This window comes from Stylophora pistillata, chromosome 8, assembly GCF_964205215.1.
Source record: "Stylophora pistillata chromosome 8, jaStyPist1.2, whole genome shotgun sequence".
NCBI classification, from domain to species: Eukaryota; Metazoa; Cnidaria; class Anthozoa; order Scleractinia; family Pocilloporidae; genus Stylophora; species Stylophora pistillata.
The window spans coordinates 28,797,209-29,077,795 of NC_142526.1; the positions used below are offsets into that span (position 1 = coordinate 28,797,209).

Here is a 280,587-nt window from a genome sequence, read left to right on the forward strand (position 1 = left end):
ACTTCACTAACTTGAACGTTGCGCTTAACTTTTCGGAAAAGCTCAAAACACAAAGGTAAGTCGAATGAATGTTGATAATTAGAGAGGGATTTTTGTTTGAAAGGTATCCTCTTTTTCTTAGTTTTTTAGTTTTTTAATTTCTTCCTACCCAGATTTCCTGTCATATTTTTTCCCCAAAGGTTTTTTTTTTCTGGCAGGTTTTTTCTGCCTCCGTATAACCGTAATAGTGTCTTTGTAAGCGGTTGCGCATCTCTGTTAGGGCTATAATATGGATATATCAACAAAGTTGAAATGGTAAATTGGCCACCGTAATGATTACAAAAGCTGACGTTTCGAGCGTTAGCCCTTCGTCGGAGCGAATAGAGGAATTGTGGGTTGTGTGGGCTTTTAAAGGCAGAAAATGGAGCTACGTTATTGGTGGGTGCATGGCAACGAGAAAAACATGAATAAATTAGTGGAATGAAAAGCGTTCATTGATCCCTGTGGGATTTAGACTGCCGGTTTGAAAGATGAGCTTTTGTTCAAGATTTTTACGGCTTTCCGTGCCACCTAAGTGCAAGGAAAGACCGCAGATTGCCATATGTTGCTTAGAATGATTAGGTAAATTAAAATGTCTAGCGACTGGTTTCGATGTGTCCTTGTCATTCCTTTCCACGTCTCGAAGGTGTTCTCGGAATCGGTCACCTAGTCTTCTGCCTGTTTCGCCGATGTATATCTTTTTGCAAGAAGTGCAATTCCTCTATTCGCTCCGACGAAGGGCTAACGCTCGAAACGTCAGCTTTTGTAATCATTACGGTGGCCAATTTACCATTTCAACTTTGTTGATATATCCAAATTATTTCGTTACTCCCACCGACGCAGCCCCAAACAGTTTCTTTCGAAACTATCAGCCTTTATTCATCTGTTAGGGCTAACATATTTGTGAGGTAGATCTATTTTTGAATGTGTAAGAAATTGATTATATATCGGGATTGTGTACGGTATATCAGTTGAGAATGTATGCATGTATGTATGCTGCGGGCAACATTGGCCTCGGGTTGGTTCTCGGCAGGCTTCCATATATAAACTTATTTGGTTTACACTACCGTGTTATTTGTTGTGTAGTGGAGACAGAAGCTCAAGTTTCATGTTGTTTTTAATTATTACACTAAAAATTTATCTTTTTGGCTGTATTGCGAAAGAATTGATAAACAGAGGGTGACTCATTTTCATTAACTATTTCCATCGCGGTTTTGAGGTTTACTGCTGCATTGGAATTTTATGCTAGATGACTTAAAAACCAAACGGAGCACTATTGTGCGTGATTGATTAACAACTGTTAGTTACTAGAGGCTGTTACCTCATGCGGCTGCAGTTTGCTTGTTGCTACAGGGCCGTAGCTAGCATGAGGCAAGACGAGGCAATTGCCTCAGTCGTCTTAATTTTGGCCTTTTTTAATTTTTTTCTTAAAGATTGACTTTTCTGAAGAAATATGCCACGGAAAATCCTTAAAAGAACATTTCTAAACCTCTAGATTTCAAAGTTTTCTGGGGGGCATGCCCCCCAGGCCCTCCAGCGGCTCGCGCCTTCGGCGCTCGAAACTTGCCTCGTCTAGTCCTGAAATCTGGCTACAGCCCTGTGCTAGTCTCGCTAGTAATCAACTCTGTTTTTCACCTGCTATATAGCGAATAATCCATTAATCGTGCAATACGACCTTCGAACAATCGAGAGCCAGATGATACGATCAATGAAATGTTAGACAACTGAAATCGATTATTTGAATGGCACTAATAACTTCCGAATCGCTTCCTAATGTAATATTTCAAGCGGGTGAGACCAAGATTAGGATACATTCCACAATGAACCAGAAAGATCTCTGGGCCGAAGGTGGTCACGTTCAAAGAAACTCTCTTGGACTCAGTTCACCGCTTAAAAGACAGGGTTTACACTCTATTTTGATCTAATTTGTGATTGGCTAAATTGTTAGCCACCCTTAGATCAACAGTGGTCAGATTAAGGCACGCTTAGAATTTTAAGATCAAACAGATTTTTTTATCTGCACGAGTGATTTTCTCCCTAAAGTAATCTCATCAACGGGAGATTGACCAGTCAGCAGGTCGCCCAAACAAAAACGAAAACTATTATCTTCCCTTTAGCAAAATAAATTAGTAAAAAAAATGCACATTCCTCCGTAAAATTCACGATGGAAACCGAACGCAGTGGAATGCTCCCATTTCTGGGTATCCAGTTGAATTCTGGGTATCTTACTTATCCAGTTGCTGAATGGATCGCCACAAACAGAGACAGAGGTGTATATGCAAAAGCCACCAATTCAGTTCTACTCTTGCACTATCAGAGTCATGTTGACAATCGCTACAAAAAGGGTTTACTAACTATGCTTGATGGAGACAGAGGTGTATGCAAAAGCCACCAATTCAGTTCTACTCTTGCACTATCAGAGTCATGTCGACAATCGCTACAAAAAGGGTTTACTAACTATGCTTGATGGAGCTCATCGTTTATCTTCATCTTGGACACATTTTTCAGACGAATGTGACCGTTTGAAATCAGTATTCTCGCGGTTGAAGTATCCCAAACATCTTGTTAATTCTATCATCAAAAGCTTCGTTGACTCCAAAATTTTCGACCAACAGCAGCCCTTATTATCATCTAAAGAGACAGACAACACAATTCGAGTGGTTTTACCATAAAAAGACCAAATCTCAGCAGATATTGTCAGGAAACAACTTAAGGATCTAAGCCAAGCCATCAGTCTGTTCGTAAAGGGCTCTATTGAATTGTAATAGTTTTCCTTTGATAGCTACACTGAGGAGGTCCTCAAGATCCGTTTTGGTGAAGTTCAAGTCGTACGTTAAAAACCAATTGTTTGTAAAAGCTCTGTTCGCGAGAAGCTGCAATGTTTCATCTAAGGGTACGTTAGTAAACAGGGAAGATACGTCTTTGTGTGAGTGCTCATGACCTCCTGATAGTGTTTGTTTCTAAGAGGCCTACTCTGGGACCTTAAGTCGCCTTAAGTCGCCTCAATTAAGTTGCTTTAAGTTTCCTTAAGTCACTATTGGCTACACAATGTTATAAGGGTTCCACCCTAATCCGGCAATTGACCCCACTCACCCCTCTCTAATCATAAGGATCAGAGGAGGAGACATGGTGGCTGAATGGTTAGCGCACTGGACTCGACATTAGTCCAGTTTTGGTGTCTAGTGCTGGAGCATTGCATTTTGTTCTCGGGCAAGATACTGTAAGCTCAAAGTGCCTCACCTTTTCCAGGTGTAAATATGGGTACTGGTTGGCAGGGGGAAGGTAACCCTGCAATGGACTATGAATTTAATTATTGTTATTGTGAGGTGGGCAATGGCTTCCATATACATAGAAACTCCATATGAAAATAGTCATGCACCTGTCCAGCCCCTATGCTGGCATGAGTAATTCCTACCTATAGACATACTGATGTAGGAATATGACATTTTGTTCTCGGGCAAGATACTGTAAGCTCAAAGTGCCTCACTTTTTCCAAGTGTAAATATGGGTACTGGTTGGCAGGGGGGAGGTAACCCTACAATGGACTATGAGTTTAATCATTGTTATTGTGAGGTGGGCAATGGCTTCCATGTACATAGAAACTCCATGTGAAAATAGTCCTGCACCTGTCTAGCCCCTATGCTGGCATAGGTAATTCCTACATATAGACAATACTGATGTAGGAATATGACAATGTACTCTTCCATTTTCTTACTAAAACTGCTATCTGTTAAAAAAAAAATTTTGTCTTGTATTTCATGATAAAAAAGTTGATAAAAGGGTTGACACTGTGTATTATCATCAGGATATAATAATTATTGAATCACATAAAACCTACAGTGCCAGATCATCAAGATAAAACGATAGAAAGGTATTCTGAAGAAAGGCTCAATTCTTGCCACTCACTTATACCTTGAGCAGTATAAATAACATTATCAAAGGTCAACTTAACTTAACTGAAGCTAATTTTATGCACTTAACTCACCCAGAGTAAAAGAATGACAAAAGTGGGCCATTTCTCCAGCATAAATCCATTAATCTGTACTAGCTACTTCCAACATGGTATTCGACCACTGAAAACATTTGAACTTTGTAGCTCGAAGAACCTACCAAAGGTGTAAATATTAATCTATCTTGAGACTTTGATGGTCTTTTTGTACATTTCATCTTCGTCAGTTTAATAATAAACATACATGAACCACTTCTAGACCAAGAAAAGCCTTTTACTGCGAACATGGCCGCCAGGAATATCTGACCATGGGACTTAAGTTTTGTCCCGTGACCAAAGTGCACGTGAGAACAACACGCACGCGAGCCTGCTGAAAAGTGTACAGAGAAGTAATTAATTTATCTGTACAAAAAGAAAATCAACAAAAAGCTTTAATAAAATTCACTCTGAAAGTTTAACTTGGCGAACGCTTCAATGAAATGGGCGCACTTGGCGAGAGAAACCACATAGTGTTGTCCCGCTGCTAACTTCGAAGCATGGAAACGAGTTAGCGGCGCAAAAGTTGCTAGGAGAATTAACATGGCGGAGAATTTAGAGCCAGTTATCAGCTTGGAGAATTTCGTCGTGACTCGTTAGTTTCTGGACAGTTGTGAGGTAAAAATGAATGCTTTTAAACCTGTAATACTGCCACCAGGCTAAAAATAAAACTTGAATACTTGGAAGGTCCTGCTGATCCGATCAACAGTGGAGAAAGACCTTAGCGTATGGTTCTAAGTATGGTATTTGAGTGTTTTGTCTAACTGAGGCAGGAGAACCACAAATTGGCTGGGTTCCTAAAAAGCACCGAGCAATTTTGGATGCTGTTGGAAAGGCATGCGAGTTGCCAAACTTTCATGCCAAAATTGACAGTGCAAGTGGCAAATATATGGGAGACAATTTTACCAAGATAACAATTTTTTATAATTTGTGAGGATTTGTGAAATAATTAAATAATCAAGTTATTTTTAATTAATTATGTGGAAAATTTATGGATAGTTTTGTGTAAATCATGTCTCTTTTCTTAAATTAAAAATGTGTGTCTTCATGTGTATATTTTTGATGGGTTTGCTTTATGTCGGGCAGATAACCTATGATGTTTTCCTAGCTATTTATTCACTAGCTTTTGATTGTTTAATTTAACAATAACTGTTGTGGTAATTCTGTCTAATTATTTTAGCTAAATTGGTTTGAAATCTGGATATTTTAGACTATGGTGACTTATGAGCATTCAAAAGTAACCAAATTGACTATGGTGTTTATTACGAGGGATTCTGTAAATATTTTTAAGGTTTATGGAGAGACTGCTGCTAACTTTTATTTTATCACTTCAGTCCAATAAAATCACTTTAACGTATATGTGAACGATCCTTCGCAGTAAAGCACTATTTGAGCAATAGTGAAAATCAGACCTGAAAAAAATTTCAGGCCTGTACGGGATTCGAACCACTGACCTCTGCGATACTAGTGCAGCGCTCTACCAATTGAGCTAACAAGCCAACTGGGAGCAGGCCATCAAATTAATTCGACATAAACCCGTAGATGATAAATCAAACAACAACAAACATATGAAACATATGTATGAACTGCGGTTATGAGACGCGATAAGATGTTTTCAAAATATCGCAATAAGCTAACTCATGATTTCTTATTTGGTTAAGCGAGTCTGCTGGGGTGGGGTATGTTGCCTGAGCACTTTATATCGCCACCCTTTGGTTCAGAAGGGAAGTGTTATATATTTATAGTAAAGTAAGTAAAAGCGTTTACAATTGAAACTAACAAAAAACTTTCATTGAACATTAGGTAACCTTCACCTTGGTAAAAAATAAATGTCTATGAATTTACTTTGAAATGCTCTTAATTTTTTTTCTAATTTTAATTTGGTAATTTTCTTATTTTCTTTACTCTAAGAACAACAGCCTCGAGCAGGTATTTATCGTCTGGAATATGGAAAAATCCGTTTACATTCGTGGCGAGAGTGAGGCAAAGTAGAAATCTTTGTGGTTATGTTTTTAGCATAACAAGCTGTCATGGTAACAGTATAACTTTTCTATAAATCAATCCTAGCATTGCTATTGGCGAAGATCCGTAAGTTTTGTCCTGAGTTCTAGCCCCAGTATTTCCTTCAAAATATAATTTGCTGCAATGTTAGGAACTTACGATTCAGATCAAAAGTCTTATCACTTCCCGGTTTGTTTTCCGATCATTAACCTCTGTCGGCGTAGAGATTTAAAAAACTTATCAGATGCAATCATTCTGTTCCATTTATTTGTGATAAGTTCTAACTTCTTATGACATAATTCCGTTTTGTTTGTGAGGCCACTACGATGTTGTTACAGAAGCATGGCTTTATTGTCTTCAGGGATTTTTAAGATCATGACCTTGAAGTTTAGAGAGGGTCACGTTAAACGTTTTGACATTTCTGTCAAGTAAAAGATTGTGTATTTTATGAACGTGAGCTCGGACAAGCTAGCGCTGGATGGGAGGCATGCGGCTTTTGTTTCTGATGCGCTTCATGGTTCCTCTGACGCGCAGTTCTCACCTGAAAAATATTGATAATAACTGATTCGCCTTTACAACATAACCAAAGTAAAGCGCGCACTCTGATTGGTCAATTTAGCGTCCCCCATTTGCCCATGGGTGTACGCTGCTGACCTGAGTAAATGCAAAGACTATTTTTACGCGCGCGCTTGTTTTTTCTGGTCCCGTAAGATTTGTTAAATAAAAGGGAACTCTTTTGCTACAATGTACCAATGTTATGTTATAAAACAAATGATAAACACCACAGCGTACACTATTGAGTTATGGATGTACTTGGGAGGTTTGCTAAGCACTCAAGAAGCTAGATTCGCTCTCGGCTATCGCCTCGAGCGACTCTTACGCTTCTTTCGTGCTTAGCAACCTCCCGCGTGCATCTATAACTCAATAGTGTACGCTGTGGTGTTTACCATTTGTCAAATAGACGACAGTTTTTCTATCAAATTTTCAGATATTTATTTTGGGCGGGGAGAGGACGGAATTATGAGGGTGTAAAAGTAAAGAAAAAGTAATCTACAAGCTGTAGCTGGTGGTATAGGGTTGGTGAAACAGTCTAAAGCACAAAATGTCAGTAGTAAACCACATAAAGATTTACTGAAAATTAAATTAGAAACTGGAACTAGATGAACTGCCTTACACAATGCGTATTTGCATGTTATCCGATGAAAGTACTGAAAATCAACTCGCCATGTTGAAGTAAGAACGAAAGGTTCGGATCAAAAGCTTGTAATACCTAAAAACATTTAAAATGAAATATCTACACTTGTCATGGTTAACTTCATGAAATATCAGCATTGAAATATTTTGCGAACGCTACCTTGACCTCCCTGGTCTATGATAAATCACTAAACTGTAATTGCCATGTTTTCTGAATTTCCTGAAAGACTATCTCCCCTCTTGACTAATAATTTTGACAAAATTTTATTGAAATTGTATAAAACGACGCATCATAAAGTGGCCTTCATTGAGTACTCCAGTAGACACTACTCCTTTTCGGATCGAAGATGAACGAAATTTGGGGTTTGCAGTGTAGTATCTTCCAAAGTTGTCTTCGTCAGGTACAGCCGGGTCCACCTTTAGAAGAGTGTAAGAAGCTGTCCATATGCAGAGGAGAAGACTCTTTCTTATACCATGTTTGAGTGGTGCAATTTTTCGGTACACTCATTTCTCCGGATGACATGTTCGTATGGACGACAGGTTTCTACCACCGAGGATACGTCTCTGATGATGTCAAAGTCTTCGATTGAGGCTCGTAGATAATTCTTATATACGGTGCCATCTGCGTTGCATCGACAAGTAGCTCTCCAGTGAGTCGAGTGATTTCTGAGCCAAAGTAGGTGAGGTAGGTAGGTAAGAAATTGAATCAAAAGCTTAGCCTAAATCATTCTAACTCGTATTCCCAGCCTGTTCGGTTGGAATGACGAGGTTAATCGATCGGACCTGAAGTTTTCACGCAGTGGAGACAACATACAAGTTAAAATTTGATCGAGGAATCCGTCTTATTTTTCTTTTTTTCACCTTTCAACCCACTATTATTTAGCATAAATCCTGCTGGCGTCACGGCGTGTCAGAATAAAAAGAAATAAGCTTGGCAAGCATCATTCTGACTTGTATTTCAGCCAGTTTCGATGAACTGATCTTGAACATAGTCGAACCTGATGTAGAGGCTATCAGAAATTACAGAGGGTATCGAAACTGATTTTGATCGATAATTTTCTCTTTTCGACTTAAATCTGTTCACTCAAAAGATCCCTTGTGAAATATCGTTAAAGGACATAAAGAAAGGCAATGAAATTTTTTACTCAGCGAAACTAGTTAGTTAAATAGAATCTTCAATTCGCTGTATTGCTTATGTGGTAAAACAAGCCTGCTAGGAAGGAGTTTATTGCCTAGGGCTCAATATTTTTTCAGAGAGGAAGTGCTATTTACACATCGTTAACGAAGTAAAAGCGTCGAAAAACACTAATTGTAACAGTCACGAAATGTTGATTAAATATACACTGACCATGGCCTTTATTAAAAGTAAATATGAATGAGAGGGACTTTGAATCCCCTTCAAAAATTCATTTTTTCAAAGTTTGGGAATTCTTTTTTTCTTTAAGCTCAAAGTACAACAGCCTCAAGCAGTTAGTAGTCGTCTGAAATTTAGAAAATTATCGGTTAACAATCGTGGCGGGAGTGCAGAAGAGAAAAAATGTTTGTGGCTATTTTTTTAGCATAACAAGTTACCACGGTAACTGTATAACTTTCTAATTGCTAGTGGTGAAGATACCTAAGTTTTTTTTTCCAATAAATTCTGATAACCTCAGAAATTCTGTCCAAATATAATTTGCTGTGAATTAAAAAAATGCGATTCGGAACGAGACAGAATTGATATATAGATATATATCAATTCCATTCATATGCACTTGCTCCTTTAATTTGCCATCTTATTTGATATTCTGAAGATATTCTTATCGTTTTTCACATTGAAGAGGTGTTATTGGATTATGTGGATATCACCTGATGCTGAAAATATCTCAAGAGATTTTGGTCCGATGGTTTCTCTCAGAGCAAGTCACCTTCCTGGAGGCATATCAAAACGGTTGATAGGTATTTAACTTACATCTACATTCAACTGTTTCGTTATTTTGGCGGGGAAATAAATTAAATCCCTCTGACAGATAGCTCGAGTGACTATAATAGCCGAGGTTATTTGCTATGCGTGACTCGTTAGATTGTAAGAAACAATTTTAACACCCAAATTTAGATGCTGTCGGGTTCAGAAATTAAGTTGGGCTTGATTTGATTCGCCCATACAGCAGAATTGCACAGTGTCAAAATTCGGAGAGAAATAATGGAATATGTAAAGGTTCGGGCAATAAAGATTAACTAAGACATCCTCAACTGGTGCACAGTCAACATTTAATTTGTGGTCAATGGGTGAATATCTCTTCCTCTCCAAGAAAAAAACCTTGTGTGTGTGTGTGTGAGAGATATAGATGGAGAGAAAGGCGGAGAAAAAGAATTTCCTTGATTTGATACCTCGAGCAGGTTGATCAAGAGAAGCTACCCAAGGTATCCAGTGGAAATGAATGATTGAACTCGTTTTGCTATATAGATGCCCTGATACGTTCCTCTCTTAGTGAGTTGACAGTTAAAAGTTTCAATACAAATAAAAGCCCAAAAATAGTTTCCATACCGTTTATAATCGCACAGCCGATAGATCAAATTCGCCTATTTTCAGTCGACACCTGTCGCACGTACCAAATTGTAAAGTCTGTTCTGAACACAATCTAGAAGGTTTGTAACCATGTTTTTTATTCATTTTATTACTAATCTTCAGATATTTTGGACATTTACGGAAGCAATTAGCAACTGTGACACAGGATTTTGTCAAACATATCCCTTTGATACTTATGGCGATGCATTGCAAGACAAAGAGCTCGTTGGTCATGTTTTCCACAGTTCAGTGATTTCAAACCCAGTTCAGTGCTACATGTTGTGTAAAGATGACTGTCGATGTTTGTCGTTCAACTACAAGGAGAATAACGACGTCAAATACTGCGAATTGAACGAAGCCAGCCATTTCACCCACGACAGCTTCCATAAAAGTTCTGTAGGATCCCGCTACTACAACCTGCGAAGGTTTCTCCACGGAAAGGTGAGTTAAAATACACGCATTGTTGTAGCATTTCTAAAAATATTCCTAATATGTAGAGTAAAGGAAGTTTCCCTGTGAATAGACTCGATTTTATCAAAACAGACCTTTTCGCGAATTCGCGAATTAACAAACTGAGATTGCTTGCAGTATTGTGAATTTGTAATGTGACGATCAATTCGGAGCTTCAATTGGAAGTGTCAAGTCTTTCCAGCGAAACACAAGTGTTAGATCTTCAATCATTATATAGACGTGAGCGTTTTACCGAGAACTAAAACACTCGTAGAATAAATACGGCTGCCATGTTCGGGAACCGGGTGGTCATGATTTTTCATCATATAGAACACGAGTGGCGTGCTATTGAGAAACAAAAAGTTGTTGAATGAACTTGGTTTGTCTGTTTTTTGGAATATTTAATGACCGAAAGGTTTTTTGTGGTAAGCGAAGAAGATGTAAATGTATTTTCCGAATAACAAGAAAACGAGAAAACCACAAAGACTTTCAAGGAATTTCTCGAAAGTTGCCTCGAAACAAAGGTAAACTTTTGCTGTGTTCGAGCTGAACAGCCTTCAAAGGTTCGTAGTAACGCTGGAAATGAAAGTATCTCATAATTCAAGTTAAAGTCAGTCATCGAATTTTCATCAAGCTTATAAAGCCACTTCACATGCAGTTTGGCCTGAATGATGGGGTTACATGTAAACCTTTTTATAATTTGAACACGGATTATTTTGTTTCTATTGATACCTAGTATTTTTTTCAAGCATTTCAATCTCTGCCATGTATGTCTATTATCCATACATTCAAAAGAAAAAACTTCATGTTAGGTCAAATATAAGAATTTTATGTTCCCGTGGCACACCTGAGATAATAACTGATAGGTATGATGCAGGATCCTCGCAGTAGAGAACGTTATTTAAGCAATAGCGAAAATGAGACCTGAAAAAAATCAGGCCTGTACGGGATTCGAACCACTGACCTCTGCGATACTAGTGCAGCGCTCTACCAATTGAGCTAATGAGCCAACTGAGAGCAGGTCGTTAAGTTGATTCGTAATAAACCCGTGATGATAAATCAGATATGATGAATATTTGAAGTTCATATATTTTTGAACTGCGGTTATAGATACGTATGATACAGGATCCTCGCAGTAGAGAGCGCTATTTATGCAATAGCAAAAATCAGACCCGAAAAAAATCAGGCCTGTACGGGATTCGAACCACTGACCTCTGCGATAATAGTGCAGCGCTCTACCAATTGAGCTAACAAGCCAACTGGGAGCAGGCCGTTAAGTTGATTCGTAATAAACCCGTGATGATAAATCAGATATGATGAATATATAGCTCAATTGGTAGAGCGCTGCACTAGTATCGCAAAGGTCAGAGGTTCGAATCCCGTACAGGCCTGATTTTTTTCAGGTCTGATGTTCGCTATTGCATAAATAGCGCTCTCTACTGCGAGGATCCTGCATCATACGTATCTATAACCGCAGTTCAAAAATATATGAACTTCATATATTCATCATATAATAAATGATAATAACTTTTTATTTCTATAGCGCTCATATCCTGAGCTCATGGCACTTTATAACACTATACGGGGGGCTTTACCAGAATGCTGAGCAGTTTACAATCAATTAAAGGTGAATCTAACAGATGCCCCCTCCCCCCAATTCCAAGTAAACAGGCCAGACCACCTCACAATAATCTCGTGAATGGGTTCTTTAACGTCCCCTGCCTAACCAAATTAACTAATTATAGATGAAGAAGACGAAGACCGAGACAGAGATATTGTAATTCCGCTTGTCACTGGAACAAAAGATTTAGACCTTCTCGCCGCCGTGTAATATTCTTCATGTATGTCCAACCAAGCATCTTTTGAGTAAGGTTATCTTGTGATTTTGGTGTGGAGTGTGTATGTGGTGCGATTCTACTTATTTGGTTTCCATAGAGACAAACGTCTTGCGTTGATGACGTCGCATGTACCAACGGCTGCTGTAGGACCAATCCGTGTGTCAATGGAGGAACTTGCACTGAGATCTGTGAGCCCACAAGCATTCGGTACAACTGTTCCTGTCCAGTAGCTTTTTCTGGAAAACACTGTGAGACTCAGCTGAGAAGTTGTCAGGACCACATAGCAGCCGGGTCCAACTCCTCTGGAGTGTACACAGTTCGTGTTGACAACAAACAAACCTTCCAAGTGTTCTGCGATTTTAATTCAGAGCCTGAGTTCGCTTGGAATCTGATTGAATCATTCAGTTTGTCCAACAAAAGCCGTTTCCAGGTAACCTCGCTAAAACTCACTAACTGTCAAACAAAGATCTCTTCCAGGTTATTTGACATCTCTTTATACAGCGTAGATGTCTATTCTTTGTTTCACGAACTCAGCTGAAATGACTTGAATTCTCAGCGTCAAATTCAGAACGCCTTAATGGTTTTCAAGTCTTTAAACGGGCTGGTTCCCGAATATTTTAGTCTAAATAAAGCGAAATGAATCGAAGTATTCTCTGATGGACTCGCGAAACAAACTTGTTGTCCCCATTCCGAGGACCAACTACATGAAAAAATAGTTTTAGTTACAGCGGCGCAACCCTTTGGAACAGCTTGCCCTGTACCATTAGAGTCTGGTTCATTAAATCAATTTAAAAGTCTCCTCTATTATAATTTTTAAACACGGCATTCATGGAAATCCGATTTTTTTTAAGTGGCAAATTATTGTAAGTTTTAACTTATATGAAATATAATGTTAGGATTAGGATTTTCAGGTTTTAGGACGTTAGTCATTGTATTAGAATTTATTGTGCCTGATGATATTTTTAACCGTGTATAAATAGAATAAATAAATGAATACAAAAATTTATATTTTTATTTTTTTGATGGTCATTCAGATTATAATTAGCGATCATATTCAGTTTTTGATGACTCACAGAAGGTTTGTCGTTAAGCAGCATTCATTCCCCTTTCTGGAGAATTGGCGAAACTGTCAAAACTACAAAGCAACTGGTCTAACTCGTTTGGACTCTACACAGTTATTGATGACACCAGTCGAAATTTCCAAGTGTTATTTGATTTTGATACAGAGCCCGAGATTGCCAGGAACCTGATTATATCATTTAGTTGTTCTCAAAAAGGCCTTTTCTAGGTAATTTTCCTAAAAATCCTCGCCAGAAGGTCGGCCTATCCTATCTATTAATTCTTTACAAAGAAAGGTAAATGGTGTGGAGAAATTTTCTTCGTAGTCTGTGCTGCGATGGAACATATCATTGTTGTTGTTGCTTTATTAGAAGATCTCATACGGCATATCCGTTTGGCTGCTATAATAACAAATTATGACCTTCACTTTCTTCTCTCTGTCTTCAGAAGGACATCGTGCTTTACGATGACTACCAAGCCATCAGCGGTGATGCCCCAAACTGGCAGGCCTACCTCATCAAACGACCCTACCTCCTTTGGCTCAGAAATAGCTCGACTCACTGGAGAGCTACTTGTCGATACAACACAGATGGCACCGTATATACAGATTACCTGAGAGCCTCGCTTGAAGACTTTGACATCATCATAGACCAACCCACGATGACAGATGTCTGTCGACCGTACGAATATGTCAACATCCGGGGAAACGAGTGTGTGAATTGTACCGCACGGACATGGTATAAGAAAGGAGATTATCCTCTTCATATCGATAGTGGTAAACAGAATGACTGTGATTTCGATGAACACAGTAAAGACGCAGTGTCCAGTGAAGACAACTTTGGTTATTACTCCAAGATAAATTCTAAATTCCGCTGTACTTCAAGTGACAGTGACACTACCCAGTTATGGATCGGGGGCAAGTGATTTCCTCATCTAAGAACTTACCTGTAGGCTTAAAAATCATCTGGACATGGCTACCTTTTAAATGTGATCAGTTTTGTAGCTTGCCGCACACCTGATCAGCGGTCGAGTAGTTTTGCAAGTCAGTTCCAAAAAACTTGATTGAAATCCTCGCTTAGTATCTGCGTTACAGAATGCGTGTGAATATAACAGTCTACCGTTTAATGGTGATGATGAAAATTACACAGTTTCTGTATATCTCCTTAAATTATCATTACACTACATCATTAGTTGAACGAGCGGTTTGTAAGTTTGAAAAGGTTTTAGGAAAATTTGAGCTTGTACATATGCAACTTTGTTTTAATTCAAATAATAGCGAGTGTGAAAGGTTCATCGGAACAAGCTTTCGGATTTGTATTTTCAACCAGTTTCGATGAAATGACGTCGACCATAATCGAACCTGATGTACAGGCTTTCAGAAATTACAGAGAACCTCGAAACTGATTTTAATCGATGACTTTCGCTTTTCTTCTTTTACCTGGTAAAACGAATCTGTTAAGTTGGAGTGTATTGCCGGGGTATTCTATATTTATTCAAATTTAAAGGGGAAGTGCTATTTACACTTTGTTGACCAAGTAAAAGCATCGAAAAAGTATTGGTTATAACAGTCACGAAATGTTGACTGTACATGCAATTAACATGACTTTTATTTAAAAAAAATGTTAACGAGAGGAGGGTGGTCTCAAAGTTTACGGCTAACGGTTAAAATCTTGGCTATTATACAGTCATCCGGTTAACCACATCGAGACCCGGCTCTGAGAGCGATTAGGAAATCTTCCTCAAAATTTACGGTTTTCAAAACTTTAGCTTTCTCCATTTTTCTTTAGGCTCTTAACTCAACAGCTGCAAACAGATATTTGTCATCTGGAACTAGAAAATGATGTGTGATTCAGAGCCGAAACCTCTTCACTTTCATGTTTGGTTTTCTCTCATGACAAACTCCTTTCGGCACAGAGTAAATCAATTTGAGTAATTTGCGTGTGTTCCTTTTATTTGCCATCTTATTTGATATGTCGTCCTGATATTTTGAATAAGTTAGAAATCATCTTAAATCTCCTCGTTCGCGTATTTTGTTGAGTATGTTAAGTTAACGTTTTTCTTCGTTAGCGACGCCTTTTTGGCACGTTTCTCATGTCAACTAAACAACTTCAGTTCGACTCAAAAAAAATCCCCAAATCATTTTTCTTTGTACGGGGGACTAACATATTGCGCAATTGCGATAGGAATCATTTGAAGAGACCAATAAGCGCACTTGAAATTGACTATAAAAATGAAATAATATAAAAGAAGAAAAGGTCGCAACAATCAGTGTCTTTCTTAGTTAACTATTATCTACGTTTTTAGTTTCAACCTACTGCTGCGTGCTAGCTGTGAGACTAAAATTCTGAGTTGATTAGAATTAGAAAGGGTACAAGAACGGGCATTACGTGCTGTATATAAGGATACAAACGCTACGTATGAGGAACTCCTAGAGAAGGGAAGACTCTCTAGTCTTGAGAACAGACGGTTATAATATATACTAATTTAAATGTATAAGATTAAAAATTCACTAGCTCCAGAGCATGTATGTAATATGTTTTTTCAGCAAGATAAGCATTATAACTTACAAAGTGATTTTCCTGTTCCAAGATATAATACTGTTAAGTATGGCAAGCATAGTGTCAGATATTTAGGCCCACACATATGGGGCAAGATAAGCCAGGAACTACGCAGTAAGACCATGCAGTCTTCAGGCATTCAGGGGAGGGGTGCGTGCTCTCAATGTGCTTGGCTTGCTGGATGGCACGTGTGGCTGCTGTGCATGCTCATCTTAAAGAGGTAGGTTTGTATAGTGGCTTTCGCTGTGTGGCTGCCTGGTGTATTGGGAGTGTGCTCCCCTACCCTCTATTAAATTCGTCTAATTTAAATTTTCTAGACTTTGAACTTTCTAAATTCTGTATATACATTCTATTGCCGCTCATATGATTGTCTGTAACAATTTTATATATTGATGCTTTTTATATGTGTTAATGATATTTTGAGAATATATCCTTAATATTTTTACACATACTCTATTTAATCTTATATTATACTCATGTTATTCATTTATTGCGTCCAAAATTAGCTTTTAGCTAAATACTTTGACAATTCAATAAAGTTTATGTATGTATGTATGGTAAAGAGAACGCTTTCGCTGATACAGATTGTATGTGGATACTCATCTGATGCTGAAAATAACGACAATGCCTGTTGGTCTTATCTGATAGCTTGGTTTTTCAGGCCGCTCCGACGCAAGTTATGAAGCATGGAGTTCATTTTTTACTTTAGAGATTTGAGTCCCATGAATTCGCTCAGCGCGAGTTCACCTCCATTGAGGCATATTAAAACGGTCCGTGGCTAATCAACTTACCTCCACAATCAATTGTTTGGATATTATGGCTGGAAAATAAATTAAATCTCTCTGACAGAGAGCCCGAGTGACTATGATATCCCGGTGTTATTTGACACAGTGCATGACTCGTTAGACTGCGAGGAACAATTTTAACGCGCAAATTTGATTACTGTCAGGTTTCAGAAATTAAGTTGGGCTCGATTTTTTCTTGCAGATCTACAAGCTCGGACAATAAATATCAAATAATGAATATCAAAGCGATCTTTGCAATAATGAACAATGATTAAGGTTAACTAAGACAGCTTGAGCGGGAGAAAGTTGGCGCCAAAACTCATTGAATAATTGACAACCGCGAAAGCCTGTGCCATGTTAGTGATGTATCGTACAAGGAGAATACTTAGTTCTCAAGCACGCGTAACAGATATTCTTCATGAAGGACTTCAGATGAGAACGTACACGATGGTACGCACGGACCACGCTGGTATGTCGAGCAACTGGCGCTTGCGCCTACGTAGCTTTCTGCTTTCTGTGCGCGCCAAAATCTAATCTTCGCTTTGTAGTAAAGTCGTTCACAATACGGCCAAAGTTGGAGAGAACGTTAAGTTAGTGGACGACCTCCAGCAAGTGCTAAGAGAAAGCGTAGCTGTGTTTCCGGTTAGCTAATTAAAATCTGAACACGAGAACATCGTGGGAAGGAGAGATGTCTTCAAACAGTTACCAAAGGGGTTTGGAAAGAGTTTAATCTTTCAACTGCTGCCTAGAGTGTTGAAATTCTTGAGCTAGGAAGGCCACGGATTCTCTTCTAGTCCCTTGGTCATTGTCATTTCACCTCTTCTGTCGATTGTTGAAGACCAAGTTAAATACCTTTGATCATTGGGAATCGATCCGATGCTGTTTTCAGTGGGAAAAACAAAACCAAAGACCAAGAAATATTGGATGGAAAGGGCGGGTTTGCTTTATTGCAAATGTCAGCTTAGTAGTATAGGGTCATCTATCCACGTCTAATACGCAAAAGTTTCCACGCATAGCTTTTATTTTTTTTCAAGCGAAGATGAGATTAGATTTTGGCACGCACAGAAAGTTGCGCAAGTACCAGTTGCTCGACATACCTGCGTGGTCCGTGCGACGAAATAACTTCACGGGATTGGCAAAGTTTCAGTCACGGCAAATTATGCAAAAAATCTAGAAAGATTTAAGCTTAAATCTCGTTTAACGTTTAAAGCGACATATCAATGACTGCAACCATCGTGTTGTATAGAAACCTCGAAAACTTTTAAAACACGTTCTCTAGTGATACCTGCGAAAGTATTCAGTATAATTTCCGGTAAGATTTTCGCGGACAATCTGATTGATTTCTCTTACATTGTGTGCTGAGACTGAAACTTTTCACCTCCAGCAAATCTCCGTCGCACGGTCCAAATAAACATAGTGAGCAACTGAGCTACTAGTATATATCCGTGTTAAAACACACGAAAGCACTCTAAAGCACACTGCAATCTGATTGAGCAGAAAAACACAAAGATTTTCCGGTACTAATCAGATGGCAGAACGACTGCGACCGTTTGGAACTAGTCTTGTAAGACAATGTCCCCAGGGGCTCTTCATGCCCTAACTTGAAATCGACTCAGCCCCTCGGTCTTCGAGGATGCAATTTTGATTGATTGGATTAATTTGTTTTGGCGAGTATTACGGCTATATGAATGCTTATTGAAAGTAAAATAGTTCTTAAAAAACTGAGGACATTGCCAATTTATACATTTGTTCACTAGATTTAAAGTGTGCTTGGATTGCCTATAAGCTAAAGTTGTCGAATTCAGTTTTTCGATCGCATCCTCGCTACTTGAAGCTCTGCATACAATCCTTCCTGCTCGTCTCTGTAAGGACTCTAAAGCATTCTTATTTACTTGTCCGCAGCATCCCCACACTGTCTCACAATATTCAATAATTGGTCTTATCATGGAAGTATAAATTATCTTTGCACTATGCTATTGTTACCTGTGTCTCTAGAGATTGGTTGCAAACCAGCTATACAAGTTTACGTGGCTCCTTTGTTTCTGCTGGCTTCGTGTTGTAAAAAATTATGCGTGCGTTTTCGTCGTTCTTTTAGAAAACAAGAGTATGAAACAAATATTTATTTGGAATGTAACCAAACACAGAAAATTGGAAAGGAAAAAGAAAGACCAAAGAACTGGTACTTCTGGTAAAAGGGGCGCATAAAATTTGTACATGGTAATGTTTGTAATGATTTTTATCTGGGTCAGAGTAAACAAACTAAAAAAAACTGCTTAGATTGTAAAGGCTGAGAAAGAAGTCCGAAAGAATTAAACACTTTTAACTTCTTTACCAAAGCAAAGTCTGTATTTCAGTTGGACAAGTTGAGCTATCAAATGCAAGTAGGTTCAGTTACAGAGAGCTGTTGTCGATATAAATCTCTATTAAATTGTATTTCATATCATGGGACAACAACTTTCTTCAAAGCCGATCCGTTCACTTCACAAGTTGACCCAGCAAAACATGATGTCTATCAAAACCACGTTTCTCTTGATGGCAATGATGATTTCAGTTATGAACATACAAGATAAGTAATATAAATACTGTGTAACAGATTTAAATGATGCCTCAGGGTAGAGAAGACTCAGAAGAATTTGAACTTAGTAATGAAGTAGAAGAAGGAGACAACAATGGTTTTCAGAGAAAATTAGAATTGAAATGTTTCTAATCAGAGGTGAATGCAGGATGAACTTTGCTTAGTGATTTGCACTCAGGATCAGGAAGTGCAATCTCCTCTTTGGGTCACTGTCCTGTTTTCTTTGGTAAGACAAATTCTGATTTCTCTAATAGTGCATTTCTTTAGCCCGGAATTTATCAATTAGTACAAACAAATTGTTAGCGAAAGTTATCGAAATTCTAAGAGTCTAGTCGTCGAGCCATTCTGTTTAAAACAGAAAAAAAAAACAAATGTGTTAAATTTGTAGCAAATCAGCCTCCTCCCTCTCCCCCGTCACTGGACAAGAACCGAAATAGGCGCATGACCCCGAACTCCGGAAGCTACACTTTACTTGACTTCCGCATACCTTTTTGGGCGAAATCTTGTGAGTGCATAGGTTCTCACGGGGCGGGGGGGGGGGAGGGGAGGGATTACAAAATGGTGTTTAAAACAGAAGGGAATCTCGCATGTTGTCTCTCTTTAGCAAGCACAGTAAATTTTGGGAATGCTTGAGCGCAATACGAGAAGAGGCAAGAAGGAATTTTCCTTGCTAAAAGACGCTGCCAATCTAACGGTTGTTACGAGTGTTACTTACAGCGCGTTAGCGAAGAGTTGGACTACGTTTGCAAGAAGAAACAAAAAAACGCGGACTACGCTTGGCGAACCTACGAATGCTGTGCAGACACGCCGGAAGCGCAGGAGTGTGACGTAAGTCGATTAACTAAGGAGTGAGGGGTGACACTGGTAGATGTAAGTCAGAAGAGAGGATGTGGCAATCGCAAAAAAGGGACGACTAACAACAACAAAAAAAATATTCTTTCCAAATGTTTGGAAAATGCAAATATGTTTGTTTATCATGCTCCAGTGCATCTCGCGGAGATGGATCCCTTTCTTAGCATGCATTTATCTTGTTGGCTTGGTCATGAATAAAGGCACACTCCTTACACTCAGTTAGTTCAGATATCCTTGGCTGTCATTGCGTTCAATTTCGTTCATAACGACCTTTTCTTCTCTCCGTTGATCGCTTAATGTTAATCTTTTTTTCTTTCTTTCTTATGAACAGCAATAATATGGCCATGCACTATCATCTTCTATTCGGAGCTACTGGAGGGGAACAAGTTTAGAAGATTTTCATTGCATTCTACAAGCACGATATATTTACCGATTCGCTCGACGAAGCGCACAAATCAAACACTGATGAGATTTAAGTGTTCGTGCGGTTTAAGATAAAGACTGAGGAGTCTGTAATGAAAGAAAACAAAGTTTCTCGTTGCGTCTTTTATTTCTGTTTGTACTTTTAATCTCTAAATCAAATTTACTTTGTAGCTGGGGTAATAGTTTGCGTTTCCTTATTTCCCTGAAGACATTCCAATCTGATGTTCAGTCATGTATTCGTCACTCTCCCCTCACTTCGGTTTTCGTGTGTTTCAGTACTTCACAAATAATTCATCATGAATGGATATCCTGTGGTGGGATAAGTTTTTTTTTTTTTATACAGGTATTTGCACAAGGTACAGGTACAGGTATTTGCACAAAACCACCAAGGGAGGAGGATCATGAAAATTATAACTGCCAATAAGAGGGGAGGGGAGGGGAGGGAATGACCCCCCCTCCCCTCTTATTGGCAGTTATAATTTTCATGATTCCCCTCCCTTGGTGGTTTTGTGCAAATACCTGTATCGAAAAAAACAAACATGCAGTAAGTTGATTCCTCTGACCCTATCAAAAAACGGTAGTCGGTTTAGCCAGGCTTTTAAAGGGGGGGGGAATACGGGAGGGGAGAGAGGGGGAATGCCATAACTTCAATCACGTCCAGCAAACTCAGCCAAGTATTGCGTCTGCTGCATCTCTGACTGTCGATGTTTGTCAATAAAACCACAGCAACACTGCAAGTTGAACGAAATCAGTAATTCGGTCAACAACACTTCCCTCAGGCATTCTCCAGCATTATATTACTTAATTTGACCCCCATTCTTGATTTAGCGTTAGTCTTTTAATTTATTGCTCGTCTAGCCAATTATAAACCGCTTCGAAATTTTGTAATCCTACCTAAAACCAAAGGCTATTGTATGTAAAATCGCCATCACACTGCAAATGCAAGTAACAGTAGTCTCAATAGATAGAAAAAAAGGAAAGCGTTATTTCTTATGGTGGTCAAACAAATTCCTAAACTTCGTAACGGGCCTTGCTCACCATAGAGTTTCTGTGGCTCAGTGGAAGCGCAGCGAAGGTCTGAGGTTCTATTCTTCATGGGAACTCAGAATATTTTTCTTCGTCCCACGTCCCACGTCCCACAAAAAAAAGAACCTTCTTTCTCAACTTCCTGAACTGAACGTAATCACTGAAAAATTCATTTGACGATAGAAGAAGGGCGTTAAATGAAATTTGCAGTTAGTAATCTGACAAGAATTCGTGTGCTTATTTCTTATTTTCTCCTCAGTTGTAGCCTTTATCAAATTGTACCCTTTTTGCTCTATCTTAAACAACTTCATCCGTTTGTCTGTTAGGTGAGCGGTTAGTAAAAGTGCAGGAATAAAATTTGAACCTGTTTTTGATTTCTCTTCTATGCAAAATCGTACACTATGCTGACTTTTTGTGAGTTTTTGTCTCAATATAAGACAAAACTAATTATAATAAAGACAACTAACATTAAAACTATTTACAAAGCTTCAGACAACCCACGAAACCTTAGATAGCCTTAAGCGATTTGGAACAACCCACACGAAGTTGTGGTTTCAGTGGAGGTAATCTTCATTTGATCAATTAGAGCATGTTCTTTGTGCGACATGACGATCAAATGTAGAACATATTAATTGATCAATTGTTTTTAGCACTTTTCCGAGCACTGAATATTCGTATTTTGATAACGTTTTTGATAAATTAATTTGATATGCTTCGTAAACTTGGACTTAATCAAGCACTTTGCGCATGGAGGTTCTCTTGAAAAACATCGTTTATTTGAGTTTGGTGTGTAAAATACAACAATGCTGAGTGTAAAGTTTCTTGCTGTGTTCTTTTTACTAATTTCACTCACAAATTAACTGCGAATGCCTCGCAGGTAATTGCGAAAAGATCTCTTTTAATGTGCGTAAAGGTGCTGATCAAGACAAAGAGCTTGTTGGCCATGTTTTCCATAATTCTGTCACTTCAAATCCAGCTCAGTGCTACATGTGGTGTATAAACGACTGTCGATGTTTGTCGATAAATTACAAAGTCAAGAACAACACCAGATATTGCGAGCTGAACGAGGGCAGTCATGATTATTTTAACGACAAGAAATCTCTAAAGAACAGTTCAGGTTCTACAAACTGCGAAGGGAATATCTTTCTAAGTTAGTGTTATGAATTTATAAGGTAGTTTTACGACGCACAATTGCCAGACTTTTCTTGAGATAAGAGATATTAATTCTTCATATATCTAATATCAAGAAGGTTTTAAAGAGCAAATATCGGATTATAACATACTTCTTCACACCCGTCAAGGTTTTTTCTTCGTCGTGGATGTTAATTTCTCACCAAAAAATTTTTGATATAATGTACATTGGTTTTATAAACTCGAGAAAACAGCTGCAAAATGATATGCAAAAGCGAACACTTAAACTCAAAAAAACAGTTTTTGTCCATTTCTGCATATAAGGTTCCTTTTTTTCTACGGTTCTTAAATTTATATAAAAGAAAAAAAAGGAGATGAAGTTTTGGGTAAATAAGACATCAAAATGGGATCAAATCAATTAAAAACTTAAAGAAAATGTCCAAGACAAATAAAAAATCAATGGAGAAGTTATCCCCTCAGGGTGATCCGCAATTAGAGAAATTGCATTAAAGTTTAACATTTTACTTGCCGCTCACCTGCGAGGAGCTTTTCTTTACTTGAATCAAATTAAAATCATGATAATGTCATAGTGAGAACAAAATTATTTTATTTTGTTTTATTAACTTTGTATATAAGGCTTTTACCCATATTGTTCCATGTGCTGGTGACGCCACGTGTGCCAATGGCTGCGGCAGGAACAATCCGTGTCTCAATAGAGGAACCTGCATTGAGATCTGTGAGCCCAAAAGCGCCCGGTACAACTGTTCCTGCCCTGTATGGTTTGTTGGTAAACACTGCGAGACTCGACTAGGAAGTTGTCAGGATTGCAAAGCAGCTGGTTCTTATTCGTCTGGATTGTACACAGTCATTGATGGCAGCAATCAAGCATTTCAAGTGTTCTGTGATTTTAATTCAGAGCCTGGTTTCGCATAGAACCTGATTGAATCGTTCGAGTTGTTCAGAAAAAGGGATTTTAACGTAATTTTTTCCTTAGATTTTACCGCCAGTAAGGCAACTTCTCTCTCTTTTTTTTTTCAAGGAGGATGTGTAAATTAAGTGACCATAACAAGGAAAAGTATTCATTTTTATATTGCTTTCTTGATTTTCTTTCTCTTGCTTCGTTAGGTACTGCACCTCTCATTTTAGAAACTATAGAAATCATAAACGACTTAACCAGTAATGTCGAAAGAAACAATAATAGTGTTTGACGATGAATTTCCAGATCAAACTGCGTTCAGCGGCGATGCCCCAGGCACACCTCATCAAACTACCTTGCATAAGCTTTGTTTCTAGCTGCATTAATCTTAAACTGACAGAAACAATAATGACCTTGACCAGCTGAAGTTGACTCTCTGTTTCTAGAAATACATCGTGTTTTACGACGACTATCAAGCTATCAACGGCGATGCCCCTAATTGGCAGGCCTACCTTATCAAACGACCTTACCTCCTTTGGCTTACAGATCACTCGGCCCACTGGAGAGCTACTTGTCGATACAACACAGATGGCACCGTGTATACAGATTACCTGAGAGCCTCGCTTGAAGACTTTGACATCATCAGAGAGGTACCCGAGGTGAGACATACCTGTCGTTCGTACGAATATGTCAACATCCGGGGTAACAAGTGTGTAAATTGCACAGCGAGAACCTGGTATATAAAAGGGCATTTCTCCCTGGTTATCGACAGCTCTAGCCAGGGAAGCTGTGATTTAAATGGAAACTAGCCAGACGCAGCCAGAAATAACGAGGACAACTTTGGTTTATATAACCATGTCAATTCCAAAAACCGTTGTACCTCAAGCCCAAATGCAACGACTCAGTTCTGGATTGGAGGCACTTTATGACTTTTTTAAATCCTCGACCCAGTGCTTGTCAAAAAGCAGGAAGTTTACTTGACTCAGGTAGACATCATCCACCTCAAAAACTTATCTACGTGATCAATATTCCTGAAATTTCAATTCATGTTCTTATTCCTTTATAAAAACGGGTATACTATGAGGATAAATTTCAATCATTAGGCTCTATTATTTATGTTCTGCACGGGCAAGTGTATCTTTCTTAATTCGTTAGAAATCGAGACTAAATTGCACGTACAGTTTGAAGGGAAAATTTACCACTTTTCTCCTTGTACCTAGCCTGTAAATGTGTATTAGGTTTAATCAAAATCGTTCGAACAACGAAAACGACCGCTGCGGTCTTTAGCTCCGAACTGAATTCCTTTCGCGTTTAGATCAGCCAAAATGATCTTGCAAGCGAAGGGAAATTCCTGCTTTAAGAGTGACGGAGATGCTTGTCGGAGATTTCAACCCCAGAAGGTATTTTAACCCAGTCATTACACTTATAAAGTAAAAGCTCTTTGAATAAATGTCTTTTAGGATACCTTGGCGGTTAAAGATGTAAGGGTATTCTCCCCAACACTGGAAATGTGACCTAACAGTTATTTGTGAGGAGGATGAGTAACCTTGTAAGTTTTGGTAATAAAATTCCACAGCCAGAAGAGTTTAAGCTCTGTTTCATCGCAAAAAATTATGTGCTCTAATACGCAACAGCATTGTAACAGCACTCCACTGAAGGCCACATTCGCCTTTCATGGCCCAATCAATTCTGAAATAATCATGCTTAGTTGAGGGTATCAATAAGGCCCTTATAGATTGTGCTAGCGTAGACTTTGGCATAACGTGGAAAAACGAGCGTATCTTTTTTTAATGAAAGTATCACTGCTAGCGTAATCAGAATGTTTTTAGTCACCAGAGCTGTGACTTGCTTGGTCTCTGAGATTGATTATTTTCATATTCGGTCCATGGTTCGGTCTATTTTCAATTTTGCAATGTCTTTAGGGAAGAAGGTTACCACAATAATGAGTAGTTCGTCGTCTTGAGGACTAGACACATCGAAAGTTTAGATTGCATCTTCCCCTTGCAGTTCCCGCCTTCATAGGAAACAAAATGGCGTTGAGGTAAACCTGACGCTAAAATCGCACATTTTAACACTAATTATATGATTTTGAGCACGATTTGGAAAAAAACGGGCAAAACTAGTGGCACGATATGCTACTTTACAAGCACAATCGATAAGGGCCTAGTGGAGGTCTCTCAAGACCTTTGCTGCGGGCATCCAAGCATCCCTAAGAAAGAGCTCTCCGCAGAGTGGCCCAGGCTGTTGGGGCATTCCGGATCCATCAGTTCGGGTGATGAGGCCTGCCTAATGGCCATCTTATTGGTTGTAAGGGGTCATCGATGCTAAAAGTCTTTGTCCTGTCCAAAACCTCATTGGTTCATAGGTTCATTTATTTTTCACACTATTTACATAAAATTAACATAGATAGAAAAGTAAAGTTGCAACAAATGATTACAGAATAAATTAAATAAAGTACAGACTACAAAAATGTGTGTGGTGGCCAAAGTTGCAAAGGCTTTCTAGTTGGCCACCACCTACTTTTAGATAAACAAAGAAATAGTACTGAGCTGGGATTAATGTGCAAGAAAGAATTACCGGTATAAATTTTAAGGTATGTTAGAGATATATTGAACCAGGCAAGAATCTATATAGGAAAAGCTTAAGAGAAGAACAGACACACATACAGACAAACAAACAACAACAACAACAATAACAGACACATATACAGACAAACAAACAACAACAATAAAATAACAGACACACATCTAGACAAACAAACAACAACAATAACAGACACACATACAGACAGACAAACAACAACAATAACAGACACACATACGGACAAACAAACAACAACAACAATAACAGACAAACAAACAACAACAATAAGACACACATACAGACAAACAAACAACAGCAACAACAATAACAGACACATACAGACAAACAAACAACAACAACAACAATAACAGACGCACATACAGACAAACAAACAACAACAACAACAATAACAGACACACATACAGACAAACAAACAACAACATAATAATAATAATAATAATAATAATAACTTTATTTATCCTGGTAAGAAACCGGTCAGTCGATCAAGATATAGATTGACTGGTATTAATCGGTGACCAGTTAAAAAGAATTACAAGCAATAAGAATTACAATTACAAATCTAAAATGTATAAATTATATATCAAAAATTACATTTAACTTGTACAAATATGATTTACGCTGTCCATGTTTACGAGGTAAGTGAAAGTTCTGCCATTAAATTGTGCGAGTGTTGTGAGCTCGCGAATCTCTCTTGGCAGTTTGTTCCAGGCATGCACTCGCAGCCGAAAACTTAAACGAGGTCTGTCCACATTTGGTCTTAACTTGTGGTTGATCTAATAATGTTGGATCTCTAAAGGCTAGACAGTGTCTCTGTGATCGTTTCACTAAGTACCCTGTCAACTGCTTAGGGCAGTTGATGTTGTTAATTATCTTGTAAACATACTGTAGCTTGATGAAAAGGCGTCTACTGTGAAGTGATAATAGTTGTAATTTGGCGCGCATCTCCTGAGTACATGTCTTACGATCAGCATGCAATATTAGTCGCATTGCTTGGTTTTGCAGGCGCTCTAAACGTTGGGCATTCTCTTTGCTACATTCGCCCCATACAACACAACCATAGTCTAACAAAGGTAATACAGTCTGCTTGTAGATTCTGAGCAAAATATCGCGACTAAGAAAGGATGAAATTCTGTTAAGCAGTTTTAGTTTAGGGTAAACCCTAGATTGTATATAGGCTACATATTTGCTCCATGTCAGACAATGATCGAGGTAAATTCCTAAGTACTTAAAGTAATCTGACTGTTTCATTGGTTTTCCATTGAGGATAATCTGTAACGCTCGGGTGTTTTTAACAGCATGCTTTGATCCAATCAACATAGCCTTGCATTTCTTGTGATTACTGATTAAACCGTTCTGATTCCACCATGTTGCAATACTTCCTAGATCTTTGTTGACACGTTTTTCTGCGGCACTTACATCTTTTGCGCTGGCGTGGATTTCTGTGTCGTCGGCGTATAGTACTACTTCGCTATCTGTGCAAGTGTCGGTGATACCGTTGATATGGATGTTGAATAAAGTAGGTCCTAGAACCGAACCTTGCGGAACTCCGTGCGTGATTAAACGACGTTCGGACTCTACAGTTCCGTATGATACGAATTGGTTTCTTCCCTGTAGGTAACTTTTGAACCATTCAAGTTCGTTTCCAGTGACACCGTGTTTTGACAGTTTACTGATCAAGATGTTATGTTCAATTAGGTCGAAAGCTTTTCTTAGGTCTAAGAAAGTACAGACAACTTTTTCACCCCTGTCAATGGCGAATTTCCATGAATCAACGGCTACGATGAGCGCAACTGTGGTAGACGAGTACCTGGCATATGCAAATTGATGGTCAGTGATGAGGCCGGCGTCTTCTGTAAAACCTTGAAGATCAGTGTTGGCAAACGATTCAAGCACTTTTGAGATACAGGGAAGAATGGAAATTGGTCTGTAATTGTCACGTTCGGTCTGGAGCCCCCCTTTAAACAAGGGAGTTACTCTTGCCGTTTTCCAAATGGACGGGAAGCGGCCGCATCTGAAAGATGTGTTGAATAACTTAGCTACAACATTGCTGATGTATGGTGCAGCAGTCCTGATGACTTTGGCTGGAATGGTGTCTGCACCTGTGGCCTTTGATATGTCCATGGTTCGTAGAGCCTTGAAAACGTCGTTTTCACTCACGGCGCGAAAATTGAAGCTGTGACTGGGAAACGCTAAAGGGCTCGTCTGTTCGGCAGGGTAGCCGAGGGATTGCTGACTGGCTAACAGTGAGGAAGCAATTGTTGCAAAATACTCGTTTAGTGAGTTAGCGATGTCATGTTTGTCGATTAGCTCTTTACAATCGACTACTAACTTGTCGATCTCAGTGCGGTTTTTCCTGGAGGGCAAAACTTGACGTACTGTGTCCCAAAAGGCCTTAGGCTTGCTGCGGTTTTCCTCGAGCTTATTTTTGAAATAATTCTACCGGGCTTTTCTGTTTACAGCGGTGACTCTGTTTCGAAGGGATTTATACTCATTCCAATCCGAAGACAGTCGTGACTTTCTTGCTCTCTTGTGTACTTGATCGCGCGTTCTCATGAGTTTAAGAACACTACTGTCAAGCCAGGGGTGCGTCTGTCTACGAATACGCTTCTTCTTTCGCGGAAAATGTTGGTCAATCAACAACAACAATAACAGACACACATACAGACAAACAAACAACAACAACAACTATGGACAAAAGGAGAGACAGAGACAAAGGAGAGGAAAAGAACAGCGCATCATCAGCAACACTAGCAGCAGCAGCAACAACAAAGACCTACAAAGAAGCGGAAAATTACAATTATTAACTGTTATTACTAGTTATTTACATATGGATTGTTACATACCATATATTTCATCACTAAACAGATATCATATATTATTTGATTGATGAGAGATCAGGTGGGCCATATAAAGTTTCTTAAACCTGTTAAATGTTTTTATTTTTTTCAATGCCAAGGAGACAGGAGCAGAGTACTTAAAAGTAAATTTGCCTATGTTTGTTCTGACTTGTGGTCGGTGGAAATTAAGTTTGGCGGATTGTCTGGTGTTATAAGAGTGGACAGCTGTTATAGGTATTAAAAAGATTATGGAAAATTGCAGGAATAGCTATTGGATTATTATATAATTTAAATGCAAGTAAGCAGATTTTGAATCTCACAACATTTTCGAATTTTAACATTTCAAGCCTTTGGTAATAAGGGGAAGAGGGTTCTCGTTTGTTTGCAAAAAAGATACTTCAGATGCATTTATTTTGTTTAGTACTAATCTTCTTTAAATAAGTCTGATAAGTGTTGCCCCAAAACATTGCACCATAATTAAGATAAGGGTAAATAACCGCATAATATAGTTGTCTTAGCATCTTTACCTCCGGTTTAGAGATCCTGTCCTGCCAGCGCGGTAAACGGGTGTCGAACAACTCCAGTTGCTTTTAAAAATACCGCTTATAACGAGTTACGTTCTCACTGCCAAATGGTTGGTGCGAGAAAACTACGCGAAGTCTTCAAAAGAAGTCCTCGCGCGACTTCTGAAAGTACCTCCACCCAATGAAAATCGAGTACACACAAAAGAAAAAAAAAAAAGAGAGAACTAGCAGGGGACCCCATGGGTCGTTTTTTTTTTTTTTTTTCTCGCTGGAGCATGATGGGACAGCCGCACACTTAGTTCCGCCATCTTGGTTTCCCTCTACCCTACAATGGAGTCAACTTAATTATTGGGCAATTCCTCTGTAGTTTCTGAATTACCGACCGAAGAAAAATGGGGGACATGGAAATTGTAAGGCAGTTCAATAGTGAAGTAAGTATGATGCCATGTAAGAAAGTTTAAAGTAAAAATCGCTTTGGCTACACGGCCTCGAGAGTTCTTCCCCTCCTCGATAAACTTGCAAGGTTCGATCTTTAATTTCAGCTGTCGACAATCTATGAAACCAAGCCACCTATCTCTAAAGCAAAGGTTGCATCTGTTACCAGGCTTGCTGTTAAGGCCATCAAGGTATGAGTTGTGTTCATATTTATTATTAACAACCGAAAAATGGCGCTATGAAATTCCAACGATTTACCTTAATAACTGTAATAAACTATCGTATCATTGCAGTATTATAAACACGTGGTACAGAGCATTGAGAAGTTTGCACAAAAGGTTTGTCCAGATTCCTTGTCCTTTTTCCAAATGGCGTTATTGTGGTGGAATTGTTTTTGTTCCTGACAAATTCGGAATGAAGTAAACCTTTTTTTCAAATTTCCTTCGTTGTTTCAGTGTCGGCAGGAGTATAAAGTTCCTGCTCTGTATGTGATGGATTCTGTGATACGGCAATCGCGACATCAGGTGAGTCTTTGCGTTGATTATTCATGTGCTGCCAACAAATTATCCCCTAGAATGTGCTGGGGCTTTTTTGTTGTTAGTTTTTATAGTGTCTGATGTTTCCATACGCTGTAACTCATTTACATATACTGGTTAGAAAGCTGATATACGTGTTAATATGATCGTCACCATGAAAGTCTACATAAGCAGCTGAATCATGAGAGAAATTTCAAGAATATAGAAGTACCAAGGAGGATGAAAGTTGTCTAGAATGTAGAGTTTTGTATTTGTGGATGAGCTGCACTAATTCATGAAAAATGTCTGCATGATTGAACTAAAATGGAGATTGCATTGTTTATTCTACATCTCCTGGGAAGCTGCAAGGAAAAAAATTGAACAGTCAATAAATTTAAATAAATCATACCCAAACTTGATTCTATGGTTGGGTACAATTTAGTCAAGCAATCAAACCACAAATAATTATAGCAGCTATTCAGAGCTGAACTTTTAATTTGTTCTTAGAGGGAAGGTGGCTTTATAATGCGACACATTATGGTTGTGGGCTTGATATTAAACCTTTTACTCTCAAGATCTCATTAGTAATTCTCTTTACTGTCTACGATACAATTCATATCATGTTAGTTGAGAGAATTTGGTATTGGATCAACAAATAATCCCCTATTTGATATTTTTCTTCACTCTCATCACTTGTATTTTGAATATTGTATTGATATTGTAAGGAGAAATTCTGTCTTTGTCACCCATGGGAGTTAAAGGGATAAGCCACTCTCTATTTTTAAGATTTTTTTTTATATGTACTTCATTGATTGTTCTCCTATTACGTGTAGTTTGGTGCCGAGAAAGATGTGTATGGACCACGCTTTGCAAAAAACATCAAACCAACCTTTCAGCACATTTTCAGATGTACTCCAGAGGAACAGGTTAAAAAAAAATAATGATATTAATAATTTAGCTGTGGAAACTCCATGAGGTGGTTCATCCTGTTCAAGAATTGGATGAATTGGAATTTAGAATGTTCATTTTTGCAAAGGGAGGAAAACCAGAAGACCTGGAGGAAAACCCAGAGAGCATTGACAAAAAAAACACCAATAAACTCAACTGACACATGATACTAGGGCTAGGAATTGAACTTAGACCATAGTGGTGGGAGGTAAGCACTCTCAACACTGTGCCACTCTGCTCCCTTCTCACCCCTCTCAGGTTAGGAAAAGATATCATAAGGACTGATATACCTGAGAACTGATACTTTTTCTTGAACTGTGGTGCTCCCTTTACATAACAGTTTCTTGATCAGTGCAAAGGGTTTTAATCTGCCTTTATTCCAGTCCCAAACTCTTACTTCATGATTGTGTTCTAATGTTTAGGGAAAGGTAATCAAGGTTTTGAACTTGTGGCAAAAGAATGGAATATACTCACCTGAAGTAATTCAACCTCTTCTGAACTTGCCATCTACATTAACCGAAGGCGAGTAACTATTATTGATACTTAAGCTGTGGAGCACTTGGGCGATGATTTGCTAGATGCTTGCATACATTAACTGATTGGTTTCTTGACAAGAAACTTTAGCATAGTGAAAACATACCTAAATAACAGCTGTTTATAGATTTGTCAAGCAATGCTTTCTCCTACAATAATGGTGCTACACAAAGGAGGCAAAAGTGGGACTAGGGGCACTTACTCATTCACAGGCAGCCTGAATACTAATTTGTGAACTAGCAAACTTCTTGTAAGCCAAGGATGGGCAGACACTGATACCAAATAATCAATTTCAGAGATGTTGTTCCTTTCTAAAATGTACACAAGAGAATCATAAGAAGAACTATACAGGGTTTATTGGAGGTTCCTTAAACTTGGAAAGGTGTGAAATTCTAAAATATGGTACCAAATTAATTTGGTTGCTATTTTCCCTGTGTGTTCTTTACCTCATTATTTGTCATTTTAATGTTTTAAGTGACAGCTTGGTCTTTTCTGAGATTTAGAAGGTTATTTTGAATCTTTGGAATCCTGGAAAAATCAATCTAAGTCATGGAAAAGTCTTGGAAAGTTGTTTTTCATTAAAGTGCACCTATACCCCAAAATTTTTTTTCGCTTAACGAAATAAGCTTAATTTTTGGAGTATTTCTCTGCAAAAATTTCTTAATTTGCTCAAATCTTTAATTTTCTGTGCCCAGTCAAAATACGGAAAATCAGCCGCCATCTTGCCCCACGACCGAGTTTAAAGAGGAATGGCACTAGCGGGTAATGTGACGTCAAATCGAGAACACGAAAGTCTGCATTTCACACATTTTCACTTGTTTGGGAAGGTTGTCGTCGATATTGTCCGAAATATGCCGACTAGGTGTGTTGTATGAGGAATGTACGAAGCGCGATACCCTCTTGCAAATTTCGCGCGTTGCTACATCCTTCTACAACACACTTAGTCGGCATATTTTCGGACAACATCGACTACAACCTTCCCAAACATGTGAAAATGTGTGAAATGCAGACTTTCGTGTTCTCGATTTGACGTCACATTACCCGCTAGAGCCATTCCTCTTTAAACTCGGTCGTGGGGCAAGATGGCTGCCGATTTTCCGTATTTTGACTGGGCACAGAAAATTAAAGATTTGAGCAAATTAAGAAATTTTTGCAGAGAAATACTCCAAAAAATAAGCTTATTTCGTTAAGCGAAAAAAAATTTTTGGGTATAGGTGCACTTTAAGGGTACAGACCTTGCTTATAAGACATACCGTATTTAGTCATCTATAAGCCGAGTGATTTTTTCACAAAACTTTACCAAAATCTCAAAATTTTGAGCTAGAGAAGGGTTCTCGGCTTATAGCCGAGTGTTTTTCCAAACATAATTTCTTTGAAACAGCAAATTCAAAGGAAACATAGATATATTCGTCTATAAGCCGAGATATTGCATGCAGAAGTAAATAACAAAACAAGTTGAGGATGGTCATTGACTTTATTTATGTGGTTGCTTCCAAAGGAGCGGTTTGTTGTTTTCGGCACATAATAAATACGGCTTATTGTTCGTCCTCAGTGTTGGCGTGGAATTCATCGTCCATCTCCTCCTCATCCGCTAGTTCTGCCATTTATTCCGAGTTTTCTTCATCTTCCTTGCTGTGTAGAGATCAGAGATTCTGCAGGTTTTGAATGAGTGTGCAGATCTTGCGAAAGTGTTTTAAAAATTTCGAAACTGACCAATCGAATTGCCCATTCCCATGATTGGTAAACAAACTCGTCACATGTTACAGTGTTGAAATTTGCGATCACGTGAAAAGAAAACTTATCTTGGCTTCTCTGCTCTGAAAACCAGTCAAGTAATCTCTCATCCAGCTGGGGTTATTTCGAAGTGTAACGGCCCATCGTTGTGTGTTTTGCTGACATCTTGAACTCCCATTAAAGAGGTTCTCTTCATCTTTCCTCTAGCAACTCACTGATGAATTACTCTCTGGTTCTCTCGGAATTGTTTTCGAAGGCAATACTGCATTGAAACTCTTTTCTGTTCTGAAACTTTTGTGTTCATTTCAGTTTGTTCGAGAATGGAATTCTCTGAATATGGTCTCGGCTTATGGCCGAGTATTTTCAATTTATACGATTTAAGAACCTTCCTGATTAAAACAGACTGAAGTTTAGGGTCTCAACTTATAGCCAAGATCAGCTTATAGATGAATAAATATGGTACTTGGAGTATGCTAATGTTGCTTTTGTGCAAGTCAGTTTTGAATGCAGAATTTTGCTTCTTGCTTCTTTGCGGAAAGTCAGTGATAATTCCCATAAATAAGTAAGATAACTTGATTTTGGTGCAGTTTTCCCTTACAGTTGGCTTAACAGTACTCACAACAATATTACGTTTTTGTACAGAGAGTGAAGTGCCACCTGCTACAGAGACAGTCAATGCATCTGCTGTAGAATTGTCAGAGAATCAGGTCAACCTAGTCATGACTAATCCAGTTGCCACCAATCTTGAGGAGCAACAGCAGGAACATATAAAACAGATTCAGCTCCTTCAGCAGAAGCTACAAGAACAGCAGCGCATTAATGAGCAACAACAGCAGCAGCTGAGGCAGCAACAGCTTCTTCCACCAGGAGTGGTCACCGTACCACAGGAAACCCAGTCTCCACACCAAATGGAAAGTGGCGTGTCTGCAACGGTGGAATCTCAAAGGAGAGGCAAACCTCCTCCAGGACTTGGTCAACAGCAACCTAAGTTTCAACTGCAGCCAGAGGTTTATGCTCAGATCCAAGCCCTTACAGGTGAAAATTACCATGGTTAGATGAATTTTCTAAACAATGTCAAAATTGTTTTGTATTGTATTATTTTTGCTCTACTGTGCTCTGTTATTAGTCCAGAAAACTTGTGCCATCCTGTTCAACCAAACAACTACAGACTGAAGTAAATCAAGACTTTGTCATGCAGGTTTTTTTTCTTTTAGGTCGTATTATTGCTAAGAATTGTCACAGGATCTTAGTTATACCTCAGAAGCTAGAAGGTCTCAGACAGTAGTACAGTGGATAATAATTTATCTTATGTATGACATCATCCACTCTTTGAAATCATGTCCTGGGCCCAATTGTTCGAAAGGCGATTAGCACTAACCCAGGGTTAAATCTTAATCCAGGTTTCTATATTTCTCTGATCAAAAGCTGTTTTTGGATAATTTTCCCAATTTATTTTAGGACATTAAATCATCAAATTGTAGACAAATGGAATTAAGCTGAATTTTCTTTTAAAGCTTTCAGATCTGAAATCAAATTTCACACTAACTTTGGGTTATCTTAACCTACTTTTGAACAACCGGGCTCAGGGCTTGACTGATGTTGTGGTCTACTTCTAATACCGTCCTAAAAATGTTGATTGCCTTTTAGATGTTTTGTTTGTCCTTTATGTTGCTGAATTGTGAAGCCTTTTCATTGAAGTACAAATAAGGATTCCTTGAACTAATGTTGGGCAATGCTATTGTTGTAGGTATGAACATACGAATGCCGCAGGCAAACCAGTCTGCCGCACCAGATTCATCGACAAGTTCATCTCAGGTACTTGTTCCCCAGGGGAATGGTGATGATTCTTTACAACCCAATCAAATTACAGGATTTGCTGATGGCTCAGATTTTGGACCTTCAAGTGGCATGCCTGGGTGGCCTCCCCATGAGATCAACCCTGGAACACAACTTGGTCCCCAACCTGGAGATGAGAGAAGACCGGTGAGTTATCTGCATAGTGTAGATCAGCTTTCTTGTCTGTGTTTGTGCCTGTGAAAGATGAATACAGTAAACTAAGTGGTTATGTAAAGATGTTTGGTGATGTAAAGCTATTTAATTGAGGTAGTAGAACCTTGCCAACTTGAAAAAAAGTTAGTTGAATTCCATGCAATCTCTTTCTTGAAGCTCTGAATGTCTTTTTTCAGTCATATACTGTCAGTTACAAAGAGGCAGACTGCAGCATTATTGACTTGTTCTTTACTTCTCTAAAAGTAGCAATCTGAGTGAGCTCTGTTCTAGTTTTGCGAAGAATTCAAGTAGAGTGCAATCTGTTGGTTACACTTTCATTCCTCTTCTTCATTTGTGGTATCACTGAAAGGTACACTGTGGGTGCCCCAGTGAAATATAATGTTAATGAACAGTGGATTCTTGCTTAATCTACTTCACATTCCTTAGACTCTCATAGATGATTTTGATTATGGGGATGATGATGATGATGATGCAAGAATTGCTGAGCAACGACGCCATTTGATGGAGGAAGAGAGACGTTTAAGCCAAGAGTAAGTTAACACTTGCCAAGGTATTAACTCTGTACAAGGAAAATAAAGCCTATAGCATGATAGTAATATTTATTACACGACTTGGGCAGTCAGAGGGCCAATAACTAAAATCAACCAATCAAAATTCTCTATTGCCGGTCAATAATCTCTCAGTATTGGACCGGGTACTGTCCCGAATGGTCCCGAATGATACCGCACTTGTGTCCCTTTGAACTTCAGTCGTATAATAAATCTCTTATTAACCAAGCTTGCTCGGGACTGTACTGGAAGAATATCGACCCTCTGTCTTTTTTGTATGGACCAAGCACAGCGAGGTCTGTGCTGTCAAGACCTCGGGCCAATATTCTCCCAGTATGGCCCTCGCACTTGGTTAATAAGATATATGTTTGACTTCCATTTGGACAGATTTGTAAAGGTTACCAGACAGCATAAGTATAGCACAATTTTCTGTTCTAATTTAGTATGGTATTTGCAATGTATTTTAATGCCAATTGAATATTTGTAATTTTCAGAACTCGCCCTCGCATGGGTGATCTGCAGGGTGATTTTCAGAGCACTTTCAGACCAATAGGGGAACCTCATGACCGACATCCTGATCCTGCAGGTACCAGACTTCTTTTTGTTGAAAATCACATACCTTTTTAATGCTTTCTTACGGGGTTTTCAAGTCTAATATAATTTAAAGTCAGAGACCTTGCTTGTCCTTGCTTCTATCCTCTCCTCTCTGACACCATATCTATCCCTCTCCTCTCTGCTAATTTTCACTCGTATTTGAAGACAAAAATGTAAAATTATTGAGACAAGGAAAGTGTTGTAATCATCCACCATTTCACATCCTAACCTACCAGTTAACTGTGTGCATATGTGTCATCAAAGAATTACTGCAAATTGACGTACAACATGCAAACTTTCCTCTTAGAATGTAAGACTGAGAGTTTCTTTAAGTGTTCTTTCTTTCTAAGTTGTTGAAAAGTTAGCAGTTCTGGGTGTAACTTGCCACAGTCAACATATATTTTCTTGTAGGCCACTAAATAATTTGAGGTAAGGACTAAAATATTGGGCTAAATGCTGCAAATTAACTAGAAAGTTTGCTACATGTAGCTGCTAGGCCCTACACTGTATATGCAACTCTGAGCAAGTATATATGTCTCACCTTGGATATATTATTCTTTAACAGGGCCATTTGGCAGAAGGTCCCCTGATCTGCATTCTAGAGAAAGATCTCCTGGTTATTACCATCGCTCTAGGTCTCCTAGAAGACGGAGTAGGAGTCCCAGGTGGAGAGATCGCTCACCTCGACGACGGTCACGCTCACCTCATGGAAGGGATCGGGAAAGAGACCGAGACAGGGACAGAGATAGGGACAGAGGGAGGAATCGGGACAGAGACAGGGATTGGTACAAAGATCGTGACTCTGACAGGGAAAGAGAAAAGGAGAGAGGCCGTGGCAGTGACAAAGAAGTTGAAAAAAGAAAAGACTGGATTCCAGCACCAAAGAAGGAAACACTTAGTGGTATGAATTTTGAATATATGAAAATCATATATGTGTATTGAGGTTTCATAAAATTTAAAAAAGTATGCCTCGCACTAATAACCCCTACTTATATAGTAGGTGGAAAATAAGGCCTGAAAAAATTCAGGCCTGTACAGGATTTGAACCCATGACCTCTGCGATACCAGTGAATATATGAAAATCATATATGTACTGCAGTTTCATGAAATGTATGAAAGTTGGTAGAGCACTGCACTGGTTTTATAATAAAGCAAGCGCTAAAAAACTGATAGGTGTTCTACTGTTATTTAGTTTGTAGTACAACAATCTGGGTTGGACATTTGGCCAAGATGGTGATGAAGGAAAATCTACTGGAGCTGTTTGAGACCAAGAAGTTTACAGTTTCATCTATTGATGTAAGTTGAAAGTTATTGAAATCCTGTTTGGCTATCAATAGCTTCAAAAAAGTCAAGAATCAGTGTATGGTAGCCTATGGAACTTGATGATATTATAGAGACGGGCGGTCAGTTACAAGCTGGCAAATTTGCAGCTTGATGTTGAATGTCTCTTTCTGATTCCATGCGCCCTCACCTAAAGTTTTGTTATACATGTACTTGCAAAGTTGATTATTTGATATTAATTTACTAATTTACTTTACTCCATTTTCACTGCATCAATTTGCAGTGGGTAAGGACTAGAAAGGAACATACGAACCATTCGTGCTAGTCCACCCTCCCACCCATCCCACCCAAGGAGAGGACATCCATCACACAGTAATCTCGTGTGTGGGAAATTTACTTCTCCTACCCCAACCATGCAGGAGATGGGACCTCCATTTATTCGTCCCTATCCGAGAAGACTAGAATATCTAACCATTTCCTAATGTTATAGAAAGGTAGCAAATTCTTCTCAATTATTTTAAGACCTTGAGTGTTGGTCTGGCCGGGGCTCGAACCCTCGACTTCCCGCACAACAGTCCAGCGCTCTATATGCCTCTTCCAATTCTGTGTGTTGGCCAAAAAATCAGGTTTGATGTATGGTAATTTTACAAACTCACATCATGGCCATCTGCCAAATGCATAATAGTTCCTTTGGCTAGAGTGGTACACTAAAACTGAGAAACTATTTAAACATGGGACACTAATGAGTAAAGAGAAGCCTTCTTCCAAAAATGTACTTGTATCTGCAGTGAGAAATTAAGAACATGTAAATGTAATGACTAAGAAGTAATCATTGAAAATGCCTAGCTCTACTATCAACTACAACTGTTCAATGACAAGAATTATAACAACACTAATTAACAATTGGTTCATGCTTTAGCGTGCACTATCGAGTTATGGAGCACGCGGGAAGTTTGGAGTGCACGAAAGAAGCGTAAGAGTTGCCCGAGGTGATAGCCGAGGGCAACTCTAGCTTCTTGAGTGCTCTCCAAACTTCCCACGTGCTCCATAACTCGATAGTGCACAGCTGAAAGCACGAACCAATTGTTTTAGAACATAGCCCGTGGAATTGTGCATCAAATCCGACGCGAAAAACGGACTACAATATCAGTTGAAGCGATTCGTGATGGCGCTGATGCCGAGTCTCCTTTTCCTTTGTTTTTCTCTTTTTCTGCCTCATTTAAGAACTCTAGCCCAAGGGAAAAGGTCGAAACATTGTCTTCGTTTTCGGACTAGTAGGCCGAGTTTCTGTTTGTATCCATTATTGTCGCGAAATATATTATTTTTCTCTGCGCTAACAATGGCCGCTCGCGCGAAAAAAAAAGTTCTGGCGAAGTCGGATTTGCTGAGGCTATCAGCGTGCACTATCGGGATTTTGAGCACGCTTACGTATAATGAATTTGATTGCGCGACTCAGCTAGCTATGTTCTAATAATTAATAACTCTCCTAATAACCTGATCAAGCCTGAGTGTTCTCAGGTTCTATTTCCATAAGTTGAGTTTCTGTCTGTAATGTTGATCCTAAGGATACAAACACATTACAGTCCTTTTCTTTGGATGACTTTTACTCACATACACTGTATTATGTAAAGTGCTGATTAAATTGTCTTGATCAATGACCTTTCTAATTTGTGCAGATGGTCCCACCCAGAGGCTGTGCTTATGTTGTGATGGCAGAAAGACAAGAAGCTTCTAAGGTGCTGGTTACTTTAAAGAATGAAAGGCTTCATGGTAACTCCCTAAAGGTTTGTATTAGACTCATCATATCTTTACATATTGGAGTGTGGTTCATCCAAGGTGTAAGTGTGGGAAGATCTTCAGAATCTGCATTTTAATTCTATGGACCTAAGGTTTTTTTTTTTTTTTTTTTGGAACAAACTATTAAATAGAGATGTAAGGTAACTTTTTAAAAACATCAAATTTGAGGTCCCACATGATCACTGTCAAAGTTTGCAGTAGCATGAATGACAAAAATTATGTTGTTGCTTCAGATAATATCTGCTGTTGCAAAACATCTTAAGCCAGATTGATTGGAAGGAAGTCTCAGGAGCAACAAGAACGTGGTTGAATTTCCTGCAGGTTATTAGTTGTCAAAACTCTAGGATTATTTAGTACTCTTTTCCCCATCCTGAGAGACCTAATCCAATAATAGTCATCAAAACAATGACAATGTTGATGTGTTGTTGCAGTTGGCTTGGGCACCTGGAAAAGGAGTGAAAGGAAGAGAATACAAAGAACATTTCGATACGGAGCAGGGTGTAGCTTTCATCCCTTGGGGCAAGCTGGGAGCTAATGTGGATCTACAGGCACTGAGTGAAGGAAGTTGGATTGACCCGGAAACTGTACCACCAGGACATCAGAACACCACGAAGGAGGGTACGTGTAGTTTGACCTTTATCTCTGAGTCAGAAATCTGATTTGTCGAGTTGATTCTTTAATTTTGTAGTTAAAAGAAAGAGTAGATATGTCTTGGCTTCTGAAACTCTAATTCAAAAGGCAATAAACTTATAGAGTCCCACAGTGTCTTAAGTACAAAAAAAAGAAAATTTATCACGTTTGATAGTTTGTATGACATCCTTAATGTATATTTTATGGTCTTCTACAGGATCAGAGGCCGGCAGTGCAGATACCAATACCTTTAAAGATGACAAAGATCTTGGAAACATGAGTCAGGAAGAGCTAATGAAGCTGGCAGCCGCTCAGGCAGCTACTAATGAAAAGAGTTCAGAGCAACCTCAAGCCGTGAACGCAATCGGACAGCCCCCGCCTCACGTTCCCCCTCCAGGACCCCACATGTTCCCAGGACATCCTCCTATGATTCCTCCACCAATGATGATGCAGCATCCGTTTCCTGGAGCTCGTCTGCCTCCCAACATGGTACCACCAGGAGCACCGCCTCCACATATTTCTGGAGTACCACCTCCGAATATAGGTGGTCCCCCACTCCATCAGTTTAATCCAACAAGACCACCTACTGTAGGAACTCATAAAGGCCCGCCAGGTCCATCGCCAAACGTAGGCAGACCACAAGAAGGAGGGCAGTTCCAGTCAGAAAAAAGCCGATTCCCTTCTTCGGGGCTTCCACAAGATTCTAGTCAGTTTCCTCCCAAAGATGAGGATGGTCAGTTGGCACCTCATCACCAGGGCAGACTGCATGAAGCTAATCAGTTCCCTCCCCATCATCCTGGTAGACCTCATGAACGAGGACAACATCCCTCACACAATCCCGTTAGACCTCAGGATGGGCCGCCTTTTCCTCACCATCCTGGTAGATTTCCGGACACCCATCTCCCTCCCATGCATCACGGACCACACCCATTCCGACCTCATCACATCAGAATGCCACCTTTTCATCCAGGAGGAGCAAGGTTCCCTCATGATCTACCTTCTCTCGTGCCCACTGGAGGACCAATGCGCCCTCCAGACTTTGGCCCATCTGGTCCAAATCCATGGGGACCAGGGCATGGTCCCATGAGAGGGCCACCACCTCATGGCATTCCACCTCCTGGTTGGCCGGAGAGCAGACCACCAGAGGATGCTCATAATTCTGAGGCACCCGAAGAATGGAATGAGCAGCGCAAAAAAGAAGGTGAAGACCCTAAGGAAGAGATTAACACAGATAACCCAGATAAATCCATGGATATCCCCAATGAAGAGCGAGACCGGAGGCCAAGAAGGGAGCATGAGGATCGAGATCGTGAACGAGCTCGGGACCGAGATCGTGGACGTGATCGTGATGATCGTGACCGTCGAGAACGCGATGATCGTGGGCGAGGTCGAGATTGGGATGACCGTTTTCGTGGTCGTGATCGCGATCGTGTTCGCGATCGTGAACGTGACCGAGACCGTGAAAGAGGGCGTGATCGCGATCGTGATGACCGGCGACGTGAGCGTGATGACCATCGGTCAAACAGAAACGTCAATGGTGAACGGGATGCATCTACGGATGGCCCGAGAAGAAGAAGTCGGTTTGAACCACTCGAACAGAAACCTGACCCAACCGAGTTGCAAACTGGAGAACGGAATACCAACGAGATAAAAGAAGCTTCCGTTGATGTGTCTTCTGTAAATCCTCGAAATTTAGAAATTGAATCTAGAGGAGATGAGGGTGAAATTGTGGAGGGAAATGACAAAGAAGGTTTCGATAATGTGAATGCTCTCATGGACAGTGAAGACGGGAGCTTTCCTAATGATTGCCAAACTATAAACGTTCCTCAGAACAATGGTGAAAACATTCCCAATGATATCGGAAGTGTAAACATCCCCCAGGATAACGGGGCTATAAGCATTCCCACAGATGTCAATACCGAGAGCATTCCCAAAGATGTCGACGCCGTGAACACTCACACGGAGATTGCATCTGACAACGGTTCCAAGGTTATGGAAAATGTAGACACTACTCGAGGATTTTACGAGCAGAATAGCTCGAAAGAAACTGTTAATTTATTGAACCCAGATATCAAAACTGATGATGAAGTCGATCAAGTCAGTTCCAGCTGACTGTCTACAAACAAACCGATAGTTGCGTACTGTGCGGTGATCTGACTCCTTTTGCCCTCGTCGACCGCTTTGAACCTAACTTTTGTGGAGACTTTGCGTTTTATCAACTATCCTAACAGTCTATTTTACCATGTACCCCGGTCAAAACCGCATTTTTTTTTTTTTTTATCACTACCACTCTTTTGATACACCATCCATCCATTCCTTTTTTATTTGAATAGTAAATCATCGGACATGGGAAAAATTAAACTTACCGTGGGAGGTGAATATCTTGGAATTTCAACATTAATTACTGAAAGAACTGGAACGGTGAATTTTTGGCATGGGTCTCTTCTATCTTAATTAATTTCACAATAAAAGCACGGCTGGCCATTCAACCTGAATGAAGTATTTTACAACGGTAGAAATGATAACAAAGGAGCGTCATTGTCTCCTTTTCCAAAAAAAAAATTGACAATAAAAGGAAGAAAGATAGATGACGAGTTTGCACGACTACGACGTCGTTTGCGGAAAGATGTCACTATTTTTCGTGATTGAAGCGACGTAGATAGATCAGGCATGCCTACCTGATTCAGGCCGCATCGCTAACTTCGTTAGGTAGAGTTTATGTAGATTTTTATTTCTTGGAAATTAGCTTTTTAAAATATTCTTACTTGCTGACGCCTTACTGAACCTTGGCTGTACTGTCCCATAAGGCTTTTCGGGAATTGTTCATGTTGTATTGCAACGACTTCTCGCAGGTAACGTACATTCACTATCATTTACAGAGACCAATTGAGGTGTGTATGTACTTTTTATTTTAATTATTTTATGTTGTAGGATGAAGCTCAGCTTGCAGTGTTTAGTGAAGATCAGCAAAGCCCTTAAATGTTCCATTGTGGGTTTAGCTCGTTTTAATAGCTCGGGCGGAAGCAAATTACTTTCGATTCTTTGTGAGCAAAGCAAATTTAAACTGACAGCTGTTGTTGTTTTTTTTCAAGTTGTATCGCAGATAACAGCTACAGTTTCGAGTGTATATCACAGTCGTTGTAATTAAATCATCGGGCACTTTGCCTCATTCATGGTTGACCGTTATGTGTTGTTAGCCGTAGTTGTGCGTAGTGCAGTTGGCAGTTTTAATTTCCGTGTGAGTGGTGTAGCTTGTTAGGCTTCTTTCACCCATGGAAAACGGGCATGAAAAGAACGAGAAACTCTTTGATTTTGTATTTACAGAATAAGAGAATAAATCGTGGAAATCTTGTAGCAAATTTCAATTCTAAACATGCACTTAATTCTGTTTTCTGATTCTTCTGCGGAATGTGCAGCAGTATTTACTGTGATCATCCCAGAGTGATCGGCTTGTATGACCAAGTCTTCAGAGTTATCCAGAGAGGCAACCCATCAACCTTTCTGTGAAGCCAACCTACTGAATGTTGAATGGCTTATGGACCAAGCGTGTGGCCAAGATGGCTGGATATTGGCCCAGTTACCTTTTTTTTTATTTTAAGGACCGAGACGAGATCGAGTTCCATAATAATAACGGAAAGAAAGAACAAGACTAATTTCCAGCCGTCTTGACTGAATAAACTTGGTCAATAATGGATTTACTAAATTGCAAAAAGGTTTTGCTTTTAAATAAGAATCACGAATCCCTTGTTTATTTCGAGAGCTGGTAAAGAAAGCCAATTAACTGTGTTTGTTGCACAATAAACCTACAAGGGTCGTTTATGCTTTCTTTGTTTCGACTGTCTTCTGATGTTCACTGAAAAGCCCCAGACGGGGATGTGTTCAATAAAATGTACGTTCTTTGCAATTTCATTGCTGACATTGTACAAAAATTACAGTCTGTAAGTCTGCCTCAAGCACTTGCATGGGATCAAAGTTGGCAATCCTGAGTGGGAAAGATGGGCCCCTCTTGCCAGCTTGGGTAGCCAATCAGATTATGGGATTCCCTCTTGTCATGAAACTCATTCTTTTAAGATGTTGTGTGACAAAATGAACAACAGCTCTGAGGCGGTCTTATAGGTAAGTTTCTAAAAGAAACTGTGATGCTGCATCAGTGGGGATAACAACTGAAAGTAATTTGGGATAATCATCTGAGTTGATAATGTAAATTGGCCACCGTAAAGTGTTTAAAAGCCTATGTTTCAAACATTAGCCCTTCATCAGAGTGAAGACTTTGACAAGATTGGAAATTTCAAAAACATTTTTCCCTCGATGAGGAAAGACTTAAACACTGGGCCTCAACTGGTTGACTTTCCCTCCCCTCCCCTCCCCCTTTCCGTGGTGAATGTTGAGGGTTTGTTATGAGTTGCTGGGAAGGAACACTCATAATACAGTATAAAGTATGAGCCATTCTCAAGCCCAGGTAATTGGGGAGTGATTGTCAAAAACATGAATTCAGCAGGTAGGTATTTTACAGAGTTAGTAGATTTTCTGAGAGACTTTCCCCTCTATTAGTTTTATACCCACTGTGCTACAAAACATGAACTAAACACAAGATTATTTTACTTCTATCTTCCCTGTGTGTGGAGCTAGGTATACACTGAATATGAATTGTCTAAATAGAATTGTTAGGCTTTGCACCATTTGGGTTGTGTTGAAAAGGTGTTTTTCCTGTTTGACATCTTGCGTTGTGTATTTGACTCTCTTTAATGTTTTGCAAAAGCTCTGAAATTTCTGTAAAATGTACAAACTTATCATAGGTCAGTGTTAAACTAATTCAGTTGAAATTAACCTGTTGTTATGATTAATTTTTGTAGTAAGAAAGTTTTTTTCATTTTTTCTTCTGGTACTTCCAAGAGTTAAAGATGATCATTTCTAAATTTCAGCTTGAGTGAATATGTTGTCATTACTAATTAGTGTTGTTAAGTAGTGTTTATTATCTTGACTTCAGGTACCTGCATGAGTATTGGGTGATTGTCTCCAGAGCTGTCCAGAATGTCCGCTAATAGAGTTGGTATTTCTTTAAAAGTTGTGTATATAGATGACGATAGTCAAGAGAGTCTTTCTTACTCAGGAGAAACAATCTTGCTTCCATGTAAGCTAAGTATTAAACTACATCAATTTGATATCTGAATTTCCTTGTGACTGATACATAGCCAATTATATAACATTGGTTTGTTTTTCAATCATATTAGTGGGAGGGGCAAATAGGGGTACATAACATAACAAAACAAGTAGTGTCCATGTGGATTTTCTAATGGATAGATTACAGGAGATGTCAAAATGTGGTAAGAAAATCAGTGACACCTGTGGTTGCACCTAAATTGGTGCTACTTTTTGTTGTTACCACATAGTGATGTCTTCTGTGATCTATTAATCAATGGACATACCACAACATGGAATCTATTTGTTAAGCAGATCGAATTATGCTTGACACCAGTTTAACTTGAGGATTTCCTTTGGTAACTCTTCAAGAAAACCATCTCTTCCTATGCTTTTCTGACAAGCTTGCTGTTTAATTTTGAAATGTCTAGTATATTAACTTTACTTTCCTTCTGTTTCAGTAATTCTACCCCCAGCCTGGACATTAACTGGGACACCTATTCAATTTCGTGTAAGTTAGAGAATTTTAGAGGCCAGTTTAGTTTAGTTTAAAGCAAATCTCTGCTGACTAATTAAACTCTTCAACAGTACCTTATTTAGATATATTTCTTTATTTATATGTTTTGTGTCCCCAATAAGCTCAATCAACACATGGCTAAAGTACACCGACATGTGAATAAAGCTAATTATTATAATCATTGTGAATTCTGCTTTAAAATTAATGAATAAATGTGGGAGATTATATTTTCATTGCTAAAACTGCACTCAAATCAAACCTACAGCTTTTGGTTATATTTCACACTTTTGTTAACCAGGTCATCAAGCCATTTCACAATTATGATATTTTTAAATTTATCCATCCTTTGAACAACCGGGGCCAGGGAATTATTAGCTGATCCAATACCAAATTCCACAAACTACTGTCAAAAGTATTGTATGGCAGTTGGAGAAATACTCAATTAAATAAGATCTTGGGAGGGAAAGAGTGGATGTTTCAACTTTTGAAACTTATAACATAGTTTATTTATTTCCATTTTAACATAGGCACATAAATTATTTCATCAAGTAAAGTTTTCTTTCATTGACAGAAATGGGGTTGCAAAATTTTGTGCCATAGATCTTTCTTTGCTTAGTTTGACACCAATTCAAATCATGTAGAACTACACCTAATTGCATGAAGGTTGTCATAGAAAAAAGCAAAAAGCAAAAAGCCAAATAGGAATTAATTAGCCATTTGATTTACATTTGCATATTTTAATAATTTATCAATTATTTAAGAAGTCATTCACAATAACAAGACTGTTAAATTATTAAAATATGCAAATATAAATCACATGGTGTAATTAATTCCTATTTGGCTTTTTGCTTTTTGCTTTTTTCTATGACAACCATATTGCAATTAGGTGTACATGTATCTTTAATAATTTAATTTATAATTTATGTTTTGTGGTTTTTAGGCCACAGAAGAGTCATTGGGTGATCAAGTTTGGGGATGTACCAGTGTTCGTAAAGAAAGGCTTCAAAACATTACAGCAATGAATGTTTACTGTAAAAAGAGTACTGATGTGAGTAAGAAAATCTTTTCAGTGATTCATTATTTTCCTTTGAGTTACTTTTAGATGGTGGTAACAGTAACTGTAATTAATTATCTGTTCCTTTAAACATATGATATAATTACCAATTACTCCACGAGCGCGCGTTAGATATGAGATGATAGATAGCTAACGAGGCGCGTAGTGCCTAGTTGGCTATAGTCATCTCATATCCAACAAGCACGAGTAGAATAATTGTTTTATTAAAAAAAAATGCCCCAAAAATATTAGACAAATCTTCTCGACTTTATTTTGTAAGAAGAAACCAGATGTTACAATGTACAGATATTAGATTATGGTATATTGGCTCATATACCATAATGGCTAAGCCAATGAAAAGTCTTGAATTGCATTATCCAATGATCCAGCTTTTAATAATTGGGGATATCTTATGAAGAGCTGAGGACTTAAGTCTCCTTTTAAGTTGTTATTTGGTGGCAATTAAGATCAAACACAAAGAGATGAAAGGACAGCAAGGAAAAGTCTTATTGCCCAGATTGAAATGAGACTCTATTAATTAAGGCTCAGTTGAAATGAAAGGCCTGTCTCAATAGGTGCAACACCCAGAGAGAATTATATCTTTCAAGTGTCATAGCTTTAAAGCTTCTTCACAAAATTAAGAAGCATTTAGAGCAAGTTTCAGTTGTTTCTTGACAGTAATCTGCAATTGCATTGATTTTTGCTTCACAGTTCTCTGTGACTGGTCTGGAAACCTATTGGCAGTCCCTCTTGCCATGTAGTCATATTGAGCTCTTGATTACTTGTATATTACTTCATATTTCATGGCTGTAGTTCTTTTAATATTATTATAACTTTGAGTTCCCATTGCTTTTTCCTTTTTTTTCTGATTCAGTTATTGTTGTCACTTCAAGTGATTTAATGTTTGGTTTAGATTTACAACACTCAATCCAAAGAAGACTCTCACGGTTATGCGTTTTTCAGAGGAGAGATCAGTGGAGAGATTCTCTTCTGAAAAACACGTAACAGAGATCACAAGCCATTAGAATGAATAGACAGTAATTCTTGAAACGATGTTTCATCTTCAGGAGAAATATTTTCCCAATTCATACTGCTTGATGCAGAAAAACTCACTGATCCACTTTTTTAACCTAGGAATTGCGCTTAGAAGACTATAACTACCTGAAGAAGTCAACAGGAACAATTACAACAGGAATGACAGTTACAAGTTCTTCCATGTAATTAAAATATCCACAATTATAGTAAAACACAGATCCATGACTTTGCAAACCATAGACTGACCTTTTCTTTTACACACTACATATTTTCAAGAGTATGTAGTCGTGAAAATTGGGTTTATTAGGCTGAGTTGTTTTCTTGGAGTAATACTTCACTCTTGGTGAAAAGTACCCCTCCCTCCCTCCCTCCCCAACCTGAATTTTCGTTTTAAAGGGGGAAGGGGAGACGTATGTCCGTAATGCTTGTGCTACCACTATTTTGAAGAATAGGGATACTTCATACTAGGTAGGCAAAGGCCATTTCATGGTATGGGAAACAGGAGAAACGTTTTTAGTTAACTTTAACCACTGGTATAAAGAGCGTTTTTGTTATTCTTTCAAAGTTGGGGTAGGCCCACTTTATCATCATTTGGTGCCAAAAAAACGGAACAGAAATCCTCCGCCCGTAATCCTGTCAGTCGAGCAAACCAAGAGTCTAGATCATCCAGTGGTGTGGTTTTTACAAGCCCAAGTAAGAAACCTCACTCCGTAGCCTCTATGCCTGGCCTGCGTTGAGCGCAGGTTAATTATTTTTCTTTTACTCTACGTTTTACTCTTTACTGTAAATGTAACAATTGAAAAGAATATAATGATAGAGAGAAAACTCTTGGCAGAAACATATAAAGTCATTCTGGCTCTGATGGTGGGATCATTTCTGGGGAGGCTCGCAAAGAGGAAGAAGAACAATGAAAGTTTAAAAACAAGTTGATAAGCCAATGTTCCTTATCTCGCCACCAATTGAAAGCTTTAACCGACAACAACCGTTGAAATAACAGGCAAGATCCGACTTTGAATACTGCAGTTCCACTGGACGTGGTTAATAAGACCATTTCACCTTTCAGTAATTTGACGTAACGAAAAAATAAAAAAAGAGAAAAAAAATTCCACTCTTAATTCCTTTACTCTTTTAATTGATATGTATATCCTGCAAAATGAGAGAGAAAACCGAGGACGCAGTGAGTGGGGAAACATGGAGAGGGTATAGAAGCAGGGATTCTTGCAATAGGGATATCACGGTGAAATTAAGTGCAGTTGCAAATACTCAAATATTTTCAATTTTCTTTTCAGTGTCCACAGATCCTAGCACAGTTAGCACTCAAGTACAACAACCGTTACACAGGTTTTCTTTTTCTCCGATAATAAATTTTACGGCACAAACTTCTGCAGATCCTCGCGAAGTGTTTCTTCCTCCAGCTGACGAGGCAGGGCCGGCGCCAACCCTTACTGTTTTAGTAGGGAAAGAATTAATGGACTCCCTCCTTGAGAGCATTGTCAAATGCATGCAAATCCAGAATTCTCTCTACAGACTTGTGTTGCTCAAACTGGAGCGGTGGGCTGTTGAACCTAAAGATGGAAATGATGCTCTCCCAGGGCCCAAGGCTAGTAATAGGAAAAGCACGGGAAAGAATCAGGATTGTGATCCAGGGACTCTCCTGCGTGAGCTCACAGCCCCTTTAGAGGCCTTAATGCGCTCTGCAGAAATTCAAAGAGGACTTTTTCAAAGAATGATCGCTGTGAACTCGATGATAGCCGACGAATCCGCTGAGCCGCCTAACGATGACGTATCTTCAAGGGAGGGTCAAGGTGGCGTAGTACCGAAACATTGCCTGAAAATTAAAAACAAAATGCACTTTATATGTGCACGATCCTTCGCAGTAAAGCACTATTTAAGCAATAGTGAAAATCAGACCTGAAAAAAATTCAGGCCTGTACGGGATTCGAACCACTGACCTCTGCGATACTAGTGCGGCGCTCTACCAAATTAATTTGATGGCCTGCTCCCAGTTGGCTTGTTAGCTCAATTGGTAGAGCGCTGCACTAGTATCGCAGAGGTCAGTGGTTCGAATCCCGTACAGGCCTGAATTTTTTTCAAGTCTGATTTTCACTATTGCTTAAATAGTGCTTTACTGCGAAGGATTGTGCGCATATACGTTTCATAACCGCAGTTCATTTATATGTATTTCATATGTTTGTTGTTTAAAATGCACTTTATTAACAATTTGCTTTCGTGTCCCTGTTCTTTTACAGAATCCAATCAGTTAAATATGCTGACGGTTCTTTCCAAGCTTGAGGAGATCGCTTTTAGAACAAAAATGCCTTGTTACTACGCAAGAAACCCTTTCACGAGCCAGGAAGTTAAAGCAATAACTAGCGACGATGTCGTGCATCATGTATGTCAGGATAAACGTCCCTTCTCAAAAGCCGTTAGCATTAGGGCGAGTGGTCAGCGGGAACTTCCTCATGGTTATGGATCCCTGAAAACCGTGACAGGGAAACTTTTATACACAGGAGACTGGTGTAGAGGTAATCCTCTTAGGCATCCGTAAAGATGTTTTAACTCCCTTTTTAGCGGTGTGAAAATTAGCGCAAGGGAAATAACAAAATATTGACTTGGAAAGATAACTAAATGAAATTAAACGAAGACAAGCGCTGAGTAAATACAAAGGGTGAATAAAACTGTGTAGGGATTGAGATTATGTTTAAAGATTGCTCATTATGTGAGATTACTAAGGAGAATAGAGCCTCTACTAATCGTTCCTTCCTTGTACCCTCCATTCTCCTCCCTCCTCCTCCTTCCATTTAAGACACCTCCAAAACATCGTTATGATTCTTTTCCGTACCCTTTATATTAAAAACCCTTTCCCTTCTGGCCGGGGTTTTTATAAATGGTGCTAGATTATCAGTGAAGTGATAAGATGATTTCTTGTACTTATTACTTGCACTGTAGGCAAGCGACATGGCAAAGGTGAAGGGTTTATTCTATCAGTAACTAAAGTGGATAGCAGCCCAGTCGCTATCGATCATGGAATCTACAGTGGAGGATGGAAAAATAACATGAGGTGCGTTTAACATAAATTTACCAATGCACTCACCATATTGTAAGTCGAATTCATGGACAAACAATATTATGAAGAAAGAGCAAATTAAATTCGGACAGAAGTAACCTCCCTCAAGGATCACCTCCCAAGACAGTTTCAGGAGTCAATCATAGCCGATCTGATTATTTAATCAGAATATAAATATCGACTCTCTTTGGAACGTCCTGTTTATGAGGGATGCCTTTGTGAATCACGAAGTTATTGACCCTTGCAGACAGGTTCGTGAAGTTGAACTAGCAATTTTTTGGAACGATGAGAAGAAGGCGTTTTCAGTTATCCTTGGTTCGTCCATTTCTCTTCCTAGGGTTTTCCTGACCATTTCATGAGATTGGAAAGCAAAAGAATTGAGTCCAAACTGCTTGATTTATTTTTCAGGCATGGCAAGGGGAAAATGACGTTTGTGTCTGGGGTCGAATACGACGGTCAGTGGCAGTATGACAAAATGACTGGGTATGGGACTTTGAAGTTCCCGGATGGGACCATACAGGAAGGGACATTGAGGGATGGGTCGTTGGACGGCTGTGTTCTATTCACCTGGCCACATGGTGTCACAGAGTACCGCGAATACAGACGAGGTCAAGGTTAGTTTTCAGTTACATCGCTTGATGGAAAGTCTGTCCGTATGTGTATTTGTGCATGAGTTGATATTATTGGCACCTGGTACTCGATACTTGACAATTTGTTAATTGTTTTTGTTTTTTTTAACCTTTTCCAGGTCAGCTGACTTGCTCGAAGATTGACAAAGAAACTGCCGTAAGACTTACACAGATGAGTTACATTAGATCTCAGCTCCTCGCCTTGCGTGAATGTGCGGCTGATTTAAAGGAAGAGAACTCGACTCTCAAAGACGAACTGAACACATTAAGGGCAGGACAGGCTGAGTTGAACACAAAGCATAAAGCAGCTCTTTTGGAACTTCGCAAGTGGTTTGACGTTCAGCGCGAGCTCGACTCCGAAAAACTACAGAAAGAGTTCGAACAGAAAGTGAAGGACGCAGAAGAGAGCAAATCGAAAAGCTCCGAAAGAATACGAGAATTAGAAAAGGAGCTGGAAGAAGCGAAAGGAGGGCAGCTGTGCCAGATTTGTTTTGAAAACCCACGTGACTGTATCATTATGCCTTGCACTCATTTGCTGTATTGTAGGGCATGCGTGGCTGAGCATAAAAGGAAAGGTGATTCTCGTTGCCCTACCTGCCGTGGGCCTATCTCCGGAGAAATGTTGTGTAATGTGAACCACTAATCAGGGAAAATTTTGACGTTTTGAAAATGGACTCAAATGTTAGCCAGTAATTCTCCTAATTAGCCGTCTTCTGACGAACTCTCTATGTTTGTGTGCAAAGTCATTTTTGGTGGGCCTAGTTTTACTTTGGTGACATAAAAGGTTACTTTATTCTTTTCTTGTTTGCTATTGAGCGATTACTGAATTCAGTTGCTTATTGATAAATCCACCGGACAAGTAGGTTGTGTGTTTATATCTCCACATCTTCTCTGTTCACACAAAATGGCTCTGGTTCAAGGTCACGCCAATTGTCACTGTTTTTTAAAAAAAGCACTTTTTGCTATACTTTCTTTCGATTCTATGTTTTTAGAATTAACATATACCGGAAAAGCGGTGTTAAAATGCTTTTTGCGCGCGCTGATTGGCTGAGTCGGAGATTTTTAGTCAAGTACCATTCCGCTACCGAGTTCCTCCGAGAAGCTGAACAGAAAAAAATTGGCTTCAGTTCCCTTTTCGTTACAAATACCTACGATGAAATAATTTCAGTTAACGAGGCGGATATACAAATGATACGGTAGAGGTTACAGTTTTGGTTGATGGCTCTCTCCATTGCAAGCTTGCTCCTCTACCATCTATGTGAGTTCGCCCCCAACGTAACCGAGTTCGCCCCCACCTTTGCCAGTTCGCCCTCAAATCTTTAGATTAGTTTCATTACCACAGAAAGTATTCATTTCTTTTCGAAATCATGATGTTTTGCGACCAACGTGTATTTATTTGCCGTACAAGCTTTGCTTGTAGGCCTAATATTAATTTTTCGGACGATCTCTTAGCCGTGGATATTATCAGCCGAAATACTAGCCGCTCATAGGTTGTCTACGGACATTAAAAAGATACTGTCTCTTCTGTGATGCAACGCCACGTTAATGAATGGGCACATGGCTCGTATGGAAGGGGCCGCAAGTGATCACACATTACCAGCTTTTTAGCCGTTCTGGTAAAGGTTTCTAGAAGAGGACTGCCCTATCCTGCTCCAGGACTACAAGTTCATTTTTTGCTTCCAAACTCTACCAGGGTAGCAAAGGGGGTTTGGGGGGAGGGTCCTAAGAGTTGATTCAAACACGAAGTTTAGAAACGTTCACGCGTCACGTATGCTTCAAACGGCATTTCACTCGTCGCGAATTTAAAAGGGAAAACTTCAAATCTCTCTTCTTGTGTGAGAAGTATCAGGGAAATTTTGAGGATTTCATAGAATGAAAGAAAAACTCACGGGTCACGTATATTTCAGAAGGTAAAGCACGCCTCACGATCACGATTCATTTGTTGAAGCATCACGTATTAATTTTGGCCTTAAACATGCGTCACGTATAAATCCTTTGCCAACTTCCTCTTTTGCAAAAATGCACTCGTTATTCTGTAGGAACACACAGTTTGGCTGAGCCTGTTTATGTTTTAATCTATATTCTAATTCATCGTCCTTCGTCCACTAATTCATGAGACGCTGCGTTACGGAATAGACTCTGCTTTTAAGTTTGGAAACAAAGACTTTGTAACAACTTCGGTCTTAAGATAGGAATATCGTCCATCGTCCAGAATTCATATTTTTTGTTTAGCACATGCCATTCGATTTATGCAGTTTATGGGATCCCCTGCTGAGCAATCAGTAGTCTCCTCCCATTAGCTCTAAGCCCACAAGCCCTTTCGAGCATTTTGGTCAGTGGGTTGACACAAACTTGCGAGGGTTTTTGCGTACACTTTCACAAATGGTGAACTTCCGATAACTCTGCATATTTAGAGATATGTAGTGGAAAATCATAAGCGTGTATGTAAAGCTTTTTTTTTTCAATATTTAGGTTGGTGTTGCTGCCATAGAATGTTGAGTTAAAGTGTTGGCTGGTCGTCGACCCGGAAGTGAGTCGTTCTTACTTTTGGCTAAAAAAATTTGATTTGTAATTAGGTCCTTCTTCGCGTGAGTGTAAGTGTTAGGTCCTCGTCATTTTTCGCTGTGCCGTCTAGGTCGCTGAATTTATCAAGATTGAAGTAGAGAACGTGTTTTAAAATGCCAATTCAAGCCACAATATAATGCCCGAACTCATATAGTCCTTCTGCATAATCCGGCGAGCAATCTAAGTGAGGCAACAGCGCTCTGTCGGAGAAGTGAGCTTGTCTAAAAATATTTTGTAGTAAAGAAGCTTTATCCTTCTATTTGATGAATGATCTAATAAATTAATCTTGCACGAGAAAAATGGAGATCAACAGTTACTACTTTGTCCTCAGTGGCAACGTACGTTCATGAATAGGTTGAAAACGTTTTAGAGTGTCGTTCAACATTTTTGCTGACTTTACTCGCAGCCTTCCAATTCCTAGTATCCGGGTTCAGAAGGGCTAATCTTTCTGCACGTGCAGTTTCTAACTCCTCCAATGTTCACATTCCTTTTGTCCATTGACGAAGCATTTGGCCTGCTGACAGTGAATTAGTACCAAATCGAAGGATAGCTAAGCACAGTCCAGACATAATTCAACTTCAATTAAAATATTCTGTTCATGATGAAATGAATGCTCCACAAGGGTGTTCTTTGACTCATTTTGAGTAAAAATTATACTTTGAGCACTAAAACACACTTGCCAAATTGGGCTGAGTAACCCAGTGCTTGGGCTAATTAACCCTGGCTTGTTAATTAAGGCAGGATGGAGATAACTTTAATACCGTGCAGTATAGTGAAAGCAACGTTTTCATCTCTATCAAGAGATATATACGACATGATACGCATACCTTCACCTTAAAAATAGTCTGCTTTTTTTGGGGCGAAATTGGCTCCCTTTAAAAGCAATTTTCCCAGCACTGACACTGTAAGAGTGATTTTAAATTGTTATCTCTTACATACTATATGTTGAATATTTTTACTTATATTTGTTGATCTTTACCCTGAAGTGCTTCTCATATACTCTAAACAAGAAGTGGAAATCTTCCTTAATGTGTTGAAGAATAGAGATGATCAATGTATGATCCAGAAGTAAATTCTCATGATTGATTAGAGTGCATGGCTTCCCTGAAATTAATGCTTGCATTACTTCAAGGCGGAAATGAATCACATCATTGTTTGGTAATTTTACAATACCCTTAGGTGATAAGGCTCATGGACCTTAAATTGATGACTTGTAGAGTGATACGTGATACAAATATTGCAGGTCCAAATATTCCAGATAATTTCAAAATGTTCTGTTATGCTTTATTATGCTGATATTGATCTGTGAATAGAACATGTTGTAATCATATAAAGTATTTTAGACTCTCATGTATATCTGAATGATTAAAGCCTTCATCAAACTGTTGTAGCTATCACTCTCTAAGCTGTCAATAAAGCTGATGCCAGTGTTGTAGACTTCAAGTGACTACCACATAACCAAGATGTAAGATGTATGTGCACTTGACATTAGGGCATAAATGACTACTAAGCAAGTCAACTACTCTAGTTGTTCATTGATTTATTTCATTTTGTTTTTATTTGTCAGGTTTCATGAAGATCTAGAAGACTAGTGTAATATATACTTACTGTTTTAGTATTTGTTTAGATCATAGTTAACTATGTTTAGATCAGAAATGTATAATAACATTATGCTTTCTTTTCTCCTCAATTTCAGGAACATTTTAGAGATTTTGTCTAGCTACAGATATAACCACAACTGGGCACTGTCTGTAACCAAAAATGGCATTATCCAAGGAAACAGCTTTGCATGTTGTATTTGAAGATGACACCTGTAGTCAGCCAGAAATATTTTTATACTCTGGAGAAACTATGTCTGCTCCATGTAATTATAAAAATCTATTACCTATTTAATAATTATTTATTAGTCAATAGTAAAACAGTTATATTGTGTGGTACAATTGGTAACATGTCACATTACATAGTAACTATGCTGAATTTAATAATTTAATTCATGTCCATCTTAAAGTTCTTAATAATCCTTAATTAAGGATTTAAAGGTACGGTAAAGACAGGGACAAGAAAAATTTTTTCTATCAGTAGAGATTTATTTTTATTCAAGCTCATGAAACAATTGGGATTATATTACAAGTCAAACAAATCTGAAGCAAAAAATCTGGCGAAAAAGAAAATAATTTGATGAATGTTAATAATAATTATAGCATGTTTTATTTCACATTTTAGGTAAGAAACTAAAGAAATGGGAGACAATAGGAACACGGCCAATACAATTTCGTGTAAGTTTCAGTGTAAGTGTCCAGGATAGATATTTTGCAATCACTGTGTCATTACCATAATTCACTCTCATTGGATAAATTGCACTGCTGATTGAGCTTCAGACTGTAATAATTAGCTAGACTCAGCTGGCAATAAATTGAATGGTGTGACTGTGATTGAGGAGATTCAAATTGTGATGCTCAAACATGTTTTGCAGTTACAAGACATCAGAGCTAAATTGGATAGTGATCCATCCTGTACACTTTCCACTTAAAAGTCATATGTATCATTTTTGTAATTATATATCTGATCCACATGATATTTTCTGTAAATGATCTTATTGAGTTTTACAGGTGCAATATTATTGTTAGTATAAATTAACAATTGAAAGTATTTGTACTACTTAGTACAGATATTATAAATTGAAGGATTTAAGACAAAAAAATTGTGGTTTTTATTGTTTAAATTCAATAAAGATTAAAATTGCTTCCAAAAATTGTTTGTTTCCTCTTTGGTGGTCTATGTATAAGCATTGTAAAATATCAAGAGGTAACTGCAAGTTTCCATTCACAAGGATATATTACATGGAAGAAGTGAGAAGTTTATAACATATAAACATGTGAGCAGTTTACATATAGTGTAAAGACCTTTAGTGCAATTTACCCACATTATCTTGTTACTTATGCCATCACAACCACTGGCTTTTAGTAATACTTACAGATGATAAGAGGTTACGAACAAGGTGTTTGTCTGCAGTGACAATTTTTTGAAAAAGAGTGGAATGACCAAAAATAGTAATATGCTTCTGCAGATTAAACCGAAAAAATTTATAGATTGTTTACTGGTATTTGCAATTCTGATTTTCAAAACAAAGTGTTAATTCGTTTTAGTTTATTCAATCTTTTACTTGTCTTTTTTGTCAACTTTTTACTGTCTTACATGGTGTCTTTTTTTCTATTTTTGTAAATTATATTTTTAATTCCTTTTTTTAATTAGCTATTTATTTTTTGCTATAAACATCCCAATGAACTTGAAAATGTTTCTGCATTTAATTTTTGATATTGCTGATTTTTAATTCCCTACTTTATGTACTCTCTTGACTATCAAATGATTGTTCTTGTTTTAGACCACAGTATCACTTTCCAATGATGTAGGGTATAATGAAAGATTTCAAGCCATAGTTATGATGGATGTATATGCAAACAAAAGCATTGAAGTAGGTTGAACAAACTGTTCACATAGAAGTTAACTGAGCTCTGAGTATGGGCCAAGTAACTGCTATTGTTTTATAATCCCTACAGGCATCTGATCTTCAACTTTATTATCTTAATGATTTATATATAGAGAGAGTATAGTATATATAGTATATCTGTAGTATTACTCTATAGTATATCATGCAAAATGTTTTTCCATGGATTGGATCCAGGAACTTATTCATTTTAGCCAGTTGTGAACTGAATTCCTTCAGTTAGAACACACCTACATATCTTAAGCTTCCCCAGGATGGCAGAACTGTGCTTTAATCAGGCAAATCCCAAAGTTATATTAGTGGCCACAGATTTGACGAGTGAAACTAAACCCCAGCATTAGTACTTGAGCACAAAGAAAAACATTTGAAATAGATGGTCGCGTTCTTCTGATTCATTAATGACTTGACCCATCAGTCCTCACTCAGAGTTATCTTTAGTTAGTACTTCAATTTTTAAATGAAGTAAACTCAAGTTTTCTTTTGACTGGAAAGTGTTCAAGAATTAAATTTAAACCGAAGTTTTCTTTCCAAAACTGGAAAAAATATGGAAGTAAGTCGCTTGGACCGGCGTATCCACAAATATTACAGCCACCGGAAGTGCGGTTTACGTGACATTGATAGAGAGAGCCAATTTAGGTTGCCAAAGCTGGATTTTTTTTTCTCTCCCTTTAAACATTGTTGCTGAGGCATGATTTATCAAACATAATGACTTAAGGAAAGCTACCTTGTCCAGAAGTGTAATCGTTCTTTTCCGCCATATTATTTCAATTGCTTAGGAGTTGCGCTTTGAAGACTATGAGTACCGGAATAGAATTCGCGCCCAGAAAGAGCCATTTGCGAAGAGTTCTTCAACCACGTGCCCCTCGTCCACAGCCGGTAGAAATGAAAATTATTTTAGAACCATAGCTGGTGGGAGTTCTCTTTCTACATCATCTGACCTTCGCACCATGTCCTCGGGCTATAGCAAACCTCACAGTTCTCAACCGAGCTACTTTCCCTGCTCGTCACCTTACATTAATACGTCATCAGCATACGAATACAGGCCCACGTCACCAAGCTACAGTCCTACGTCACCAAGCTACAGTCCTACGTCACCAAGCTACAGTCCTACGTTACCAATCTACGGGCGTACGTCACCAAACTACAGTCCTTCGACACCTACCTACAGTCCTTCGTCACCTATCAACGGTTTTTCATCCAGCTATTCTGCAGTTCGTCGCAATTCATTTTGGTCGTTTCTGGAAGGTGAGGGACTAGCTAGTTGTTTAATAATTTTAACTGTTTTGGTTTGGCATCAGCGAACTCCAAACTAGTCTCCTCTCGCAGCCGTTCTTTATCTCGGGATCCCTTTGTCTCCCTCCCCACAAACGGCTGCTCGTGTTGACCAAACATTCCATTCCAGCCGATTGACCAATCAGCGTGCCGCCTTTCGAAATCTGAAAGGCTCATAATATATTCACCTCGCCAGTGCGTGGGAACATGCGGCTGTTTCTCGGCGATTATCGGACTGACGGGCTGAGTAGGTATTAGCACCAGAAGATTGAGGCGTACAAGGCAGGGTTGGCGTAGTGGTGAGAGCGCTCGCCTTCCACCAATGTGTCCCGGGTTCGATTCCCGGACCCGGCGTCATAAGTGGATTGAGTTTGTTGGCTCTCTACTCTGCTCCGAGAGGTTTTTCTCCGGGTACTCCGGTTTTCCCCTCTCCTCAAAAACCATCATTTGAATTTATTTAATTTAGAAGTTTATTTGATTTACACACGACCCCACAAGCTGTTCAGCTTTGAAACACATCGTGTTTAAATAAAGATATTATTATTATTATTATTATTATTATTATTATTATTATTATTATTATTATTATAAGGCAGAGATACTAGCGGTTCAACTGTAGGACTTAAAGGCAAAGAAGTACATTTGCTAGGGCCGGTGAAATCGAGAGCTTTCGCTACAAAAGGTCGCTTTGCGTTCGAGTCGCTGTCAAGTGATGGTTGAAGTCTTTTAATCCGGTGATCTTAAATGGAATCATACCCAGCTTTCAGTTAATTTTTTAGCTCTTGGAGATCCTTTTCTAATTTCTTAATCTTGACCACTTTTCTGTAGCATTTGAGACATATATATAAAGTAGAATTCAAATTAATGTCGAAAGCTTCCAAGTTTACACCCAGTGCCAAACTTATGACGCTCTCTACATCAGCCGATCTTCCGGAGATTCTAACTCTTTCTTTAGTCGAAACTGTTGACGTACACAGGAAACATCCAGATAAATTACTGCAAGGTACTGTCTTCAGGGTCTCAGCCATAAATATTGATAAATGACATATTTAGCTCTACAAACATGAAATTTGGCGAAATTTTGAGAGATGTTCCCTGCTCAACGCTCATTGGTTGAAGGAAACAAAGGGAATGGAATGTTTGGTCAACACGAGCAGCCGTTTGTGGGGAGGGAGACACAGGGATCACGAGACTAAGAACGGCTGCGAGAGGAGACCAACGCCAAACACTCCCGAGATAAATTAGAATACTCTCTTTAAATTTTGTTTTGACAGGTTTTTTGGAAATATTACATTTTGGGTAGGGAAGATGAAGGAGAGAGACAGTCTCTTGTGGGCCGTGTGTCACAGTTATTTTCAGAACACTTGGGATTCAGACACTTAGGAAGGTTTCGTGTTACGAATCTTTTTAAATTTCACGTGATATCCAAGCAACACACGCGACATGTGTAACGTCATTCTTGAGGAGGCAAAGATTTTGAACCTAAAAATCATTTAGTATTAGTCTCGTTTATTGATCTTCTTGACTTTGCGAGGAAATAGTCCTAAACAACTTTCAGTGCAGTTCTTGTGGTTTTTGAGGGGAAGACTTACGCTATCGCTTTCTCGGAACTTTTTTGAAATTTGGCAAAACGCAGTAAGATGCGTTTTTCTTGAAAATTCTTTCAAGAGTTCAATTATGGAGAATGCTGATATTACGTTTTGCCAAGAGACAATGCACCGACCTTTGTGAGGTCCATCCAGGGCTTTGGGGGTAACAAGAGAAAAAGCTTCAGGCCTGAACATCTGATATCGTTTATGTAATGAGTGACTGTCTAATATTAAGGAGACCAAGACGACATTCTTTTGTTAGCTCAGAGAAATGTTTCATTGCCTTGACATTAGTCTCATACAGACGGCCGAGGGAAAGTTTTCCTCTTTCTCAGTTCTCCCTACTTGACAAGGGGAATCAGAGTAAGGCGTTTTCTTTGAGTATTTTCTTTACTCCGAGTAGCAAGGAAAATTATGATCTATAGCCTGGAAAAGTTGATTATAAAGAAAGTGTGCAGGAATAGTCTTAGTTGAGAATTAAGGGACCTACAGGACTTTCTGGGACCAAGGAAACTTTGCGAATCCTGATTTCGGGTAACATGCTTGTTCAACTGCTTTGGGGAACAAGGCAGAAAATTCAGTCATTTTGAAGAATGAATAAACACGGGTCCGTTTTATTGTTACACCATGGTCCTTGTAATATCTAGCTGTTTTCTCATTTGTTTTGGAATTATATCTTTGTTTTTTTTTTCTCAGACCTCGTTAGTGTTTTTTGTTCAGTTTGTTATCGTTTTTCGTCAGTTACATGCTTTCATACCGTTCGTAATTACAGTCTTGTTTTTAAATCCAGTTTAAGAAGAACTATCGAAACATGTTTGTTAAATATGTCGTATATTTTCTTAGTTTCTCTCTAGCGTTAACACTTTTTTCAGTCAGTTTCTCTAGATGTCGGGCTAAGCGCAGTTGTCTGTTCAAGAAGTCTTCAGTTGTCATAAAAGTTATCAGCGGTCGCAGTTTTAATTTGGCGTTATCACTGCCCGTTTTTACCGGGGTCATTCTGTTTGTACTACCTATTTGTTTATCCTACCCAAGTTGTCTTTAGTTTACGTTGCAGGGTCATTTTGTTTGTACTACCTATTTGTTTATCCTACCCAAGTTGTCTTTAGATTACGTTGTTACTTTCAACCAGTTATCTTGTTAGCTCTTATCCGTGAAATAAAGTCAGTGCTGAGAATATTACGTCCCATCAAAATCCTCGATGTAACAAAAGTTAATTAATCCACGGAATCACTTTGAGTTTATGTACCTTTGCGATTAACAGGATTTGATGCCGCAAACTGGGACCCAACCGACATTGAAGTACAAATCAATGAAACTTGCAAGGTAAGTTGTTAGGTTATAAATGGAAATTTGAGTTTTCGCAGGTTCTTCTGTCAAAAAAGAAAAGCAAGGACGTGCACGGTACATTGGAAAGCGGAACTATTTTAGCCTTCCGCTGAAGCATGATGAGCTAATGAAATGGCGGCATGATGAAAGTGAAATATAATTTAGGTCTATCGCTGAAAAAGCCATTCTCGGAAAAAACAAAACCTGAACTCTGACGTCAGGAGAAAATCCTATTCCCATCCAATTAGTGCCTTGCATTTTTTCATCGTTGAGCTACTCGCCACTTTCACATTTATCGCTGTACGTTATGCTTACTCCTAAAAATCTTGGAAAAAATGAGGAGGAAAGTGGTGATTTGGAACGCCACGAATCTAGTTTAAGGTGACAATCACCCTGTATGCTGCTACAATGGATAGTCCACGTCATTGATTAGTGCTGTAAGCCTCGTGCTCAAAGGGAAAGAGTATTCCTCAATCCATGTTTGAGACATACTTGCAAAATGAATTTTAATGAAAAGAAGTATTGTGTTCAAAATAAACTTTTTGCGAACTCAAAATCTAAAAGGAAAAATTGGCTGAACCAGCCAAAGAATCTCACTCACGATGTTTAATGCAATTGAAGTAAAAGAAGGGTTGAGGGGGGCTCATTTATCCCGTGAAAACTAACACCGTCAAGTTATCTGCGCAGTTGTAAAATAAGGAAGGAGTCGGTTAGATACTGGTTAGGTTCACAGACCATGATAGAATTATCGTCACTATAAAAAAAAGTTGAGTATGGCAATAACGAAGTGTTCGTATTTTCTCTGAAAGGGATATTCATTTAGTGAGAATCATACTTCCTCCTTTTTCTATGGCATGTGTAATATTTTCGTGATTCTTTTGATTCGGGTTGATCCTTTTGATTCGGGTTGATCCTTTATTCACAGACAGAAAAGAGGCTGATTAAAAAAAAGGGTGTGGTGCACTCGGTAAGTGGACGCCAGTGTTCAGTGGGGCTATACGATGAAAACCGCACGGTCCTCGTTTCGGTTGACAACATTGATCCAGTGGAGTTACATAGAAAAGACAAAGTAAGTATAGCCAGGTTGCTCTCAACAGTGCACATCGTATATTGTCAGTGCGATTAGAATAAACCTTATTTTTCTTTTGTGGCTAGCATTCTGTTTGTTGTCGTTGTTGGTATTTTGAGGCTGTGTAAAAAAAAAAAAAAAAAATAAAACAAAACAAAAAATTGGCAAACAGAAAGTCTGTCTGAACAATAATTATTTAAGCAACCCGTTACGCACTATTTAAACAATGCCTTAAATCCCAGTACAGTTTCTTCATGATGATGTTTTAATATTAAATTCTACATGTGTAATGCGTTCCTATTTAGTTCAATTGTCAGAATTCATATTTGGTTCCTTGCCGGACACATCTGGATCTGTTTACTTGGTTTTGAAAGCGATATCATTCGGCTTTTCACGCTCCCTTGATGTTCTTTGACTTTTCAGTGTAAAGTCGTATTTGGAGATGAATGTTCAATAAGAGGGACTTTAATCAATATTGACAACCCTGATGGAATTCTTAAATTAGAACGAACCGAGCAACTGAGAGTTTTTCCGCTGAAATTCCTTGCTAAACTTGGTAAGCTAAATAATTTTGAAGTTTATATAACCATCTTTTTTAATTGTTTTATTAAAGCGTTTAAGGTACTAGTCATATTTGAATAGTTGTTAAAACGAGAAGAAAATCTTCGGCAAAAGTGTTGATAATTTTTATGAAATGTTTCCTTTTTTTAATCCGTTTTGTATTAAATTAGGTAGAGCTAGACCCCAATTTGGTTCATTTGAAACTCCAAGTATAAAGAAAAGGAAAGATAAGCCCGTGAAGTCTCTGTTTGATTCGTCAGTGAAAGAGGAAAATGTAACTCCAAGTAAGTAAGACTTGAAAACATAGGAGCTTTTTTTTTTATTGCTTCGTAGCACTTCCTTTTATCACGACTTATCTCAGTAACAAGTAAACTGATTGGTTTTGTATTTATTGTTTAGACTAAGGGATTATAATGTCTTGGGTAGACATATCCCTGTCTTGTAATCTGTTTTGGTAACTTGTCCTTTCTTATCCCCTCCAACAAATGCTTCCTAGGTGAACACTATGATTGACGCAATTTCTTGTATCAAGTGCAGCTCAAATGCTGCTCCATCATTGCGCTGATCCTATCTAAGGGTACGCCCGTCGTTTGGTACCATTCGGATCCGGATCAGGTACTCCGAGTGGCTCATGGACTCATTAGATGTGCCATATTCTGAGTGATCTTGGATCACTCATCGTGACCCGGTCATTCGTATCAGCTCAAAAGAACGCGCCCGCGCTTTATTGGGCAAGGTTATAGTGATTTAGACTATTTAGTTTAAAAATCGCGTTAGTCTTAGCAGGTTTTCCTCGAGATGGCCTGACATTATCAAGCCTAGGTTAGTCCTCACAGCATTATTGAAACTAATGTAGTGTTACACTTGTCTCGCCAGTGATCATAGAGTCCAGCGCAGAATCAGTCGACGCTCAACTACCACAATCATCTGAGCAAGATTTTTTCCGCGAATCAATTGTTGATCTCACCACGAAAGCCAGTGCTCATCCACAAGTTGAAAAAGAAAAGGGCCAAACGCTTACCGTTTCTGAAGGGAAACAACTGTCAGAAGCCCTGCTGAAGAGCATCATGAAGTGCATACAAATCCAGAACTCCCTCTACAGACTTGTTCTTCTCCAAATAACTGGTCGAGCTTCATGCTCCTCAAGCCAACCTAACAGCGATGTCTTAGGAAATGTTCGTACCTCGGAGATACACGAGGCTCCTAACGAGAGCAGTACAGCCGGAGAAAATTTCAAACATGATACAAAGGCTCTCCTCAGTGATCTAAAACGACCCCTGGAGGCCTTGATGCGCTGTTTAAGCATTCAAAAAACTCTTTTTCAAAGATTAACAGCTGTCAGCTTGGCAACTCTTGAGCTGTCAAGTGGCAATCTAGGTAAAGGAATACGGTAAACGATTGATAAACTAGTTGTTTATGTTAACAAGTAAGGTGGACATATACTAACACGGTGGATACTATTCCTTGTCTCACCTTTTTAAAGAAAAACCAAATAATGTCATATTGACCAATACAGTGTATACTGATCCTGTTGTCGTTTGTACTGTGAAATGATATTAAATAGGATTATCAGTGACAACAATCACATGTATGGAACGAATCTTCAATTGAAACAGTGGAAATATTATGATAGCCCTCTTATGTAGAGTAGGGCACGATTTGGCTTAGATCTCAAAATTTCGGCAGTAGGTAAGGTTGGCCTTCAGATGGTACTCAGTTTTTCGGCACTAATTTTTTTTTCAGAGTGTTGCCAGGTTCTTTTAGTGTTTCCTCACCATGTCGTCCTTTTTGCAGAAATGAAAAGCAAGCCACGGGCAGACAATTTGGCAATGCAATCTTTTCTTGAGGAAGTTTCCTTTAAAAACAGCATGCAGTGTGGATATGTGCGAAATCCGTTCACCAATAAACAACCCAAAGCTTCCACAACAGAGGATGTGGTACAACATGTCTATCACGATAAACTACTTTTCAGTGGAGCTGCAGGTACAATTTTGCTGCCTCATACTTGAACTAAGGTTGAGGGAACGTCAATTTGGCACAATGCGCTTGTTTCATTTAGTCTTTTCTACGTCCGTTAGATATATAGACCGATATAGGATACTCAACATACAGTTGAAATCGACCGCTAATTGATTATTTTTCCCCCTCTCCGGATTCAACCAGACATAAGAGATGCTGAGGAATGGCGTTGATGTGCATTTCAAGTCAGATATGACTCCATACATTCCTATTACATTCCTCGTGTAACTGTAGAGGTCAGCTGAACAGGACTAGCACGAGCGCACAGTCAAACGTCACGCTTCACACTGAAGGTTACGACCTCGTGACACACACGTTTTGTATTTTTGTATAAGTTCACCAATGTTCGTCTTCCGCTTCTTTTAAATCACGTTGCATGAATGAGGGGGAAATAACAACCAATCTACACTTAACACCGCTCCTGACTAGTTTTCCATACTTTCATTGTGTTAGCAAGGTAAGAAAACTATATAGACATCTTCAGATTATGCTTGGTACTTACTGGATCATTATTTTCTTGCAGTTACCAACTATAATGCAAGTAGTCAAAGGAAACTTCCACATGGTCATGGTAGCCTTAAAACAGTGATGGGTGAAACTGTGTATACAGGAGACTGGTGTAAAGGTAGCGCTCAGTCTAAAACATTGTCGGGGCACTATTAGAAACTATTCAGTAGCATTTAAAAGGCTACAAAGTGAAAAATTATCTTTCGTATTTACATCATTGTCAAACAGATGCGAGGACAGTTCTGCTTCTGTGAATCATTGTTAACTGTTATTTTTGTGTCATTTTTCATATCTGATAAGTATTGGTAAGTGTTTCATTTAAAGTTCTTTCTTCTGTGGCTGGTCAATTGTATATTGTATAGCAGAAAACATTATTTCGTGAATGTGTTTCATACACCTCACCGCTTGTGACGTGAACCTCACTAGAAGTAGTCTTGGTGCAGTAGTCTTTATTTCTTCACACGACAAAAATTACGAATCTTTTGCTACAAAGTGAAACGTGGTCAAAGTAGTAAAAATGTCAAAAATAGGGTAACGTAAATAGGGTAATGTAACTCCACCCCTACCCAAAGGTAATACAAGGCATACATTCCATGCATGTCAGTTGCCCATGAGCACGACTTCACACTCAGTAAAATGCTTAAACTTAAGAAACATTCAATAACTGCTCGTGTTGTATCATGTGCAAGAAAGTGTAACTCTTTGGTAAGAGAAAACCTCTGTTTTACACACAGGCAAAAGGGATGGGGTGGGCAAAGGTCTCATTCTTTCTTCGCCTTGCGACAATCCAGCAACAGCTAAACATGGACTCTACAATGGTGGGTGGAAAAACAACATGAGGTAAAAACAAAGTACGGGCTGCAGTACGTAGATATCTGCTGAAAAGAGATGTTCATAGACGTGTTTAGTAGACGACTTAAATCAAAGAAACAATCACCGAGATCACCAAGAATAAAAGAAGTCCAGTAACAGCTACTACTGGGAGAACGCCTGTGTCAATGCATCTCTAAGATCATTACGTGGAAAGGAGACAAGGACAAACCGAGATTTAGACAATGAAAGAAATTGGTTTCAAAAGATCGAGCTTGAGACTTTCTTACGTATATGTGCACGATCCTCGCAGTAAAGCACTATTTAAGCAATAGTGAAAAATCAGACCTGAAAAAACTCAGTCTTGTACGGGATTCGAGCCACTGCCCTCTGCGATACTAGGGCAGCGCTCTACCAATTGAGCTAACAAGCCAACTGGGAGCGGGCTATCAAATTAATTCGACATAAACCCGTAAGATGATAAATCAAACGCAACGAATATTTGAAATACATATATCTTGAGGATTTCTGTTTCGGAAAGACTTGTGATAACCACGACTCGATTCGTGTCTTACTGAGCACATACGGCAATACAGAAATGAAAGATTATTCTAATTTATTGAAAACGGCATAATTTGCTTTTAATTTCGCTTTTATACAGGACTACCTTCACAGAGATGCTGTGCTATTTTGTTTAGATCAACCGATCCCTAAGCAGCTCTAGGTGTTGATGAAATTGTTTGAACTTATTCTAGGCATGGTCATGGAAAGATGATGTTTTCCTCCGGTGCTATATACGAAGGTCAGTGGCAGTACGATAAAATGACCGGCTTTGGGACTTTGACGCTTTCGGATGGTACTGTACAAGAGGGGAGCTGGAAAGATGGGTGCTTAGATGGATGCATGCAGTTTACTTGGCCTCATGGAGTCACTGAGTTTCGAGAGTATGATGAGCGTAGAGGTTTGTGTTTTAAACTACTTGTTTGTTTTGTTTAAATCAGAACAGATGTTCTCCTTACGACATTCAGCGTACATTTAAACATCATTAATGGGTTTAACTGACTTGAGCCACACGTTTCGATAACAGATATTTAATTTTGATTAGTGTTTGCGAAAGTGGCGTAGCAATTGAGTTTAATTTGATTTGATTTGATCAGGGCCTTAACTGCCTTCGCTATGACATCAAGAGGTTAAACTGATTCCAACTAAGTTCTTAGTTGGACTGAATATTACCATCAACTTAGATATTGTTCTTAGTTTCAGATTTAAAATAATGACCACATTGTATCCAAGTGTCTATTGTATCCTTGTATAGAAGTAAACCGCCTACCGGTTAGCTCAATGGATAGAGCGCTGGACTGTTGTGCGGGAGGTTGAGGGTTCGAGCCCCGGCCGGACCAACACTCAAGGTCTTAAAATAATTGAGAAGAATTTGCTACCTTTCTATAACATCAAGAAATGGTTAGATATTCTAGTCTTCTCGGATAGGGACGAATAAATGGAGGTCCCGTCTCCTGCAGGGTTGGGGTAGGAGACGTTAATTTCCCACAAACGAGATTACTGTGTGATGGATGTCCTCCCCTGGGGTGGGATGGGTGGGAAGGTGAGATCATAGACTGAAGCGGCTGCCAGAGGCGCCTGATATGCTGACGTCTGTTCTCAACCTTACACTGCACCCGTAATTCAGCCTCTGGGCTGCAAGTGGTCAGATATAAACTATATTCATATTCAAGTAGTGAACTAAAAATTCCTCCACGCTAAACGCTCTTCCATAAAAAAAAAAAAACGGAGTGAGGAAGGCTTTATTAGCTTGGAATATGTGTGTTCTCAGCAAATGCGAATCGAGATTTTAGTGAAACTGACTAAAGGAAAAGAACATAAAACGATCGCACACAAGAGTGACCACAAGCAGTCCGTCTTTCCAGGCGCTGTTCGTTGCGCGAAGCAATAGAGATCAGAGGAAGAAAAAGCTGGAATCGCACCTGACTACGCTTGGAAAGAGGGACTTCTCCTGGTATAGAAGTAAAATTGTTCTTTCTTTTACTTATTTTGTCGTTTGATCCTTAGGTCTCTTGTCTTCCTGTGCAATCGAGAAAGAAACTGCTCAGAAGCTCTCTCAAATGCGTTCCATTCAGTCCAAGATTTCAAACATGAGTGAATGTGTAACTCAGCTAAAAGCCGAGAAACTACGTCTCAGTGAGCAACTGGGCGTGCATAAGATGGTACAAACTGAGCTGAGAAGTCATTACCACACTACAATGTTTGAAATTCGTGAAACTTTTAAAGAGCAGTTAGAGCGTGACTGTACGGAAAAGCGAGAAGAGTTTGAGAAGAATTTAAACAAAGTAGAAGAACCTGAGGCGGAAAGTGACCAAAAAGTTATCGATCTCAAAATGAAACTCGAAAAATCTAGGAGCTCTGTGCTTTGTCAGAAGTGTACGCAACAGCCTCGTGACTGTGTTATTATGCCCTGTGGCCATTTTTTGTACTGTAGAACTTGTGTTAAAGAGTTAATGAAGGGCTCCCATGTCAAATGCCCTTCTTGCAGGCGGGCTGTTACTGCTCAACTTTTCTGTAATCTTAATCATTAAACCACACATTCTCAGTAAATATACGAGAGAACTACCAACTGTCGTTCAAGTTATACTCGGAATTGCTAACACAAATTGAACTCAAAGTATGGCCACTTTGCACCACTTTGTAAACATAATGACAATCTTCTTATAATTTCTTACGAATAAAATTCCAGAAGAAACGTGAAATTCGTTTTGTAAGAATGACATTTCTTAAAGTTTATCATGTAAAATCTGATCCGCGTCCGGGAGAGACTGGGTCCTGAGAAGAACTTTTGCCGTAACGGTAGTGACTGATGTTCGACAACCTGAGTGGAAGTCATCATCAGAGTCAAGTCGACTGTTCTAAGTCGTGAGTTATGAGCCCAGTTTCTGTTATCTGATCAGTTAGTTCAGTCGTAATGCTGTTGGCTAGAAGACTCCGGCGAGTGGTGTAAGTCAGTCGCGTTATTTAGGTTGTTCTTTTAGGTTTATTTGTTGTGTAAATGTTATAAGTAAGTCGTCTGTATGGTGCCGATCGTTGACATTTGTTGAGGAAAAGCTTTTCTAAGTTAGAAAACCAGCTTTTCAGAGTCAGTCGTTCAAAATAGTTGGTGTTGTAGGTAAGACATTGCACAGGGTCCAAGTCAATGGTTGTGTCGACTGTAAGATAATCAGAGCGGTCTGGACGAAAAGGTACAAATCCCAGTCCAAGCCAGAATTTATTAACGTCCCAGGATTCGTTTTCAATTCCTTTCCTTTCTCGGCTGCATAAACGACTAGCCAAATTTCATTTAGAGCGTGAAGCTGTTAGCCACTGTAAAAATAAACTGGTCATAGGCAGCTCCCATTTTATCCCTTATACGCCCTCACAATATATTTCCTTGATGAAGGACTACGATCACTGTGTGCGCACACAACTCGGAAAAGTAAGACATAATGTTTACCATTGCTTATACCACTTAGTAAAGAGGAACGACGCCTCTAGAGAGGCAATCATAGGATTATCATCAGTTCAGTTTTCCTGAACATTTAGTACCACTATTCATCTATTACAGCCGAAAGAGGTTAGACCAGTAGTGATCATTTAATGAGAATTTATAGATAATCAATAAAGAGTTGGCTTGTTTATAGCTGTGTCAATGCCAGATAGGGTAGGATGGCAACTTGAAGCGGGAGAGGAAGAGCGGGGTTATCAAGTTATTTCTCCCGTAGACGGTCATGTTCAGTTTGGGACTTTCCGGTTGATAGGTAGAGCATGAGCAGAATGTAAAGACGTTACAAAAAGAACTTCCGCGCATCTTAAGCTGTCACCTCTTCGAGGCCATGAATAAATATCATGGTTCTGACAATTTGTCGCCAGACAGTGGCTTGATCCCGGAAGTACAGGTCAACAGTGCAGTTTAATATCTTATTAAGCGGTCATCTACAAATTTATAATTTTCGAAAGAAAGAAAAGGTAACAATGAGAATCTCTTGACCAATAATTGTGTTGAAGATGACTTCGTTTGGCCTCCTTTACAGCATCATGCTCTCCTGATGAACGCATTGCGTAAAGAACGCAGTGCGTAACGGATCAAACATCGGCTGGCTGCGAATCAGTATGACCCAGAAGTCATTTCGGTCATATTGATTGAGCTTCCGCATCTCAACTGCAACCCTGTATTATGCAGAACGGATTTGCCCAAGGGGTTTTTTTTCAGCTGATGTAATAGAAGTAATATTTATATCAGGCACGATTTTCACCAGTGATATCGGAAGGGGTCTTCTGGATATCTATGAGCTTTTTACTTTCGGTTTGTTTTGGACCAACAGAACAACAACTCAACAGATACAGCTGGAATTCGTTTGATCACGTTGATGTGAAACTGGCGAGGGCTTATCCTGGTAAGTTGTTTCTCCAGTAATTTTCACGCTTTCACTTTTCTTTATGCTGTTTTGTCGAGGAGACTCTAACCACAATATTTGGTTAAATAAAAGTGTGTACAGACTGATTTGAGTTAAATAATTGTAAATAAACAAGCTGTGGAATGAACTGGAAATTCAGATAGAGTATGGAGAATTTTTGGTGTGTTTTATTGTCGTCAAATCAACGTTTATAGGTCACTAACCCTATCATTTATTTAAACTGAGAGTTCTGTTGAAATAGCGGTGTCGAGAAAATAAGAATTGGCGGCGGGAACCACCTAGTTTGAAACTTTCAAATGATAAGCTGAACGATTCCCGCATTTTGCTGGGTTCCTACTTAATTTGCTCTACTGGAGAACAGATACATAGATGAAGTCACCATTAGCAACATTTTGCTTTTTTGTCATATAAAAATATAGAGATTCCATGTTGTCGTGAGTTTGTACAGTTAGTAATAAATCACAGATGTCAAAATTTGATAAGAACATCGATGAGACACCCAGCTGTGACTCAGTTGTGCTACTTTGTGTTCTTTTGTTGTTATCTGTGATCTATTACTGAATTTATTTGTAAAATTAATCACAGAAGTGACATTAACAATTTTAAAAACTAAAGTCAAACTACAAATCACAGTGAGCTGAGTGGTTCACTGGAAAGTTGTGGTTGATTTGCTGTTTATAATAACACTGAAATTTTTATACCAACTTAATGCAGTCTTTGGAAAATCATGCATGTTTGACATGATCGCAGAAGAAGTAAAATTCCGCGATTAATCAACTGCTATTGAAGAAAAGTCACCAGGTTTTTTTTTTTCAAAAAATATGACAGCTAACCCAAAATTACAACCTTATAATGGTTGGTATCAAATGGTATACTTTCCTCCTAAATGGGTACTGACAAATTGTCAAGCTTAGGGGTAACCTTGCTTCTTTGTTATGGAGGACAAATATGTTCCATGTTGCTGTGGGTCTGGATGGGTAATAAATCACAGAAGATGCTAAAATGTGACAAGAACATCTGTTTTCAGTTACAATTTTTTTTTGCATCAGCACAAAAAAAATTTTATGCCAGCTTCATACAGCTAAGTTTGCAGAAGATGGTTGAGAGAAGAAGAAAAAAATACTCCATCAATCAACTGCCACTAAAGTAAAGACACCATTTGTTTACTTTTGTCAAATGTGACAGCTAGAACCCAAAATTACAAATCATCATTTGTATCACATAGATTATAGAATGCTAAAAAAGCTGTGTTGATGAGTGTTGTGTTACATCATTTTTATGATCTATCACCCTATTGACAATGGCTCTTGAACTAACAAGCAACATGAATTTCTAAAATTATTGTAAGATTGCTTATTGCACAGACCAGGGTACTTATTTTATGACTTTTTCTCTGGTATAGGTCAGTATTGTCATAAACTGAATGACACACCCCTGACATATTTAAAATTTGAGATGTGTAACTTTCAAAGTTAATGGAATCAGTGCTGTCTGATTTTTTTCATTTTGCAGAATTCGTTGGCATGCAAACATAAGTCAACTGTTTTAAAAAACATGACTGCAGAGCTGGCTACTTGTTGTAATGTTGTGTTTGAAGAAGATGATCATCAGGAATACCTTTTGTATTCAGGACAAAGTATAACTCTACCTCCATGTAAGGCCAAATTAATTAATGTGCTCAAAGAATCTTATTTTTGCTTATAGCTTTTTTTTAGCATCCTCCACTTAATTTTTTTCCCTGAGTTTTTTTCCATTTACACTTCTTTAAGTTACAAATTATATTTCACAAACATTCAAGTTAGAATTATGTTAGAAGCATGCTATTAGTTACACAGTCAGCATAAATAGTTCCTCAATTTGAGTATTGGCCTTGGTTAAGAACTATAACCTGTCTTTCTACTCTTTTGGATGGGTGGGAGGGGGCATTTCATTTATAAAGAATAAACATGCTTGTCAGAAATATTGATTTGAACCTCTGAGGGAGATCAATTTGGGTGTGACTTTAGGCCACAAGAGTGGTAAATTTAATCACATAGCTAAAAATCAAGCAATGACTACAGAAATTAAAGTCTAACAAAAATATTGAGGTTTCTGGAAAGACTTGTAAACTGGCTTTTTAGTCTTAACTTCCACCTGTAAACGGCACCCAGCTAATTGAGGATTGATATTTTTAATAATTCTGGTAATGGATTTTTACCTTTCAGTAATTCATCCAAATGCATGGAAACTCCAGGGAACACCTATACAATTTTGTGTAAGTAGCAAACTCAAAAAGTTTTAGGTGCACCCCAAACAATTTGTGAGACATTGGTCTAATGATGTGCTAGCTTTATAATGATTGTGTGCATTAATTGCAATGCACCATTCCTCTGTAATCAGTAATTACATATCTTTCAATTCATGAATGGCATTGATGGATTATTTATCTGGAATCCATATTTGACCTGATGTTCATAATTGTTGTTCGTAGTTTACTGTTTACAACCTTTGTTAAGAAATGAGTCATGCTATTTACCCTAGGCCACTTCACTGTCATCACCTGCTCTTCAAGGATTTGAAGAAAGGTTTCAAACCATAACTGTGATGGAACTGTATTCTGGGAAGAGTGTGGATGTAAGTAATAAACCTTTAAGATGATTTTGCTGTAGAGAGTTATTTTGTTGTTTGCCCCTCCCTCCCTCCCTCCCTCCTTCCTTCCTCCCCCCACCCCCCTGCACGGTTTATATCACAATCCAACAAATGCTTATGGACATCCTTAAACCCCTTTACTTCTGGGATCTCATCAATAATTCTCCTTACTGTCTGACATACAATTCTTAGGATGTTAGTTTGGAGAATTTGGTATTCACTCAAATGATCCCCTTAATTGATAGTTTCTTTTATTCTCATCACTTGTTTGCTTGATGTTGTATTGACATTGTGAGGAGAGAAACTCTGTCTTGGTCACTCATATGGGAGTTAACGGGTTGAACTTTAACAAGGTTCTCACAAAGCATGTACTACTCTGATGACCTAATGGTCCTATCATCATTTTAATTTCTTTACATATGCAAAATGTGACAATCTTAATCTACTCACTGTTAGCTATCTTCAAAGTCAGCTACTTGCAAATGACCAAGAATTTCATGATTAAATCTTCTTTTGGGTAAGAAAAATTTGACATTAAGGCTGGTGGGCTAGGTGCAGCTAAAGAAATTATAATTATTAGTTTAAAATTCCAACTGGCTAGAGTCGAGCTAGGCTTAGGAATCCATCTAATAAGACTGCTGACACTCCAACCACTCAGGAATGATGCCTCCATAGTGCAAGTTTTCAATTAACTATAAAAATAAGCGTTTAACCTATGCGAAGGGCCTGTATTTGGTCTTTTTTTTTAAGGTGCATATTTAATGAGCTCAAATATTTTTTTTATTAATGTACCTATCTTTGAAAACCGTTTAGGAGCTGCGTTTAGAGGACTATAAGTTGGTGAGGAAACGAAAAACTAAAAGGGTAACTAAGCCGTTCAAAAGCTCAGCTAGTCAGTATTCAAGAGGCGTTACATCACATTGTTGGTCCAATTCAAGGGTTGAAACGAACGATCCAAGCCCGAGTAAGAGAGAGAGTTATTCATTTTATACTTTAACTTTCACTAACATGGGGAACATGTTCAGTTTATTTACACAATTTATTGTAAAGTAATCAAGATAGAATAATATGAATTTCCTGTTTTGCATGCACCTTAAAACGACTTGCTGTATGTAAATGACAGCAAAGCTCAAAGGAATTATAAAAAGTTTAGATTCTCAACAATCCTTCACGGACAATTTTTTTTGAGTTCTGTCCTAAGGATATTTTGCATTTGTTACCAGTGATCACAGATTCTAGCACAAACGATGCTCAAGAGCAACCGTCACAGAGCTCTTATTATTCCACCGCACAACCAGTGGCTGTTCCCAGTGACGTGTCCCACCAATCAGCAGAAGAATCAGAGCAAGTGCCAATCGTGACTGTTTCAATTGGAAAATACCTCATGCCCTCTCTGCTTGGGAGCATTATCAAGTGCATGCAAATCCAAAACTGTCTCCACAAGCTAGTGTTACTCGAACTGGGACGGAAAACTGCCAGATCTGAAGGCCACAGTGACACAGGTTCATATAGACCGGAGACTAGCCACACAGAAAGCTTAGAGGAGAATCATGAGGGCGACTCGAGGGATCTATTGTGTGAGCTAAAGGATCCGCTGGTGGGGCTGATGGGCAGTGCAGAAATTCAAAGAAGTTTTTTTCAAAGATTGATCACGTTGAACTCAATGAGTACTGATGTATCAGCTGGTCCATCAAATAATACTTCATCTCCAGGTGGTTTCATTTTACTAATACTGATATCTGTGTTTGCTCATAGAGTTTTGTAATGTACACTATTGTTATCAGCTGTTTTCTACTTAAGGTCGACTTTGAAGGATTACTTCCTATTTGCATTGATATTGAAATGACGAAAACAAAAATAATAATTATGAGTGAAAATAGGTATGCAATTGAGAATGTGAATAGTGTTGTCTACAACAATAGCATTGATTGTTTGATAGTGATTTCCTCGTTGCCATGTTTTTATCGCTACAAGAAAAGCAAAAAAGCTCTGATTGGTATGGATAAAAAAGCTCCCTTGAAAACGATTAGAAATTCGAAAAAATGTAAGCTGTTCCTGAATGTTTGCATGTTTGTACTGTTTTTATTAACTCTCTTCTTGCAACATGACAAGCGTTAATTACCGATAATAGTACTTGATTAACCTATAAATATATCTTATTAACCAAGCGCGAGGGCCGTACTGGGAGAATATCGGCCCGAGGTCTTGACAGTACGGACCGAGGGCCGATATTCTTCCAGTACGGTCCCGAGCAAGCTTGGTTAATAAGAGATTTATTATACGACTGAAGTTCAAAGGGACACAAGTGTGGTATCATTCGGGACCATTCGGGACAGTGCCCGGTCCAATACTGGAGAATATTGGACCGGCAATAGAGCATTTAGATTGGTTGATTTTAGTTATTGGCCCTCTGACTGCCCGAGTCGTGTAATAATAAATGTTATTATTACTGCTCAAGCGGGTGGTGTGTTGGTGCTCCTGATTAGGGACGGGTGTAATCCGCTTAGACACGCTTCCTGCATGCTGCGGAGTGTGACTCTCGAAAGTGAGAAAGTTTTGAATAGTCGGCAGCACATTGAAACATTTAATTTTGTTACGTGCACGAATGACCAAGAGATGTCCGCTAACAAAGCATACATAAGAATAGACTCCCGAGTACGATATAAGGCACGCAACAAAAATGTAACAACAAGCAGTTACCCATTGCAACTATTATTTAATTAGTTTTACACTGTCTAATTTACTTAGGTTAAAGATTAAGTTAAGCAGTTCCTAAAGCAGGCTTACAATCCTTCATGCCGTATAAGTATTCATCGTCTTGATCAACTTCGAATATTCCAACTTCCACCGACTGAAGACCTCTACGCTTGGCTTTCTTGATTCACTGCATTCTTTCCGTGTACACAAACTCTCCCGGAGGACTTCATAGTGAACTCTAAGTTCTTTATCTTCTTCCTTTCTGGGCTATCGTCTTTTTCTTCTCTTTCTTCTTTCCGGATATCGCAAGGTCAAAAAGTCATAGCCTCGTCACATCATAGCTTCCACAAGTTCAGTCAGCCGGCCACGAGGGTAAGCCCTCGGGAAAATCTTTCTTGTACTTCTCACAAGCCAGCTTTTATACATTTACTTAAGGTATCTAGAATGTTCTATTACTATTTAAAGCGTATTACAAGTTGTCCTTTTTTTTGGAAACTGCTGAGTCGCATGAAAGAAGTTCCTAGAATATTACAGACTTAAGATAATTCTAGAAAAATGTGGGATTGCGTGACAGATTTAGTGCAAATAATTCGATGCGATGTGCTGAGAAAACTCTGTTTAAATAAACCTAGTGTCCAGGAAGAGTTATCATTTTGAGTGGAAATAATTACTCGGTGTCGCATATTCCCCAAAATCACAACCGCGTATTCCCTCTCGTGAAGAGATTCGCCTGTGATCGGACGGTTATTATGTGCCAGAAATGGCAACCTTGGAGACTGAACGCCCTAAAATGTTTCTTTTTGTTAACTATACCACGAAACACCTTCGAGATTCGTAGTCATTTATTAGATGTTTTAATTTGCTGTTTTCTTCCTGCTCAGAATCGTCTCAGGTTAAAATGCCGACCATTCGTGCCAATCTCGAAGAGATCGCACTTAAAACCAGAATGCTTTGTTACTATGCAAGAAACCCTTTCACCAGCTACCAAGTCAAAGCAATGACCAGCAAGGATGTGTTGCAATGTTTATGTCAGGTTGACGGTCCTTTAAGCTCCCAGGTAGTCAATGGCAGGGCGAGAGGTCAGCGGAAACTTCCTCATGGACATGGAAGCCTGAAAGCGGTGACAGGGAGACTTTTATACAGAGGAGACTGGTGCAGAGGTGAATATCTTGGACAGCAGAACTTACATTATCCAGCTGCCTTGAGTTAGCAGTTTCTACGTAGCTTGTATGGGCAATTGAAATTGTACTGTAAGATTCTGTAGTCATAAGATGCCTCGACGTTCCAACTGAAAAAGACTATGGAGGGGAATAATAGAAAAAACTGTTATTAGATCGTGTGCGGTGAGGCATTATATCGTACTGCATGGTTATGTAGCCGGAGGTACTATATCGTACCCGGCATGTTGTCTTATCGTAATGGCGATGCCATTATGTCGTACCACATGCTGCTATATCTTGCCCGATAATGCTACATCGTATCCGGTGTGTTGTTGTATCGTAGCAGAGATGCCGCCTCATCGTACCTGATAATGCTATATCGTAGTCGATAATGCTATATCGTACCCGGTGTATTGTTACGTCGTAGCAGTGATGCCGTTTCATCGTACCATATGCTGCTATGTCGTACCCGATAATGCTATATCGTAACCGGTGATGCTTTATCGTACGTCTAACTGGTCAGTGGCTTACGGTGAAATTGGCGCGAAACTGACATCACGTGTTCTAGAATGCGATAGTTCTCGATTTTTACTTCTCTTGAAACGCGGTATTGGACAAGTAGAGATTTTAGCTTAGGTGTGTGTTTCTTTCCTCTAATCTATTGATATGTCAGATCAAGATCTCATAGCAAGAACCACATCCATTTTAAGAAACGCATTAACAGAGCTAGAGGGATATTCGTGGAGACCAGTTCAAACGGAGACTGGTGTTGGCCTTCCATATCATTACCTTTTTCACAATTTAAAAAGAATAAGTCTTTCACAGAAAAAGTACGATAAGCCACTCCACGAGCCTAAAATAACAACCGCTGACCTTTTTATCCCAGTGGTCACGTGACGTCACTTCAAGTGTTAAGCCGCTGACCAGTTAGACGTACGATATAGCATTATCGGGTACGACATAGCAGCATATGGTACGATGAAACGGCATCGCTGCTACGACGTAACAATACACCGGGTACGATGAGACGGCATCTCTGCTACGATACAACAACACACCGGATACGATGTAGCATTATCGAGGACGATATAGCAACATGTGGTACTACATAATGGCATCGCCATTACGATAAGACAACATACCGGGTACGATATAGTACCTCCGGCTGCTTAACCATGCAGTACGATATAATGCCTCACCGCACACGATCTAATAACAATTTTGTCCAGTATTACCCTCCATAAAGGACCTTTGATTCCTTTATTCAGGGCCTCCCAGACTCCTTAAATTGGAGCTACCCTACCAAATGAAGTTGACTCAGACATTTTGGAGAAGGGTTTTTGTTTCGTGTTTCACGACTTGAGGATCATTCTGTGAGCGAAAACGAAATTGTTCACTCATTCCTGCTGTTGATGACATCACAGATTTTCAGAGGTCAAAGCGTTATTACTGTTAATTGAAACAAAGTTACAGTAAGAACAGGAGGAAGGTGTAAGGACTGTAAAGCAACTTTTTTTTTTATCATCGAAACTTACTGTCATTGATACTTGCGTTGCAGGTATGAGACACGGTAAAGGGGAAGGCTTTATTCTGGCAGTACCACCAGAAAGTGACAGCCCTGCAATTAATGAAGATGGCTTTTACACTGGTGGATGGAAGAATAACATGAGGTGTGGTGGGAAGAAGAGTTACATTATTAAGTTGTTAAAGCGGCAGAGCTCTAATGTAAACTGTCTTGAGCAAGCATAGGGCAGAATGGGTGGACATCATGAATTATTCATAACCAAATTTGAAGGTGACCTCGCTTCAGAGGAGCCGTAGTTAGAGAAGAATGAGCCAATATCGGCCCAGAGTTGGAAGAGCAAGAATATGGAGTCCAAGCCTACTAAAGGCGGACCTAGTGGTTGGGAGTCTGTATGTAACCTCTTATTTGTATTTCTAGTCAATAAATCATAACGAACCAACTTGGCATACTTCCAAATATTAATGAAAAGCGCGTGTAGACCCACTCCCCTCTCTGGAAATCCCGCCTTAGCCCCATGGTCTGTGCAGGGAGGTGTCTGCCAAGAGAGAAGTGACTGTTTGGTGAAAACTGTATGAACAGCTACGCAGGGCAACACAATGCAAATTTTTACCTTTAGCCTTAAAAAGAGAGAGATTTTTGCCTTATGTCTACTCCTCTGTTTGCTAGGCATGGTCATGGAAAGATGACGTTTATATCCGGTGCTATCTATGAAGGTCTGTGGCAGTACGATAAAATGTCAGGATATGGAACCTTGAAGTTACCGAATGGGACCATCCAGGAAGGGATCTGGAAGGATGGATCACTGGACGGCATAGCTCTCTTCACTTGGCCTCATGGTGTCACAGAGTATCGCGAATACAAACATGGCCAAGGTTGGTACTTAAATCGTTGAATAAGAAGAGTTTCATTAAAACTCTGAAGTGAGATACACTTTCACATGTGTGGCGACATGCGCTAAGTAAGCAATTTGTAGAACAGAAGTGTCGTGCACTTGAAAGTTGTCATAAGGAGCCCATGTTAGCGTCCACTGATTAATACGCCAAAAATAATCTTTAAGTTTTAAAAATTTTACGCTGGTCGATGACGGTTAAGAAAGTTAAAGGCTTAATCCATGGTTTTGTGTGTGTGTGTGTGCGTGTTTGTTGGTTTTTTTTTTTTCTCAAGTATTTGTAGGTCAGCTGTCCAGGGGTCAAATTGACAAAGAAACTGCATCAAAGTTTTCGCAGATGAGTTACATAAGATCACAGCTCTCATCTTTGGTGGAAAGTGTGACAAAGTTAAAAGACGCTAAATTGGACCTCAAAAGCCAACTGGACATACTGAGAACTGCTCAGGCAGTGTTGGAGAGAAACTACAAACTTGAACCCACTCTTTCTGAAGTACGCCAAAGTTTTGAAATTCAACGCGGGAAGGTTTCTGACGAAGTGAGGATAGAGTTCGAGCAGAAGTTTAAAGATGCAGAAGAGAGCCACATGAAAAACAATGAAAGAATAAGCCAGTTAGAGAGAGAGTTAGAACAATCTAGAGGATCGGAACTGTGCCAAATCTGTTTTGAACGACAACGTAACTGTGTCATTATGCCTTGCACACATTTGCTTTACTGTAGGATATGTGTGACTGAGCATAAGAGGAAAGGGGATTCCCGCTGCCCCACTTGCCGCGGGCCTATCTGCGGAGAATTGGAAGTAACAAGAATATGAAACTACGGTGCTAATGTTCCGAAAGGGTGCAAAGTTGGTGGCTATCGAGGACATCATGGTGTCCTAACATGCAGTCTGCGTTTCTCTGGTGAGCCTTAAAACTCATCGTCCTTGGAAGAAAATAGAAATGAAGGGAAAACGTAAAGTAGTCTTAATTGCGCGAAACGGGTCAAGAATGACATCGCTACTCATGCCTTACATGACTTTATTACCCCCTTAAGTTGTTTCTTGATGTCAGAACAGCCCTTTATCTTCATTGACAAAACCATTTTTTTTTCAGCTCAATTTCCAGCGAACAATAGAAACAAGACTTTTACTCGGTCCGACCATGTTGAGTATATTTCATGCAAGGTTAAAAAAAACCTTGGTCTTTTACGTGGGATTAAGTATTATTTACCTTATAATGCCCGGTTACTTTTTTTATAATAGCTCAGTGGTGCTACCTATTTTTTATTATGCTGATTTAGTCAGGGGTGACAAGGACAATGTCACACTAATGAAGGAATTGCAAATTCTGCAAAACAAAGCAGCTAAGTTGATATTAGATAGATCACTTCACTCCTCATCCACTGATGCATTAACAGTCTTGAGATGGCCAAATCTTGAAGAACGTAGGAAATGTCATCGATGTATGTATGCATACAAGTGTATTAATGGCGAAATTAATCATTCTTTGGACATTGTAAGAAAGAGTGATATGCACTCCTACAATACGCGCAATAACGATACTATAAAGCTCCCCAAAATACAATCATGACAATTGGGGAAAACATCGTTCGCGGTATCACTGTTTCAAAGACTTTAATGAGTTAGAGATAACTGTAAGAAACTCAGTAAGTTTGCCAATTTTTAAGAAGTGTCTCTTTTCTGCTTTTTATAATTAAGTATTTTTTTTTTTAATTAATCTTTGCAGTGTATATGTTATAATCATTTTTATATTTCGATTTTAGCTCAAATTTTTATGTTTTAATTGTATTTTTATATAATACACATCTGGTATTTAGGACCTCTGTGTAAACCACTATTGTGATGGAGCTTCCTAATAAAAGATTGTTATCTCTTAAGAGTGTTTAGTAATAGAATTGAACAACTTACAGTGTAAATGATGATTAATGTGTTTAATATTAATGAAATTTAACTCTCTGGATTATGACCCTGTCCAAACCGCGGGAATACTAAGTGTTGCTATTCTTTGTCTAAACTTAAGATCAGCTACAGAAAATGATACACATTCCAAGAAAGACTCACAATCTTTTAGAGAGAGTTGTTTTTCGTTTTCTTACGAGCGTGGGACAAGAAAATTGAGTCCCCTACGAAGAATCGAACTCTAGGCCTTTGGGTTGACAACTCTAAAGTAGCAAATTAAGAACGCTTTCAATATTGCTGATCATAGCAGTACACAGAGAGCGTGTCTTACTACTCTTAGGAGAAAATAGTTCGCTTTGATAGCGAACAGACAGATGAACAAAACTGCGGTGCACGCTGGTATATCAACCTATCATTGAATTGCCGTTATGATGACTACAACCTTTTAACAGCTGATGCCAGTAACTTCTCCGTCAACCTCGCCCGAAAGCACAGCTTTGGAAGTCTTGAAGGACAAAATTATTCATCAAGTTTCGGTCGCCAGTCATCAGAATGCAATGAAAGGGCAATGAAGGTGAGTAAGGCTGACAAGCTGATTCTCGGCGAAGTCTGATAGGTCCTGAGGGTACGGGGGAAGGGGATGTAAATCTTCCGTACCCAGCTTGTATTACATTATATGTAAATCCCATTTCCCCTTCGTTCCGATTCAATCCAAGTCTTTTTCCAAATTTTCCCTTTCTTCTAGTCACAGTTTTCATCGCGCATTGAAAATTTTAATGCGCGTGGTTTCGATTTGGATATCTTGATGGCGTCGCTTTTGAAAACATACCAACCATCTTCTTAACCGCTTTTCGGGATAGAGTCGTACTGACCCAAAGGAGTCTTAACAGTTGATAAGGACGAAGGTAAATATCGAAAAAACAAGGAGCTACGATTGCTGCAAGGTTTCCATCTGATTGGTTGTAAGGGTGATAGTGTGGTTATACTGTGGAGAAAAGCAAAGAAAGCCCATTCTCGGATTCGACTTTACGATGAGGCAAGGTGAAAAGAAAGTGTAATACTCCAGGAAATGTTATGAACTTTTGTTTTCTACCAAAATTCTTGATATTATAAAAATCTGATTGTAAGTTGTAAAAATTTCATATCATGCAATTCACAGTATCCAAGGGAATCTACCTTAAATTGGTCACATTCAACAGACAGTGAGATGAGTGTTCACATATCATATAACCTGATGTACTTTTTATCTGGTATTTTTCACTTTATAGCTGCCATGAAGCAGAGGGACCTATTCGCACTTTAAGTCACATTCTGAAAACCTAGGTCATTACATCAAAACAACAGCCCTAAAAAGCTTAACTAACTCCAACACCTTTGAGAGACATTCACACCAAAATCTAAAAAAAATCTTAGTTTTTCCACTAAAATGAAGAAATGAAAAGAGTTTAAATTTAAAAGAGCAGAAAAGTTTCATTGATAATCAAGTCTGAAGTAAATGAAGAGAGCCATATTCTTTTTCTCCACTGAGTAGATGGTCCCTACACATCATTTCACAATAAATCAATGTGCCTTCACCAATTACAATAAACTTATCTTAATTTGTTGCGACCCAGTTGCACCTCACGACCAATACTCTTGATGATAATATCATATCATGCCTAATAACTACAATGTATACCATGTACTTGACATGGAAGCAAATAATTAAAAGCTGAAAAACTTGGTATATTGTATTATTATTTACACCATGTTTTTAAAAGTAATTAAATATTGATACACTAGACTCCCTGAAAAAAATACTTTAAGAAATGAATGACTATGTTTAGCTTGAGGGGATGACTTCAACGCTGTGTTGCTTTTGTGGCCCACCTTCCAGCCTGCAAAAGAAAAACAATTAATGCCTTGGCGTTCTTATATTCTCCACACTGTTCTTTATACACTTCCGCCTGAGCTAACAAGGAGACATTTGTTTAGAACTCAAGAGCTTATTTAGTTGACCATTATTTTCTTTATTTTTGACCGAAACTTTCATTCATTTGTAAAGCTGTGAGGAGAAATTAGACCCTTGTCAGCCTCAGGAAAATAGCAAGAGGTGGCATGACTCATTCACTTCCAAGCGTACCTAGCATCTAAGATATGTCTATGCAGCCCTGTGCCAGCAATCCCATAGAAAACATAACTTTAAGAGAAAGTGGATGGAATGTAGACTTCGTTGTAAAATAAAGCATACAAGAAAATGCTTATTGACTGAGTATGGTCAAGCCAAACAGGAAAATACTTGGCTCTTGGTCATGACACTTGGTCTCCATATCATGACCTCAAGCTAGATATTTTCCCATCCTGCCCTTCCACTCAGTCAATAAGTACAAAATAATTCACATATTGAAGAAAATAATGTAAACTCAGTACACAGCATGGTGCAGTTGGATGGACAATTTTTGTGTTCTATTTATGCAGGAAATTTCAGCCTCATATCTGTAGCTGGAGTAGAATTGGTATAGGTAATCAAATGATTTCGAGTGCAATTTGGAATAAATAAACACGAGTAAATGTTTTCAAAGACTCACAAAATTGCATGAGGCCATAGGGCGAGTGCAATTTGTGGTCTTTGAAAAAATTTGCAAGTGCTTACTTATTCCAAATTGCACGAGAAAAACATGTGATTATCTATCAATAATATACATGAAAAAATATGAGGTAGCTTCTCATAACTATGCAGAAGAAGAGCGCGTGCATCACGTGCAAAAATAATTTATTCAAACCCTGCAAGTGACATTGACCTTCACACTGACCTTTACATTGACATTGACCAATCATTCTGACCAATCAGAATGTCTGGTTTGTTTCTTTCTTTGCACTGAATTAACTCTCTTCTGCACTGAATTAACTGGAAACTGCATTCATCTTAACCAATCAGAACTGAGAAATTTTTTCATGTATATTATTAGTAGAGAAAAAATCTCATCCTAATTACCGAAAAACAAAAACTGAGATCTCCATAGCTAAGCTAAACTTTACTTCTCAAATGAACACTTCAAGATTGGTAGGGCAAGATCTAAGTTAGTTACATTGATAGTGCTAATGGGAAGAAGCTATAAGAGAAACATGTTGTACCTATATTTGGTAAATCTTCCAAGCTGAATAAGCTGACAGACTTCATTTGAAAAGTGGCAAGCAAACAGGAGCATATTCCGTGGGTGAACCTTCCATGCAAACCTCATAAATAACATGGAGTAGATGCAGAGTGCTAGGAGAAACATAAGAACCAACTATCATCACTGCAATCTTTTTTAACTGTCAAAAAGTTGTAAAATCATTCACTCTGTGGCTGGCTTCTTTCAATGTAATAAAATACCACTTAGTAGTGAGGTACAGGGGACACAAACTTAGGAAATGCTCTATACCCTTTGTTTCCTCTCGGCCTCACAAACTACCAAGATCAATTATCATTAATTCTAAAGAAGCAGATTGAAGAGTTGTAAGTTCATTTCATGTTACGCCAGCCATCAACAATGACTACCTCCAAGTTAACCGTTTTCTAAATCACAATTTACTAAAAAAGATGATCACTTTTCCAAGGATACTTCAATTACAGAGATAGGACCAGCATCTTAAATCATAAAAAAAACCTTAATAGAAGGAACAGTTACCATACACCATAGTATTAGCTTTACAAACAAGAAATCAAACTAGAATAAACTTATTTTTAAACCCTTTCACTCTCAAGATCTCATTAGAGATTCTCCTTACTGTCTGCCTTACAATTCTTGAGATGTTAGTTCTGAGAATTTGGTATTGGATCAACTAATAATCCCCCTAATTGACATTTTTCTTTATTCTCATCCTGTGTTTGCTTGATATTGCACTGATATTGTAAGGAGAAATTCTTTCTTGATCTCTCATGGGAGTTCAAGAGTTAACAACTTTTTCAACTCTGTCTTACAAAAATCTAATGTAGAATGAAACACTCCCAGAAACCAGTACAACATCAACAAATCTACATCTACATCTACATTTATTGAGTTGATAAAATCTTATTAGATATCACATCAACTGTAAATAAAAGCTAAAATAAAATATATGTATATATATATGTACATATTCATAAATCAAATAAAAGTAAAAAATGTACAGATGACAAGATAAATAAATGATAATTCATACACCGAATGCAAATATGGCACCCAATTTGAGTTGCCATTGTTCTGGACTCACTAGCCTCTCACACATGTAATAATCCTTTTGTGTTTCCACGTAAAGACGAGGCTAGTGAGTCCAGAACAATGGCAATTCAAATTGGACGCCATATTTGCATTCGGTGTATAATTGGAATTTACTTTTACTTATTTCACATACTTTCCTAAGTTGAACTTAAAAGCAGATAATGACTTTCAATTTACTAAGTCAGTGGGCAGTGAGTTCCACTCTATTGATCTAGGACCTAGGATCTGTTATTGATCTGTCCTACCTGTTGTCATTTTTCCACTAATAAATTCTGGGTCTCGCTTCATGTCTGACATGGCAGCCAAAGGCAGGCCCCAGTTGGCAACTAAAATGAAATCAATATGTAAATTTGTTATTTCAAGAATAATTTTCTTAAGATGCTATTGAGATGTTTTGAAACATCTCTCTATACTTGGACGTTGACCAAACTCAAACTTTCCTTTATCATCTCCTAAAAGAATGTTTTAGAAACTGCAGATCTCAGCAGTATGCAGGACACTTGTCACATATCAACTCTGTACACAGCCTGTCTCTGTGAATCAGTTGGTTGAAGATTCCATGACATGACCACAGAGGTGGAATTACTCAAAGGTAATTCTGCCGTCTTTTGTGGCAGAGATATACTTATTTAAACTGATTCAAAGGTTGGGCTTCTACTATAAAGTTTGAGAACCAAGAAGCAACAGAGGCATTAATGGCTGGGGGAATTGGGGTGTCTTCAAAGAGGTGGTAGTCTTATCAGTTAAGGACCTATTCTGTTGTTTACTTGCTTTTGTTATGCATTAAATACATGCATCTTGTTTTCTCCAGTTGTAACTCATATCTACTTTAGATTGTTTTCTCCTGCACACATTTGATAAACAAATATTGCCTCTCCCTGTACTTCACTAAATGTAAGAAGACTGCAGAGGCCTGAATAACTTTTTTGATCTTTCAATTAATAGGCAAAAGTTAAGTTCTCTTCATGTAAATGAACCCAGACAAATAACCAAGCTGAAGGTGTACAGACTGTATATGGGTTGACGGAATATTTTGTGGAATTGACAGCATAGCTAACCACAGATGTAGATGAGTTGACTAAGGCATGTTTGTGCAAGATCACTGACAGAGGCAGGAGATGTTAATTAGGGGCAGGAGACGTTAATTAGGGGCAGGAGACGTTAATTTGGGGCAGGAGACATTAATTTCCCATGCACGAGATTACTGTGTGATGGATGTCCTCCCCTGGGGTGGGATGGGTGGTTAACAGGACCCCTGTTGATACCAGTGTTTACTACACTGAAGGGGCTATCCTGTATAAATATAGATGTCTAAAGATAGATGTCTATTCCAGCATCTGTGAACTATGTGGTTATTGAACTGAGAGCCCATGCACAGAAGGAAGAGGTTAAGGAAATGCTTCCATATAACCTCATACTATAGGGGAATCCTTGTTTACAATATTTGCCTCATTAGCATAAGCAATTCAGTTTCTGATGGAGCTAAAAATAAATCAGTTCTGAATATCGAAAGGTCAAAGTACGATTAACTCGGCCAATGAATACAAGCCTGATGCATTGAATACTTTCTGTGCAACACGGGTTTAAAAACTCTATTTTACATAGAATGTATGAGCTCATTAGTGCTTTTGCCACCCAGAAATTTTGCAGTTTTTGATGGACAATTTCTCCTTGAATATTACACCCAAAGAGCTAAAAATTTCACTATGTACTAAGATTTTCTGGCTCTTTAGCTGCCTGAAGTCAATTTGTATCTAACATGCTTCCTTCTTTATGCAAAGCCGTATGCAAATGAGCAAAAATGTAAACAATGACGTCAGCATGAATCCGCCTATTCTAACACAAGGTCCTAGTCCCAAAGGCAATCTATTGTTTTAGCCATTGTTTTCTTTATCCAAGAATTGTATGCATAATGGCACTGTGCGGAAATCTTGACGAGGCTGCAACATGCATAGGCAAAGATCTGTCAACAAATTATATCGAGTGGTATTCAGATGGTGTTCGGTCCTTTGAAGAGCCAATGGCAGAGAAGAGTCATTATTGCTCACTTGAAATACGATTCTTTCAGAAGTCAAAGTGCGATTCTAATATTGGAATCTAGACATTATTTACATTTGCGCTATTCATCCGGGAACCATACGCAGCCGGCGAGAACACTTTTTTTTATCCGCCTCTTCAAGCTAGGGACTAAAATGATACGTTGCGCATAAATAAATAAAGCGGTGATGTAATTTAATGTATACACCCAGAGACTGGGTGAAAAGAGAAAACGAACGTCGTATAAATTGATCCATCAAAAAAGCCGGCCTTCATTACTTGATTGCTCAAACAGGCGTATGACCTTTGAGAGACGGATACAAAACTCGATTTTACAAGCTTGATCAAATATTCGCACCCGAGTTTAACTTCAATGATGAAACAAAACGGTACTCACCTGGTCCCCAGAAATGCTGTAACATGTGCATGAAAACAAACAGATAAGATCAAATTTATTTAAAAAGCCACTTAAAAAGGTGGGTCACAATTTCGCACAATAGAAACGTCTGACGCAAGTCGGAACTTACCGTGCTGAAAAAGAACGAAGAAAACATTAATTTAGTACGACAAAGAAAACTAAGTGAAAACGCAAAGAACAAGCAATCTTACCTGAGTAAATAATCCCTAAATTCTTTACTTTTTAGATGGTCTAGTCCCTTCCTTGCTAATCTAGCCGCCATTTTTGACGTGATTCAAGCGTGAATGACGGACTCGTGAAAGAAGTTTCCTGATGAATGTTACAAATTCCCAGGGGTTCGGGAAGGGTTCGGGTTCGTTCTCAATCGAACACACGGGCCAGCGGTTGGCAAACATAGCTATAACATCTTCATGTGCTACTCAACGTGAATGTACCTGTCCGTGACATCGTGATCGTCTAGACTGCAGTTACCTCCCTGTGGGAGATACTTCAAGGTGCTGTGTTTATGTTTGACCCAAGAGCCATTTGTGTCTAACACCTCCTCGTATTTTCCTAGCCATGTCAACTCACACTTCCCCTTCTTCTCTCGATCGTCGACGAGATAGCCAGCAGAGTTGGACTGGCTCGGAAATTTTCCGTTCTCAATCGCCGAACGATGTAGTCGCCCAAAACAACTCAACAACAAAACTGAGCGGGAAAGCTTGGGGAAGAATAAAAAAGTTTCTTCTTTGCAAAACTGACTTTCCGTCCAGTATATACTACATCGTCGGAAATGAATTCTGTGAGAGGTTTTCTTACTATGGAATGAAAGCTATCTTAATCTTGTACCTTACAAGAGTTCTTCTTCTTGAGGATGCTACAGCGACTGCAGTCTTTCACAGTTTCTCAATGTTATGCTACTTTACTCCTTTATTTGGGGCAATGTTAGCCGATGGCTGGCTTGGAAAATATCGGTAGGTAGACGAGATCTTAGACAGTTTCAAATTTTATTAACGCCGTATACCATCACTTCTGTCTCCTTGAAGCAAAACAGAGTGATACTCACGTTCTTTATACTACAAACCTTACAAAACTGATACCCGTCCGCACTCCCTCCAGTCCCCTCCCATCCCCCCTTTAGAAGAAACTGGACGAATGATTTTAAAAACGGAATCTTACCGCAAGAGATTGTGTCAACGTTCACTAAACCTTCTTTGATGAAGTTGAATTCATGATTGTGGTGAAGGCAGACAGAACAAAGTTTTGCCAAACTCAATTAATTGATATTATTCTGAGCTATTTTAGAGCCACTCTATTTATACCTATGTTAATTTATGAGGATTAGTTAATGAGGAAGTTTAGATTATATTATTTCTGACATGTCATGATTTATCTGACTTGCTCATTATCAAGTTTACTGTCTTCCACTGATTTATTGAATCTTTCTTTCCACAGAACAATTTTGTACGTGTCTATTATCTACTGCATTGGGAATTTGATAGTGTCGATGACATCTCTTCCTCCACTTGGCGCTGGTGAGATCCCAGGTCCTATGATTGGCTTGTTCCTAATTGCTCTGGGCACAGGCGGTATCAAGCCATGCGTATCAGCATTTGGTGGAGATCAGTTCACATCTGATCAATCAAAACTGATTCAAAGTTTTTTCTCCGTGTTTTATTTTGCAATTAATGCTGGGAGTTTGTTGTCCATGCTAATTACTCCTGTTCTGAGAGGTATGTGCTCTATTATATATTATATGATATTAGCTAACTTTTGTATGCATTTTGATTGGTTCTCAGGTATGATCAGTTGAAGGACAGACACATTAACAACATTGCCTTTTTATCATATAAAGCACATAATCAGACTCTATGTTTCCTTTGTTCTATATAGTAATAGATCACAGGAGACATACAAATGTAGTAAGAACATGCACTTTGCAGGCCACTTTTTGTTCTTACCTTGTTATCTCTGATCTACTGCTGAACTGATGCACATCAAGATGCAATCTTTGTGAACTATATGCCGGTGGATGAAAGAGTAAAAACTTTCTCTGATCAAAGGAATTTTGCATGATGAAGAAGAGTTGATATGAACTGTTAGTTTGATAAGTCAAGTTATCCCTCTCATGCAGAGGGCTGTATTTTGTCAGAGAAGAAGTGCTTTCCCTGGAGGACAGTACAATGATCTGCTCAAAGCTTAAACCAAACCTCTTGTTTGAGAGTCTATTCATCACTGAGCTGCTGTTGAATAAAGAATTTAAATGTGTCTTGACCAGTTGCAGTCCAGATTTGACCTATAGCTTTTGTCATTGCGTTGAACAATGTACTCTAAAGAACATATCTCAAGTTCATAATGCTCCTTTGCCTTTATGACAGAGAGGGTAAAGAAGGCCATTTTGTGTACTTGTATGTGTTACTGAATGATCTTTTAATTAATAGGAGATGTAAAGTGTTATGGTGACGACTGTTACCCTTTGGCCTTTGGTGTCCCTGCAGCCTTAATGGTGATGGCCATAGCATTATTTTGGTTTGGCCGCAACAAGTACAAGAAGGCTCCACAAACTGATAACATTTTGTTGCAGGTGACAAAGGCTGTCAGCCATGCACTCAGGAGAAAAATAACCTCAAAGGTATGATACATTAATCTGAATGGGTTCACTTAATGGCACAGCTTTGAGTGACTCAGTTTTTTTGCCATGACATGATGATTTCCCCATCAACTACTTTTTGTCTGCCCTACTTCCTGAACTTTTGTGATGCTTGACCAATAAAAGACACTTGCCATATTTTCTCAAATAAGTGCCCAGGATTTAAAATTCCAGTTAAAGGAGGGTACTTAATTTAGGGGGGTGCTTGTTAAGACATGTTAATCTCAAACTCAGTGGACAGCAACAACTCTATTTAATGACTAAATTAGGAAACATGTGACATGACGAGTGACGCAAGATAAACTTATCATAACAGCACTTTAACTATTAAACTGTACTGACTCAGCTTTTGTTGAAGTTTAAAAGTTATGAAGAAAGTGGCAATGGAAACAAGTTTTCCTTGTATCCTTACTATTTAAGAAAGTGAGGAGGGAGGGTGGGGACATTTATTTTAGAAGAGTGCTTGTGAGATATATTGGCTTAGGGTGTGAGCACTTATTTTGGGGAGGGGGAGCACTTATTAGGGAATGGATACTAATTCTTGGAATACAGTATTTCATAAATTCTTAAAAACAGGCCCTTATCCTTCTTAATCTACACATATCATTATACTCATTCCAACATTCCTCTTTAGCCACCAACACTTAGATTTAAAAGTTTCACTGTTTTAGTCATTTTGGTGTTCTCTCATTTCTCAAGTTAAATTACTCTTATTAACATATGTTCTGACTGTGGTGCATTACATATCTTCTTAATTGTTATTCCAGACCTTTATTTTAATTTTTCATTATTCTCTCTTCAAGGGAGAGAGAAAATCTCACTGGATGGATTGGGCCAGTGATGCATATGATGCTCAGTTGATAGAGGACATCAAAGCTCTGTTCAAAGTGTTGTTTATGTTTCTTCCACTGCCTGTTTTCTGGACATTGTTTGATCAACAGGGTTCACGATGGGTTTTGCAGGCAGGTCAAATGGATGGCGATGCTGGTAAGAGGGTAGTTTCTTATACCAATTTTTGTATGAAAGTTAGACAGGAGGTAAATAATGTATCATGGTGTGGTAAGGGGGAAGAGATACATGCATTGTGAAAAAAAATATGGTATTTGTTTATCCTGCTGTAAAAGAGAGCTGTTAATAAAAGCCCGAAGCTTACCAAAGCCGGCATCTAGTCTCTCATCTTAAGCCGGCTATTTCCACCTCATTTTACCAAGAGTGCAGATGAAAATGTACAATAATTGAAGTGCCATCAAAGACATTTGCACAGCAGCTGTTCCCATTTTTACAGAGCAATCTTTATGGAATGCCTCAGACAATTCAACCATGTGACTAAACGACATGACCTCCATGATATCCAGACTGCCTTCTATTTTCATTTTAAAATTAATAAGCATCTACTTTTGATTTTGTCAACAGCCTTGTAAAAGTGTCTCAAGACGTTTGTCTAAGATCACAGGCAACTGAGTACTTAGCTCATTTCCACCTCAAACAATGATTTACTACAAAATTTGTTTAATTTTTTGTATGCTGTTACTTTTGTCAATGAGAATTTAATGATTCAGGTGGTAAGGACCTTATTAATCTTAAAACAGGTTTCTTGGGAACAATTAAACCAGACCAGATGCAGGCATTTAATCCTCTTTTCATCATCATCCTCATTCCGCTGTTTGAGACTGTGATATACCCATTACTGCGGAGGCCCAAACCACTCAAGCGAATGTGTGCAGGAATGTTTCTAGCTATAGTGGCATTTGTTTTTGCTGGATTTCTTCAGATGAAGATACAGGTAATACTGATATTGTAATTGTTACCTCAATGATGATAAGTAATGTTGTTGTTGGCAAAGCACACTCAGAGTTTAATCGTCAGCAAATATTTTGGTGGTTAATTTTATATATTTGCAGAGTGAGGAAGTTGTGAAGAATGCACCCTCAGAGGGACAAGCAAATTTACAAGTTATTAACTCATTGGACTGCCCAGTATCACTGTCCATCAGCAACATAAATGTCACAGTATCTTCTTATGGACACTCTAATGAGCTGAACTTGCCAGTAACTAAGAACGTGTCCGCCATAATTCAAACATCTTCAACGTGTTACAATTTGTCGAGAACAGCTGAACTTCGCCTTAGCCTGGAAGATATGGTGTGGTATAACCTGATCATCAGTGAATATGAAAATCAACTTATTACTCACATGGTCAAACAAAATATGACATCTCCACCTCCGGGGAAAGCCAAGTTGTGTACAGTCCTTTTGCCATTATCAGTGCACAATGAAACATTTGATATATTTCTGGACAAGACTAAGATTCAAGAAAATGTAGTTACTTTAGGAACATCAAATTGTGTTTTAAAAGGGTCAGATCAATATAAGTTAACAGTGAAAGGAGAGAAAACAAAGACAATGTATGTGTCCAGTAAAATTTCTCTCAAGAACGGTGGTATTTACACAGCTGTAGTACAGCAAAACAGAGCACGGACAGGAGGTAATGTCACCTTGTACAAGGATCTGGAGGCAAGAAATGTCTCAATGTTGTATCAGATCCCACAATACTTTGTGATCACGAGTGGAGAGATAATGTTCTCTATAACAGGTGAGTTTTGCATCATTTAAGCTCACAGACTCTGGCATTCCCCAAGAATCGTCTTTGGCGTCATGCTGCGCTAATAATGACGGCCTGTTCACAGGCAAGGGCGAGGCCGGAATCAGCTGTGATACGATAGAAATCGAGAGCAACTAATCTAATTGTTTCTAGTATAAATCTATAAGTCTTTCAAAACCATACATCAAGACAGGCTCATCTTTTTATTTAATTGTGTATACAACCGCGCACTGTTTAGCTCCTCACCTTACTATCTAACATGGATTATCTAGCGACTTGTGTAGCCAATCAGATTGCAGTATTTGTGATGAAATGCTAGTTGATTGAATTATGATATGAATTAATGATGATCTATGACTTCTCTTAATTTCAACGCATCATTCTGCGAAAATTTGTCAAGCGAAGTACAGTCAATTGTGTGAGCTTAGAAACTTGTTTGTCCCAGAAAAATGAATTATTTAACTTCTTTTGTTGTTGTTGTTGTTGTTGTTGTTTTTTATAGGTTTAGAGTTTGCGTATTCCCAAGCTCCTTCCTCCATGAAGTCTTGTCTTCAGGCTGCCTGGCTGATGACAGTAGCATTTGGCAATTTGATTGTTGTCATTGAAGCAGAATCCCGTCTCATTACAAACCAGACAACGGAATTTTTCTTTTTCGCTGGCATGCTGTTTGTGGTAATGGCAGTGTTTGCAATAATGGCTAAATTTTACCGATATGTGGAGTCTCCAAGTGAGGACCCTGTGACCTCACCTGTGGAAAGCATTGATGATAAAACTGGTATCATAGATTTGGACGAATTAGCACGGATTTAAGAGATATGATAGCACAGATTTAATTAGAGATCTTTGACTGGTGTATTCACCTGTTTTGTATATAGAACTTAAAATGAAAAATAAGGTAGAGTAGAATTTCCTTTTTCTATGTTTAAGATGATTTAAGAAAAATGATTTAAGAACTATCTGATTTAAGAACAATGCCAGAATAAAAAACTGGCTTAATGTGAGAGTTTTACCCAGCATTACGTAACGTAATGTAACGCAACACAATACATCGCAACAAGATGTGTTACCCTCGTAGGACATCTTCTTGTTATATTTTCACAGGTAATTTTGTTAAACATCAGTGTGGTTTTTAACACTAACCTTAACGACTCTTACGTGGTCATACATTTGCTTGGCAGATGACATTTTTCAAATTTTGATATCTGAATTATTTCCGTTTTCAGTAGTGGTCCGGGTTAGGCAAGCAGTGACTGCGGGCTATTTAGTTTATTTTTTGTGACCGTGCCTTACAGTCCGAAATATTCACCGAATTCCCACTGAATACCTTATGCAAACCTAATAAGCAAGCAACTCCAAAAAGTAGGATGGTTTTTTTAGTTAACGAATTTTTGGAGTTTGTGCATACCATGAAATCGTTAGGTCAGAAATGCTTTGCAAGTCTCGAAAACCTTAGAGATTTTACGGTATCTCAAGCTCTGAAAAATTCGTCTTCCAAAACAAGTAATTTGTGGAATCATTTGACCAAACAAATGTCTGATATTCTAAAGAAGTTTGAAATAACCTCTCCGGGAAATTCTGTGAAAATTTCTGACTTGCGGGCATTTAGTCCATTTAGGACCGAGCCGACCTGCTCGGCGCTTAGACACATTCTAGAAAATTGTTATATTTTTGCATAACCTGTAGGTGCTAGCTATTCGATACGCTATAACAGGGTTTTACATCGTTACAAAGTAGCTATGTATTGTTATATTTTTGTACAAAAGATAACTTGAACGTCATCGAACTTTCTTAATGCTACTGTACATATTAGTAACATAAATCACGCCATATATCAGGCGAAAAATTGATTTAACTTAATTTTAGCTTTCATTTGACTCCTCACTTTAGTAAAAAAAACAATTTCTTCGAGGGAGAAGATTAGTTTTTTTGGACCCTTGAACCTAATGTACTCTGATTCTGTTCGTGAAAAATAAAAGAAAAACAATAGTAGCAAACAATAAAAAAAAAAAATTAAAAAAAAAAAAAAAAAAACTCGGGAGTTTCCGTTTGATTTCGGACTCTGACGTATGATTGGACGGAAGCTTCCGTTACGGGTCGGAAGCACCTGAGTCAGACTTCGGGGTCTAAAAACTGTGCAATCTAGGCATGAAAGTTTGGAGGGAAAACACCATACGGATTTCATGGACTGTTGCTTGTTATGAAACAAGCTTAAACTCTTCCGCATTTTGACTGACGGTCACTGGATTGAACAAGTATTTTTAATAGCTACAAACTAAACCAGTGAAAAGAAGCATTCATATCCTCGAGCAAACCTCGCTCTTTGAACCGAAGTCATCTTGTCGTGAAGGTGCGGATGTAACCAACTCAAATTGGGATGTAATAGAACTTTTAATAGAACTTTAAGTCATCATATTTTATATTTGGAGAGTAGTAGCTTGTGAGAATTGCGCAATTCTGTATTTTACTGCGATGTAATTTTAATAAACCAGTCTATCTATCTATCTATCTATCTATCTATCTATCTATCTATCTATCTATCTATCTATCTATCAATCTATCAATCTATCTATCAATCTATCTATCAATCAATCTATCTATCTATCTCTCTATCTCTCTATCTCTCTATCTATCAATCTATCAATCTATCTATCTATCTATCTATCTATCTATCTATCTATCTATCTATCTATCTATCTATCTATCTATATATCTATGCCGGAAGGTAAATGGCACTCTTTAAGTCACCTCCGAGCTGGCCAATCAGCGCACGAAAATCAGTGGTAAGGCCGAGCGAACTGGAAATAGTCGTAACCAATCTTTATCCGTTTTGATCAAATATGGCGGACGCTTTGGGTGACGAATGGTGGTTGGATGAAAAAGACATCGAAGACACCGGTAAATTCCCTGCTTTGTAACTTATCTTGCCCTATTGAGAAAATCGTGATTATTAATTCCCTTTACTTGTACTTTACTTAGAGATTGAAACAAAACGGGAAAATAAACGGCGAAAAGATGAGGATGGCGAGGATAATTCGAAGAACAACGGCAATAAACAAGTGAGTAAAGATTTTGCCAAACTATCTTTGTAGCCATGTATTTGGCGATCTCTTTAGTCTCTGTAGTCATCCTCTGCTTAAATAAAGGCGAGCATGCCAAAAGTACAGGGTGGGACAGGACTACAGAAAGTTGCTCGGTCTATCTTTCCCACTAACCGGAAGAAAATAGGTCTTATCTCATTGAATTTGATGTAGTCTTCAATCTTTCCCGAAATCTTGTGATATTTCTTGTAGATGAACCTCAGTGACGTTGGTCCAAATGAACCAAAAGCAAAGAAAAGAAGGAAAAAACCTAGGGTACTACTTCTTTGTTACTAAAAGATACTTGTACAAGCACGATCTCTTTGAAGACATGCAGTACACGGTGGTATTCTCTTGGAATGAAGATAGAGACTGGTTAAAGTAGGTGTTCCCTTGGAGGCCACATTTAGAAGCTTCTTCCAGCTGTAGATTATTAACCTACCCTCTTTTTGCAACATATGGTTTAGTGTAGCTTTTAGTGGTGTACTAACAAAACTTCAATTGTGTTAAACTTGGAATAACATTGAAAACCCTCACACTTAGATATAATGCCCTACAGATGCAAATCTGGAGATGCAACATACTTATCAAATATTAATGTACTTTTTGGGAGAATATCCATGCCACTCTGATCACTTGTTTTAATGGTTGTAACATTTGAATTCTGTTACATTTAACAGATTGAAAGTATAACAACAAAACTTCACGGCCCAGATGCACCAAATATATTGTGGTCAAGTTTCTGTGACTGTACCGCAGGATCATTGTCAACACTAGAACTTGAGGATGTGAGCATTGATGGTAAGAAAGGTTTATTTACAGCACTATGGAAAACAAAGTGTAACTTGGAAGCTTGTACCTTTTTTAGACCAATACGCACAATTATCTTGGCACGCTATTAAGCATCAGAACAGCATGAAGCAAAAATATAGACTTCCTTTGTCATACCTGCCCCCCCCCCCCTGCCCCTTACTGACACAAAGCTTACCAATTTAAAGAAATGAGATATCTAGTGAGGATCGCTCTTGATCCCCCCTTTTTTTGTGTGTACCAGAACATAATTAACTGAGAGTGGAGGCTCACTGTCCAGTTATTTCAGAGCAAAGCCTAAACATACTTCTAGAGGGGCCAAGAACTCATCGCCTTGATTTTAAATAAAACAGTGACTTTGGAATTTCTGAAATTAAAAATCTCTTAGATTTGTTTTACTGTTCAATTTTATATTTTTAGATTCCTGTTGTTTGGTGGATGATTCTATTCATAGTGGATGTTTAGATGAACTCCTTTCTTATATGAAAAACAGTGAGTGTCATTACCATTTATGCTATGCTTGTAGAGTGTACTTGTCTATTGAACTAATATTCATTTGTAAACACAATTTGATAACAAAGAATACTCCATGGAACATAATCAGTTACCTGTGCTTGAACAAAAACCGCCTCCCGGTTAGCTCAATGAATAGAGCGCAGGACTGCTGTGTGGGAGGTCGAGGGTTCAAGCCCCGACCGGACCAACACTCAAGGTCTCAAAATAATTGAGAAGAATTTGCTACCTTTCTATAACATCAAGAAATGGTTAGATATTCTAGTATTCTAGGATAGGGACGAGTAAATCTTGCATCTTGTGCTCTATTAGACCCTCTGCTGAGTTGCTCTTCAGTGATGTCTTGAAGAACTGGCTCGACCTCGACATCGGTACACACTATACTCAAAAGGTCGGCCTCGAGGTCTCTTGACTCATTATGCCGTTGGATAACGAAGCCCCCTCGTTTTCAAATCATTGCGTGGTCTACTGTGAAGTTTTCCCCAGGCGTACACACTGATGGAATGTCATAGAACGGCCAATCATAGCGTAATTTAACAGCATCGCGAAACTCTCTCTATAATAATAATAATAATAATAATAATAATAATAAAATATTTATATAGCGCACAATCCACTATTTTTCCATGGCGCTTTACACCAATAAGTTAAAAATCATCTAAAAATTAAAAGAGTTTAAAAGCTTGTTTAAAAGATATGTTTTTAAATGTCATTTAAAAATGTCTATCGAACTACTGGATCTTAGTTCAAGTGGGATCGAGTTTCCTAGTCTCGGTGCTGCCACAGCAATTGAGGAGAATTTGCTACCTTTCTATAATGTCAAGAAATGGATAGGTATTCTAGTCTTCTCGGATAAGGACGAATAAACCGTAGGCTCCGCCTCCTGCAGGGTTAGGGGTAGGAGACGTTAATTTCCCACGCACGAGATTACTGTGTGGTGGATATCCTTCCCTGGGGTGGGATGGGTGGGTTTGTTTCACAGGGCCCCATTGAAACCAGCAATTTGCTGAACTGGGCTACCCTGTCTAAATACTCGTAAATATATAAATATAAAGTGCTTATGGCCCAGTGTACCAAAATAAAAATCCACATGCTCCAAAGAGGAGTTAAAGGTGTAACATTTCAGTCAGTTCTTTGGATGCTTCACCACTGGTCTTCTTTCATTGATTGTATCTGTTGCAGTTATTCCTCAGTGGACAAGAGATGTGGATAAACTAAACAAGAAAGGTGATCGTGGCTCACCCTTGCTTCTCTTTGTTTCATCAGCTGCTACAAGAGTCGTGGAACTTAACAGGTCAGTGAGACGTTTATTTTGTGTAGTCAAAATGAACATGATTTCCAATATAAGAAAAGTAAGTTACTCTTGAATTTAAAGGTGTGTCGCGTAATTTGTGTGCCGAGGGAAAAGAGGGAGGAAAGGGAAGTGGTGGGTTGGGGGATCAGGCCATTATCCCAGGGGTAAACGGAATGAGAGGCATAGAGCTCCCAAGAGATAAACGTAGTTGGTGAATTACCTGAACACATAAAATTCTTGTTTCTTTCCACAGGGCAGCAACAGATTTCAAAGGAAAGTGCAAAACGGTCAAATTATTCGCCAAACACATGAAGGTAGAATAATTAATATATTAAAGGCAAGCTCCCTTGGTTATTAGGTTAAGAAATTAAATCGGTTGGGTCATGAAGCCATTTTCGATTAAAAGTAATGAGATTGAGAAAAATATTTTGGAGGGAAGCATCCGATTTTCTAACGCTTTCAAAAAACCCATCGCGCGATTTGACATTATGGTGATGTGACCGTTTATCGTCGATCTTTATTCGTTCGCACTCAGTGAACGAGGTAAAATGTCACGTTGCCTGAAATCTGGCATCGAAATTGTCTTTTTCGTCCTTGAAACTCGTTAACGCTTTTATATCTTCATCGTTCATTCCAGTTAGAATTCATCTTTACAGATTTCAGAGCAGGAGCAGTTTCTGGAGTCCCAGGTGGTTCACCTTGGCATTGGGACACCAAGTCGAATTTTAAAGCTGATACAGAATGGTGAGCGGCCTCTGTTTATAAAACAGTAGACTCCAAATCGCCTCTTTGCTAAGCTCGCCAGTGTCCAAGCCCTTGATATTAGCGATTTTGCGGGAGCGTTTCTTTGTTTTTTCGGGAAAGTATGAGGCCTAGAGCAACGCAATCCCCTTCAAACCTATCCCTGACTCATCTCCAATCTCCCTGCGGCCGGAAAAACGCGCGTCCTGCAGCGCTGATAATGAGGGCCCGGGTCTGGGCCTGCTCGCTGGCTACATTTGCGAAGCAATAGTGCTAATTCGTCTTAGTATTTGAAAATACTTTGAGTTGTTTACCATAACCCAAATTTGTATCTCTCCAATCAAAAGCCCCAGTAGCTCAGTTGAAAGTAGACTGAACCAATCTGCGAGGTACTGGTTCGAACTCCTTCGAAGCCTCAACTGTTTTCAGACTCCGGTCCTTTTTCTTTAATTTCTTTCATTGCAGTTCACTTACGAGGATCATTTTTTGATTGAAGATTTCTTTTGTTCACTCTTTCAGATTCATTAAAAACTAAAAGATTAAAATATGTAATTCTTGACTGGACATGGAGAGATCAAAAACTGCGGAGAATGGTAGATATCCCAGAGGTACGTACTTGATGTCAGCGGTAATAAACCTCAGGTTACTGAGTCAGAAAACGTGTGGGATAGGTAAACGTTAGTATGTTCGTAAGACAATCGCATACAAACGGCCGACTCCAAAAAGTCTAATTTTTCGATTATGTGTTAAATCAGCCCTGGGATTACTTTACGCGACTTGTTAGTTGCCTTTCTGAAGTTATCTTTTCTAATTTCATTTGTAGGTTAGAGGAGAACTCATTTCTTTGTTGAAAGATTTTATTTTTCCTCTTGCAAAAGCTTCAAAGCTCAAGATTGGATTATTTTAATGCTGAAACATGCTCTTTTGACAGAGTGGTCAATGTACGCAGCTTGCTGGCTTAAAAATGCAGTTCCAAATTGCTTTGATCAAGGATACAACTGTAGCCTCAGGAACGGATGTAATAATATTTTGACGATGCACTAAAAAGAGCCGTTATTTAAACAGGTTTTTGACTATTCAAGAGCTGTTTTCATTATCAATCTTACAAGTCACTTTAAACACTTTACGCGACTACAGCCTCTCTGTGGCGGTCTTTCTTTTTTTCCAATCCCTTCCCTCCCCCCCCCCTTTTATTTTTGTAATTTGTATCTAAGGACGGAAAACTGTCACTGTGACGCCTAGGTTCTCGCACTTTTTGTGAGGACTTTGACTGGGACGATCTAGCTTTTGCTGGATCGTAAGCGTCAGGCGGAATTGGAATAAGATGTAAACATCTTGATTTTTGGGACTCCGATTCTGCTAAGGTTGACCCTGATTTCGATTTAGTAATTGCTCTTATGACCGCGACTCCAATGCTGGGGAAAACCGGCTTCAAGCAATTGGAATCACTGAAGAAATGACGTTACTGTGCCGCTGCCTTGCATTCAAAACCATCGATTACAGCTAACACACTTTATTAGAATCTGTAGATTTATCCCATACTTTCTTCCAACACAGCTTCATCTGTCGCTCCCCACTTATTCTATTCAACTGCGGAATACGTCTTATTCTCAAAACCAGGTCAGTTTACAACACTCCTAGAACATTAGAACTCTCGTAAGATCATCTGAGAAAGGGTGTTTGTTCACATTTGGCCTTAGTGTGACCCAAGCTTCTGTCTCCAAGTCTTTTGCTTTCTGTTTAGACCCAAGTAAGGCCTGTCCCTCCTTTATGTATGCCAACTGTTCCTGTTGTAGCTCTTTCGTTTTCTCAGATATTAAATTCCTCAGAGATTCTTTCAGCGCATTCAACTGACATTCTGCGAGTTTTCCCAGTTCATCACTTGTGAATTTCGTTTCTGTCTCCTGCTGGAACAAGGCCGCAAAGAGTTTGCGCAGAAAAGCGAACGGACTGATCGCGCGATTGGACTTCACATTAAAACGCTTTAACTTCACCTCAATATTTCGCTCTGTTAATAAATACTCCCGAATTCTGTGGTAAAGAGTTTGCCTTTGCGTCTTCCTTAATTTGTTTTCGCAATTCCTGCACGTAGCACTTTGATTTCTTTGTGGAGAGCGAATCTCTACGACGTACCTTGTTTCCGTAGAGTCTTCAAGCTCACTTCCTGTTATGCCATTGTAAGCGACGGTTTGGTTCTTTACATCAACACGCACGGAATCTGTCATGGTTTGCTTTTTTTCCTGTTACTAAAATAGCATCTTTCTTTAAACAAAATATGCGTCATAAATGGAACAAACGCGTGAAGCGCGCACGCGCAGAGCACTGTTCGTACCGTGAATTAGCCTGTGACGAGAGCGTGCTCGTAGATCAACTACGAATTCTTTTATTAGACTCAGAGTTTAAACAATCGTTTGTCCATTACGGAGCAGTTCAGGTGAAAACGGCAAAGTCTGGCAATTTCATTCCGCTGAACGGTTGATCTCATTACTGAGTGGTGAAAATTTGAACGTGGATTTTATCAAACTTAGAAAAATAAATCGAAACAGTTCTCGGCGAAGCGAGGCCTCAGATTGTTTGATACTCCGATTTGAAAGGAAAAAAAATTAACACAAGTACGACAGCTCGTTATTTGACAGTTAGTCTCTTTTTAATGAAACAAAAGTTCGTTGGGTGTCATAACAGCTACGGACGAAAAAATGTACAGTACAAAAATGTGTTGGTGGAGTTATTATACATTAAACCAATGACGAGATAGAACGGATTTTTATCTGACTCTGTCCCACCTCCATAGCGTACCGTCATCACAAACAGATATTAGAATCCTGAAAAGAAAGACATCGGAAGAAGATTTGATTTGCGACGAATTCCAAAAGATACTGATATGTTAAGGACCACTCTGTGGATATTTCATTGCAGACTTACTTGCCGTCCTTACTGAATCCCGTTTGTCTGATGGCTGATACACACTTGTTGTGCACAAGAGTTGTGGATCTATAAAAGAACAATCAGCTTATGTAAATAAGTCACACCCGTGAAGTTTGTAGAGTTTACTATAAAGTAGGTTTCAAAAGATCACGTGGTTGCTTGTCATGCGCGTAAACCCCGTTGCAGTATTTCCGGGCTTTGCAACAGTCCGTGATGTGCTCTAGGGTTTTATACGGTCTTATTCTCAGTATATACCGAATCGAAATATGGCGTCCAATTTGAATTGCCGTTGTTCTGGACTCACTAGCCTCGTCTTCACGTGGAAACACAAAAGGATTATTACATGCGTGAGAGGCTAGTGAGTCCAGAACGATGGCAATGCAAACTGGACGCCATATTTCGATTCGGTGTATAAGGCAGCCATATTGCAGGACAACTACAACAGTTAAAACAAATTTCAATAACAGCCAAGGATGCAGAACTCAAACAGAAAGATTTCAACTTGAATTAAAAGTTACCCTAACAATTTACATTACCTAGCTTTTGTTGGATCGTCAACGCCAATGTCCCAAACAAATGTCTTCCCTGTTTGATTCCCGACTGCCATTAGCTGGAATGCAATGGAAATCGTAATAAAGGTTATGACGTCGTCAACTTTTGTGCTCTCAGATACGGTTGCAAAGCGTCTTAGCTTTAATGTGTGCATTCCTTTTTCAAGACCTTAAAGAAGCGAGTTAACCGCGTATTAATACTTCAATACCTAACGGTAACCAGCATCTCGTATCACCCAACAGTATTACTTCTGAATCAAACAGTCAGGTCCTGAGAATATTGGAGATGATTCCCTAACTAGACAAACTCTTTCTTTCACACAAATTCTCCTCGTCAGTATATAAGGAATACATAGACAACAGTATGGAGAATACGTATTCTGTTGTCGGGTAGAGACGATTAAGGCAAGCGACTGCTTCCGTTTTTTTCTTTCTTGGTCTCCCGTGTAAAGATAAAGCTTTCTTCACCTCATCTGCTAGTTCTTGGTTAACACATTGCACAGTGTTTAGACACATTTCAATGTTAATTTAAAGTTGTTGGGTCCAAAAACTGGAGGCGTCACTATGTGACTTGAAACGACTTTAATGTACCAGGGGAGGTCGCGCACCGTGAGATAGATGTCTTTTCCGAATAAACATCACTGATACTATAGTCAGAGCTCAAATACCACGCTCTCTATCCAGACTCCCATGTGCTAAACGTTGGATTGGCTGCGCCACTAAAACATTCTGAAAACAAATTCTTACCCTCTGTTCGTAATCTAAAGAGAATCTCATGTACCAGATATCACACTGGGAAAACTCAAACCTGTAGAAAAAAATCAGCATTTAAGGATGTGTAATGTTACAACATAAAAGAGAACTGGATTACGGAAAAATTCTTTCTCGTGGAAACAATACATTTTACTCACCGGTGAAGTACCGTTACAACCCGATCAGAATTGAAAGGCTGTAAAAGAGAATGGAACAATAATTAGTAACCTGACGTCGCGATGGTTTTTGGCTCGTTCCACTAGAAACGAAAACTTAACTAGAAGGGATTGATGGGAGATCCTTATAAACCAAACCGCTCAGAATATCAAAGGGAAAATGACAACTCCGAGGTACATCTTCTCTGTCGTGAAATAAATACATTTGATATTTCTTACCCCATTAAAAATGTCTTCAAATCGCTCTTGTGGTTTCCAGCACACGATGCAGTTTTCACAGGACTGGAAATAAAAAAAAATTGAATTAGCAACTGATGTTTGGATTCACAACTGTATACGTTTAGCTACATTTGAAAGGTAAATTCAAAGATCCTGGAATCATAGACAAAACTGTTGTGACAACTGCTGCATTTTTTTTTTCAAATGAATCTACCTTTCCTGCCTCCCCCCCCCCACCCTTACATGTTTTTTCCACCTCGAAACTCAAAATTTGAAGTAAGAGGACGAGCTAAAATTACAGTCAGTTAACAAGGCCTTTTTTACGTCTCCATCTATACTTATTATGAATACATTATACAAGAAAGACCTTGCAAGGCATCTCTGGAATAACTAAAACAAGATTCTGATTAAAATATTAAGATTGGCACCCAATAAGTTCCCCCCACTTTCCCCCCACCTCCCCCCTCCCACTTTCCCTTATGAAAGCTTGACTGTCCCACAGTCATAAAAGCAACTTACCTTAGACAAGATAAGGTCACCAAAGAAGCGAACACTGTCTACATAGTTTCTATGAATGTCCCTGGTGGTGAAGTCAGGATAGTGCAGCTTGACAGTGTGAAAAGCTCTGCAATAAATAAGACAACAGATCACTTGTAGTTAGCACCAAAGTGTATATGATTGGTTGGTTCATAACACAACCAGTATTGGGAAAAAGTTTTAATGACCATGTGAACCCAAAGAAGAAACAAACAGGAAAGGTGGGAGGGGAAAACACAGCTTTGCAGAGCCAGCCCTTTACTAACCAGTACTGTCAAATGCTCTGTACTGAAGTACAGCTGACCAGTGTACTGGCCAATGCTCTGTACTGAAGTACAGCTGACCAGTACTGGCCAATGCTCTGTACTGAAGTACAGCTGACCAGTACTGACAGATGTTCTTTCCTGAGTGATGCTATGGAGCCACCGTCTCTGTGTTTGGTGACAAGAAACAAGAGACAAGAAATCACAGTGACTTTGACTTTGGCCTTGGCCTGAATCCAGCTGCATGATCCCGGAGATACACTTAAGGATATTACGCATTAAATAACAAGCAGTAGTACTGGGTACTCAACTCAAGCCAGATAAGTTTTAGAGTCTGACAACCCCGTAAATGGCCGCCTTTGCAGGTATTGTCTAGTTTATGGCCAAAAATGGGTGTGGAGGAGGGTTAATGATAGGGATTTGTTGAGCAGTGTATTTCACAGTCCTCTTTTAGGTTTTAAAATACTCACTTCTCAGTTTTGTTTTGATCATATAAATGAGACTCTGCAATAGCCTAAAATAGAAAAGGGGGCAAAACAAGGAGAAAGTATTTGCTACTTTTACATAATAAAAGGTAAGTTTGATTAAAAACATAACAGAGCTTATCCAATTTTAATTCATGTATCCCTCAAAGACCTCAGCAATTTGCCAAACTCAATATTGGACATTACAAATAATCACTGTCTCTACAACTTTACATCAGACTCTGTTTGAAGGGTAGATAAATGCTTGCAATTGGATGAATCATTGTCCAGTGGATAGCACAGTGTGTCTTATTAACACTTATCACTGGATATTGAGTTATCCAATGGATACATTTCAGCATTATCTGTCCTGTGAAAAATTGTGCCCAGGCCTTTTGATTGTATCCCTGAATAAACTTTTAGAATTTGCAAGCCACCAAATTCGTCATTTTGATTTTACCTTCTTCACAGCATCAGTTTGAAGTGACCATATCTTCAGTGAGTGATCCATACCACAAGACACCATTTTTTCACCCAGAATATCAAAGTCCTTGAACAAATCAAAACATATGTCACCAAAAACAATATACTGCCTTACACTTTTCTTGTGAAAATTAAGCAAACATTCTTTGTCATGAGCAAAAAGAAGCTTAAAGTTTACCTAACTTAGAAGTTAATTTCAAAATGATTTCACTGTTCAAAGAAAAAGTATTTCTAAAAAAATCTCCACTGGGTTTGTTTTTACTATTATATTGAAAGGTGTTTTCCTTTTATAAACTGAACTTGGTTAAAAAAAATTCAAAGCATCACAACAATTAATGGGTGTCAAAGGAAGCAGTAAGCTGCATTGCCATTTAAATCCAAAGGGTATGGTGGCTCTGTGATAGGCTAAGAGAATGAAAGGAGAGGAATAAAAAAAAGGGGAAAGAAGGGAAAAGAGAAAATTTTTGTGATAATGAACTAAGATACATACTGTACTGAGGACTTCATCTCTATGTCCATCCACTCCACCAAATATTGCAACCAACACATCAGTTTTGATATTCCACAGTCTTAAACTGTGATCTAGCAAACAAAGAAATGGATATACAACCTCATCTTGCTTTGAGACAAATTATCTTCACCTGCCTTGATTACTATACCAAATGCGTGAAACATTAAAAGTGATATGATTTTTAAGCACAAAGCAAATCAAACCAAAAGCAATGTGATTCCAGAAAGCTTGCCACACTTGATTGAAAACCATGTAATGGTGTTACCTTTGCTTGCTGATAGAAGTAAATAAGGCTCAACTGGGTGACACTTGAGTTCATTAATGGCTCCGCCATGGCCAATATAATGCTGTAAGTAACGAACAACACCACAAGAAAGTGAAAAATGTATCAATGAAAGAATGTCACTTTTCTAACCAAACATGAGTGAATACCTGTGTATGAGCCACACCTTTTCCCACAATTTTTTGAGCAAATCGGGAGTGCAGTTTATCAGTGAGATCATCTTGAAAACATAATAGCATTTTTAAAACAAGTTTTGAGTTTAACTTAGTGTTTTCATAAGGAAAATCACTACCTCACCAGTATAAGAACATCAAAAAGTGCAAAATAAATTTGGCCCTTGCACACTCAATCAAATAACTAGAAAAAAAACAACACAAACTCAGAAAAATTAGTAAAGGCTGAAAGTTTTCAAAGAAACTGTGGTGCTGCAATGGTGGGGGTAACAAGGTAATTTGGTTATATCAACTAAGTTGAAATTGTAAATTGGCCACCGTAACGAATAAAAAAGCTGATGTTTCGAGCATTAGCCCTTCATCAGAACGAAACGGTAATGACAAAGGGCTAACGCTTGAAACATCAGCTTTTTTTAATTCCTTATGGTGGCCAATTTACAATTTCAACTTAGTTGATAAAACCAAATTATCAGAAAAATTAGTACTGACCTTGATACAGTTCATGCTTATTGGACTGAAACAGAATAAAAAAAGACTTCAGTAAAATACCTTAATGAATCAAACCATGGTCTACCATATCATTAACCAAGTAATAGGATATCAGACGTTATGGAAGACAGTAAAACGTTCAATTAAAAAAAAGGAACAACTGATTCAGACAACAGAAAGTTTCATAACATTCATTGGTAGCTATGGTAACAACCTGATGAATCTGATGATTCCTCTTGTACCAGCAATAGCAAGTAATGGTTCCCCTGTGTCAGGATGGTATGACCATGCACATGTGTAGAAACTCTCCTCTGGCCATGAGTTGTTAAAGGTTTATAACGATGAATGCAGCTAAAGCACTTTAAACTCACTAGTGTCTCAACAAACAGACTGGGTACCAACTGAGAACAGTATACAATAATCTGCAGGGGTTTCATTAAGAGCCGGGCACCGGCCAAATTGACCGGTTGTAAGGACAGTTTTGCCCAGCTGGTTTAACAATCTGGAGGAAGGTTTATCTTATAAAGAAGTTTAGTTCAAAAAGTTTTGCCCGCCTGTGAAAACCAGTTGCCCTCCTGCTGAAAAAATTAATGAAACCCCTGAATCTGTCAAGTAAGAACGACTAACCTCCTTTGACAGAACTGAAAATAATGCCTGTCTTATTTACTTTATGTAATTATATATGTCTTCATGTTACTACAAGTATTACCTCTATCTATAAAAGGTATTTGAAAACATTTCACTGACTTTACCACAATATGATCAACATTCCTTTTTTTTGGACACCCCTCTCCCACCCAAGCACCATAAATTTGTAAGGCAGAGGGTAAGTAAAAGTCCTCATAAGTTTATATAAAAAAAGATACATCAGCATCCATATAAGCTTGAAGTAGCTTGATCACACCCTTTGCTTCACACTGGTAGATTGTCACCTGAAGACAAATCACATTTTTCAGAATTCGCATTCTCTATTTTATCTCCACTTTACCACCTTGGCAGACCCTTCACATAATATGATTTTCTTAAGGTTCAAAATAAATTTCTACTCATGACAAATACCAAACATCTTTCTTTACCAAGTGACCAGGCTCAACATTTATTGCCAGTCTCACTCTAAACCTTCCTGGACACCTCTGACATTTTTTGTCCCAGTATGTACAACTGTAGACTAGCTCACCCAAAAGTGGTCCAAGGTTCAGTTGGTATCTGACAGCAAATTTGTGAAACCGCCTCCCGGTTAGCTCAATGGATAGAGCGCTGGACGGTTATGCGGGAGGTCAAGGGTTTGAGCCCCAGACGGACCAACACTCAAGGTCTTAAAATAATTGAGAAGAATTTGCTACCTTTCTATAACATCAAATGGTTAGATATTCTAATCTTCTAGGATAAGGACGAATAAATGGAGGTCCCGTCTCCTGCAGGCTTGGGGTAGGAGACATTAATTTCCCACACATGAGATTACTGTGTGATGGATGTCCTCCCCTGGGGTGGGATGGGTGGGAAGGTGGACTAGCACGAATGGTTCCTATGTTCCTTTCTAGTCCTTCCCCACTGCAAATAATGCAGTGAAAATGGAGTAAATTAAATTAAATATCTTTGATAGAATCCTAATGAGAAATGTAGATGTTTCCTTTCCTTCTTATTACGCCAGCAACAGATACACAAAGTTTTTCTTTTTCTTTAGTTTATATTACCCTGTTGCTTCCGACTGTTGCAAACATGTTCAGATCATCAGTTCCTTCTGGCACATTGTGATTAAACTGTATAGCAAATATAGGCTGTTTGTGATCCTCCTGTTACACCCAGATAAGAGAAAAAAAACTTGTCAACAAAATCCCTGTCTACATATTATTAATGATAAAAATGTCACAAGCCTTGCTTTTGCAACAAAACAAATATCCCATTTCAGAATTACCTTTGGCCTCTTTTTCAAAGCAAGACCCGGTGCTCATACTTTCATATGATTATAAGTTTCCATTCACAAGCAAATTATGCTCATGTTCATGAGTATGGTTAAGCATCAGGCCACATTTTAAAAAAAGAGTCCAAAAGTAATTTGGAAATGGCCTATTATGCAGTAGATTATGGAAGCAACAAGTATTTCCTAATACCCCAAATTCATATATTATTCAAATTTGATTGATTCTAACCTCAGCTATGAATAAAGTGGCCACATGGGATAAACTTATGGGTACACAAGAAACTCTGAAATATAACTCGACTTGTCCTGGTCGACATATCTGTGGCCATACCATGTCATATCTTAACTGATATAGCAACAACAATTCACTTAATCTTATTTCATCTGGCTCACTGGTTGGAAACCTACACACCCCGTAAGTATATAGCTTTTTATTACCATGATATAAAAGCAATTTCTCCTAACAAATAACCAGAGCAGTTCTTCAATAAAAGCAGCACATTCTGGCGGAAAACTTTCTTAATTCTCACCAAATGTCTGCATGACATATCTGATTGCGAGGAGATTCTACCCAGTGATCACAAGTGATATGGCGAGCTCACTCGCGAGTGGTAAAGACAAAATAAGAAGCTTAGCAATTAGTACACGCAAGAAACAAAAACAAGCGATCTGTAAATTTCAAGCTTTTCAAGTTGAAAAGCGAGGCACGTGGTTCTCAGCTCTGACAAAAAAATGAAAAAATGCGCGGTAAACATCAAAAACCAGATCTTCAAATGTTATCACACGAACTTTAAATAAAGAGAAAGGATGTAACAAAAAAGAGATTTACCCTGAGAAAATTGGCGCATTTGAAGGCTAAACTTTTCTTCTTCCTGCCTTTTCCACGGAATCCTCTCTTTAAGATTGCGGCTTGTGTTGAATTCGAATTGGAACTGCTGACAGTCGAATCATTGTCGCTGTCATCCTCGTCAAGTTTAGCTTGTTTCCCTCCTCTTTCGAGTTCTACATCTGATCCTGTGCCTTCCGCATCCACAGGATCCTCTGTCTGAAGAGACGATGGTGTTTCTTCGGTCATTGCTCAAATCAAACTCTGATCAGATTTCTGTTTTGTTCCCACTCAGGCGTCAAAACGTGGTCGATACACTATCTGTCACATACACGACTACTCTTTAGCAAAATGTCACGCAGTTGTGACCCAGTCTTCTTCTCCCGCCGCCGGGGAAATACATTTCTGACAAACGTACGCTTGTGAAAAGTAAACACAAGGAACATTTCCATTTTTTTTCTAATTCTTCAACCCGTAACGGAGCTACTGGAGTGCAGCTTCCATTATCAGTATTTTAAAGTCATAGCCAATGACATTTCTCTTAAATTCATCCCGTGGCTGATAAATGTTTGTAAGAAAAGCATCCAGGAAATAATTCAATTTAACATCCACAAGATAAGTATAGACCTGAAAAACTGACCAATCACCGCGCAGCATGATTTCTAGGAAACTTAATTATAGATAAAGGACGGCATTTTCTTAGAAAATGTTAAACTTCGTAGAAGTACAAATTAGAGCACGTTAGAACCTATTCTTAACGCGATAACGGAAAAATCACGGAGGTATTTAAGTTTTTAAAGTTCAAGATGGCGCCCAGTATCTCCAGGTAGATTTTACGTCCAATTTCGTCCATAATGGCGAGTGTTAGTGGGAAAACAAGTTTATCGCATCCCCTACTTAGTTCTCAGATTGAAGAAAAGTTTTCAGCGAATCAACAAACGCAGAAGATTTACGATAAAAAAGATACATGGAGGCAGGAAATGGAACTTATCATCCAAGAGCTGTACCCTAGCTGTTGCCTTGTGATGTGCGGTTCGTCTGCGAACGGATTTGGAAGCATCGAAAGCGACATCGATTTGACTCTGGTGCTGGGCATCGAAGGCACAACTGCTAATGCCAGAGAAACGTATACGCTCAGGAGAATCGAATCACTCTTCAGTCGTAAACCTCGCCGCTTTGAAACAGAGGTATCTGCGTCTCTTAAGGCTACTTTGCAACAGACCTTTGTCAATTTGTTATTTTAATTCACAATTTAATCTGGTATTTCTTTTAGCTTGAGATAATTATCTTGCATAACTGTATCTGCAGTCCCTTCTTTGTTTCTTATTTATCACGTTCTTGGAATAATCCAGAAATTCTCGTAAATGCTGTTGTTCGGATTGAACGAAATTTGGGCGGAGAATTGTAAATCTGAAGGTGTAGTCTGATCGTCCGGGTGAGTGTAGTCCTGAGAAGGACTGTTGTCGGTGGTAGTGACTGACGTTTCGACAACCTGTGCGGAAGTCATCATCAGAGTGAAGTTTCGACAACCTGTGCGGAAGTCATCATAATTATACTCAAGGACTCTGATGATGACTTCCGCACAGGTTGTCGAAACGTCAGTCACTACCACCGACAACAGTCCTTCTCAGGACTACACTCACCCGGACGATCAGACTACACCTTCAGATGTTACCCCCGGGTTCAAACCATTTACTGCAATTGTAAATCTCCTAGAATGTCCAATGAGAAATGCAGTAGATTGAACCGGCTGCCCTATTTGCGTATAGTAAACAATAAGCAAGCTAGCTGACGTTTCCTTTTTTGTTGCAGTTTTCGCCTCAACGATCGTACTGGGGGAGGGGGGAGGGGGGAGGGGGAGGGAGGGGTACAAGTGCGTTGCTGGAAAGAGAAAGTGAAATTCTACATGGCACAGCTACAGAAAGGCCATTAAGGCATTTCTAGTAGAGTATTTGCTATTTATTCCAGGTTGTTCCAAATGCCAAAGTCCCCATAATTATACTCAAGGATAAAGAGAAGTCGTTTGAAACGGACATCACTTTGGAGAGCTGGAGCAGCTTGAAAAACGCCTTCCTTTTAAAATGTTATTCTGAGTGTGACTCACGAGTGAAGCCGCTGACAATTGTGATCAAACTGTGGGCTAAAAAGGCTCAAATTGTTGGAGCCAAATTAAAGAGGCTTCCAGGTAAAGTATCAAGGAAATTGAAGGTGATTAGAGAAAGGCCGCGAGAAAGACAGAAAGCAAAGAGGATATCGTGTTGTATTTTTGACTGAGTCACTATATTCTCACGCTATACCTGTGAATCGTGACGATAACTTGCATTTCCCTTTATCACGAAAACCTTGGAGACTTTTCCTACAGTTTGTTGCTTTTTACTAGGTCATTAGTTAGACCTCATAACCTGATTGAGACAAGTTAATTAGCACTGGGGGCCTAAGTGCCAGGAGACATTCGGACTCTTAAGATCTCTTGTATAAACGAACCAGATCAGCTATATTATATTGAGAAGTTCGAAAGTAGTCATCCTCAACCGTGATGTGTTAACCGTGATGTGTTAACGGTGATGTGTTAACCGTGATGTGTTAACCGTGATGTATTAACCGTGATGTGTTAACCGTGATGTGTTAATAAATTTTGCTGCCGGTCATTTTCTATTATGTCCAGGGTTTGCTATCGTTCTCATGGCTATTCACTTCCTACAAGCCGGCTGTTCTCCGCCCGTCCTGCCTGTACTGCATAAAGACTTCCCAGAACTCATCAAAAACACGTCAAATAACGAAGTGATTCACCAACTAACCGATGAAATTCCACTTCAAATCCAGACGTACAACTCAACAAACAAGCAGAGTCTCGGAGAGTTGTTAATCGCGTTTTTCCGGTATTATTCTGCTTTCCAGTGGTCAGAAACCATTTCTGTTCGTGCTGGGAACACAGAACCCACCAACATGTATTCTAGGTTTTGGCGAGGACCCAAAATCAGAATTGAGGACCCCACAGACGGAGGAAATGTAACCAGAGCTGTGTTTGACGAGTATGAAGCTAGGCGCATTAAACAGTCTTTTAAGACTGCGTCAAACAATCTGAATAGGGACTCGTCTTTGGAAAGTATTCTTTGATTTACATCTCATCAAAAATATTAGTATGTTCTGAGATAAACCAATCGAAATCAATTTAGACTCGATAAATTATTGTTATTCTTATTATAAATATTACTATTGAAATGTTTGTAATATATAATTAAGTACAATCTTGTATTTGGTATGCCTGACCTAAAGTAAATGGAGTAAGTTATTCTGATTGTATAATTTAAGGGAGATACATAAACTCCGGGCACTTTATTGTTTTGTGGCATATAATTGACTTTTGTCTTTTGCTTATCTTAAATATCATAGCTAATAGGTTTGTAAACATTTTAATGTTTTTTTTAATTCATTTATCAAACACAAGACAGCAAACCAAGCAAGTACATTAAAACAATTTTTACTCTATCCGCGATTAGGATGTAACTGAACCACCGATGGAACTGAATAACTTTTAAGATTTCCGGAATGTCACGGATGGCAGTTTAAGTAACCTTAAATTTTTTAAGTAGGGATGTGATATATCATGTGAAGTATAACTATCGTGATCAACACAGTTAAACGTATTGACAACGAAAAGACTCTTTAACCTGGAGCTATTAAAAAATTGAGGGATCTCAGGACATTTGTCGCAAATTCAACTTTCTTTCTTATAAATTCCGTAGTGCTAATAAAAAAGAGTTCGAGACTAATTTTTCAGTTCTCAGTAATAACAGTTTTACCTAAGCAAGATTTAACAAATCGATAGAAGTTATCTTAAATGAAGGATGGAGTTGCATAATTATAAGGTGACAACCACAGCACGGTGTGGAAATAGTTTTGTGGTTTGCCTCTCTAACATAAAACGATTCATTCACTTGATATTGAAAAAAGGCAAACAAAAACTGAGGATGTATGATTTCTTTGCCCTGTTTCACACTCGTCGAGTAAAATGATTTTGAATTGAGTGATATTTGTAATTGTAAGAGAAATAATAATCGTTACCTGCGTTAATTTGATTATTTTGATAATATCAGAACGGGCAAAGAGCAATAACCCGAATTAATATAGCATTTTCGGTGAACAAGTTCGAATAATTATTAACAGCGATGTATTAAACTTCAGAAACACTCTTTGTAAACAAAATATCAGAATTTGCATTTTAATGACCACTCACAATTAACTATGCGTGGCATTTCTGAGAATTTTGCTGTTTACGGAAGTAATTGCGTTTTCTCAGAAAACGTTTGAAATTCCTCGAAGGAAACACAAATTCTCCAGTTAACAGCGCTTGTTATCACGCGAGAGGTCTATTATCTCACTCAGATTTGGGTCAATAATTATGGCAAGTAAAAACACTGATAGCAACTCTCAGTTAAGCTCTCAGGTTCAAGAGAAATTTTCAGCGAACCAACAAACGCCAAAGATTTATGATCAAAAGGATTCATGGCGGCGGGAAATGGAGCTTGTTATCCAAGAGCTTTATCCCACCTGTCGCCTTGTGTTGTGTGGGTCTTCTGCGAACGGATTCGGAAGCATCGATAGCGACATCGATCTGATTTTGACCACTGAAGGAAAGGCAGAGGGCGAATCGTACATGTTAAGGAGAATAGAGTCGCTTTTTACTCGAAAGCCTCGACGCTATGAAACAAGGGTGAGTTTTTGCAATCTACTCACTGACAGTTAGTTTCACTGTCTCGCTGCATGAGCTTTTTTGAAAAACGATGAATTATTCCATTCAGTTCTAAGGACATTTTTATTTGAAATGAAGCGATGTGAAGCGAAGAGTTGTATGTGTTTTATGCTGGACAAAGGTTGTCTCTTGTAGGTGGTCACCGACGCCAGAATTCCAATCATAAAGCTCAAAGACAAGGAGAAGTCTTATGAATCTGACATCTCCGTCAATAACTGGGCTAATGTGCGTAACGCTTTCCTTTTGAAATGTTACTCCGAGTGCGATCCAAGAGTGAAACCTCTGGTTGTCACCATCAGACTGTGGGCTCAGAAGGCTGAGATTACCAACGCAAGATTACACCGACTTCCTGGTATTGCCTCAAAAAGGAAAATTTTCCTTATACTCTTTCATTTACACCGATATGTTATAATGTTAAACAATTCATCAATTTACCTTCAACTCATTGTTATGCTATAAAATTATGCAGTCCATGAAACCACGAATCTAATTTTTAATTCTTCTTGTAATCAATTTTTTCTTTTTCCAATGAGTAGACACTTTCTATTCACTTCCTAAGTGACGAGATGGGTGAAAAGGGAGGGGGAGGCGGGGCTGAAGCTGGAAGCCCACTTGATAGGCAACGCTCTCCTATTGTGGAAGTCAACATGGTGACTTTTAAAAATCCCTGATATCTTGCAATTACTTGATTTAGTTATTCTATATGGCGAAGGTTTGATATCTCACCAGGTCTCTACTTTTTTTTTTTTTTTTCGGTCAACAGGTTTCGCAGTCGTGCTACTTGTCATCAATTATCTACAAGCTGGGTGTTCCCCTCCTGTTCTGCCCGCCCTCCAAAAAGATTTCCCAGAACTCTTTCGATCAACAGAATATGATGTCATATCAAAACTCACCGGCAGCGCTCCTCCGCAAGTAAAATCATACAAATCGAAGAACACCCAAAACCTTGGTGAGTTAATGATCGGTTTTTTCAAGTACTACTCCTCTTTTGATTGGAAGAAAACCATATCTGTTCGAATGGGGAATACTCAGCCAACTTCACGATATGGAAGAGTTTGGAGTGGACCCTACATTAAGCTGGAAGATCCAACAGACGAAGGAAATGTCACAAGGGGCGTGTATAACTCGAGTGAATTCACACGTATTAAGAATGCCTTTGAATCTGCCTCGTCTCAGCTGGAACAAAAAGCATCTCTGCAAGACATTTTCTTAAGTTAGAATGATCGACCTCTGAAGCGAGGAGAAATGAAAGTTAGCTTTAAAACAGAAGCCTAGCTAATTCAAAAGTTATTTGTATGCCAGTAAAAGATTTTGATGCACATAATCACAAATATATCCTTTAGCTGATGATCGTAGCCTTTGTGGTGATAACTAGGGGGTGATAGTGGTATAAAACACAAGTATGCATTACAGACCTATCTAAACTATTGTGGGGTATTTTGTTAGAAAAATGTAGAAGAATAGGTCATTAAACTAAACCGGGAACTGGTCAAATGGAGTACACACATTTTTTTTAACATAAAAGTAGAGTTCATTTTATTGTTCTTGACATTAAAACAAAATGATCATTGAGATTTTCGGTAGAACGACCGAATGAAGCAACAAGTAGATTTAGTTGCTCTTCAGCTGTTCACTTCCTCCTGTACTTGAAGATTACAACTAAATTTTTTTTACTGTAGCTTAGCGGCTGAGGACTATCTGTGATAGTTTACGTGAACCGTGTAGCTCTGTTCAATTCAACTGAAGTTGATTGCAAACTCAAAATGGATACCAGACAATGGTAAAAACTAAGTAACCATCAACGATATCAAACTAATTGCTATGGAATGAAAACAAAGCTATTTTATTCGTTGATGCTAAAATGGCCTTTAAATATTACATTTTCCAAAGTCACTAGGCTTTCGATAACAACGAACCAGTATTTATCTATTAAATAACGTTGAAGAACTGACACTCAATACAGTACAATCAAATCAAGAAAAAAAACTGAACTAACTCATTTGTCTTAGAGACAAAGTCTCGAGGGCAATACTGAGAGAATATTGACCGACAATAGAGCATTTTGATTGGCAATTTTAGTTATTGGCCCTCTCACTGCCCGAGTCGCGTAATAAATATATATATAGCAGTATTGCTGCTCTTCAAAAGATAACAGAAAAAACTGCGGATGAATATATGAATGAAAAGAAAAATCCAGTCTCCCATATTGTACTTATTAAAGACATCTGGAGCTTTCACATCGTAACTCTTGGCAATCCCAGTAACATTCTTTTCATCTAGTTTTAAACATGAAAATGGCTCTGGTAAAGAGATCACTCAGCTTCACAAAGAAAATTTGATTTTTTTGGCGAGTTTTAACTGTGTAAGGCCAAAATTCAAAATTGGAGTAATGTAGGGATCGACCTCGGTTTCATCTCAAATTCCTACAAGATTTCCTCCAACGACGGATTGCGCCTCAACCGCGAGAGAGCGCTGCTGAACGCACTCTTGATGCGTGAGAACTCATAGGAATCATACACGGATCTGGTGACGTTACCTCCATCTGAGGGGTCCTCCAGGCGAATGCACGGTCTCTGCCATATCTTGTCGTACGTCGAAGTCGGTCGGGTATTTCCTGAACGAATCGACATGGTTCTACTCCAGTTAAAGGTGGAGTAATACTGAAAGAAGCCGACCAGAAGCTCGCCCAGACTCTGCTTGTTACCGGAACTGAACGCTCGAATTTGAGCAGGGACATCATCTGAAGTAAGCTTGTCGATGATAATGCTGTTAGAAGCTTGAAAGACCGCAGGGAACATTTGTTGTAAGGCGGGCACAACAGAAGGGGTGCAACCCGCTTGAAGATAATGGATTACCAGGAGAACCACAGCGAAACCTAAAAATTAGGAATAATAAAGATATAAAACGAGATCCTTGTAGCTCAGAGGTAGATCAGCTTATGCTATTTTCCTGTTTTCCTGTTTGGTTTCTGTAAATTTTGATTTTTCACTCTCTCTTATGCGTTTTGCTCTTAGTACAAGCCTACCATGTCAACCTGTCACCAAGAGTCACTCAGAAGTTACCCGCATCGTGTTATCTGCAAAGCTACTTATATCTTGGCCAGTCAAAATGAAGGGATGTTTACATGTGTATTATTGAGCTTGTAAGCGAATCAAACCAACCAACCAACCTTTCGTTACAACGAAAAATTGTTATCAACTAAATTATTATCAACTAAATTGATAATATAAATAGCCACCGTAAAGAGTTCTACAACTGATGTTTCGAGCATTTGCAAAACAATCTCTAAACGGTGGCCCATTTAGCAACGCTGTTCATAAAATCAAATTATTGGTGTTGTATTCCCTGCCAACGCAGAACCACATTTCTTTTTAAGAAACGTGCCCCCTTTATTCAACCTTTGATGAGCGATTTTTTGTAACTATCGGTACACCCCGTACCTGCAAGCCTTTTCAGTTTTGCATCAGTAATTCCTGCCCGTTGAGCCCACAGTTTGATTGCCATCACTAGTGGTTTCACTCTTGGGTCACACTCGGAGTAACATTTTAAAACGAAGGCGTTTTTCACGCTGGTCCAGTTTTCTACACTAATGTCAGTTTCAAATGATCTCTCTCTATCTTTGAGCTTGATGATAGGAACTCGTGCGCTTGGAATCACCTGGGGATTATTCAAAATTCAAAGTGAACTTAAAAACAAATCACTGTTTCATATAAATTGTTTAGTTTTCCAGTTAACAGCCTTAAGATTTCCAAACTCAGGATGGTTTACAAAAATTCAAGCACACAGTGTCAGTCGACGATGAAAGTATATCTAGTAGATAATTTATATATGCTTAAAGTTGATGTGACCTTCCCGACATAACAGACTTCTGGGGCAGAACTGATGCCAATGATTGTCAAGTTATCATTGATCGACACTACCGAATAAATTATCAAGATTTTGCTAAAATGGTTTTAGTAATACTGAAGCCAGTATGGTTATGGAGAAGTTCAAAGCAAAATGTGTAATTTAGGCAAGTTTGAGATGATTTGGATGAGCCTTTGATGATAGTTTCCAGTTTCAATCAGTTTACAATAAAGTGAAGGTACTTTCTAGTTTCGAAAAATTAACATGCAACCCATTTTGGTGCATTGCTTTCCTCCTTAGACATTGCATTTACGCAGTAAACCGTGCCCTCTGTGAAAAGAATAAAATAAAATAAAAAAAGAAAGGACACAATACTAGGTATCAGACATGGTTTGATGCTGCTCTGGTTTAAAGATTTAATGAATGTAACCGAGAGGTTACAACGTTTCAACACTCCTGTCTAGTGCCTTCATCAGGGGTAATCCAGTCGTTGCAAGTAGACTTCCTTTTATGTGCTCACTAATTAGCAGCCCTTTTATCTGACGAGGTGTAAATAGGCCTCAGGAAGTAATCCGCCATCATCAAGATTTGAAGGAGCGATTAGATCACCCCTGATGAAGTCACTAGACAGGAGTGTCGAAACGTTGGGTCTATTAATCGTAACTTCTTGGTTACATTCATTAAATCTTTATTCTCTAAATACGTTGAACTATTGAATGATGTGTGGTATTACCTCTGTTTGAAAACGACGACGGTTACTCGTAAAAAGCGACTCTATTCTCCTCAACATGGAAGGCCCAGTCACTGCTACCCCTTCAAAGCACAAAACCAGGTCTATATCACTATGAATGCTGCCAAACCCGTTTGCGGACGAGCCGGAAAGAACGAGTCGACATGACGGGTAGACAGTCTTCACCAAATCCTCAATTTCCTTTCTCCATCGATTCTTCCGATCAAAAACTTCACTCGTTTGACGATTATCCTGAAACTTTTGCTGAATCTGTGTACCTAGTTGATGATACTGATCATTTCTCGAGCTGGAGTTGAAACTGGCCATGAAGGTTCAAGTGGCTAGTAACGAAAACCCAACGATAACGAACTTAGAGTACGACTTATCTGCCAAACTGCGTGATTCCTTTGGAAGGTGGATTTCAACTCGACTGAATGTGAAACAATCGCTGCACCACACTCTAATAACTACGAGAAACACTCGAGAGAATTCTAAGAAAACTTATATTTTCAAGCTGAAAACAAAAGTTGCATGACAGAATGACTTAACCGTGAAGCGATTAATCTGTAAGCTGATTGGTTATCGCGGTACATCAGACATTGACGTCAGTCACGTTTCTAAGAAACTCGATTACATTCTCGGAATACAGGATTCCAAGAAAGGGGCGACCTTTCAGGAATTCTAATTGGCTGTTCACGATGCCCAAAATCTGGCAAGTTATCAAATTCCTACACGGATAAATTTTAACAATGTATATTATATCATGATCTGCGTTAAAACCCGCTGCAGAACACAAGTTAAGTTATAATTCCTTTATTTATTTGCTATTGGGTGTTGTATGGTCTTTGCATTATTAAAATTTGAGTCATTTCAGCAGAAACGATAACGAATACTTAGTATCCTAACTTCTCTTCATGGTGAACGAAAACAATGTCTCTCCTTCCTTTTCATTCCCAAATAAGGACATGTAGAACAGTCGTAAAGTTTATCATTGCTTAAAAAACTTACTGTAACCCGGACTGTTACCGATGGAACTAGGAATAATCTTCAACGCTAAAAGCTGGTATCTATGTTAACAACTTCGCTGGATGTTTCTTAAATCTGTGAAAACATTCGCTCGAACAGTCTTAAACCCTAGCATGTGGATAGAAGACATTTTGCTCTTTATTCTCGCTCAACCACTTCAACGTCAACTCGTCTATTTCTCGGACCTGCTCATTGCTGACGTCACTTTCCAGGAATTTTATTGTGGAGGAACTGTTGAAAACCAAAATAAGTTTTGTTATTCATTTATGATTGTTTCCCGACCGTCGGCAGACGTCTGTCCCAGATTCTTCGGATGCTGAATTTTATTTTTCACTCGAGGGAACTGAAGCTAGGCAACTTGAGGACTGGTAGCGAGCTAAAACTAACGTTAACGTCCCGACAGCAAAAATTGAAGTTTTCATATGTCGTTAATGATTGCCCATAATAACAGCAATCTGGGACGCGTCGGAAAAATAGCAACGTTCCCGATTTGCCCGATTTGTCTTCGGCAATCGGGGATCTTTACGATTTAAAGCTTTCATTTGTCGGAAAAATCTGGGAGGGTCGTGAAACAGTGAAATCCTTGATAGTTTGTGATTTTCCCGACATATAAAAACTAACCTCAATGTTCTTCGTTACTTGCAATGCGTGTAAAGGATTCACTTGTATCCCATCTCTTCTTCACAACTAATCAGTACAAATACGCACCGGACTCACTCACCAATTACATCCCCTTATCAGCTAAAGTAATCAAACGATCCGCCGGGGAATGGAAAGCTTACCTCAGCTCTTTCCGAAGGGAATCCACGTCCCCGTTGTGCGAGCGAAAAAGGACGCCTCGGAATTGAAGCCAGTTGTGTACTGCTTCTTTCCTTGAACCAAGCTTCAAGAGCAACTGTGTATGCTTATAAACCGTCTCAGGATGTTCTGAATTGAAAGAATGTTGAGAATTGAAAGAATAGGGAAAATTGTAGTGTGGGAAAGTTGGAGCATTTTCAATTGAGTGATGAAAGAAATCCGTGATTGTGTTGTTTTACCTTAACTTCGCTCAGTCAGGAAAACTCGCGTCTTGGTTTCTTGCAATAGCCCAGTTCCGAATTACCTTTAGCCTCTTTCTCAAAGCGAGTACTGGTGCTTATCTTTTCATATGACGTTTTCATTCACATGTAAATTAAACTCATTTTCACCAGACTTGAGCACCAGGCCTTATTTTGAAAAAGAGGCACAGGGTAATTCGGAAATGGCCTATTTCCCGCGCTTACGGCCGCTCTGAGTTGTTATTGGCTCCCTATAATATTTTCCTTGCTTCTGATTGACCGTGGTGATTACTTTGGTCTCGTTTTCATGACACTCAGTCGATAAGCGCTCTTATGGGGTAAGTTAGCTGCAACCACAAAACACGCTCTGACGCGCTCATGTTTGTGACTCAGGGCCGTGTTTTGCCCAAGAACGAAATAAAAGTCAACCATGATGTTAACAGCCATAGAAAACCATTTTAGCTTTTCCAGGCTTCATTAGTTCAGTATTTTTTTTTTGTTTTCATACGACAGAGGGAATACGAGAGGGCAGCTAAAGAAAAATGACTCTCCTTCTCCATTTCTGCTCTATGTCCTTAACTTTTCTTTAAAAATATTGAATGTTTGTAGAAGTTCAATATGGGGTAGATACGGTACTCGTAAAGATTCTGGTCAGAGCTCGAGCCGTTTGTGAAGAAGGTCACTCCACCAGTGCCTCTGCTCACCAACAAATGTTGATGGGTCGAACCACATTTTTCTCCCTACCGTTCGAGCAAAAGCCAAAAGCAGTTTTGTTTATGTCACAATTGATGCTAGTTATATAATCTACCTGGTGAACACTCAAGACTAAGATGCAACTGATGCAAAGCATCGTGGGTCTGACCCAGTCCGTCTAGAATAGAAGCCTTCTGATTGTAGGCTTGGACCTTAAAGGAAAGAAAAAACACACACATTACGAAAAAAAGACAGACAGCCAGTCGGTTGATCGGACGGCTAAAAGATGAAACTGTGGCACTACATGATTATCACAAAATCTAAATTCTTTAATGATCTAGCATATTACCTAGACAGAGTCGTACACGGTAATTTAAGTATCTCATGATAAATGATACAATCAAAACTAACAATGAAATAACTACAACAGGCGGACAATACGCTAACTCAAACAATATAATTAAATTTGCTTTCTGCGAGTTTTTCATGAGTTCATCAAGCACGCAGACGCTACGTGCGTTCCTGAAAGGCACCTTTCACACGCAATTTTTTGGCCGCCTTCCTTTGTCCAGGGCGGTACAATCAGTGTTAACCTAAATTTGCCGACCAAAGAAAGTTACCTTTGACGAATAAAGTTAAACCCACCTTGCATTAAAAAATTGTATACTCACCTTTATTCTAACAGGCCTTCTCGATTTGTCAGCTTCGCTTTGCTCCTCACAAGAAACTTCGTCTCCTTCTAAGCAATAATTGAAAAAAAAATAGGATTAATAGAAAAGGTTTCGCTGAAAACTTAAATAGGACCATATGTCTTCTACAGACTCAACGCCTATCCCTTTGTTGGCCAAGAGAGGTCGTCAGACTGATTAAAAGTCAACAGCGCGTCAAACGCGAGATATATGAGCGACTTCAGCTCAGTTGGCGACTACCGCGTGTTATATTTTTGCCGCAAGCCTTATCACTTGAACTTACCGCAGTCAAGCTTTCTCCTTTTCCTCTGTCGTCCATCGTCATCCTTGTCGCCTACTGAGTGGACATCTTCCAGTGCGATCAGTACCCTAGGATGATTTTGACAAGTTTGTTATCAAGTTAGATGAGAAGCTGTTTTTTTTTTTTTTTTTTTTTTGGCAAAGTTATGTGATTGTTTCCAAGTATAAAGCGCTTGTAAACCCTGGTCTAACCCATCAGAAGACTTTTTGTTTTATCATTATCAAAAAAAACATCAGAAACCAGTCGCAAACTTTCAACGCCTGTTACGAAATGTTCCCCTGACTGGTTCATTGCGCTCTCTGGCGCATTGTAATTGGTCATACCGTACGTGGTTTTGATTTCAAAATGCCAAAAGAATGGACTTGGAAGCGAAACACTTTACAAGGATTTAACTTGAACAGCAGATTTCTCCCTTTGGTTTTTCTTCCTTATCAGTAAAGCTAAATGTCACTAAAACTTGACAGTTTTCTCTTAGTACGCTGCAACGAAGCGACACGAAGCGACACGATATGTTGTGACATCGAACACGCATGACGAAGAATTCACAGTACCTGTTGAGAGACTGCAGGGCTTCTAGTGGTTTTTGAAGATGAACCAATGACTCTGCTTTCAACATAAGCACCTGGATATCTTCAGACACCGTTTCGTTATTAAAGGTGCTCAAAAAATCTTCCCCGTCATCGGATCGCACCCTTTTCCTGGGAGCTTTATCGTTTATACTTGATTCATTGTTGTGACCTTTGAAGGCGAAGACGAAGTAGAGTCAATTTCTAAAGCAACCTGTGATGAACAAGTTATTTTTCACTCAGGGGAACGGGAAGGTGGGGTTGTAGCCTAGCAGTGCGCCTGATAACCCAGGCTACAGACACCGAAATTAATGGGAAACATACCAAGAATGTTTTACACAGTTTGGGCTTAAAGCTAGTAGCTAACATAACTGGCAAGTATGTGTTACCTTAAACTAAACAAAGCATTTATTATACCCACAACTGGTCGGAGAAAAATCAGTTCGCTACTTTCAAAACGCAATGAGGAAGATGAAATCGCCAGGCGAAAACGGTTCTAAAAAAACTGACATGGCTGTTCGTAAGCAAATCTTGCGATATTTGTCTATCCCAGTAAACGGTTGAGGAAACCCCTTTTCGAGGGAAAGCTTATCACAAGCCGAATTCACTTCAAACATACCTTGTTCAGTAGGTTCGCCCTGCTCGATAGAAGTAAGAACTTTATCACAAATTGTCACCGCGTCTTCGTGTCTCTCAGCTTTAGACAGAGCAAGTGCACATTCTATATACAACTCGGTCGGACTGGGGAGAGTTCGGACGCTGAGCTGCCAAGATTGGAGAATCGTTAACAATGATTGTTGGTTGCATTTTAGCGAGAAATGAGTATGTCTTTCATCGAGATGAAAACAAAAATCTAAATCCGAAAAAAAACATTATGAAATCCGGAGATGAGAACTGCAAGGAATCATGAAAATTTCTTTGAACTTGCAGCTGAAGACGGAATAACTAAGCTGGTTCAAAATGCATTTTAAACAAAAATACCGGTTAGAGTAAGAATGGCATGACATACTTACAAAGTTCGTCGTGCGCACTTCTACAATATTGACCAGTAACTCCAGATAGTTCGTCGCTGCTTCCTCGAACCTAGCAAAAGATATGGATGTATTGACTTTGATATATAACGGGAGTAAATGCTGCCTATAGACGAAAAATGATGTATACCAACGATTAATGATGTCTAGTGACGGCTAATAACGTCTAACGAGGGTAAAGGATCGCAGACGACGGTAAATGACGTATACCGATGGCAAATAAAATGCAGCAACCGTAAACGATGTTTAGTAATGACAAATAACGTGTGATTACCGTAAACAAAGCACACAAACCTTCCTAACTCTGAATATCTTTTTGCCAGTACGTAAGTAACCAATTCTTTTGACAAGCCAGCACTTGACTTCGAACTGCCCAAGGAAAATCTTGGAGGAACGGATAGTTCTGAATCTAAAGAGCCAAAATTTCGAAAAAAATTTTTGTCAGGAAAGAACTAAAGAGTATAAGTCGTCGGCTTAGTTAGTTTGCTTTGCTTGATTTTCCGGGCGGGGTTGTTTTGAAAAGGACAGATGCTAATAATTACAATTGACGTTTGAACAACTTGAGCGTAAACAACATCAGAGGTAGCAATAATTTTTGTCAGTTGATGGTCAGGATTTTCTGCTCCTTTAAAAAAGCTGGTTGTACCCAAGAAAACATTGGCTGATTATGCTTTCTTGACATGCTGCAAGACTAAAAGATAAATAGTTTCTGGCAGATGTTGATATATCTCAAATGTAAGTAAAACGTTTCCGCTAGCCTATCGTAGGTAACGTTATCAAGTTCAATCTTTGTGAAGTCCATTCCTTGATAGAGATCTCCCAATGCCGGTTTCAGTGCGATCACTTGAGTTTACATCAAATTCTTAGAGCTAAAAGTAAGTAAACTTTAAGCCCTCACCTAGTTTGCCTTTATTTTTTTCAATGCTCTGATCTCGAGGAGTTACTGCAATATGTTCACAAGTCTGTGGCTCATTCCCTCTGGCCTTGATGATCTAAACAAACAAACAAACAAGCATACAACGAGAATACGCGATGAAATTTTACTTTCCACGATATTCTGAGAAATCTGGCAACACTATTACGGATCTCACCAAAACTGGATCGAACCCAAACCTGTCTCCTCTCGCTACCAATGGGCTAAAACTGGCTCGTCACCCAAAACAGTAGGTGGTTATTGCTCCCAGTTCAGACCCGGTGGTAAAACAGGAAGTGTTCTTGACTCTTATTCTTCTTTTCTTTTTTCCTAGTTTAAACCCCCCGATACCTACACGTGACTAGCATCTAATTTCTCCTTACAATATCCCCCCTGAATCAAACATTAAGGTCAGGAGAATAAAGGAAATGATCACTAACTAAAGAATCTTTGATTGTTAAACAAATTCTCCTTGTTGGCAGCTGAGGAAATGTATAGAGAACGGTATGGAGAATATGCAGAATACTTATGTTAGGATAATAATCGCATTTTTTTTCTCCTTGGCCTTTTTAGCTTTTCAACTTTGATTACAGTAATGTCTACTCTCGCATAAGTAAACATAAGGGGTGATACGGTAATTAGGTTTTATCAACTAAGTTGATAATGTAGATTGCCCACCTAGAGAGTTTAAAAGCTGACGTTTCGAGCGTTAGCCCTTCGTCAAAGCGAAAGACAAAGGGCTAACGCTCAAAACGTCAGCTTTTTAACTCTTTACGGTGGGCAATCTACATTATCAACTTGATAAAACCGAATTACCTTGTTACCTCCACCGACGGAGCACCACAGTTTCTTTAGAAATTTACCCTCTTTATTCACAAGGGGTAATACTATTTCTACATTTTAAACATACCTGTTTTAAAAGTTCCAGAGCTTTTATTTGTGCCTCAACTTTGCCCATCTTTTGATATTGAAGAGAAATGTTAAAAAGAGCCTCCAGCTGCTGGAAATCATCTTCCAGGGCATCCTTGAACTTTGCTACCGCAGTGTGATGTTTCCCCTTGGAAATTTATACAGAATAATAATAAGTAATGATCGACAACATCTTATTAAGAGGACCTCAAAATGTCACATTGGCTGTATGCAGTCATTTCCAAGCTCAGAGGTGACACATGAAAGCTAGAGGCATTTTCACCCTTTTCCTCCCAGGATCTAATTGGTAATTCTCCTTACTGTCCGCCATTAAATGATTACGATGTCAGTTCAGAGAATTTGCTTTCCCAAAGAATAACCCAACCAGGGCTTGAACTAAGAGCACCCAGTTATGGAATCCAGCCCCTACACCACCAGCCCAAAGACTGCATATTTCACACGTTTTTAATCTTTTACTCAAGAAATCTACCTTGATTGCACAGCAGCATCCCAGCATATTCAAAGCCACTGCTCTGTTCTGTCCTTGCGAGAAGGATAAACACTCCTGAAACCATTTCAATGCATCATCCACTTGATTTTGTTCAAAGAGAATGTATCCTGGAATCAGACATAACAAATAAACTCACTAGTTCTTAGGCCCCTCCGATGCACTCTCAAAGGTGTTATGCTCTTATAAACTGGAAGATATTGATACTGGATGTTTGCTATGAGCTATGGGATGTCTAGGAAAGCTATGGGATATTCAGGAAGAAAACCATCAAGGGATCCACTGATGACCACATGTAACCTGTCTACTTTCAACTGTTTATTAAATCGTTGTTAATCTTATACATCCTGCGTTAAGGTCTGTTCGAAATATAACAAAGGTTGAAGCTGTGGATTATTTACAGTTACTCCCTTTGCCAGACTGAAGAGCAGGAACTGAATCAAATGACAGTTAGACAAGGAAAAGAGTATTTCAACTGCCAAATGCACGTTTCTTTCTTTTTTTTGGTTTTTTGTTTTTGCTTTTGTTTTGTTATGTTTTGTTTTGTTTTTTTTTTTTGTAGTTTACTGAATTCATATATGAAGACTCCAAACCTTTGAGATAGAGATCATGAAAACCAACATCATCAGTATTTTTCTTGCCCATTAGTGTTTCCAGCGCCTTTTTGTATTCCTTATTTGCAAAGAGGGCAAATGCCAACAAACTAGTCACCACTGACAACAGTCTCTGTATATCTGTGGAGGAATACAGTTCGACAAAGCACCACCTTAACTTTTGACACAATTTTGTTTAATATGCACTTGTATTATTATGTTATGCACATTTGATCTTACTCACATGTTAATGCGCACAGTACAAGCCCTAAATTATCATAGTCATCACTAGCCAAAATAGTAACTAAAATAAAAACTACAGTAATATGAACATGTTATCTTGCCTGTCAAGTCTTTGGTTGAGTTGGTTGAGTTGGTAGAGGAAGTAATTATACAGTTAGAAATTGATGAGCTATATTCTAAACTGAAGAGGCATACAGGAAATCGATCAGCATGTACCTAATAGTCAAAAAAAAGGATAACAAATAACAATTCAGAAGCTTATGGTAAGTAATGTATTTGGTAAGTGATGTATCACAGCTAATGTGTTATAATAGAGTTTATGTAGTGTAAGTAATATATATCATAAATAAAGATTTGTGTACAGGTATATATAATTATATATAATCAATTGTGTAGGAAAATAAAATTAAAGCTTTGCACTACAGATCTGTTTCGAAAGGGGGGTCTGGTAGTCCTTTCTTGTCAGGTGCATAAAACACCGGTTGACTTAAGTTCCCTCTATAAGTTGATGGTTCAAGCATGCCTTATCAAGTATTTGGTAGAGTGGCAGCATGCACTCGCCAGTTCATTCCTTTTGTTCAGGGTGCCTGCCCCCAATCTGCATCTGATGTGCAAAGACTGCATCTCTTTGTTACGTTCGAATACGGCCTGGTGCAGGCCATTATATATATATAAATTTCAGTTATTTTGGTGGCATTGGTGGAGATTATGCCATGCAAGTGAAAGGCAATTGTAAAGTTGTCACCCCAAGTGTGCAGAAAAAAAGTGGTAAACCTTAATGATAATTTCTATGATTTTAGTTTAACAACCTCAATAATATTATGTAAATAGGCCGCATGTACTTTAAAATCTATAGGTAGACAAAAAACTGTTAAACAAAATATACAAATAGTAACTTGATTATAATGTATCACAATGTTCTTATCTCATTTAACTATTTATAAACTTCCGCTCCCCTTTGGACAGAACGTGGGGAAAAAAAAGTTTAAATTCTCCACTGTGTTAGTAAACTGGCTATTGGCATTATCCTTTTTGATCATTTCATTCTATAAACAATGTGGAGGAATTGCAGATACCTTAAATACAACATATACTGATGGTTGATTTATCTATGTTTATAAAAAATGTACATCTAATATATTAGAGCAACATCATCTTTTATAAACTATTTTCCACAGAAAGATATTCAAAGCTACCTCATCAGTAAAATTCATCTTTGAATTCAAAAGTCTCAACTGACTTTGCATCAGGCAAAGGAGTTTAACAGCTTGGTTCACTACAGGAATAAGACATCAATTAGGTCTTGAATTACCCTCACTGACAGAGAAATGATTGATACTAGTTTGAGAGTCATTTACCATTTGTACTCCCTTAAAACCGTCACCGTGTTTGTTTGGTGTATCATAAAGTTTTCACTGATTTTCCTAATCTTGATTTTAAAAAAAAACACCCTAAGATAAAATTTGTAAGTTATGATTGTAAAGGTTTTCAGACAGACAGATGAACACACCATCAGGCAGAAAGACCTACATGTAAACACACGTAAAGACACTGACTGACAGAGTCTCAAAGTTAAACAGGCAAACACACAGATAACACAGGCATAGCCAGGCACAGATGCTCAGACTGATTATTAATTATAAGTAACCTCACCTTTCTCATCAATTAACCACAGAAATGCTAAAAGGCAGCAACTCAGCACAAGGGGGCCACACCCAATAAATCTATTGATCAATTCTTTAAACAATGCTGGTAGAAGAGTGTCTATAGTACACTCAATGTTTGCTGGACCAAATAGATGTACATTGCTAGAGTCTTCTTCTCCTTGGTGACAAGGTTCTATTCTGAAAGCTGCAAGTGCTGCATGTGTTAAGAAAAAAAAAAAAAAAAAAGATGAACCAATGAAGCCAAAAGTTAAAGGAGAGATTATGAAGGAAGGGCTGAAGGGGGATCAAGGAAAAAATTAGCTTTGAAGTTTTAAGCATGTCAAATTCAAACTTGCTCAACTAGCTGAAAAGAGCCCTGTGAGAAATTCACTTGATCTCATCACAAGGTTTTATCTGCAGGTGTAGTTACTAAAAAAGTTTCTTGAGTCTATATACCATTGTACATAATGGGGTGTGTACATACCTCTACAGATGCTTTGGTGGAGTATAGCTGCAGTTTTGTGAATACCTCCAACGCTTACATTTGCCTGGCCTTGTAACAACAAGTGGCTCAAATTATAAGCGACTGCTTGTTCATAGCAAATAAAGGAAGTATCTGGTGGAATGCCTATGAAAGGTAAAATTTAATTCTGGGATTAGTCTGGGATGAACAGCCAGCATTTCAACCTTTTTCTACTTTTTTTCTCCTTTTTGAAGGAATAGGGAGTCATTGCGGATAGGGGAAAGGAAATTGCATAATTAAATGCAGTAATAATCAGAATCAACAAAACAAGAGGGAATTGTTTTCCACTCACATAATGTTCATCCTGGCTCAGTAACAGAACATTCCAACCAAGTGTTGATAGGGGCACTGAAACTTGTAGTATTTTAAATGTCTTTCCCAAAACAAGACAGGTATAATGATGACATCCCTTGGGCTTGAATCTACCTTCTTGATCTAGAGTCCAGCCTACCTTTACACCGTTACATCATTCAGGCATCAGCAAAGAATGAAGAGTAAATCTGAGTTCAGGCAATGAATATTTGACCCCATCATGCCCAGCATAAGAAAATCATTAGCCTGTAAGGGAAACCTTAAGAACTGAGGGTATCTTTCCATAGAATAAAAAGGGAGGTGCATTGTTGCAAGAATACCCATCAGACCTTGGTAAATTTAAACCCTCATCTCTTAACAAAATGTAAAAATAAAGCTGGTGGAATATCATCACCTTGGACTCTTTCCAACAGAGATGTGAAATTCTCCAAAACATTTTGCACTGATGCTTTACTGTCATCCTCCTTTTTGATTTCATGAGATGAAAAGCAACACTGATCAATTAGGTGTTTCACCTAACACAACTTTTACTAAACAAAGTTTACACCATTACATAGTGTCAGAACCCTTCCTGGTTGCGGGACCACATTCTCTGGTGCTTGTGAAGTATAATTTCGATCGAGCTGTTTCGATGCTTAGGCAAACGTTGGGTTTAACGCGAGCTCGCACATGGGGTGGAGGGCACTCAACTGTTTTACAATCAACTGAATCCCCTTTATTGCTTGAATCAAGGTTCTTATATACATAATGGTAGCTAATTAAAATCATGCGTGATACAAAATACAGAAGGTAATACGAGTTTCCCTTGGAATAAACAACTTAATTACCACATATCCAGAATTTCATAGACATGGGAGGACACTTACATAAATCCTGCGGAACTAGTGTTCTTACGTGTTTTTAGACGGAAAGCATGAACAAGTTTCCATATTCCACGCAACACATAATAGGAATATTTTCACGGGTACTCTAACAACAAAGGGTTACACATAAATCACATTTCCAGCAGTAATTATGTAATCAAAGCTTATTCTAGAATTGTTTGTCATGCTTTGTCATGCGCTATGCTTAACTTTTCAACACTTGTTACAAAATTTAGTCCTCCTGCCAAGTAAACTGAGTGCTTTTTTTAAATGATTAGATCTATAATAGTGAGAAACACTCACTTGTATGCGATTCACAAGTAGGTCATTTTCAATTATCCACTCCTTTACATCAAGGTTCATGAAAGTTGCTGAAATAACATAAGATTTAGTAAAAAAATAAAGATAGCACACAAGTTTAAACCATGATTATTCTATCATTAACTCTTTTGAGCCATAGCAGGTGTTTATCTGGTCCAGTTCTTATTTTAACTCTTTAACTCCCTGAACTGATTAACATGTAACTTCTTCTAATACTCTTCATACATTATCCAGCAAACAGGTGATAAGAATTCTCAAACTTAATTATCAGGTAGAAGTCATTATCATGATCGAGCCCCAAATTCACATAACTAATTTACAAGGAAATCTGGCAGTGAGAGGGGAGAATTAACAATCAGATCTTGCGAGTTCAAGGGTTTAAGCACTCTTTCCAACTTAATCTGCATAATCCTTGGACACGTCAACACCTGGCCCATTTCTTTAGGTCAATTCCACCTTGCGGATGTGACATTTAGAGGCAAAATTTGAGTATTAAATGTCTCCTAAAGCCAGATCCAAACTATTTGAATTGAAATGAGTCATGTCATAAAATTACCCCTGAAGTACCTTTTATTTTGCCAGAAAACATTTTGACTATCTCTTAGAGATCCAGAGAAAATAATTTTTCAAAGTGTGTTGTGGATGTGACTCCTAAAACAACCACTGATTTGAATTGCTTTTGGTTAGTTCAAATTTCCTGTGAATTGAAAACCTTAAAAAAAAAACTGCATACACTAACTGAATGCAATAGTAATTGTGCTTCATAAATCTGAAAAGATATTATAGAAATTACTTGTTACCATGGATTTATTAACAAAAATGTTGTGTTGCGGACGTGACCAAAATTTGTTGCGGACGTGACATTTTGGGGATGTTCAGGAAAGAGTTTTTCATTCACCACTAATCACTTTCAGAGTAATGCCACTGAAGTAAAAATGCTGTTTTTATTGCTTTTATCTGTAAATTGGAAAATAAATGACAAATAACATATATAAGAAATAAAAATGTTGTGTTGCAGATGTGACCAAAATTTGCTGCGGACGTGACATTTTGGGGATGTTCAGGAAAGAGCTTTTCATTCACCACTAATAATGTTCAGAGTAATGCCACTGAAGTAAAAATGCTGTTTTTATTACTTTTATCCGTAAATTGGGAAATAAATAACACATAATATATAAAAAATTTGATGATCTAGGTCATTTTGTGCATCAAAGGGCATTTATATTTTGGAAAATTGTAAAAAAATTGATAACTTTACATATATCATAATATGTCTATAATTATCATTTGTGTCATTAAATATCAACATATCTTCTCATGTTTGAAAATTTTATGAGGTTTTCTGGGTTTTTACAAATGTGTCATGTCCGCAACAGTCACGTCCGCAACCCAATATCTCTTAAACAGTTGACAAATTTGAGCAAGCTGGGGTGTCAAAATTATCATAATACTTAACCATAAGAGCAGCATAAATAAGACCTGAAACAGTTGAGAACCTACACAGAAATTAAATAAATGTTGCTCTGAATCATACCCTGAAGGTCACGTCTGCAACACTTTTTATGTCTTTGTACGTCTGAGGCATTAAATGTTTGAGAATTTTTTTCTTTTGGCATTGAAAGGTCCATCCTAGTGAGTAGTTAAGATCTCAAAATCTGATTCATAGCAATCAATTTCTTTGAGATATAGCAATTTAGATATTGCTATGTAAAATGGCTTATTCGGTTAATAAAAACCCTAAAAAACAATGGCGTCACACACCCTGGGCATGGCCACTACTGCCAATCTAGATTTGAATTCTTACAGAACTATGTATAAGCTTTCATTAAAAATACGTTTGGCTCTCATATTTTGAATTTGAAAATCTGTCAAATTTTCATGTCTCAGATGGAATAGCCCTTTAGCTTTTTGATCATGAAGTCTGTTTGTCTGACCAAGAGTATTCCTAATGACTATTGTTGCAGAAGTAACTGGTGTTACAAGAGCTTTAGCCAATGCCATCATCATAGTCAAGTAAGCAGTTATTTGTCAGTCAACTGGTTGGTGAAAACTGATTCACCTATCAATGATGTTATTTGCTTGAGGACTCAAGTAGCACACTTGTTGTTCATGATTGGTCTGGTTCAGTATGTTGGGATCACCTGATAAGGTTGTCGTAGAGGAAACTAGTTTTAAAGGTGATGTCAGGTAATAATTACTGGGCTTTGACAAACAAAATCCCCTAGAGATTTGTTGAAATGTAGAAAATAGGGCTTGACACCACCAGTAGCCAACTAGCCACAGACTAGTAGAAATTCAGTTTTTTTTATTCTCACAAACCAGTTTGACTTAAGTATAGAAACTAAAATTTGCATGACATCTAAGTTGTCACTACCGACTTGGCTAGTAAGTTGAAAAAAATCTAATAGTGTTGAGCCCTGAGAAAAGCCCACCAATCTCAAACCATATACAGTAAGTGTTTTTTGTTACCTTGTTTTAAAACTTCCAGATATTTTCTAAGATAGTGACGTGATGTTCGGTGACGAAGGCTGTCTGGACCTAGCAACTGTAAATTCTGTCAAAAGATAATTTTATTCTTAATATAAACAATATTATTGGAAGAGGTTGAGCATGATATCATAAATCATGAAAACTGAGGTCTGAGTCAGACACAAGATTAGGTAATTCATAATAATTATGTGAAAACAAAATTCAATATCAATTGTTTTATTATACATTTTCTAAAAGTGTTCAACAATTTATGGTTTCTCTCTGAATTTGTAAAAGTTTGAGAACACTACATGGATGATGGGCTTGGAAACTATGAAGACTTTGAATTAACATGTCAATGCAATATCCACCGCAGTTATTGGGTTATCATATTATATGTATGTATTGTATGTATGTATTTACGAATATTTAAACAGGTAGCCCAGTTCAGCACTCAGCTGGTTTAAATGGGGTCCTGTGTAACACCCACCAATCCCACTCCAGGGAGGACATCCACCACACAGTAATCTTGCGCGTAGGAAATTAACATCTCCTATCCCTAACCCTGCAGGAGGCAGGGCCTACAGTTTATTCGTCCTTATCCGAGAAGACTAGAATATCTATCCACTTCTTGATATTATAGAAAGGTAGCAAATTCTCCTCAGTTATTTCAAGACCATGAGTATTGGTCCGGCCAGGGCTCAAACCCCCAACCTCCCGCACAACACAATCCGGTGCTCTAACCAATTGAGCTAACCGTCATGCAACTTCACATGCTATTGTATACTGCTTGAATGCTCTTGGCCAATCAAATTTTTCATAGTTAGTTTAATGTAGGGTATAATAATTAGAGTTCATGGAGAAAATCAGCATCACATCAGCAATTATATAAATATGCTAATTATATAAATATGCTGAATGTATGTATAACAAAGGAGCTGAAACTCCACAAAAATGAGGAGAGAGAGATGAGTTATAAGTCTTGAAAGAGCAAGGACAGGCAAAGGTGAGGCTGGCTGATGGGAGAAAAAAAAGTCTTCGTGGCCCTAGCTCATTTTCAATATTCACAAAAATAATAGAATAACTGGGTATTTTTCAAAATCTCTGGCAACATTTCCACAACCCCATAATTAATTGTGCCCACAGTTCTTGGATAAAGAAAACTTGGTGAAAACAGAAGGTTGCCTCTGGGACCATGGCTTCGCTTCAAAAATTATGGGGTTGTGCGGAAATCCCTCCTCTTATACGCTATTCTTATTTAATGACATGTAAATGAGTGGCCGGGTATTCTGAAGTTTAGCCTAATGAACTGCAAATTGTAACATTTGCAGCTCAATGAATAAGAGGAGATGGCAAGTAGCCACCGATCGTAACCTGACTATTACAATGTAATTACCAACGAGTACCTTGTGCTCAGCGTCCATAATTTCCGACATCTTCTCCTCTAATCCTCTGAGCTCTTCTTTCAGAGCAAACTCCCCTTTGATCATGATGGCTCGCCGAATATTTAAAATTTTCAAGCTTAGAGCCTTTTCGAGCGGTAATCTCCCGCCATTTGTTGACCTTCACCATGCACTTTGTGTGGCATATACGAAAAATCTTACTACCCTATCCTCACTCCCCTAAGGTAAAAAATACTGCTATTTTCTACGTTGGGAAGCAAATCATCTCATTTATTTGCTTGATTTTGAACTTCAAATATTCAAATATAATTCAAAATTAATATTTGACTGGTTACTGTACGCACCCTGAGCAAATTACATAGAGAGCTGCCTCTGCATTCTAGTAGGGTAGGGTAGTAAAGTTATTGTTCGTCCCGTTCTTCCAAAATGGCGGGCGGTCGTGAGAGAGCCGTGGCAGAAAGAAGCCTTGTTTGTCTATTACAAGCAGTAGAAGGTCATAGGACCATTGTAGAATTACGAAACGAGTCATCGGCAGAAGGACTGATTGAAAATGTTGACGGTTTTATGAATGTCCGAATGTCAGATGTCAAGTTTACGAAAGGAAGCGGTGGTGATATTGTCGACTTTCCGACCATGTTTATTCATGGAAGACAGATTCGATATGTTCAGATACCTGATTACATCGATATGCGAAAAGCCATCGAAGAGCAGTTGTCCAAACTGGGAAGGACGAGGAAACCTCCTCCCAGAAGAATGAAAAAGGCAAGAGGAAAAACGTGATGATTGCTACACGTGTCGGAAGGGACTAGCCGTAGAGAAATTTATCAAGTAAGCTTGATTAGATGAAAGGAGAAATTAGGAAATTAATCTTAGCCCAAAACAAGTTCACGTTACTACATCTGCTGTCCTTTTTTTCATTTATTTTTAGATCTTTTATTTTAAGTCAGCAGCTGCAGATGATCATAATCAGAATATGTTTATAAGATTATTTACATTGTAACTACTTTAGAAGTGGTATTAGTATAATTTCAGAGCTGAGCAAAGAGTTTCCAGCAATCTGATTGGTCGAGCGGTTCCTTCTATGATGCTATATAAACCACTCCACGCGGTTTATATATATATATATATATATATATATATCTTATTAACCAAGCGCAAGGGCCATACTGGGAGAATATAGGCCAGAGGTCTTGACAGTACAGACCGAGCGAAGTGAGGTCCGTACAAAAAAGACCGAGGGCTAATATTCTTCCAGTACGGTCCCGAGCAAGCTTGGTTAATAAGAGATTTATTATACGACTGAAGTTCAAAGGGACACAAGTGCGGTCTCTTTCGGGACCATTCAGAACATTGCCCAGTCCAATACTGAGAGAATATTGACTGGCAATAGAACATTTTGATTGGTTGATTTTAGTTAGCCCTCTGACTGCCTGAGTCGTGTAATAAAAAATGTTAAAATAAAATGTTAATAAATGTTACTAAAATGTTATGGTTTTAGAAATTTCTCTGTTGTTCAGCTCTGAAATTATACTAAAACAATTATTTGCCTCAGATTCGGTGAATATTGTCGAATAATCCCTGAGACTTCGTCTCGGGTCTCAGGGATTATTCGACGATATTCACCTCGCCTTCAGCAAACAATTGTTAAATATAAATGTGATTTGCTGTGTTCATAACTTGGAAAAAATCCTCTAAAAATAGACTTCACTGTACTTCTTTACAAAATGCTTTTACTTCTAAAAAGTCTTATATTTTTCCACGAAAAGATTGTGGAGTTTAAAATTGTTTAAAATATTTTAAATTCACATGAACATTTTTGAGAACCATAGACCCTCTCCCCTTCTGTAAATTTTCTTTTTAACTGTTGTCAAAATGATGCACTGAGCTCTGGATAATATTCGAAACTAGTGCCCAGTGGCAAGACATTGGGTATGCGTGGATGGTATGTGGTATTTTTACTGATGGAGGGCAGCTCAGGCCAGTCAAACTGAAGGGTGGTAGCATGTTTTTCTCTAAACAGTCGTCTCTTCTGTGATCTTAATTCAACGTCGATAGTGTCAGGATTCCTTTCCAGCTTTCTCCACTCTTCATAGTCAATGTCTGAGTCATTGTAGAGTCCTTTCATACGAAGCCTAGGGAAGGATGAGAAGCAGAAACAATTTTAAGGTTTAGAAATAAGGTATTTCAAACAATCTGCATGGTACTGATTTTAAGTCCTTAGAAAATAAAAGACCCCAAACCAAGGCTACCCATACAATGAAAATGAAAAGACCAATTTTTTAAGTCTTTCTTCAGAATTTGCAATGTTCAGTGAATTTTTTATATAAATTTTTGAGTGACACTGTAGTCTTTTTACAAAGCTTTTGCTGTCAGATATTCTTTATTAACCAACAATCCTTTAGTCACTGAATGTAGCATACAGTTCTCTTAATTCATAATTGCACTCCATTAACCCACCAGCTGTGATTTAAAAGTACTAAAAATTAATACAAATGGTTTGAATTTGACATTTTAGTGATACCATAGTTATGGAAACATTTCAATCAAGGAACAAGTTGTGATTTCAATTTTCTTCACACGTTCTATTTGATTGGGCGGATTAAAAAAATGCCAGAACCTGTTGTTTCAATTCTGCACTCTTCATGGTTTCTTTCATGATACTACAAACTTGTCAAAATTATAGCAATTTTTTGAGAGATCATGTCATCTTGAGAAGGAGAGAAGTACTTAAAACTGACCTGCTTCTTTTCCTAACACCACTGTCAATGTCATGTAATTGCATTCTTAGCCAAGTGTTACACTCAGTGCCATGTCGACCCAGAGGCACCAATGGGGCTGGAGGGAGGTGGATTTCCTCGATTTGTTTGTCACTCATTGTATCTCCTGTGATACACCTCACCATTGTACGATCTTCCTCCAATCTTGTAGTTCCTTGAGATAATAATGGATCATCTAGTTTCTGTGTTATTGCCTGAAAATATCCATCAAATATAAGTTATTATGAGAGCCTTCTTAACTTCAGAAGTGAATTTAACAGTTGCCAGTGGTAACTTATCTAAATGATTTGGATTTGCAAAAATTTTGCTTAATAGTAGAGACTGTCAGTTAGATCTGTGTTCATCATTGGTTGTTCAGATTGTACATTGCAATATTCATGTCTGAATTGAAGACCGTTTGTGTTACTCTGCATCACTGCATGTAACAATTTTTACACTTTTCAACAATTTGATGAAATTCTGAAGCCACTGCGTTAATTACTGGGTTGCCAGTTACATGTATGTTTTTACCCAACACAACGAGGTGCGTTAATTCCTTGTCATTTCTGAATATTTTCCTTTTTAGGTAAAAAGAAAAATCCTTAAAATGTAACGCAAGAACAGATAGTGGATGGTAGAGTGTCTTGAATCATCAAGCAATGGCAAAGGCTTCAAATATGAGTGGTCAGACTCTCCGACAGAGCTTGGCTTGTCTACTAGAGTCTACAGCAGTGTCTTGAACCATCAAACAATAGCAAATGCTTTAAATATGAGTGGTCAGACTCGCTGAAAACACTTGGCTTGTCTACTTCGCTTCGACGAAGGGCTAATGCTTGAAACGTCAGCTTTTGTAATCGTTATGGTGGCCAATTTACCATTTCAACTTTGTTGTTATATCCAAATTATTTCGTTACTCCCACCAACGCAGCCCCAAACAGTTTCTTTCAAAACTATCAGCCTTTATTCATTTGTCTACTAAAGCCTTTAGGGCGTCAATGTTTACTTTGATGTCTGAAAGGTTCTCACCTTTAAGGGTGCAGGCCGGTTAGCATTAAGAACTAGTGGATCATATTCCTCAGGAGACATCACATCTAGGAATACTACACCCTGAGTGAAAAGGAATATAAATATCATGCTCTAGTGATGGTAATGACATTTACATGTGTGGTCAAGAAATTGTATCAATGCTAGTGTATGTCATAAATATATTGGTAGGCATGGTGATTTGAAAGCTTTGATAATTTCTAAAGTTCCCTTTTTCCTTCCTTGTACATCTACATCTATGGTACACTTTGCTCAATACACTTTGTAGTGGTTTGGAAAATGGCGATATGTTTCCAATTTATTGACCCTGTGATTCAATAATTGTGATAGAAAAACCAAGCTTAGTCTTTTTTCATGAAAGTATTAGTTTTAGGAATTAATATGTTTTATTATCTTCAGTTAGGCCTAGTGTATACGTCGTGCTACAGTCTAATTTAATCCAGACGAATTTAATTCAAGGTCCCACAAGCAATTAAATTCGATGATAGCGCAACGTCTAAAACGAATTAAATTCATCTGGTAAATTAAAGTTGTCCTTGACGTTTTATCCGTCTTGGTAAGACAGATAAAATATCGATAATGCGTCTTAGTTTTAAAGTCCCACTAGCGTCGCGTCGAATGAAATGCATACATTTTCTTAATGTATTTCAATTTTTTTCAAAATGACACCTCCGACCAGATGCACTGCATTTGGGAAAAGAATTCAATTTGATCGTATTGATTTCGATGCATAAAACCACGTCACGATTTATGTTGACGGAACGACAAATTTAATTGAATTAAATTCGACTATAGAGTGACGTATAAACTAGGCCTTAGAAAGACAGCAGGCAGAAATCCTGTTTTACACTCTTTGAACTATTCTTAGTTTACCCTCTGAAGTCTAATTTTCCTTTAAAAAAACACCATTGAAAATAAACATTGATATTTTTTCTCACCTTCTTGTTACTATAATCTAGGTATTTCTTGTAAATATTCCTTTTCCTTCTATCCAAGTGTCTGTAGTTTGGGCCATTCATTTCTTCGTCTATTTTTTCCTAAAGAGAATATGTTTATCGGTTATTTAATTGTGACACAAACATCACCATCAAACAGGATTATTTCCACTTAATGTGGTATTTTTCTGTAGTTATGATATTCTGTTGGTTTTCCAGGCAGTTACACTGTATGTGTCACTTTACACCTGAGTGAGAATTAACTGTGGCTCAGCTCTTCAAAATTTAGCTGCAGAACCTTGCACTGTAGCCAGAGTATTGCACCATAACCAGAGAACTGCACAGTAGCCACAAAATTATGTGTTTTCTCATCTATTAATTAAAACATCCAGTGTTTGTGGGCAAAAGTCAAACTGTGTAAATCAGCTTCACAAGGTTTTGGGTATAACCTCAAACACACTGCAACTAGCACAAGCTGTTTCATGGTTACACTATCATCTTCAAGCAATAGTTTTGTTGGCCCAAAGGCACTTTACACTGAACCAGTCAAATGCAATTTGACAATAGGCTGCAAATAATGGAGCTTGAACATTAGTTTATAAATAATATGCATTTATTTTACCCTGACAGGACTGTATACTTGCTCACTCCATTTCTTGAAAAGCATTTCTTTCTTTCTTCTGTCAAGAGCCTCTTTCTGGTCAATAAAGCTGTCAACATCCTGTCGATATGAAAGGGTAAATTAGCAGATGCATGAGTCAATGTTTTTGATGGCTAAAAAATGTTTGTTTGCTAACAGCCACAATCCCATTGTGAAGGATGGGGGAGCTGGGGGAAAGGCCAGGGGAAGAGTCGGACAACAGATAAAACTAAACACAGTCAGAATTGATAACTCAATGTTGTGGGAGGAACCATTCAGAGGAAAATTTGTAGCTTCCTCAAAACTGCAAGACAAAATGCTCCATGAATGTAACCTTGTAGCTCACTATAGAGTCTATGGCTCAGTGGTAGAACATCATAGCTCGAAATGCAAAGGGCTGAGACTTGATTCCTCCTGCGGACTTGTCAACACCTCTCTAGATAAGGCATTGGTGCACGGAGAATTTTCTGGCCTTGGCTATTTTTTATTCACTTAACTCTATTCCCTGCCACTACAATTTCTTCTGAAAACTGTACATGGCCTATTACTAATTAACCAATTACATGCAAATAGTTTCTCAACCTCTGTGGAAAGTTCAGTTGAATCCTTGTGATATTCTATCTCTGTTAGAGAAATTAGCCCATGAGAACCCAATATAACTGCATGTTATAGATGCATGCACAGTATTGGGGACTAAATAACAGACGTCAAAAAATAAACTTTGTTATTGGACACTTATGTGGTTGCTCACAAATTATTCATAATGTGGTACAAGTCAATCAGGACCAAGTGTTTTGTTTTAAGATATGAAATAAAACCATTATTTGGTTTCACTACCCTTCTAAGGGTGATCTTTACCAGTTAAGTTGTGACAAGTTGCAAACAATATGCTATCTCTCACATAATTTGCCTTTGGTTCTTTTTCTCTTTTTTTGAGCATTGTTTCAGTCATTCAACTAAAAAAGAGCAATAAAAGTGTACAGACGAGCCTCTCTTATTTACAGTAGTTAAGTTGGTTAATATGCTATTTATAAAAAACTTAGTTTGAGCAATTAAGTAAAATATAATTATTTTGATCAGGTCACCAAATTTCTCAACACTTCCTAAGGTACATCCAAATTTTATGCTAGTGTGTGTCTTCCGTTTTGCGGCAAAAAAATAAAAACTAATCACTCTTCTCATGATTTCGCTGACCATATTAACGTTCCTGGTGTCAACCAACAATGCCTTTTATTGAGGTATGCTAATTAACGCCTTAAAAATAAATAACTACTGTTCTTAGTTGTCACTTTTTGTACGACGACTCGAGCCCCAACTAAATACATGGATTATCTAACGGAACCGAAATTGCCACTTAATGTAACTAACAGGCTTACCTTTACAAAAGTGTTCTCATTATCAAGGAGCGTCGTGTACATGTTTTTAGTGGCTCGTGACTCAAAGTCGGTCCTTTCCTACGAAGGAGAAAAAGTGATTCATCGTGATGAAAACTGTAAAATACTGGAGAGTTCCATCACTATCTTCTTTGTTGATTTACGCGGTTTGAACGCACCAGGGAATAATCTCAGGTGTTAAGGCCCCTATGTGGTTGGACATTCATGCAGAGATGAGCTTTTGTCTAAGTTAATAATTAAGTATCAGATGGAATACGAGAAATTCCTTAAAGTAAATTTTCCTTTAAACAAACTCCTCTCTGGCTCAATTTTCGACATTTTTAACAATCCTTTCATTTGAAGTGAAACAGATCAATATCGCAATGCTAAAGTCAAAGTATTCCTCTGTATCGACTGTTTCGATGATGTTTATGTTAGGAACACAAGTCACTTGGTGTATTTAGAAGTTAACGGATAACGATCAAATGCTCTAGAATCTATGATTAAACTACCTGAATATTTCGAACGGATTTTTCATTCAACCAGCTTTGAATTCTGAAAGTGTGGTCTGAAGGACAGGCTGACTTGGCACTAGAAGCTCTTACTTCCGAGTACGATCCAAAAGGTTTTGGTCTTTCGACTGACGACGCCGAAACCGCTCGTCTGTGATTATCCTGCAGTAAAATCAGCCACGAAAAAATCACTCAGTATCAAGTTTCAACACATTGAAAAGGGTTGTTCTAACCATCATCATATATACGCTGATAATGTACTTAAATATAGAAAAATTATTTTGACTTCACCTTGGAGAGTTCATGTTTACCATTGTCCTCCAATAACTCGTCCACAATATCGTAGGTATGAACCGAAATTCGGCCGTTAACGGGTCGTTTTGGTCGAGACATCACTCTGCTAATTTGCTGCCTCGTCCAGTTTAATCTCACGCCTCACGATGACAATTCTTTCCCAAACAAACTACCGATCGATCACTAAAAAGTTACCCACAAAGTCAGAAATATCGCAGCTAGACTCGCTTGAGGACTTCACGTGTAAATTATGAACTGTTCCCTTGGCAACGAATCAGCTGTGTTTTGCAAACTCTCTTCTTCCTTAGGGTGGGTAGGTTTTATTTGACGATTATTTTCACAAGTTCAATCATTTCGCATAAACCACAATATCCTTGCATAATTATACTCAAGATTTTAGAACACGTTAAGAAAAAGCTACATGTACTCAGTTTTATTACTATATTTTCCCTTTGGAGAGAATGTTTATAATCGATCAAGTTTCTCTACCCCACCCTAGTTAGTATCAGTGGAACAACTTCGTCGCCCGAGCTGATGGTCAAAGAGACCCAGTTTGTCTTTTCCCCGCAGAGATGTGAGAAATACCAATTTTTGTTGTTGTTGTATGACTGACTCCATTTCCAGAATGAATCAACTTCAAAGCCTTCTTCATGATTCTTTGATTGCAACGGGTCACGTTCAACATTGTGCCATAATTCGACGAAAAGACACTTCTCTCCGAGCTAGCACTGTTGGATTTTCGGTAAGAATATCCTACTTGTTGCAGAGATTATAGACTAAGAGGAAGACAAATTACTTCAAAATGTGTTTCTGTAACTGTTGATTAATGCGACGGAAGGCTGTAAAAGCCCTTTAATTGTGGACAACAATGTTGAAGCGCATTTTTTGTGTTTGAACGGTAATAAAATTATTTGCAGTTCGTAACGGTGCAGTTGTAAGGCTCTGTATGGCAACCACGCAAATTCCTCCCCATGTTTTATTGTTCTTCTTCGTCATCATTGTCATATAGCTTTGCCTCCAGAAAGAGGGAAATTGACAAGAAATTAAAATGGCAGTCTTTTGAAGGGGGTGAATTTCTCTTTTCGGGGGAGGGGTAGCTGGATGGAGTTAATGGAGCTCCTAGATTTTCGTCAAGTTCCCCGACTGTTTTAAGGTCGGCACACACGAGTGGACTAGTCCCTGTGACTAGTCCATGCGACTAGTCCCGGCGACAAGTCTTTGAAGGGTTTACACGAGGGGACAGGTAGCAGCGACTAGTCCCTTAAGGCGTTCACAGGAGGGCACTCAATTGCACGAGAACATAGGAAAATTAAGAGGCAAAAGATGTTTCTTAGTCTGGGGCGTTACACGAAAACAAGAAAATTTGGTAACTTTTCTTTGTAGCACTATTAAACATCAACGCAAATGAACTGCACTTATTCAGTCGGATTATTCATGCTTTTACGTGTGCCATTTTTGTTTTTGTTATTTTTATTTTTAACAGACACAGAGTCAAATAGGGTAAAAATTCCATCAAAACGGCTCCAAGACATCTGTATATGTTAACAAAACTAGAAATAGTTTTTTATTCTTCAGTTGTAGAAATCTAGAATTCAGGGAAAATTCATAGAAACTGAAATGTTTACAAATACCGGAAGTCACGCATCATACTGACCCGTGATTGGCTTCTTTACCGTTTAGTCGCAGGGACTGGTCGCACAAACAGTTCACACAAAAGGACAAACATTTGTTTCATGCGACAAGTCCCTGCGACTGGTCGCATGAATTCAAACCAGTTTGAATTTGTGCGACCAGTCGCAGGGACCAAATTTTGGTCCCTGCGACTACAGAAATGTGTAGTTCACACGAAGGGACTAGGCACATGAAACCGGTCGCTGGGACTAGTCGCATGAAACTGGTCACTGGGACTAGTCACAGGGACTAGTCCCATCGTGTGTTCCGACCTTTACACTTCTCTTTCAATCTCTATAATACAGATTTAAAATCAGTTTCCCCTGCAACAGAAGTGAGCCAGATGGAAGGTTAACCTGCATCATTCAATCTGGAGTTTGGCTTTCTTATTAAACAAGTGTATCTTACTCTTCCACTGCTTTTATTCTAAATATTTGTGTGTATGGTGCACATATTTTGTTTGCTTTTTTTCTTTTTCAGCCATCTTTGGACAATATACATGCCTTGGTTCATTCTTTTACAAACAGTGCTCATGCCAGAAGGGAGGGCCTCAAATTCCAGGATACAGTCTATGAATGCGTCAGGGCTGATAGATTCTCTGTATATGCAAAACATGTGGGTTAATATCTTGCCCTCTTTTTATAAAAATAAAATGATGAAAATCAGTTGGCTATCAGGTATTATTAAAAACTGGATCATTGCATAATGCAATTCAAGACTTTTTATTGACTTAGCCATTATGGTATATGAGCCAATATACCATAATCTAATATCTGTACATTGTAACATCCAGTTTCTTCTTACAAAATAAAGTCGAGAAGATTTGTCTAATATCTTGGGGGTGTTTTTTTTAATAAAACAATTATTCCACTCTTGCTTTTTAGATATGAGATGATTATAGTCAACTCAGTGCTTCGCGCCTCGTTGGCTATCTATCATCTTATATCCAATGCGCACTCGTAGAATAATTGTTAACTAGTATGCCTAAAGCTTCAACTTATATGCAGATCCTCTAGCCATGCATGCAGAGTGGCAACCATTTCCAATTACAAAATGGGTGTCAGGTTCATGATTGCTTATGTTTTTTTTTTTTTTTATTATCCCACATAATCTTTGACATGTCAGTATATTCCCACTTGACTTGTGAACGCATCAGTTTTTAGAAAGTTATTTAAATTAAAATATTCTGGAATAGATAATTCTCAACAGACACCTGCCACACTTGTTTAAGAAGTTTGTTCCAAATGTTAAGCTTGTCCCAGTTATCCATGTTGAATTATGGCTTCTGTGGAAGTAAAACTGACAAGTCTTGAAGATTAGTTTCTTGAGAACAACCTTGAACATGCTATATTATTTATCTTTTCTTGCGACAAGTGCTACTTAATTCACTTGATTTATCTGCTTTTAATAATTGTTAGTTAGATCAAAGAAGATTGCTGTTAGTAGTAACAGGTTTTTTTCTTGAAAAGGAAAACAGTGGAATAATCTTGGTACGCACTGCAACTTTGCTGTTGGTGGGCACGTATACACCAGAAATGAGTCCAAGTATTTGTGTTGAGGCAGTTGAAAAACTAGGTTAGTTTTGTTAACTGTTCATGTTAAAAGTGACAGATAATTCAATTTTTTTGGCAAAATTTTAAGAACTTGAGCCCCTCACTTGCCTCCAGTGATCAAGATTGCCACAAAGACTAATGTTTCTTGTATCTTTTTTGCTCTGCAGCGGACTATTTCAGGGAAAAAGGAAAGTGACTTGTGCAACACCCATTTCTACCCTATACATTTATAAACAATATCAGGCAACTGGCTGTTATCAATAACAATTGTCCCTGCCAATTCACAAGGCAGAATGTTCCAGAGCCGGGTTGTTCAAAGTTGTGTTAAGATAACCCAGGGTTAGTGTGAAATTTGATTTCAGATCTGAAAGCTCTGAAAGAAAACTCAGTTTAATTTCATTTGTCCACAATTTGATGATGGAATGTCCTAAAAAAAAACTAGGACAAATTATCCCAAAATGGCTTTTGATTAGAGAAATTTAGAAACCTGGATAAAAAATTTAACCCTGGGTTAGAGCTAATTGGCCTTTGAACAACTGGGCCCAGGACTTTTCTTTGAAATTTGTTTTTGGCACAGTTAGATTGATCTGGCACACATTTCTTGCAGGAACAAAAATGTGATTCAAATTAGAGAAGAGTATCAGGGAAGTGGGAGAGGAAAACAATTTACTACCAATATTCACAAAAAGATTAAGTGTTTTCAGCACAACTTAACCAAGGAAATAGTTTATTTATTTTAATTTGACTACTTTATAATAACCTCTTAGAATGATATAATAAATGTAATAGAAAGTGTAGTTTTTACCTTAAATGGCATTTTTACACAATTCCTTGGTGATTTACAGTGAGTTTGTTAAAGAAAAACCCAAAAAAACAATGTTTATTGGTATTCTTGTGGTGTTTTTAATTCTGGTGAGCTATTGCTTAAGAGATCCCTCTTAGGTCTATGTAAAAACCATTAATTTTACCCTACTGTGACTTCATAAATTGAAATCTCCTGAAATGACACCTAGTTTTGCTTCAGAAAAATAGTCAATTGTAGCCACTTAGTCAACTCTTTTGTCAAAAACTTCCGTGTAAAAGTTTGAATTTATGAAATAATATGAACCCTAATAACAAAACTTGAAGGAACAAGGCTTATAGAAGAAACAAAAAATGTCAAAAATATGACAATGATACAAATTATTGAGATTATGAGAGGATCCAAGGAAATTTAAAGCCACCTGAAGTGCACAATGAAGAACAAAAATAATTGTTGATATAGAACTAAAATGGTGCACAGAATAAAAGCCCTCACTGATTGTTGATGTCTTCTGTTTAGGAAGAAGAATGTAGAAGTCAGTCAGGATTCACTTGCCATAGGCTTTTTTCCTCACTCTTCAATTTGGCCACAAGTAGACCCTCTTTCCCAGAGTAATGAATCATGAAAGGCATTACAAACCAAAAACAAAAAAAGTGTCTAAAACAAATTTAAGTAAACCAACTTATAACAAGTATTTATAATTCACTTCTCCCATAAGCAGGCCACAAAATGCACTCCATCATTTCTTCCTCGATGAAATTTCCTCAAAAAATACAAAATGACATAAACCAGTTATAAAATCTTATAATTCATTTTCAGCATCACCAGAGTTCTCAGTAGCCCCTCAGCTTGACTCACAAACTGTGATAACTCTTGCTCCTACCCTGCCACCATTTGTAGACCAAAATAAAAATTACAGTCAGAAAAGCGCCCAAGATTATTCCTCCAACAAATGATGCACCATCAAACTTTCTACTGCTTTCCTTTGTGGCAGGCTCGCTAGTTTTAGCAGCAACAGAAGTTGTTAATGTTGTTTGAGTCGCTACAGTTGAACTAGAGCTTGGGGAAGGCCTGGACTTGGTTGGTGATATAGACCCTGTAGTGCCCACAGGTGTACTAGTTATGGTAGAAGCTTTCACAACACTCATGAGTGTTGTGTTACTTTGACCTGAAACAACTGAAAAGAAAAAAACAAAATATATCTAGTACAGACTGCCTTAAATTACAGCTTGCCACAGAATATTCTAGGGAATCAGTGATATTCAAGAGAACAAAATATTTTGAATCCAACTGCTAAAAATTCCTCCGAGGGGTCACAGGATTTATTCCCCGACAAAAAAAAAAGTATTATATATTATATAATTACACTATTTAACAATTATTTGCTGAAGGCAAGGTGAATATCGTGGAATAATCCCCGAGACAAATTCGAGAGGATTATTGGACAACATTCACCGAACCTGAGGCAAATAATTGTTTTAGTATAATTTCAGAGCTGAACAACAGAGAAATTTCTAAAATCATAACATTTTAGTAACATTTATTAACACTTTAGTTTAACATTTTATATAAACCGCGCGGAGCGGCTTATATAGCGTCACATAAGGAACCGCTCCACCAATCACATTGCTGGAAACTCTTTGTTCAGCTCTGAAATTATACTAATATTAAATATACTATTCACTCAAAGATGCAAATGTGAATTAAGTCTGAAATGCACTATGAAGTTTTGAATTTTGCATCTGTGCCACAAATTTAAACCAGTAGCAATAACCATTGGTAAAGAATGCTAGAGTGCACGAACTTCTTACAATCATTAATATGCCACCAATCTGATCTAAGTGCATGTATGTAAAGATATTATGTCATGCTCTTATGCTGCATCCTTTTTGGAACGGGAGGGACAATCTATCCCACGAAAGAGCAAAAGTTACTTCCAACAGAAATAAATGAATCAAAACTTTTTTGAAAAACAGAATAGAAACTTCACACTAAGTTATGCCAGCATAGTCAACTAGCTGCAACCATTAAAAATCCTGGTTTAAAATGAACACTAGAGAGTAAATTGGTAGAGCAAGAACTGGATAGTGTTCAGACACTTTGTGGTAAATCCACTAAGCTGATAAGGTAAACAAAAGGCTGCAGGTATCCTTTGATGTGACAACCATTAAAAATATTTATATTTTTCACCCAAAGAAAGAAATTGGTTTTATCTGATAAAATTGAACCCCAAAAATTGGGATTACACCAAAGATATGTTCAGATTTTTATGGTCACACTGGATAAGTGTTTAGTTAGAGGTGTGAACAAGATAAGTTCGATTATCGACGTGGAAATAACACTTACGAATGTTATAGAATTATTCATAAACTACTGTGTTTGTGTATGTTCAGGGCTAATTAAAACAATCGAAAACCTCATCTACATCTACTTTATTACTCTTCAACGCTATTACACATCAAGAAGAGATAAAAGAATAAAAATATAAACATAGCTAATAAAAATAATAAATAAATAAAATGTGTTATTAACAATATAGCTATGCTTAAACTTAGAAAAATTTTGTACTGCAAAAAGCTGAATAATTAAGTGATCTAGTTCCAGGTAATAAACAGTGCCAGTCCCTTATAGTTCTCGGAAAGAAACTATACTTGTAGTAGTCATGATGTACAGGTGGTTGACTAAATGAATTCGTCGAGTAATTTCTAGTTTTCCTAATAGACAATTCATAATAAGACGGGATAGGCAAAGCAATACTGACCTAGTTCCTTCCACATTTGAGAAGATTTGTTAAGATGTTATGAATACTCGGGCTATCATTTTTATTTCGTTTAAACATCGCTCTGATGAATAAAATGGTCCCCACGACAAATCAAGACTCCAAAAAGTTGTTCCATCAAATTAGTAACATGCGATGAACTTGCACCATAAATACAGATGCATTTTAACCTGTTTCAAGAAAGCTTAACCGAAGTACGATATATAATTGACAGAATTACGCCTATTTTAGTGAACGAATAATTTCTCTCATATCTTTTCGATCAGTGCGGCTATGTAGCACAAGCGAGCATACAATTCTTAGTTACAAATCGAACAGTCGATTATTGATTCGGTTCAGATTACGGGGTCCATTGATCCGACTCAACTACTTTAATGGTTGTTTGTGAACTAATTTAAATGGTAATAATAAGAAAAAATAGTAGAAATCGCTTAATCTCGACTTCCTGAATATCATATTGGGCCACCGACACAGTTGACGCGTCGATTTGACAGAAGGCGTACATACCTGATGAATGTATTAAAAACACTGCAATCACCAGATATCCCAAAAAATGCATCTCAGTTTGACGTAAAACACACATCAAGGCCATCTTTGGAAAGGAAAAACAAGTTAGCACACACCAAACTGTCGCACTCTCCGTTTCCTCGAATGCTATCGGAATAGTATTAAATTTCCATTTGATACGTGAAACAGAGGTGGGTATGGGGAGGGTGGGGAGTAACGAAAACTAAAACTCCGACGCTTGTGCCAAAAATAAGCTCAAATATTGTTTTTTTTATATTTTATTTCTTAATATCCAGTAGTTTTTTTTTTTTTTTTCATTACAAATAAATGTCTCCAGTATTTTAAGGTCAAAAGTGTATTCACTTGTATAGAAAATTAACCATCCCCTGCCCAGACGGGAGTGAATTGGTGGTGCCACGTAAGCCGAAGGCTTGTACTGTGAAAGTCTTGTACCGTAGTATACCTTAGTTGTGAAACTGAAACCGCTGGTCAACATACACATCTGAGATAGTAAGTAAGTAAGTAAGTAACTTTATTTAGCCACATATCGCATATGAGCGAATAGCTCGTTTAAATGCAAATGTGCCATAAAACTTTGACATAATTTACATATATAAGTAATAAGTAATAGGTAAGAAATAAAAATTAATTATCTAGAATGAATAATTGCTATTTGTGACTAGATTATTTGTTTACAAAACAAACAGCTGCAGTCATACGATGAGGACAACTGTATGTCTTGCAAATTTTTCCTAAATTTAGAAAGGGATTCCGACATCCTTATTTTGTCTGTCAGATTGTTCAAATAATCTGTCTGTCAGATAGTGAAATAATCGGGTAACAGAAATGAGAATGTAAACTTTTCCAAGATCTAAAGAGTAGTTCTTGCAACACGCCTGTATGGTTCATCTAATAAGCTGAGATTCGCCCAGATTAATCAGGATTTGGATAACTTTTGTCTCATGATATTGCCAAGTTATTCGGTTGAGGACTAATAGCGGGGCTCCCACGCGCGCTTCGCGCCTGTAATCAAGTTTTAATGTCTTTACGTGGGGCATGGTTGCCCATATTGCCCGAGCCAGAGGCTCATGTAAACGCAAGACAACAACCCACCCATCCCACCCCAGGGGAGGACATCCATCACACAATAATCTCGTGTGTGGGAAATTAAGGTCTCCTACCCCTAATCCTGCAGGAGACGGGACCTCCATTTATTCGTCCCTATCCGAGAAGACTAGAATATCTAAACCATTTCTTGATGTTATAGAAAGGCAGCATATTCTACTCAATTATTTTAAGACCTTGAGTGTTGGTCCGGCCGGGACTCGAACCCTCGATCTCCCTCACATCAGTCCAGCGCTCTATCAGTTGAGCTAACGGGGAGGCGGTTGAGCGCGTGGGGCAGAGCCCCATACCCATGGAATATGGTCAACCTCTTTTCATTTGGTTGTCACGCGACTGACCGAGCGTACGTACGTGTCTTCAGATTGCACGGGTAGGGTAGGGGAGACTATCAAAACGAAGGGAGGGGTGTCTCGAGCGAGTCTTGGCGAATGCACATCTTTTATGTTATCATTAATATTACGAACTTGGGAGCTCCGCTTTTAGGCTTGGCTAAATCTATGCATTATGTCATATGTTTAGGAAATTGACTGATGAGATGATGAGTCACAAACCAAACTTCTTTTGTACCAGTGATCGAAGCGGTGGGCTGACCTTATGCTTTCTAATGGTTTACTAAGGTAATAATCCATGCCACTTCGGATGCAAGGAAATCACAAACTTTTCTACTTTCTCCAAAAATCGCGTTTGGGTTAATATGCCCCCAGACAGGTAAGAGTTTTTATTTGACGACTAAAACCTAAGTAGAAACTGCTATTCACTGCACCATCAATGAATTTTTATAAATCTATTTAAAGATTATTAATAATAGTTATCCCTTCTTAGCATCGAAGAATTTCAAAGGAGTGGATAGGAAAGCGGACAGTCGTCTATGAACTAGGGCATAAAAGGGCTATGTGGGGTCAGTGCCGTAGAGCCAGACTGTGCTTGCCTTGGGTCTGATTGTATTTGGAAAAAGGGTTATACACATGTCTTTACTTTGTATCAGCTTTGATTAAGTTCTGAGAAGTAAACAAAACAGAGAAAAAGAAGGAGGTCAAAGCCTACTGCAGTTATGCTGAGAACAGACTCCCGCCAGCATGGAAGATGGCCAATTAAATGATGTTGTAAAACCTGTTGAGGATATTAGTAAACATCTTCGCCTTATCTCCCTGACTCCGGCGCTGTCTAAAATTGCAGTAGATTTCTTGGTTGAGTCTTCATATTGACCCTGCTGTGATGGAGGTTATTGACCCCGACCAGTACGGAGGAATTCCAAAATCGTCCATTCACCCTTCATGCCCTAATGTCCATGGTGCACAACTGGTCCAATCCCACTGACGGTAGTGGAGCCGCCGTACGAGTTGTCCTATTTGCTTATAGAAAGGCGTTCGGCTTTATTGACCATACCCTACTCGTGCGTAAGGTCTAAAGTCTATTTATTCCAAGAAGTGTCGCCTGCTGGGTTGCTGACTTTCTTACAGATCGCCAGCAACGTGTCAAGCTGTCCAGGGACTGTTTCTCAGAATGGGGCCCGGTCCCTGCTGGCGTCCCGCAGGGTGCTAAACTGGGCCCTTGGTTATTTATCCTAATGATAAATGACCTGAGGGTCCGTGGATTCCATTCCTGGAATAATGTGGATGACACTACTGTAGCCGAGATCGTGCCACGAGGAGAGTCGAGCAACATCCGAAGTGCTGTTCACGCCGTTGAAACCTGGTCGCGCGATCAACGAATGACCCTAAATGCCGATAAATGTAAAGTCATCAACATCGACTTTAAGAAGAACAAGCATGCTTTCGAGCCTGTAACCATTAATGGGAAGGATCTCTCTGTTGTTAGCTCCGCAAAGATATTAGGTGTGACTCTCTCTAAATTATCATCTTACGTGGAATGATCATATATCTGAGGCTATCAAGAAAGTCAATAAGAGATTATATCTCCTTAGGAGAGCGGGAGTGGACCCTTGTGATATAATATGGAGGTCCACATAGTCACTGGATGTCGGTGGTTATGGGTGAGCACCATGGCTGGGCCTAAAACATCCTCTGAGTGGCGCAGACCTCGAGTCCTACTCCAACCTCCTCGTGGTGCCCCCTGGATTTGCAACTAAAAGGAGAGGACGACTGCGGGTGCCTGGCGCAGTATAACCAGGCTTGCTCCTGGCGGGTGGGGCTCGTCAGCCATGGAAGGCTGCTCACCTAAGAGATGGTCTGACCTGGCCACAGACCGTGGTACCTGGCGCCACACAATCAACCAAGCCACTGCTCAATTTGAGAAGAATAGACGTGAGGTACTTAAAAACAAGCGTAGGAGGAGGAAAGCCCGCGCCGCCTCCACCTTCACTCCTGACACCACCTTTCTCTGCAGATACTGCCCGCGGATCTGCCTTTCCCGCATCTGTCTGGTCAGCCACGAACGTGCCTGCAACCGATGTCAACATACACAACCCTTTTAATCTTCGCTCGCGAAGTCAAGCCAACTAATTAGACCTGTCCTAGAATATTGTTCGTCCGTTTTTCACCATGCATTGCCCGACTACTTAAGTAATGATATCGAACGACTACAGAAAAGGGCGTTAAGTATCATCTTACCAGATTGTTCCTAGTCTATGCTTGAGCAGGGGCAGATCAAGGATTTTTTTGAGGAAGGGGTGTACCACTAAAGATTAATATTAATATTATTTTAATAATTGAAGTGAAAAAGAACCTGCAGCAACTGCCCTACGTAATATACTTAGTTATAGTACCGTTCATTCGTTTGTTAAAATGATACTTATATGGGAAATTATTAAATGCAAACATTTTAATGAGCACCTGGATTAGCAGGAAAGACTACTGAAAATATACCGGCTAATGTTTACATTATGTCAGAATGAACAATGACAAGATCATTAAAATAATATAATGATTCAGCGCTGTTAAGCTGATGTAAAAGAAACCCTTTTATCTTAATTGAGATTTCTTTCAATCATCTCAGGGGGGTGCGCACCCCCTGCACCCTCCCCCTAGATCCACTCCTGTTGAGTAACAATAATTTAGACACTTTGCAGTCTCGGCGCGAGGAAGAGTGTTCTAAACTGTTTGATGCAATCTCTAATGACCACAAACTATCTCACTTATTTCCTACCAACCATGTAAACCATTATAACCCAAGGAGAATTAGAAAGTACGACCTCCTCAGCGTGCGCACCAAGCGTTTTCAGCGGTCTTTCATCCTGAGCATGTGCCGACTAGCAAACAGCATTGTGTGAATATTTGATCGATTAAGCCTGCCTAGTATTACTCAATCCTAGTGATATTTTATCTTTTTATAGTTTCTGATACAATTGTAATTATTTAAATTACATTCCTGTATGTATCATACTCCTGTATGTGTCTATTATAACATAGTAGTATATCATTGTAAAATGTTATGCAATTCAGCCCCTTCGCTGCGATGTAATATTTGTTTTCAAACTATTAAACTAAAGTATCCATTTTGGCCGAAGAAGCTTGATCACTCAAGAGTCTTCATGACCATAGCCAGCCACCCCAAGCAATACTTTTTTTCATTCTCACTTTTAATTAAGTTTTTATGTTTTTTAAGGAACAAAATTAAGCAGGCAATCTCAAGAGACAAAATACATAAGAACCCATTCAGCCCGCCACCCAGTTAGCCCAATAGATAGTGCACTGGACTGTTGTACGGGAGGTCTAGGGTTCGAGCCCCGGACCAACACTCAAGGTCTTAAAATAATTGAGAAGAATTTACTACCTTTCTATAACATCAAGAAATGGTTAGATATTCTAGTCTTCTCGGATAAATGGGGGTCCCGTCTCCTGCAGGGTTGGGGTAGGAGATGTTAATTTCCTACACACGAGATTACTGTGTGATGGATGTCCTCCCCTGGGGTGGGATGGTGGGTTTGTTGTGAAGGCCGTAAGTTAGATAACTCATTGGGTTAATTACGTCAACTTTGTTAAATAATATTGTATTGTACTGTACAGTCAGAGTTAATGCAGGATTTGCGTGATCTTGCCTGTTATAGCTAGCAAGTACAGCTTGATATTTAATCATTTAGTAGGAGAAGCTATTCACCTAAACAATACTTGCACCAAGATATCCTTTTATATTGGACTCTTGGTACCTACAACATCCTGTTCTCTTATTTTAAAGGATGTCCCCCCACAGGGTGGGTTTGTCTTCCCAAGGGCACATTTCCATATCTGGATCCTGTTCCTTGAAAGTCCAAGTAATTATCAGTCCCAAAAAACCCGAGGTTTGGTTCTCCATGCCTACTTTCAATATCAAGATATCAATAGCTTTCAAATTCCAAAATTGAGGATATAAAGAAATACAACAGAATTTATTGGTTTTTAAGCTGACCTGCTCTACTTACCAATTTGACTAAGGGCTTGAGATTTTTTGTCCTACGATATTTGACGAGTTTGAAGCCTGAAATAGCTATCACACACAGAAATTGAAAGCTATCATCTAATTTTTAAGAATAAATCTATCAGAGGTTCAAACCTTAAATAGAAGACTGGCTCATGGTTTTGTTTCATACTGCAAATGGCAAAGCCACTTCCCTCCACTCATTTTTAATAACAGAAGAGGCAGCAAAAAGGGCAGCCAATCAGATTGCAACATTCTTTATGGCACTCAAGTAGATTTATAATAATACTCCTTAGCCTGGGATTTTGAAAAAGAGGCTTTACAGGAACTTTTCAAGAAACACCATCCTTGGCCTTCAGAGGCTATGCCACAAAACAAGTAGTGTATGATCCTGGGGTTTTAGTAAGTATCACCAACCAGATATTTGCTTGGCTGCAAAGCAGAATTCTTCAGCTCAATTCAGAACTATTATTGAATCAAACCTAGAGAATATTTTCTTGTTATTTTGCACAATTTTCCTGCTACAACAGTTATTCTTAAAACACCCTAAGACTGATTTCTCAGGATCTTGTGTTTAAATCATCAATTACAGTTCCAGTGCAGAGAGCATCTTCCAGGGCCAACACCTCGAGTAAGTTGATCTTAACACTTATTTCCAGACTCCAGAGGGGGTGAAGATAGCAGGCAAACTTCAGTTGGTTGTTATGAAGCCAAAACCCTACAGAGGTTCTCATCATGCCTTCTTTATTTATGGCTGGTTCACCAAATAAGTAGCAAAACAAACAAATCCTGTGCTCTCATTGGCTACCAAAGCTGGGAAAATAGGCTCATCTTTCCCATTTCAGATTGTCTGCTTTTATCTACCACAAGAAAAATCCTTTTTGCAAAGAAACACAACTACATCAATTCTTTTAACCTATCTTCTCATTCTTTGGTACAATCTTTCAGCCATATTGTTAATTTTTCAATTGACCAGGATTTTATCGCTAAGGCTCTGTTTGCACTATGCAAATTTTGGTTTGTTTTGTAAAAAAATCTTTCAATGTCAAACCATATTTGGTGCAAACAATTTTATTAACTCACCCAAATTTTCACAAGTACCACCAAACTTCGAAGAAGCAGTCAACTAACTTTAGAGGCCTACAGTTTTTTTGTTGGGTGCCTATTTGAGCTACCATGCAATATATTATATGTAATATTTTTTTTACTTTTAATTGAGGCAGTTTATTTTTATAAGGAATCTTCGAATTCTGTATAAACTGACCTCATTATTCAGATCTTGTGAATATTTTTTTTTAGTTGTTAATTTATCTTCAATTTGTATATTGTTACAATCTGTATAATTAAAGTTGAGTAAATAAGTAAAAAAAAGAAAATCTATTGTTCCTTGACAGATACCCTTAAACAGGTCATCATATTTTGTAATTTATACCAAGCAAAGTGGTACCATTACATATACATGACCCCATTAGAGATAGATCTATGAAGAGAATGGTAAGACAGGGGCAGTGATCCTGCAGTAGTTACGCTGGTGCATGAGGATTTCAAAATAGATTCAACAGGTCAAGGAAATGTCCATTGCGGGTGGTAACAACATCCCAGATTCTACAGGTCGAGGAAATGTCCATTGACTTTTAGGTGAAAACAACATCAATTGATGGACATTTGTGGTTACACAGATAGTTTGCACGTCTCAAGTCCAAACACTTTGACAAAAACAAAAAAAAAATTGATTAAAATATTTTCAGTTTTCTTGAATTTCTTGGTGTAGTCTTAACAGGGCCTTTGATGGCTTTTCTCTGTACTTTTAAGCACTGCACCTTTGGCTAACTTCATAAAAAAAAAAAACACAAGAAAACTATATTTTACTACTGGTACCTTGACTTCACTCTTAGGCAATAGTGCACATGTATTGGAAAGATATCTGTTACAGGATCAGAGCAAGATTTATTTTATTACATTATTAATCATTCTTGGTCCACAGTTTTTGGGAATGAGTTATAAAATATTCTCAAAAATTTCATTTGAAATCAATATCTTAGTCTTCTGGTCTATCCTATCTAATGTCTCCTGGAATCAAAACTTTTTGATTTTATAAGGTAAATATATAATATGATTAAGAACATCACAAAGCAGTTTACTGTCACAGGAAAAATTTTTTCTCTATTGTGCTCCCACCCTGGGTTTTGAAAATACAAGTTCTTTTGTTCCTGTGCTTATGTAAACAGAGATAAATGTCACATGGAATGAAAGCATGACAAGGCAGACAATTACAAGTTCTATGCAAACCCTTGGTGACATTCCAATCTGTTAGGTCATGAAACTGTGGCAACCAGATTCTAATATGAAAACTGGCTGCCTTTCCCACTGGGAGCCAACAGATAGCGAGTGCCTTTAGGCTGTTAACAAATTCCCCTCATTATATCAGCAAAAAAGGTATTGACGTTAAGCTAACCCATCTTTGTCTTAATTCACACTCAAGGTAACTTAGAACTATAGCTGAAGCCCTGACAAAAACGAAAACAATAATTGGTGAGCCACCACATCGGTATTCTTCTGTCACAATTGTCACCCTTGCAGCAGGTTTCGCTTGCCACATTTTGTCTACAGGGAAATCATAAAGACAATCTGACAACTACGAAGACTTCAACATCGCAATCAATTTTAGCGACACCCTGCTCGCCTACCGTGACATGACAACATTCAACGATATGAGCCAGATCATGTTGCAAAATCGGAAAAAAAACAATAATAATGAAGCCATGACGCCTAACCTGAAGAATTCTGATCATGCCTAATCCTTCCGAGGGAGTGATAGTAGAAATTGCTGGCGTTGAAGCAATAATTTAGGTGCCTTAATTAAAGGTAAATCAGTAAAATCAACAATTAGCTTACTTCAATACGCGTATTTCGAATGCGAAGGGCTACATAACGCGTCTAACCTCGTTCCAGAAGGATTTTGCCTTAGCAACGAATAAAAAACAGCCGGGCGATACCATCATTGTCCGTTCACGATCGAAAATCGCCCGAGACGAAGTGGCATAAAAATTGTAGCGGGAGGCTCACCGGAACACAGCAGTACAAACAACAAATGTGTGTCTTACACAAACGCACGAATGAAAGCAAGCTACAATCTTAAAGGAATTTGAAAACTTCACGAATTGAATATGACGATAGAAAAAATAAAATAAATGTAATCATTCCCCAGAGCATATATCTAACATAGACAGCGGGAGGGAAATTACTGGGCGCTACATCTGCATTAGCTTAGAATTCAAATCACAAATATATGGATGTAAATATCAAACTCGTAAAATAAAACACGTGTACACACACTGTTCTTTTGTACGCCGTTTACAAAGCTACTACCTCACAAAACTGGAGAAATTCACACGAGTTGTAGTTAATACAGACCTAATTCCCAGTTCTATAAAGACCACATTTATAACCGCTATCTCTGCAAAAATCGATGATCATCAAGGCTTCTTTCGCCTCTGTAGAGGGTTCGGAACCTTCATCCATCGAGACCAAGCATCCACTATCACTTCTTCTGATGGCGAGGTTCTTGTGAACGCTTCGACATTGATATCTGAAGTTTCTCCGTCTTTACCACTAGCTGCATCCAAGTACTTGTGAATGCCTATTAATTCTTCGGGAATATCGAAATCTTTGAAGACTTTGGCCACCACTTTGATGTGCAACAATTTGGGAAGCAAGATACAGTCGGGAAGACATAAATTGTGGCCACCGAGAAATCTCCCGGGCATTTTCTCCGATCGAAGAAACGCATCGAGCGCTGCAAGTTCCTCCTTAAGATTCGCTTTAAGCCTTTCATCTGTGTTTGGGTCTGTGTTCTTCGCCAGTTGATTGAACTTATGGTAAACTCCGCTACCAGGACCTTTAAACACAAGTTCGTTAATTTCGTCATTTTCAATTCGCAATGGATGGTCTGCAGTCATCTTTTCGATACACTTCTCGATATCCTTGGGATCCTCAATTAGGTCGTCGTCGTTTAATATCTTCAAAGCTGGTAATTTTTTCATGCTTCTGCTCTTAATCGCATCCACCAGGCTGATGTTGACCCGCAAATCTTTCAAGACAAACATCATCATGAACCTCTGAGAAAAAACGTCCGCTCCGAAATCCGCATCATTGATGGTCGAGGCCTGTTGGACAACAAACGAAATGATCAATGAACTAGCCATCACTTACTTCAAAAAACTCAAAATATACACTCTGGAAGATGTACAGTACCTTCACAAACAGCGTTAGATCCGACTGATCAGCCATTTCGGAAAACAAACGGCAAAATAGTGCGAACAAACTCTAACGAACGACACGACTAATCGGCTCCACCGATGAGAACAGTAACAACTATTTGATTTCAGGGCGCACCCATTGATATACCCAGGCCTACCGCGCCTTCCAATATATATATATTTCAGGGAGGAGTATGTGGGGATTCTAATTAACAATTGGTTCATGCTTTAGCGTGCACTATCTAGTTATGGAGCACGCGGGAAGTTTCGAGAGCGCGAAAGAAGGGTAAGAGTTGCCCGAGGCGATAGCCGAGGGCAACTCTAGCTTCTTGAGTGCTCTCCAAACTTCCCACGTGCTCCATAACTCGATAGTGCACAGCTGAAAGCATGAACCAATTGTTTTAGAACATAGCCGGTGGAATTGTGCATCAAATGCGACGCGAAAAACGGACAACAATATCAGTTGAAGCGAATCGTGACGGCGCTGATGCCGAGTCTCCTTTTCCTTTGTTTTTCTCTTTTTCTGCCCCATTTAAGAACTCTAGCCCATGGGAAAAGGTCGAAACATTGTCTTCGTTTTCGGACTAGCAGGCCGAGTTTCTGTTTGTATCCATTATTGTCGCGAAATGTATTATTTTTCCCCGCACTAGCAATGGTCGCTCGCGCGAAAAAAACAATTCTGGCGAAGTCGGATTTGCTGACGCTATCAGCGTACACCATCGGGATTTTGAGCACGCTTACGTATAATGAATTTGATTGCGCGACTCTGCTAGCTATGTTCTAATTTATAATATGGCAGACTTGAAGTATGTTGGATTTAGCCCCAAGGGGCTAAATCAAGCTAGCAAGGCAGCAGGATTTCTCTTTGTATTTCTTATAGTTTTCGTTTCTCTTGAGCTAAATTTCAAGCTTGTCGAATCGAAATTTTAACAACCCCACTAACCAAAAGGACAATTCCAAAATGGTAACGATTCTCACAACGAAACTTTCATAACCGATGACCCACACGAAAATGAACTTTGAAGCGTTATCATAGAAGAGAATCGGAAGAACTTTTCTGGAAACTTCATCACTTAATAACACAATCCTCGTCGCAAGAGCCATGCTCGTTTCCAAATGCCTAGGACTCAAAGAACGAAAAATCCTAGGGCTCTTTCTGATTCCGATATGGCTTCTGAAGGTCTGATAAATCTTATCAGTACATACTAAAACTGTGGATAGCGTTGAAGGCGTGCTCTAATTGGCTAGTCAAACTCCGAATATCCTTTGCTGTTTACCTCCGAGCAACTCTGGAAAAAATGGCGTCCAAGTTTGCATCCATGACAAGCGAAGAAATCACTCAAATTAATTTTTGATGGTGTATATTATCTCACTGTTTTAGTATATACTAAAACAACTATTCACCTCAGTTTCGGTGGTTAGCGGTGGATATTTATCGGTAAATATCCACCACTAACTCCCTACACTTCGGTGAATAGTCGTTAATTATTTTATTAATTTTCACGAAAAATTAAAAAGAATCGTTACTGTCCATGTTTCTAAGGAACTGAATCTTAAGTCATTTCAAGCTGCAGTTTATGTTGGACATTTTTAGTTCTGAATTAATTTCCTTTCATTGATACTGCAAAGATGCGCTGTTCTGTACCATGTTCGACGCCGACGGCCAAGTCACTACGGAAACAAACGAAAAAAATCTTCATACTATGGTGAACGTGTCAGCAGTGAAGTAATTCTCACATGCAAAACAGCATTGAAATAACACCAATAATAAAGTTGCCTATTCAATTGTGGCCACGTTATCAGAATACATGACAGACCACAACACACTAAGGAAGGCACCAATGTTGAGATCGAGAGAGGGCTGCTAGAGAGCGAGACATATATAATAGGTAATAGGTTTGTTCAATATTATCAGTTCTGGCAATACAAGTATTGAAAAACGACTGATTTACAAACATACTAAATAATAGTAGATAATAAATAAAATTAAAAAAAGTTCATATATAACGGTATCCTAATAAATTAAAATGGAGGTAATGTACACTAAGATTGTCTAAAAAGCATAGATGGAATAAAGCTACGTTGAAGTCCCTTCTCAAATGCGATAGTGTTGGTGACTGCTAATGAGAAAACCAGAAAATCGGCCCATAAGTTAATGATATATTTTTTTATTTTGTTTAATAGAAAGGGCAACGACGACTAAATAATTGTAGAAAAACCTATTTTGAAACCGATTTATTTCAAGACATGTATTACGAAAATGCAAATTTGTGTACCTCGATAACTGGAGAGGTAATTACAATCATCCTCGCCCTTCGGGTCTCCAAAAACCAACGATAGATCGACAAAGTAATGTAGTGGTGCCAAGGATGATGGACACGCCCATATGTACAGCTCGCACTTATAATCATATTTGTATAATTACTTGAGCGACTGTTACGCGAGGCTAATGGTACAAAAATAGCGGGTGATATCACAAACGCTTTGAAATTTCAATAAAAAAAAAACAAATTTTTTTGATCTGCTTAAACACGATATCGAGTTTTCTTAAAGAAGTGATAGAGCAATGCATATGTGGGGTATTTTTAAGCCTATGAAGCCAATTATCATTTTCCTAAAGTAGTTTTTTTATTTCGATCAGCGCAGACCTAGTGCCAAAAGAATGATTCGAAGGGAATCTATAATAGTTCACAATAAGCCCACGATGCTGTAATTTATAACTTTGTCCTTAGTAATTTCTTTCCTTAAGATAGCTAGAGAGGAAGCTTGGAAACGAATGAGCAAGCCATAAAGATAAAGATGTCTAATTTATTGCTCGGGTATCAAGTCAAGACGCTACTCGGTACTTCTTCTTGAGCATTATCTTTTTTTCTTTTTTCTATCCTTAGCTTTTTTTATCCAGTCGCTAACATGATTAACAAACAAAGAGCATTGGTTCCTCTAAAGCTTTCTTTCGTAACCCTCCAACAAAGGCACAGATGCAAACTTCCTGGACCAATGCTCTTTGATGAGCTCATCTGACGGGCACGTGTCTCGGAACACAACATGTTTTTCGCCTGCGTGAATATAGTCCCAGACTCCTTCGAGCCTCGCGGGTATCTCCAGACCCTTCAATTCTTTAGCAGCCACGCGAACGAGGAGGAGCTTAGGTAACAGACTACAGTCGGAGAATCTCAAAGAATCACCTTCCATAAAGGAACCATCACTACTCAGCAAAAATGAATTCAACTCCTCCAATTTCTTCAGCAGAGCTGTTTGAAGACCGGGATCCTTTGCGGGGTCATTATTTTTTATGAGGGCGCAAAATTTTTGGAAGATGTTGCTACCAGCGACAATAGCCTCTTTACTATTGCTTCTGATTGATGGATTTGGGAATCTTTCCTCCAGGTACTTGGCGATGAGGAGAGGATCATCAAGAACCAAAGCCTCGTCTGGATTAAGCTGATGAACAAGAACAGGGACCTTCCCAGTAGAATTGACCTCAAGAAATTCCTTGGACTTCTTTTGGATGTTGAAGGGCATGATTAATGGGTCGATGTTCTTTAGCTTGCAAATCATCCGCACCTGGTGAGTCAATGGACAAGCCGCAACAGAAGATTCATCCTCAGCAGCCTGCAAAGGAATAAGTATCTGCGGTGAAATCCTTGCTGCGCTGCAGACTGCATGGCATGCATTCATGAATTACGTACATAGCACTCCTTGAAATGAACAGATGATTGCACACATTTGTCTCTCAAAAAGATGGTTAACTGCAAAAGGGACAGAAATGAGAACCTTGTGATCGTTAGCCCACCCTCGTGGTAAAAATTCATTTTTCTCCTCAACTTTCCCATGATTCGAATTAGATTGTGGCCGTGAGCCGTTTCTCTGCAAAAGTACGCCAACATCGATGGCTTAAAGTTGCAGCTTACACAAGTATCTATAGGCAGTGTCATGAACAATTTCTACCATTGATTTCTCAAACTTTCCCATGTAAGTTTAGCTTTTAAAGATCTTCCCACAAGGCCGTACATTCGTATCAGATATCCATGGCAACCTTCTCTGGTCGGCGATTTCTAGGATTTTCGCGATCAGTAAGAGTGGTTATGCCTCCTTCAATAATCTCGATGAAAATTTTACACCGAATTCATTCAAGATCACTCACGCTGTATCTAGAAAAGACTGGTGATATTGACTTGAAGTGATTACAATAATTGTTATTTTGCGCTTAATACCAAATTGTTTAGACTATTGGCACGGTCATAATGTTGTAGTTCAGAGATTGCCGATATTGACGTCATCTTGGACTATGCGTGCACAGACACAATACAGCGCGCCGTGTAGAGAAATTTCCCACAAGGTCTTGGCTGGTTGCGTCAACTGTCATAACACACCAATTTAGAGACAACTGTAGAGACTGCTTGAACAGTTTATGCCTAAATTAATTTTATCTCTAGGATGTTTTGCTATCAGTGATCCCATTTCACTTCGATACTTTTCGAACTTGCATGGGCTCAGAGTGAGTAAGGAAAAAAATTAAACCGCGTGTTAATTGCGATCCATTGTCACTCAGAGGAGTCAAGGATTTATGCAACGGACAAACTTGAAACGGTTTTTTTTAATCGACACGTTTGGACAAGAGCACGATAAATGTGCGTTTCCACTTGTCTCGAAGCTTTTTGTTGTTGTTGTTCTTGAACAATCAACGTAAAACACGAAAGGATAAATTTGATTGAACAGTAAAAATTAGATTAAGCTCTGAAATATCTAGCTATACACTCTTTTAGACCCACCTTTGGCTCTGCGAATTACTAGAGTGAAAGGTTTGAGTCGTATTTAACTGATAGCCTGTGCATGATCAGTGTATAATTGACCATCAAAGGTTAATTTACTTACTCTTACAAGAAGATAAAACCCGGGTGTCGTTTGTGATCCGTTATCCATCTCGATGTGTTGATCTCGAGTTAAAATCGATCGATTGAACTAGTTTAAACGCGGATTCTTTGGTGTACTCCAGCTGTGTAGAAAGATCGACAAACTTCTGAATGCCAAAGAAATAAGTTCATTGAGAGTTTTTCTATTGTTGAGGCAAAGTAAAGGCAATCACCCGTAAAATAAATACCTTTGTTAGAACTTTCACGAAAGACCGGGACCTGATTAAAGAATACCTGATTGGAGTTACTGCAGTAAACAGCAACGCAAACAGTTGAAACGAGAAGTCTCATTTCAAAATTAGTTGACCTTTGAAGTATGACGCCTATCTATTTATTTTCTAAGTGGTTGAAGCAATATGCGCCAAACCGTGAAACTTCGTTTCATTAAACGGCGGAACCTTTATTGTAATATTTTTAATATTTTATCAAGATGAACAGTTATCCTAACCGATAATCATAGAACACTACTTACCACATATTGAAATACTGTACATTAACAAGTCTAAGACAAGTTTAGTGGTACGTGAGGACGAGTTTTGCTGACATGTAAAAATTAAACCAAAGTACAGTTTGAAAAGAAATTCACTCAAGCGCTATTCTTATTGAAACAAAGAGCTTTCTAGCAGATTAACCAAAATTCAGTTTGAAAAGAACTTCGCTCAAGCGCTATTCTTATTGAGACAAAGAGCTTTCTAGAAAATTACCAATTATCTTTTCATCTGAAACAGACATTGTTAACACAAGTGTTACCATGGTTACTAAAGATTAGGCCAAGGAGCGCGTGAGAATTCAGTATCCTCTAATTTTGCTGCATGGGATGGGAGGGTTAAGTCTAAATGTCTACCATAACAAAGGGAGATGTTAAGTTTCGTTTAAATCTTGCGCGGACGCCATCTTTAAGATTTGAGGATATTATTTTCAGTGGAACTGTTAAAATCAGACAATTCTGTGCTTGACATGCTTGAGGGTCGAAACTACGGAAAGCCTAACCAGCACAGACGTCGGTCAGATTTGGCATTTTTTTTCCAAGTCCGGCCTTACATGCTACTTGAAGTAAATGTCTTCATACCTGTAGAATCCGCAAATTATTTGTGTTGGCTTACTTCCTCAATGCAAAGCGGGTGTTGGGCGAGTCTGGGCGGACACGAGACAAGACAATCTCAAAACCTTTCCAAGTTCTTCGAGAGGCGCTAAATCGAGATTCAGCGGTCAAATGTCTTTCGCGTCCATCGCCAGCTTGCCTAGTGTGATCCTTCTGCAAGGAGAATCTTAGTTTCCCTTTCCCCTGCCCCACCCTCGATTTTCCTAATGGCCTGCCCCTTAAAAACGCACTGTGTCTATGTTGTGAGCCTGTGCCACGTCCTTTCAGCCCACAGAGATGCGAGCGGAAATATCGATCACTAACAGAATAAAAAGGGCAGCCGTGTCAGTGCGTCAAGTCGGTGCTGCGAGATTCGCATTCTTTCCTCTGGTAAATTGACTCTCCTGTTCCAAAATGTTTGCATAATTGGTGACAAGTTGGATGAAAAACGGTTCAAAAATAGCTTTTACCTCTCTCCTCTCGTCCCATTTTTAAAGACACCCGCTGATACACATTTCTGTCCAAGTGTAATCTTTATTCGAAATCTTTCAAAACAAATTTATGCATCAATTAAAATCATATATTCAGGTTATAACAAATGTTACTATAATACAATCCGAATAAGAAAGACATTTTTCATTCCTCTTTGCAATTATTCTCTCAAAAAGACTGACAAAATAAGGAAAGATGAATGGTAATGAAAGTACCAGTATCAGAAAATAATTTATCAGGCCCAGTTTTCCAAATTCGACTATCGCTTGCTTTATGTGAGCGCGATCATCTTTAAATAACTTTATTTCGCTTCAAAAAATGAATTTTTAAAGCACACAAATAATCAGTATCGATTGTTGCCGCGAGAGGTATGGTAACTTGTTGACTACGTAGGTTATTTTAAGTCGACTTCTGGTGGCGCAATTTTGCTCATATATATCTCTCGGTAAACACACAACAATAAAAAAAGGAAAATATTCTGTGCGGGCAAGCGAATATTCTCTTGATGCAAGTCACTTCCAAATTGTTCAACAAGGTTTCCATAAAAAGCTAGAATCGTAGTTCAATACAGTTAAATATCACTTACTCCTAAATACTTTCAAAAGAATATCTCTGTGAGAAATTTTGTGTCGCTAAAAACCTTTTAACTAATGTAGCTACGTAGTCTGTTCGAAGGCCTTTTTCTAGCATCTGTAAGTGATTCAAGGTGAATTAAGGATTGCTTTGATTTCAAAGTAAGTGTATTTATCTGGAGGTGTTCCAAAGGCTTTCCACATCGAATATTCCACAATCGACAATTACGCAGGTAGACTTGGGCCTTTCATTGAACGTTTCTTGTTTTTCCAGTTCGTCAAGAACTCTTGTACCCTCTATTACTTGACTACAAATAAGGGCGACCAAAGGTTAGTTCTACCAACAAAGTTAATACCTAAGGAAAATATCTAACAAATGATTTCAGGGGGTAAGTTTCTAAAGAAAGTGTGGTGCTGCGTCCGTGGGGTAGTATAATAGGGTAATTACAGTTTTATCAACTGTGTTGTTGATAATGTAAATTGGTCACCGTAAAGAGTTTCAAAGCTTGGAAACTTAGTTAAATACACAACTTACATTATCAACTCAGTTGATAAAACCATAATTACCTCGAAGATATCAAACAGTTTGTTTAAATTTTACTTCTGTCAAAAGGCATCCAAAGTAAAGTGTTTAATGCAGCTTTCCAGAGTTCAGTTCATGAAATATCTAAGATAGTACACCCACGCCCTCCTTGGTCAATAGGTGTGCTTACACTGGACGTAACGTTTTCATTTGTCAAATCATTCTTGAGAAGGGGAGCCATGCTCCTTGCCGCGTTATGGATAAGCTCCGCCGTAGTGGACTGAGACTTTCTCAGGATTTCGTCTCTTAAGTTGAGATACTGAACCTACACATGTAGGTCAATTCATAGTCGTACTCTGAAAAGTTTACTTTAGCTTACTTTTGTGAGATTCGGTTCTATTTTTCTTACCCGAAAGCAACATATTTCGTGTCCATCCAAGGAGCGGGCTGTAACGTGATAAAGAATTGAGATCCATTTGTATGCCGGCCCCTATTGGCCATACCCACAATACCTCTCTTTCCATGCGGTATGGAAAAGTCTTCATCTGTGAACAACAAAGAAAAAATGCGGAGTATAAAAATACATGTACGCAATGAGCAGGGGTTTCATTAAAACACCTCTTACCACCGTCTGTTTAACTTGCCAACAGGTTCGCATGGGCTTTCACAGGAGTGAGTTAGGAGCCGACAGGGGAGTCAAGGGGGAGAGGGGGGAGGGGGAGGGGGGAGAGGGGGGAGGGGGGAGGGGGGAGAGGGTGGGGAGAGAGGGGGAGAGGGGGAGAGGGAGGGAGAGGGGGAGAGGGGGAGGTCTTAACACGTGAGCCCCGCCTCGCAGAATTCCGACTAGTCGATCGAAATTGCATGATGAGACAAACCATCTTGAGTGAAGTGCACAGCCTGTATAACCCCTGCCCCCCTTTCTCGCCACAAAGAAATCAGTAAGATATCTGTCATTTGAACAATATCGTCAATGCGGTAGTCCGTGTTGATCTTCTGCATTATTAAACATCTTCATTCCTATTTGGTGTATTCTATCTTCTATGAAAGCTTTAATTCTGTTGTGCAGCAGTTTTGCACATCACATCGACAATCCCTCTAAAATTACCTTCAAAAAAGGGGCCAAAAATAGACTCCCCTCCTGTGCCTTTTCCTCCCTCTATATCTAGAATACAAAACAAAATTGTTATCTTTCCTAACTACTCCGAAAGAATATGATTTTCAACTAAGTGGCAAAGTAATCTGAATGTTTTCAGAACTTCTGCCGATAGTTGCACTATATTTTTAAAATGGCCAACAGAATTTTCAGGGAGCTGCAAACTCTATTAGTGTTTTAAACATATCAGCCAGTGCTGTCTAATTGGATGGTCTACTGCAATAACCTACAATGTGCTAGAAATTCAGACAAACACAAAAAGCCAAAAAGAGGCAAAACTGGAGATAGCTTAAGGATCTAATAGGGTGCATGTAAGTTTGCCTGAGTTTTATAATGTAAAGAATCATTGTTCCCGACTGCTTGTTAAAGAAAAAGAGTATTCAACAATCACTGAAAGCTACAGATGTCTTACAGCCAACGTTAATGCAAGCTGACAAGCCAGTTTCACATTGTTCTGACAATGGCTTTTCTTAAGGCTGTCAACGCATCACTGTTCACAATGTTTAATCTGAAGTTCCCTCCTGGTTCAGCCATTAAGGACCTTACGAAACCACGACGGCGACGGCAACGATGACGTGGAAAAACAAGAGATCTAATAGGCAGAAGGATAGCTCAGCACGTGCGTTTTGAAACTTTGTACATTTCTTAGCCGTCCTATGCAAAACATCAATGTGAAATCGCCAAAATTTACGTCGTCTGCGAACCGATACCGCGACGGCAAATTATTTTAATTTCCATTTGGAACTCAACGGCTACTTTATACGTCATGCTGAAGTTGAGCTGTGGCGCTGTATGAGACAGTGAGCTCCTGCAGCCATTTTTGAAATTTTAACTAAGAGTAGAAATTCATTTTTTAATCGAAGTCTTCCTTGGTGTCGCCGTCGTGGTTTCTTAAGTTCCCTAATCACTCTACAGGGCTACAGCACCAAATAAATTTCCATGAAACCTTAAGAGTTCACAGTTCATGAAAATAAACATAATAATATGAAATACTGCGATATACTAAAGAGCCTTTCATTCTAATACTGCTATCACTGTCATAATATGCAGTCTATTGCAAACTTTTGTTTTACCTCCACCTTGTATCCAGCCATTAGGAACTATTCTGTGTAATATTGAATTCTTGTACCACAGCTTCAAAGGGGGATCATGCCGCACTGATTCACTCTGACTTCCTACACACAACTCACGAAAATTTCTACATGTCTTTGGTAGTCTTTCAGAGAACAGCTGTTGAAGAGGAACTGCATATTAGAATGAAGGGCTCATAATAAGAGTTTGTTCTGCTTATCCCTGCATAAACTGTCGGTACTTTAGTGAACTCTGTCATAAAAGTATTTCCCATTTAGTACCCCACTTTTTCCTAATGATAATAATAATTTAATTTTTATATTGCACGCTTTCCGTGAAATGATCAAGCGCGCATTACATCTCAATAATGGTTATTAAAAATATACTATGATAAAATCAAATCCTACTGATAGACATGAGCTAAAACTGGCTGGGAGACATGTTTTAAATTCTCAAATTAAGTAATAGGAGTGTGTGTTTTAGCTCTGTCTCATTTCCTGATATCTTCACTGTTTGAGCTTAAAAGCTGTCAATATCTCGACCTTGAATGTAAACACTAGAAACAGATCTCTTCTTTTCGGGACTAATTATTGATAATTACCAGGACTTTTGTGAAACAAGCTCCAGGTTATACATATAAAAAAGAAACGATCTTCTTTGTATGAGCAGCAGGTATACTTCCTTGCTAAGCAAGTAACTCCCTTGCTCACTTACCTGTCAGGCAAAACATATCAGACAAGCAACAAAAATAGAAATCTGGATGGAATTTTTTTTCCTATCTTGCACATGTGAACATACCTCAATCAATAGTCGTCCAATCTTTTCATGGCCCACTGCTATGTCCAAGTAAACAAACTGATGCTGAAATAACAAAGTTAATGCAAATTTTCATGTCATTGAGAAATTGAAGTTTTGAGTGATCAAAGCCTTTGGTAAATTTGCACACAACTTTACCTTGGTGGAAAGAAGATGGTCTTTATATGCTTCTTTAGCCATGGCATGCCATAAAGGAAGAGGCCTAGCAAAAAAAATAGGAAAATACAAATCAAACTGTGTGTTTCATACCACAAAACATGGTAACATACTTGTAGTTGGAAAGATGCTAAAAACAGAATGATGATTTTGAAAAATATCTTTCTTACAGTACTTTAGCCAAATGTAAAATAACAAACAGTTAGCCTTAAAAACGAAAGGAAAAGAAATATGTGCTCTTTGAATTCCAGGTCCAGTTAAAAGGAAATTTCAAGCAACTTTCCCAGTATATTTAGCTAGAAAACTGCTGTGGGATTGATACAGAAGAACATTGTGTTCCATCATTGGTTAAGCCAGAATCTCAGTAAACTTAATGGCTACAGCGGAATAAAAGGTTTATCTTAGATTAAGGACAGTATAAACTCAAGGGGTAGCAATGCCTTTCAAAACAACAAACCTGAAATCTCTGTATCCATGGGTATCCAAGGCCCACTTTCTAAAATCCTCATGTCCTCCAATCAACTCTTCATCCAAAAACACAATGACATTTTCTTGAAAGCCCCATACTTCTTTTCTCATTTCCTAGCAGGTAAGAAAGCAACTTACATTTATCTTTCATGCGTATAGCTGAAATTATAACATAACCAAAGTAAAGCGTGTGCTCTGATTGGTCAATTTAGTGTCCCCTATTTGCCCATGGGTGTACGCTGCTGATGTGAGCAAATGCAAATACTATTTTTCCACGTGCATTTGTTTTTTCTGGTCGTGTAAGATTTGTTAAATGAAAGGGAACTCTTTAGCTACAATGTATCAATGTTATGTTATAAAACAAATGGTAAACACCACAGCGTTCACTATTGAGTTATGGATGCACTTGGGAGGTTTGCTAAGCACTCAAGAAGCTAGAGTCGCTCTCGGCTATCACCTCGAGCGACTCTTACGCTTCTTTCGTGCTTAGCAACCTCCCGCGTGCATCCATAACTCAATAGTGTACGCTGTGGTGTTTACCATTTGTTAAATTGTTTCAACTAAAAGAGTAGATGAACCCAAGAGCAATACATCACAGTCAAAAAATAATCGATAAAATAATGAGCTCCACTAGTTATATATTAGTTAGGAGAGAAATAAGAATAGATACTTGAATTTGAGTGCCCAGACTACATCAAGTGAAGGTAAGATGTCAAAAATGAGGAGCTCATAGGTGATAAGAGATCTGTCTTAAACCAGAAACCTCCTAATTTTCATCTCAATGAGCAGAATAAGGGGCCTCCTCACACATTTTGAACCTACTGACTATCAATTTCTATTTCAACAAAAAAATCCCTGATCCTCATTTTAAAATCAAGAGCTTAGACCCTGAAAATGTTCTTATAATTGCTTAGGGTTAGTAACAGTTAGAAAAATTTATTCCTTGGGCTGACATGTAAAGGCCCTAAGACCAGAAATATTACCCACCATAAAAATCTATTATTGAGAATACAAATGACTTGTGGAAAACCTTTTGAACTTTTCACATCTATCACATGATAAACCCTCCAACTGGGAGGACCTAGAATTATTTGGCTCTATGAATTTATAACCAATGCACAAACCACATGATGCTGTACATTTTCACCTATTTGGATGAAATTACTTGTAAAAAATACACTAATTCACCAAGACAAAAGTAAATGATACAATTTAAATAATAGAGCTATGCAATAATTGTATTTTCCATCAACTACCTCTCCCTATTAAGACTCATTAAATTTACGATTTCACGTCCGCCATTATTTGATCATGTTCCGTAAGTTGATTGCAGGACTCAGAGGAAGTGACGTCAAAGGCTCAATGCCAAAATCTCACATGGAAAAATGTCAAGCAAACATAACAGAGTGCTTTAATCTATTCTTACAAAAACTAAACAAAAATGACGAGGCATCGATGCGTAAATCAAAGCTGAAGTAATCATTCAGACCATGCTGCAGGTATTTCTCTGCATTGGACCCTTGCAAATAGTTCAAATAGGAAAAATGGATGCGATTTGTGCGAACTCGCCGAGTAAACTTCAATCTTGCAGGAATATTTGTGATCTACCCCGAACACTTCTTGGAGGACTGTTTCAAGAGATCTGTGTACTTTGAAGGATCTAGGCGAAGAATTCTGTTGGGTTCAGTGCCTACCGTTCAAAAGCAGGGACAAGAAAAACCGTCCTCAGTGCGATCTCGACAAAAGTGAAGAATACGAACCTTCACGGGTTTTGTCTCCTTTACATATGCGCTGATCAATATCCACCTTTAACAACTCTCTTGCAGAATACCTTACACAAGGGAAAGTACTCAGTGAACATTGTAAATAAGAATGATAAAATAGCCAAATTGAGGAATGAGATTTCTGACCTCAAAGAGCTCACTTTTATACAAAAGAGATGAAAAGTATAATTGTGTGCTCTGACTCTAAAAAAAGCTGGCTTTAATATCAGCAAAAGTAGAACAAACAGCGTAAGATACATAGAGTGTAGAAACACTTTAAAATGTAAGCTTGCAGCCAAAAAACCAAGAAAATAAAAATTTCTTTAAAAACCTCTCAAACTATCAACCATCTGACAGCCAAGTCAGCGTGCTATCAAAGGGTCTCAAATTCATCCCAACACCCATAACAAACGAATGTGAAATCAGGCCAACTTTTGCAAGATTTCTCCACAAAACGAATGCGCCTCCGTTACACCTTTCATGGACAAAACAAAGAACCAGTTCCATTTCATACCAAACTGAATGCCTCCAGTTCAGTCTTCTATCATCCTTCAGAGCTACTTGGAAAATTGTCATAACAACTTGCAGATTGTATCTAAGCCAAAAAATACTTTGTAAGGTAATGAAGTCACGGCTCTAAAAGAGTTGAAACAAACTCTGCTTTAAACCTCACCGAAGCAACACAACAATAGTCATCATGAATAAGACAGAAAAAACAAGAGGCCAAAGTACAACTCAACAACAGAGTTCACTTCAAACTTCTCACAGCACCAATAGTAAAAAACAATTGCAGGAAAGGGTTAATGAGATCATTGACCAAATGCATTGGGGCAAACACATTAACGATTATTTTTGTGACGTAGCTGCAAGTGACAGCACTCAAATGAGTGTGGATGAATTTACAGATCACCCTAGCGTCAAGAGGATTGCTGAACATTTCGTACCTGTTACCAATTTTGATTTTCAGCTGATAGAGGTGGAATATGTGAAGGACATACTGCTGAAGCTTAATCCAAGCAAAGCCATGGGATGCAATAACATATCGCAAAGACTATTGCGCATTACAGCTCCTGCCATTTGCACAGCCACTGCCCTGTTTGATTAACTACCTTATAACAAGTTGCAGTTGGCCTATGGTTTGGAAGTGTAGCAATGTTTCCCCCATATATAAGAAGTCGAAAGAGACTGATAAGGCTAACTATCAGCCAGTTTCACTATTGACTGCTTTTTCCAAAGTTTTTGAAAGAGTCATGTTTGATCAGCTGTGAGAGGCCCTTCAATGCAAGCTGTCTCATAATTTATCTGGTTATTTAAGGGGACCCTCTTGTTGTTCAGCTCTACTTAAGATGACTGAGGATTGGAGGGCGAGTCTCGATAGGTGAGAAGCTGTCGTTGCAGTCGCGGTGGATCTTAGTAAGGCTTTCGACTCTGTGTCATTCACTTCTTCGAGCTAAATTGACGGCCTATGGTTTTTCAGGGAGGGCATTGCAACTCATGACTGCATATTTGTGTGAGAAAACAATGTGTTAAACTTGGCAATACTTATTCTCAGTGGAGAACTGTTAGAACTGGGGTCCCTCAGGGGAGCCTGTTAGGTCCTCTGTTGTTTAACATATACATGAATGATCTAAATTATTTTACTGAAGGCACCTCATTGTGATTATATGGTGATGACACTACTGCTTATGCCTCAGGTACATCTCCTGTTGTTTTACAATACATTATTTACTCAGATCTTCAAGTAGCGTGTACATGGATCCAACATAATTATTTGCAAATCAATGCAACAAAGACCCAAGTGATGGCCATTGGCCCAGTAAATTATACATATAATATTAATCTACAAGATAATAATGTAGAGTTGACTGATAGTCTGAAGATTCTTGGTGTCATTTTAGATGAAAGAATAACATTTAAGCCCTATATACAAGTACAACTTAAGAAGGCAAGTGCTAAGGCAGCTGCCATGCGTAAGCTGCGTAAGTTTATACCATAAGATGTTATGATTCACCTTTACAAAGCATAGGTACTACCCCACTTAGAGTATTGTAGCCCACTCCTGCTAGGAATAAGTAATGGACTCAAAAACAAGTTAGAAGACTCTAATTACTACATCCTAAGGACTATCCTAGGGTATTCAAGCTCAGTGCTTTATGATTTTCTCCTTAATTTAGCTAAAATACAAAACTTAGAGACACAGAGGCAAATCCAGTCATTAGTTATTTCATAAAAATGTTTAAGAGGACAGGGACCGGAATATCTTGGTCAGTTTTTTAACATTTTAAATGTGAATTACAACCTAAGGGGTGTCTAGCACACACCTTACACTGCCATTGTTCAACTTAGAATACATGCATAAGTCATGGTCATATTTAACTAATAAGCTTTGGAATGGTTTGCCTACTAGAGTCAGGGAATGTCCAGACTTGGCTGCTTTTAGGCGTGCGTTGCATTCGTTTATGGTGATGCTTTAACTATAATTATTTTTAATGCACTTTCGCTTAATAATTATATAAATTAGATAAAATATAGCTTTTCAATACTTTCATCTTTTAATATTAGTTCTTATTAGCTCATTATTTGTAATTAGTTTCACGTTCACGTTTTAAACAAGCTATTTAAACAACAGAGTGTTTCTGTCTAGGAACTATCGGCTGATAGTTTCCCCGCGGAAATTTGATGTTCTTAAAACAAATATGCTAGTTTTAAGAACATCACATTTCCAAGGGGCAACATGGGGAGTCCACGCCCTTCTGCATTTATCTTTATTTGCATGGCAAAAATTCATTGCTTGCTGGTGCAAAACTCTCAACAGAAGCTTCAGATGATTTCTGGGACAATTCATTGCCAGACAAAGTTGACATTTCATGACTGACAACGAAACAGTTCTCAAAAAAGTAATATATGTGATTCTCTTTGCAGTGAACAAAGAGAGTTGTGACAAAGTAAAGCATAAGTTTGTTAAGCCTTTGACGTCATGATGACGTTTTCTGCTGTACAATTGCGGGCTCAGCTGGAACTGTTTTTAGCAATGGCGGACAATTTTTGGACAACTTTGAAGTGGTAAAAATTGGTCATCGAAGGTTTGTTTCAAGTTTTTAATGGCAAAAAGGGTTTTAACTTGACCCAATTCAAAATTCTGTAAAAAAATTAGCCCAAAATAAAATGGTCAATTTTCGTCTCAGGGGCACTTAAAGCAATTTTGTTCGAAGGAACTCGTGAGTAACGAATGCCTGGTGATTGACACATGAATTGGAAAACCCCTCATCAAAATTATTTGAAAGATGGCATGAATCCAAAGAAAAAAATTAACTAACCACGCTTACATTAAGTAAGCTTAATAATTTGTACTTGGGCTGGAACACGTTAAGTCATATCACAAATGCAACAAACAATGTACTCTTGTACCGGCCTAAAATGGTTGTGTGAGGTGCATCATAAATCAACTTATATTACATAACTGTTTATTCCTTAATACTTTCCAAATACTCAAGTAGTTTAAAATAACACAGTAGCGTGCCTGAAAGCTTCGAACTTTTGATTTATTCGCAAACTACAGGTCACGCTAGGAATTTTTTATGAGCGTACTTCTCAACTGACGCCTAAAAATAAGCCTACATGAGAAATCAGTTTTTTTAAGTGATCTCGGCGTCTAGATCCTCAGTTTCTGGTTTTGAATAAGGCCATAATTTCTTCTTTTTATCTTACCTTCTTCTTATCTCGAATAAAAGTGTCCCAATCACACTCCAACAAACCCAGGACGTATGGCTCGGTGAACACATCAGGTTGTCTCTGGCTAAGTTGCTGTTGTGATAAAATAACAAAGTACATTAAGACGTGAGTATTTGTACTCTTATGATAAAAACCTTGATATGGATTCTCATAGCATGCTCAGTAATACCTCTGCAGCTCCTTTAATCATATGAAATTCGGCATCTTTAAGGAGACCGACCACAGAAACTGTGTGCATGTCCGCCATTATTCTTGTTATTCTGAGATTCCCCGGGGTTGGTGTTGTCATAACAACACTGTTCTACGCATGCTCACGTTAAGTGCATCACGTTCAATCATGTGAAACGTACGTGAAAAACCGGAACCACGTGGTATAAGGACAAAGTACAGCCTGTCTGGCGTATTACGTACCTTCGGAGCCGCCTTACTTGACCTGCCTCTGTAACGTCAGTTATAATTATTTTACGGACAAATTTCTATAATTTCGTACTGATGTGATGCATTTTTAGCGCTTGAGAAAAGGCATAGCAGGCGCATGGCCACAACATGATTGAGAAAAGTAGTAATATAGGCGCAAGAGGTCAAACACGTGACGACTTGGTCACGCGAAAAAAACGATCATGGGCGCCGTCGGCGATGTGAGTATTCCAGCTTCGTTCATGATCAAACGTAGGCTTTTGTTTGTGCTGACCCTACTTCAGAAGGATGTTAACATGCAGAAAAATATTGGAAAATATGCTTATTCCTCAAACTGATGTCATTCTGTTTAAACAATAACATGCTGTTAAAATTGAGTAATTACAAGTTAGAAACTAATCGTGTATCAAAACAGAATGAGAACATGCGACCGCGTGTTGTCACTTATTTAGTCCATACGTGCGAATATGCATGCGAGACTATCAGTATTTCCAGAATAGAGAATCCTCATTACCGGATGTGATGCTCAACAACTCCCAACACCTCACGCGCGTTGATATCAGCCACGTAGAGAAATAATTAAACTGTAAGTGCATTCTTCAAACGCAGAAAAGGGAAGTAGTTTGTATGATGAAAACGAAATACCTCAGCGTCCGTCAGCCCCGACAGAAAGTAAACTATAACTTACAGTAGCAGATCCGATCTTTGTGTAAGACTCAAATACTTAGGAATTTTAATCGATATTCTCTTATCCTGGCGTGATCATATTAATTAAGTCTGCGATGAAGTAAGTGAAGGGCCCTATAAGGGGTTACCGGGATACGGGACATTTGGGTAAAAAATAATAGGCATACGCGATACACGAGAAAAATATGAACGGGATAGGGGATGGTTAAAACAGGGATTCTGGGATATCAAACTCGGGAGAATATAAAAAACGAAAGGTTAGAATGAGATACGGGATACTCTGACCCACTCCCCCCCTCCCCTCACCCCCGCTAACAGGGAGCTTTAGCAACGACGACGGCGACGGCAACGAAAACGTCGTGTCAAAATCTAACTTTTCATTTTTGTAGGTCTTTCGAGATTATTCCGATGTGTTTCACTTGGAAAATGCTGGCGAACTATTCAGGACTATATCACTACGAACGGCGTTAAAGTAAGGAAAAAGAAAGAAAAAGTAACCGTCATCCACTCAAGTTCTCGAGGAAACGTAAAATTAACAAATGGTAAACACCACAGCGTACACGATTGGGTTATGGATGCACGCAGGAGGTTGCTAAGCATGAAAGAAGCGTAAGAGTCGTTCGAGGCGATAGCCGAGAGCGACTCTAGCTTCTTGAGTCTTCTTGAGTCGCGGAAAAATAGTCTTTGCATTTGCTCACGTCAGCAGCGTACATCCATGGGCAAATGGGGGACGCTAATTTGACCAATCAGAGCGCGCGCTTTACTTTGGTTATGTTATAAAACGCTTTAGAGCTCGGAAAAATGTGCTCTATTGCTTAACTATAATAGTGCATGGGCATGGGCTACCTGCGGTTCGGCAAAGTTTGCCGGTTTATCGTTGAATAGGCCGACGCCTTTAGTCGTCGTCTGATTTTTGTTTGTCGCATTTTTAATCACGGGAAACTCCAAAGAAAAGAAAAATTGTTTTTTGGCCAAAATAGTCTGGAGCCGACGTCAACCCCACTAAAGTGGTACAGCGGGTGTCCCGGCAGAGTGTGATATGGTTATAATGTAACTCGCTTGCTCAGTTTACGCAAATATTAAAGGCCGTCAAGAACCTCCTTCCATGCTTGAGTTATGCCAAATTTTCAAGAGGAGAAAAGAGTCCATGTGGGGCGTGATAATTAAAAACGGTAATTAAAGACACTCGACGACCCTCCGTGTCTGGTTGTGCAAGCAGTAATAGAGTCCTAAAGTGCTTACGTCACGTTTCCATAGCACCGGAATTCTGTGGTCTAAACAAACCAATATGGCGTCCCTAGCGTGACACATTGTCGTTGACCTCGAACATTTCAAGAGCTATAATAGCGCATTTTATCCTCCAATAATAGAAATAAGATAAAGAGAATCAAGATAACCTTTGGCCTTACTATTGAAGAGTATAATAAGCGGACAAAAGCACCTGGTGAGCAATAATTCGAGTCAAAACGCCACGGAGACGAAGTTTGCGATGGGCCAGTGTTTTCATCCAGATTGCAATCACACATCTGAAAGCCACTGCTGCCGATTCTTTTCGTTTCCAGACCAGAAAAAACACAAAACACTCTATGATAAGTGGATATCATTTGTAAGGTGAGTATTTTTCGAAAAATATATATTTCGATGCTGTACCATCGATTAGAAATAGCTGGTTTTTTTTTTATCTCAAACTGATTCACGATTAGCTGTTTCTCTTTCTTGTCTTATTTCTTTTCTCGCGGCTTTGCCTTTCCTTGTCTTCAGTCTTGATCTAAGATTATTTAGTTACTAAAAAACTATATGATAGTTGTGATTATCAAAGCTTTTACACTAACTAGTATTAAGTAACAAGCTCAGAGAAATACTCGCTTCGCATTCACGTCTTAGACTACAAGGTTAAGCATGTGACCAACTAAACTTTGGGTTTTTTAAGCGCAAGTATAGTAACTGCTTCTGTCTTTTTCTGTTATAGGAGAGGAGATAGAAAGCCCAGCAAACATTCGCGACTTTGCAGTTGTCACTTTAAAGATGGGCGAAAAGAAAATATGCCAACCATCAGTGACAGAAACAGGCACAAGCTGTTTGATAGTTTGGACTTGCTGCCAGGTACAGGACCAACACCTCCCAGTACACCTACCCCCAAGAAAAAACGGAAAGTGTCTGCCGAGCCCACGAAATTACCAACTGTAGCATCTGTGCTTGAAGAGATTAAAGAGAACTCTGAACCATGTTCCACTGAATGCTCACAAGAGGAAAAGACAAGTTCCAAAGAAGCTCTGCTGTCAATAGAGCTTGATATGACTTCAACAGAACTTGCTAAACACAAGGAAGTGTCAAGTTACTATAGTGCACACTACTCTGCTAAGAGCTTGAGCCCTGAGGTGATACGGATGGAGACAGGTCTACCCACTAAGGATGTTTTTGATATTGTTGTGGGATATGTTTCAAGATTCAAGGGTGAAATAAACTATTATGCTGGATGGAAGGTTGAGGCGATCACACTTGAGGACCAGATATTTATCACTCTGATGAAACTGAAACAAAATTATACCAATCTACATTTAGCCCAGTTGTTTTCATGCAGTGTTGCAACTGTTGCTAACATAGTAATAACTTTTGTCCATGTTCTGCATTCTCTCCTGTTCAAAGACATCATGACAACTGTGCCATCTAGAGAAAAGAACAAGATGTGTTTGCCATCTTCTTTCACTGAGTACAGCAGTTGCCGCATTGTGATTGATTGTACAGACATTGAAATTGCTGCACCTAAGCTCATGTCCCAGCAGAATGCTACATATTCCAGCTACAGGGGAATGAACTCTTTCAAAGTCATTATAGGGGTTGCCCCAAATGGAGTTATAACCTATGTTAGTGATCATGTGTGGTAGACAGCGTATAATTCCCTTCCTTCTCCTCCAAGTAAAAGTCTTTGTGCCCACAAGCTTCCTTGATTGTCGCATTTCGATGTGTGTAGGGGCACTTACACTCAATCACCGAGTCGTCTCCCACAAGTCCATCAGGGGAAGCACCCAGAACTCCCGACTCGTGTAGCCAAAGGCCGGTCTGTACAGGTGTAAAGTTTGTGATGTTGGTGAAGGATTTCAGGGCCTCAGTCTCATTGTCCTGTCCCCATGCAATTGCTTTAACTCCACTCAAGTTGTATTCCCCAAGTAGTCGCTTGATAAGAGACGGTGTAACTCTTTTTGCCTGGAGGACGGAGCCAAAATTACTGGCAGTCAGGCGGCCTCTACGAGCTTGGTGCCATGCAGGGCTGTTTCGCTGGCCAGCCGTGAGGGTGCTCACAACATTTATGGTTCTCTCCTCTACTTTGGCATTCTCAATCAAGTACTCTAATTGTTTTTCCTTCGTAGATGCCATAAGGAAACCTTCTGAGTAAATGATATCCTCAATCGTCTTGATCGGGAGAGGGGTAGCAGGTTGTGGTTCGGGACTCAAGATCCAGCAGGTCCCTGTAAATTTGCCATAGCGCTTTAGTTCGCTGTACAGCCACATCCGATCCTCTCGGCTAGGATCGCGCGCCAAAGGGCTGTAATCCTTCTTCTTCGGTGGCGCTGGAAACATCTGGCTTGCAGACTGTACGCTTTCTGCCTTTCGCTTTCGTTTCCATTGGCATTCCAGGTCCGTCCTGCTAAGGTTATGGATGCCATAAATAAATATGGCTGCCGCGTGACTGCACTTGAACTCGCCGCGAGGACACTCGCATTCTGTGTTTTTTATTTCAAGGTTTTCATCGAGATAAATCTGATAAAAAGATAATTCGAAACAGACACGTAAGTTGCAATCTATATTCCGCAATATAAACATTAAATTGGAGGTGAAATCGGGGTTGGGAGTTCTTCGAATTGAACATACGTGTTGTGATTCCAAATTGGCAACTTACTGTGACTTTGTAGTCCTTATTTTTCATGCTTGCTTGGACTTCACCTTTGATGACTCCCCTGGAATAAATAAAGCTTTGGACATGGTCGGATTTGAAGTGGTTTTCTCCGCGATCAAGCGATTTCCGCTCTCCAGAAAAGAAAGAAACGAGTGAGCATATCGATAAAGACGCCATGTTTGAAGTATGAGTTTAAACTGTTTAGACCAGAAAAAAATGCTGTCATGGCAACGTGACGTCACACTTTAGGACTCTATGATACGCCGACATGGGCGACAACAGGCTCGAGGAGAGATAAATTCGCATCTCCACTGACGAAGGGTTGGTATCATCAAAGAAACTGATGCGGCTCCAAAAGATCGGACGTTTGTTCGAGTTTTGAGCAAACGTCCAAACCTAGAGACAGTATGCAAAAAGCAACCAACTCGTTCGAATGTAATCTATTAGTTGGTAACCTTAAAAAATACCAAACCTCAATTATTGGTAGCAAAAATAACTCTGAAAACAACATCGAAGAATGCGCTATCTTAGTAAACAAAGAGAAAATCAACACGACCACTACCCTTCAACTTCTCGGAATCACAATTGACTCAAATTTGAATTTCAATAATCACATAAATACTATCTGTAACAAAGCCAGTCAAAGGACTGGTGTGCTTATGAGACTCCGCAACTTGAGTCCAACAAATGCAAAATTAAAACTTTTTAAGGCAGCCATTCTTCCATATCTAACCTACTGCCATCTCACATGGCATTTTCAGTTGTAAGTCTACTGATATTCGCAGATTGGAGAGAGTTCAAGAAAGAGGCCTAAGGGCTGTATTCAAAGATAAACACTCCACCTATGAAAGTTTGCTGCAGGAAGCTAATTTACCTTCGCTATTAAACAGACGCTTACAAGATATTTGCATTTTAATGTACAAAGTTAAATAAAACCTTAGCCCTTTGAATATTTGTAATATCTTTCAGAAACACAACTCTTCCTATAATTTAAGACAGGCCGACTTTTCTATTCCTAGATACAACACAATAACTTACGGTAAACATTCACTACGCTATTTAGGACCTAAATTATGGAGTAAACCGACAACTTATGACAGATCAGCCACAACATTACTGAGAGCTAGTTTCAAAAACCGCATACGTAAGCATGACCTCAGCTCTCTATTAGACGAAGGCTGCAGGGGCTGTGCTCTATGTAATTCTTATATGAATTCATTTCATTTCTTTTTTCATCCATGATGTGACTTAATTTTATTCTTAAGTAGGTAATATTCTTTGTAAATAATGTTTATCCATTTTATTTGTGTCCCCACATTAGTATGGGATATCTCCCAAACTAGGTTCTTTGACACGTTAATAAAGTTTCTATCTATCTATCTATCTATCTATCTGTCTATCTATCTAAACGTTTTTGATTGTTGTCAGTTCATACAAAAGAGCAAAGAATCGATCGTTATGTTTCTTTTTTCCACAATAGAAGACTCTCTTTACAGTTAATATCGACTTGTATCATTATATCGTGAACATGGGTCCTCAAAGGTCCTTGAATTTTTAATCTGGTGTTACAGCATAAACATGGGTCCTCAAATGACCTCGAAATTACTAGTTATGAGGAAAACATCTGAACCTAGATGCACTTAGCACGACTTCCAGAAGTTCCCATATTTTTTGACATTATTCACTCCCATGTTTTTTAAAGGACTCGTTCGAAATCCTTTCCCTAATCAACACTTTGATTTTTATGCGCGAAAAAAAATGCCCTTCAATCACTGAAGTGAGTGTGACCCATAACTATCCTTGGGGCAAGTCTAAAACGCATGCAAATTCGCAAATTCTCTTATGGATTTTCTAAAAAAAATAAATATATTTATTGCACATTAAAAATAAGTTACAGTCTACATTGGTGTCTACTCTCACAGACCAGCGGTCCACAAAAGGACTTCTCAATTCAGTTTCGAAAGTTAACCTGGGCTTGCAGTGGTTTTGATATTCCCGTTTTGTGATTGGTCCAGAAAACTCGCTTTACTATCTCGACCAATCAGATGAAAAGCTTACACCAGTTGTCTTGGGCACTCAAGGTTAAGTTTTCTTGCACTTTGGGCAGTTTGCGTGTTTTTACTTTTGCTTCTTTGTGATAGGGTTTATGCCACTGCCTGAAACTGAGGACCTCACAAGTCCACTTTCCTTGACTATTTCTGCGCAATCAGTAAAATCAAAATTTTCAACATTATTACTTCACCAGAGATCGAATGGTATTTTCAAATCCATGATTACTACAAGTTAAACAAGGGAAAGAATTACATTTAGAAGCAAACATTATACTGAACAATAATAAAAAAAAAACTTAACGACGAACTCTCTCTAAATACAGGAAAAACGTTGACGTCTTGTGACATCACGCGATGCTTTTGAAAGCGTTTGATCAGGCGAAGCTTTAATCTCCTTCGCAGCCATTTTTAGGCTCGTCACGCAACGCTCCTCCCCACAAAGTTTGTGCATAGTTAATAGACTATGGTTTGTGGGGAGGAGCGTTGCGTGACGAGCCTAAAAACGGCTTCGAAGGAGACTAGCGAAGCTTATGAGACTGAAAAAAATTGAGCTGTAGACTCTCCTTATAACACCCTCCCTCTTCTAGCTTCTTCGCACGCGTATTTTATTTAATAGTAGCCAAAACGCCCAAATCATTCGAGCCTGGCTCTCTATGTAATATAACAAAAAGGTGTGCTGCAAAAGAGCGGGCGTCGCGTGACAAAAACTATGTGACATGTAACGTAATTACCTCTGCAGTAAATGGTTTGAACCCGGGGGTAACATGTGAAGGTGTAGTCTGATCGTCCGGGTGAGTGTAGTCCTGAGAAGGACTGTTGTCGGTGGTAGTGACTGACGTTTCGACAACCTGTGCGGAAGTCATCATCAGAGTCAAGTGATGATGACTCTGACTCTGATGATGACTTCCGCACAGGTTGTCGAAACGTCAGTCACTACTACCGACAACAGTCCTTCTCAGGACTACACTCACTCGGACGATCAGACTACACCTTCACACGTAATTACCTCTCTGACATCATTCAAAAGTTACAAGGTCAAGGATAACAAAATGATTGGTATACCAAAATATCATTTTAAAAGTACTACCATTCCCCTATTCTGATCACTCTCCTTATGAAAACGTGAGACCCAGCGAGGAAGTCATCATAAAATAGAAATTAAAACAAGCTGAGCAAAAGAAAAGGAATAGCATGCATCGTGATGTCTTCCTTGCACAGATCATTGCCTGTTCAGCTTTCCGATTAAAGGCTTGGAATTTTACTTTTCCTTCCGACGCATGAATGAACCCAATGCCAGCCTGGTAATTCTGTAGAGCCATTCCTTGCAGCTCTGTGATTGTCACTTCGTAGAGCGCGTTTAACTTTCGTTGCCCGTCGAGAACAGGCTGTGTTAGGACAATCCGAAGCGATTTTCTGTTGACAATCTCGTGCTGGCAGAAAATTCCAATGAAAACTGCACAGACAAAGAAACAATAAAATGGAGCGCCTTTATAATAACCTCCTTTGTCAGCCAAGGCACCCAGCCAAGACGCCCAAAACATCGCCCAAGTTAACCACAGAAAACATACGCAGTCGATGTAAGTTGGTAATTGTCGTCGAAAGTACGGTCGGCTCTGCGTAATGAAATGGTTTGAGTAAGCGTATATCGTATTTCGAACTCTGACAGCTCTACCAACATCTTCTACTGCTATTCGAGTATGTTGAATTTCCCTTGCCTCAGTTATTAGACGATCGCTCTCCGACATCTCGGCCAATCTGATGAGGGAAAATACGATCTATCAGAGGTTACCCACAATTTAATGATCATGATCTTGTATGATCCGAAACTAAAACGCAAGTTCAGATACATTTTACCATAAATATCAGTCACCTTTACCTGAGGGACAGAATCTCAAGTAAAGAGGAATGCGTAATGTTAGAAGGTTCTCGAAGGTTGGTGATTGAACGTAGTTTTCGAGGAAAGGAAGTACATATATTTTATACTTTCTATTACTTAGTTCCCAGGGCTCTCTCAGCTTGTCACGCTTGCTTTCACGGAAATACTGCACTGGAGCAGGACTCCAGAATAAACGGATTTCTAACACTTTTTGACAAGTATACCAATGAGATCATCAAACCCTTTGCTTTTTCAAAGGCTGGTGATTAGTGCCAATCACACGATCGTTAAAAGGGAATCCAGTTCACAAAGATTCCAATTTCGACGATTTATGAGCTGTTAGAAACGATTGTTTGAACGAGTTTTCCGGGATTGTCTCATAGAAAATGGTTGCATGTGGTCATCTTCGTGTACCTCCAGGAAAAATAAAGTCATGAGCGTTCTAGCAGGCAACGCCGCGGAAAACATCATAGAAAAATATGAATTCCTAATTTTCGTAAAAATTTTGCGAATGGGTTGATAAGATAGCCGTCTCCAACGGCAACATGCAGACCTCACCTTCAGCACAAGATGTGTGAGCAGCGTTTGGTTCCAGTTAGAAATGGAAGTAATCTGCCATCGATCAGGGACTTTCCGGACTTTGACAACTGACTGCTTTAAAGAAGCACGTGCTGAGCGAATGATTTTCTCATTAAATATTTCATTTAGCCATGAACCGAGATCTAATAAACTGTAACGCGTTCCATACACAACTTAAGCAAGCGCTATTCAGTGAGTCGCAGACCGAGTACCCCTTGCAGACCTCGCTTAACTCAAAAACTACTTAAAATCTTGTGATGTCTACAATGTCTATGAACAATTGATATTACAGATTTTGTTGAGATATGTTACAAAGTATTAGATACAAAACGAAGGGTGGTAAAGGGGGGGGGGGGGTCAAGATCACGTTTCACAGAAAATAAATTGGTCCTCTCATAATTTACGGCCCGCATTGTTAATTACTGTCGAAACTACAACCCAAATCACGGTTCACGACAAATTAAATACTTCTACTTCTCTCTCATTTCGCAGAGAACATTATTTTGGAAAATCACGGTTCACGGCTATCTATGAAATCACGATTGTGAAAGTGCCGTGTGATCGTCCGCGTGAGTGTAGTCCTGAGAAGGACTGTTGTCGGTGGTGGTGACTGACGTTTCGACAACCTGTGCGGAAGTCATCATCAGCCATTTGACTCTGATGATGACTTCCGCACAGGTTGTCGAAACGTCAGTCACCACCACTGACAACAGTCCTTCTCAGGACTACACCCACCCGGACGATCAAACGACACTTTCGCATGTTACCCCCGGGTTCAAGCCATTTACTGCAAAATCACGATTCACGAGAAAAAAACAAGCCATTCACGTTTCACTGGAAAAGAAAAAGGCCATTCACGAATCACGAAAATACCCTTTACCACCCTTTACCACCCTTAAAACAACAGTAGCTCGCAAAATCTAGGCGGGCAGTGAGTGAGACTGTAACGTTTACAGAGTAAAACTAGCAAACAGTATTACATATATAAGACCTACGTATAAGACCTACATATATAAGACCATACATAGATATTGAATGATTGATGTTAAAAGCTATAAAAGGTTTGGTAAGGGTACGTATGCAGACATAATCGTCTTCTCCCATTAAAAGGTGTGAAAGTTGATTTTGTATATTTTTCTTGAATACACACTTCTATACTTTTTGTAGTACTTGGGAGATGCCGTTTCACATCTTGGCCCCAATTCTTGAAAAAGACTTATTTGTTGGTTCGATCTTGCAAGTTTTACATAATAATTACCGCATCAAGGAAATCTCTTCAGTATAATTATGTTTCCCGTTTGGGCAAATGCTAAGACTAGCTTATTGAAAACATCATGCATTAGAACTAAAATAGATTTGATACAAAGCATATTTACTGGAATAGTATTGGACGAGACAAAAAGAAGAATAGACTAATAAGGTAAAAATATATGAGGCGAAGAGCAGAGTTTAATAAAACCACAGAGCTTGAATGGAGACCGGAGCTGTGGGGGTCGGGAGATTTTAGTTGTGTCATAATAACATTTACCTGATGCCCTCGTAAAGTAAGGCTCTCTTAGAACACTAGTAGTCCCCAGTCTCCCCTCATTGGCAGTTAATTGGCCCTCAGTTTTCTGTATACTCTTCAGTTTTCTTCATACTCTGTTGGTGCGACTGATCTCCCCAAAAAATCTTCGACCTCACTCCCACGATAAATAACATCTGAACCCGTGCAACAATTCTGCAGTCAAATAAATAAATTGTTGGCAGAGTTTTGGAACATCTACGCCTCACTTGTTAGTACTGCTCGAAAGTTTTCCTTAGAAATGTGTTAGTGTAACTATCTTACCACAAATAATCAATGGATCAAATCTTCACTACTTGAGTTCTACATTAAAAACTAGCAAAATGAAGTTATAGATCTTATTAGACTATTCACACGCCGAATCTTATTCTCAAATACCAAGTAATAAATCACCATTGAATCTACAAAACTAATTTGTTTGGTCGAACTACTATTTGCCTCCGATCCAGAATTGGGTTGTATTCTCCGGCTTTGAGGTACAACGGAATTTGGGATTTGTAGTGTAATAAAATCCAAAGTTGTTTTCGTCACCCAGAGCCGTTTTGCTTGAGTTGAAATCGCAGCGAGGTGCATCGCGGGGATCACGGTGAGAAGAGTCGATATGTAAAGGGAGTCCTCCTTTTTCATACCATGTAGGTGCTGTACACTCCATGTAGGTACACACCATATAGGTGCTGTACAATTCATACACTCAACTCCTCGGATGTTGGCATATTCGTATGGCCGACAAGCACTTCCTTTCGTGGGTGCGTCTCTGATGCTGTCAAAGTCTTCAAGCGAGGCTCTCAGGTAATCTGTATATACGGTGCCATCTGTGTTGTATCGACAAGTAGCTCTCCAGTGGGTCGACTGCTTTCTGAGCCAAAGGAGGCAGGATCTTTTGATGAGGTAGGCCAGCCAGTTATTATAGGGTTATCACCATTAATGGCTCGGTATTCAGCCGATTCTCGCAGTGTTTTCCAATAAACGGCAGTGGACATGAACAGCTGTATCGATAGCCTGTGGGCTCACAGATCTCAGTGCAGGTTCCTCCGTTAAGACACGGATTATTCCTGCAGCAACCATTGCCACATGTGACGCCACCATCACAGTGAACGATGTGGTTAGAAACCTTTTATACAAAAATCAATGAAATATTTAAACAATTTCTCCTCACTGTGAAGGTGTAGTCTGATCGTCCGGGTGAGTGTAGTCCTGAGAAGGACTGTTGTCGGTGGCAGTGACTGACGTTTCGACAACCTGTGCGGAAGTCATCATCAGAGTCAAGTGAATGATTGTTGTCAGTAGAATTTCTACTGAAAGTTTGAGAAAATCTTATATACAACGCGAGATAGGGCTGAAAGTATGTTTTCAAAAAACCTGTACCGAAGAGCAAAAGGTGTTATGATTAGAAAGGTCTCCAGCAGTGTTGACGTTTTCAGCGTGCTTTCGTTCGGAATCCGGATTTGCATATTTTGATTACATGACGTCTTAAACCGTCTTTAATAGTCAGCGGTGCAGGTGTCTTATTAAGGCGAGTTAACGTTTTAAGCTCATGTTCGTTTATCCGGTTCGTTTATCAGGGTTCGATGCTTTAAAAAATTGCTCGACAGAATAATTGTATTGACACACGCTTAAATGAGGTGCGTAAACTGTGAGTTGTGAATTTCTTAGGAGGCCAAAAACCCGAGGTTTGTTTTTACGCGAGTGAGTTACCTCTGCTTAAACCAATGAAGGCAGGCAGTAAACTAAACATAGTCAGTTTTGTGTAAGGTCTCGCGCGCGCCTATCAAAACAAAAGCTGTGAAAACTACTTGTTAATTTGATTTAAATCATAATCTATCATTTAGAAGCTTTACAGGGGTATATGACTTTTCATAGTTTCTACAAGGAAAAGCGCACGTTGGACTTTTTTTCCGGCACGCACCCTATTTTGTTAAAAGTAACTTTACACCGATATTGATGAGAAATTAAAAAAAAAAAAAAAAGGAAAAGAAAAAATCACTTTGAAAATAGTCTTTCAAATCTAATTAAAAAATCATAGGAGAAATGTGTAGAGTAATTTTCCTGCACTTATATGAGTGTAATTCGATGTTCAGTTTGGGTTATTTTCATCGTTGATAAAAGTGTTGTACAGTTTCTAGCAAAAGGTGCGCTATTTGCAGAAGAATAATAACTGCAATCCTTGAATATCTCAAAGCTTTATTTACTATGACAGTCAATGATGACTTCACCAATAATTCATCTCTAGACAGTAAATGAAGATGGAAAATTATTTAGCAAATAAAGAGAAGACCACATGTGTAATTCTTTCTTTACAAGTTATCGCTTTTCAGTAAAGTTCACTGACATATTCTACAGTAATTGGTGTATCATGCTACAAACCTGTGGCTTTAGACTTTCCTAAGAAAACTTACAAGGTTATACACATCTTCTGGCGGAAATAACCGTTAGACTTCATGTCCAGTGCTTGGGAAGATGCCCCAAGGTATCCTCAAAGTCCTTTATTCATAGAGCTTTTATTCTATAGGTGTAATGACCGAGTTAAAATACCTCTCAGGGTTGAAATCTCCGACGGGCATCTCCATCAATTTAAAGCAGCAGTTTCTCCTCGCTTGTAAGATCCTATCGGCTGATCTAGACGCCAAAGGAGTTTCTTTGGAGCTGAAGTCCGCGGCAGTTGTTTTCGTTCAAACGAATAAACAAAAACTACAAGAAGAAACTGATAAATTTACCCTTCGAAAGGTACATTCATCTCAGACACGATTTCTGCCAAATAAATCAGGATGCTCTTAGCAGAATATATCAAAATAGCCTTATGGTTTCTTGAACTCATTTTGCATTAACTGACGACTTCACTGAGTTAGATCATGTGGTGATTTCTAGACGATATCAGAAGAAAGAATAACTAAGGGTTAGACTGAAATTTTGCCTCATATCACATGGTATCACCGATTTTATAAAAGAAAAAAAAACATGAATTCAATAATTTCAGGAACATTGGGGCGTTTTTAAAAGTTTCTGCCTTGGTGAACTTTCCGCCTTTTGATAGGCACTGGTTGAGTAATTGGAAAGTCATAAGGTCCCTCCGATCCAGAAATGAGTATTGGGGCTTGAAGTACAACGAAATTTGTTATTCCCAATAGCATATAAACCGAAATTGTCCTCGTCATTTATGATTGCGTCTAGCTTGTTCCTATTGAATTCACAGCCACCCTGTTTGGAGCTGTCGATATGCAGAGGTGAATGCCCTTTGGTCTACCAGGTTCTCGCTGTGCAATTCACACACTCATTTCCCCGGATGTTGACATAATTGTACGGTCGACAAGTTTCTACCACCAAGGGTACGTCTCTGATGATGTCAAAGTCTTCAACCGAGGCTCTCAGGTAATCTGTATATAAGGTACCATCTGTGTTGTATCGGCAAGTAGCTCCAGTGAGTTGACTCATATCTGAGCCAAAGAAGGTAAGGTCGTTTGATGAGGTAGGCCTGCCAATTTGGGTCATCTAGTCACCGCTGGTAGCTTGGTCGTCATCATAAAACACGATGTTATTCCGGGAGACAAAGAGAGTCGACTTGAGTTGATTTAGTATGGATCATCATGACATCAATTGCACCATGATCATTGCAGCTGGAAGCACATATTCGGGGTCAGGTCGTTCAAAGAGTGTTAACGTTAGGCCGGAAAATATGGAGCATCGCCGCTCACACTCTCCTTAAATTCTATCGTAAAACACGTCATCTGTTCCTTCCCACTCCTTGTTTCTGACGAAACCCATAGTGAACTCAATGGTGAGTAGACAACTGATCTTTCAAATTCATAAAGTGCAGGAAAAAAATTTCAAATTGCAATATTCACTGGAAAAGCTAAGGTTTTGCTATTCAAACCCAGGTTGTTCCTAATAAAAATAACTGTTATATTTGGTGACTTATACTTATGTTAAAAGACCTTAAAGACCGTTCGCTACTGACCACTGTAGTTGAAAGCCTTCATGCAGTCTCCCACTTTAAAAACGAGACTTTCACAGCTTTACAGTATGCTCGAGACTTTGGCACAATTGCAAAAGAATCACTAAAAAGAACGATAAAGTGGAGCGCCAAATACTTTACACCTGTGACATGACAAATCGTTTTATCCAGTTCCAACATCTAGCATGGAGTTGGCAGATGTTGAAGTGATGAAGCCTCTAACAGCTGCAAGGATAGATCCTCCAATTGAAGTAGCGATGAAGGAGTTGGTGGACAAATATTGTCCTGTGAGGCAGAGAACAGTGCGCAGTGAAACCACAAAAGACAGAGCCAGAGCTCTCCCACCAGCAGTGTATTACGCTCAACCTCCTCATTCCAAAGTAATGTTCCACGACGACTCAACTGTTGAAGGTCAAGACGGAATGGAACAAATTATGCCGCAAGTCACAGATGACGATGGGGACTCGCACGTACCCAGCATCACGTTTATGAACGATAGCGCGGTTGAAATAGTTGCCGTTGGTGAAGTGCCAGATCAAGAGGATGAATACGACACCGACTCAGGCAGTGATATGGATGATGACGATCACGACTCCTACCCCCACACAACAACACTCACCAGGTCTGGTCGCGCCCTTCGCGCTCATTTTCGCCTTGACTTGTAGAGTTTGCACGATCAGGTGTGCCCATATACATGACCTTGTGAATGACTCTCTGATACAGAGTTATTTAAATGAAAACCCGAAAATAACGCTATCTTGGACCCGGGAAGGCAAGGGGAGTTCAGATTCAAAGGCTGGCTTGCTGCTGATACATGTGCTAAGAAACGAGAGGATTGGCTAGTGAGGACGCAAAAGTCTATTTCAGGGTAGGTGAAAGGAGCATGATGATTGATTAAACAAATTTTTTAAATGAAAGATAACGAAAGTGAAATAACGACAGAGGAAAATTTTCATTGTCGAGCATAATGTACCCTTATGCTGAGAAATATTCTCCCATAATTTTCCACGACAGAAACATAAACAATGAACAAACCCAAAATTGTAATCAAAATGATACAATCTGTAAATTAATTATAGATATTATTCCATATCGAATGTCCACGTTTGTCTTGATTAGTAGCTTTCGCTTTTTTAAGCCATTTGCGCTTACATTTGTATCAAATTTAGTGTTACAGTGAATTTTTTAGTGTTAGATGTTAAACAGCCTAAAATTTAACTGTTTGATGTTATAGACGGAAAATTTTAGTGTTTAGTGTTTTCGAGGCACCCCCATCCAGACCCTCTTAGTTATCATATATTGTTTCAGAAAAGAGAGGTTTAATAACTGACAAAAAAAAGTTAAAGGAAGCAAATTGAAAATGAATAGTTTTCTTTTTGGGAGCAGTACATTTACACACCCTTATAAAGAAGAAACATAGTAGTATAATTTTAGGAAAATACCATGAAAATACCATGAAAATACCATGAAAATAGCGCTATCTACTGCGAAGTATCGTGCATCATACGTATTTAATACCGCAGTTCAAAATATATGAACTTCATATATCCATTGTATCTGATTTATCATCACGGGTTTATTACGAATCAGCTTAACGGCCTGCTCCCAGTTGGCTTGTTAGCTCAATTGGTAGAGCGCTGCACTAGTATCGCAGAGGTCAGTGGTTCGAGTCCCGTGCAGGCCTGATTTTTTTCAGGTCTGATTTTCGCTATTGCATAAATAGCGCTATCTACTGCGAAGAATCGTGCATCATACGTATTTAATACCGCAGTTCAAAATATATGAACTTCATATATCCATTGTATCTGAAAATATGATTGTTGGACAATTCGAACTATTCGATTACGTTCCAAGCAAAGCCAGGCTCTGAATGAAAATCACAGAGCACTCGGAAAGCTTGATTGCAAGACGAGTAAGAACCAGCTGCTTTGTAATTCTGACAGCTTCTTCTCAGCCAATTCTCGCAGTGTTTACCAACAAATAACTCTGGGACAAGAGCAGTTGTACCGAACACTTGTGGGCTCACAGATCTCAGAGCAGGTTCCTCTATTGAGACACGGATTGCTTCTACAGCAACCATTTTTACAAGTGGCGCCGCCAGCACAGTGAAAGATGTGGTTAAAAACCTTTCATTAAAAAAAATTAATAAAACAGAGCATTTTCTCCGCACAATGTTATTTTTAAGTTCCTAATATGTGTTCGATTGAAAAGTGTAACATAAACTCAGGTTTTTATTATCCAATTTTTTTTAGTTGGAATCACGGTTCCTTTCGATTGCTGAGAAATATCTTTTAAGCCCCGCTCTGATTGGCGATTTTATTTATACCGATCTTGACGTAATTTTCCTTTTACAGTTACCCTTATTTCGATAGCTTGATAAACAAGCGAGATCACCCAATATGAAGTATTTTCCAAAAAAATTTTCGGCGAGGCAGGAGTCTGTCATATTTGTATTTTTTGAGGTGAATCTAGGTTAGTAAAAACAGTTATCAGACGTATTTCCGCGTAATTGGGTCGGAAAAGCCTGCGAATGATATTCAAGATATTTTTGTTAATGGGTAGCTCTTGCACCTGCCAGGATCAGTTCTTTACTTGAATTTTTTCCGTTAGTCGTCTCATTCCATTTTATATCTCATCATTCGAACAATTCATCACTTTTCGTAAAAATTTCAAAGAGGAAATGTGTTAACCTTTAACACCCGAATAAGAGAGGACCTTAAAACACAAACTGGGAAAAATAGTTGCAGTTTTTTTTTTAAGTTTTCGGTTTTGCGGAACTTTTAAAATTTCTCAAAGTCATTTGCAGCTGCTACCTCGAGCTCAAAACAAACAATGTACTCCGTTTATAAACACATTTGGGGAAGACATCAGAAGCCACGTTTTGACGGGGCTAAGAAACATATTACATTATGAAATAATTATTTTTCTCAGTTGTTATTTTTACAATTTATCGTTAGTTGTACGCTTCTTTTATATCAAATATATCAAAGAAATGACTCATATCTCAAGATTAAAGTTGAGGACCTGGAACAGTCATTCTTGATAAAAATACCTTGTGACATGATAAAGTTTAATACCCTGGTAAATTCTTCTCCTTGCAGTTTGTAATAAATGGACCCTGAAGACTTTGTTGTCGGTAAAATGGTTGCCACTGTTTTAAATCTTCCCTTTTACGGTATATTCGAGATTAAAAGAAAAGAGATAATTTAGAATACAATAGGACACAATGCGTGACAACTATTGGCAATGGGCGGAAATAAGTAAAGAACTTAAAATAGTTGATTTAAAAAAAAAATTCGGAGCGCCTGGTTTTTTTTTCTTTTTTTCTTTTTTGTGCACTTTGTTATCAGGATATCATGCGCAGTATTTATGATTTTCCAAAGGGAAACGGGCTTAAAAGTAACGACTACAGACTTCATTTTGGGCGGTGTTTAATTGCAAACAAGGTCGGTTTTTGACATCAATTTTTAATGTCCAACTAGAGCTGCAGAATGACAGGCGAGAGGCGATATTGTTAATTTCGTACAGCATTTCAATAAAATACACAACGACAGAAGGTTTGTATAAGACAACCAATGGTATGATTACTTTGTTTTGAAGGAAAAAGAACGATGATGATCATATTCAATCGGTTCGTAGAGTTGAAGAATATGGCAAATAATCTCCCCTGTATTCAACGTCAAGGACCAACTTCATTAATCTTTTACGAATAAATAAAGTGCCAAAAACAATAAGAGCTACAAAGAATACTCCTCAACCCATTAGTTGGCAAGAATTAAACATCCATGACACGCATTTTACATCTGAGGGACCAGAAAATTGTAACGATCATCATGTATTGATGAAGTGAGTGATGGATAAAATGCAATGAACTAAGGGTTCCTGTCAATTAATAAAATCTGGTCAAAAATTTCAAAATTTCTTACTTTTTGTTCTCCTTGAATAAGAGATAGCTGTTAAGTCTAATTTGTCAAGAAAATTTTATATACAACGTGAGATTCGGCGCTGAAGGAATATTTTCAGTTAACCTGTACCGAAGAGTGAAAGGTATAATCAGAAAGGCCTCCATCAGATGTTGACGTTTCAGTCCGCAGGCTTTCGTACGGGATCTGCATCATTCAAATTTTGTTTACATCTCTTCTCACGCTGCACAGTAAAGGGGAATTTCTAGTACATTTTGCAAATCGTTGAGAAATAAAAGTCTTCATCAAAGGGCCACATAGAGAAAAGTCGCGAGAGAGCCTAGGTCCAAGACATCGAAGTTCGGTTTTTCTTTTCCTTAATGAATAAAGGCTGATAGTTTCTAAAGAAACTGTTTGGGGCTGCGTCGGTGGGGGTAACGAAATAATTTGAATATGTCAACAAAGTTGAAATGGTAAATTGGCCACCGTTACGATTATAAAAGCTGACGTTTCGAGCGTTAGCCCTTCGTCCGAGCAAGTTGCCATGTTCCCACCTATCACGTATCTCCATTTCTGCCTTTAAAAGCACATACTACCCACAATTTCTCTATTCGCTCCGACGAAGGGCTAACGCTCGAAACGTCAGCTTTTATAATCGTAACGGTGGCCAATTTACCATTTCAACTTTGTTGATATATTCAAATTATTTCTTTTCCTTAGCTTGCTTTGCCCACTTCTCCTTTTGTTTTTCCCGATAAATTTTTGAATTTCGCCTGATCGATTGTAAATTTTTTTCCTCAATTCACGAAATGATCTTTCCTGCAAATTTTTAGAGAGCTCTTCTTCACGAGACTTGCTGGAGGCGAGGGTGGGGTATCGATGCTTCGTTTCATTCATCGCATTGACACGCGTTTAAAAATTGTCGGACTGGGAAATGTATAGAGCAATTGTCCTGCACCTATATGAGTGCAATTCGATGTTTGGGTTCAGTTATTTTGATAGTTGATCAAAAAAGTGTTGCGCAGGCTCTAGCAAAAGGTGCACCATCTGCAGAAGAATAATGACTGCAATCCTTGAATATTTCAATGCTTTATTTATTATGACAGCTAATGATGAATTCAGCAATAATTCATATGATGTATACAGTATATGATGATTGACAATTATTTAGCGAATAAAGAGAGGCACACATGTTAACTTTTTCCTTTACAAGGTACATTGCTTTTCAATGAAGTTCACTGACACTCTTCAGTAATTGTTGTATCATGCTACAAATAATAGACAAATAGAGATTTCAACAGAAGTTAATGAAGCGATAGTTTACCAATTGTGCTTTGCAGTTCAGAATTAAAAATGTTTGTAAATGGTTCAGTTTTTTACTTGGGAAAAAGAACTATGGTGCAAAAACATCATGTTTAAGATAAAACAGAACTTAAACTCCTCTGGCTGTGGACTTTCCCACCAAAACTTACAAGGTTACTCATCTTGTGGTGCAGATAACGGCTAACCTTATGTCCTGTGTACGTTTAGGATACACCATATATGTAACCGCCGAGCTTAAGGTATCCTCAGAGACATTTATTCATAGAGATTTTATTTTAGAAGTATAATGACCGAGTCAAAATACATGCCGGGGTTGAAATCTCCGACAAGCATCTCCATCTCATTTAAAGCCGGAGTTTCCCCTCGCATATAGGGTCATATTGGCTGATCTTGGCGCGAACGGAATTTCTTTGGAGCTAAAGTCCGCAGCAGTTTGTGTCGTTGTTCTAACGATTTTAAATAAATCTTAGACACATAGTTAAACTAAAGGTACCAGAAAAAAGTGGCAAATTTACCATTCGAAAGGTACACGTATTTTAGTCACGATTTCTGCCGAATTAATTACCATAATGTATTACTTACAGAATATATCAATATTGCCTTATGGTTTTCCTGAACACATTTTACATCAACTAACGACTTCACCAGTTGGATCATTTGGTGATTTCCAGATAATATCAGAAGAAAGAATAAGCAGTGAAACTAAGAATTATACGGGTTAGAATGAAATTTGCTCTCATCATATGTTATCCCCGTTTTGTAAAAGGAAATAGAACATGAACTGAAATTTCAGGAATACTGATCACCTAATTACAATTTTTTGAGGCGTTTTCTTTTAATGTCTGCCATAGTGATCTTTCAATCTTTTAATTGCCTCCGATCCAGAACTGAGTGGTTGCATTGGAGCTTGAAGTACAACGAAATTTGTTATTCACAACATAATAAAAACCAAAGTTGTCCTCGTCTGATTTGGCTCCGTTTCCATTGAATTCACAGCCTCTCTGTAAAGAACTGTCGATATGCAGATGAAAATTCCCTTTTTCATACCATGTATCCGCAGTGCAATTTACACACTCATTTCCCCGGATGTTGACATATTCGTATGGCCGACAAGCACTTTTATTCGTGGGTACGTCTCTGATGATGTCAAAGTCTTCAAGCGAGGCTCTCAGGTAATCTGTATAGACGGTGCCATCTGTGTTGTATCGACAAGTAGCTCTCCAGTGAGTCGACTGATTTCTGAGCCAAAGGAGGTAGGGTCGTTTGATGAGGTAGGCCAGCCAGTTATTTGGTTTATCACCATTGATGGCTTGGTAATCATCATAAAACACAGTTTTCTGTAGATTGTAGACTGCAGACTGTATTTATTGAGGAAAACGTTGCAGTTAAAAAACTGAATTGCGTCTCTTTACAAATAAGAAATAAGAAATGATCCATAACTACTACTTTGATAAAATTACAAAGACGACTACTCTTAAAAATCATTTAAATGCTTCCCTCGTACTCTTAACAATGAAAGAATTTCCAAATCTGTTTGTCTTTACAAGAGGCGTGGCAAACCTCCTCTGCCTTCTCAGCTCATATGAAATAGAAACTGAGGGAGGCAGGAAGCTGGTAATCTTACTACGTGGATCATTCTGTCGGAGGAAGCAAAATTGGTGAAGAAGTTATGATCGTTACCATCAAAACTGTCGCTTATGAAACAAAACAATTATGGAAACAACATGAAAATGTATGTTTTTCACATTTTACCGCTGAATGTGCTTTCCTCCTACGCTCATGTATGAGATATGTACAGAAGATTCAAAGAGAATTCAAATACCTCAAAAAGATCACTGTTGTTAACGTTGGATAAACTAAACGACTCAATCAGGTTCCATGCGAACCCGGGCTCTGAATCAAAATCGCAGAACACCTGGAAGATTTGACTTTTGTCGTCGTTAAGTGTATACAATCCAGAGGCAGTGGACCCGGCTGCTTTGTAATCCTGACAGCTTCTTCTCAACTGAGTCTCGCAGCGTTTTCCAACAAACGGTACAGGGCAGGAGCAGTTGAATCGGACGCTTGTGGGCTCACAGATCTCAGTGCAGGTTCCTCCATTGAGGCACGGGTTGTTCTTGCAACAGCGATTGGTACATGTGACGTCATCTCCACATGGAACGATGTGATTGGGAGTCTTCTATACGACATTAATAAAATAACCAAGCATTTTATTTTTTAGAACTAAGCTATAATTCTGATTCTGATTTGAGTTTGACAGAAAAGTGAGTTATTTACTAAGCTTATTTCATCAAATTTTCAAGCCTTTAGGTTTCTTTTCGATTGCTAAGAAACCCCTAGTGCTACGCTGTGAGAAGCGACTTTATTTCATGCCACAATGGTCCTTCGAAACTATCCGTTTTTCAAGTGTTTCGCCCAATGTCATATATTCTCTAATATCAGTGAAGTAGGAGTCTGTGAATTTGCTATATTTCTACTTTACTTAGTCAATCTAGTTTGATTTAAAAAAATATGCGTTTTAACAAGGAATCAAGAAAAAAACGGATTTTTCCATCTTCATAGCAACTGTCTAACACTTTCTCCACGAAATAAATAATATTCTGGCCTGTAAATGATGTACGGGTTTAAAAATGATCCTCACAGGTGAGAAACTTCGTCTCTAAAGTTCTTTGAAGCTTTTAATTCTTTGATATTCCATCATTAAAATATTCATCTCCACTGACGAGAATTTAAAAAAAAAAAAGAAATGTCTCTACTTTAAAGACCCGAAAAAGGTACTTTAAATGCAGACTGAGAAAAAAATTTTTTTCTAAGTTCAATTTTGAGTTTTTGGTTTTGCGCGCAAATCAATTGAAATTTCCCAATGTCATTGGCAGCTGTTACGTTGAGTTGAAAAGTAAACAGTGTTTCGTAAATTGAAACACTTTTGGGAAGATATTACCATCCATTAGGAAGAAAATTTTTGACGGGGTAACGCTAAGAAGTATATTACATTATGAAATAATTCCTTTAATTGTACTGATTATTTGTATAACCTATCGTCGGGCAGATCGAATCGGAAGCTTCCTCGATATGAAATATATATATATATATATATTTAACAATTATTCGCCGAAGACGAGGTGAATATCGTAGAATAATCCCCGAGACGAAGTAGAGGGGATTATTCGACAATATTCACGGAACCTGAGGCGAATAAATGTTTTAGTATAGTTTCAGAGCTGAGCAACAGTGAAATTTCTAAAACCATAACATTTTAGTAACATTTATTAACATTTTATCTTAAAATTTTGTATAAACCGCGCGGAGCGGTTTATGTAGCGTCATATAAGGAACTGCTCGACCAATCAGATTGCTGGAAACTCTTTGCTCAGCTCTGAAATTATACTAAATATATATATATAAATTCTTAAACTTGATTTGAATGTATTTCAAAGAGCGCTCAACTCTTAGAAGAGCATTGATAATTATAACAAACTGGTTCAAGACTTCAGAGGTATTTCATCGTTTTATTACGACAGCTCTGTTTCGTATGGTCGAATTACTTGATGAGTGTGGTCATTTTCGACCATACGAAACAGAGTTGTCGTAATAAAACGATGAACTACCTCTGAAGTCTTGAACCAGTTTGTTATAATTATATATATATATATATATATATATATATATATTGTAGTACACGAGGACGGACAACTTCGAGCTAAGAAAGACATATGCTCAAATAAAAAGTCTAAGAAAGTTTAATAAAATACGTTTCGGTCCGAGACCTTCATCAGTTGTAATACAATGACTTACAAATTCCTTAAATAGATTTATACAGGGCGTGATGACACATGTAAAAAAACAGTAATTATTACGCGAAAAATTATCACAATAAAAAGAAATGGAAAAATTGTCGAATCCACTGAAAATGTTATGGAACCAGCGTTGACTTGAAGGGCGAGAATTGTACTAAAATTCCCAATCAACGCTGAGACTGGGACCTTTGATGCCCGCCCAATTTGGAAAAATTTCTCCGGATTAATTATAGTTTATTCTTTTTTTGGAGTGAAATTCCTGGCGCTTATTCAAGCCGAAGGTTGCCAGAGAGAACAACACAAAAACAGAATAGAAATAGAAGACATCGCCAATTTCTATTCTGTTTCGCCAATTTCTGTTCTGTTTCACCAATTTCTATTCTGTTTCGCCAATTTCTATTCTGAAAAGAATTTGATAAAAGCAATAGCATACAGGTTTTTTAGAACAGAATTTGAAACAGGATATTGGCGGAGATGACCCCTCATAGCTGACAATTCTCAGTCTGATTATCGCCTAAAGCGTGAAACTCGAGTAACTAGTAATTATTTCCTTCTTCAGTTCACATTTGCACATTTATATATATATATATATATACCTAATATGTAACTGTTATGCCGAGATGAAGACTAACTACCATTCATATTGAAAATGCTAAATCAAAAAAAAAATCCAGTACCTTAAAGAAGTATTCCCTTCGCAGTATGTAATAAATGGATCCTGAGGTTCTTATCTGAGAGTTATTGTGAATAAGATGGCTGCCTTCGTTCAACTCGCAGTATTTGATGTCGTCCTTGACTTTGTAGTTTATCGACAAACATCGGCAGTTGTTGGTGCACTGCGAGTAGCACCGAACTAGGCTTGAAGTGACAGAAGTGTGGAAAACATGGCCAACAAGCTCTTTGTCTTGATCGCCATCTTCGTACACATTTAGTGGGATCCTTTCACATTTTCCAGTAGCGCAGTCACCCCTAACTTGCAAAGCTGTAATGAGTATAGAGAAAAATTTTGCTCCCAACATTTTTATGGTTTCCACACCCAACTCGAGCAAGCAATCTTTCTCATAATGTCTTTCTTGAGTAGAATACTTGTTTAAGACATCATCTACTCCTATTGGCCAGTGTAAGAAAACATGTAAGAAAACCAATCAAATCAGATTATCGAGATGATTTTCATGATATGAATACCGTAGAACCCTAGTAATTCTAATGAAACTCCCCAAAAATTTCCCGCTGACGGAAAAATTAGTTCGAGTTAGCGGGGATCGAGTTATCGCAGTTAATGTTGAATTTCACAATTATTCTGTTAATATTTATTAAAGAATAATTTTTAACTATTCTTGCACGATCAACCATCATTTTGTATATTTTGTTTTCTAGGGAATTTTTTAACATTAGCCTACGTCAGAGCCAAGAACTAATGCTTTGACGAAGAGCTAACGCGCGATACAGTAGAAGCTTAGTAATTCTTAGTGAAGGTGAACATATCCGCTTAATACAGGTGAAAATTACAGAGAGGAAAAAAATTCGGACTTCGACAGCAGACAGCTTCAGCCAGGGAGACGGCATCTCAATCTCATTATTTCCTCTTGACAGTTCACGGTTATGTAAGTGATTCTGACACTTTGACGCGTATTGACCGACGTTTTTATTCAAATTTTAAGTTTTCGAGGTACATTTGAGCCGAGGGAAGTAAACTGAGTTCAAGTTAACGGGGAGTTCGAGTTAGCTGATAATAAGTAACTGCAGTATGGTTTGGTATCAGTAGGCAGGCTAACTGACCTTGGAAGATTACAGTGACCTTGAAAGTTTTTAAGTTCAGTTCATCCATTTTACCCTGCATGGGAAAATTTGTCTTTATTATCTTGCATCTCTTGCGAGTCAATAAACACTAATTAACATTATTCTTTTTTTCTGTAGGCGAAATAAAAAACAGAAAATAGGCTGATTAATTAACTCGAATACTCAATTATTGATATCTTGACGCCAAATAAACGATAGCCCTTACCATGCAAGTGTTAATGTGTGAGGTCAATAATAAATCTACCACTAGACCAAGCTAGCCACTCTTAATATTCACCAGCAAGAGAATGCGAAAAGATGTCACACTTTTATCTGTTGATATCGAAACCTTTTTGAGATTAAAAGAAAGGACGAAATTAAGAGTACAATAGGTTACAATGCGTGATAACTATTAGCAAGGAACCCCCTGGAGAGCGACAAAAAAAAATTCGAAAAGCCTTGTGTATTTCGCAATTATGTGATCAGAATATCTTACGTTGTGCTTAAAATACTCCAAAGGCAAAGCTGAACGGATTTTTACTGAAGAGTAACGTCGAATTATTTCCTTTCAATGAGACGTATAATAACAAAAAAGGCCTAATTTTTACAACGTTTGATGTCTGCCGGATTACAGCTGCCAAATGACGAACGAGTGATAATGTTAAATACGAACCTCATACAGAAAAAATATTCAGCAACTTATGGTTTGTGGACCACCAATCCTTGATTACTTTGTTTTGGAGCAAATTACTTTGAGTTGAAATTGCCTCTCGGTGTTGAGGGAGAAGATCTAGGAAATAATCTTCCACGTATATTCAAGGTCGATAATCAAAGAATAATCAAGAGTGGTCGTCCGTAAAAATCGAGCAGAGGTGTTGAAAACAAAAAAATTGAAATTTTTTCAAACTTTGCCAGAACATAGCTACGAATGGCCTTAGTTACGGAAAAATATCAAAAATTCCCAAAAAAATTATTTTGGGAGAACGGTGGCATTTTGTGTTTTGGGGGTTCGTAACCGTGTTTTCTCGGTGAAATAGTGCATGTTACTGCCGTTGTGCGGGATGTCACGCACTCATTAGCTAGATCCCGAGAGGCGCAGCGAGTTAAAAAATACATGTGCTCGATCGAAGTGGGGAATCGTTTCAACGCTCCTTTAACGTCATCGTTTATATTATAAGGACACAAACGTAAGTTTTTTTTTGGTTTCGTTTCTTCTTTGTCTAGCCTTTTTTCCGTATTTATAGTTGTAATTTCCCTTGTTTCCTTTTAGTTTTCGAAATCGTACAACGTTCGTTCAAGATTGTAAAGTCCATTTCATAATTACAAGTACGCGTGTCCAAGTTTGTGTTGTCGTACCGTTTTATGCGTGCACAGTGCACCTCAGGACAACGGCCGAGAAAAACTTATTTCGACAGCAATTCGGAAACCACATAACAATTCTAAAACAAGAGATGTTTCTCAAAGGTTCTGAAGTATTTTTTCCAAGATTCCTTAAAAAATGATTTTTTTACGAATTTTCTAATTTAGGTAAAATTTCACCCATCAAAACATAGCTCAACTTTGGCGACTAAAATCGGCCCTTGTTACATGGCTTCATAAACTGAGACAATAACCATTGTCAAGATCAAGGTTTCTTCTCCTAGAAACTGCAATAAAATTTTTGGGCTACTTAAACTACGAATTTTTAGAGCGATTTATATAAGTGTATTTGAGCTCAAGAAGCGCGTTCTGTGACCAACGTGACTTGCACGTCACATTAAGAAAAACGTTATCAAAACACTCAAATTCACTCTTCTATCGTACAAAACCTTCGAAACAGGTCTCCTTCATGTTCAAGATACATATAGTTTTCTCCTGAAGCCAAAAAGTCAAGGCAATCTGGGCAATTTCCGATAATCTACAATATGTAAATTCGTATGATGGACGATCCTCGCAGTAGATAGCGCTATTTGAGCAATAGCGAAATTCAGACCTGAAAAAAATCAGGCCTGTACGGGACTCGAACCACAGACCTCTGCGATACTAGTGCAGCGCTCTAACCAATTGAGCTAACAAGCCAACTGAGAGCAGGCCGTTAAGTTGATGAACCCGTGAAAGTGATAAATGAGATAGAATAAATATATGAAAATCATATATTTTGAACTGCGGTATTTGATACGTATGATGGACGATCCTCGCAGTAGATAGCGCTATTTGAGCAATAGCGAAATTCAGACCTGAAAAAAATCAGGCCTGTACGGGACTCGAACCACTGACCTCTGCGATACTAGTGCAGCGCTCTAACCAATTGAGCTAACAAGCCAACTGAGAGCAGGCCGTTAAGTTGATTCGTAATGAACCCGTGAAAGTGATAAATGAGATAGAATAAATATATGAAAATCATATATTTTGAACTGCGGTATTTGATACGTATGATCAACTTAACGGCCTGCTCTCAGTTGGCTTGTTAGCTCAATTGGTTAGAGCGCTGCACTAGTATCGCAGAGGTCAGTGGTTCGAGTCCCGTACAGGCCTGATTTTTTTCAGGTCTGAATTTCGCTATTGCTCAAATAGCGCTATCTACTGCGAGGATCGTCCATCATACGTATCAAATACCGCAGTTCAAAATATATGATTTTCATATATTTATTCTATCTCAATATGTAAATTGTTGGTTTATGTTGTCACAACGGCCATATTCGCAACTAATATCAACCCAACAATAACAAAAACTTTGTTAACATCAGAAGGAATTGCTCAGGCTATAATTACACAGAACGTTACCTTTAGAAGTGGTTTCAAAGCCAAGAGTATGCACTTTAGCCCGCTCCACCGTTTTCAAATCTTATCCATGCTACCATTTCTCGCCAATGCAGTGCGATTGATGGTATGTGATTGCCTTCCTCCACAGGCAGCCCAAGCTCTCTTTGAGAACCACACAAGGAACACAATTTGCATATTTATAAGGATTTGTATGGGATTTTCTACAAGATATCCACAGAGATAGTTAAAAGTAAAAATATTAAATAAAAATGGCTTACCTTGTTCCATACGTATGTTGTTTACTCTTGGTGCCGTTATTTTACCGATTTCATTTGATTTAAGCGGTTTTTTTTAATCCTGGTTTTCTAACACATAAAGAGGTAAGGTAGAAGAGCAAACGAAATAATGGCAAGCAAGAAAGAGGAAGGCGAAGTGCATGGGCTTCCTGTGTGTAACGCAATCACATACCATCAATTGCACTGCAGTGGCGAGAAATGGTAGTTTAGTCATTTTTCCTGCATTAACTGCAATGGGGAAGGACTAGAACAGGAACATGAATTCCCTTCAAGCTAGTCCACTCAAATTATAACCCACCCATACCACCCCAGGGGAGGATATCCATCACACAGTAATCTCGTGCGTGGGATTTAACATCTCTTGTCCCCTTACCCTGCAAGAGACGGGACCTCCGGCTTTACTTCCCATCCGAGAAGACGAAGGAATGTGAGTAAAGCGTCTTGCTTAAGGACACAACGTTAAGCCCCAGCCAGGACTTGAACCTGGGCCGTCTGACCCAGAGTCCTGCGCACTGACCACTGGACTACTCACGCCTCACATGGATAAGTTTTGAAAACGGTGGAGCGGGCTAAGGTGCATACCCTTGGCATTGAAACCACTTCTAAAGGTAACATTCTGTGCAGTTATAGCCTGGGCAATTCCTTCTGACGTATCCAAAGTTTTTGTTATTGTTGGGTTGGTATTAGTTGCGAATATGGCCGTTGTGACAACAAAAACTGGAGCGGCCGCTGGCCATCGCAACTGTTGTAACGCTATACCCAAGACTGCTTGCGCGCGAACACTAGAATTGTAACGTGTTTACGTGGTAAAATTAAAATTCTCGGTTAATTTGGTCTTACCAATTTTGGTCCATTCAAGCCGGATAAAAATCAGTCGCTCGCGATGAGCAATCAAGAATCATGGCACTTGGTCGACGAATGTGTGATATCACCGCTTCACAGCAGCCTTGAAGTGACTCCTGAAGATTCGGTAAGCCAGGTCGATTCTGGTCATTCGAAAGCGCTTTCTCGCTCTAGTTCTTCGTCGTCCTCGTTAAGAAGAAGAAGAGACGCTAAAATAAAGGCCTCCATGGCAAGCCTTCAAGCAAAACAGCTTGCCGAACGAGTTAAGAGAGACAATGAAGTACGTGAACAGGAGTTTCAAGAAGAAATGGCTCAAAGGGAATTAGAGTTGAAACTTGAATGTCGAAAACGAGAGCTCGACCTACTACGAAAGAAAAGAGAAGACGAAATGGCTGTGATTTCCGCTCAAAATCAAGCTGAGGTGGCACATCTTGAGCATGAAATACTGGGTCAAGAATTTAAAGAAGGAAAGGCCTCTAATGATGAGATCTTCAAGGTCAGTAAATCTTCGCCATCTTTGAAACATTATGTAGTGCCTAGTCCTAAAGCAACCTCTGAGGTTGAACGCAAAGATAGTCCCAGTAGTGAAGTTGAGCCCAGGATTACTAAGGGATACGTTTTCCAAGAACTCAAAGGAGATGTTTACACAAAGTCATCTCTGGATAGAAAAGTTGTCTCATATGAATACTCTCCATTGCGTACAATTTCCAAGCCCTTGCCAGTAAAGGATCTAGAGTTCCTTGCAGCTCATAGCAATAGCCTCACTTTAGGATCTACTCTGGTACCAGTTACCCAAGCACGTGAATCAGATATTTTAACACTCAGTACTGCAGTGCAGTCGCCTCAACGGGGATTATACAGTCCTGAAAGAAAATACTCGTCTCAAACTGCTACTACCCCTGTTAGTCTACCCTTGAGGCCTCCATCTTACAGAGATTTGTCTTCACCTGGTTATGTGACCGCGTCCCAGCGCAAACCTGCGTCGTTTGATAATAGTAATACAGCTGCTCTTGCAACAACCTCTGTTACTTGGTCATTTTGCCGTGGGCCTGGTGGAGAAGTCCCTCCGACAGTTAGTTCCCTAGTGGGGGATGGCAGTGTTGTTCTGGCATCAATGCCTAGTGGTAGTTGCCATGACAACTTAACCCAAACTCCTCGCAAGTCAAACTTCACTGCCCCATCAAACCACTCTCAACCATCTTACGTAACACATTGGGCCCCAGCCAGCCGGAGCACATCAACCCCTCACTTTGGTGGACCTAGTAGAAATGACAGTCATTCAATACAAGTAGAAAAACCGGTTGATACATTTATTGATAAATTGAGAGAAGGCCAGGAAACAGCCTTTCAGTGGTCGTTTACTAGCTTGCAGACAGATTCAAGTGAAGCTCTTCTACGAGCTCAAGAACAGCAGCGATTACCACCGCTTGAGCTCTTCAAATTCATAGGAAAAATTATCGAGTGGCTTAAATTCATTGAGAGGTTTCGTGATCAAATTCACAACAAGACAACCCTCACCGACTCATATAGAATGGCTTATTTATTCCAAAATCTTGACGGGGAAGCTAAGAAAGCAGTGGAAAGTCTAGATGTTACAGGTAATAGTTACCCAACTGCCCTTAAGACTTTAAAACGTCAGTTTGGGAACCCCAACAGTGTGGCCACAACTTATCTGAATGACATGCTCAACAGTGCCTATGTACCCTCAAAATGATAGGTAAGCATTACGTGACTACTATTACCAAGTGAAAGCATGTACGACATGGTGTTTAAAGATGGGTCAGTCAGCTATTCTTCAAACCCCAGAGTATCTCAGCAGGGAAACTATGAGGTTACCCATGAACCTCCGAGTAAGATGGTATGAATACATAGATGGACGCAGTGATAGATCCACCCTGGTAGAGTTTGAGAAGTGGTTACGCAAGCGAGTAGAAACACTGTTTAACCCCCTTGAAGATTTCATATGCGAAGGATCGAACAAGAAACAAAGGTACCCCAAAGCAAAGCCAAATCCTAAGTTAAATTCCCTCGCCACGACGGCAGGAAGGTCTCCTGACGCCCCAAGCAACAGCAGCGACTAGTCAGATTCCAAAGTAGCCCAAACCCAATCATTGAACAAAGAGCAGGAGAAAGCCCCATCCAATGAAAAGGGCTGTGTCATCTGCAAGTACAAACACCCTGTTGCCTTTTGTCCTGTCTTTAAGTCTAAGCACCTACAAGAAAGGCGAAAAATTGCAAGGGAATATGGACTTTGTTTCAATTGTTTGAAAACGAACCACCAAGTCAAGAATTGCCCGAGTACAAAGCGTTGTCTTAAAGAACGGTGCGGGCGTTCCCACCACACCCTTTTACACGAGGATCTTCGAGTAGAGTCGCGTCCTAGCCTCACCAGCAACGAAAGTAGCTTTATCCAAACATCGGCTTCTCCAAAGGAAAATGCTTGTAACCCAGAGCCGGTGTCCGAATTCGTTGCCCATCGTTCAGACCAACATCAACCAAGTCTGTTTTCAACCTCAGCGGAAGGTCCTCCTTCAAGTGCTCCCAGTTCGAATTAACACGGTTGACACTTTTGCTGTCCATGATCCTGGAAGTGACTCAACCCTGATTAGGAAAGACTTAGCTAAACGCTTACAACTTGTTGGCGAGACATATCGCCTTAACATTAATACAGTTGGCAATGAAGCTACTACTCAGAACTTAGACAGGGCAAGCTTTAGTCTTCCCTCTAAAGAACAGCCAGACCCGGTTATGTTGCATGGAGCTTGGGTCATCAAAAAACTCAACATTCCATCTTTCAAGTTGTCGAAGAAAAGGACCGTCGAGCAGTCGAATCACTTATCTGACGTTGATCTTCCTGAACTCCAAGGTGGTGACGTGATGATTCTCATTGGAGCTGACATGGCTCACTTATTGATTCACCTTGAAGTCCGCCAGGGGCGACGGGATGAGCCCATCGCGGTAAAGACCCCTCTTGGATGGACGCTGTTTGGAAATGTGAAACAAGGACACTGTGAAACGATTAGTGCAAACTTTCTCGCATCAGATAGAGGGACTACATTGCAGCATCAAATCGAACGATTTTGGGAGATCGACTCTTACGCAGCCAAGCGAGTTCTCTCTGAGTCTACCTTGTCAATTGAAGACAAACAAGCTCTGGCCATCCTCGAAAGCAACACAGTCAAGGAGGAAGGCCACTACAAAACAGCACTACTATGGAAATGTGAACCAGTCTTGCCTAACAATTATGCTATGGCAGTTTCAAGACTTCATTCCACTGAGAAGAAACTCAAGAAAAACACGGAGCTAGCAGAGAAATATCAGAACGTCATCAACGATTATGTCACTAAAGGACACGCCCAAAGGATGACACAAGAAGAGGCCAAAGTGATAACCCCAAAAACATGGTACTTACCACACCATGTAGTTGTTAATCCAAACAAGCCTGGAAAGGTCCGTGTGGTCTTTGACGCCGCATCAAAATTTGATGGTGTTTCCTTGAATAACAAGCTTCTGACTGGCCCCAACCTGTTGAACAGCTTGGTAGGGGTCTTTATGAGATTTCGAACTGGAAGGATCGGCGTGATGGCGGACATTGAACAGATGTTTCATTAAGTGAGAGTGTGTGAAGAAGATAGAGACTCTTTGCGCTTCTTGTGGAGAGACTTAGATGAAACGAAGAGACCAATTGAATATAAGATGACTGTTCACGTGTTTGGCGCTGTGGATTCACCGTGTTGCGCAAACTATGCGTTGCAGAGAACTGCTTAAGCAAGGGAAATTCAGCGAGGATGCCATCAACGCTGTTCGACGTAATTTCTATATGGATGACCTCCTAGCATCGAAGCAAAACTGCGATGAAGCCACAGATCTGGCTAAAGATTTGATAGGAATCCTAGCAACTGGCGGGTTTCGCCTAACGAAGTGGATGTCAAACAGCCGAGAAGTGCTCACAGCAATCCCTTCGTCAGAAGTGGCGTGCGACATTATTCACTTAGATCGTAATGGATTGCCTTAAGAAAGAGCCTAAGGCGTCAAGTGGTGTGCAGAGCAAGATCTGCTGAGTCTTGAACCAGCGAAGAGTAAATTCCCAAACACCAAGCGAGGATTATTGAGTGCCACGAGTAGCGTGTTTGATCCCCTATGCCTTGCCGCGCCCTACGTAATAAAGGCGAAACTGATCATCCAAGAGTTGTGGAGACGCCAGATTGAGTGGGATAGCGAGCTTCCCAATGATATCCTACAGAATTGGCAAGGTTGGAAAGAAGGTTTGAAATCCTCTCAAGCGATCATGATTCCCTGGTGGTCTGGCTTCCACCGCGACCGATGCCTAAAAGTACAACTACACGTGTTCTGCGACGCGTCAGAAATCGCTTACGGAGCAGTTACGTATTTCCGTGCGGTGACTCGTGGAAATGTCAATGTGAGCTTTGTTTGAAGTAAGACCAGGCTTGCGCCAATCAAAGCCTTGACCATTCCGCGTCTGGAGTTACAGGCTGCTGTTGTAGCCACTAGGCTGAGGTCTAAGATAGTGGAAGAAATCGACATTGAAATCGATGAGACGCATTTCTGGAGTGACTCCAGGATAGTGTTTCACTACCTTAGCAACACCAAGCGGAGATTTAGCACCTACGTGTCTCACAGAGTTGCTGAAATCGTCTCGAAATCGGACGTTAAAGAGTGGCATCACATTCCTAGCAAAATGAATGTGGCCGATGACTGCACGAGAGGGAAGGATATTCAGGAGTTGACTCTGAAATGTCGATAGATCAGTGGTCCAGAATTTCTAATGTTGCCTGAAGCAGAGTGGCCGAGTACTAAGGAATTACCAATTGTGGATGAAACTGAGCTAGAATTTAAGGGCTCAGTCCTTGCGGTGTCCACTACTTCATCTATAAACATGGTGAAATGGAGGAAGTACTCCTCTTGGAGAAAGCTAAGTCGGCAGTACGCTTGGTGGATGAGATAAAAATTCATTCTGAGGTATAAAATAAAGAAGATGAATCCGTCTCCAGAACGTCAAACCATGTGTTTGAGCGCCGCCGATCTCGAAGGAGCCCCGCTAGCCTTGTGTAAACAAGCTCAAATTGAATCGTTTAAGGACGACTACGAGGACCTGCAGGCGTACCGAGCTCTCTCGTCTAACAGTCCACTACTTCCACCGCAACCAGTCCTCGTTGATGGAATTATCAGAGTTGGAGGTCGGCTGACTAAAGCTCCGGTACCATTTGAAGCAAAACATCAAGCATTAATTTCCCCGGTACATCCTCTGTCTAGACTGTTGGTTCAAGACATCCACGAAAGACACTTCCACGTAGGAAGGGAGCACACACTGGCTCTCGTGCGCCAACAGTTCTGGATCCTCCGAGGAAGGTCATTTATTAGAAGAATCATCAATGGATGTCTTCTTTGCAAGAGAAGGAGAGCTAAGCCAACCGTTTCTGTGATGGCCTCTTTACCCAGAGAACGACTCGCCCTTAGCGAGCCTCCATTTACAAACACGGATGTACATTATTTTGGTCCAGTTAGTGTCAAGAGGGGAAGAGTAACTGAGAAGAGGTGGGAGTGTATCTTCACATGCCTTACTACCCGTGCGGTCCATCTGGAGTTGGCAGGCGATCTGAGTACTGATTCGTTCATCATGACGTTGAGAAGGTTTCGCGGGAGAAGAGGCAACCCTAAGACAATCCGTTCAGACAACGGAACTAATTTCGTGGGAGCGAACAGAGAGTTAGGTGAAGCTTTGAAGTCATTGAGTCAGGGACGAATCACCGGCGAGTTGGCCCGAGAAGGGATCACTTGGTACTTTAACCCGCCGACGTCCCCACACATGGGAGGAATATTCGAGTCAATGGTCAAGCAGGTCAAAAGAGCTATGAAGACTGTCATAAATGACCAGGTATTACCAGAGAAAACACTCCATACAGTCCTTGTCGAGACAGAGGCTATTGTTAATAGTCGACCCCTCACTCCCGTCAGTGATGACCCGAACGATTTCGAAGCGCTGACGCCAAACAATTTTCTCATTGGACGAGCCTCGCCAAAGAGTCCACCTGGCCGATTTGAGGAGCGAGAAATTAATAGCCGAAAGAGTTGGAGAATGGTCCAAGCGCTAGCTGACATGATATGGCGGAGGTGACGTAAAGAATACTTACCTACCTTGACAATGCGCCCAAAATGGAATAAAGAACGAAGGAACTTGAAGGAAAGAGATCTTATTCTAATGAAGGATGATGATGCGCCTCGGTCACATTGGCTCCTCGGACGAATTCTAAAGACATTCCCTGGGAAGGATGGTAGAGTTCGTATGGCAGAAGTGAAAACTCCTAACAGAACCCTGATGCGACTTGCCGCAAAGTTATGCGTGTTGGAGGAATCTGTTTGAAGAGAGCGATGTTTAATTCTGATCTAACTGAGAAAACTTGTAGCCCTTTCATGGAAACTGTTTAGTTTGTTGTTTGTGATCTAGGTTCATTTAGGTTGTTTTTAGGTTGTCGTTCGTCTTATTGACTTACTGGGGGGGGGGGGGAGGATGGAGCGGCCGCTGGCCATCGCAACTGTTGTAACGCTATACCCAAGACTGCTTGCGCGCGAACACTAGAATTGTAACGTTCTGTTTACGTGGTAAAATTAAAATTCTCGTTTTATTTGGTCTTACCAAAAACCAACAATTTACATATAGTAGACTATCGAAAATTGCCCAGATTGCCTTGACTTTTTAGCTTCAGGAGAAAACTATATGTATCTTGAACATGAAGGAGACCTGTTTCGAAGGTTTTGTATGATATAGGAGGGAATTCGAGTGTTTTGATAATGTTTTTCTTGATGTGACGTGTAAGTCACGTTGGTCACAGAACGCGCTTTTTGAGCTCAAATACACTTATATAAATCGCTCTTAAAATTCGTATTTTAAGTAGCCCAAAACTTTTATTGCAGTTTCTAAGAGAAGAAACCTTGATCAATGGTTATTGTCTCAGTTTATAGAGCCATGTAACAAGGCCGATTTTAGTCGCCAAAGTTGAGCTATGTTTTGATGAGTGAAATTTTACCTGAATTAGAAAATTCGTAAAAAAATCAGTTTTAAGGAATCTTGGAAAAAATACTTCAGAACCTTTGAGAAACATCTCTCGTTTTAGAATTGTTATGTGGTTTCCGAATTGCTGTTGAAATAAAATTTTCTCGGCTATTATCTTGAGGTGCACTATTTCACCGAGAAAACACGGTTACGAACCCCCAAAACACAAAATGCCACCGTTCTCCCAAAATAATTTTTCTCGGCATTATTGATATTTTTCCGTAACTAAGGCCATTCATAGCTATGTTCTGGCAAAGTTTGAAAAAATTTCAATTTTTCTATTTTCAACATCTCTGCTCGATCTTATTCGACGAACGCTCTTAAATATTTTTACAGTTACAATTCTCTTCGACAATGTCTGTTCACTGTAGCAGGCACTCCACACCTTGTAGAGAAAGACAAATCCATGGCTACAGTTACATCTTTGCGTATCAAATTTTCGGCCAACGGTTTCAGATGAAAGTGGATGAACGCAGGTGGGTTTGATTTATAAGGGTGATCTGTAATCGATGTTTCAGTTGTATTATAACTCACCTCATTACTCATTTACAAAAGTATTGAGTGCCAGAAGAAAACGATCTATGCACAATATTCGATGGCTAAAGAGAAACTTTTACAACAAATATTTTCCAACTTCCTGTTAACCGAATGCCAACGAAATATATAAGAATCATAACTTATTGAGAGGTAAACATGAACTTGAAACGATTTTGACGGAAAAAAACGAAGAATAAGAAAAGATCAGAAAAACGCTGTGGAAAATAATCTTTGACTGAAAGGTCTACGTAAACTTTGTTACTTAAAAATGACTGAGGAGAAATGCATGTTGTAAAATGCATGTAGCAATGCCTTCCACTTAGATGCGCAATTCGATCTTTTGTAAGAATAAGATAAAATAAATTTTAACTCGAGCCAACCAACCTAACGAATTATTCCAACTGTTGGAATCGGATTCCAAAAAACACATGATATTGGAAGCTTGTCTTTCGTTGAGTATTTCCGCTTTAACTGACTATTCGACATTGGTGGAAGGCGAAAAATACAGGCCGTTGTGACTTGGTGAAGGGTGACCAGGCCACGACCCGCTTAAAAGAGGTGACTGCTTAAAAAAGAGAAGAAAATTACAGTGTTTAAGAGGAAATCATTTGGGGACTCTGACAACTGACCGCTTTATAAGGTGCCGCTAAATACAGGTTCGACTGTATTTTGTTTTCTTTTTCATGTATTTATTTTCCACACTACTAAAAATATTAATAAGAAAGCATGATAAGCTAAGTTAAGTGAAACCACGAGTCTTTAAAAACCAACATGTACAAAATTTAAAAACGTACGTGCTGAACGACTGATTTTCTCATTAAATCATTTTTTTGGCCATGAACCGAGACTCTAATAAACTGTAACTCGTTCCCGACACAATTTAAGTAGGAGCTATTCAGTGAGTTGCAGAGTGCCCCTTACAGACCTCGCTTAACACAAAAACTATTTTAAATCCCTTGATGTCTACAATGTCCATGGACAAAACAGATTACAGATATCGTATAAATTTTTTAGAAAGAACCAGGTACAGAACAACACTAGCTCACAAAATTTAGGCTGGTAGTGACCGAGACAGTAAAGCTTACAGCCGGTATATCTAGCTGTAATAATTACCTATTAAAGACCGATAAATCAGCAGAGAACATAGATATGTATGCACATTAAGTGATTGATGATAAAGGCCTCAATGCATTACATGCATTACAACTGGTGTAGAGTTAAGCATACTTACTGGAATAGTATTGGATGAGACAAAAAGCGGAATGGACCTGTAAGCTATAAAGTATAAGAGGCGATGGGCGATATTTAATAAAACCACCGGTTATTGTTAATGCTTGGGGGAGGGGGGGAGGGAGGAATGGGGGCTCAGAGGATTTTCGTTGTGTCAAGAAGAATTTTACCTCGGCGATCCCTTCATAAAGTAAGGCTCTGTTAAAAAGAATTAATTCTCAAGGTGTCCCCCTCTCTCCCCTCATTAGCCGTTTATTGACTCTCAACTTTCTATAGACCCACTCTATACTCTTACTGAGTTGGTGGCGACTCATCTCCCTAGGAATCTTCCACCCCCCTCCCCTCCCGGCGATAAAAAACGACTAGATTCCCAATATAACTTTTGGAAGCTTGGCCCCATATAACAATTCCGCAGTAAGATAAATAAGGGAATATCAAAGATCGATCAATGGTCAGAAGAATTTGGGAACACATACGTAATATTTTATCTCACTTGTTTGCTAATACTGCTAGAAAGTTTACCTTGAAAAATATGTTAGTGTAACTGTCTTACTGCATGTTCATCTAATCAATGGATCTAATCATTTTTACGTGAGTTCCACATTAAAAACTAGCTTCCACTAGTTTCACGCCGGGTCTTACCGGTTGTCAAATACCGAGCAATAAATCACCACTGGGTCTTACAAACTGAGTTGCTTGGTCAGCGGTACTATTTGCCTCTGATCCAGAATTGAGTCGTATCCGCCTGGTTTGAGGTACAACGGAGAACAAAAGCTCATCTTTTTAATATAAGAGAAAAATCGAGTTTCCAGATGGGATTTGAACCCACGACCCTCCGTGATCTAGTCGGATGCTCTAACCACTGAGCTACATCTTTCAAACCGGCAGTCTAAATCCCACAGGGATCAACGAACGCTTTTCATTCCACTAATTTATTCATGTTTTTCTCGTTGCCATGCTCCCACCAATAACGTAGCTCCATTTTCTGCCTTTAAAAGCACACACAACCCACAATTCCTCTATTCGCTCCGACGAAGGGCTAACGCTCGAAACGTCAGCTTTTGTAATCATTACGGTGGCCAATTTACCATTTCAACTTTGTTGATATATCCAAATTATTTCGTTACTTCCACCGACGCAGCCCCAAACAGTTTCTTTCGAAACTATCAGCCTTTATTCATTTCTCTAAATAACGCTTTTTTATTGCCTCATCAAGCTTCTTTGCGTAGTCAGACAACGGTGTAGACGGTTCTTGGTCCGGGAATTGACTTTGATCTGTTGTATTTTCGCCGGAATCCATGATAATCGTGAGCTAAACTACCAATATTATATAGCTTTGGCATAGATTTACATGTCCTAGGAGGTGCACAAACATGGCGGGCGCAATAATGTGTGACGTCACACGAAATCGATCTATTGGCTCAAAGTTTACCTAACGAATAAACAAACATATGTAAATAGCAAATGTGACTTGTGAGAAGCGAGATCGTCTTGAGGATAATAACAAAGGTTAAAATCCAGAATTCAAAGATGGCAACCTTCCAGTATAATTGATAGGCTGAATTTGATGGGAAGATGGCAAATTATTCGATCTTTTCCGGTTTACAAGGGGTCTTTGAGGTTTCCATTACAATGACCGGAGAGGAAGGGTACTGGGTATTTTCAGATTTGCAATTTCGCGGAAGGCATCTTATGTCAACGTAGGTCACTTGTTATTCTTCGCTTTGCAAAGAGCTTCCTGCTTAATTGTCTTCCCGTGTGAGGTATACTTTGGACTAAATCAGTAAAGGTAAGAGTAAAACTGATATCATCAGATAAACCCTGAAGTAATTCCAGCTCTCTCTCTACGCACTAAAAACTATAACACACAGATAACCTCGTTCAGTTTACGTCGAAACCGTTTGATACGGAAATTAAAACCGACTGAACTGATGCGAAGAGACTGAAGAAGTGACTTTCAAATCTATTTGCCCGCTTTCGCTTTTATACTCAATGCTCACGGACCTGAAGCCACAAATACATGACACCTCAAATGGAGAACCAGCGTAAAAACTTATGAACATTGAAATAACGGTAGAACGCGGAGCACTTCTCGATTTTGCCGTACTTCAGACAAAATAACAGAATTTGTCCCTTCTCACGTTCTTGAAAAAAGTCCCTCTACAAAATGATTTTAATTCGAGGAAAGCCTCCGATCCTGAAGCTTATTTTCTTGCACAATTTCACCCTATCTGCATTGTTCAGTCAAATTAACAGCAAATGTAAAAACATTGTTGTATGGAAAATGTTTATTTTTGCCTAACTAATTTACTCAATTGCATTCATAGCCGGGTTCCCGTTGCTTGGAGGTAAACTAACATGTCTTACAGAGATCGCTTGATTGCTAACCCAGGGAGAACCGAACTCGAACGGGTGCACACCAAACGAGTTGAGATTAAAGATGTTACTGTCACCGTTAAAGTCAGAAATGAAATCCACGCGTATACAAATCATTACATTAAGCAGAGCAAACCTTACTTCCCGAACGAGAAGTTGCCCATTTACATCAGTTGTCCGCATTTTTAAGAATCACCCCAATCCCGGGTGGTTTTAGCATCTTTGGAGGCATTGTTGTTTTTGGTGTATCTAAGGCCGTACCTGCGTTCTTTCTCGTTGCTTGCCTGCTGCTCTTCATGATCTTTTGCCAACACGAGTGGGTGAATCAGAAAACTCTGCCTATTGTTCACAAACAGCCCTTCCTCGATGATCAGAAAGGCCTCAACAAATTCTACGAGGTGACCATCACTGAACTTGATGGAATTGCTCTCCAAAATTACCAAGCTGGGATTGGTTTTGTTAAACTTTCACAGGGAAAGATCCAAATTCAGGCATTCAACAAGAGAGCGAAGAAACATATGTCCGACACCAAATGTCAGTCACGAGTATTGCTGCTCGCTTACTTGGTGGCTTCTATTTACAACTGCTACTTTGTGGTAGCCCATTGACTGACCAGCCCGCTGTACGGACGGATATCATGTTATGCAGATGGTAAAAAACAGTAGTTTACATGGAGTTCACTGTTGCAATCCCTGATTTGTAGTTATGAGTAACCACAGAAATAAATCAACAGAATTCCATCGAGTCGTATTGAAAAGCTTTCATTACCAAAACATAACGTGCATAAACGCTTGCAGGGTTTGAGAAATTTGTCATTAACCTCCGAAAACAGTTCAGTATATTTCAACTCTTGTTTATAAGAATTTGGTGGATTGATTGAATTTTCAACAACTCTTCTAATTATCCAACATGAAAACTGCATGACAACAAACTCAAGTACTGACCTCTTAGACTAACAACAAATTTATGCGGCTGACTGGTTTTTAATAAGTAAGGCTCAAGTGCATGGATATCTAGAAGAAAGTGACTATAAAGCTAGCAATATCCATTGAGCCTTAAAGAGCTGCCTGGAGTAAATGTCGAGGGAAAAGGAAAGCTTACCAGGTTAGCTATCTGTCTTAAATCCCCTCAGACAAAGCAGAGAGAAAATATGTCAAATAGTTGTCATCCATAATCCTTTCCACTCGCTATTATCATACCATGCGTTTCTTGGAGTCAGGTTTCCATGACAATTGGAACAATCCGTTTTCCCGGAAAGACCGATCTTTATTTTGCCACTCACGATCGCGAAGTAATAGCGATTCTTCGAAGGTCTGTTGATAAATTGTCTTTGTATGTCCACAATTTTCAGCCTTTAGTACAACACTAAAGGTATAGTTCGCTTAACGAGTAACAATCAACTCTTGTCGATACCGTGACGAGTTTTTCTTGGCTAAGGAACAGTTCTTACCAGTGTGACGATGTCTGTGTCATGGGCGGCTGAACTTCTTCGCTACAGGCAAACAAGAATAGACAGTGTTGGCTATAAAGTGAATATTCCTCGCGCCTCTGTGCTACGTTTCTCAAACATCTTCATCATAGAGAGCAGGCGCTTTATGCCTCAAGCATATCTACCAATTTACCGCGATGTACCCTTGTGGTTTTCAATTCTTGTGGCTGTGATTAGTTTTGCTGGCGCTGGTTCGCTCCCTGGCGCCGTGATTTTCCTGATCTCTGGTTTTCCATTAATTACTTTCTACTTGCAAAATGAAATGGTCAACAGAAAGTCACTTCCACTCGTCAAGAAACAACCAGTGAAGAATGATCTTCAAACGCTCAACAATTTGTACGAGGTAACTGTCGCAGAACTCGAAATGATCGCTCTTTCTAGTTACGATACGGAAATTGGCTTCCTGAAGACAAATTCTGGAAGAGTCAGCTTCCAAGTTTTTCACCCTGCAGCTTTTCAGATCATGGATAAGGCCAAACGTTACTCACGCATCATGCTCGGCGTCTTCCTGTTTCTCGCAGTGTACAACACCACCTTTACTTTTCTGTACTCTTTTAAAATCTTGAAAGATTGAATCATCTACGACGAGTGGACTATATTATCTGAAGATGGCTATGCAGTCTAGGACAAGAACTTAAGGCAAAAACTCTGATGGATATAATTATATAATCATCAACAACTATCAGCTTGGTTTTAGTAAATTGAAACAAAGATAGAGGCATTTATTTTGCTGGTTTCAGTAGAATCCTATCGTAGACCTGATGTCTTTTTTGAGCGACTGCAGACCAAACTAACCTGTTTTGTGCCACAGCAGGCTACGGTTTAAGATCTTACAGTTAAAAGAGGAAATACCATCATACACAAGTTAAACTCAACGAGTGCCATCGAGCGAATCATGTTCTGACATTAAATTTAATCTTTATGTCGCTTATACAACATGAAGCTTCCTCCACTCTCTGAATGACATAAGTGATAAATAATATTGCTCAGTTGTGTTATTCCGTTGTTCGGCATTGACTGAAACGGTGTTTAGACTGGAGTATTTTTTTAGACTTGACTTCTTGACAGATCATTATTATCAAAACGAAGTTGTGCTAGCTTCATCTTTGTTTGTTATGATGAAACATCATAAAGTTGGCAGCAAGCCCAGCGAAGACTGAAGGAGGTTTTAGCTGTCGCATATAATCTTCTTCGCTGCTCCATTTGTTGCCAATGCTTGGGACGGTTTTTTAACGGATGAGTCTAGTAATTGTACTAATGGTTGTGTTCTAAAGCCAAACAGTACATGGTTTTGGAATTTATTTTAGCGAGCTTGAAATGAAACAACTATTATCGAATGTCAGTTTGATATAGTTTCCGAGAAAATCAAATTTTATAGCTCAAATTTTACTGAATGCACAAACAAATTCGTACAAATAACTCCTGCTATTTGCTAAAACTGAGAATGTTTTCAATGTATTATACCAAAGTAAAACCCAAAGTTTGCAGCCTCTTGGCGGTTTTTATAAGCTGGATCTGACGAAGTGATGAGTCCATTGCGATTATTATTTGCAAAAGGGTTCTGAGGAATCTGATGGGTCCTGTTGCCATGGAGAGGAGTGGTTACTAAGTACATGTATTTTTGTTCAATTTTCGCAGAAGGTCTTAGCTAATCACATCAATTGGAATCGAATCCTCCATTGTTTCGCTGTAACAAGATCCGTTTCCTCGAAAAAATTTTCGAGTACAACGCGCTTTGTGTTTCACATTAGAGACTTTATGCAAACCACGACGGTCGCGGCAGCTAGAACTTGACACGTGCGTTCTAATTCAATGTCTTTTTTTTTTTTTAACTCCCTAGCCGTCCTCTGCAAAACAAAATATATTGATAGAATGCAGTTATTTTATACTTTCCTCCAAGTCTTTTGTAAATGGAACACCTCGACGATTTTTATTGCATGTTAGCTTTTAACTACAACCATCTCTCGTTGTAACTTTCTGAGTTACTTCTTGTGAAGGATTATTAAATAAAAAATTGTCTTTAGGCCGCGTTTCAATCGTTTTGAAAACAAATTTAGTACCACCAAATTTATTTCGAAATCAATTTTTGCAGAAAAACCATTCATTAGGGACCTTAAGCAACCACGACGGCGACGGCAACGAGGACGTGGAAAAACAATAGCTCAGCACGTGCATTTTGAAACTTTGTACATTTCTTAGCCGTGCTATGCAAAACAACAACGTGAAATCGCCAAAATTTGCGTCGTCTTCGAACCGAAACCGCGACGGCAAATTATTTTAATTTCCATTTGGAACTCAACGCTACTTTTATACGTCATGCTGAAGTTGAGCTGTGGCGCCGTATGAGACAGTAAGCTCATGCAGCCATTTTTGAAATTCGAACTAAGAGTAGAAATTCATTTTTTAATCGAAGTCTTCCTTGGCGTTGCCGTCCTGACTGCTTAAGGTCCCTAATAAATGACTGCGGTACGGTTTGGTATCAATAGGCGTGCGGGCCAACTGAACTTAGATTACAGACACTTTGAAAAATTTGTAGTTCAGTTCTCGTAGTTCACCCAGCGTGGGCACATTTGTCTACATTAGTCTTGCATCTCTTGCGACTCACTTAACACAAATTAACATCATTCTTTTTTGATAACAGACTGGTATAGATGTGAGGGGAATGCAAAAAAGGCTGATTAAATCGAATACTCAATCCTTATATAATTTTATTTCGCTTCTATGCTGGCAGACACCACAGGAAAAAATTAATAATTGTTGATATCTTTACGCCACTTGCAAATAAACGATAGCCTTTATCACGCAGGTTCATCAAATGCAATGTCAGCTTAGACTGTGAGGTGGATTTAGTCGATTCAATACTAAATATTCCATTAGAACATGCTAGCCACGATCAAATCTACCAGCAAGAATATGCGGAACAACGTGACAAGTATTGGCAAGGAGAACGGCAAGAAGTACAGAACTAAAAATGGTCGATATAAAAAATCTAAAGAGCCTTGTCGACTTGTGTTTTTGTTAAGGAAATTCGGCTTAAGGCAAAGCTGAACAGATTTTAACGGAGAGAAACGTCCCTTATTTTATTTCAGTAAGGTGCATCAAGTGCAAAAAAGGCTGATATTTTACAATGATGGCTATGAAATGACAAAGGGGCGATAGTGTTAATTATGAACACTGGTACGGACAAAACATTCAGCAAGTTATGGTTTGTAGCAACGGCAACCATTTAATAATTACCTTGTTCTGTAGAAAATTGCTTTGTTTTTCATTTAATAAAGATCAATTCCTAGAGTTGAAATTGTCGCTCACCCTTTGTAAAAATACAGGAAATAATCTTCCATGCATTTAAGGTCAATAGCCATGAATAATTGAGGATGTTTACAGTTACAATACTCTTCGAGAATGTCTTCTCAAGATCAATAGCCAATGATTAATTGACGATGTTTACAGTTACAATTCTCTTCGACAATGTCTTCTCACTGTAACATATGTAATCCATGCTTCACTAGCTTGTATCAGGACTCGTAGCATTACTCCTCTACAAATATATTAAGTGCCAAAACAAAGCGACCTATGCAGAATATTCCACTCCTCTCCCCATTACTGATTGGCTAAAATGAAACTTGGAAGACATTATATTTTTCAACTTCCTGTCAACCTAATGTTAACTGAACACCAGAGAATGATAAGGCGATGAGAGATAAAATGAGGTTGAAGCGTTTTTGACGAAAAAAAAAAGATAGAAGGAGAAGAAAAGATCAGAAAAACGCCGAGGAAAATAATCTTTGACTGAAAGGTCAATCAACTTTGTTGCTTGAAAAACAGAGGAGAAACTTGCCTTCCACTCATATGAGGGCGATTCGATCTTCTGTTAAAAGCTGACATGCAGTAAATTGAAATCGTCAGGGTGTACCATTTACAAAAGACTTGGAGGAAGTATAAAATAACTGCAGTCTATCAATATTTTTTGTTTTGCAGCGGACGGCTAGGGAGTTAAAAAAAAAAAACATTGAATTTAGAACGCACGTGTCAAGTTCCAGCTGCCGCAACCGTCGTGGTTGAATTGCATTAAGTCTCTAATATGAAACACAAAGCGTGTTCTACTCGGTAATTTTTCTGGGAAAGGGATCGTGTTACAGCGAAACAGTGGAGGATTCGATTGCTTTAAGACCTGCAAAAAAATGAACAAAAATACATGTACTTAGTAACCACTCCTCTTCATGTCGACAGGCCCCATCAGATTCCTCAGAGGCCTTTTGCAAATAATAAGCGCAATGGACTATATCATCACTTCGTCAAATCTAGCCCATAAAAACCGCCAAGGGGCTGCAAACTTTGAATTCTGGGTTTTACTTTGGTATAATACATTGAAAACATTCTCAGTTTTAGTAAATAGCAGGAGTTATTTGCAGGAATTTGTTTGTGCATTCAATAAAATTTAACAGAGGCAGCTCAGAGAGTGGGACTCAACATCAGCAAATCGAAAACACGCATGCTGAAAATTAATTGCAAGAGCAACAACTCGATCAAATTCCAAAATGGTCAAGACATCCAGGAAACAAAGGACTGCACTTACTGTGTAAGTGCGGATGGGGGAGCAGATAAGGACATAGAAAGCAGACTTTGTAAGGCCAAGACAGCATTCAGGAAGTTGAGAAAAGTGTGGAGCTCCAAGCAATATAGTAAGAAGACAAAGGTTAAGCTATTCAACACCCTCGTGAAACCGGTCCTTTTTTATGGAAGTGAAACATGGAAGACAAATGCTAAAGATTACAAGAAACTTGATTCTTTTCAGTACCAGTGCCAGAAGAGAAGTTAGAACATAGCTAGCAGAACCGCGCAATCAAATTCAATCTACGTACGCGTGCTCAAAATCCCGATAGTGCACGCTGATAGCGTCAGCAAATTGCTTCGCCAGAAATTTTTTTTTTCGCGCGAGCGGCCATTGCTAGCGCGGGGAAAAATAATATATTTCGCGACAATAATGGATACAACTCAAGAAGCTAGAGTTGCCTTCGGCTATCGCCTTGGGCAACTCTTACGCTTCTTTCGTGCTCTCCAAACTTCCCGCGTGCTCCATAACTCGATAGTGCACGCTAAAGCCTGAACCAATTGTTAATTGTTGTCCATTTTTCGCGTCGGATTTGATGCACAATTCCACCGGCTATGTTCTAAAACAATTGGTTCATGCTTTCAGCTGTGCACTATCGAGTTATGGAGCACGTGGGAAGTTTGGAGAGCACTCAAGAAGCTAGAGTTGCCCTCGGCTATCGCCTCGGGCAACTCTTACGCTTCTTTCGTGCTCCCCAAACTTCCCGCGTGCTCCATAACTCGATAGTGCACGCTAAAACATGAACCAATTGTTAATCAAGGTATATTTTGGCCGTACATCATTTCAAAGGAGGAATTACAAAAAGAAACCGGATCCGCGCCGATGAGCATAGAAGTCAGGAGAAGGAGGTGGAAGTTTCTTGGAAATGTCTTGAGGACGCCGCAAGACCACCACTGCGTCATAGCCCTCACATGGTCACCAGACGGTAAGAGAAAGGTGGCCACGCCCAAAACAACTTAGAGGCGATCGATTGAAAAGGAAAGAAGTGAGGCAGGTTGGAAGTCGTGGGAAGAAGCGAGGATTATTACAAGAGACTGGGACCGATGGAAGAGAAGTATCAAGGCCTTATGCGCAACAGAGCACGAAGAAGACTGATGATGATGATGATTCAATAAAATTTGAGCTATAAAATTCGATTTTCTCTGAAACTATATCTAATTGACATTCGATAGTAGTTGTTTCATTTCAAGCTCGCTAAAATAAATTCCAAAACCTTGTGCTTTTTGGCTCTAGAAAACAACCTTTAGTACAATTACTAGACACATCCGTTGGAAAACCGTCCCAAGCATTGGCAACAAATAAAGCAGCGAAGCAGATTATATGCGACATCTAAAACCTCCTTCAATCTTCGCTCGGCTTGCTACCAACTTTATGCTGTTTTAACATAACAAACAACTGAAGCTAACACAACTTCGTTTTGATAAAAAGGGGAGCAGCTTTGGCGTAGTGGCGAGAGCGCTCGCCTTCCACCAATGTGTCCCGGGTTCGATTCCCGGACCCGGCGTCATAAGTGGATTGAGTTTGTTGGTTCTCTACTCTGCTCCGAGAGGTTTTTCTCTGGGTACTCCTGTTTTCCCCTCTCCCCAAAAACCATCATCATTTGAATTTATTTAATTTAGAGTTTATTTAGATTTACACACGACCCCACAAGCTGTTCAGCTTTAAACATTATCGTGTCTAAATAGAGGTGTTATTATTATTATTATTATTATTATTATTATTATTATTATCTGTCAAGAAGTCAAGTCTAAAAAATATTCCAGTTTAAACACTGTTTCAGTCAATGCTGAACAACGGAATTATACAAGCAATATTATTCATCAAGGTAGAGGCATTTATTTTGCTGGTTTCACTAAGATCTTATCGTAGACCTGATGTCTTCTGGGAGCGACTGCAGACCAAGCTAACCATATCATACACAAGTTAAACTCAACGAGTGCCATCGAGCTAATCGTGTTCTGACATTAAATTTAATCTTTATGTCGCTAATACAACACGAAGCTTCCTCCAATCTCGGCATGGCATCAGTGATAAAGCGCCTGCTCTTTACGATGAAGATATTTGTGAAACGATGCACCGAGGCGTGAGGAATATTCACTTTATGGCCAACACTGTCTATTCTCGTTTGCCTGTAGCGGAAAGGTTCAGCCACCGTTGACACAGACATTATCGCTCTGACAAGACACGTTCGAGGAAAAACCCGTCGTGTAAAGATTCTTTCCACAAACATGGGCTGATTTAGTTCCCTTCCGTCTCGGGATTGACAACCGAGTGATTTTTACCCGTCTGGTAAGGTATACCGTAAGGGTTGTATTGTTTATAAAGGCGGAGAATGTGAACAAATGATGACAAATTCAATAAGGACTTTCGAAAAATGCGACATTTGATCGGCCTGAAGCACAACAATGATCAGTTATGTCGGTCTTTCTGAGAAAATTGTAACTCGAGCCAACGAACCTCACTGATTATTTCAACTGTCATGGAAACATGTGGGCTGAGGCAGCTCCCCACCCAACCCCCCCACCCTTCCCTCATACCCCACTCACTCGAAAAACACTTAAAGCCTCCGGGAAATGATTTCCATGGTTAGCTTTAAAAACAATATTTCTGAGTATCCATGAATTCCAGCTTTGCTTATTAAATACCAGTGGGTCGCATAATTTGTTGTTAGTCTATGCATCTAGGTTTTGTCATGTCTCACCCCTTCTTCGCGGTCTGCATTGGCCGCCTGTTAAAGCCCGGATAGAATTTAAGATTCTGCTTATTACGTTCAAAGCAATTCACGGCCTTGCTCCTAAATATCTATGTGATTTACTAACATTTAAATCGTCCTTATATAACCTTAGATCTTCAGATAGTATTTTACTTTCTATGCCAGCTACTCGATCCAAGACGTTAGGTGATCGGGCTTTTATGGTAGTAGCGCCAAGGCTTTGGAACTCTCTTCCAAAAGAACTTCGTGCGATTACTAATATGAACAGTTTTAAGGCGCATATTAAGACTTATCTTTTTAAAACTTTTTATCGGTGAGCAATTTTATATTCAGTTCTATTCTCAGTTTGACATATTATATTGTTTAAGTTAATATTTAATTTAATCAAAAGTGTAATGCGCTTTTGATCATTATATGTAAAAAGCGCACTATAAATTGATAAATTATTATTATTATTAGTATTATAAGAGGTCAGTACTTGGATATGTTGTCACGCAAGTTACATGATGAATGTTTACATTGACCCAATCCAGTAACATTTCATGAACAAGAGCTAAAACATATCTAGCTGTTTTCCGATTTAAAAAAACAAATTTTCGAAAACTCACAAGCCCAAGCGGCTATTCACGTTATGTGTTGTTCAAGCTTATCAACATAACTCGGTGGAAATCTGTTGCTTTATTTCTGTGATTATTTATATCTACAAATCAGATTGCTTCAAGTAAGCTAGACTAAGCTACAGTTTTACTGTCATCTGCATAACATAACATCTGTCTTGCGTCGGCTCGGTCAGTCAATAGGCTGCCACAAAATAGCAGTTGTAGACAGAGGCCGCCAAGAAAAGGAGAAGCATCAACCGAGACTGACATCTAGCTTCAAACATGCGTTTCATCGCGGTTTCGTTAAATGCTTGAAATTTGATCTTACCCTGTGAAAGTTTAACAAAACCAATCCCAGCTTGGTAATTCTGGAGAGCAATTCCGTCAAGTTCAGTGACAGTTACCTCGTAGAACTTGTTAGGGCCTGCCTGGCTATTGAGGAAGGGCTGTTTGTGAACAATAGGCAGAGTTTTCTGATTCACCCACTCGTGTTGGCAATAAAACAAGAAGAACAGCAGGCAGGAAACGAGAAAGAACGCAGGAATAGCCTTTGATGCACCAGCAGCAACAAGGGCTCCAAAGAGGCTGGCACCACACAGCCATCGCGCGATTCTTAAAAAGTAAGGACAATCGATGTAGGTGCGCAACTTCTCGTTCGGGAAGTAAGGTTTGCTCTGCTTAATGTAATGATTTGTATGCGCGTGGATTTCATTTCTGACTTTAACGGTGACTGTAACATCTTTAATCTCAACTCGTTTGGTGTGCACTTGTTCGAGTTCGGTCCTCCCTGGGTTAGCACTCGAGCGATCTCTGTCAGACATGTTAGTTTACCTCCAAGCAACGGCAACCTATGAATGCAATAAGTCAAACAAAAATGAATGATATACTACATTATTTAGGAGGATCGGAGGCTTTCCTCCAACTTAAATCATTACGATGCAGGACTTGTTTCATGCATGTGAGAGAGTACAAACTTGTTAAATGTCTGGACTCCGGCATTATTGAGAGTTGCTCTGCGTTCTTGGTATTTTTAATGATCATAAGTTTTTACGCTGAATCCACTGGAGTTATAAACTCCAATGTAATGAGGTTATCTGCAGAATCATTTATGTGCATGTGTGTGTGTGTGTAGAGAGACCTTAAATTACTTCAGGATTTATCTTATAATATCAGTTTTGCTCTTACCTTTACTGATTTAGTCTCAAAACCTCGAGCGAGTGGACAATTAAGCACGAAGCTCTTTGCAATGAGAAGAAAACAAACGTCCAGGTTGACGTAAGATACCTTCCGCGAAATTGCAAATCTGAATGTACTCAGTACCTTAAGTCCTAAATGTAATCATAGTTAATAGATTAACTATGATGTAATGACTTTCCTAAATGTAAAAAAGTCGTAAGTGTAATAACATTTTGTCGTAAATGTAAAAAAGTCCTAAATGTAATAACATTTGGTCCTAAATGTAGTAAGTCTCCAATGCAATAGTTTAACTGTGCTTGTACATCCACGTTGAGATTTTAAAGCGACAACAGTTGCACCAGAGAATCCTCTGACCAAAATTCATGACGTACTGCGGGCTCGCTCGCTAATTGAATCAGGGTTTGTTTGTTTTTTTTTTTGCTTGAGATGTAGGATGAGAAGCTAAAAAAAACTTCATACTGATGGGCTTTTGGCATCAAATTGACAGATCTCAAAACAATAGAGCGCTGACCAATCCGGCCATTTTGACCGAACAGGCTTGGACAGGAGATTTATATTTTCGGCAAGTAATTTTTCACGGAAAAAATGTGTTATCTTTTCAGTAATCACAGATAACGGAAAATAGTTTCCTTGTTTCACGTATCACAACTGACATATCGTTCACAGTTCACGGCTTTTAACTTTTTACAATCACGAGTCACGGCAATTAAAAACAACCGATCACGAGACTAAACGGTCGAGACGAAATTATTTGACTGACCATTTACTAGTGCAGATTTAAAACACCACAACCCGGGGCTAATTGTTGAAGAATCATAGCATGAAAACTGAAAATTCTTAACCTTGGTATCCTATAGGAATTTATGAGAAGACAATTCAGAACTTGCGGAAGCATTGTGGCAGTTGTAAACGAACAATGTAGTTAATTTAATATTACCACTAGTGTTGTTTACCCATTCAGACTGGGAACAATTAAGGCTGTATGAAAGAACTGAGGCGGAAACTGTTTCCAAACAGAATTTACATAAATTTCAACATTTCCTATATTCAGGAATACAACTCTTTAATCTACAGCAGGTAAAGGCGTATTCTTCGCATTTTCTTCTCAATATATATAGGACATATTGTATTTTAATTTCTCCTTGGCGTCTTCCAAAATATGCCACAAGCTGTGGTGGACATTGTGTTGGAAGAAATCGAAAGTGATGAGGCGGCTGAAGGCTTTTGAAAAGTCCCGCAGTATATGTACTTTCCTTAGTCTTAAACTCATTAAATGGTCTTCAATGCAACCCTTTGCATCTGCTTTAAGTTAGACTTTGAGAGATATTTCTTTTACTGTGCGAAAAGGTTGGAAAATGTATTTCAGTTTCGCGATGAGCGATCGTCTCGGTATTTGGTTGAGGTATTTGCTTTCTCTTTTCTGTTGTGACTGTTTAAAAAGGGACTAACAAGGGACATCGACCAGAAAGCGATAACGTGTAGTCATCTTTCTTGTCCTGTCAAGAAAGATGCCGTTTGCGCACACAGCGAACAGTTATCGCAGACATTCATCTATATCTGGTGATTGGTCTTGTCATATACCTACCTTGAAATTCAAGTTTCTTGACAGCACGCAATGAGGCTGATCAGCGAAATGATTTATACATCGGAAATGCGCAGTTACATCACCAAATTCTTTCTGAAACTTGCTCTCAGTGTTGGGAAGGCGACTGAGGTTGCGCTCCGACCGAGTCCTTCTATTGTTCTTGAGAAAGAGGAAATGTGGCGTGATGTGCCTTAAGAAAAGGAAATTTCTCTTTTGAATAAAGACAATTCATCCCAGCGGTATTACACAATTCGCACTGGATACTCTTAAATATGACCTTGAGAACAAACACACAGAAATTCAAAGAAAAAATTATTTTAAAACCTTTCAATCTTAGCATAGGTTTAGAAATGAGCTATTTACCAAGCAAAAATTTATTTCGGAAAAGTAAAAAACCAAACTTTTTCTACATTAGGTCATCATCGGAGTAAATTAGTACCGTCCGCTAAATCACATATTTTATATCCTTAGGTAATTCCCGATGGGAAGCTAGAGTTGAAACTAGGCTTCAAATAATTAATCAGTCTCATTAATGTATAGATTTAGCCAAGCCTAATAGCAGAGCTCGAGTTAGTTTAATTTCTAGCTTTCATTTTATTAAAAATCCTTGGCACTGCCTGTCGATGAGGTTATCTAAGGAAATTTAGGGCCGGTTCGAGTGGGGGAGGGGGAAGGGGGAAATTGGCGGGGTCTCAAGCCTAGGGACGATGTTCTCACAACTTGCAAAACGATCATCACGCATGTTAGTCAACGGTATTTATAAGCAGCTGAAGAACTTCGTCGATTTACCTGATGTTTTGAACGGATTTTTTCGAAGATAAGGAATGTATATTTCTTCAGATAGACAGTATCAGTTAAAATTATATTCCATTGAGTGTAAATGATAATTTCAGTGTGAGAAAATTAGCCAAAATTGAAAGAAAGACGGTAAACGACTTCGATTTAAGATAGATTTTACTTTTGGCTTTGTCGATGAAGGATTGATTATAAAGCAAAGAGATTTCACTCCAGTAAGAATCAAGAATGATTTGTTTATTTTGAGAATCGAGAAAGAGAGCCAACTGTGTTTATAGCACAGTAAACCCAAGAGGGTCGTTTAAATGTTTTCTTTGTTTTGACTGTCTTCTGCTGCTTTTTGCGACTTCGTCGCAGACATTGTCCAAAAGTTACAAACAACCACACAAGCGAGTGAGTCATTGTGTTTTAGAAGCGCAGAGGTGTATTTAGTTAGGCTCAAAACAGAATGATAAAGTACTTGAATAAGCTTTGCGTTTGAAAAGTCTCCAGTTTTTCTTTTCACTTCTGATTTTTATAAATTTTCTTTTACTTATTTTGCAACAGCGGTCGATTCTTGATGTTTTCGTTTAAAATTCTGCGCGAGGAATTTAATTTGTGCGCCGCTGGCCAGATTGATCCACTCGCATATGCCCAACGTTTGACCGCTGGTTTCAGTTGTTGTCCAGTTATGCTGTACAGTCAGAATGCTTGGCACCTACCGCCCCAGCTGCGTCTAATCTTAGTCACCAGGCCCCACACTTACGACTGCAACTAAAAAGAAGATTTGCAATGTGACATTCGTCATCCCTTCTCGCCGCAAATAAGTCGATGCCTAGTCTAAAAAAAACTGAACATCTATTAGCTTATCACCATCGTTGACTATGCCTTTGGGGACTTCATTTTGCAATTCAGGCTCCGTTTCGTTCGTTCGGCAACCATGTGTAATCCTTTAGCTATATCTGCAGTCATACCCGTGTCGCCACCATCGTCGACGATACTACCAGGCCCACTTTTTGCGTCAATGTCATCCTGATAATCAACAGCATCCATTTCAAAATCCTACTCCGTATGCATTTTATTTGCATAATCCTCGGAAACTTCTCCTTCTCCTGGGTCATTAGCTTCGTAGTCTTCTTTACTACCGTCCATGGTTGTGATGCGTAACTTGTTCCAAGCTCATATAGTGTTCGCCGTAGTTCTTAGGTACATGGTAGCTGCTAAAACATTTACTGAAGAACTGAATACATGCTGCCCACCAACTCCTAGAGAGGACACTATTTGGATATCGATGTTGTTTGCTGCTGCATACATTGTTATCTGATCCCCATTGGTCCCATTCCGCGCCATATGAGTTAAATGGTCGTACCAGCAAGCGAACTCATCAGCTGCCAAGTACTCCTAAAGAGGGAAGCCGCCGCTTTCGCACGGATTACTTTCTAAGTACACTAAATTTCCTTTCTCATGGTTTTAGTTCGACTTTCTTCCAAAAAGGTTGTCCCTCAGAGAGAAAGCCAGCATCCCCGCACCAGATCCTTTCTTCCTTTCAAATTCCTCAACCACTACTTTGTTTACTTCTGAGGATTTTAACATTCGACGTCCCTCGCAATATGGTGCCTTATCACCATGGTCTTCTTAGATGGATACTCCCTTTCGCCGGCTCTCCAGTATCACACAGCAGCTGCACGCAAGGTCGATGAGGGCTTCATAGACGTCGTCTACTAAAGCAGAGGGTTTCCTGTTCCCTTCAGAGTTTTCATGATCTTTATGGGCCACAGACCTATCCCACAATACTGCTAGTAATGTTAAAACTATAGTGGCTAAGATAGTAAATCTCATCATGATGTTGAATCAAAGCAAGTATTAGCGTGCTACATTCGATGTAGATCTCAAAGAAAACTTCCGGAAATATTTCACGGGCTCGTAAAATGATTTTCGCCCTTATTGCTATTTTTATCATCACCAGTCAAAACTTCGTTGCCATATGAACTCAAGAATCTTTTCCAAGTAAGTTCAACCAATCGATACAACGTTAATGGGCAAATCTTTTGTGTTACTGACAGTTAATTTGAAACGGAAAAGTTCTGCTCTTTACGCGCATGTCAGTCTCATAGTGCCGATTCCGAAGAAGAAAAGTCTGTTTCAGAGTCAGGTTATTTTTGTTATCTAATGTTTGATCGTTGAGGAGATCAACGCGTCGAGCAAACCATGTCTCCTTTTTTTTCTTTAAATCAATTAGTAGACCATTAAAAAACGGCTTACACGATTGGTTTTACTTACATTTCTGGGAAAGCAAGAGCACAAATTTTTGCGTGAGTTTTTGGGGACCGGGACATCATTTACAGCCTTTGACATAAATAACCATTTTGAATGTACTGGTCAGCAGCTTCTTTTCATTTACACCTGTTAAATGTAAGCAACTGAGTATATAATTTGATGCAGATCCGTACAATAACTTTTTTGTTTGTTGGATTTGTTGCATGCATTTCAAGGTCAAGAGAACATGATTGGCCCTAATTATGTTCTCTTGGGGAGAAAAATCATCTTGTCTCTATTCTTATAGGCATTAACTCTCTAGAGGGCTGTCACAAGGCCCGAATCGGGAAACAAAATGCGCATGCTAACAAGGTCTGGTCGAGAAAGTAAAGACAAAAAATTTATATCCGAGCCTGCAAATTGTCCGACTTACAAGTCTGCAAACTTCCTTGTCTAAGTTTTTAATTTGGTTTAAGACTGGTACCTCCGTCACTGATCACACAAGTATAACATTATCACATTTGTCCAAAATCTATTGTACTTAAGAGTCTGAGCCAGTGATATATGAAGGTATTGGTCAGCGTACTCATTGTTTAGCCAGCTGTCAGTTCATGCTGTCAGTATAACGGTCTCCAGCCAGTGCTACTCGACTTGCGACTAGCAGGTAAAAAGATGCTAATTGATATCAGCGAGCCCGCAATGTGACATGAATACTGGTCAGAGGATTTTCGGTGCAACAGATGTCGCTTGAACACCTCAGTGCGGGTGTCCGCTAATAACAACAATGCACTAGCGCAGTCAAACGATTCCATTGGAGGCTTATTAGATTTAGGACCAAATGTTATTACATTACATTAAGGACTAAGTGATATTACCTTTAAAACTTTATTACATTTAGGAAAGTTATTATATTTAGGACTTCAACAAACCCCTCTTCTCCGGACATTGTAAAGGAGACCTCTGAGACTCCTTGTAAGCCGGAAGAGATCAAATAATTTGTCATCTTCCCGCCAAATCTTCCGTCGAAAAACACTTAAAAGCTCTGATTTCGTTAGCTTTAAAAACAATCTTTCTGAGTATCCATGAATTCCAGCCTTGCTCATTAAATACCAGTGGGTCGCATTTGTTGTTAGTCTAAGAGGTCAGTACTTAGATATATAGGTCAGTGGTTCGAATCCCGTACAGGCCTGAATTTTTTCAGGTCTGATTTTCACTATTGCTTAACAGATATATCTGTTTAGAGGTTTTGTTGTGTAGTATCGCTGAATATTTTTACGAGTTGTGCCGTATTTTGACGAGCCCGTAGGGCTCGTCAAAATACAAATAGCGAGTAAAAATACTCAGCGATACTACACAACAAAACGTCTAATAAGCTATTTATTGTCCAACACGCCAAACTGTTATCAGTGCGGGCGAATTTCGCGGATATTTATTTACGGGGAGTGCGTGACAGAAGTATGCGAAGCGGAACGGAATTCGCGCGTTGTGGTGTTGCTGTTTTATCAGTAAAAGGTTCCGGCAATTCTGCTTTTTTACAGAAAGATCAACTCTCCTGATTGAAAAGAGCAGAAAAATTACCTCTCTGCAAAATTGTTAGCTTTTTTGTTAATGCTAGTCGATTAGGTGAAAAGTTAAAAAAAGGTACCTTTTTAAAGAAAAAAGGGCGGGTATTTTAAGCGTTCGAGTGGAAATATTTTAACGTCAATATTGTCCGCTTTTCATCCATTTCTCACCTTATTAAACAAAACTTTAAAGTGCGAAAAAGGTAACTTTTTTTCAATTTGAAGCGATCTCTTCAAAAGCGCGAAAAAGATATCTTTTTTGCTTTTTAGAAACGTTCCTATCAAAAGAGCAAAAAAGGTACCTTTTTTGCGGTTGGAAGCGATGTTCTCATAAGTGCGAAAAAGGTACCTTTGAAAATAAACGGCATTTTCAAACTATATTTGAAAGCCGTTTTAAATTCTACTGATTGACAGATGTCAACCGTTTAGCGCCATTTGTTTTGCTTGAATTGACTGACCCGCTAGTCAAGAGACAAATATGGCGGAATATATGGAAAGCAATGTCACTTTAATAAGGAATCTCATTGAAGCCAATAAAACGTACAAACACGTCGGTAAGGTTCTCACACAAAACTTTCCAAAAGTAACAAGAGGCTTTTCAGAAAGAAACGTGCGATTGTTTTGTGCTAAATATGGGATAAAACGACTAAACGAATACGAAGTAGATTCTATCGTTCAGGATTGCTTGAACGAGGTGAGCTTGTTTATGTTTTTGCATTTTTTGTATCAGTTTGTTGGAATAGGGACGTTCCATTTTCATTCGTATCTCACCCTATGGATGAACAGATTTCTACCACCTCGCTTTTATGTCGGAAAAAAAACTTTTCCTACCCCATCATCATTGTTGGTCTCTTTGAAAACGGATTCCTACTAGTTGTCTGCCGAGGATACTCATCCATAGGGGAACAGAATAAAAATGGAACGTCCCTATTCAAACAAACTGACAAATAAACAAATTACAACGACAAGACATTTCAACATTTCGGAAGACAACACACCGCCAGCTATCTGCCTTGAGACGTACCTGTTGCTGAGAATTTCTAAGTGCATTACACGCTGCAGCAGAAATTCTGGCCACCATATCATCGTTAGATGCCATGTTGAAAGAGATCGACGCATGCAATGCACTGCAGGAAATGAGCGGGAAAACAGACCACGTGGTTATTACGTGTCCATACCAAATTAGGTAAATAACCAATTTTGCGCTAAATAACCAATTTTCCATTTTGGTTATTTAGCAAATAACCAATTTTCAGTTTTGGTCATTTAGCAAATAACCAATTTTCAGTTTTGGTTATTTACAAATAACCAATTTTCAGTTTTGGTTATTTAGCAAATAACCAATTTTCAGTTTTGGTTATTTACAAATAACCAATTTTCAGTTTGGTTATTTACAAATAACCAATTTTCAGTTTGGTTATTTAATAAATAACCAATTTTCAGTTTTGATTATTTAGCAAATAACCAATTTTCAGTTTTGGTTATTTACAAATAACCAATTTTCTGTTTTGGTTATTTAGCAAATAACCACTTTTCAATTTCGGTTATTTAGCAAATAACTACATTCATGTTTTGGTTATTTACTAAATAACCAATGTCTCGCTTTGGTTATTTATAAATAACCAAACTGCACTGTGGTTATTTACATATAACCATACTTGTTTTGGTTATATACAAATAACTACTCTAAATAATAAAAATACATTTGGCGCCCCATAACCTTGTTCCATACGTGTGTTGTTTGCTCCTGGTGTCGTTATTTTACCGATTTCATTTGATTTAAGCGGTTGTTTTGAAACCTGGTTTTCTACCACATAACTCTTCTACCATACCTCTATCGCTTTAAACGTTAAACGAGATGTAAGCTTAAATCTTTCTACCAGTGTAGATTTTTTGTATAATTTGCTGTCACTGAAACTTTTGCAATCCCGTGAAGCTATTTCGTCGCACGGGCCACGTAGGTATGTCGAGTAACTGGCGCTTACGCAGCTTTCTGTGCGCGCCAAAATCTAATCTAATCTTCGCGTGAAAAAAAAAAGTAATAAAAGCTAAGCGTGGAAACTTTTGCTTATTAGATGTGGGTAGATAACCCTGTACTAAGCTGAAATTTACAATGAAGCAAACCCGCCCTTTCCATCAACTATTTCCTTGTCTTTGGTTTTGTTTTCCCCAATGAAAGCAGCATCGATTCCCAATGATAAAAGGTATTTAACTTGGTCTTCAACAATCGACAAATGAGGTGAAATGACAATGACCAAGGGAGTAGAAGAGAATCCGTGGCCTTTCGAGCTCAAGAATTTGAACACTCTAGGCACCAGTTCAAAGATTAAACTCTTTCCAAACCCTTTCGGTAACTGTTTGAAAACATCTCTCCTTCCCACGATGTTCTCAATAATTAGTTTTTGTTCAGATTTCAATTAGCTAACCGGAAACACAGCTAAGCTTTCTGTAGGCGCTTGCTGGAGGTCGTCCACGAACTTAACGTTCTCTGTAACTTTGGCCATATTGTGAAAGACTTCACTACAAAGCAAAGATTAGATCATTTTTGGCGTGTACAGAAAGCTACGTAAGCATAAGCGCCAGTTGCTCGACATACCTGCGTGGCCCGTAAGACGAAATAACTTCATGAGATTGGAAAAGTTTCAGTCACAGCAGATTGTACAAAATATCTAGAAAGATTTAAGCTTACATCTCGTTTAACGTTTAAAGCAACATATCAACGCCTGCAACCATCGTGTTTTATACGAAACTCGCAAACTTTTGTACACGTTCTCTTATGATACTTGCGAAAGTATTCAGTATAATTTCCGGTGAGATTTTTGCGGACAATCTGATTGACTTCTCTTACAATGTGTGCTGAGACTGACACTTTTCACCTCGAGCAAGTCTCCGTCGCACGGCCCAAACAACCAAAGCGAGCAACTGAGCTTCTTATATATGTGCGTGTTAAAACACACGAAAGGACTCTAAAGCACACTTCACTCTGATTGGGCAGAAAAACACAAGGATTTTCTGGTACCAATCAGATGACAGAACGACTGCGACCGTTTGGAACTAGTCTTGCAAGACAATGTCCCCAGGGGCTCTTCTGCCCTTAACTTGAAATCGACTCACAGCCCCTGGGATCTCCGAGGATACCGTACGTGTTCTCCCAAAATAATTTCTTTTTCGGCATTTTTGATATTTTTCCGTAACTAAGGCCATTCATAGCTATGTTCTGGCAAAGTTTGAAAAAATTTCAATTTTTTTTATTTTCAACACCTCTGCTCGATTTTTACAGACGACCACTCTTAATTATTCTTTGATTATCGACCTTGAATATACGTGGAAGATTATTTCCTATATTTTCTCCTTCAACACTGAGAGGCAATTTCAACTCAAAGTAATTTGCTCCAAAAACAAAGGAATCATGGATTGGTGGTCCACAAACCATAAGTTGCTGAATATTTTTTTGTATGAGGTTCGTATTTAACATTATCGCTCGTTCGTCATTTGGCAGCTGTAATCCGGCAGACATCAAACGTTGTAAAAATTAGGCTTTTTTTGTTATTATACGTCTCATTGAAAGGAAATAATTCGACGTTACTCTTCAGTAAAAATCCGTTCAGCTTTGCCTTTGGAGTATTTTAAACACAACGTAAGATATTCTGATCACATAGTTTCGAAATACACAAGGCTCTTCGAATTTTTTTTTTTTTTTTGTCGCTCTCCAGGGGGTTCCTTGCTAATAGTTATCACGCACGGTAACCTACTGTACTCTCAATTTCGTCCTTTCTTTTAATCTCAAATATGTTTCGATATCAACAGATAAAAGTGTGACATCTTTTCGCATTCTCTTGCTGGTGAATATTAAGTGTGGCTAGCTTGGTCTAGTGGTAGATTTATTATTGACCTCACACATTAACACTTGCATGGTAAGGGCTATCGTTTATTTGGCGTCAAGATATCAATAATTGAGTATTCGAGTTAATTAATCAGCCTATTTTCTATTTTGTATTTCGCCCACATTAATACCACTGTGTTATCGAAAGAAAGGATAATGTTAATTAGTGTTTATTGACTCGCAAGAGATGCAAGATAATAAAGACAAATTTTCCCATGCAGGGTAAAATGGATGAACTGAATGCAGTAAATGGTTTGAACCCGGGGGTAACATGTGAAGGTGTAGTCTGATCGTCCGGGTGAGTGTAGTCCTGAGAAGGACTGTTGTCGATGGTAGTGACTGACGTTTCGACAACCTGTGCGGAAGTCATCATCAGAGTCAAGTGAATGATTGTTGTCAGTAGAATGTTCTTATTCCAGTTCGTGTGAAATGATCGGTTGGTTTTGCCGTGATGTTATTGGCTGTAAGACTCAAGTGACGTAAGTCGGTCGTGATTGGTCTGTTTCGATCTGTCGGTAAAGTTAGGTCGTTCTTTTTCGGTCGTTTGTGATGTTTATGTCGTGAATGAGTCGTTTGTATGGAGCGGGTAGTTGTTGACATCTGTTTAGGGGAGTCTGTTCTAAGTTAGTAAACCAGCTTTCCAGAGTCAGTCGTTGAAAATAGTCAGTGCTGTAGGTTAGGCATTGCGCAGAGTCCCAGTCAATGTTGTGGTTGGTAAGTCGATGGTGTTCAGCAATGTGATTGCTGACATCACCTTTCCTCGTCGCCCGTCTGTGTTCAGTCAGTCTTGTTGTGAGGTTGCTGCCAGTCTCATCGATGTAGGAGGCTTGGCAGTCGGAACCATCAGTGATCTTATAAATCGTTCCCTGTCTCTTCCTCGGTTCGTTTTTGTCTTTAACGTTGGTTAGTAACTGACGTAGTGTGGTGATGGGTTTGTGGGCGACGCGGATATTGAAGGGTAGTAAGATGCGCGAGATGTTTTCAGACATGCCTTTTATGTACGGTATGGTTGCTGTAGTCGAAGGGGTTGCGGTGTCGTTTGTTTCGGTAGTGGTAGTGGGTCGGTGAGTGTTTCGTCGGATGAAGTCGTTGTTGTAGTTGTTCTTCGTAAAAACACGGTGAAGGTATTTGTTCTCGTCGGATAAGCTGTCTGTCGAGTCGCATACTAGTTGTGCGCGTCGTGTTAGAGTTCTGATAGTTGTGGCTTTGTGTGATGTAGGGTTGTAGGGTGACTCGTCTAGTAATCTGTCGGTGTGTGTCGGTTTCCTGTAAACTGTCGTTGTGGCTTACCAGGCAGTCTAGAAAAGGAAGTTTGCCATTTTCTTCGACTTCTCTGGTAAACTGTATGTCAGTGTTTTGTTCGTTAAGGTGGCGGTGGAATGCGTCAATTTCGTCGTGTCGAACGGCAGTGAAGGTGTCGTCAACGTAACGTAACCAAAACGGTATCGTTTGTCGGCAAGTCGAAAGGGCGCGTTCCTCGATGTTCTGCATCACAATTTCTGCTATAACAACAGAAACTGGAGACCCCATGGCAGTGTCGTGTAACTGTTTGTAGTGTTTACCGTTGTACTGAAAGTAAGTAGACGTTAGGCAAATGTTTAGCAAGTCCATAATGTCGTCTGTCGGTAGCGGTAGTGGGTCGGTAGATTGTCGGATTGCAGTCTCAGTGCATTGTAATGGCAATTGAAGTGGAATACTTGTGAACAGTGATTTCACATCAAATGACACTAGTTTGTAGTCGTCAGGTATCTGAACAGTCTTGGTAGCGTTAATGAAGTCTTCAGTGGATTGTAGTTTATGTCTGGATTTGTCGGTTAGCGGTTGTAGACAAGAAAACGAACGCCTTTGACACCCAACGGTACTATCGACTGAGGTGCTCGGTACCACAGCCACCGAAACTCTACGGTTTTCCGAAACTACACAAACCTGGTTTCCCGATGCGACCTACTGTTTCTTTCTGTGGCTCTCCCACATACCAGTCGGAGAGAGTTGTAGTATTGTCGTCAGGTACTTGGATAGTTGGTATGTTCTCAGGACTACACTCACCCGGACGATCAGACTACACCTTTGGATGAACTGTACTTCAAAACTTTCAAGGTCACTGTAATCTTCCAAGCTACCCTGCCTACTGATACCAAACCATACTGCAGTTTCTTATTATCAGCTAACTCGAACTAAGTTTACTTCCCTCGGCTCAAATTTACCTCAAAAACTTAAAATTTGAATAAAAACGTCGGTCAATACGCGTCAAAGTGTCAGAACCACTTACATAACCGTGAACTGTCAAGAGAAAATAATGAGATTGAGATGCCGTCTCCCTGGCTTAAGCTGTCTGCTGTCGAAGTCCGAATTTTTTTCCTCTCAGTAATTTTCACCTGTATTGAGCGGATATGTTCACCCTTCACTAAGAATTACTAAGCTTCTACTGTATCGCGCGTTAGCTCTTCGTCAAAGCATTAGTTCTTGGCTCTGACGTAGGCTAATGCTAAAAAAATCACTAGAAAACAAAATATCCAAAATGATGGTTGATCGTGCAAAAATAGTTAAAAATTATTCTTTATTAAATATTAACAGGATAATTGTGAAATTGAACATTAACTGCGATAACTCGATCCCCGCTAACTCGAACTAATTTTTCCGTCGGCGGGAAATTTTTGGTGAGTTTCATTAGAATTACTAGGGTTCTACGGTATTCATATCATGAAAATCATCTCGATAATCTGATTTGAATAGTTTTCTTACACATGCACTGGCCAACAGGAGTAGATGATGTGTTAAACAAGTATTGTGCTCAAGAAAGACATTATGAGAAAGATTGCTTGCTCGAGTTGGGTGTGGAAACCATAAATATGTTGGGAGCAAAATTTTTCTCTATACTCATTACAGCTTTGCAAGTTAGGGGTGACTGCGCTACTGGGAAATGTGAAAGGATCCCACTAAATGTGCACGAAGGTGCCGATCAAGATAAAGAGCTTGTTGGCCACGTTTTCCGCACTTCTGTCACTTCAAGCCCAGTTCAGTGCTACTCACAGTGCACTAACGACTGCCGATGCTTGTCGATAAACTACAAAGTCAAGGACGACATCAAATACTGCGAGTTGAACGAAGGCAGTCATCTTATCGACAAGAACTCCCTGATAAGAACCTCAGGATCCATTCATTACATACTGCGAAGGAAATACTTCTTCAAGGTACTGGATTTTTTTTGATTTAGCATTTTCAACATGAATGGTAGTTAGTCTAGAAGACGAGGATGAAGACGAGGATGGCATTTTGCCCGAAATCCTCTTTTTCGGCTTATTAACGTGCAAGCCACAGTCCATGCTTTTACACTTCTTTCACAGAAGTACACAACCAGTGACGTCACAGGGCTGTTTTGGCCGCGCCGAGATGGCCGCCAATTTTGATCTCAGCCGGTCAACTATGAATGGTTAAAAATGTACTTTCTGCCATGCGTTGGCCCAAAAAAAGTACACAGCGTTTGCAAATAACGTTCAAACTCTATATTATATTGCAAAAATCTCGGATATGAAAATTACGTTTCAGTAGCACTTTAAAGGTAACTAGTATAGGCTACACTTTAGGTGGCACACCCATGGGTGCATTGTAACCGAGTGTTTTATTTATTTGAAGGTAACTAACATAGGCTGCACTTTAGCTGGCACACCCATGGGTGCAGTGTAACCCAGCTTTTTATTTAGTCAAAGGTAACTATCATAGGCTGCACTTTAGGTGGCGCATCCATGGGTGCAGTGTAACCAAGTGTTTTATTTAGTCAAAGGTAACTAACATAGGCTACACTTTAGGTGACACACCCATGGGTGCAGTGTATCCGAGTGTTTTATTTAGTTAAAGGTAACTAACATAGGCTGCACTTTAGGTGGCACACCCATGGGTGCAGTGTAACCCAGCTTTTTATTTAGTCAAAGGTAACTATCATAGGCTGCACTTCAGGTGGTACATCCATGGGTGCAGTGTAACCGAGTGTTTTATTTAGTTAAAGGTAGCTAACATAGGCTGCACTTTAGGTGGCACACCCATGGGTGCAATGTAACCCAGCTTTTTATTTAGTCAAAGGTAACTATCATAGGCTGCACTTTAGGTGGCGCATCCATGGGTGCAGTGTAACCAAGTGTTTTATTTAGTCAAAGGTAACTAACATAGGCTACACTTTAGGTGGCACACCCATGGGTGCAGTGTAACCGAGTGTTTTATTTAGTTAAAGGTAGCTAACATAGGCTGCACTTTAGGTGGCACACCCATGGGTGCAATGTAACCCAGCTTTTTATTTAGTCAAAGGTAACTATCATAGGCTGCACTTTAGGTGGCGCATCCATGGGTGCAGTGTAACCAAGTGTTTTATTTAGTCAAAGGTAACTAACATAGGCTACACTTTAGGTGGCACACCCATGGGTGCAGTGTAACCGAGTGTTTTATTTAGTTAAAGGTAGCTAACATAGGCTGCACTTTAGGTGGCACACCCATGGGTGCAATGTAACCCAGCTTTTTATTTAGTCAAAGGTAACTATCATAGGCTGCACTTTAGGTGGCGCATCCATGGGTGCAGTGTAACCAAGTGTTTTATTTAGTCAAAGGTAACTAACATAGGCTACACTTTAGGTGGCACACCCATGGGTGCAGTGTAACCGAGTGTTTTATTTAGTTAAAGGTAACTAACATAGGCTGCACTTTAGGTGGCACACCCATGGGTCCAGTGTAACCCAGCTTTTTATTTAGTCAAAGGTAACTATCATAGGCTGCACTTTAGGTGGCGCATCCATGGGTGCAGTGTAACCAAGTGTTTTATTTAGTCAAAGGTAACTAACATAGGCTACACTTTAGGTGGCACACCCATGGGTGCAGTGTAACCGAGTGTTTTATTTAGTTAAAGGTAACTAACATAGGCTGCACTTTAGGTGGCACACCCATGGGTCCAGTGTAACCCAGCTTTTTATTTAGTCAAAGGTAACTATCATAGGCTGCACTTTAGGTGGCGCATCCATGGGTGCAGTGTAACCAAGTGTTTTATTTAGTCAAAGGTAACTAACATAGGCTACACTTTAGGTGGCACACCCATGGGTGCAGTGTAACCGAGTGTTTTATTTAGTTAAAGGTAACTAACATAGGCTGCACTTTAGGTGGCACACCCATGGGTGCAGTGTAACCCAGCTTTTTATTTAGTCAAAGGTAACTATCATAGGCTGCACTTTAGGTGGCGCATCCATGGGTGCAGTGTAACCAAGTGTTTTATTTAGTCAAAGGTAACTAACATAGGCTACACTTTAGGTGGCACACCCATGGGTGCAGTGTAACCGAGTGTTTTATTTAGTTAAAGGTAACTAACATAGGCTGCACTTTAGGTGGCACACCCATGGGTCCAGTGTAACCCAGCTTTTTATTTAGTCAAAGGTAACTATCATAGGCTGCACTTTAGGTGGCGCATCCATGGGTGCAGTGTAACCAAGTGTTTTATTTAGTCAAAGGTAACTAACATGGGCTACACTTTAGGTGGCACACCCATGGATGCAGTGTAACCAAGTGTTTTATTTAGTCAAAGGTAACTAACATAGGCTGCACTTTAGGTGGCGCACCCATGGGTGCAGTGTAACCAAGTGTTTTATTTTATTATAGGTAACTAACATAGGCTGCAATTTAAGTGACACACCCATGGGTGCATTGTAACCGAGTGTTTTATTCAGTTGAAGGTAACTAACATGTGCTGCACTTTAGATGGCACACCCATGGGTGCAGTGTAACCGAGTGTTTAATTCACTTGAAGGTAACTAGCATAGGCTGCACCTTAGATGGCACACCCATGGGTGCAGTGTAACCGAGTGTTATATTTATTTGAAGGTAACTAACGTAGGTTGCACTTTAGGTGGCACACCCATGGGTGCAGTGTAACCCAGTGTTTAATTTATGTGAAGATAACTAACATAGGCTACACTTTAGGTGGCACACCCATGGGTGCAGTGTAACCGAGTGTTTTATTTATTTTAATATAACTAACATAGACTGCACTTTAGCTGGCACACCCATGGGTGCAGTGTAACTCAGTGTTTTATTTATGTAAAGATAACTATCATAGACTGCAGTATAGGTGGCACACCCATGAGTGCAGTGTAACCCAGAGTTTTATTTATTTCAATATAACTAACATAGACTGCACTTTAGCTGGCACACCCATGGGTGCAGTGTAACCCAGTGTTTTATTTATTTTAATATAACTAACATAGACTGCACTTTAGGTGGCACACCCATGGGTGCAGTGTAACCCAGTGTTTTATTTATGTGAAGATAACTAACATAGACTGCACGTTAGGTGGCACACCCATGGGTGCAGTGTAACCCAGTGTTTTATTTATGTGAAGATAACTAACATAGACTGCACTTTAGGTGGCACACCCATGGGTGCAGTGTAACCCAGTGTTTTATTTATGTTAATATAACTAACATAGACTGCACTTTAGGTGGCACACCCATGGGTGCAGTGTAACCCAGTGTTTTATTTATGTTAATATAACTAACATAGACTGCACTTTAGGTGGCACACCCATGGGTCCAGTGTAACCCAGTGTTTTATTTACTTAAAGGTAACTAACATAGGCTGCACGTTAGGTGGCACACCCATGGGTGCAGTGTAACCCAGTGTTTTATTTACTTAAAGGTAACTAACATAGGCTGCACTTTAGGTGGCACACCCATGGGTGCAGTGTAACCAAGTGTTTAATTCAGTTGAAGGTAACTAACATAGGCTGCACTTTAGGTGGCACACCCATTGGTACAGTGTAACCCAGTGTTGCTCATGAGTGATGAGTGACTGTAACCCAGTTTTTTCTAGAGATTGCTACCCTTTAAGTAGTATAAAGATATTCTGAGAGATTCTCTTTATGAGAATGAAATTGTTGTGAGAAAACATTTCTTCAAGTAGCGTGGTAGCACATTCTTGTGTAATTAATGCATTTTTCCAAATGTTTAGTACTTTTCAGAAGATTTTTTTCGATTTGATTGCACCTTGATTATTTCTTTACCGCTACTCCTCCTGCATTATATTTATTTAAGGGAGCAAATTTTAAGACAGAAAATGCACTTCTTTCAATAACATAGCGGAATAAAATTACAATTTACACAAATATATTACCATGATACTTTTTGGTAGGAAATATTTAGTTTTTTTGCCTGCACAGTTAAGCCTAGTTTAGTTTACCCACCTAATCGATAAACGGACAAAATTGCTCGACTTTGAGACGACATTACAGCTTTTTGGCAGCGACTGCTGAGAAACCGAATGTGCCATGGAATTACACCCAATTAGGAAAGATATTTTCTCCCCTCCAGCAGTCATTACAAAGCCGTTTTGTCCTCTCAAAATTGGATGTAGTTCACACATTAAATTAAAGGCGATAAATTGATAAAAAAAAAATGATTTACAGTTATCCCGTTGTCGATAGGCTCTTATTCACGTATTACTAAGCTGGGTAATAAACTTTTTCTCGTGGCAGAACCATGGGGAGAAGTTGTTCCTCATTTTAGTAAGTACTTACATAGTAATAAAGGCTGATGGTTTCGAAAGAAACTGTTTGGGGCTGCGTCGCTGGGAGTAACGAAATAATTTGGATATATCAACAAAGTTGAAATGGTAAATTGGCCACCGTAATGATTACGAAAGCTGACGTTTCGAGTGTTAGCCCTTCGTCGGAGCGAATAGAGGAATTGTGGGTTGTTTGTGCTTTTAAAGGCAGAAAATGGACCTACGTTATTGGTGGGAGTATGGCAACGAGAAAAACATGAATAAATTAGTGGAATGAAAGGCGTTCGTTGACCCTGTGAAATTTAGACTGCCGGTTTCAAAGATGAACTTTTGTTCATAGTACTTCGTTACAAAATCGCTGACATTGTAATAACTAAACTTTGAATGTAATATTGTTGGATAATTCCTTACTTGACGAGGGAAGTCCGCTTGAAGGTTACTTCCCACCTTCAGAGGCCAAAAAAGTAGTTTTTTCTTTAATTGGACTAGATATAAGTTAGACATTTTACCTAACGTTTCCAAAAAGAAAAATTAAAAAATCTCAAAAAGCGTCCGACTTATTTAGAAAACGTATTTTCAAGTCAAAGTTAATGAATCAGGAAGGTTTCATAATCTTGTAAATGGGCGAACCCTTAGAGGAATATTCGCGGGATTTTATTTTATTTGTATATTTTGTATATGGTGCGTACTTGACAAAATTCACACGTGGAAGTTCTCTGCTAAAGGCAGTCTTTTCGCATGGATAAAAACGTAAATCAAAATTAAAGAGGAGTCCTTGAGTAAAGGAAGAGAAAAACAGGATCAAAGAAGAGAGAAATGGAAACAATTTTGTCAGGAAAGAAAGAGTCCTGACATTCCTCTCCACGCCGGCAACCAAATTAAATTGCGAACAAAGAGGGCGCCATCAACATTTGTCGTTCAGAGGTTTAAGAAAGAAGTTTCCTTTCACTTAGCCGGCCTTGATACAAAAACATAGGCAATCACTTCGAATGGTATGAAATTATGAATAAACCTTCCCGAGGGAACTCATTTCAAGAGAGCCGGCGAGATAAAAAAAAAAAAAAACCTGACTGCTGTGCCCTAATTTTTCTGGGAAAATCTTGATTCATTGTCATTGACGCTAGGAGGTCCACTCTTCTCGTTAGTTCGCGGTTCTAGGGGGCGACATAATCTCTTGGTGCGGCGCTAATTGTTTACAAACCTTTATCAGCTGAAATCTCGCATTTCAAGCATTCTTCCCTGTGAAAAAATATCACGGACAACACTGAAGAGTCGTTCACTTACAACCTCGGGGGCTAAATAGCTTTTCCCTTTGTATTTCCTAACGGTGCCGTTTCTGCGGTACAACAGAAGAACTAGGCTGAATTCCTGGGTGTTACGAAAACGAAGACCCTCGAAAACGAAGACCTATGACCTAAGACCCAGTCTTCGTTTTCGTAGTACGAAAACGAAGACCTTGTAAACAGAAAACCGTAGAAATTACAAGTTAAACAGACATTAAAACAGCAACAACACTCAGTAATATAATACATTACACTTCACGCTTTTCTTCCATTATTATCCCCTCGGGTAAACTTACAACACATATTATTATTCTGGAACAGCAGGCATAATTCAAACGCTAGCCGCCTTTGATCTATAGTTAGCATCGCGTGACAGAATAACAGAGAAGGCGTTCTGTACAGGAAAAATTACTCTTGGCTTCTGTCATTAAATAATCAATTTCTACTCTATTTCGTAGCTAAAATAGATTCTTAAGGTCGTTCAGCTTTCTCTGCTGGAAAATTCTCGTTAAAAAGTAAGCAATTCCTTTCGCTAAGGCAGGGTTGAATGATTTAAGTTCAACATTTTTATTCGTTGAATTCGGCATTCGCTTCCCTTGTTTCCTCTTTCTCCATTCTTTTCTCTGTCTGTTTCTTTCTTCTGGAGTGTTTTTTCATATTTTGATAACTCGCTCTTTTCGTTTTTCTTTATCTTTAAAATCCTTCACAACTTACGAAATAACTGATCTATTTTCGAAATACAAATGAGCTGTTGATGTGCAGGAAATTCAATCCTCGTTTTAATGAACTTGATGACATGTGGAAGCCGTAGTTGTTCCTCAATCGTTTCTGGTTTGCTTTCATTATGTGACATTCTTCTGTCATAAGAGCGTTGGGAAAAACACCTCGTAAGGATCATATGTGACAACACCTGCCGCGCCTCGACTAACGCTGAAAAAGCTCCTTACAATTTCTTCTAATGAAATTAGAAGAAATTGTGGGGAGCTCTCCGGGATACTTGCGGTGCAAGCCATTTGTGTCATCTCATGTAATTAACTTCCCAACAAAACGTTATAATTAAAAGGTTCGCAGAGACCAAAATGTATATAGTGTTTGTGGATTGTGCAAGAATGGTTAAAACATGATTCCTTATTCAATATCAACAGGATGATTGAAATTCAACACCACTTGCGATAACTCGTTTCCCCGCTTGGTGGAACAGCTTTTTGGGAGTTTCAATTAGAATCACTAAGGTTCGATTGTATTCATATTATGATGATCATTTCAATAAACTTGTTTAATTGGTTTCTTACCCGTAAACTGACATAGAGAGAAAGTCGATTCGTTAAATAAGTAATCTGCTCGAGAAAGACATTATTAGAAACATCGTTTGCTCGAGTTGGGTGCGGAAACCATAAAAATGTTGGGAGCAAAATTTTTCTCTATGCTCATTTCAGCTTTGCAAGTTAGTGGTTACTGCCCCAACGGAAAATGTGAAAGGATCTCCCTAAATGTGTACGAAGATGCCGATCAAGACAAAGAGCTTGTTGGCCGTGTTTTCCACACTTCTGTCACTTCAAACCCAGCTCAGTGTCACTCACAGTGCATCAACGACTGTCGATGTTTGTCGATAAACTACAAAGTCAAGGACGACACCAAATACTGCGAATTGAACGAAGGCAGTCATCTTATCGACAAGAACTCTCTGATAAAAACCTCAGGATCCATTTATTATATACTGCGAAGGGAATACTTCTTTAAGGTACTAATTGGTTTTTGCTATAAGGTATTTTCAACACGAATGGTGTTATGAAGAGCGCCCGTATTTTTCTAGAGAGCGTGGCGTTACGTACTTACTAAAAATAGATTGAAGAAGTTTCTAGAACATTTAGTCATGCTGACTAAGCGAGGACACTTTATGAAACTCTCTAGAACCGTTAGAACAAAATTGCTCCTCGCAGCGTAGCACTGAGGGTTTCTCAGCAATCGAAAGGAAAAGGTGACGGCATGAAAGTTTGATAAAGTAGGCCAAATCAATGCCTCCCTTTCCTGTCAAACTCAGATCAGAATCATAATCATAGCTTAGTTATAAAAATAAAATGCTTGGTTATTTTATTTATGTTGTATAGAAGGCTCCTAACCACATCGTTCCATGTGCTGATGACGTCACATGTACCAATCGCTGCTGCAAGAACAATCCGTGTCTCAATGGAGGAACCTGCACTGAGATCTGTGAGCCCACAAGCGTCCGATTCAACTGCTCCTGCCCTGTACCGTTTGTTGGAAAACGCTGCGAGACTCAGCTGAAAAGAAGCTGTCAGGATTACAAAGCAGCCGGGTCCACTGCCTCTGGATTGTATACACTTAACGATGACAACAGTCAAACCTTCCAGGTGTTCTGTGATTTTGATTCAGAGCCTGGGTTCGCTTGGAACCTGATTGAGTCGTTTAGTTTATCCAACAATCATCTTTTTAAGGTATTTACTTTCCCTTTGAATCTTATATAGATATCTAGTACATGAGCAGAGGACGAAAGCACATTCAGCGGTAAAATATAGGAAACATCATTAATTTGATTTTGTTTTCATAATATTCTTTCTTCATGAGCGATCTTAACTTCTTTACTAACTTTAATTTACGTCCTCAATCGACAGAAAGTCGTGTTCTACGATGATTACCAAGCCATCAGCGGTGATGCCCCAAACTGGCAGGCTTACCTAATCAAACGACCCTACCTTCTTTGGCTCAGAAATCACTCGACTCACTGGAGAGCTACTTGTCGATACAACACAGATGGCACCGTATATACAGATTACCTGAGAGCTTCGCTTGAAGACTTTGACATCATCAGAGACATATTCACGGTGAGACAGACCTGTCGACCGTACGAATATGTCAACATCCGGGGAAATAAATGTGAGAATTGCACTGCGGCCACATGGTATAAGAAAGGAGACGTCTGCTTCCATATAGACAGTTCCCATCCCTTAGGCTGTGATTTCGATGGCAGCAAAACAGATGCGGCCATTTCAGACGAAGACAACTTTGGATATTACGGTCTTACAAATACCAAATTCCGTTGTACCTCAAACCAGGCAGATACGACTCAGTTCTGGATCGGAGGCAAATAGTACGCTGACTAAACAACTCAGTTTGTAAGACCCAATAGTGATTTATTGCTCGGTATTTGAGAACCGGTAAGACCCGGCGTGAAACTAGTGGAAGCTAGTTTTTAATGTGGAACTCACGTAAAAATGGTTAGATCCATTGATTAGATGTACATGCATTAAGACAGTTACACTAACATATTCTTCAAGGTAAACTTTCTAGCAGTATTAGCAAACAAGTGAGATAAAATATTACGTAGGTGTGCCCAAATTCTTCTGACCATTGATCGATCTTTGATATTCCCTTATTTATCTTACTGCGGAATTGTTATATGGGGCCAAGCTTCCAAAAGTTATATTGGGAATCTAGTCGTTTTTTTTATCGCCGGGAGGGGAGGGGGGGGAGGTTGGAAGATTCCTAGGGAGATCAGTCGCTACCAACTTAGTAAGAGTATAGAGTGGGTCTGTAGAAAATTGAGAGCCAATAAACTGCTAATGAGGGGAGAGATGGGGACACCTTGAGAATCAATTCTTTTTAGCAGAGCCTTACTTTATGAAGGGATCACCGAGGTAAAGTTCCTCTTGACACAACGAAAATCCTCTGAGCCCCCATTCCTCCCTCCCCCCCCCAAGCATTAACAATAACCGGTGGTTTTATAAAATATCGCTCTTCGCCTCTTATACTTTATAGCTTACAGGTCCATTCCGCTTTTTGTCTCATCCAATACTATTCCAGTAAGTATGCTTAACTCTACACCAGTTGTAATGCATGTAATGCATTGAGGCCTTTATCATCAATCACTTAATGTGCATACATATCTATGTTCTCTGCTGATTTATCGGTCTTAAATAGGTAATTATCACAGCTAGATATACCGGCTGTAAGCTTTACAGTCTCGGTCACTACCAGCCTAAACTTTGTAAGCTAGTGTTGTTCTGTATCTAGTTCTTTCTAAAACATTTTATACGATATCTGTAATCTGTTTTGTCCATGGACATTGTAGACATCAAGAGATTTAAAATAGTTTTTGTGTTAAGCGAGGTCTGTAAGGGGCACTCTGCAACTCACTGAATAGCACTTGCTTAAATTGTGTCGGGAACGAGTTACAGTTTATTAGAGTCTCGGTTCATGGCCAAACAAATTATTTAATGAGAAAATCAGTCGTTCAGCACGCACGTTTTTAAATTTTGTACATGTAGGCTTTTAAAGACTCATGGTTTCACTTAACTTAGCTTATCATGCTTTCTTATTAATATTTTTAGTAGTGTGGAAAATAAATACATGAAAAAGAAAACAAAATACAGTCGAACCTGTATTTAGCGGCACTGTATAAAGCGGTTGTCAGAGTCCCGAAATGATTTCCTCTTAAACACTGTAATTTTCTTCTCTTTTTTAAACAGTCACCTCTTTTAAGCGGGTCGTGGCCTGGTCACCCTTCACCAAGTCACAACGGCCTGTATTTTTTGTCTTCCACCTGTGTCGAATGGTCAGTTAAAGCGGAAATACTCAACTAAAGACAAGCTTCCAATATCATGTGTTTCTTGGAATTCGATTCCAACAGTTGGAATAATTCGTTAGGTTGGTTGGCTCGAGTTAAAATTATTTTATCTTATTCTAACAGAAGATCGAATCGCGCATATAAGTGGAAGGCAAATTGCTACATGCATTTTACGACATGCATTTCTCCTCAGTCAGTTTTAAGTAACAAAGTTTACGTAGACCTTTCAGTCAAAGATTATTTTCTACGGCGTTTTTCTGATCTTTTCTTCTTCTTCTTCGTTTTTTTCCGTCAAAATCGTTTCAACTTCATGTTTACCTCTCAATAAGTTATGATTCTTATATATTTCGTTGGCAATCGGGTGACAGGGAGTTGAAAAATATTTTTTGTAAAAGTTTCTCTTTAGCCAAGTAATGGGCAGAGGGATCGAATATTGTGCATAGATCGTTTTGTTCTGGCACTCAATACTGTTGTAAATGAGTAATGAGGTGAGTTATAATACAACTGAAACATCGATTACAGATCACCCTTATAAATGAAACCTACCTGCGTTCGTCCACTTTCATCTGAAACCGTTGGCCGTATAATTTGATACGCAAAGATGTAACTGTAGCCATGGATTTGTCTTTCTATACAAAGTGCCGAGTGCCTGCTACAGTGAACAGACATTATCGAAGAGAATTGTAACTGTAAACATATTTAAGAGTGGTGTCTGAAAAAACCAGCAGAGGTGTTGAAAATAAAAAATTTGAAATTTTTTCAAACTTTGCCACAACATAGCTATGAATGGCCTTAGTTACGAAAAAATATCAAAAATGCCGAAAAAAAAATTATTTTGGGAGAACGGTGGCATTTTGTGTTTTGGGGGTTCGTAACCGTGTTTTCTCGGTGAAATAGTGCACCTCAAGATAACGGCCGAGAAAAATTTATTTCAACAGAAATTCGGAAACCACATAACAATTCTAAAACAACATAACAATTCTAAAACAAGAGATGTTTCTCAAAGGTTCAGAAGCATTTTTTCCAAGATTCCTTAAAAAAACGATTTTTTTCGGAGTTCTAATTCAGTTAAAATTTCACCCATCAAAACATAGCTCAACTTTGGCGACTAAACTCGGCCCTTGTTACATGGCTCCATAAACTGAGACAATAACCATTGTCAAGATCAAGGTTTCTTCTCTTAGAAACTGCAATAAAGTTTTTGGGCTACTGAAACTACGAATTTTTTAGAGCGATTTATATAAGTGTATTTGAGCTCAAGAAGTGCGTTCTGTGATCAACGTGCTTGCACGTCACATTAAGAAGAACATTATCAAAACACCCGAATTCCCTCTTATATCATAGAAAACCTTCAAAACAGGTCTCCTTCATGTTCAATATACATATAGTTTTCTCCTGAAGCCAAAAAGTCAAGGAAATCTGGGCAATTTTCGATAGTCTACTATATGCAAATTGTTGGTTTATGTTGTCACAGCGGCCATTTTCGCAACTAATACCAACCCAACAATAACAAAAACTTTGGATACGTCAGAAGGAATTGCCCAGGCTATAATTGCACAGAATGTTACCTTTAGAAGTGGTTTCAATGCCAAGGGTATGCACTTTAGCCCGCTCTACCGTTTTCAAAACTTATCCATGTGAGACGTGAGTAGTCCAGTGGTCAGTGCGCTGGACTCTGGGTCAGACGGCCCAGGTTCAAGTCCTGGCTGGGGCTTAACGTTGTGTCCTCAAGCAAGACGCTTTACTCATATTGCTTCGTCTTCTCGGATAGGACGTTAAGCCGGAGGTCCCGTCTCTTGCAGGGTAAGGGGGCAAGAGACGTTAATTTCCCACGCACGAGATTAGAAGGGTTATAATTTGGTTAGACTAGCTTGAAGGGAATTCATCAGTGTTCCTGCTTTAGTCCTTCCCCACTGCGGTTAATGCAGGAAAAATGACTAAACTAAACTAAACTACCATTTCTCGCCACTGCAGTGCGATTGATTTTATGTGATTGCGTTACACACAGGAAGCCATGAGTATACATATGATATACACTGGAAATTATATCCATATTTACATTATTTTACGAAATGGGTCTGGGGAAGGGCCAGGGCTTGCATTGAATTGCGCACCCTCTACTCCAAACTAAGTTCACAATATTTGAAATTTTCTGCCATTCTGAGTGAACAAGTAAACGACTTCGCTTTTTCAGGTATATCTGAAGTCGAGGAAAGCCATAAAGAACTTTCAATTTGTCCCAGACATAGAGACGACACGAGTTTTTCGTTGCAACTTGACCAAGCTCAAGCCTGCATTTTTTATAAATAGCTGAAATCAAATTACAGCTACATAAATTTTTTGAAAAATCACGGTGGCGGTCAGGATGGAATTCTGATGTATACTCATTTGACCCCACTGGAACAAGTGTAGATGTTAAAGCATAAAGCTTCTGAGACTGTTGCAGAGTCATGCCTCGATCACCTTTCGGTGAAGACTTCCCATGTGGAGCCCAATCCGATGGGCAGGAGCATGTTTTTTTTTTTTTTTTATTGCATAGCCATCTAGTCCCGAAGTCGTCTGTATGATCGAGGCTTTATATTTCATAAAGACATATAAGGCTGACTGGCATTCTGTTGTCTTGGATTCAAGCGTTTACGTGGATTCAAGAAATAAGTCTTAAAGCAATGATAAAATCCAGAGCATTGAACCGTGTCACGATATGACCTCATTGATCTTAGTGCAAAATATAAAAGCAGGACAAAGAGGGATTCATTATTTGCCTTGGCTAAACACTCTTGACATTTTTGATAATGAGAATTGAGATATTTACCTGCTCTGGCGAAAAGAAGAATGAACTCGCTTTCCAGCTGAGCATCATAGCATTTATATCTTGTAAAATGACTTTGGATGTCTGTTATGCACTTAGTTATGACTATGCATTTACTTTCTCCACTGGTCTTCCGGGAACTACAAGAACCACCAACGAGCTCGGAGAAGCTGCATGTCGCCATTTTTAGCAAACGAAGCAATTTCAAAAAATGGCAAGCAAGAAAGAGGAAGCAGAGGCGGCCCAAGCTCTCTTTGGGAACCACACAAGAAACACAATTTGCATATTTATAAGGATTTGTATGGGATTTTCTATAAGATGTCCACAGAGATAGTTAAAATTGAAAATATTAAATAAAAATGATTTACCTTGTTTCATACGTGTGTTGTTTGCTCTTGGTGTCGTTATTTTACCGATTTCATTTGATTTAAGCGGTTTTTTTTAATCCTGGTTTTCTACCACATAAAGAGAAGACAAGGCCAAACACTTCTGTCCACAGGCGGCCCAAGCTCTCTTTGACAACCACACAAGGAACACAATTTGTATATTTATAAGGATTTGCATGGGATTTTCTACAAGATATCCACAGAAATAGTTAAAAGTGAAAATATTTAAAAGCCTCTATCTGGTTCAGTTTATGATAGTTGTTGATGATTATATAATTATATCCATCAGAGTTTTTGCCGCAAGTTTGTGTCCTCGACTGCATAGCCATCTTCAGAGACAATGGGCCACTCGTCGTAGATGATTTAATCTTTCAAGATTTTAAAAGAGTAAAGAAAAGTAAATATGGTGTTGTACACTGCGAGAAACAGGAAGACGCCGAGCATGATACGTGAGCAACGTTTGGCCTTATCCGTGATCTGAAAAGCTGCAGGGTGAAAAACTTGGAAGTTGACTCTTCCTAAATTTGTCTTCAGGAAGCCAATTTCTATATCGTAACTGGAAAGGGCGATCATTTCGAGTTCTGCGACAGTTACTTCATACAAACTGTTGAGTGTTTGCAGATCATTCTTCACTGGTTGTTTCTTGACGAGTGGAAGTGATTTTCTGTTAACCATTTCGTTTTGCAAGTAGAAACCAATAAATGGAAAACCAAAGAACAGGAACACCACGGCGGAAGGGAGCGAACCAGCGCCACCAAAACTAAACACAGCCACAACAATTAAAAACCACAAGGGTACACCGCGGTAAATTGGTAGATATGCTTGAGGCATAAAGCGCTTGCTCTCTATGAAGATGTTTGTGAAACGATGCACAGAGGCGCGAGGAATATTCACTTTATGGCCAACACTGTCTATTCTTGTTTGCCTGTAGCGAAGAAGTTCAGCCGCCCATAACACAGACATTGTCACACTGGTAAGAACTGTTCCTTAGCCAAGAAAAACTCGTCACGGTATCGACAAGAGTTGATTGTTACTCGTTAAGCGAACTATACTTTTAGTGTTGTACGAAAGGCTGAAAATTGTGGACATACAAAGACAATTTATGAACAGACCTTCGAAGAATCGCTATTACTTCGCGATCGTGAGTGGTAAAATAAAGATCGGTCTTTCCGGGAAAACGGATTGTTCCAATTGTCATGGAAACCTGACTCCAAGAAACGCATGGTATGATAATAGCGAGTGGAAAGGAGGATGGATGCCAACTATTTCACATATTTTCTCTCTGCTTTGTCTGAGGGGATTTAAGACAGATAGCAAACCTGGTAAGCTCTCCTTTTCCCTCGACATTTACTCCAGGCAGCTCTTTAAGGCTCAATGGATATTGCTAGCTTTATAGTCACTTTCTTCTAGATATCCATGCACTTGAGCCTTGCTTATTAAAAACCAGTCAGCCGCATAAATTTGTTGTTAGTCTAAGAGGTCAGTACTTGAGTTTGCTGTCATGCAGTTTTCATGTTGGATAATTAGAAGAGTTGTTGAAAATTCAATCAATCCACCAAATTCTTATAAACAAGAGTTGAAATATACTGAACTGTTTTCGGAGGTTAATGACAAATTTCTCAAACCCTGCAAGCGTTTATGCACGTTATGTTTTGGTAATGAAAGCTTTTCAATACGACTCGATGGAAATCTGTTGATTTATTTCTGTGGTTACTCATAACTACAAATCAGGGATTGCAACAGTGAACTCCATGTAAACTACTGTTTTTTACCATCTGCATAACATGATGTCCGTCTGTACAGCGGCCTGGTCAGTCAATGGGCTACCACAAAGTAGCAGTTGTAAATAGAAGCCACCAAGTAAGCGAGCAGCAATACTCGTGACTGACACTTGGCGTCGGACATATGTTTCTTCGCTCTCTTGTTGAATGCCTGAATTTGGATCGTTTCCTGTGAAAGTTTAACAAAACCAATCCCAGCTTGGTAATTTTGGAGAGCAATTCCATCAAGTTCAGTGATGGTCACCTCGTAGAATTCGTTAGGGCCTTTCTGATCATCGAAGAAGGGCTGTTTGTGAACAATAGGCAGAGTTTTCTGATTCACCCACTCGTGTTGGCAGAAAATCATGAAGAGCAGCAGGCAGGCAACGAGAAAGAACGCAGGTACGGCCTTAGATACACCATAAACAACAATGCCTCCAAAGACGCTAAAACCACCCGGGATTGGGGTGATTCTTAAAAAATGCGGACAATTGATGTAAATGGGCAACTTCTCGTTCGGGAAGTAACGTTTGCTCTGCTTGATGTAATGATTTGTATACGCGTGGATTTCATTTCTGACTTTAACGGGGACACCAACATCTTTAACCTCAACTCGTTTGGTGTGCACCCGTTCGAGTTCGATCCTCCCTGGGTTAGCAATCAAGCGATCTCTGTCAGACATGTTGGTTTACCTCCAAGCAACGGCAACCCGGCTATGAATGCAATTGAGTAAATTAGTCCGGCAAAAATAAAAATTTTCCATACAACAATGTTTTTACATTTGCTGTTAATTTGACTGAACAATGCAGGTAGGGTGAAATTGTGCAAGAAAATAAGCTTCAGGATCGGAGGCTTTCCTCGAATTAAAATCATTTCGTAGAAGGACTTTTTTCAAGAACGTGAGAAGGGACAAATTTTGTTATTTGTCTGAAGTACGGCAAAATCGAGAAGTGCTCAGCGTTCTACTTATTTCAATGTTCATAAGTTTTTACGCTGATTCTCCATTCGAGGTACCATGTATTTGTGGCTTCAGGTCCGTGAGCATTGAGTATAAAAGCGAAAGGTGGCAAATAGATTTGAAAGTCACTTCTTCAGTCTCTTCCCATCAGTTCAGTCGGTTTTAATATCCGTATCAAACGGTTTCGACGTAAACTGAACGAGGTTATCTGTGTGTTATAGTTTTTTGTGTGTAGAGAGAGAGCTGGAATTACTTCAGGGTTTATCTGATGATATCAATTTTACTCTTACCTTTACTGATTTAGTCCAAAGGACGTACCTCACACGGGAAGACAATTAAGCAGGAAGCTCTTTGCAAAGCGAAGAATAACAAGTGACCTACGTTGACATGAGATGCCTTCCGCGAAATTGCAAATCTGAAAATACCCAGTACCCCTCCTCTCCGGTCATCGTAATGGAAACCTCAGACCCCTTGTAAACCGGAAAAGATCGAATAATTTGCCATCTTCCCATCAAATTCAGCCTATCAATTATACTGGGAGGTTGTCATCTTTGAATTCTGGATTTTAACCTTTGGTATTATCCTCAAGACGATCTCGCTTCTCGCAAGTCACATTTGCTATTTACATATGTTTGTTTATTCGTTAGGTAAAATTTGAGCCAATTCAGTTCTCTCGGAAATTATGCCAGACTATCAACTAATGTTAATTGTTTTTCTTCGAACACAGCTCTCGATTCCGCTCTAAAAAGCAACTTTTATACCACACTCACGTGAAAAAGCCTAAAAATATATTGCTGAAGATTGGCAACAAATTGAGTACAGCAGCACAGATCTTAGACAAAGATCAGTGAAGAGAAGTTGGCGAATCGAAATACCGAGGCTTGAAGAATATCGACTTTGTGGCTAACACATCAATGTTTTTCTTAAGCCAAGAAGCTTAGCCACGCGTAACTCGGGCATTTTACTGAGGTACTGTTCACCCAGTCGATAAAAGACTCGTACTTGGGGGACGATTGAGTAATCGCACTACTCAGAAGGTCGACTGTTACTCGTCCAACGCATAGCTGTATTGTTATTCGGGCTGTAAATCTAAAAAGTGTGGAGAAGTGCTGGTAGAGACCAAAAATGTCCAGAGAGCCCCTGAATAAGAAGATGTCGATTAGCCACTGCAGCGTGATACCTAAGTTACTATCTTGCTTCTTCTTAAATTTCTAGTCAACTAATCCCCGGTCAGGACTTTCTGTCATGAAAACTGATTTATAACATAACCAAAGTAAAGCGCGCGCTCTGATTGGTCAATTTAGCGTCCCCCATTGTACGCCACAGCGTACAATAGTGTACGCTGTGGTGTTTACCATTTGTTAAATGGTGACAATGGCCTCTTCAAAATTGGATTCCAAGAACACGCATGGCGTCAAAATGCGAGGGTACGGAATCCGAGGGGACTCTTGTTTTGATTACAAATGTTTAAGTTGTTTGATTAAGGAGCTTTTTGTCTTTCTTTACAGAGATAAGTTCGCGTTATAAATATGGTGAGAAACCGGCATTGCATGCGACTCACCAAAGCTTTTCCAATCAGTCTGAAAGGGACCGGCATGAGTACGAAAGTAAACGTGAGGTAACTTGCAAAATGAATCTACGTCTTCTATAATATCTATAATCTATCTTCTATCATATAGCACATGAAATATTTCGATAAAATATCAAGCAAAACAGTTTTAAGGAAATGTTGGTATTTCTGGTACATTGGAACTAGAACCCATCGGCCAACCCTGGGAGTCTATCCTCTGAGACACAAAGTAATAGGATCATAAAGTTTCCATCAAGAGGGTCGTTCTAGTGGGAGTGGAGAGGGTGCATGTTTGTCGCTCAGAAGCTTTCTTTCAATGTTAAACTGAGTGTTTTCAGTGACTACCCATTCACCCTGTCTACATTGCTTGCTCTTCACTTCCCCCCTAAACTGGTCCTCTTTTCATCCACTACAGCCCCTCCCGACCCTCGCTCCAACCCAAATCCTCCGCAGGTAATCCTGTCATTTCGTTTCATTTTTTCCGATCCCACTGATTACCAACCATTTTCTCGTCCCTCAAGTGTTCGTCTCAAATACCAAGGGCAAAAAATACAATAAAACCTGTTTTTCAATAATATAAATATTGTATTTCATGATGTTGTAATACTAAAAGTATCGAAAAATGTATACAATACATATCTAAAAAACCTTGAAGTCTTTTCCCTTCAAATGAAATATTGTTACAATAGAATACTCTTTTGGATAAACGACCTAATTCCAGTCTACTAAACTTTCAAAACACGAAAGTTCTAAGCCATACTCGTACCAAAAATCATACATGGTTTGTAACTAATAACTTTAATATAATTTATAATTTAATTTTAAAGCGAATAAACTCTTCTTGAATCGAAACATACTTATTTCTGTAAGCGGCAATATCATTAAGTCAAACTTTTAGTGAGGATGTCATCGATCAGCAAATCACCATAACACTCAAAACATTTCAGTGACTTATCCACAGTTACAAACGAAAGTCGGAGAAAAGAACTAGATCAAGCCACAAACCTTGCTATTTACCTCAATACTGTTACGACTCTGACTTTTAAATATAAATAAAATGAGTCCTCTTCAACTGTTGATTTAGAAGCTTTGGAAGAAAACATATCCTACCATCTGGAAATCATGGAGCTCTGGGCTTCAAATTGATTCATTTGAGAAATTAACGACCTCAAAATTTGGAGCAATATCATTCAATTTGTCTTGAGTGACGTCAAGGAAAAAGCAACCGCCCCAAATGATTTGAAAAATACATCAGAACCTTTAGGTCGAGAGCTTCCCCGCTAGTTAGCTCGTTGAAAACAGGGAACGTCTCCGACCACCTGACACAGAGCGAGCAACCGTGTTGCAGTCATTTAGATCAGATCCCGAAGATCTTCGATGGAACCACGAAAATCTCCGAAGCACCGATTGAGATTTGTTGGTATCTTCCGGAGCTTTCTCGTCGTCCTTGTGCAGAATAGCAACGGCAGCGCTCTTGAACACCTCTTTAACATTCCAGCGTGTTTTGGCGCAGCATTCCACATAATCACGTGCGGCGATAGACTGCGCCATTGAAATAGCCTGAAATAAAAAAAAAAAAAAACAGAATCATAACAAGGGCCATTTTAAGGACAAACTAAGTGCGAAGTCTGACTCGTTCAAACAATAGACATTGTCATGATAGAGATATCAGGGAGCCTAAGCACAATGTTTTAGAGATGCGAACTGCAAGATGAGAGTTCTCCGCTGACAATGTGATTTACCTGGAGTCTACTGATGCTGTCACTCTCCTCAGGCTCCTGACCCGGCACGGTCAGATAGAGCTGCAGAGCCGCGTCAGAGCGCAAGTCATTCTTACAGCCAATCAACAAGTATGGAACTCCCGGGCATGCGTTACTGATCTCGGGGACCCACTGTTAAGGAACAAAAACGATGATAAGAAGTAAAATAAAATATTTGGCCACTGTAAGTTTATAATTGAAGGAGACACTAGGTACCTTGTCAACGACGCTTTTTAGCGATGGGGGATGCCCAATATCGAAACAAATCAGAATGACGTCAGAGTCCCGATACATCTCCCTTCTGATGCTATCAAAGTCCTCTAGTCCTGATGGGAGATGAAAAGATATCCTTTGTGAGATTAACAACACTTTGTTAAAACAAAGGAGTTTATAGGCCGAGAGAAATTCAGGTCTTATTATCATCTCTTGTTTACACCCATTTCAGTTCTTTGCAGATGGAGATTAACCACAGGAAGAAAAAACACAGTACTAAGAAGTGGTCATTGTTTCCTTTAGGTATGACTGTCTTTTTTCCATTTTTCCTCCACTTGTAAATAAAAGAGGTCTGTTTTGGGATTATCGGCTGGCAGGTCGTCCAAGTTTCGTATTTCTTCAAGTATTTACCTGATATTTCCCAGAGCATAACTTCTATTCTACTTTCTTCTGTCGTGATATCTGCCACGCATTCGCCAAAAATACACGATTCTTCTGCCTGTTGCGGAAGTAAAACTTAAAATTACAAGAAAACACTGTCAAGTAAAGTAAAAAGGCCTCAAGTTGAAGATTTCTTAGTGGTCATCAAAGCAGCGAAATGAAAAGGGAGCATGACTCATTTAACCGGATAGCCATTGATGAATCAACTGATTGGCAAACCAGCATCCGCCACAAGAGTTAATTTTTTGGTTAGTCACTCAGTCAGTCATCAGCCGGCCGCGGGCAGACTGCGGCCAAGTAACTCAGGTAGTCAGTTAGTCAGTCGGTCAAACAGTCAACTTGCCATTCAGTTAGTCAGAGAGTCAATCAGTTGAGTCAGTCACTCAGCCAGCTAGTCAGTCAGTCGGCCTGCCAATCAATCAATCAGCCATTCTGTAAGTCTGCCCGCCTACCGAACTGCCACTCTCTTGATCATTCGGTCAGTCCATCAGTCAGTCAGTCTGCCAGCATAGTTAGTAGAGGCCAGCCACTCAGTTAGTCAGAGGGTCGGTCAGTTGGTCGGTTAGTTGGTCAGTTAGTCAGTCAATCAGTTGGTTTGCCGATCAATCACTCAATCATTCGGTCAGTCTACCCGCCAGCCAAACTGTCAGCCTCTCGATCAGGGAGTGGGTCAGTCCACCATACAGTCAGTCTGCCAGCCACTCAGTTAGTCAGAGAGTCAGTTAGTTGGTCAGTCAGTCAGCCAGCTAGTCAGTCAGTCGGATCAATCACTCAGTCATTCAGTCAGTCTACCCGCCTGAAAATTGAAAATTGAAATTCCAGCCAGTCAGTTGGTCAGTCTGCCAGCCAATCAGTTAGTCAGAGAGCCAGATGGTCTGCCAGCAATCTAGCCAGTCAGTCATTCGGCAAGTCAGTCGCTCTGTCTACCAGCCAGCCATTCGGGTAGTCTATCAACCTGCCGCCACTCAGTCAGTCAGTCAGTCAGTCAGTCAATGGTTTGGTCGGTCAGTCAGTCGCTCATCCAGATTATCTATTAATTCATTGATTCCGGCCCCCTATAAAGAAGAGGGTAGAAACTGAAGAGAGAGATGTTCAAATTAATTTCATGTTCCGAGAAAATGCACCACTTACCTCAAAATCACTTCTAACAAGTGCATTCAGCAGACTCGTCTTTCCACACTCACTGTCACCAACGACGCATAACTTGTACCTCTCTGTTTGACGTGAATACTCCAGGCTTCCCTTTTCGTTTAAATTCACATCCAACGAGTCATCGTTTTGTTGACTCTGTTTAATGCAGAAATGCAAATCGATAATGGGTATTCAGTTTAGTGCGAATAATTGCCTACTGTGACGAGAAATTCCCCTGTCGCTTAGTGGGAGAGACATGAGGTGGCCTAAAGGTTAGCGAATTGGATTCCAGAACGAGAGCTCTGGGTGTGAGACCTGGTCGGGTCATTATGTTGTACTCTTAGGCGAGACATTTTTTACTCTCTCCCCGTGCCTCTCTCCACCAAGAAATATGACTGGGAACTGAAAGGAACCTGACGATGATTGGGGTAACCTGCAATAAACTAGCATGAGGCAGTGAGGCTCTCTGTATCTCGAAATTTTCCTATTGAATCCCGAATAACTTTCCATACCCAACTGAAAATTGTCTTATATAAGGTTTATGCATTTTTTTCTGCACTCCTCTGAAACGTAAATAGTTCAAATTTGCGCGGGAATCTCCCCCCCCCCCAATCCCCCCTCTTTATTCGGTAAGCCAATCATAGCTAATGAACGCTTAGAGACTGAGCTCGAAAAGGAACGTTTTTTTATTAAATTGTTATTATTAAAGAGTGAACTTGTGACGCTGGAATAACACCCAACAGAATTGTGAGTGGTTTTCCCTTTTTCTTTGTCTAAGGCTCAATGTCTGAAAATTTCATTTTTAATGCTGGCAATAATGTATTATAACATAACCAAAGTAAAGCGCGCGCTCTGATTGGTCAATTTAGCGTCCCCCATTTGCCCATGGGTGTACGCTGCTGACGTGAGCAAATGCAAAGACTATTAATACGCGCGCGCTTGTTTTTTCTGGCGCGTAAGATTTGTTAAATAAAAGGGAACTCTTTAGCTACAATGTATCAATGTTATGTTATAAAACAAATGGTAAACACCACAGCGTACACTATTGAGTTATGGATGCACTTGGGAGGTTTGCTAAGCACTCAAGAAGCTAGAGTCGCTCTCGGCTATCGCCTGGAGCGACTCTTACGCTTCTTTCGTACTTAGCAACCTCCCGCGTGCTTCCATAACTCAATAGTGTACGCTGTGGTGTTTACCATTTGTTAAATCTCGCCGATTCCTTTGGACAGTTGACTACTGCAATTGTTATTTTACGCCGACACTTGGTTGGAATAAAGTAATACAAAAAATTGGTAGATTCTAAGTCCAATCTTCCCTGATGATCTTTGCAACCGCTCATTTGCAAATTTAGACGCGCATTTCCTCCTGAACTGTAAAATCAACATGGCGAAATTATGTATGACTGTGATAACCTTTGGCTGAACTTTGCATGATGTTAAATGATGAAAAACTTACAGAACAGCTCTTCATAATGATCAAATCTAAAAAGAGGTTTTCTAGAAAGAAGAGTGAAATTAATTTTAAAATAGTTGGACTGTCAAATTTTTGGAGGTGAAAGAATATCATGAACAACTATAATCCTTTTCACATTACAGATGCTTCTTTTAGGAGCTAAAAAAAATTGTTCGATAGATTGTTAAAACCATTGATTTGGTCCTTTTACAAGAGAAACTAAACTGATAAAGTCAAATGAGTCAGCGGAGTGATGTGTCATACGTCTTTAACAAAGTTTGAAGGCTATGTGAAAAAATACGCAGCAGTAGCTAGTAGGCGTTCGAATTCACATTAACACGACATCCAAGTCAAATATCTAATGGCTACGTAATTAATTGAGTAATTTAAAAGCAAACAGAAATCCTTTGTGGTCACGTATTCAAAACCAACATAACAATTTGATAGATATATTTTTAAGCCGTACATATGTAGCCATTGATATAAGATATAAGATCTACATGATGTAAAATTTTAGCTAAATAATTGGCGAAAATATAGATCAAAACAAACGCTTATATTGCCAAAATATCATAAAGATGAGTTGCATAGAATTTGAAGATAAAGAATTTAAAGTAGAATTCTTACAAGATTTAGATGTATAATTCCACAATAATCACTACTCGCCCACTCTTAAATTTCAGGCCAAAAACTACGAGTAATCTCTGGGGCGTGTGCTATAGATGAAATACCGCTTAAAAAAAAAAGAAACAAATTAAAAAAAATTAATTATAGAGATAGCTTTTCCACAATGAATAGCTGTCAGTTTTAGCTAAGTGAATTCTGATAAAAATGTGAGAAGTCCTACTGTTGTTAGCTGACGCCCGCTTTCCTTTTGGTGATGGATATGACAACATTATATAATTTTAAAACTCTCCGCCGAACTTCGCTTGATCACGTAATTTATAATTGATGCTGATTTCTTGAAGCTAAACTTCCATTGAGACGAAATTAAAAAGTGTCAAGATGCTGCTAAATAACTAACCCTGGGAAAGAAAAATTTTCGGCACTGACTGAGTGCTAAAATGTTGGGAATAAAAGATATTTCGTAAGACTTCCCCGAAAATTTTTAGAAAGAGCCTCGTATTGAGATCACGTAATTGAGGATCATTTCAGCGCGAATCTATATTTTAACATCTAATGTGTTTGGCGCTCCATTATTTAGTCAAAGGACGAATTTTGCAGGCTGTTTTCCTGAAGATTTCATCAATTAGACCTAAGATAAAGTGTTTTTCGATTTAAGCAACTGTATCTCATTTTATCAAAGATACGAATTGAACCTCAGGGCTTTCATTAGAGATATCTCGCAGTTAACATTTACAACAAAACGTGAATTGTCAAATAAGCTGAAATAACTAACAGACCTTGAAGAAAGATACAGCTGGCAGGCTGAACGCTCTTTTTTTCTTTCTGATTCTGTGGTGTTTCATCGACGAGTTAAGAGGACCATCAGTTGTGTTCACTTTCGGCTAGTGTCGCCGCTTAAGCTCAAAACCAACTTTACTGTTTATGCGAATTCGTTTTCTCTTCGAAAAAGAACTGACGACTTCCCCAATCGACTGAAGAAGATTTCCTGTCTTTTAACTGGCTTCTTAGAAGCGCAGTTTATTGTCATATTTCCAAACTTTGACGCGTATGCAAATAGATTCATCCTAGAAACACCTGTGTTTTTCCGGTTGCGTTTATATAATTGTCACTGGTAAAGCTGTATTCAGTAAAGTGGGCAATCAGTCAAAATCCTTTTCCCGTCAAAGCTCGCTCTTAAATTAACTGTATTCGATCTCTCAAGTTTGTCCGTACTTTACGAACATTCTGGTAAATTGAACTAATGTGTTGCTGTCGGGAAGTGTTTACATTTCTTCTGGTGCCAGAAACAAATTTATGGAGATAAGATGCATTGCATTAAGGAAAAGCCCATTTGTTTTTAAGGAAACGTCTGTTTAGTCTTTAATTAAATTCCAAAATTTGAAAATTTAATCCTCAGCTCAATTTCTTGATTACAGTGGAACCTCGATTTAACGAAGTGCCAAGGGACTGGAGAAATTCAGTGGTTCGTTATATCGAAGGTTCGTTATATCGAGGTTCTGTGGCATAAATTTTACTGTACCTAACCCGGGCTGGAACTGAAGTATCGTTCGTTATACCGAGGACTTCAGGGGGGGGGGGGGGGGCGTTTACCAGACAATCGTCAGCAAAAGTTCTGCAAAGATATGCCTATTTAACATTTTAAATAGGTATGATGAATATATGAAGTTCATATCTTTTGAACTGCGATTATAGATACGTATGATGCACGATCCTCGCAGTAGAGAGCGCTATTTATGCAATGGCGAAAATCAGACCTGAAAAAAATCAGCCCTGCACGGGATTCGAACAATTGACCTCTGCGATACTAGTGCAGCACTCTACCAATTGAGCTAACAAGCCAACTGGGAGCAGGCCGTTAAGTTGATTCGTAATAAACCCGTGATGATAAATCAGATATGATGAATATATGAAATTCATATATTTTGAACTCATATCGGGTTTATTACGAATCAACTTAACGGCCTGCTCCCAGTTGGCTTGTTAGCTCAATTGGTAGAGCGCTGCACTAGTATTGCAGAGGTCAGTGGTTCGAATCCCGTACAGGCCTGATTTTTTTCAGGTCTGATTTTCGCTATTGCATAAATAGCGTTCTCTACTGCGAGGATCGTGCATCATAAGTATTTTAAATAGGGTCGCGCACGAAACATTTCCCATTTCGTGCCTAAATTATGATGATCTCCGCCTCCTTCCCGCTGTCTAAAACTGACGTAAGGTCCAATACTTGATTGTTGTGCAAAAAAAAAAGGTTTCAATGATTACAATGATTAAAATATTCTTTTATAACGGCCACAAAAGGAAACGAGCAAGATCATCGGAGTAGAAAGCTAGCGTATTATTGACATATTATCTTTTTGAGTTTACGGAAAAAAAGAATGCATATCAAGAGTGTGTTAAGTACTTCCATTCAAAGCCTACAATTGATTATTCTATCGACTTTCTAAACAACAACACAAATCGGCGTTAAATTCGTTGAATTTTTTTAAGTTTTTCAGTGTAAAACGCTACAGGGTTTGGAATGTCGGCTTGTTTTAAAGATCGAATCGGTAGCCTTAATTTTCGTCAACGATCGCCTACGCAGAACTGCTTGCTGACAGTTTTCCATGAATATTGGGCTCCACTTTAGCTTCACAGATTCTTTGGAAGCAAAACGATCATTACATTTGAAGTTTTCTTATTAGCTTCATGCATTTTCGTTGAGAGATCGAGAAAAGAAAACCCATTATTATACAACTCAACGGTTTTGCAATTTTTGTAAATGAATCCTTGGCATTCAATCAGAAATTAAATGGATTCCTGACGTAAAATCGATCAGTGTTGGGCAGCTGATAATTACTTATAAAATTCACATCAACATAACAATCAGTTACATAAACAAAGGATTTAATCGACCCAATATTCTAGATTTAGCTCAGCTTTAAAACATCTGCCCCCGCACAGGTTTCCATCAGATACCATGATCTGTTTTTCTCTCAAATAACTCAACTCAGGAAATCACGTGCACAGAACTGCGACAAGGCAATTTATTAGTCATAGATATTGATACAATTTTCAGATTGAAATTTCAGATCTTTTCAGCCACAACACAGGATTGTTAGTAATACAAAAACTTATAGCTAGTGGGTTGGAATATGTTCAGGTTTCCAGTGCCATTGTCTGTGTATAGCACGCCTTTCTTGTCGTGCAGGGAACGAATTCTCTGGAACTGACTGCATCAGATCGGCTGGCGGTCACGACAAGGATGTGGAACAATAATGCCCGTAAAAGCACTCTCCAAAGTCAGACTGATGCATTGTTAATGTTCTTGGTGGTTTACCTTATTGTTACCACTTGAGCGACATAAAAGTTGTTGATACTTGTAGAGTTAATGCGACAAATGGATTGTTAGTAATTCATATCGAGGCTGCCCTGACTCTTTCATCAGCACTAGTAGAAACAGTTTGGCTGTGTTGAACGAGCGCACGCAAATCTGGCTGTGAGAATAAATACGTGCGACTTATTTAGCATTCTTCTGTTTCCATATTTGCAAAGCACTTGAATTAACAGAATCACAAAACGTTCGTAAGAAATGAAAACGGAACTACGCACAGAATGCAGCAAGAGTGATGTACATCTCCCGCTGTGGTTTGATTATTTTTAGACAACCTTTAACTCTACCTGGTTCGGCATTTCAACTGATAGTTTATGATCGTATAACATCCTACACGAACAAATTCAGCGGCTTAATTTCTTTTACGCAAGATTAGGTCAGTTTTGTATAAGTATTCTTCGTGAGTGCTCCGTTGCAAACCATTCTCTGCTTATAAAACGTATGGCCATACTGATCACAGATTTAGCTTCGCCTAATAATGTTTGAATCATCCTACAAGACGCCTTTTAACAGAGGTAGCAAAGGTATTCTTGAAAGAATCACGCTCTTTGACCAAAGCCATAGACATTATATGAATAAAAGCAATTAAAGTTAATTAGCACCTACTAAGTAGAACAAGAAAGCCGAGGCTTCATCGAAAAATGATTACTTGAAGAACTTAATCCTTTAAGTCTAAGGTTAGCAAAACTATTGCGTAAAAGAAATAAACATCGGAAGTGTTTCAAAAATCAAGGAATTTATTGAATGGTGACTGAAAACTGATGCTTGTTGTTTTTAGACGACAGAAAATGACGGTCATGACAGCTGTATGATTCTTTATCGGCTTTACAAATGGGCGCCGAACGTGGCTCTATTTAGAGTAATAGATACTTACCAAATGCACTGAGTTGGTAGAGTTCCTTCGTCTCGATTCATCTTCCAGCAAAGCCTCTAAGCGCTCTGGATCAAACATTGGCTCGGAAATCACTGGGAGAGCACTCCTTCGACGCGCCATTCTGTTCAGAATTGTCATGAATGCCTACAAGAATTCTGTCGCAAATTGCGCCCCATCCACAATCTTCCGGGTCTTTAGCTATATAGTGCCAAGCGCTCTGGCCTGTAGTTAATTTGTTCCTTATGGCGTTAAAATCCAATATGAATTTAGTCCAAATATTCTTAGCAGCTAGCAGCTCATCATGCACGACTCTTTGACCTTGTGTTTACAATCTTCGGCTCACCAGCGAATGATTGAATCTGTCAGTGAGGTTCAGCTGTGACCAGGTGACGGTTGAATGGCCTCGCTCATGGGGTGGTACTCACGAATAACGGACTTAAAATTGCGTCATAACTCGATATCACCTGCCCCCTTTACAATCTGCTCACGCCTGCTATTTTTCCTAAATGCGTTTTACGAAATACGTGTTCAATCGATTAAACGCTCAATGGCCGGTCACGCCTGGGGGATTTTACGGTTGATCGTTTTATAATTGAAAGGCTCGATGTAATAAAGAAAGGGTTTTGTTCTCTTTATACCCACTGTAAACTGAACAAAATGAAAATCTTTCATCAGATCCCGCCCTTTCTAAGAAAGGATCTAAGTAGTGAAGTCAAATTAAATTCAGATTGTGAGAGAATGGAGTGATGTTCCATTTATAGAACACTTGACCAAATTTTACTTAGTTTGAGAAGTTTTTCAATATTGCCATGAGTTTGGAAATAATAGAAAATCTTGTATAGATTCGCAGATTCATGAGATATTGCAATGAAATACGTTATGTTTGTTTAACAAGGTAAAATTGTCATGTAAATGTGAAAAAATGTGGCTTGGGTTTTTAGTCTAATCCAGCGTCTGGTTTTTTCTAAACATGTAAAATCCCGCCGTCAGATTCTGGGTCCAGCGGCCATTTTCAAACCTTGAATTTATTGACGCTAGAGTAACCTCGAGATTGTTTCAGTCATAGTTTATGCAAAAGTAGAAACCATTGAGTCATCAACAAAGAAGCAGATTTTGAGTTTTTCGGCGTTCACATCGTGTCTCATACCAAGGACGAAACAACATGGAAGGACTTTTAAGTCATTGTCAATTAATCCGGCAACAAGGACGCAATGGTAGTAATTAAAGTTGGAGTTTCTTCATAGCACGCATTTAGGTGATTTTGATAAAGTTTAGGGTCTATACAACTCAAAAGGTTTATAAACCGAGAAGGGTTTTTCAAATTAAGGTTTCAAAACACTGTGATAGAGTAGTTTAAAGTTACGTTTAATCCGAGGAAAACATCAAGTACCATGAGTCAGGTAGTTGATTATCTTATGTAGGCTGTAATATCACCATAGTCTCCAAAAGACATCGAACTTCAACTTACTAAATACTGTGAAGGTGTAGTCTGATCGTCCGACTGAGTGTAGTCCTGAGAAGGACTGTTGTCGGTGGTAGTGACTGGCGTTTCGACAACCTGTGCGGAGGTCATCATCAGAGTCAAGTGAATGATTGTTGTCAGTTCAAACCATTTACTGCATTACTAAATACTGAGAGTAAATACATTTTAAAACTTAGGAAATAGATAAATACGGTTTAAAATCAGCGAATGACAAAGCAAATGAATAAATAAATAAATAAATAAATGAATAGATCAATAAATGTACGAGTTGTGTTCTGAAATAAATAAAAAATCCATTTAACAATTTTATTTTTTAACAGAACACAAGAAACTGCTCTGCCGATCAAACGATTTCCGTTTGATAACTGCCGACGGTTCATATGATTTCTGCATTAGTTAGAATTCTGAGCACCCCAATTACGGGCTTCAGACTTTTAATATTCCGCTCCCGATGCGACGGTCGCTCGCTTCCGATCAGTAGTTTCCCGTCCTCAGACTTCGATCGGTTTTCGACGATTTCCGTATCTTTATGAAATTCATCTTCAATGCGTTTTGTATTGTAGATATACAAAATTGACCACCTCGACGGCGAGGAACATGGCCAGTGCACCGTGTTTCCGTATAAAATAATTATAACTCTTCACTCTTCAAGCAATCGATAAATCATTTACAAAAGGAGAGCGGAACTGACGCTACAATTTTGTGGCTTGAAAACCTCGTTGATTCCATCTCACTAGTACTAAATAGATAGTTAAGATCAATTCCGTCTCTCTCCGGCTCTCTCTCTCTCCCCCTGTCCCTCTGTCTGTCTCTCTCTCTCTCTCCTCTTTTTTTATGTGGTTATGTTTTGCTTAGGTTCAGTTGTTTGCGTCTCTTATCAGGGATTTCACCGATAGCGTTGTCTAGGGTTTGTCATAAATCCTCAATCCTATTTTTGAAAATTTCGGTTTTTTCAAAACTCGTTAGTTTCGGTCACGATGTTTGCTTTCGCTAACCTTTCCTTCATTTACGATAGTTTTTCATATACATTACCATATTTCCATATCTTTCAAAAACAAATTTTCATGCCATCGAAAACTACAGGAACAGGATTTTCCACCAACAAACATTAATTTTATACTCACATTTATAAGCTTCCGAGCGGAAACACACTTGGCATATGGAAATGTTTTGATTTAGGGTAAAAAAATTAAATTAATTGCTTTAAATTCCACCCCCAAAAGTCGCGATTAAATAAAGTATTCAAAATCTTGCGCTCTCCTATTGAATAAATATGAAAATCTCCCCTACTGCGAAAATTAAAGAGAATGCTTTCCATCGGTAGCTAATTTAGTTATGGCTTATTACATTCCGGTTTTCTTTATCCTTACGTAATTCAGGTGTTTCTTCTTCTTTTCTTTGACAGTCAAAAATGTTGATCTCATATTAGTTTTTTCTTACATGTATCAATCGTCATGGTTTTGGCATTAGACAAAGTTTTGCCGAAACAGCTCTATCGTACTTTCGAGTGTGCTGAGAGCCTTCGAAATTGACGGACTTCTCGAATCCCTTCCGACTGAATTTCGCTTGCGTGCGAACGTCGAGCGCTGCACCCAGCCTTTTGATCTCGAAAATTTACTGTTACATTAAGTTGCCAAACTCAGACGAGATTTGAATGTTTTAGGAGCTCGATTTAAAATGCGAAGAAAATTTTCTTTTTAAGTTGAAGGAAAATTTTTAAAAAATGCACGATAGATCAAAACGCAGTTGAAAGAAAAAATTTAATCGCCCGAGGGGAAAAGTGTAAAAAATCCCTGGGAAAACAGAAATCTGAGAAACGTCCTAAATTCTTGGGAATTAAGACATATGGAAGGTAGGTGTTTTATGATATCTCAAAATTAAGAAATAGTCCGATATGGTCTTTGAATGCACGAAGAACAATATCGTAAGAATTATAATAGGGTTTCACAGACGGATACAACCTGGGTCCAATTTGGTTTAATTAGGGCCTTGAGTTGCGCTTGACTTATTCGACTCTTTCACAGATGTCTTTTCACGACATGTATTTAAAAGCTTCTAGAGGTAATAATAGATACTTTTAAAGAAATAAAGAACAAAGGTATTTTATCTAAACAATGTATTAAAAGACTAAAACCTATTAAATGGACAGATGCCTAACAGGCTCGCGTTCCCACACTCAAATGCAAAAATAAAAACAACTCAGCCTTCGGTGAAGTTGTCATTTCCTTTTCATCTTTCGCACGATCTCAAGTAGGAATTGTTTTCTATGTGCGTAAAAGTAACTTTTTTCCGCTTTTTTTCTTCGTAGAGTAATTTTGAATAACTCATTTGCCTGTACGAGATTTAGAAATCCCCACATTTTGAGAGACTTTGAGTTTCGAATCTGTGAAAAGAAAAGAAAGGTCTGCGCGGTAATGCCAAAAATATTATCAGCGAGCAACGAAACTCGCGTATGGACCACAAGCTTCTTCGCAGAAAACACTTTACTTGGTCCTTTGCAAGGAGAAGCAACTCAGTCGAATGAGGGGGTTCAGTTTTTGCGTACTCCTTCGGCACAATTCAAGGTAAGCATACTGTTATCAATATTTGTCGTGGCATTTCGGTGCAGTTTTATAGTATTTTAACAGTATAATACAGACTAAAAGGTATCTGAGCGGCTCTCTCGCTTTTCAGTGGATTGAGGGTGGTTATTTCAATAGGTTTGATTCTCTTTTTTTTCATTTCAATCGGGTAAAAGTCGACACGAGGAAAACATATAAAGAAAATTCCCTTGATACGAGTTAATCTGTGCGTTTTTATTCAGAGTTATTGGCATATTATGAAGTATTATTTCAATAGCAGAACAGAATAAAGGAAAGTCGTACGAGATGAAAATACAAATGCCGGGGTAATTTTCAATCCAAAGAAAAGTCGGTTTTTTTGAAAGGTTTTCATTTAGCGCAACACGATAGATCTTTATCTTACATTGGAACTAGCGAAAATATGCTAAAATAGTTAAATTAGTGTCAAAGCTGAGAGCGCAATGTAAAGCTTTTACAAATCACCATTTAAGTTAACGTTTGAGAAGACAAGGCAGAAAATCGAATTGCATGCATACATTGTTTTTTTTTTCTTCCGTGCATAAGTGTCCAATTTAGTCTTACTTCTGTGCAACTCGTGTTAACTTTCAGTTAAAATCAGGTTTCGACTTGAACTAGAAAATGAATTAAAGTTTGAAAAGAAAAATTGATCATGAAAGTAAAAGTAGAATTGCAGTTATCGAGATCACTCGAAAAGCTTCAAAAATAGAACAAACGCATCGAGGGTTTTCTGAAATGACTTAACAACGAATTTTAAAGAGCTTTTGGAAAGGATTTTAGCTCCCGAAAATACTGAAGCTATTTTGACCTCTGATGAGCAGACCCCCAACTCAGTCAAACCCAAAATTCCCTGGTATTTTGAATTATCGACAGTTAACTTTTTCGTCATCAAACGTTGGTGTACCAGGGCTCGAATGGTTTTGCATTTGCGACAGACTTAGTTGCCATCATCAAATTGTTGTCTTACAATTCCAAACTGAATAAATGTCAATTCATAACCTTGACGTCGAATTTTTTTTTTACTCATTGACTCAAACTTTAGAGCCGCCATAAATTTAATTAATTTTAAACTTAAAATGTTAAACGTTACCACGGGTATCTATATATATTTATCTTTCTGTGGGCGAAGTCATTAATTTCAGCTCATTTCATGATGTTAGACCTATCTTTTCTGCTACCGTTGAAGAGGACACTGTACAGTTTAGTTGCATGGGGCAAATCATCATCAAAATGATTGACTATTGGCAAAAGAACGGTGCGTTTGGAAACAAAAATCATAGATTTTAGAAACTTAGGAAGGGTAAGGCCCGTTAGGGAGAAACTCGGCTATTTTTCATGATAATATATCGCGTAACTATGTCCCACAAAAAATGTCTATGTTCAATTATATTCATTAATTTAAATGCTCTTAAATCGCATTTCTTTCAGTAAATCCTTCAAAAGTAGTCTTTATAAAAGGGATAGTGAAAAAGTTTCATTCTCAACTTTTACTGAGAAGGGCAGCCCTATGGCCGGATAATTACCAGTTGAATTTCACGTTAATGAAGTTGAGGACTGTGAAGGTAGATTTCGATGGGATTCTCATCTCTCCATTGAATGGAAAAGCTACAAAAAAAAACCTTGCGTTTTTGAGAGATAGGTAATTTTAAATGATTTGCTTGCATGTGTGAAATAATCCTTAATGAATGCATTTGAAAATGACCAGCAATTAGCGAAGGGTAGGGGGTTAGATAAGGAGTTGAATTAAAATTGACAATTTCAGCGAGTGAAAATAAAGTTAAAATCAAACTGCTTGTGCTTTTCGCAGAACTGAAATTTAAAAGCAGACGTCTCGGGGAAATGTTTGTTTTAAAAATATCTAACCAAGCTGCTTTCACTGAACATACGGAAATGAATTTTTACATGATAGTGGGCATACGAATAATTAAACAAAAATTTTCCGCCGAAACCATTTACCAACAAAAAACCATCCCGAGGCTTGATTTAACCCCTAGAGGGCTTGATGAGATCAGTAAGTCGCAAAACTTACCACTTAGGAAAAGGGTGCATTTTTTACCATCGCGTATTTTTTTACAAATTCAGTTTTTGTTGTAACTTATTTTCTCGGAGAACTTTTACAAAGCAAGCAGCACCGAAAGTAAATATTACTCGAGAAGTGTGCCTTCCTCACAAATATTTACAAGCACTTAAGGTGTGTTATCATTCACCATGTCAATGTTACAATTAGCCCATGTCTCCGATCAATGCTGGACTATTTAAGAACTGGTCATTATTCTCTGAAGCGCTGCATACTTTGGAGAAAAAGCGACTTTTTCATTGAAGACATAATCTTTTTAAATCACTCATGAACAAACGAAATTAATGCATAAGATCGAGATTTTTCATTAAGCAAAGTGCGGTTTTTAGATCAAATCTACGATGGTCGTGTGTGTGTTAATGAGCTTTGTGACAAATCCAAACAGCTTACATACTTCAATACAACTTCAGAACATATGGGCAGTTCTCATAGTCCGTTGTTAATAGCCTTGGCGGAGAAAATGTTTTTTGAAAACACTTTTTTGTATATTGTGCAGAATTTTAATCTGGAAATAACTGCCGATAAAAAAGACCCAACTGTATAAAGAATTTTTCTGATATTCTAAACAAGTTAATGGCTCTTTCTTGTTTTGGCGCTTGAAGCTAATACAGGTGTCAGACCAAAGGTTACTGGGCGACTCAGCGCTTTATCTTCACCTTAACGTAAAATATAAATGTGAAATGTGTGTTTTAAACCATAACCAGTCATTTAAACAAGCAAAAAGAAGAGATTTCTTAGGAATAAATCCATGAAGAAATATTGTATTGAAGTAATGTATTTATGAAATGGTGCATTACAATAAGCAAAAACAGGAGAAATTTATCTTAAGAACAAAGGCAAACAAAGACACATCATTTCCTTTCAATGTTTTCAGCTATGAGATGGATTAAATTTGCTTCGCGATCTGCAGCTTTTCCCTGCGAACTTGCGAACCCGTCCCGCATAAGAGAGTATTAGGTCAAAAAAGGCATTTGCTTTCAGAGTCAAAGGAATATTTTTGATGACATCCTACATCGTGGTGTTTGGGAATCAAACATTTGGTCTTTCTTGACAGTGCATTAGAGGACGGATTTTCTTAACAATGTATAAAAGCATTTCTCACTTAAACAAAGCGAAGTTTTGAGTAGCTGTCATTTCTGGACCTCATTTTGCTCCCACTTAACTCCACTCAGCTATTGTTGCGCGACATTAAAATGAAGAAGTTCTAAAACTTCCAAGTAATGTAACAGCCGCGTAGATTGAAGATTCTCCTGGCCAGGTAAGGCTGTATAGAAAGAAATGTGTGGACCAAAAACTGAAAAGTCATTTGATTAAACTGCTTTTTTCAGCTAATCGGAGTCACCCTAAAACTCGAATGTGAACAAAAGACGAAACGAGATGCTATTTCACAAACGCTGGAATTAGTTAGAACAAGAACGACAAAAAAACAAATATCCATGCAACAACTAAAATTCGTTTGAGATGTTTTTGTAAATGCAGAATTTAACAAAAACAATGCGCCAAAGATTAGTTCAAGTATAAAGTATAGCGTTTTGTGAAGCCTGCCTAAATACAGATAACATGTTATCTTGCATAGATGTAATTTGGCTAAATTTCCGCCATTGTCTTAAGAATCTCGTTGGGAGATGAACGTGGCCGCATCTCCCGAACAGTGGCTAATGTGAGATGTTCTCCGACACAACATAACATGAGAAAATTGGGACGAAGCCTAATTGTAACTAGCTTTTCGATACCGCGACAACTTAAGAACTTAACTGAGATCTTGCTAAAGGAAAGCCTCAGCCACAGATTTCAAACTTGTTTGTGTATGATTGTGTATTTTCGAAAAAGTTACTGAACAACAGATATGTTCTCTTAAAGCGGCGAAGGTAACTCACTCAGCGAATGTTAAAAAGTGCACTCATTTTCTAGATAGCTTGAAAGACCATATTCATTTTTCTTCTCAGCCGTGGCCATTCCTAGTAAACTGTTGCTTCTATTACTGCGATGAATTTCTCGCATGTTTTGGTCTGCTTCTTTTAAGTTTTGCGGGCATTCATCTCCCTTACGTTTCCAAGTTTAAAGCATACCATCCACAATCTAGTTTAGAACTCTGTTTCTTTTCCTGTCTTTACTTCCTTCCGCACTAAAAAAAAAAAAAAAAATTAATTTTTAAAACTTGGCTCTGTGAAGAATTCAGTGGCACAGATAAACTGGTTTACCTTTCAGTTAATATAAGATGTTCAAAACTGGAAGCTGAAGGGGTTAGTTAAACACAAGTTTTCAGTCGTTCATTTAGGATACGGACATCAAATGCAAAATTTTTTTCCGCTAGAATAGCACACAATGTCAGTTAATGAAATTAAAAACTGTACTTGAGCTAATATTTCTAACAGGTTGGGTAGGAACAATGTACATGAATTTCCGGACAACATTAAGTTACGACATCCCGATTGAATCTTTGGGCCTCTTTGCCCTTGGAAAAAAAAAATCGTTGAGTATATTTCAAGGACAAGATGAGCAATTTCTTTGTTTCATTGTCGAAGACCATGGTAATGTTTCGAAAGCAAAAATACAAAACAATCTGGATATATCAACAAAGTTGAAATGGTAAATTGGCCACCGTAACGATTACAAAAGTTGACGTTTCGAGCGTTAACCCTTCGTCATTCGCTCCGACGAAGGGCTAACGCTCGAAACGTCAGCCTTTGTAATCGTTACTGTGGCCAATTTACCATTTCAACTTTGTTGATATATCCAAATTATTTCGTTACCCCCACCGACGCAGCCCCAAACAGTTTCTTTAGAAACTATCAGCCTTTATTAAAAAAAACAAAACCTCTGGTTAATTACACAAATTATATATATCTACTTCCTTGTCACGGCAAAATAACGCTGTCTTTTCTTTCGAAGACCTCAGACAGAAGAAACGTTATCGAACACGATTTGTCACTAGGCGACTTTTCGTGGATGTCTGCTGTACATCCGGCGCGTTCCGAGATGGAACAGAACCTGGAAGTGATACGATCTCCAGACGATGATAAAATCTACTTCCGAACAACGAGAGACATATCGTCTGGCGAAGAGTTTCAAGTGTGGCTGGCTCCGTCTTTGGAGGAAGAACTTGGACTGCAGAACGTTGAAAAGGAGGAATTTGAAGGTTAATAACTTTGCTTTTTTAAAATGCCAATATTTTCTCTCCTGTCTTATGCGGGAAAGAAAGCTCTGTCCTCAAAGTGTTTACTTGAAGAGAGCCAGGGAAGTATAACTTAGCGGTTTGAATCCGTAACTTAATTGGCGGCTAAGTCTTTTTCAGCTAGTGTAATCAGATTGACATGGGATAAGGGAGGGCTTTAACGCCGAGAGAAGGAGCCTTAAGATAAATGTTCGTAAGATAACAGAAGATCGAGTAAAGAAGTTGCAACTGAATTTTCCTTCCTCTCCTTATATATAGGCTTCATTCAAGTGTGATTTAGATATTTACAGACCCGAGGTATGAGTCTGTTCTCCCGGATACTGAATGTTTCGTGCCAACCTAGATGTTTAATTTGCTGATAAACAAATAAGGGCGCCACATGAAATGTGCACTTAAGTAGCAACACACATGGCACATGAGTTTTACAGAAATTGGTTGCCTCTGACTGTTGTTATTTCTGAAACAAACGTTTCGGCTAAAGCTTAAGCCTTCATCAGTGATATCACTGATGGAGGCTTAAGCCTTCATCAGTGATATCATATCACTGATGAAGGCTTAAGCATTAGCTGAAACGTCTGTTTCAGAAATAACAAAAGTCAGAGGCAACCAATTTCTATAAAACTCATGACATCTCCTGACTACACTTTTTCCATTTTTAAACACACATGGCACATGGTTGCATGCATAAAAGGCTTATCGACAACCGCGATATTTAACCGTTCTCACCGTGATACTCCATTTTCTCAACTTTGCGAAGTCCATCACTATTTTTTCATGCATAGTCAGCGATATCTTTGTATCCTTTCAGCTATTTTCTAATTTTCGTACCCTCAATAACTCGAACTGGATATAATTTCGTTTTAAGGTTCAAGTCATCGAGGATCATCTGTATTTTGAGGTAATTATATTTTTCTCACTTGAATCAATTTATCTTGCAGACAGTCAATGGATCTGCGGTTTCTGCAAAAAGATCTTTCGATGTTCTAAAGCTCTTTCCGTTCATCAAAGTTATCAATGCAAGGAACTGGGTTCCAGCGTC

At 38.9% G+C, this 280,587-nt stretch overlaps 28 protein-coding genes, 1 long non-coding RNA gene, 1 other non-coding gene and 4 pseudogenes across 45 annotated transcripts in view; 16 read left to right on the forward strand and 18 right to left on the reverse strand.

The window, feature by feature from the left end:
* The first annotated feature begins 9,762 nt into the window (after positions 1-9,762).
* LOC111322809 (uncharacterized) lies at positions 9,763-14,494 on the forward strand. Its single transcript, XM_088729451.1, has 3 exons — positions 9,763-10,184; positions 12,129-12,461; positions 13,538-14,494. The coding sequence occupies exons 1-3, from the start codon at positions 9,834-9,836 to the stop codon at positions 14,012-14,014; spliced, it is 1,161 nt and encodes a 386-aa protein (XP_088585577.1). The 5' UTR covers positions 9,763-9,833; the 3' UTR covers positions 14,015-14,494.
* Positions 11,378-11,450, reverse strand: Trnan-auu (transfer RNA asparagine (anticodon AUU)). Its single transcript has one exon. It is a non-coding gene; the product is annotated as a tRNA-Asn (tRNA).
* A 7,802-nt stretch (positions 14,495-22,296) lies between the features above and the next one.
* LOC148725753 (uncharacterized) lies at positions 22,297-24,537 on the forward strand (annotated as a pseudogene).
* A 5,059-nt stretch (positions 24,538-29,596) lies between these two features.
* LOC111322536 (uncharacterized) lies at positions 29,597-42,836 on the forward strand. The gene is made up of 15 exons (XM_022925648.2): positions 29,597-29,752; positions 29,864-29,947; positions 30,050-30,094; positions 30,212-30,280; positions 31,105-31,197; positions 31,642-31,741; positions 34,130-34,522; positions 35,235-35,470; positions 35,924-36,027; positions 36,540-36,631; positions 37,205-37,540; positions 37,832-37,935; positions 39,597-39,704; positions 40,149-40,335; positions 40,565-42,836. The coding sequence occupies exons 1-15, from the start codon at positions 29,714-29,716 to the stop codon at positions 42,457-42,459; spliced, it is 3,885 nt and encodes a 1,294-aa protein (XP_022781383.2). The 5' UTR covers positions 29,597-29,713; the 3' UTR covers positions 42,460-42,836.
* A 316-nt stretch (positions 42,837-43,152) lies between these two features.
* Positions 43,153-52,586, forward strand: LOC111322545 (uncharacterized). Its single transcript, XM_022925668.2, has 11 exons — positions 43,153-43,238; positions 45,335-45,478; positions 45,948-45,997; positions 46,944-47,051; positions 48,192-48,274; positions 48,658-48,785; positions 49,382-49,897; positions 50,342-50,617; positions 51,042-51,153; positions 51,568-51,773; positions 51,908-52,586. Exons 2-11 carry the CDS (start codon positions 45,379-45,381, stop codon positions 52,429-52,431), a joined length of 2,103 nt encoding a protein of 700 aa, XP_022781403.2. The 5' UTR covers positions 43,153-43,238; positions 45,335-45,378; the 3' UTR covers positions 52,432-52,586.
* A 1,535-nt stretch (positions 52,587-54,121) lies between these two features.
* Positions 54,122-69,773, forward strand: LOC111323609 (uncharacterized). 3 transcript variants are annotated; one of them, XM_022927018.2, is made up of 16 exons: positions 54,156-54,173; positions 54,261-54,318; positions 56,050-56,217; positions 56,577-56,629; positions 57,736-57,825; positions 58,635-59,103; positions 61,981-62,042; positions 62,971-63,114; positions 63,538-63,670; positions 63,846-63,959; positions 64,552-65,052; positions 65,470-65,658; positions 66,218-66,319; positions 66,936-67,041; positions 67,767-67,972; positions 69,079-69,773. In XM_022927018.2, the coding sequence occupies exons 3-16, from the start codon at positions 56,115-56,117 to the stop codon at positions 69,600-69,602; spliced, it is 2,796 nt and encodes a 931-aa protein (XP_022782753.2). In that variant the 5' UTR covers positions 54,156-54,173; positions 54,261-54,318; positions 56,050-56,114; the 3' UTR covers positions 69,603-69,773. The 3 variants fall into 3 exon arrangements, with proteins under 3 accessions (XP_088585565.1, XP_022782758.2, XP_022782753.2); XM_022927023.2 differs by lacking the exon at positions 54,261-54,318 and having other exon boundaries at positions 54,128-54,229; XM_088729439.1 differs by lacking the exon at positions 63,846-63,959 and having other exon boundaries at positions 54,122-54,318.
* A 1,420-nt stretch (positions 69,774-71,193) lies between these two features.
* Positions 71,194-82,245, forward strand: LOC111323340 (uncharacterized). Of its 2 annotated transcripts, XM_022926670.2 has the most exons (10): positions 71,216-71,450; positions 72,984-73,125; positions 73,676-73,725; positions 73,992-74,084; positions 74,913-75,063; positions 75,323-75,811; positions 77,678-77,956; positions 79,515-79,626; positions 80,148-80,353; positions 80,646-82,245. In XM_022926670.2, exons 2-10 carry the CDS (start codon positions 73,026-73,028, stop codon positions 81,179-81,181), a joined length of 2,016 nt encoding a protein of 671 aa, XP_022782405.2. In that variant the 5' UTR covers positions 71,216-71,450; positions 72,984-73,025; the 3' UTR covers positions 81,182-82,245. The 2 variants fall into 2 exon arrangements, with proteins under 2 accessions (XP_088585572.1, XP_022782405.2); XM_088729446.1 differs by lacking the exon at positions 72,984-73,125 and having other exon boundaries at positions 71,194-71,450.
* Positions 82,246-82,319: 74 nt separating this feature from the next.
* On the forward strand, positions 82,320-84,064 carry LOC148725754 (uncharacterized). The gene is made up of 2 exons (XR_015990339.1): positions 82,320-82,841; positions 83,013-84,064. It is a non-coding gene; the product is annotated as an uncharacterized LOC148725754 (long non-coding RNA).
* Positions 83,482-89,282, reverse strand: LOC148725755 (mitochondrial pyruvate carrier 1-like). Its single transcript, XM_088729463.1, has 5 exons — positions 89,137-89,282; positions 88,925-89,058; positions 86,736-86,816; positions 85,382-85,514; positions 83,482-84,144 (listed from the first exon to the last, which is right to left on the reverse strand). The coding sequence occupies exons 2-5, from the start codon at positions 88,953-88,955 to the stop codon at positions 84,090-84,092; spliced, it is 300 nt and encodes a 99-aa protein (XP_088585589.1). The 5' UTR covers positions 88,956-89,058; positions 89,137-89,282; the 3' UTR covers positions 83,482-84,089.
* An 85-nt stretch (positions 89,283-89,367) lies between these two features.
* LOC148725756 (solute carrier family 15 member 2-like) lies at positions 89,368-96,678 on the forward strand. The gene is made up of 7 exons (XM_088729445.1): positions 89,368-89,898; positions 90,380-90,657; positions 91,366-91,556; positions 92,378-92,561; positions 93,164-93,357; positions 93,476-94,166; positions 94,678-96,678. Exons 1-7 carry the CDS (start codon positions 89,504-89,506, stop codon positions 94,983-94,985), a joined length of 2,241 nt encoding a protein of 746 aa, XP_088585571.1. The 5' UTR covers positions 89,368-89,503; the 3' UTR covers positions 94,986-96,678.
* Positions 96,679-96,906: 228 nt separating this feature from the next.
* Positions 96,907-101,691, forward strand: LOC111324044 (protein CMSS1). Its single transcript, XM_022927531.2, has 10 exons — positions 96,907-97,070; positions 97,152-97,231; positions 97,466-97,528; positions 97,933-98,053; positions 98,483-98,554; positions 99,758-99,869; positions 100,123-100,183; positions 100,526-100,613; positions 101,130-101,218; positions 101,434-101,691. Exons 1-10 carry the CDS (start codon positions 97,013-97,015, stop codon positions 101,515-101,517), a joined length of 828 nt encoding a protein of 275 aa, XP_022783266.2. The 5' UTR covers positions 96,907-97,012; the 3' UTR covers positions 101,518-101,691.
* A 1,544-nt stretch (positions 101,692-103,235) lies between these two features.
* Positions 103,236-111,535, reverse strand: LOC111324011 (polycomb protein eed). The gene is made up of 16 exons (XM_022927487.2): positions 111,188-111,535; positions 110,132-110,230; positions 109,304-109,369; positions 108,652-108,752; positions 108,438-108,462; positions 107,758-107,839; positions 107,472-107,563; positions 106,959-107,048; positions 106,505-106,548; positions 105,754-105,859; positions 105,235-105,297; positions 104,998-105,035; positions 104,834-104,894; positions 104,072-104,145; positions 103,533-103,601; positions 103,236-103,432 (listed from the first exon to the last, which is right to left on the reverse strand). Exons 1-16 carry the CDS (start codon positions 111,431-111,433, stop codon positions 103,375-103,377), a joined length of 1,314 nt encoding a protein of 437 aa, XP_022783222.2. The 5' UTR covers positions 111,434-111,535; the 3' UTR covers positions 103,236-103,374.
* A 79-nt stretch (positions 111,536-111,614) lies between these two features.
* On the forward strand, positions 111,615-114,671 carry LOC111324015 (poly(A) RNA polymerase GLD2-A-like). The gene is made up of 3 exons (XM_088729455.1): positions 111,615-112,371; positions 113,153-113,369; positions 113,850-114,671. The coding sequence occupies exons 1-3, from the start codon at positions 112,039-112,041 to the stop codon at positions 114,299-114,301; spliced, it is 1,002 nt and encodes a 333-aa protein (XP_088585581.1). The 5' UTR covers positions 111,615-112,038; the 3' UTR covers positions 114,302-114,671.
* Positions 114,672-115,540: 869 nt separating this feature from the next.
* On the forward strand, positions 115,541-117,285 carry LOC111324034 (poly(A) RNA polymerase GLD2). The gene is made up of 3 exons (XM_022927520.2): positions 115,541-115,898; positions 116,073-116,289; positions 116,701-117,285. The coding sequence occupies exons 1-3, from the start codon at positions 115,587-115,589 to the stop codon at positions 117,153-117,155; spliced, it is 984 nt and encodes a 327-aa protein (XP_022783255.2). The 5' UTR covers positions 115,541-115,586; the 3' UTR covers positions 117,156-117,285.
* A 472-nt stretch (positions 117,286-117,757) lies between these two features.
* On the reverse strand, positions 117,758-120,853 carry LOC111324025 (poly(A) RNA polymerase GLD2-B). Its single transcript, XM_022927509.2, has 3 exons — positions 120,517-120,853; positions 119,378-119,594; positions 117,758-118,812 (listed from the first exon to the last, which is right to left on the reverse strand). Exons 1-3 carry the CDS (start codon positions 120,838-120,840, stop codon positions 118,361-118,363), a joined length of 993 nt encoding a protein of 330 aa, XP_022783244.2. The 5' UTR covers positions 120,841-120,853; the 3' UTR covers positions 117,758-118,360.
* A 397-nt stretch (positions 120,854-121,250) lies between these two features.
* LOC111324004 (uncharacterized) lies at positions 121,251-136,904 on the reverse strand. Of its 3 annotated transcripts, none has more exons than XM_088729443.1 (21): positions 136,563-136,904; positions 135,157-135,241; positions 132,670-132,737; positions 131,898-131,967; positions 131,153-131,296; positions 130,676-130,882; positions 130,219-130,298; positions 129,124-129,238; positions 128,780-128,920; positions 128,169-128,296; positions 127,680-127,826; positions 126,755-126,848; positions 126,151-126,265; positions 125,839-125,908; positions 125,445-125,589; positions 124,811-124,997; positions 124,242-124,327; positions 123,941-124,005; positions 123,385-123,481; positions 122,322-122,466; positions 121,251-121,770 (listed from the first exon to the last, which is right to left on the reverse strand). In XM_088729443.1, exons 1-21 carry the CDS (start codon positions 136,644-136,646, stop codon positions 121,641-121,643), a joined length of 2,403 nt encoding a protein of 800 aa, XP_088585569.1. In that variant the 5' UTR covers positions 136,647-136,904; the 3' UTR covers positions 121,251-121,640. The 3 variants fall into 3 exon arrangements, with proteins under 3 accessions (XP_088585569.1, XP_088585568.1, XP_088585570.1); XM_088729442.1 differs by having other exon boundaries at positions 123,941-124,008; positions 136,563-136,902; XM_088729444.1 differs by lacking the exons at positions 135,157-135,241; positions 136,563-136,904 and adding an exon at positions 133,488-133,506 and having other exon boundaries at positions 123,941-124,008.
* A 44-nt stretch (positions 136,905-136,948) lies between these two features.
* Positions 136,949-141,296, forward strand: LOC111324130 (U7 snRNA-associated Sm-like protein LSm10). Its single transcript, XM_022927627.2, has 2 exons — positions 136,949-137,387; positions 139,902-141,296. Exon 1 carries the CDS (start codon positions 136,986-136,988, stop codon positions 137,337-137,339), a length of 354 nt encoding a protein of 117 aa, XP_022783362.1. The 5' UTR covers positions 136,949-136,985; the 3' UTR covers positions 137,340-137,387; positions 139,902-141,296.
* LOC111324119 (protein FAM228B) lies at positions 137,171-144,496 on the reverse strand. The gene is made up of 8 exons (XM_022927617.2): positions 144,111-144,496; positions 143,820-143,981; positions 143,311-143,388; positions 141,917-142,015; positions 141,298-141,396; positions 140,342-140,422; positions 139,298-139,530; positions 137,171-138,691 (listed from the first exon to the last, which is right to left on the reverse strand). The coding sequence occupies exons 1-8, from the start codon at positions 144,210-144,212 to the stop codon at positions 138,427-138,429; spliced, it is 1,119 nt and encodes a 372-aa protein (XP_022783352.2). The 5' UTR covers positions 144,213-144,496; the 3' UTR covers positions 137,171-138,426.
* A 97-nt stretch (positions 144,497-144,593) lies between these two features.
* On the forward strand, positions 144,594-148,218 carry LOC111323856 (profilin-4). The gene is made up of 4 exons (XM_022927302.2): positions 144,594-144,855; positions 146,265-146,399; positions 147,254-147,359; positions 147,505-148,218. The coding sequence occupies exons 1-4, from the start codon at positions 144,718-144,720 to the stop codon at positions 147,531-147,533; spliced, it is 408 nt and encodes a 135-aa protein (XP_022783037.1). The 5' UTR covers positions 144,594-144,717; the 3' UTR covers positions 147,534-148,218.
* On the reverse strand, positions 148,048-151,599 carry LOC111323866 (uncharacterized). Its single transcript, XM_022927310.2, has 2 exons — positions 151,426-151,599; positions 148,048-149,316 (listed from the first exon to the last, which is right to left on the reverse strand). Exons 1-2 carry the CDS (start codon positions 151,508-151,510, stop codon positions 148,994-148,996), a joined length of 408 nt encoding a protein of 135 aa, XP_022783045.2. The 5' UTR covers positions 151,511-151,599; the 3' UTR covers positions 148,048-148,993.
* Positions 151,600-158,838: 7,239 nt separating this feature from the next.
* LOC111322450 (chloride intracellular channel protein 6) lies at positions 158,839-161,316 on the reverse strand. The gene is made up of 2 exons (XM_022925555.2): positions 161,158-161,316; positions 158,839-161,069 (listed from the first exon to the last, which is right to left on the reverse strand). The coding sequence occupies exons 1-2, from the start codon at positions 161,191-161,193 to the stop codon at positions 160,380-160,382; spliced, it is 726 nt and encodes a 241-aa protein (XP_022781290.1). The 5' UTR covers positions 161,194-161,316; the 3' UTR covers positions 158,839-160,379.
* Positions 161,317-163,045: 1,729 nt separating this feature from the next.
* Positions 163,046-166,410, reverse strand: LOC111322460 (chloride intracellular channel protein 2). Of its 3 annotated transcripts, XM_022925567.2 has the most exons (3): positions 166,264-166,410; positions 166,038-166,158; positions 163,046-164,774 (listed from the first exon to the last, which is right to left on the reverse strand). In XM_022925567.2, exons 2-3 carry the CDS (start codon positions 166,083-166,085, stop codon positions 164,103-164,105), a joined length of 720 nt encoding a protein of 239 aa, XP_022781302.1. In that variant the 5' UTR covers positions 166,086-166,158; positions 166,264-166,410; the 3' UTR covers positions 163,046-164,102. The 3 variants fall into 3 exon arrangements, with proteins under 3 accessions (XP_022781302.1, XP_088585583.1, XP_088585584.1); XM_088729457.1 differs by lacking the exon at positions 166,264-166,410 and having other exon boundaries at positions 166,038-166,229; XM_088729458.1 differs by lacking the exons at positions 166,038-166,158; positions 166,264-166,410 and adding an exon at positions 165,935-165,952.
* Positions 166,411-167,670: 1,260 nt separating this feature from the next.
* Positions 167,671-178,208, reverse strand: LOC111322471 (putative inactive peptidyl-prolyl cis-trans isomerase-like 6). The gene is made up of 9 exons (XM_022925578.2): positions 178,072-178,208; positions 177,879-177,974; positions 172,397-172,521; positions 171,922-171,985; positions 171,766-171,828; positions 170,970-171,126; positions 169,849-169,905; positions 169,153-169,288; positions 167,671-168,528 (listed from the first exon to the last, which is right to left on the reverse strand). The coding sequence occupies exons 1-9, from the start codon at positions 178,189-178,191 to the stop codon at positions 168,393-168,395; spliced, it is 954 nt and encodes a 317-aa protein (XP_022781313.2). The 5' UTR covers positions 178,192-178,208; the 3' UTR covers positions 167,671-168,392.
* Positions 178,209-180,375: 2,167 nt separating this feature from the next.
* LOC148725757 (uncharacterized) lies at positions 180,376-183,078 on the reverse strand. Its single transcript, XM_088729453.1, has 2 exons — positions 182,905-183,078; positions 180,376-182,765 (listed from the first exon to the last, which is right to left on the reverse strand). The coding sequence occupies exons 1-2, from the start codon at positions 183,076-183,078 to the stop codon at positions 181,872-181,874; spliced, it is 1,068 nt and encodes a 355-aa protein (XP_088585579.1). The 3' UTR covers positions 180,376-181,871.
* A 1,670-nt stretch (positions 183,079-184,748) lies between these two features.
* Positions 184,749-186,958, reverse strand: LOC111322481 (uncharacterized). Its single transcript, XM_088729460.1, has 3 exons — positions 186,829-186,958; positions 185,959-186,707; positions 184,749-185,683 (listed from the first exon to the last, which is right to left on the reverse strand). The coding sequence occupies exon 2, from the start codon at positions 186,695-186,697 to the stop codon at positions 186,065-186,067; it is 633 nt and encodes a 210-aa protein (XP_088585586.1). The 5' UTR covers positions 186,698-186,707; positions 186,829-186,958; the 3' UTR covers positions 184,749-185,683; positions 185,959-186,064.
* Positions 186,959-189,401: 2,443 nt separating this feature from the next.
* On the reverse strand, positions 189,402-191,786 carry LOC148725758 (uncharacterized; annotated as a pseudogene).
* Positions 191,268-192,693, reverse strand: LOC148725759 (uncharacterized; annotated as a pseudogene).
* Positions 192,694-197,895: 5,202 nt separating this feature from the next.
* LOC111324171 (uncharacterized) lies at positions 197,896-203,201 on the reverse strand. Its single transcript, XM_022927672.2, has 3 exons — positions 202,620-203,201; positions 199,968-200,324; positions 197,896-199,503 (listed from the first exon to the last, which is right to left on the reverse strand). The coding sequence occupies exons 1-3, from the start codon at positions 202,959-202,961 to the stop codon at positions 199,012-199,014; spliced, it is 1,191 nt and encodes a 396-aa protein (XP_022783407.1). The 5' UTR covers positions 202,962-203,201; the 3' UTR covers positions 197,896-199,011.
* A 14,674-nt stretch (positions 203,202-217,875) lies between these two features.
* Positions 217,876-222,329, forward strand: LOC111323603 (uncharacterized; annotated as a pseudogene). The gene is made up of 2 exons (XR_002694174.2): positions 217,876-218,230; positions 218,769-222,329. The product of XR_002694174.2 is annotated as an uncharacterized LOC111323603 (transcript).
* Positions 222,330-228,290: 5,961 nt separating this feature from the next.
* On the reverse strand, positions 228,291-231,185 carry LOC111323555 (uncharacterized). Of its 2 annotated transcripts, XM_088731798.1 has the most exons (3): positions 231,013-231,185; positions 229,416-229,558; positions 228,291-229,078 (listed from the first exon to the last, which is right to left on the reverse strand). In XM_088731798.1, the coding sequence occupies exon 3, from the start codon at positions 229,049-229,051 to the stop codon at positions 228,425-228,427; it is 627 nt and encodes a 208-aa protein (XP_088587924.1). In that variant the 5' UTR covers positions 229,052-229,078; positions 229,416-229,558; positions 231,013-231,185; the 3' UTR covers positions 228,291-228,424. The 2 variants fall into 2 exon arrangements, with proteins under 2 accessions (XP_088587924.1, XP_022782673.2); XM_022926938.2 differs by lacking the exon at positions 229,416-229,558 and having other exon boundaries at positions 231,013-231,184.
* An 11,050-nt stretch (positions 231,186-242,235) lies between these two features.
* Positions 242,236-253,521, forward strand: LOC148725760 (uncharacterized). 3 transcript variants are annotated; one of them, XM_088731600.1, is made up of 4 exons: positions 242,239-242,439; positions 249,804-250,042; positions 250,410-250,757; positions 250,935-253,520. In XM_088731600.1, exons 1-4 carry the CDS (start codon positions 242,337-242,339, stop codon positions 251,409-251,411), a joined length of 1,167 nt encoding a protein of 388 aa, XP_088587726.1. In that variant the 5' UTR covers positions 242,239-242,336; the 3' UTR covers positions 251,412-253,520. The 3 variants fall into 3 exon arrangements, with proteins under 3 accessions (XP_088587724.1, XP_088587726.1, XP_088587723.1); XM_088731598.1 differs by lacking the exon at positions 249,804-250,042 and having other exon boundaries at positions 242,236-242,678; positions 250,935-253,521; XM_088731597.1 differs by lacking the exon at positions 242,239-242,439 and having other exon boundaries at positions 249,445-250,042.
* A 2,447-nt stretch (positions 253,522-255,968) lies between these two features.
* Positions 255,969-259,424, reverse strand: LOC148725761 (uncharacterized). The gene is made up of 2 exons (XM_088730711.1): positions 259,090-259,424; positions 255,969-258,554 (listed from the first exon to the last, which is right to left on the reverse strand). Exon 2 carries the CDS (start codon positions 258,521-258,523, stop codon positions 257,897-257,899), a length of 627 nt encoding a protein of 208 aa, XP_088586837.1. The 5' UTR covers positions 258,524-258,554; positions 259,090-259,424; the 3' UTR covers positions 255,969-257,896.
* A 1,509-nt stretch (positions 259,425-260,933) lies between these two features.
* Positions 260,934-270,768, reverse strand: LOC111322361 (rho-related GTP-binding protein RhoB). Of its 5 annotated transcripts, none has more exons than XM_088730709.1 (7): positions 266,770-267,186; positions 265,370-265,410; positions 263,915-264,070; positions 262,754-262,841; positions 262,346-262,455; positions 262,112-262,261; positions 260,934-261,929 (listed from the first exon to the last, which is right to left on the reverse strand). In XM_088730709.1, exons 2-7 carry the CDS (start codon positions 265,382-265,384, stop codon positions 261,654-261,656), a joined length of 795 nt encoding a protein of 264 aa, XP_088586835.1. In that variant the 5' UTR covers positions 265,385-265,410; positions 266,770-267,186; the 3' UTR covers positions 260,934-261,653. The 5 variants fall into 5 exon arrangements, with proteins under 5 accessions (XP_088586835.1, XP_088586836.1, XP_088586833.1 ...); XM_088730710.1 differs by lacking the exon at positions 266,770-267,186 and adding an exon at positions 265,994-266,686; XM_088730707.1 differs by lacking the exons at positions 265,370-265,410; positions 266,770-267,186 and adding an exon at positions 270,235-270,768 and having other exon boundaries at positions 262,754-262,837; positions 263,911-264,070.
* A 3,182-nt stretch (positions 270,769-273,950) lies between these two features.
* The window catches only part of LOC111323723 (uncharacterized), a 9,593-nt gene continuing 2,956 nt past the window's right edge, over positions 273,951-280,587 (forward strand). Inside the window, exons 1-3 of the mRNA XM_022927156.2 lie at positions 273,951-274,281; positions 279,266-279,512; positions 280,487-280,587. The exon at positions 280,487-280,587 is cut by the window's right edge and continues 2,956 nt beyond it. Of these exons, the coding sequence (XP_022782891.2) occupies positions 274,132-274,281; positions 279,266-279,512; positions 280,487-280,587 (498 nt within the window). The 5' untranslated portion in view covers positions 273,951-274,131. The remainder of the gene's footprint in view (positions 274,282-279,265; positions 279,513-280,486) is intronic.

Excerpts from the sequence above, each read along its gene's own strand:
- LOC111324015 (XM_088729455.1), top strand. The coding sequence starts at position 112,039 with ATGGCGAGTGTTAGTGGGAAAACAAGTTTATCGCATCCCCTACTTAGT. Across the intron at positions 112,372-113,152 it reads CTCGCCGCTTTGAAACAGAG|GTTGTTCCAAATGCCAAAGT; the intron begins GTATCTGCGTCT and ends TATTTATTCCAG. Across the intron at positions 113,370-113,849 it reads CAAATTAAAGAGGCTTCCAG|GGTTTGCTATCGTTCTCATG; the intron begins GTAAAGTATCAA and ends TATTATGTCCAG.
- LOC111322545 (XM_022925668.2), top strand. The coding sequence starts at position 45,379 with ATGTCCGCTAATAGAGTTGGTATTTCTTTAAAAGTTGTGTATATAGAT. Across the intron at positions 45,998-46,943 it reads GGACACCTATTCAATTTCGT|GCCACAGAAGAGTCATTGGG; the intron begins GTAAGTTAGAGA and ends TGTGGTTTTTAG. Across the intron at positions 49,898-50,341 it reads ATCTTCAAGGGAGGGTCAAG|AATCCAATCAGTTAAATATG; the intron begins GTGGCGTAGTAC and ends GTTCTTTTACAG.
- LOC148725760 (XM_088731598.1), top strand. The coding sequence starts at position 242,337 with ATGTTGGGAGCAAAATTTTTCTCTATACTCATTACAGCTTTGCAAGTT. Across the intron at positions 242,679-250,409 it reads GAAGGAAATACTTCTTCAAG|AAGGCTCCTAACCACATCGT; the intron begins GTACTGGATTTT and ends TATGTTGTATAG. Across the intron at positions 250,758-250,934 it reads CCAACAATCATCTTTTTAAG|AAAGTCGTGTTCTACGATGA; the intron begins GTATTTACTTTC and ends CTCAATCGACAG.
- LOC111324004 (XM_088729442.1), bottom strand. The coding sequence starts at position 136,646 with ATGATCAAAGGGGAGTTTGCTCTGAAAGAAGAGCTCAGAGGATTAGAG. Across the intron at positions 129,239-130,218 it reads AGATGAATTTTACTGATGAG|GTACATGCTGATCGATTTCC; the intron begins GTAGCTTTGAAT and ends TTTGACTATTAG. Across the intron at positions 125,909-126,150 it reads AGATATTCAGAGTTAGGAAG|GTTCGAGGAAGCAGCGACGA; the intron begins GTTTGTGTGCTT and ends ATCTTTTGCTAG.
- LOC111323340 (XM_088729446.1), top strand. The coding sequence starts at position 71,342 with ATGAGCTTTTTACTTTCGGTTTGTTTTGGACCAACAGAACAACAACTC. Across the intron at positions 73,726-73,991 it reads GAACACCTATACAATTTTGT|GCCACTTCACTGTCATCACC; the intron begins GTAAGTAGCAAA and ends TATTTACCCTAG. Across the intron at positions 74,085-74,912 it reads ATTCTGGGAAGAGTGTGGAT|GAGCTGCGTTTAGAGGACTA; the intron begins GTAAGTAATAAA and ends AAAACCGTTTAG.
- LOC111324044 (XM_022927531.2), top strand. The coding sequence starts at position 97,013 with ATGGCGGACGCTTTGGGTGACGAATGGTGGTTGGATGAAAAAGACATC. Across the intron at positions 97,529-97,932 it reads AAAGAAGGAAAAAACCTAGG|ATTGAAAGTATAACAACAAA; the intron begins GTACTACTTCTT and ends TACATTTAACAG. Across the intron at positions 98,054-98,482 it reads TGAGGATGTGAGCATTGATG|ATTCCTGTTGTTTGGTGGAT; the intron begins GTAAGAAAGGTT and ends TTATATTTTTAG.
- LOC148725755 (XM_088729463.1), bottom strand. The coding sequence starts at position 88,955 with ATGCACATGTTACAGCATTTCTGGGGACCAG. Across the intron at positions 85,515-86,735 it reads TAGTGGAAAAATGACAACAG|CACTCTGCATCTACTCCATG; the intron begins GTAGGACAGATC and ends TGTTTCTCCTAG. Across the intron at positions 84,145-85,381 it reads GGAAGATTTACCAAATATAG|GCTGGAAGGTGGGCCACAAA; the intron begins GTACAACATGTT and ends TTTCTTTTGCAG.
- LOC111322361 (XM_088730707.1), bottom strand. The coding sequence starts at position 270,372 with ATGACAATTCTGAACAGAATGGCGCGTCGAAGGAGTGCTCTCCCAGTG. Across the intron at positions 262,838-263,910 it reads TAGAAGTGATTTTGAGGTAA|AAGAATCGTGTATTTTTGGC; the intron begins GTGGTGCATTTT and ends CGCAACAGGCAG. Across the intron at positions 262,262-262,345 it reads TAAAAAGCGTCGTTGACAAG|TGGGTCCCCGAGATCAGTAA; the intron begins GTACCTAGTGTC and ends GTTCCTTAACAG.
- LOC111324119 (XM_022927617.2), bottom strand. The coding sequence starts at position 144,212 with ATGTCTCGACCAAAACGACCCGTTAACGGCCGAATTTCGGTTCATACC. Across the intron at positions 143,982-144,110 it reads GTAAACATGAACTCTCCAAG|GATAATCACAGACGAGCGGT; the intron begins GTGAAGTCAAAA and ends ATTTTACTGCAG. Across the intron at positions 141,397-141,916 it reads AAGTATACAGTCCTGTCAGG|GAAAAAATAGACGAAGAAAT; the intron begins GTAAAATAAATG and ends TATTCTCTTTAG.
- LOC111324011 (XM_022927487.2), bottom strand. The coding sequence starts at position 111,433 with ATGACCGAAGAAACACCATCGTCTCTTCAGACAGAGGATCCTGTGGAT. Across the intron at positions 104,895-104,997 it reads GTTGTAACGGTACTTCACCG|GTTTGAGTTTTCCCAGTGTG; the intron begins GTGAGTAAAATG and ends TTTTTTCTACAG. Across the intron at positions 103,602-104,071 it reads GACGATCCAACAAAAGCTAG|ATCCACAACTCTTGTGCACA; the intron begins GTAATGTAAATT and ends GTTCTTTTATAG.
- LOC111322536 (XM_022925648.2), top strand. The coding sequence starts at position 29,714 with ATGGGGGACATGGAAATTGTAAGGCAGTTCAATAGTGAA. Across the intron at positions 31,742-34,129 it reads GCCATCTACATTAACCGAAG|AGAGTGAAGTGCCACCTGCT; the intron begins GCGAGTAACTAT and ends GTTTTTGTACAG. Across the intron at positions 40,336-40,564 it reads TCAGAACACCACGAAGGAGG|GATCAGAGGCCGGCAGTGCA; the intron begins GTACGTGTAGTT and ends GGTCTTCTACAG.
- LOC111324171 (XM_022927672.2), bottom strand. The coding sequence starts at position 202,961 with ATGTTGGGAGCAAAATTTTTCTCTATACTCATTACAGCTTTGCAAGTT. Across the intron at positions 200,325-202,619 it reads GAAGGGAATACTTCTTTAAG|AAGACTCCCAATCACATCGT; the intron begins GTACTGGATTTT and ends AATGTCGTATAG. Across the intron at positions 199,504-199,967 it reads ACAACAGTGATCTTTTTGAG|TCTGCAGTCTACAATCTACA; the intron begins GTATTTGAATTC and ends CAATAAATACAG.
- LOC148725761 (XM_088730711.1), bottom strand. The coding sequence starts at position 258,523 with ATGTCTGACAGAGATCGCTTGATTGCTAACCCAGGGAGGATCGAACTC.
- LOC111323609 (XM_022927023.2), top strand. The coding sequence starts at position 56,115 with ATGGCATTATCCAAGGAAACAGCTTTGCATGTTGTATTTGAAGATGAC. Across the intron at positions 62,043-62,970 it reads AAATCAATGAAACTTGCAAG|ACAGAAAAGAGGCTGATTAA; the intron begins GTAAGTTGTTAG and ends CTTTATTCACAG. Across the intron at positions 67,042-67,766 it reads GGGTGGAAAAACAACATGAG|GCATGGTCATGGAAAGATGA; the intron begins GTAAAAACAAAG and ends AACTTATTCTAG.
- LOC111322450 (XM_022925555.2), bottom strand. The coding sequence starts at position 161,193 with ATGGCTGATCAGTCGGATCTAACGCTGTTTGTGAAG. Across the intron at positions 161,070-161,157 it reads ATCTAACGCTGTTTGTGAAG|GCCTCGACCATCAATGATGC; the intron begins GTACTGTACATC and ends GTTGTCCAACAG.
- LOC148725756 (XM_088729445.1), top strand. The coding sequence starts at position 89,504 with ATGTCAACTCACACTTCCCCTTCTTCTCTCGATCGTCGACGAGATAGC. Across the intron at positions 89,899-90,379 it reads GGCTGGCTTGGAAAATATCG|AACAATTTTGTACGTGTCTA; the intron begins GTAGGTAGACGA and ends TTCTTTCCACAG. Across the intron at positions 91,557-92,377 it reads GGAGAAAAATAACCTCAAAG|GGAGAGAGAAAATCTCACTG; the intron begins GTATGATACATT and ends TCTCTCTTCAAG.
- LOC111324130 (XM_022927627.2), top strand. The coding sequence starts at position 136,986 with ATGGCGGGCGGTCGTGAGAGAGCCGTGGCAGAAAGAAGCCTTGTTTGT.
- LOC111323866 (XM_022927310.2), bottom strand. The coding sequence starts at position 151,510 with ATGGCCTTGATGTGTGTTTTACGTCAAACTGAGATGCATTTTTTGGGA. Across the intron at positions 149,317-151,425 it reads GTTTTTAATACATTCATCAG|TTGTTTCAGGTCAAAGTAAC; the intron begins GTATGTACGCCT and ends TTTTCTTTTCAG.
- LOC148725757 (XM_088729453.1), bottom strand. The coding sequence starts at position 183,078 with ATGGCGTCTTTATCGATATGCTCACTCGTTTCTTTCTTTTCTGGAGAG. Across the intron at positions 182,766-182,904 it reads ATAAGGACTACAAAGTCACA|ATTTATCTCGATGAAAACCT; the intron begins GTAAGTTGCCAA and ends TCTTTTTATCAG.
- LOC111323555 (XM_088731798.1), bottom strand. The coding sequence starts at position 229,051 with ATGTCTGACAGAGATCGCTCGAGTGCTAACCCAGGGAGGACCGAACTC.
- LOC111322809 (XM_088729451.1), top strand. The coding sequence starts at position 9,834 with ATGTTTTTTATTCATTTTATTACTAATCTTCAGATATTTTGGACATTT. Across the intron at positions 10,185-12,128 it reads GAAGGTTTCTCCACGGAAAG|AGACAAACGTCTTGCGTTGA; the intron begins GTGAGTTAAAAT and ends TGGTTTCCATAG. Across the intron at positions 12,462-13,537 it reads CCAACAAAAGCCGTTTCCAG|AAGGACATCGTGCTTTACGA; the intron begins GTAACCTCGCTA and ends CTCTGTCTTCAG.
- LOC111322460 (XM_022925567.2), bottom strand. The coding sequence starts at position 166,085 with ATGGATAACGGATCACAAACGACACCCGGGTTTTATCTTCTTGTAAGA. Across the intron at positions 164,775-166,037 it reads GGTTTTATCTTCTTGTAAGA|GCTGCTGAGGATGAATCTTC; the intron begins GTAAGTAAATTA and ends ATTCCTTTGCAG.
- LOC111324025 (XM_022927509.2), bottom strand. The coding sequence starts at position 120,840 with ATGGCCAGTTTCAACTCCAGCTCGAGAAATGATCAGTATCATCAACTA. Across the intron at positions 119,595-120,516 it reads GTCGTCGTTTTCAAACAGAG|GTGATTCCAAGCGCACGAGT; the intron begins GTAATACCACAC and ends AATAATCCCCAG. Across the intron at positions 118,813-119,377 it reads AAAACTGAAAAGGCTTGCAG|GTTTCGCTGTGGTTCTCCTG; the intron begins GTACGGGGTGTA and ends CCTAATTTTTAG.
- LOC111322471 (XM_022925578.2), bottom strand. The coding sequence starts at position 178,191 with ATGACAACACCAACCCCGGGGAATCTCAGAATAACAAGAATAATGGCG. Across the intron at positions 172,522-177,878 it reads TTATTCGAGATAAGAAGAAG|GAAATGAGAAAAGAAGTATG; the intron begins GTAAGATAAAAA and ends CTTACCTGCTAG. Across the intron at positions 171,127-171,765 it reads TTGGACGACTATTGATTGAG|CTGTTCTCTGAAAGACTACC; the intron begins GTATGTTCACAT and ends CCTCTTCAACAG.
- LOC111323856 (XM_022927302.2), top strand. The coding sequence starts at position 144,718 with ATGACTGACTCCATTTCCAGAATGAATCAACTTCAAAGCCTTCTTCAT. Across the intron at positions 144,856-146,264 it reads CTAGCACTGTTGGATTTTCG|CCATCTTTGGACAATATACA; the intron begins GTAAGAATATCC and ends TTTCTTTTTCAG. Across the intron at positions 147,360-147,504 it reads TGAGGCAGTTGAAAAACTAG|CGGACTATTTCAGGGAAAAA; the intron begins GTTAGTTTTGTT and ends TTTGCTCTGCAG.
- LOC111322481 (XM_088729460.1), bottom strand. The coding sequence starts at position 186,697 with ATGTCGGAGAGCGATCGTCTAATAACTGAGGCAAGGGAAATTCAACAT.
- LOC111324034 (XM_022927520.2), top strand. The coding sequence starts at position 115,587 with ATGGCAAGTAAAAACACTGATAGCAACTCTCAGTTAAGCTCTCAGGTT. Across the intron at positions 115,899-116,072 it reads CTCGACGCTATGAAACAAGG|GTGGTCACCGACGCCAGAAT; the intron begins GTGAGTTTTTGC and ends TGTCTCTTGTAG. Across the intron at positions 116,290-116,700 it reads AAGATTACACCGACTTCCTG|GTTTCGCAGTCGTGCTACTT; the intron begins GTATTGCCTCAA and ends TTCGGTCAACAG.